This window comes from Phyllobates terribilis, unplaced genomic scaffold (genome assembly GCF_046119375.1).
Source record: "Phyllobates terribilis strain yellow unplaced genomic scaffold, ASM4611937v1 Scaffold_5__5_contigs__length_657084704, whole genome shotgun sequence".
Classification (NCBI taxonomy): Eukaryota; Metazoa; Chordata; class Amphibia; order Anura; family Dendrobatidae; genus Phyllobates; species Phyllobates terribilis.
In genome coordinates this window covers 575,099,990-575,320,536 of record NW_027362765.1, presented here as the reverse complement: position 1 = coordinate 575,320,536, position 220,547 = coordinate 575,099,990, and the positions used below count along the sequence as shown (strand labels likewise).

The 220,547-nt window shown below is 47.9% G+C and overlaps 1 protein-coding gene across 2 annotated transcripts; it reads right to left on the bottom strand.

The window, feature by feature from the left end:
• Nucleotides 1–33,881: 33,881 nt before the first annotated feature.
• OGDHL (oxoglutarate dehydrogenase L) lies at nucleotides 33,882–151,768 on the bottom strand. 2 transcript variants are annotated; one of them, XM_073685962.1, is made up of 23 exons: nucleotides 151,629–151,768; nucleotides 125,805–126,030; nucleotides 97,551–97,742; nucleotides 96,181–96,283; nucleotides 90,973–91,088; nucleotides 90,671–90,825; nucleotides 89,980–90,126; nucleotides 89,351–89,441; nucleotides 89,046–89,225; nucleotides 88,736–88,864; nucleotides 88,478–88,657; nucleotides 88,190–88,342; nucleotides 82,794–82,896; nucleotides 82,581–82,709; nucleotides 72,770–72,920; nucleotides 62,350–62,477; nucleotides 48,630–48,808; nucleotides 46,727–46,798; nucleotides 46,317–46,442; nucleotides 46,166–46,238; nucleotides 43,993–44,156; nucleotides 42,603–42,757; nucleotides 33,882–34,606 (listed from the first exon to the last, which is right to left on the bottom strand). In XM_073685962.1, the coding sequence occupies exons 2-23, from the start codon at nucleotides 126,006–126,008 to the stop codon at nucleotides 34,483–34,485; spliced, it is 3,054 nt and encodes a 1,017-aa protein (XP_073542063.1). In that variant the 5' UTR covers nucleotides 126,009–126,030; nucleotides 151,629–151,768; the 3' UTR covers nucleotides 33,882–34,482. The 2 variants fall into 2 exon arrangements, with proteins under 2 accessions (XP_073542063.1, XP_073542064.1); XM_073685963.1 differs by lacking the exon at nucleotides 96,181–96,283 and adding an exon at nucleotides 96,363–96,462 and having other exon boundaries at nucleotides 33,884–34,606.
• Between the last annotated feature and the right edge of the window lie 68,779 nt (nucleotides 151,769–220,547).

Sequence of the window (220,547 nt, the reverse complement as noted above, 5' to 3'; positions counted from 1 at the left end):
GCACAGTCCCAGGCTGACTCTCTCTGGCCTCCCGGCATTCTCCCCCCCTTAGTGATATCTCATTCATAAACCCTTCTCCCTCTCCTTCCTTCGCCCCAGCCACTCCCTGTGCTCTGCTCCTTTCGTGTCCCCCGTGGGGGTTGGGGTGAAGGGGAATGACGAAACTGTCTGTCCGAGGCCGAAAGATGCTGCAGCTCATCACCACCACCGCCTGAGAGGCGGCCGCCTCTGTTCTCCGGCACTGCTGCTGCGACTTCTTCTCCGGCAGGTGTGTCTTATTCCTGACTGCGCAACAACAAGCAGGGGAGGGAAGGAGAGAGGGAGGCTGCATGGAGAGGTGCAGGCCGCGGCCTCCGCTCTGGACGTTGAGCTGGGCCCTAGCCTCGCAGCAATGGGCGGAGGGCAAGCAAGTGCAAATCCCACTGCGCCACAAGTGGGAACACAGCTGTGATCTGCCCGGTACCGGCCCGGGACATGTCAAGCGGATCAACCGCTCCTCCTCTGTCGCCTGCCTTCACCTCTGTGCCCCCTCCTGTCACATTCCCTCTGTACAAGGGAATTGCATAACTAGCAATCCCTGACATGACCGGCTCCATTGTGACACCTAAGTGTATCAAAATTTCAAAGCAATTGGTGAAGAACTTTCGGAGATTTAGCATGGGAAAAGTATTGCAGAAATGCAAACTTATTGTTTGGGATGAATGCACAATGGCGCACAAAAAATCGCTCAAGGCTCTTTATTGATGATTGCAAGATTTATGTCAAAACATCAAACCATTTGGGAACACATTAATATTGCTTGCAGGAGATTTAAGGCCAACATTACCTGTAATTCCTCGATCAACACCAGCGGACGAAATGAATGTTTGCCTGAAATACTCTACTTTGTGGCGCCATGTAAAGATGTTAAAATTAACTACAAATATGAGTGTCCAGCTGCAAAAAGATCGATCAGCTGAAAAATTCTCACATCAATTGCTGGAAATTGGGAACGGAAAGGTGCCGGTTCATCTGACCTAAGGACGAATTTCATTGCCTCATAACTTATGCAATTTAGTGACGTCAAAAGAACAATTGGTTGAAAAAATATTTCCAAATATTCAAACCAATTATTAGAATCACGATTGGCTGAGTGAACGAGCTATTCTTGCGGCCAAGAACAAAGACGGCTACGAACTTAACAATATTATTCAGTCTAACATTCAAAGCGAGGCAGTCACATACAAGTCCGTCGACACTGTTGTGGAAGCAGATGAAACGGTTAATTATCCAACAGAATTTTTGAATTCACTCGCTCTGCCAGGGATGCCACCGCACGTACTGCAATTGAAAATCAGCGTGCCAATTATCATGTTGCGAAATATCAACCAGCCAAAGCTTTGCAACGGCACGCGGCTTGCAGTAAAGCAATTAATGAGCAATGTTGTTGAAGCAACAATCTTGACAGGACCTTTCAAAGGTGAAGATGTCCTCTGTTAGGCATCGGGTGTTTGCTGGATCTGAAATTGGTTCAGAATCATCAGTGGATTCTGTGGTCTCCCATTCTGGTCCAGCCAGGGCAGATGCTGCTCAGCATCGCCATCGGTCCCAACGCCTAGCTGGTGCACGAGATGTACAAGTTGTCTCTTGGGTCTTTGTTCCTAGCAATGTGAAGCATAGGTTGCGGAGGGGAACAGGGCTACTACAGCCTAAGTCCAGGATGCACTGCACTGAGCATGCCCGTGACATGGCGGACAGTAATTGGTGCTTTGGTGTCAGCTGATCTGGCACCACCTGATTGGTCGCGGGTGTCACCAATAATACGACAGTGGGCAGGGCTTAATCTTTAAACAGCCCGCCCACAAACATGGCAGCGCGCTCTGATCATTGAGCTGAGGTTGTGTAACTGTGTGGACGCTTGTTTGTTTGGGCTCCATGTGCTCTCTTGCTGTTATAGCTTCGCACAGGCAGGTTTAGCGGGGGATAGGCAGCCTTAGCTGGAGGGAGGCAGGTAGCTTCATCTGACAGTCTGGCTCCGACAAAGGGGTCGCTATACACCCCAGGCAGACTGCGGACTCCGAATTCCTGGCACCGCCTGTTAGCCACGTGGAGAGATACTCCGCAGTACGGTAGCACGCCGGCTGGGAGCACGTATATGCCTGCGTGAATCACACACACGTCCTAGCGCCTGCTGCGTAGCCTCTGTGCAGTTAACAGGGCTACGGCTACATTATTTGTCGCACATCTCTTGTGCAGCTAACGGAGATAGTGCGAATCCCTATTCCCGTCCCGGTGTGCAGTAACGCTGGAGGGATTGATATATTAGTTGGTTGTTTTACCTTCTTACCCGGAAGGTGTTCGGCCGCAGTCTTCCAGGCTGCATCGCGGATCCCGGGTTCGGTTGCTTTCCATTATTAATAAAGTTGTTTGCAACCGTCCTCATAACATCCTCATTCCTCGCATTCCTATGATTCCAACGGATATGCCATTTCAATTTAAGAGATTGCAATTCTGAATTCGATTGGCATTTGCAATCACCATCAACAAAGCTCAGGGCCAATCTTTAGAATTGTGCGGTTTAATTCTAGACATGGATTGCTTCTTACATGGACTAATATATGTTGCGTGTTCTAGAGTTGGCAAACCAGACAATCTCTATATCTACACAGACAATGGAACAACAAAAAATATTGTATACCCACAAGCCTTGTGAAATTAAATATTTTAGAAACGTGCGCTTTCTCTTTTCTTTCTTTTCCATTTAACCAAACTGAGCCACAGCAACGCGTGGCCGGTTATAGCTAGTATAAAATAAATAAAGTGCAAAGTGCAAAACTGAACAATTCATCAGAGCTACTATAACTTCATATGAACATGCCAACAGATGGTATTTAACTGATGACAATAAATAGATAAAGTGCAAAACTAGACATTACATCAGAACTGCCTTCATATGAAAGTGCTTATAGTGACTACCAAGTCCACTGATACCCATGTAATTAGTAGATAAAGCAGGTAAGACACCAGAAGATCATAAATGCATAGTAATACAGACCCCAGCATGCCACCACTCATCCGACGCGCGTTTCGCCATATGCTTTGATGAGGATTTTACCTATTATTGCTTTTTAATTATCTTTTTAATGTAAATTCTGTATTCATTATATACCAATTATCATTACACTAGCTGCGTTCTCCGCTTCTGTAATAGCTATGACAGAGAAAGGGGCTAGGTTCAGTCTAGAAATGAGCCAGTCATCTAGCCTCCACCATAGGGAGCAGTCTAGTACCAACACAAGAAGCTTAGTTATGTCAAATGCTAACAAGTTTTGTTCAAGAACCAGAACCTTGTTATTCAACTTCAGCTTTCTTGAATCTTTTAGTAGATATGTATTACTTCCAGTTTTTATAATTGGAAAAAAATATATATTTTTTTTCAAGTGAAGTAGAATAAGCTATTTTTCTATTTGAAATAAAATGTTTTATGAACTATTTTTGAAGCTCAATATTTAACGCGGATCTGTCACTAGATTTCAAAAGACAATTTGCACACATTACTAAATAAGTTTGTTAGCCCTACTAAGGATGCTGTATTTAATATGACAATGTGAAAGTTTAACTGATTCTCCGCCCTTCTCCCTGACCATCAGCTCCTCTTGTTGCTGAGTTCTCCCACTGCTCAGTACAAGCTGCAGTTGTCAGGCTGGATGGGCAGGGACTGAATACAATTGAACTCAGGAGCTGTTTCATTTTATAGCTGGACTCATACAACTGCTCATCATCAATTTCAGGATTATAGAGCCAATCTGACATAAGTGTTTAAACTAGATATACCAATATGGTCAGGTCTAAGAGATCTATATATAATATATACAGTTATGGAGTTTGGTGACAGATCTGCTTTAATGAAAATTAAGCTGACCATACACAGCCATCTTTCCTGATATGCCTCCTAATGAATTCAGCCCCTCTTATTCAGCAAGCCTCTTAGTAAGACGGGTAACAAAGAAAATGACGGTACTTCCACTATAAGAAATAGGTGTGAACAGGTGCTTACTAAGAGGAGCTACCTCCATGTGCAATGAACAAACAAAGTAGCACTCTGTAACGCTGAGTATGTAAATATGAAATATGAATAGCATTACTGCTGTAGAAAATAGAAATAAATGAGAAATTTTAGCGCATGTAAATATGAAGTATGAAATATGAATAGCATTACTGCTGTAGAATATAGAAATAAATGAGAAATCTTAGCGCATGAATTGGCCAATTCATGTGTACCTGACAGCCGCGATAAGGTGTTTCTGTCAGGTACACATGAATTGGCCAATTTATGCGCAAAGATTTCTCATTTATTTCTATATTCTACAGCAGTAATGCTATTCATATTTCATACTTCATATTTACATACTCAGCGTTACAGTGTGCTACTTTGTTTGTTCATTGTACATGGAGGTAGCTCCTCTTAGTAAGCACCTGTTCACACCTATTTCTTATAGTGGAAGTGCCGTCATTTTCCTTGTTACTAGATTTAAGCTTTGACTGAGCACTCCACCCTGATGCCGCAGGTGGTTTTAACTGCATCAGGATCTTACTTTCCCACACATAAGCAGACGGATGTCCCTTAGAGAGGTATTCACATTGTTAGGTCCTGACATTAAGAAACGCCTTACCGCGGCTGTCAGGTGCACATGAATTGGCCAATTTATGCGCTAAGATTTCTCATTTATTTCTATATTCTACAGCAGTAATGCTATTCATATTTCATACTTAATATTTACATGTGCTAAAATTTCTCATTTATTTCTATTTTCTACAGCAGTAATGCTATTCATACTTCATATTTACATACTCAGCGTTACAGTGTGCTACTTTGTTTGTTCTTAGTAAGACGGGAGTACGAAATGCCAGTTTTAGTGAATCGGAGCCATACTGTTTTAGGCCTCATTCAGACTTCCCTGTTTGTTCATGTACGCATAAAAATGGTACAAGTGTCATCGGTGTTTTTGATCCTAGTTTTATCAGTGTTTGGTTCATGTGTCAGTTTTCATCAGAGATTTTCATGTATCATAAATAAATTACAGAGTCTCTCCTATCCTTTGCAATGTTAATCACGGACTGCCCTCAGACTGCACACTGACTGATGTCATCCGCATGCCATTTGTGATTTTCACTGACCACAAGACTTGAATTGATAATTTTCATCCGTGATTCTGGTAAAAACAGACATGTTTCCGTGATTTTTACGCAAACCACTCAATCTGCGGAAAACACAGACATGTGAACAGCCCCATAGACTATAATGGGTAAGTGTTCTATCAAAATCTCAGCTAGAGCACATACGTGTAACACTGATATCTGAATGAGGCCTTATAACATTTTACAAAAATATTTCAGTACAGTAAAATTGGAGGCTGGGTATGTATAAATATTTATAAAGGTTTAACACCTTATTGCAGCTGCAAGCACTGTTCAGCAATGGGGATAACAACTGATGTAAATCATGCCTACACACAAACAAATGTATCAAGACACAAGAAGATTTACTACGCCTTTTTCTTCTGAAATCGTAGCTGTCCTGATTGCACGGTAAGGGCATAATTAACATTGTTTCAGCAGCACAACACGTTATAAAGCACATTTTCTTCAGAGTAATTTACAATTTGTCAGCAAGTAACACAAAGTATTATTAAACATATTCTTCACATTTCTTTTTCCCAGCAGGAAAATGTAACTTTTCGTCCATGTAATTTTTCATGCTAGTGATTATTTAAAGCCTCCACAAAGTAATTACCCTATAAAAACGTGTTGATGTGACAAGGTTTCTCCTACCACGTATTACAGATTATTTCAAAAAGCGGCATAGAACAAATAATTTCGCTCCAAACTTTTCCTAATAAAACAAAACACACTGTACAAAAAAGGGTTTGAGATGAAACCTTGTCTGCAATTTTCTTTGCTGTACATCTTTATAGCTTACGAGATTATTAAAAAACTGATAAATTAAAGGGCCCTTTGGCGTCTCTAATATCTGCACTGGGCACTTAAGGAGAAATGTAGTATTACATGCATTCATTTGATTGTCCAACTATGTAACATATTGGTCACCTAAGTGAAAGCTTCTGCTTGTTAGTGGTTGTGAAGACCCAGGGTCTTCCGTGGGCGTAATGCTACTCAGACAACACGGGGTGAGGGGAAAACAGCGTGGCAATACTTTATTGAACCACAAAGCGGACAATAAACACATAGAACATTCCCAGCAAATACCCAAGATGGTACAATGTTACACGGTCTCACCCTTCCTTATCCGCCCGCCTGGGATAAAACAGCTGCGACTATGGAGACTTCCAGGGCCAACTAGTGGTCCCCCCACTTCTGGCGGGCCCCACAGAGAGGAAGTAGTGGCAAGCTTAGGAAGCTAGCAGTCCATCGAGGTACAAGACCAGGAGACTCGAGGGACCCAACCTGGCCTCTCCGAGAGTGTCCATGGGGCCAGATGACCGGCGGGTCCCAATCTAGTGTTTTGTTTTATTTATATATACACACAGTGCGCACACAGGCGCCGGCTCGGAAGAGGAGACTACTGCTACCCTCAGCCACTCTCGCTGTTATCAGCGGGACCGGCGGTCGGATGATGGGAGAAGTAGTCCTCCCCAGCTGACCCGGGTACCATTGTATGTGCGTTTTTGCAGCTTATTTGACCTATTGACTAGTCAAATATGCAGCTAAAATCTGCGGATTTGCTGTGGTTATGTATACCTGCGGGTTTGCTGCAGTTCAATTAAAGTCAATGGGCGGGAAACGCTGCAGAAACGCAGCATACAATGGACATGCTGCGCATTTAAATGCAATAACAATCCTGGGCGGAAAATTCCGCATCATTGCATTAGCTGGCAGAAGGATTACATAGCGTTTTTGATGCATTTCCTCACGGAAACGCATCAAAACCGCATGTGTGCACTTAACCTTATAGGCTTGTGGAAACTGCCTTAAAGTGAAACTGTCATTTTAATTTTTATTTCATACACATATTTTATTTTACAAAGTTGCTTCTTTTTTCTGACAAAATTGATCAGTCATTATCAAAACTCTCAATTGTGAGGTAAAATCTGTATTCAGTGAAGACAGACTTTCCCATTAGTGAGATAGGAGATGGCAGCTGCTACTGATAATATTCTATGTAGATAAAAGAGAGGATGAGGAAGGAGCTGTCCCTGGCTTCTCCCTCCTCCTGTCTACACACAATTGTATGCTTAATTTCATGTATTGATTTATGAAATAAAAATTAAAAATGGTAAGGCTATGTGCCCACGATGCAGAAATGCTCCGGATTTTTTCCTGAGCGTTTCTGCATCTCGCTGGCAGAAAAAACGCATGCGGATTGTACATGCGGATTGTACATGCGGATTGTACATGTGGATTGTACATGCGGATTGTACATGCGTTTTTCCTGCCAGGGACTTGCGGATGTGAAGCGTTCTTCACATGCATTTCCGCATGCGGGTTGACAAGCGCTTTCCAAGCGATTTTAGCATCACTTAGAAAGTGCTTGACAACAAACGGCATGGATTCATATAATGTGACCGTAAAGAATGTTCAAAAAAAAAAAAAAATCTATACTTACCTTCTGATGGCCCCCTGGAGTCTTTATTCACTCCGTCCTGGCTTGCCGGCAGCTCGCGGTACACTACACTGAAGGACCTGCCGTCACATGACTAAATGACGTCAGCGCAGGTCCTTCAGTCCACCGCGATCTGCCGGCAAGGGAGGACAAGCACACCGGGGGGCCATCAGAAGGTAAATATCATATTTATTTTTTATTTTATTCTTTTTTTACAGATTCTATGGTACCCAGGTCCGGAGGAGAGTCTCCTCTTCTCCAAACCCGGGTACCATCCGCACATTGAAACGTTTGGATTCTGCATGTACAGATCCAGTGATGCGGATTCCATGCGTTCCAATGCAAGTCAATGGCGGCGAAAACACAACGCTTCCGCAAAATAATTGGTAGTGCTGCATTTTTTTCCGGAATGATAATCCGCAGCGGATATTTCCACAGCATGTGCACAGCACATGCGGATTATCATTGGGGAACAAGGCAGACCTTCTACCATGCGTTTTTTAAGCATTTCTGCAGCGTTTTTGCTGCTGCGGAAACGCTTAAAAAACGCATCGTGGGCACACAGCCTCACTCTTTAAGTATTCGAAGGAAAGGTAGTCCAATCCATGCAGAAAAGCCAGTGATGAAAAGAGTTACCTAATCTGGGTGCCATAATGACACCTCTAATTGTACTATGGTTTGTGACCTCTTTTTCCTACTTCAAGATTGTTGGAAGACCATTTCCGGTGACTACCTCTTGAAGCTCATCAACAGAATGCCAAGAGTGTGCAAAGCAGTCATCAAAGCAAAAGGTGGCTACTTTGAAGAACCTAGAATATAAGACATATTTTCAGTTGTTTCACACTTTTTTGTTAAGTATATAATTCCACATGTGTTAATTCATAGTTTTGATGTCTTCAGTGTGAATGTACAATTTTCAAAGTCATAAAAATACAGAAAAATCTTTAAATGAGAAGGTGTGTCCAAACTTTTGGTCTGTACTGTATGTATGTATGTATGAATAAATATATAATAAATAATTACATATACCCAAATCTTCAGACATCGGCCCTGATTCATTCAGACTGGCGTTGTTCATGCTGGTCCTGATGAGGGGCGTTCTGAACTCAGATGTTCCTGATTCATAAAGTAGTGCATCACCACAAATCTTACTCTAGTCAGGGACGGCCTGAGCCCGCTATCGGGCACATGCCTCCTAAGTATATAAGCCCAATAATGGCTACAAATGTAGTGTGGACCTAGCCTAAGTATCTGTCATACCAGTGTTCCTTGAATTACCGCTGACCCATATACAACATTGTAAGTTTAGTTTTGCCCAATATTTTCATCTGATAGAAATCGAATTTTGAGATTTATATTTTATGGGAGAATGTGAAAAATATGTTTCCACTAAAACATGCAATTAAAAAAAATGTCTGAACATAATATTCTACATGACCAAAAATAACACCACAAACATAAAATAAAATCAATACCAGTAGGTAAAATAATTAGCAACAATTTTCAATCAGAAGCTGAAAATATCTTTCATTTATCTGCCATAGGGTAGTCTACGTTAATGTTAAATATGGTAGGAGTATAGCAGGATATAAACTGTACAAAGAATTATTATTTACAGCACATGACAAAATGTAATACAAAGTGGATTTAATGCAAAGTTGAGAAAATCCAAGGCAGAGTTACTCCCAAAAATGTAAATAAGCCGGAAAAGCGATGTTTTGATCACAAATGGACTGTTTTCAAATATAAGAAAATAACAAATAGGTTAGCACGGGGTAGCCAAATTGACTTTTTATTTTTTTCTGAACAACTTATCAAAAAATCACGGACAAACAATATTTTTTACAGACACATTGGAAAACCATAAGAAATTGTTATGATTATAAGTGATATCAGCTGCGTTCACTGTAAACTGTAAAATGATGATAATTATAGTCAAAATAATTTGAATTAGTTTCTTAAGCTTCAAAAAAAATCACAGAAGCTTTAAAAAAAATTTAGACAGAGTAAATAAATGGTCTATTTTTACGGACTGTCCTGGAATTTCTGGATAATTGGCAAACCTAGCCCAGCCCTAGATGGAAGTGTTGGGGGGACCTCTAGGGGGTCCTCAAGGTCATTAAGGTGGTTTCCAGATATTCAGGCTCGAGCAGACAATAAGGAACCAGACAGAGACGGGTCTCAGTTTGGGAGGATCTCTGTGGAAATCCCTAACCCTTCTATTGCATAGGCAGGTTATATAGGTTTACAGACATTCCTTTCTAGTTCCCATCTCCCAAGCACAACCCAGAGTTCAGTCCTTTGTCCATATTAGGAACAACAACGAAGCAGTTCATCTGGCTCTGGTGTTGTCTTGTCATCATCCTGCGTGGTTGTGGCGCCCAGCTGCGCTTGGTACCACAGATCCTAGAAGGGTGCATTAATGGAATCCTCCACAAGAGGCCCCCATAAACATTCACACATCTCCACCTTCCACCTCAGACAAGCAGAGGGAGCCCGTTAGGGATATAAATAGGGAAGGTGGAGCTAGGCAGTTAGTTAGTCTGGAGTGCAGAGAGAGTGAAAAGCTGTGTGTGCGGAGAAGCACGTAGGTTGCTGTGTAGGCAAGCTAGGCCTCCAGCGGTCCTGAAGCCCAGTCTAGACTCAGGAGCTCAAGTAAGTGAGCCCAAGGTGTGCCGACGCCTGTAAGAGCGGTGAAGAGCGGCAAGCTGCCGTTAGTGTGAGTAGCCTAGTGAGGGCCCGAGCGTGGCCGAAGGCAAGTGGAAAGTGAGTAGCAGTGGGGGCAGAGGAGCTTACCCAGCTCACCCCGAAACATATACCGGACACCGGGTCCGAGCTTACCGGGATCTCTACGACCCAGTAAGGCATAACCGGAATCCTTGGAGAACTACAGATCCCAGGTTCACCAGAGAGCTGATACGTAACCGAGCCAGGAGACACATAGGCCCCATAAACTGGGAGCGTGCACTCCAAGAGAAGGCCCTACCACAACGTCAGCCGGTGCAGGACAGAGATAAAGTTAGGCCTAGCTTCAGGCAGGTCAGAAACTTACTACACAGAGGCAAGAAACAGGAGGCCCTACACCCGCTCATTGGGGAGGATCTTGATATACACCCTTCACCCTACAGTGCTCCGGGATGTGCCTGAACTACCACCAGTAAAAGGTACTGAAGTGACTACCGTGTCCATCCCCGTTCTTGCTCTGACCCGGCTGGGTCTCGCCTGTCCTGCATCCCCCTCTCCGTACGCTGCCCTGAGGCCTAGCTCCATCTGTGGGGAGCTATACCATCGGGCTGCCTTATCACCGGCCTCAGTGGACTGCCGCAGCGCTGGTGATTCTCACCAGAAACAACAGGTGGCGTCACGAACTTCCATAAAACTAACAAACAATCCCCTTTTAAAAGCTGACCCCAGGGTACGGGCCCGGGAGCTGACCACCGCGACATCCTTAAGGCCAGGCAAAGGGCCGGGTACCGAGTCGTCCCCATCCCCCTGGGCGAGTCATGGTCACATTCCTTTACGAGGTGGATTCTGTATCTGTTAAACCGGTTTAGGCAGAAATATACAGTGCTTATGGAGGGGGGGGATCCTTCATAGATAAAAATATCATCACCATGGAGAGCCCGTCCATACTTAACAGTCCCCCCTTGAAAATATATTTTTATCAATTATATTGATTGCGTGGGCCCAACATTCCTGGTCAAGGGTTCTGTGGGTACTATGCCATGTTCTAGAGGCACAGGGGAGGTTGGTCTTCATTCAGACTGACTCCATGTTATCAGACTCAAGCTTTCTGCGGCACCTCCATCCCCTACAGGCCTTGACCAGACATAAGTATGGGCCCATTTTCATATCTGTACCATCTATATCAGCTTTCTCAATTTGAATCTCCCTTTATTTGGAGGAGACTCTACCATTTTCCTTTTGTTTTCACTGGGGCGTATAGGACTGTTGGAAATGTGGCCATGGCTATGGTCTCATTGGTGCCCTTGTTACAAATCTTTCTGCAACAGGGGATAAAGCAGAACACAGCAACTACAGCCAAAATGAGCGCGGTCAAAATAACTATACCAAGCTGAATCAGAATACCTTTCAGCGAACCTATCCAAGTGAACCTGTCTCCCCAGGGGTCTTATACTCCAGAATTTGCCTTCAATTCTCTAGATAGTGAATTGAGCTTTTGCAATGCCTGAGTCACTTTACCAGTTGGACTGGTCTCATCAGGGATATATGTGCAGCATGCTTCTCCAATCATAGCACATACACCTCCTTTTTCTGCTAATAACATGTCAAGGGCCATTCTATTTTGATTAGCTAGCAATATAGCCTGACTCAGCTTAGTTACTAAACCGGTTAATACATCTCGGGAATAGTTAACAAACCTCTGTTGGTTGTAATACAGATAGTTAATCCAAGCTACATTCTTATTAGCTGTAATGATAGGAAGCAGGGATTCAAAACCAGCTTTCACCTCATCCCGGGTCTTGAATTCATCAGGCACCCACCTTGGGACTCCTATGGCATCTATGTAAACGTGAGGGTCATCAAACAGTTCTGCTTTTATGGCTGCACGTCTGTACCTGTTCCTAACTGAACTGACTATATCAGTGAGTTCTACTTCATGGTTTACTCCGGCTATCAAAATTGGCATAATTACTTTCATGAGGGCACATTGTCCTTCCCAATTTCCTTCCAATCTGCTCCTTACTCTGAGATCACCACAAACCCAGTATATATCTGCTAAAGATTTAGTATGGTTTTGTGCCAACCGGGTTATATTCTCATCATTGGTGATATTCTCTGCACAGTAGCCTGGAGGGAACATACCATAATTTCTAAATGTACCAGTAGTATTTTGTATTGTAATACACATATACTTTCCAGGGTAAACAGTTATTCCTTGACCAGGTTGGGGTGTCTCGGTTATTATAGGATATTTTTCTTTCCACTTCTGACATTCCGTACTCATATTATTATTGCCGGAGTATAAACTCAAAAAACATTCCAACACTTCATCTTTCACATGTAAGGATACTGATCCTAGATGGGGCCTTGCAGAAGCACATACAAAACAGTCTGATTCATTATTGGTTTTAGCAGTATATTGAGTCCATTGAACCCAGAGATTGGTGTCTGTATACCCTGTCTCTACCAAAAAGGTTTCTGCAGTTGACAAATGAATTGATTTGCCTGGTGGTATTGGTTTACCCAGGGTTTTACTTGGGAGTAGGGGATTTGAGGGCGTACCGGGGCTAATGTGGGGCTTCTGAGCGACATCTTTTAGTATTAAATGTCCTAGATACAAATTTTCTGTATTTTCAGACTGCCATAGACCCAGAACATAGGTCCCTAAATCACATTGGGTTGGATTTTCAAGGTTCAGTACTAGCGATGAGCATTTGCTATTATCATTAGATCGGTAACACTTATTATTGGTCCTGGCCAATTCCGGATTAGTGAGGGTAAGTCGAGCACGCAAACTCTGATTTTTGATATTTTTACACTTTATACTTTCTGTTGGGCGGTATCCCCAATCTTTTCCAGTGTTCCACCCCACATCACTCCACGAATAACAGTTCTGATTACTTTTCTGGGTTACACAGAGATAGTATCTAAACTCAGCCCCTCTCCTGGACTGTAGTATCGGCGTCTCTGCCCCCTGACAGGCAGAGATGCCGTCCCACTCACCGCCGCACTCCCTGCCCGGCGTCCTCCGGCGCTCCTGCCTCTCTTGCTGCCGGCGCGCGCAGCTCCCCGGGCACTGTGCTTAGGGCGCGCGCGCTTCCTTCCTCTTAAAGGGGCCGTGTGCGCCATCCTAAAAAGTCCCCGGCCAATGGCCGGAGGACTTCCCCTATAAAAGGCACCTCCTCCAATATGATGGTGCCCGTGCAAGGTTGTTGCTCTGTATGCTAAACTCTGCTTCAGCCCACAGGTCCTGCTGCCTGCCTGACTACCAGTCTAGTCCGTCTGACTATCAGTCCAGTCTGCCAGCCTGATTACCAGTCCAGCCCGACAGTCTGCTTACAGCCCAGTCCGCTAGTCAGTCTATGAGCTTGGCCAGTCCGCTTATCCGGAGCCTTCACCTGCTACCTGTCTTCGCCTGCCAAGGACACTCTCCAGCCCGACGGTCTGCCTACGGTCAAACCCGTCTGTCTATGGGCTAGGCTAGCCTGCCTACTTGGAGAACTTGCCTGTTACCTGGAGGCTCCTGCCTGCACCTGCCGTGTATACCTGACAGCCTACCTAGAGGCTCCTGCCTGCACCTGCCGTGCATACCTGACAGCCTACCTAGAGGCTCCTGCCTGTCACTTGCCATGACCACCTGACAGCCTACCTAGAGGCTCCTGCCTGTCACTTGCCGTGACCACCTGACAGCCTACCTAGAGGCTCCTGCCTGTCACTTGCTGTGACCACCTGACAGCCTACCTAGAGGCTCCTGCCTGTCACTTGCCGTGACCACCTGACAGCCTACCTAGAGGCTCCTGCTAGTTACCTGCCGTGCCTGCCAGCCCTTCTGCCCAGATCTCCCGTCAGCCTGCCTGCCGTGCTCATCTGCTGTACCGGTCAGTCTCTGCCTTCTGACCCTTGGGAGTCACCTGCTCTCATACAAGGTCATTTCTTTTCAGGAACCAGTTTGCAGTGTGAAGCGTGTATCCATCTTGACCGGCCTTCAACCTCACCGAGGTAGGAGTCACAAGTAGAACTTGGTAAGGGCTGTCAAAGGATGGTTCTAGGCAGCTCTTCTTTATGTGTCTTTTGACCGATACCAGATCTCCAGGTTTTATATGGTGGCAGGCACTGCTGGCTTTAGGATCTGGAATGGAAGAAGAAACTATAGCATGGGTGTTAGTTAGTTCATTAGTGAGATTGATTACAAACTGAACAACTCTGTCATTGGACTGAGACTATTCTTGTGGACAGTAGGAAGCTATTGGGGGTATAGCTCCAAACAATATCTCATACGGTGACAACCCATGTCTGGACAACGGGGAGAGTGAGCAATGGGGAGTGAGTCAGGCCATCCCTCAGTCAACTCCTGCATCATTTTTGTCAGTTTTCTCTTCAGGGTACCATTCATTCTCTCAACCTTGGCGATGGCTTGTGGATGATATGGAGTATGCAGGGCCACGCTTGATCCTATCATTGTCAACAGTTCCTGGTAGACTGAGGCTACGAAGTCGGGGCCCTGATCACTTTCCACTACTTCTGGGACTCCATACTGGCACACAACTTCTGAGATCAACTTCTTGGCCATAGTTTTTGCCGTCATGTTGGGCACAGGGAATGCTTCGGGCCTCCTTGCGCTGATAAGGTACGAGCTAGGCTGCTATGGTGCTGAAAAGTGGAGTTAGCGGAATTTACTATGACTCCTACATGCTGGGTGGGAAGGTCATCGATCCCAATCCTGAACAATATTCCAGCCCCATTAGGGCTTCTGAATATCTCCGAATATCGTGATGAGAAATATTCATGGTGCTCTTGGATTGTATCCCCTCATGGTATGGAGGGGTGGCAGCAGCACTAGATTCTCGATCTAGAGGGAGGCTAGGCATAGCAGGCGGTGGTAGTGGTGGTGGGGGTAATTGAATTTCTCCACTCCCAGGGGTTGGGGGTCGGAGCACATAATATCCTCCATCAGGGGCTAACAAGGGAAAGGCAGGGACTTTTAAGGCTCGGGGTGGGTGTGGACGGTGAGCTCCACAGTTATAGCAAATGTCCCGCCAGTCGGAATTCTGGCACCCACACCTATTGCATGTCCTGCCTGCAGGATCATATGGTGGGGGATTAGGGGCTGGGACTGACGGAGCAGCTGGTATGTTGGGGTACCTGGCGGCGGGCGGAGATGGTGTGGGTGTTGGCTCTAGGGGCGGGTGCACTTTAGGGGCGGGATTTGGGCCATCAACATCCACTAAGAGATCAGTGGGCGGCTCAGGAGTAGGTACGGGCTGGGCAACAAAGCAACCTGCCTTGGTGTCTTTCTGTTCCTTCCCCGTTTCCTGCTGCACGTAGTAGTACATGAATACGCCATCTTTACCTTCTTCCTCAATCTCTACATATCCTTCTCGTTTCAATGCGCGCTACGGCTACGCGTCTTCGCAACATCCAACAAACCCTCATCACTTAACTTTCCCTTCTTCTCATTAATGTCATTTTCCCACTCGATAGGTTGTAAGCGGCCACTCTTTGGCATGCCTAATAGTTTGAACAGTTTAGCACTGTTCTTCACCGCTTTCTTCCCTTCTCTATTGGCAACTAGAGTAATTACATCCTGTGGATCCTCTCGCTCGCTATCCCGCTTCTTACCCCACCTAAACATCCTGTCTATTCCTTGACTAAAATGACGATTTGACCAAATCTAAAGACTATTTTTGCGCACGCGACGGTCTGGCCGGTATCGGGCGTTCCACCCCTACTCTAACTCCCTTCCTTAGGTAGGCAACCACGGTGGTCCGTGAAAGGAGGAGGAGTTCCTATACAGACATCTCCAGGCGTGGCTAGTTACGCCTTTTACAGCCTTTCCCAAACTTCGATCACAGACACCGCCTTGTCTCAAATACAGACAAGGAGAAACAAAATCTCAATGTTGTCAAACCGTCATCTTCAACCTATTACATTCAGAACCAACAACCACCTTGTGATCCTCTGTGACACTGTTTCACGTACACCTCAGGGAGTGTGTTCGTGCTACCGGGTCCCCAGCGGGCACCACTTACCGGGTCACTTCCGGTCACCCCGACTCGGCGAGATACGGTGGACAGCATCGTTTCACCACCTCTCTCTAAACCCAACAAATGGCAGTGAACACACAGTATGCAACACTTACCGTAGTTCGGGGGTTGATCAGTTTCGCTTTGGAGAAGGCTTCCGTCACTCAACCGCGAGTATCGCCGAGCTCCGGGTTATGGGGTGCTCCTTTTGGGGGCCCCACATTAGGCGCCAGGTTGTTGGGGGGACCTCCAGGGGGTCCTCAAGGTCATCAGGGTGGTTTCCAGATATTTAGGCTCGAGCAGACAATAAGGAAACAGACAGAGACAGGTTTCAGTTTGGGAGGTTCTCCGTGGAAATCCCTAACCCTTGTATTGCATAGGCAGGTTATATAGGTTTACAGACATTCCTTTCTAGTTCCCATCTACCAATCACAACCCGGAGTTCAGTCCTTTGTCCATATTAGGAACAACAACGAAGCAGTTCATCTGGCTCTGGTGTTGTCTTGTCGTCATCCTGCGTGGTCACATTCCTTTACGAGGTGGATTCTGTATCTGTTAAACCGGTTTAGGCAGAAATATACAGTGCTTATGGAGGGGGGGTCCTTCATAGATAAAAATATTGTTATCACCATGGAGAGCCAGTCCATACTTCACAGAAGTACTAGAAAGGTTTAGGCTACCAGAAGCCAGGAGAAAGCAAAAATTTAAGCCGAAATAAAATGTAATTTTGCCAGATGAACATACAGTATAAAGCTATGCATCATTATAAGAACGTTTGTGTTAGTGCATAAATGTAATTAGGATGGGAAAAACAAAACAATTCCACTAATTACTGCTGTGCACTAGTACATTAGACCCATTATACATTTCTAGCTCAATATTAAAACAAATAATCTAATAAGAACCAGCGGTTAATAGCTTTCTTCAAAACATAAGAAGTTCGAGTACAAAGCAGCAATAGTGATGATGTCAGGCAGATCAGTCACCCTTAACTTGCAATATCATTTTTCTAGTGTACAGATGTACACTGCCCATTAGATTAGACTTTGATTGCACATAATTTGGTTGTGGATATTATTATCAAAATACTTGTAATTATTATATTATAGCCACCAAAGGATAATCATGGACTTTGACTACATTAAGCCCACCTATACTAAAATTAAAAGCAAAGCCACACAGAGAAATTCTCCCCCAAAATTCAAGAATTAACACAGCAAAAAAGGGCAACAGTATTTATCTGCAGGATGCAGCAAACCCACTTAATAAAGATGGCGGCAACACAAGTGCAAAATATTGATGATACAACCACTCATAACCTACCAGTTCATGGAGGTATAAAAATTGAAGAGAAAAAAGGCTTGTATTGGGCGCTGGTCACACACATCTAATGCACAGTGTCTGGCTCAAAGCCTATTAGTGATGCCCATACTATGAGATTAGGTGGGCTGTCCAGCACTATATACAGCGTGTGAAATAAGTATTGAACACGTCACTAATTTTCTATGTAAATATATTTCTAACTGTGCTATTGACATGAAATTCTCACCAGATGTTGGTAACAACCCATCCAATCCACACAGGCAATGAAATTAAACCATAGATGTCCATATATTAGGTTATGTGGAATAAGGAGAAATTACATAGGGAAAAAGTATTGAACACATGAAGAAAGAGAGGTGCAAAAAGCCATGGAAAGACATGACACCAGCTGAAATCTAAAAGTAATTAGAAAGCAATCATGCCACTAAGTGAAAAATAATATAATAACTTTTTTTTTATCTCCTTGGAGATCTTTGCCAATGAAAATTCATGAACCATGTGGAGGAAACTTCTCCAAACCCATCCTGGGGAAAGAACACCACAAGTCCTTTGTCCATTTATTCACACAAGGTGCATTTGGACCTTTCACTCATTGTATGAATGCATTTTTATTTTACACAGAGTTGAGGCAAATCTGAGGCTTGCAGGCTGTAGTCACTGCTCCCACCCTGCTTAAGTTGATTCCGTGGGTTTTTAGTGCGCCGGGGGCATAATAACTAATAGGCGCATCCGCCTATCAACTTAAAAGGCCTGGATTGGCCCAGACTTCTCAACCCGACCAGATGTCAGCAGCAGAACATAAAGGCAATTCAAATGTTCTTTTTTTTCTGGTGTATTCCCATGCACCCCTTCCCACCCCAAAAAGGGTATACGGTTCATGGTTTATTATTTTTATTGTCCTCCTCCTCCAGCTCCTACACCATATCAACAGGGTTATCATGCAGCCTTTGCTCCAAATTTTTTGAGGGCCATCAGACGGCCTTCACGGTAAAGTGGAAATACCCACCCACAGGCCCAAACCCTAAACTAGCACATTTCCAGACTGCTTGGCCTGGAAGTGTTGCCGTTTCGGCTTCTAGACACTGAGGCCTTCCACCGCCTCATGGAGGTGGCCGTTCCTCGGGACTCAGTCCCCAGCTGCCACTACTTTTCCCAGTGTGTCTTTCCCACCTTACACCAGCACGTGTACTATAACATCACCCGTACCCTGATTAACGCAGTTACTGGGAAGGTCCACTTAACGACTGACATGTGGACAAGTGCTTGTGGCCAGGGATGCTATATTTCCCTGACAGCATACTGGGTGAACGTTGTGGAGGCCGGGACCAACTTGGGCCCTGGGATGGCCCACGTGCTACTGACGCTGTGGATTGCGGTCCCTAGTTCCATTAGCGTTTTCTTCACCTCCTACACCAGTCCTTGCACCTCCTCTTCATTTTCCATTTCCGAATTGTCATCTGTGAGCACTAGTGTTGAGCGAGCATGCTCGACACTGCTCGGTACTCGCCCGAGCATCACGCTACTCAGGATGTTCGGCGAGCACCGAACATTTCCGGGTTACTCGGGCGGGAGCTCAGGTCTCCGCCCTGCATGTTTGGCGCTCTTTACAGAGCCAATGAACATGCAGGGATTGCCAGCCAGTCACTGTAATGCTGCAGCCATGTTGTTTGTGGGCATTACAGTGATTGGCTGGCCGCACAGCGTCACCTCGAGTATTTAAAACTGGGCGCTGCCATCTTGGACACAGTCGCTCTGGATCAGACAGTGTTGGGACAGCACTGCTGATTTAGGGAGAGATATATCCTGCAAAATAGTTAGTGTAGGCTCTGTAAAGGCTGCCAGATCAAACAAACAGTCCTTCTCAGGACTAATATCCATCCCAGATATCAGGCAGGCAGGTTGTATAGGAGACGCAGTGGTTATACCAGCAAACGCTGCATTACAGTCCTGTGAGCTCCTGTTGCTGAAATTGTTGGACTTAGCTCCAGGTCTCAGGGGCCAGGAAAAATCCTTTTTTTTTTTTCATCTAAATCCTCTTTTTTTTCTCCTCCTTCACACTGTACAAATACCCATCTTATTAACCTTTTGGTGTCCCCCATCCCCCCCCCCAAAAAAAAAAGTGTGTCTCTGATTTTTCAGACACAAATATATCTGTTGAAAATAGTCTAGTGTAGGCCAGAGAAATAGAAGTGTGGTTTTGCAGTTCCACGGTTCAAACCTCTGTATTATCCAGTTTTGGGCCGTTTGTATCTAAGAAAAATAGTTTGAGTGTGTCGCTCACTGTTCAGCCGCAAATATATATATTTAAAAAAGTCTGGTATACACCAGTAAATTATAACTGTGGTTTTGCTGTTCCGCAGTAAAAAATCTCTATTATCCTGCTTTTGGCATTTTTTGCCGTAAAAAAAAAAATAATAGTGTCTCCCTGATTTTTCAGACACAAATATATCTGTTGAAAATAGTCTGGTGTAGGCCCGAGAAATACAAGTGTGGTTTTGCAGTTCCACGGGTCAAATCTCTGTACTATCCTGCTTTTGGCATTTTTTGCCGTAAAGAAAAACAGTAGTAGTGTCTCCTGATTGTTCAAACACAAATATATCTGTTGAAAATAGTCTGGTATACACCAGTAAATTATAACTGTAGTTTTGCTGTTCCACGGTAAAAAATCTCTATTATCCTGCTTTACGCATTTTTTGCCATAAAAAAAAAATTATAGTGTCTCCTGATTGTTCAGACACAAATATATCTGTTGAAAATAGTCTGCTGTAGGCCCGAGAAATACAAGTGTGGTTTTGCAGTTCCACGGGTCAAATCTCTGTATTATCCTGCTTTTTTGCATTTTTTGCTGTAAAGAAAAACAGTAGTGTCTCCTGATTGTTCAGACACAAATATATCTGCTGAAAATAGTCTGGTGTAGGCCCGAGAAATACAAGTGTGGTTTTGCAGTTCCACGGGTCAAATCTCTGTATTATCCTGTTTTTTTGCATTTTTTGCTGTAAAGAAAAACAGTAGTGTCTCCTGATTGTTCAGACACAAATATATCTGTTGAAAATAGTCTGGTGTAGGCCCGAGAAATACAAGTGTGGTTTTGCAGTTCCACGGGTCAAATCTCTGTATTACCCTGCTTTTTTGCATTTTTTGCTGTAAAGAAAAACAGTAGTGTCTCCTGATTGTTCAGACACAAATATATCTGTTGAAAATAGTCTGGTGTAGGCCCGAGAAATACAAGTGTGGTTTTGCAGTTCCACGGGTCAAATCTCTGTATTATCCTGTTTTTTTGCATTTTTTGCAGTAAAGAAAAACAGTAGTGTCTCCTGATTGTTCAGACACAAATATATCTGTTGAAAATAGTCTGGTGTAGGCCCGAGAAATACAAGTGTGGTTTTGCAGTTCCACGGGTCAAATCTCTGTATTATTCTGCTTTTGGCATTTTTTGCCGTAAAGAAAAACAGCAGTAGTGTCTCCTGATTGTTCAGACACAAATATATCTGTTGAAAATAGTCTGGTATACACCAGTAAATTATAACTGTGGTTTTGCTGTTCCACGGTAAAAAATCTCTATTATCCTGCTTTTGTCATTTTTTGCCGTAAAGAAAAACAGTAGTAGTGTCTCCTGATGGTTCAGACACAAATATATCTGTTGAAAATAGTCTGGTATACACCAGTAAATTATAACTGTGGTTTTGCTGTTCCACGGTCAAAAATCTCTATTATCCTGCTTTTGGCATTTTTTGCCGTAAAGAAAAACAGCAGTAGTGTCTCCTGATTGTTCATACACAAATATATCTGCTGAAAATAGTCTGGTATACACCAGTAAATTATAACTGTGGTTTTGCTGTTCCACGGTAAAAAATCTCTATTATCCTGCTTTGGGCATTTTTTGCCGTAAAAAAAAAATAATAGTGTCTCCTGATTGCTCAGACACAAATATATCTGTTGAAAATAGTCTGGTGTAGGCCCGAGAAATACAAGTGTGGTTTTGCAGTTCCATGGGTCAAATCTATGTATTACCCTGCTTTTTTGCATTTTTTGCCGTAAAGAAAAACAGCAGTGTCTCCTGATTGTTCAGACACAAATATATCTGTTGAAAATAGGCTGGTGTAGGCCCGAGAAATACAAGTGTGGTTTTGCAGTTCCACGGGTCAAATCTCTGTATTACCCTGCTTCTTTCCATTTTTTGCCGTAAAGAAAAACAGTAGTGTCTCCTGATTGTTCAGAAACAAATATATCTGTTGAAAATAGTCTGGTGTAGGCCCGAGAAATACAAGTGTGGTTTTGCAGTTCCACGGGTCAAATCTCTGTATTATCCTGCTTTTGCCATTTTTTGCCGTAATGAAAAACAGTAGTAGTGTCTCCTGATTGTTCAGACACAAATATATCTGTTGAAAATAGTCTGGTGTAGGCCCGAGAAATACAAGTGTGGTTTTGCAGTTCCACGGGTCAAATCTCTGTATTATCCTGCTTTTGGCATTTTTTGCCATAAAGAAACACAGTAGTAGTGTCTCCTGATTGTTCAGACACAAATATATCTGTTGAAAATAGTCTGGTATACACCAGTAAATTATAACTGTGGTTTGGCTGTTCCACGGTAAAAAATCTCTATTATCCTGCTTTGGCCATTTTTTGCCGTAGAAAAAAAAATAATAGTGTCTCCTGATTGTTCAGACACAAATATATCTGTTGAAAATAGTCTGGTATACACCAGTAAATTATAACTATGGTTTTGCTGTTCCACGGTAAAAAAATCTCTATTATCCTGCTTTTGGCATTTTTTGCCGTAAAAAAAAAAAAATAGTGTCTCCTGATTGTTCAGACACAAATATATCTGTTGAAAATAGTCTGGTGTAGGCCCGAGAAATACAAGTGTGGTTTTGCAGTTCCACGGGTCAAATCACTGTATTATCCTGCTTTTTTGAATTTTTTGCTGTAAAGAAAAACAGTAGTGTCTCCTGATTGTTCAGACACAAATATATTTGTTGAAAATAGTCTGGTGTAGGCCCGAGAAATACAAGTGTGGTTTTGCAGTTCCACTGGTCAAATCTCTGTATTATCCTGCTTTTTTGCATTTTTTGCTGTAAAGAAAAACAGTAGTGTCTCCTGATTGTTCAGACACAAATATATCTCTTGAAAATAGTCTGGTGTAGGCCTGAGAAATACAAGTGTGGTTTTGCAGTTCCACGGGTCAAATCTCTGTATTATCCTGCTGTTGGCATTTTTTGCCATAAATAAAAACAGTAGTAGTGTCTCCTAATTGTTCAGACACAAATATATCTGTTGAAAATAGTCTGGTATACACCAGTAAATTATAACTGTGGTTTGCTGTTCCACGGTAAAAAATCTCTATTATCCTGCTTTTGGCATTTTTTGCCGTAAAGAAAAACAGTAGTAGTGTCTCCTGATGGTTCAGACACAAATATATCTGTTGAAAATAGTCCGGTATACACCAGTAAATTATAACTGTGGTTTTGCTGTTCCACGGTAAAAAGTCTCTTTTATCCTGCTTTGGGCATTTTTTGCCGTAAAAAAAAAATAATAGTGTCTCCTGATTGTTCAGACACAAATATATCTGTTGAAAATAGTCTGGTATACACCAGTAAATTATAACTGTGGTTTGGCTGTTCCACGGTAAAAAATCTCTATTATCCTGCTTTGGCCATTTTTTGCCGTAGAAAAAAAAATAATAGTGTCTCCTGATTGTTCAGACACAAATATATCTGTTGAAAATAGTCTGGTATACACCAGTAAATTATAACTGTGGTTTTGCTGTTCCACGGTAAAAAAATCTCTATTATCCTGCTTTTGGCATTTTTTGCCGTAAAAAAAAAAAAATAGTGTCTCCTGATTGTTCAGACACAAATATATCTGTTGAAAATAGTCTGGTGTAGGCCCGAGAAATACAAGTGTGGTTTTGCAGTTCCACGGGTCAAATCACTGTATTATCCTGCTTTTTTGAATTTTTTGCTGTAAAGAAAAACAGTAGTGTCTCCTGATTGTTCAGACACAAATATATTTGTTGAAAATAGTCTGGTGTAGGCCCGAGAAATACAAGTGTGGTTTTGCAGTTCCACTGGTCAAATCTCTGTATTATCCTGCTTTTTTGCATTTTTTGCTGTAAAGAAAAACAGTAGTGTCTCCTGATTGTTCAGACACAAATATATCTCTTGAAAATAGTCTGGTGTAGGCCTGAGAAATACAAGTGTGGTTTTGCAGTTCCACGGGTCAAATCTCTGTATTATCCTGCTGTTGGCATTTTTTGCCATAAATGAAAACAGTAGTAGTGTCTCCTGATGGTTCAGACACAAATATATCTGTTGAAAATAGTCCGGTATACACCAGTAAATTATAACTGTGGTTTTGCTGTTCCACGGTAAAAAGTCTCTTTTATCCTGCTTTGGGCATTTTTTGCCGTAAAAAAAAAATAATAGTGTCTCCTGATTGTTCAGACACAAATATATCTGTTGAAAATAGTCTGGTGTAGGCCCGAGAAATACAAGTGTGGTTTTGCAGTTCCACGGGTCAAATCTCTGTATTATACTGCTTTTGGCATTTTTTGCGGTAAAGAAAAACAGTAGTAGTGTCTCCGGATTGTTCAGACACAAATATATCTGTTGAAAATAGTCTGGTATACACCAGTAAATTATAACTGTGGTTTTGCTGTTCCACGGTAAAAAATCTCTATTATCCTGCTTTTGGCATTTTTTGCAGTAAAGAAAAACAATAGTAGTGTCTCCTGATTGTTCATACACAAATATATCTGTTGAAAATAGTCTGGTATACACCAGTAAATTATAACTGTGGTTTTGCTGTTCCACGGTAAAAAATCTCTATTATCCTGCTTTGGGCATTTTTGCCGTAAAAAAAAAATAATAGTGTCTCCTGATTGTTCAGACACAGATATATCTGTTGAAAATAGTCTGGTATACACCAGTAAATTATAACTGTGGTTTTGCTGTTCCACGGTAAAAAAATCTCTATTATCCTGCTTTTGGCATTTTTTGCCGTAAAAAAAAAAAAATAGTGTCTCCTGATTGTTCAGACACAAATATATCTGTTGAAAATAGTCTGGTGTAGGCCCGAGAAATACAAGTGTGGTTTTGCAGTTCCATGGGTCAAATCACTGTATTATCCTGCTTTTTTGAATTTTTTGCTGTAAAGAAAAACAGTAGTGTCTCCTGATTGTTCAGACACAAATATATTTGTTGAAAATAGTCTGGTGTAGGCCCGAGAAATACAAGTGTGGTTTTGCAGTTCCACTGGTCAAATCTCTGTATTATCCTGCTTTTTTGCATTTTTTGCTGTAAAGAAAAACAGTAGTGTCTCCTGATTGTTCAGACACAAATATATCTCTTGAAAATAGTCTGGTGTAGGCCTGAGAAATACAAGTGTGGTTTTGCAGTTCCACGGGTCAAATCTCTGTATTATCCTGCTGTTGGCATTTTTTGCCATAAATAAAAACAGTAGTAGTGTCTCCTAATTGTTCAGACACAAATATATCTGTTGAAAATAGTCTGGTATACACCAGTAAATTATAACTGTGGTTTGCTGTTCCACGGTAAAAAATCTCTATTATCCTGCTTTTGGCATTTTTTGCCGTAAAGAAAAACAGTAGTAGTGTCTCCTGATGGTTCAGACACAAATATATCTGTTGAAAATAGTCCGGTATACACCAGTAAATTATAACTGTGGTTTTGCTGTTCCACGGTAAAAAGTCTCTTTTATCCTGCTTTGGGCATTTTTTGCCGTAAAAAAAAAATAATAGTGTCTCCTGATTGTTCAGACACAAATATATCTGTTGAAAATAGTCTGGTGTAGGCCCGAGAAATACAAGTGTGGTTTTGCAGTTCCACGGGTCAAATCTCTGTATTATCCACTTTTGGGCCATTTTTACCTAAAAAAAAAACAGTTTGAGTGTGTCTCTCACTGTTCAGCCGCAAATATATCTATTTAAAATTTTCTGGTATACCCCAGTAAACAATAACTGTGGAGTACCAGCTGCAACAAGGCCGTCGATATTCAGGTCAGACTTCACACATAAGACCTCAGGAGTGGACCTGGATGTCTGACATATGTACCATCTTGACAAACTTTGAGGAGTCCACCAAGATGGTGAGTGGCGATGACGCCATCATTAGCGTCAGCATTCCACTTGTCTGTCTTTTGCAACGCTCTCTGCAGAGAATTAAAGAGGAGGCATTGCAGCCAGAGTATGATGAGATGGATCAAGAAGCCGTAGCAGTCGATTACACACAGCCCAGCCTCATCTCATCCCAACGTGCATTGGGGGACAATGAGGGAGAGGAGGAGGAGGAAGAACAGGAGCTTGTATCATGCGCTGTAGACGGTAGTACCTGTACAACTGTCATACCGTCGGTTCAGCGTGGGTGGCCTGAGGACAGGGGGGAGGAGGAGGAGGAGGAAGAGGAGGAGGAGAGCATGGTCAGTCGTCATCTTGGTGAGGACACAGAAATTTTGCCCGTTACCAGTCTGGCACGCATGGCTGACTTTATGTTACGTTGCCTTAACCGTGACCCTCGCGTTGTCAAAATGTTGGGTGACAGTCATTACTGGTTGGTGACACTTTTAGACCCCCGCTACAAGGAGAACTTTCACTCTCTTATTCCTGAGGTGGAGAGGTCTACAAAAATGGGGCAGTACCAGAAGGCCCTTGCTGCAGAACTGTTAAAAAAATTCCCATCTGAACACGCTAGCGGCAGAGGTCACAGTTCGTTGACCAACCAAGGCGTACAAGCGTGAGAGAGGCAACTTCAATCCAGCAGAGGCAAGGGAACACTGTCAACGTTCTGGGACAGTTTTCTGAGACGGTTCTTAAGCCACTCTGAACTCCACAGCTCTTCCAAGGGGCATTGAAATGTTGTTTTTAATTACCTCTAACCTCCACGACTCTTCCAACGGGCATTGCATTTCCTCCTAATTTTAGTCAGCTTTTGCTTTTCAATGCAAAGGTGAAAACTAAAGGAGACCCACTCCCCAATAATGAGTAGAAGGTTTTTAGTACGCTGTAATCCACATCTGTTTCAAGGGGCATTGCAGTTCCTCAATTTTTGGAAAGCCTTCCATTCACTGCTTAGGCCAACAGTGTACAGGAGACCCAGTTGCTATAAATGGAAAAAACGGTTTAGTTAAGGCCGTCTGACCTCCATGTCATTTCCAAGGGGCATTGGAGTGCCTCAAAATTTTTGGTAGGCATTGCACTTACTGTATGCCCTATAACTGTGTAGCCGAACCGATCCTTTTGTTACAGAAACATATCCTACAAGACATATGTGGTTGACTGGCCTGATATTGATGTGAATGGTCCCTGTTCCTCCTGCTCTTTCTCCTTTGCCACTGCCTCATCCATCATTTATCACCTGAAGCTTTGTTTTAATGGGAGTCATAGAACTGGGATAGTAGCAGGAAAACATCCAGCAATCCTTGGAGGAGGTAGGATATGCGCCAAAACGCTGACCACCTCAGGCCTAGCCGCTACTACATACATGTGCTTGCATTCCAAGAAAACAAAGCAGATGCTAACTTGTATCATCATCATGGTCCTCACCTTGGCACTCTCAACTCCCCTGATGGAGAAGCCGGGGCCCACCGGAGGAGTCTGGTTCTCTGGTGGGCTCGTCCAATGCTGCCCTAAAGCAGGCCAGGCTAAGAAAAGTTCGTGGGGGGATGTTCCAAGGAGAAATAGGGGCGGCTGGGGACCGTTTATGGACACCCGGCTACCCCCAGGCGGCTGGGTACTGTGTGTGGACACCCGACCGCGGGGCGGCTGGGGACCGAGTATGGACACCCGGCCACCCCCTGGCGGCTGGGGACCGAGTGTGGACACCCGGCCGCCGGGAGGCTGGGGACTGAGTATGGATACCAGGCCGCCAACGCAGCCATGACATGGTGGCCAGATTCCGCCTCCACATGCCTAAAAGGCCCAATTTCAAGTGCAAGCAAGCAGTATGGTATTGCAGCCTGGGGGTGGGTGGGTGGTTGGCTGCATATTTGCGCTTGCATTGCAAGGAATGGGGGAGGTACAATTGAACACTGCCCTGGGATAAGAACTTGCACGGGGATAGTTGCAAGTCTGCATCTTCTGTTGCGACAAGGATGACTTCTGATGGGCACACTTTTAGGCAGTGACCTGGGTGTCAGAGATGCTTCCAGGGGTCTTCCCCATGCTGTTCCCATGTCTTTTCAGCACTGTATGCATGTGTCACACAGCACATGGCCAGATACGGTTGTAAAATGTTAAAATGACATTTCCCAGTGAATGCATTTGTCACGGTTGAAAGCAATACAAAAGTGCAGAAACGCATAAAAAATGCTACTTGTGAACATAGCCCAAGGTGTGGAGGAGTATTTTTTTGGGAGGTTATTTATTTTACCTTATACACAAGTCTTTACCCTGGAAAGGAACTTCCTTAACATATTTCACAGGAAAGCAGTTTCAGTTTAGTTTTTGAACGTTTTATTGTGAGCCCTTAAAAGTGGCTTAATACCTCTGACCACGTTGTTGACAGCAGTGACCTGGGGGTCATAAATGCTTCCTGGGGCGATCCCCATGCTGTTCCCATGTCATTTGAGCACTGTCACTATCGTTTTGGGCATTTGTTAGGGTTTTAAAAGACTGCCAGGGGTGCCGAGGCGCAAAAATGCTCGGGTCTCCCATAGACTAACATTGGGCTTGTTGCTCGGGCTGAGCACCCGAGTATCACGGCGAGCTTGGCCCGAGCTTCGAGCACCCGAGCATTTTAGTGCTCGCTTAACACTAGTGAGCACGTGTTACATATCAGTCGCAAGATAGAAACACTGCCTGGGTGAAGTGGCAACAGGCTCTGCTGAAACTAATTTGTTTAGATGACAAACAGCACACTGCCGCACAGATGTGGAAATCAATAACAGACTAGACAGATCTGTGGCTCTAACCACTGAACCTACAACCAGGCATGGTCGTGTGTGCTAATAGCCATATCCTGGTGGCGGCTCTGAAGCTTGGCAACCTTGCACACGTACCATGCCTAGCCCACCTGCTCAACTTGGTGGTTCAGCAGTTTCTGAAAACTACCCCGATTTGCCTGAGCTACTTGTGAAGGTACGCCACATGTGCATTCATTTCTGCAAGTCAGCTACAGCTGCCGCCGGTCTGGCAGTGCTGCAGCAGCAATTGCAAGTGCCAGCCCACAGACTGGTGTGTGTCGTGACCACATGCTGGAACTCCACATTACATATGTTGGCAAGGCTTTGTGAGTAGCAGTGGGCAGTAGTTGAATACCAGCTACAACATTCCTGTTGGTATTCCGGTCAGTCTCTGCACATAACCGACAAGTGGGCATAGATGTCTGACATCTGTGAGGTTTTACAAAACTTTGAGGAGTCAACCAAGATGGTTAGCGGTGATGACACCATAATAAGCGTAGCCATCCCCCTTCTGTATCTACTCAAACGCTTGCTGCTCGCAATTAGAGGAAGCTTTGCATGTGGTCCAGGTGGAGATGGAGGAAGAAAGTACACATTGTACACATTGAGGGGAGAAGGGGAAGGACAGGGGTATCAGTCCTCTTCTTTATTGACATCCGGTCCGTCCATGATGTTGTAGTCCCTGAGCAGGCTGTGGACCAGCCTACACGGCAGTCATGGATGGACTTCTCCCAGGTCATGACCAGGCGTGTTCTGGCTAACCACAGTGTCCTTAAGTTCATAAGGCGCGAGGCCTCCTGAATAGCCTGTATGGTATGTTCCCCAGTAAATAGTCTGTAAAGCACCAAAGTGTGCTTTAGATTGCTCCTGGGGACAGAGACTCTGAGGTCATTTTCCAGGGCATCCAACAGGGCTTGTGTGAACGACCAGTGCTAGAAGAGATGCAAGGGTGTTTCCTCAGCAAAAGGACACCTCAGGCAGTACCTAGTGTTACACAGTGCACGGGTATGCATAAAAGTTCTCAGGGGCAGACCCCCTCGAATAGCCATGCATGCCAGGTCTTTGTACCTGTTGGTTAACCTGCTAGATGCCACGTTTTTCAACACAGTCTTGGCTGTGACTGCAGGGAGTGCTGAAATAGATGCCCTTGAGTCCTTGGCTTGGATAAGCTTATGGATGGTCTTTGGTTTCTTTCCACAAGTCAGGCTTGAGTCCCTCCAGTTGGTATTCCCCGACAAACTTGAGCACCTCCTGATAGAACTAGGGGATGTCCCAGTTGTAAGGATAGGAGCTGTCCCACTTGTCCCGTCTGTTCAGCATGGATGGACCTAGCTCTGTGTGAACCTAATCTAAGGTAATAGTCTTTCATTCAGGATTAAAGATATTCAGAAAGTAACAGAAGTTGATCCGGAAAGGCCTCAGATTACAAAAACAAAAAGTCAGGAGCTACACCTGCACCACAACTAGAAACTAGTCTGGTTTTTGTCAAATGCAGTATGGAGACTTCTTGAAAGAAAATCCTCCACTATTGTAATGTACCAAAGTGTTTGGATAAAATTATTTTGGTTTTTCCAGTCTTACTCATTCTAAATGTGTTATGGTTCCACAAGGGTGACCTTCAGAAAGTGTACTTTTCAACTAAATATGCAATACCTCAGGGTATTTTTTTCATCTTACATTTTGGTAAGAAGATATTTTAAGGCTTTATATATTTTCAGAGCCATGGTTAGAGAAAGATTCTTTTACTACTTGAGACGTGCCTTTAATTCTGGCCTGCCATACTGCATCTCCTTTTAAACTGCTTTAAAGTGTGGATATCTTGTATGTCTTTTACAATGCTTCATTGTTAGTAGCAATAATATCAGATTAAAATTTTGGCTTGGAGAATTTCACGCTGTGAGCCCTATCGAGGCTTCAGCCTTATCTTGGTTTTCTGTCTGATGTGGTAAGAAGATGGATTCTACTATTTTTCATACCTAAAGTTTCATCTACAATAAATATGAACAATTATTTTTATCCATTTATTTCTTCATGTTCTGCATATAACTTTCATCAAGTCTTTAACTGCTAGATGTCGAGCCAATTTTGTATTTGCTTCTCTAATTTAGTATTGCCATCATATAAAAGATGCTTTCAGAGGGGAAATACATTCGAAAGAGGCCCAAAAAAGACGAAGACAAATGGGGGGGGCGACCAGAGGAGAAAACACAGAGGCTTCATGTTCAGGGGAACCTCCTCTCAGTGTAAAAAAATACCCTGCACAGTGACGCTATACCCCAGGTAGTGGGAAGACTGTCTTTTTTTCCTGCCTTGGCACAAATTTAATCAGCTGGATTCTCAACATCATAGAGTCAAGCCTAAAGTTAGAGTTGCTGGCTGTTCCTCAACAGAATTTTGTGGTAACAAAAGCCCAGAATTCTCTAGGGGAAAAGCTGACTCTGGAGGAAGATGTCCTGGAGTTGGTGTGGCTCTCAGCATAAAAGGAGAGATCAAGCATTTTCAGTTTCGGGCCCTTTCCTTCGGGCTCTCAATGGTCTCTCAAATTTTTGCGAAAATTGTAGCAAAGATGACAGCTCACGTGCGAGAGAAAGATGCAAAAGTGATACCTTACCTCAACGATTTCCTGACTGTGGCCAGTCCAGAACTCAGGTTTCAGAAATGAGAGCTACCCTGACACGTTTAGGTTGACTACAAAATTTGAAGAACTAAAAGAGCTAAGAGTACAGGTTTTCCTTGGTCTCCTTCTGGATTCAGTGAATCAGAGTTGCTGTCTCCCGGAGAAGGAGGAGGTGTCTTGCCAAGTGTCAAAACTGATAGGCATCCAGGTCACAATTCTAAGGAAGGCAATTTCATTGTTTCATTCCAGCAGAAGCATAGGTTCAGGCACACACATGCGTTACAATGTGATAGCCTGTCAAACAAGTACACACTGAAGGGGTGGATAAATGTAAAACGGTTTTTCTTTCTTTAACCACGAGAGGAGGGACTGGGTCATTGTTGGAGGCAGGAAACCTGGCCAGAGGGGTTTCCTGAACGAATCAGATATCTTGGGCTTGCCTTTCCTCTATGGCATGGATCCCAGCAGTTCTAAATATCAGGAAGACCAAGCAAGGGTAATCCCGATGGCTCCATTTTGGTCCAAGAGGCCATGGTTCTCAAGGATGAGAATGAGATTAGTCACCAAGCTGTGGATCTTGCCAGAGATTCTAGATCTGTCTCAAGGTCCAAATCTACCTCCTCAAGTGTACAACCTGCATTTGACAGCATGGAATTTGAGAGGAAGCTATTAGAAGATAGAAGGCGTTTGCCAAATTTGATCACAACATTGCTGCAGAGTAGGAAAGCTGTAATAACAAGAATCTATGGTAGCCCATGGTAAAAAATTCTTGTTAGCTCAGGAGCAGGTATACAGGATGGAATACTGGTCAATTTAATTTTGGAATTCCTCAAGAATAGACTAGAACAAGGACTGTCCACAAATACTCTTAAGGTTCAGATATCGGCTCTGGGCGGCATATACTATGATCTGGCTAGTGATCATTGGATCGCCTGGCTCATAAAGGTGAGCTGCAGGTCTAGGCTGGTTTCTAGGACAAAAATACCCCCTTGGTATCAATCTGGTAATTATGGCTCTAACCAACCCCCCCATTTGAACTCATGGATTCAATGTTTTAAGGCTCTCATGCTTAAAACTAGAATTCTGGCGGTTCTGACTTTGGCAAGTAGAGTTAGTGACATTAAAACCTTGTAACTTAATCCTCAATTTACACAGATTCTAAAAGACAGGGTAGTTTTGAAACCAGATCCAGCCTACCTTCCCAAGGTGGCATCGAAGGCTATATGAGTCAGGAAATTATGCTCCTTTCTTTCTGTGCTAATCACCATGCTGCTCTGATGCGCGTTTCGTGTAATTGCTTTCTCAAGGGGAAAGCAATTACGCGAAACGCACGTTGGGGCAGCGTGGTGGGCCCATCCTTCCTCATCATGGGAAAGCAATATACTTTATATTAAACTGCATATGCTGTTTTCAGTTTCACTTTAGGGTTAGGGGCTCTTTGGTGCTGTATCAGAATGATTGACTCTTATAAGGACTGTTCATATGGTGTATGCTGGTATTTGTGTACAATTTTGGATACTGATGTTTTCCCACCATTTCCTCCTCTCTCGACCGGCATGTATATATAATTGTTACTTTTTAATATTTCAATTTTTTTTTATTTTTAACACTTTATTGGTGGTTTGTGGCTACTCCATCAGTTGGTCTTTTTGGTGTCTACTTACAAGTATGTATACATATGAATGAGCCATTTTTGATCCCAGCTGGTAAATTGCCAGTCAGCATTCCATCAAAACGCGACAAAGTGTACCCAATCGGGATGGCCCCTAACTCTCTAGTATCTCACCTTGCTATGTGCCAACAGGTCTCAAAATAAACGGGGCAGAGAAGAACCTGTGCATGACTGTTTTTTTTTTGTTTACATGCATTACTTATTTACTTACTGCGGGGTATCTATTCATTGTTTTTATTCTAGATTTTGCCTGTTAATGGCCGCAGTGTGAGTGTTCACCTACACATTGCACTCATACCAAGACGAATGCTGGCCCATGGTTTTGCCTTAGTTTCTTGTACTTGGTACATTTATGGGTATGGCTACTCCCCTTTAGGCTGTGCATCTTGTCTATTTAGCTATTCACAGGCAGGTGCAAAAACAATAATCACATCCAGTTTCTGCTCCGCCCCCGTCTATTTTGAGGCCTTCTGGCACAAAGAGGTGATATGCTAGTTAGGGACCATCCTGTTTGGGTACACCTTGTCGTGGTGGGATGGCTTTTGATCAGAATAGTGTCAGTTAAGTACCCCATGTTTTTTTACATGTATAACTACTATTTATTTCCTTACTGCAGGGTATCTGCTCATTGTTTTTATTCTAATTTTTTTTTGTAAATGTTCACTGTGTGATAAAAATATCATTCACTTTATTTTGTCATTTAACTTTATTACAGAGATAAAATAAAACGTTAAGTTTTATTAATTTTGCACTCTAAACCATTTTCTGTTACCAGTGCAATTTTTCTGTTAGTGGAACTTGTGTGAGAGCCTGTTTGTTACTGGATAAGTTCAGTTTTATTGGCAACATTCTGGCATACAAAATTCTGGCATTTTTTTCTACCAATTACTCACTCATGTACTGAGCAAACAGATACATAAAAATGACAGAAAGACCCAGGGAATTCTCATTTATTTGCAAGTATGTTTTCAAACAAGAGGCCAGTTTGCAATAAAAAACAAAACCAATCTGGACAACAACAGTGGGAAATAGATCTAGATTTATTAATTGAAAAACATCTGATACAGGGATTAAAATGAAAAACAAAACATGATGAACATTCTGCCAGAAGAGGCACTTCTTACAATTATATATAGAATTTTTACTACAAATGTACATAACTGTTGTCATCGAGCTGATCAGAGAACTGACTGGATGCAGTAAACGGCTATCAACATCAGTCATTTAACATTCATCAAACGACCAATATCAAGAATTAAAGGAAATAAATGTCCAGTGCAAATAAAGTTATCAGGTTTTATTTTTTTTTTTATTATTTTGCCTTTTCTCAATGGAAGGGCCCAACAAATCGTTTATCTATCATTTCATTTGCATAACCAATTAATGGCTTGGAAGTGAATGGTGTCGATGACATTACAACCCCACACACCGGCCTGGGTAAGTTCATGCCACTGCAGAAGTATCCCCAAATCCTGCATTTAATTAGAAGACCAGGCTTGTTTAAGTGTAAACTAAAGAAACAGAAAGGAGCAAATAAAATTAGACAAATATAGTTGGATATGACAAGAATCAAACCAAAATGTCTTCATTTTGGCAAAGAGGTATACATACTAAATTACTATAATACTACTAGTGATTTAAAGTATTAAAAGGTCATTCCTTCAAAACACTGCAGATTAAAAGCACTATCCAAAAATCTTCTTAGTTCAACATGATGGGTGTTTTTATTGCCTGTGGCAGGTGCAGCAGCTGGGTCACGACCAACATACCTAGAAAAAGAGACTACGTTAAAATCAAAGATTGAAAATTATATTCTACTACTGAAATTATATTACTGACAAATTCTACAGAACTCAACATATCAACCATTAAACCTAGACTTTCTTTTTTTCAGTGAACTCCCTGTCTTTCTGATCTAATAGTGGAGATAACTGGGGTGCTAAGGTAAAAAGAGGCTGCTCATACTGCTGTCCACCCTTTATATCTGATCTAATACTGGAGACACCAGGGGTGCTAGGTAAGAAGAGGCTGCTCACACTGCTGTCCTCCCTTTATATCTGATCTAATACTGGAGATACCAGGGATGCTAGGTAAGAAGAGGCTGCTCACACTGCTGTCCTCCCTTTATATCTGATCTAATACTGGAGACACCAAGGGTGCTAGGTAAGAAGAGGCTGCTCACACTGCTGTCCTCCCTTTATATCTGATCTAATACTGGAGACATCAGGGGTGCTAGGTAAGAAGAGGCTGCTCACACTGCTGTCCTCCCTTTATATCTGATCTAATACTGGAGACACCAAGGGTGCTAGGTAAGAAGAGGCTGCTTACACTGCTGTCCTCCCTTTATATCTGATCTAATACTGGAGACACCAAGGGTGCTAGGTAAGAAGAAGCTGCTCACACTGCTGTCCTCCCTTTATATCTGATCTAATACTGGAGATACCAGGGATGCAAGGTAAGAAGAGGCTGCTCACACTGCTATCCACCCTATCTGATCCAATACTGAAGATATCTGGGGTGCGGAGATAAGAAGAGTCCGCTCACACTGCTGTCCATCCTATCTGATATAATACTGGAGATACCAGGAGTCTTAAGGTAATACAAGGTTAGTCATACTGCTGTCCACCATGTCTATCTGATCTAATACTGGAGATACCAGGGCTCTCGAGATAAGAAGAGGCTGCTCAAACTGCTGTCAGTGTGAGCAGATTGTAAGTTGCTAATTAAAGTTGTCTAGGAATTTATTTACAATGAAATCTTTAATTATTTGTTGTCTATTCTTGGAGAACCCCTTTAAACCCTTCCAGACATTGGATGTACTGGTATGTCCAATGTTAGGTGCCCATCTCCAAGACAGGCTCAGGAACGGAGCCTGCACCATTCCCGGAAGATAACGATTGAGATCTGCTTGTTGCTTTTAATTAATTAAATACAGCTGTCACGTCTCATCACAGTGAAATTTAAAAAACATGAGGTTCGATGGGTGCACCATTCCATGAGCTCATCTCCCCCTTCCGAGGCATGATCGTGGGATGCCTGCTGGAGGCCCCTGTGCTGCAATGATGGTGCTCCTGTAAAGACCAGAATGTGGCTGGCTGTAACGGGTCTGGGAGGCGGAACCTCTGGGCTACTATACAAGGGAGCGGTCCTTGTAAGGGAGCGGGTGGCGACCAGGCAGGCAGTCACAGCAGGTGACCGGGACAGTCTCTGGGTGTACGGGCAGGAGGTCACGGCAAGTGATCAGGGCAGTCTCTGGAAGAACGGGCTGGAGGTCACGGCAAGTGACCGGGGCAGTCTCTGGAAGAACGGGCTGGAGGTCACGGCAAGTGACCGGGGCAGTCTCTAGGTAAAGGGTAGGTACGACCTGTGATGGCTGAACCTCCAGGTAGGCTAGCAAGGCAGATGAAGGATGTGTGCTCCCAGGTGAGCAAGCGAGAGTCTCTGGAATAGCAGGTGGTCACAGCACGTGACGGCGGAGCCTCCAGGTAGGCAAGCAGGCAGGTAGCGGAGAAGCGCTCCCAGGTGAGCGGGCAAGAGTCTCTGGAATAGCTGGTGGTCCCAGCACGTGACAGCGGAACCCCCGGGCAGGCAAGCAGGCAGGTAGCGGAGAAGCGCTCCCAGGTGAGCGGGCAAGAGTCTGGAATAGCTGGTGGTCACAGCACGTGACAGCGGAGCCTCCGGGCAGGCAAGCAGGCAGGTAGCGGAGAAGCGCTCCCAGGTGAGCGGGCAAGCTGGTCCATAGACAGACTGACCGGAGTTGTAAGGCAGACTGTCGGACCTCAGGCAAGCAGGCAGGTAGCTGATGTGCGCTCCCAGGTGAGCGGGCAAGTTGGTCCTTAGACAGACTGACCGGAGTTGTAAGGCAGACCGTCGGACCTCAGGCAGGCAGGCAGGTAACAGGAAATCAGGCAGGATTAGGACAGCAAGCTGGCAGGAATCTGGCAGGTAACTGGCAACGGGACCTGAGGGCTGAAGCAGAGTAGAACGGTGCAACAACATTGCTCGGGCACCTCCATTTTGGAGGAGGTGCCTTATATATGGTAAAGTCCTCCGGCCATTGGCCGGGGACTCCTTAGGACGGCGCGCGGCCCCTTTAAGAGGGAGGGAGGGCGCGCGCGCGCGCCCTAAGCACAGTGGCCGGGAAGGAGCGCGCGCTGCCAGCAGAGCGGGAGAGGGACGCCGGGCACGGAGCAGAGCGGTGAGGGGAACAGCGTCCCTGCCTAGCAGAGGGCAGGGACGCCGGCACTACACTGGCCTTCATAGGAGACTATCATTTCTATTTTATACTGTGGTATTGCAGTATATAAATAACCAAAGAGAGAGTTGTGCCACGAAAAAAGAAAAAAAGGTACAACTTGATAAAAATGAAATTTTTATTATCAGAATTCATTAAAAAACACATGTATATAGTTATGCTTATATGATGCCTCAAATTAAACTTCTTTGAAAATTAATAAAAAGATTATTAGTACTTCCACAAGTTATATGTAATTGGATTGACTATTGTTACTATGTTCAAATATTTGTTCATCTAATTATGCTGGTTTTGCAGAGCCAAGATGTATAAATAACTCACGTTTAATGCTTCTTAAGGTTGGGGGCTGGAGAACTGTGTTTCTCCAAAGTTTGCCTGGTTGTTTTTTTCCTTTGTATGAATCTTTATAAAGCCCAGGGTGTACTAATACGTATCTGCGCCTTGGGACTTAAGAGCCTGATACATATTAGTATGCCCGGTCTTTAATGCGGCACCGCGACCAAAGTAGCGGTGATCGCATTAAATTTCCGTCGCCATCTTACCTCTGGGTAGATGGCGCCGTCATCCCGGTGGGTGTCGCCGCCCCCCCCCCCCCGCACCAGCGATCAAATCTGAACAGCCAATCACAGCATTTGTCACTGTTTCCGGCAATCTGATTGCCGAAGCAGTGATCTGCAGCCTAGGATCGGTGCTCCTAAGAGCACCGATCCTAGGCTGTTGCTAGGAGACCCCAGCCCTGGCCCCAAAGTGCTAAGATCGGTGAGATCACCGATCACATGGGGCGGTGACCGGCTTGTGACCTGCCTGTCACCACCCCATGACCCCCTGTAATGACTGTAAAGCCCCCCAGACTGCTGTGATTCGGGCGATCGATGATGACATTGATCGCCCCAATCAGAGTACCTGAATACAGGTGACCTCCCTTTGACCCCCTGTGGTGCATGCTCTGCCCCAGCCATGTCTGATTGGTGCGATCAATGTCACCAATCAGATGGCTGGGGCAGAGCATGCACCACAGGGGGGTCACCTGTATTCAGGTAATCTGATTGGAGCGATCGATGATGACATCGATCGCTCCAATCAGATTACCTGACCGGGAGGTGACCGGCCTGTTACCACCCTATCACCCCCCTGTGACCGCCCTGCAGACTCTCACACTTGGTGAGGATTTCTACAGAGCGGTCAAGTCTGATCTGTCTGTCGCTGGGCCTTGTAGTGCCACAGAATATTCTGTGACACCACAAGACCATCTTCTCACCTGCTCCAATCCCTGCTGCTGCTCCTGGATCTTCTGCTCCGGCGTCCTGGGTCTCCTGCTCCTGACTTGCTGTAGTTCCTGCTCCAGAGCCTGCAGCTGATCTTGCTGAAGAACAGAGAAGACTAGTCCATCTCTGTTCTCCCCTCATCCACCCCAATCCCCCCTCTTTTTATCCCCCTTCCCACCATTTTTTTGGTGTGTCCTGCAGCGGTCTCCAGCTCCGGTCCCGGTCTCCAGCGCCGGACTTCCGGTCTCCAGCGCTGGGCTCCCGGTCTCCGTCTTCTGTTCCAGTCCTGCTGCTGATCCTTTGGTAAGTCCATCTCTGATCTCCCCTCATCCACCCCAATCCCCCTCTCCCCACTCCCCCCCGTCTTTTTACCCCCCTTCCCACCCCAGTGTCCCTGTTAATTCTTTCGGTTCTGGTCTCCAGCTCCGCGCTCCCGGTCTCCAGCTCCGGGCTCCCACTCTGGGTTCAGTCTCCTTCTCCTGTTTCGGGCTCCCGGTCTCCTGCGCCGGTCCTCCTGCTGATCCTGCTCCAGAGCCTGCTGCTGAAAGAAGAACAGAGACGACTTTGGTAAGTCCATCTCTGATCTTCCCACTCCCCACATATCCGTGCGCACATCCAGCAGCTGCCGAGTGTTGATCGGTGACATAGTTCACCAATCCACACTCGTGCTCGCTGTTTGCACCAAATACAGTATTTCCTTTTTCCACACACTCTAAATAAAGTACTGACACACACGCACCACATACATAACAAAAAATATTCCACTCATCCCAAACGCACTGTTCAGCGGAGGAGGCATACGCTTTTCTTGCCTCCAACACTGACAGCGAGGATCCCACATTTCTTTATTTTTCCGACTCCTCGTCGTCTTCCTCCTCTTCTTCCTCTTCAGGTGCTCCCATATGGACCTCGCCCCCCGAAAATTATGAGACACTGATTCCTGATTTTGTGGTGGAATCAGGAATCAATTTTGACACCATCGGCCTCACAGAAATAGACTTTTTCAAAGTCTTTTTCTCTGAGGATTTTGTAAACCTCATGGTGGGCCAAACTAATTTATACGCTTATCAATTTTTGGAACAAAACCCCTCTTCATCATTTTCTAACTGGTCTCCTGTAGACGCAGTAGAAATGATGAAGTTTTGGGGCCTTGTCCTTCATATGGGGATCCTGAAGAAGCCAGAACTTCGGCAATACTGGAGTGTTGACGTTTTGTATAATACTCCAATGTTCCGAATGGTCATGACCCAGACACGTTTTCAGGCCATCCACAAGTTCTTGCATTACCACGATAATGCAAGGTGTCCTGCACGCGATGACCCGAACTTTGATCGTCTTTTCAAAGTTCGGCCTGTCATCGAACATTTCAACAAGTTTGCTGAAGTGTACGTGCCCCAAAGGGACATCTGCGTGGATGAATCCTTAATCTCTTTAAAGGGGCGGCTTGGATTCCGGCAGTACCTGCCCAGTAAGAGGGCCAGGTACAGAATCAAGCTGCATAAACTGTGTGAGAGTACCTCAGGGTACACTCACAAGTTTAGATTTTACGAAGGGTAGGACACTTGGATTGAACCCCCTGAATGCCCCCCTGTTCTGGGAGTGAGTAGGAAAATTGTGTGGGACTTGGTGCACCCACTGCTGGATAAAGGTTATCACCTGTATGTGGATAACTTTTATACCAGTGTCCCTCTCTTCAAGACGTACCGCAGCCTGCGGTACTGTCCGCAAAAATCAGAGAGGCCTCTCAAACACGCTAATTGGGCAGCTGCTCAGAAGGGGTGAGAGTAGAGCCCAATGTAGCGACCACCTGCTGGTGGTCAAGTACAAGGACAAGAGGGATGTCCTTTTCTTGACCACCATACATGGTGATGGCAGCACCCTCAGCACTGTACGAGGTTCCACTACACAGGTCGCCAAACCAGACTGTGTAGTGGGGTACAAGTAGTACATGGGGGGAGTTGATCTCTCTGATCAAGTCCTCCAGCCGTACAGTGCTTTGAGAAAGGCCACAGTATGGTATAAGAAGCTGGCCGTGCACATTGTTCAGATGGCAATGCACAACGCTTTCCTTCTGTCACAATGTGCAGGCCAGACTTCTACGTCGTACCGTCACTTCCAGGAGACAGTTATCAAGGCCCTGATATTTGGCAGCGGTGACGGAGCGGGCCCCAGTACCTCCGGAACTGAAGAACCTTGAATTGTACCAGACCAGCATTTCCCGGGGCAGATCCCTCACAGCGGAAAAAAAGGTAAGTCACAAAAGAGGTGCCGAGTGTGTTATAAAAGGGGAATACGCAAGGACATCATTTATCAATGTGACACCTGCCCCGACAAACCTGGCCTGTGCATGAAAGACTGCTTTAAAAGGTACCATACTTCCATGCACTACTAAATTAATTTCTGACGTATGACAACCTAATGAACACAACTGACGTAGTGTTCGTCAGGTTGTCTTACGTCAGTTGTGTAGTGTTTAGGCACATCAGGGGCTCTGAGAACGTGACATGATGCCCGCAGACCGTTCCCTCAAAGTCTGCATTCCAAAGCGTCACTCCTTTCCTTCCGAGCCCTGACATGCGCCCAAACAGTAGTTTTCTCCAACAAATGGGGTATCAGCGTACTCAGGAGAAATTGCACAACTTTTGGTGTCCAATTTCTCCTAGTACCCTTGTGAAAATAATAATATTGCGGCTAAAAGATGTTTTTTGTGGAAAAAAAATTATTTTGGCTCTACGTCATAAACTTTTGCAAAACACTTGGGAGGTTCAAAGTGCTCACCACACATCTAGATAAGTTCCCTGAGGGGTCTAGTTTCCAAAATGGGGTCACTTGTGGGGGGTTTCCACTGTTTAGGTACATCAGGGGCTCTACAAACTCGACATGAGGTCCGCTGTCAATTCAAGCGAGTTTTGCATTGAAAACATCAATTGGCGCTCCTTCCCTTCTGAGCCCTGCCGCGCACCCAAAACAATGGCTTTCCCCCACATATGAGGTATCGGCGTACTCAGTAAAAATTGCACAACTTTTGGGGTCCAATTTCTCCTGGTACCCTTGTGAAAATAAAAAATTGGGGTCTAAAATAAAATTTTAGCGAAAAAAAGTTAAATGTTCATTTTTTCCTTTCATGTTCAATTAATTGGAGTGAAGCACGTGAAGGGTTAATAAACATCTTTAATGTGATTTTTAGCACCTTGAGGGGTGCAGTTTTTAGAATGGTGTCACTCTTCTGTATTTTCTGTCATAAAGGCCCCTCAAAGTCACTTCAAATATGATGTGGTCCCTAAAAAAATGGTTTTGTAAATTTTGTTGTAAAAATGAGAAATCGCTGGTCAACTTTTAACCCTTATAGCTCCCTAACAAAAAAAAAATTTGGTTCCAAAATTGTGCTGATGTAAAGTAGACATGTGGGAAATGTTATCTATTAACTATTTTGTGTGACATATCTCTCTGATTTAAGGGCATGAAAATTCAAAGTTTGAAAATCATGAAATTTTCTAAATTTTCGCCAAATTTCCTTTTTTTCACAAATAAACACAAGTGATATCGAAGAAATTTTACCACTATCATGAAGTACAATATGTCACGAAAAAACAATCTCAGAATCAGGGGGATCTGTTGAAGCGTTCCAGAGTAATTACTTCATAAAGTGACAGTGGTCAGAATTGTAAAAATTGGCCTGGTCATTAACGTGCAAACCACCTTGGGGGGTAAAGGGGTTAAATTGTACTGACCCAGAGACTTATATTGGCAGGTAATTTTTTACAAAAACAAAACCCAAAATACAATTGCGGAATTGCATTTTTTGTGCAATTTCACTGCACTTGGATTTTTCCCCAGTTTCCAGTCCAGTGAATATTACAATGGTGTCATTCAAAACTACAATGTGTCCCACGAAAACAAGCCCTCATATGGCTATGTCAACGGGGAAAAAAAGGGATAGCTCTTGAGATAAAGAGGAGGGAAACATGAAAACACCAAAACCAAAAATCGTCCCATCAGGAAACTTGCGTTTTGGTTAAAGCACTATAAAATACAGAGCACTTATACTCCCATCTCAAAAAAGTGTTTTGTTTTACCTCTATAGAACATTGTTACGCTAACTGCACAGTTGTACTGTAAGGATTTTAGGAGCTGTATAATCCAAGAATAACCTGCGAAGAATACGTGAAAACCCTTACTGTGGTTTGCATCTGCTTAACCAAGTCAAAAAATAATATCCCAAAGTATCTATATGCATATATTTACCAAATTGGTCTAGTATGATTCAAAATGGTGAGGAATCGGGGTTGGATGTAATCATAGTAACCCATATTTTTGTGCTCCTCCTGGCACCACACCAATTCTGCATTGTGATACTTCGCAACTTCTTGATTCACCAAGTCAAATGGAAAGGGAGCTATCTGCAATATAAAAGTGATAGCAATAAATGTTAAAGGAGTGTTGTAATCTTCCGTGCTGATGATTGTCAGGTCAAACCAGCAGCAGGTCTGCACAGGTGGTCCGAACTGTGCGCTCTCCCATGCAGCAAGCAGATTCAGGGGCGGAGGCTGGCCGGATATAGTGATAAGACAAGCTTCAGAACAGCGCTAGCATGCTTTAAAGCCTAGACCTGCAAGCAGAACGCAAGCTTCTAGGCCACCAAGACGGCAGGGTGGCCAGTAACCTAGGCAATGAGCAGTAAACTATAGAATTATAAGTCTATCTGTTCCTGAGAACGGAGAGGATTTTTAATAAGCCATAAATTGCTAAGTTGCTTATGCTTACAAGAGCATTGCAATATTAACTGTTTAACTACTTGAGACAGCACCCTTAAATTGGATGGCACTCGGCCATCTCAGCACTACTATAAGCTGTGAATGGAGCAGTGATGCACAATGCTTGACCTTCATTCAGGCAGGGCACTACAAGATCCCTCTTCTCAGAATCGGTGGGGGTCCCAGTGGTGGATCCCTTAGCAATCAACAAGTTATCAATTGTCCTGTTGATTGGTGATAACTTTTTAACTTGGTACAAACATTTTAAAGAGTATATTAATATGGCAGATTTTCCCATTCGTCTGAATAGGGCATACAGAAATCCATGGGGTTGAAGCCAAGACAACCCCAATTAAATGAATGGAATTAATCTGCTACATTTGAATTCATGGACATTGTACGACTCGACATCCGTGTACTACTCCCGACTAGTCAGGCCCATGGAGCATTATACACGCTGCTAACAAACGGGGATCTAGGAGCCTTCTCCAACAAAACACTACTATTTAGGACAAAGGACACTAACACAAATCTGAATGACATAAAATGACACCCAGACATCTTCTCTTCATGTTCTCCATATGTTCCCATGCATCTGCTTCCCTCTACCATTCCAGTATTTTTCGGCTCATACATCTTAGCTCCATCTACATAAGTATATCTTTGCTGACAGGCTATCCACCTAATAAAAAATTAAGTTTCTGATTAGCATATTCCTGCCTTGTAACTAATCGGGGTCGATACATCCAGTACGTAATTGTATTAGCATGACAGAAAAATATCCTATTTTCTTGTCACATGTGGCCCGATAATTCATTTGTAACAAATCTTGCTGTCAAAATATTCTGTGCCAAACAGATTAAGGCCGAGAAATATGTTACCTGCTCCAGCCTTGTGATTGCTACTTGGCTTTCCAACTGTTTTTGATGTCTTTCCTTGACAAGCTCATAATAAACCTTCCCGGTGCAGAAAATGACCCGTCTCACATTCTGAGGATACTGACAAGCTGTTCCACTTTCCGGAATCGCACGGCGGAAGACGGTGCCTGCACAATAAATAATGAAACCAATAGTTAATGCTGCAGAATAAGCAAACATATCGGCACGTGGCAAAACAAAGTCAAATCTGCAATAAGCAGAGTATACGGTATTCAGAGTATGGACGCTCACACTGCCCCATGGTGCGGCATTCATACATTCATATAATGGATCAACTCCGGCTCTCTTCACGGTATATAATAACTACGACACTGATTATTATTACCACAACCACTTTTGTTTGAATCTCTTCCATTAATACTTTAACTCTTCAAAAGGACCAAGGAATTTTTCTTTCTTGTGTTCCATTTTTCCCTCACCTGCTTTCAAAAGCCATAACTTTTTTTTTTTTTATTTTTCGGTCAACATAGCCGTATGAGGGCTTGTATTATGGGGGGGCAAGTTGTAGTTTTGAATGACCCTATCGATTCTCCCATACAATGTGCTGGAAAGCAAAGTGGGGTGGAGTGGTGAAAAAAAATGCAATTCCAGAGGTTTTTTTTGTTTTTGGGAGGGTGGTGTTTTTATGGTTTTGTTGGTGCAGTAAAAATTACCTGGAAGCTTAATTGTCTAGGTCAGTCCGATTGCGAAGATGCCAAATATACACAGATTTTTTTTCTATGTAAGTGATGAAAAACAAAATTCTGAATATTGTAAAAGAAACCGTTTCTTTTGCTTTTTGTCACCATTTTACAGGTCCCATAGTATTTTTACATTTCTGCTGATGCGGCAGAGAGATTTTTATTTGCGGATAATATTATTTACACCAATTTCATGAACGTATCATGGTGTGATTGGTTATTATTGAGGAGTTTTTTTTAGGGAGGAGAAGTGATTAAAAATAAATAAAATAACACGCAATTCTGGATTTTTTTCACTTCACGGTGTTCTAGGGGTTAATTACCATAGTATTGCAGTATATAGTAAGAATCTTGGTCTCCTATGCCACCAAGCTTAAGGGTGAGCTTCACAGGAGGACCGAGATGGCAGTGACTGGGGCCTTCAGCAGGCTACCGGCTGTCATAATAACCAATTGGTCGTCCCTGGATCTTGTTTGGGCCAATGGAAGCCGATGGCTGACAACAGCATTTCAATGGTTCACATCAGCAGCCAGAGGTCTGTTCCAGCTGTTGGAGACAGATAGGGGCTATATAACATAGCCAGCATCAGTCGAGTGTGTTTCCAGGACGTTAATGCGGGAAGGCATTAAAGCGGTATGCCATCACTTGATTAAATGTGAATAATCCTTAGATTATAGAACTTTTTCTATTAAGAATTTTTTATGTATTTATTTTAAAATTTTACTGGATGCAGATTTTTTTCTATACAATGATCTCAATCCAAAATGCAGTTTAACTCCTTATATGCCGTGGTCAATAGTCACCACGGCATTTAAGTTGTCAGACAGAAGGGGCGCCCGTCTGTCACCCCATCAGCTCACACAGCATAATAATGGGGGGGGGGGGAGATGTTGGCAGGCAGCCTGATAGATTACAACCTCTGCAAAAAAAAAAAAACCTGCCTATGTGGCTAAAATATTAAAGTATTGCTATCTATTTTTCAAGGAATCACAGTTCCCTAGGACTACGAATCACATCCCCTTAGGTAAGATTACAAGAAAATATCATTATTTACATATGATAGAATATGGAAAAAGACCTTGTTTTTTTTCATTTGACTCAAAAAGGCTTAATAGCATTTTTTTCAATTATTTGTAACTCATAATGGTATTGTTAGAAAAATTAAAACTTATCCCACAAAAACCCACAAACCCTTCTAAAGCTATACGAATAAAATGGTCCTGGCTCTTTGAAAGCATGCATGGGGGGAGGGAAAGAGTTCATAAAGGTCAACACTGGCTGTTTTTTTTTTTTTAGGGTTCAAGCGTTGGATTGATATTTATAGCAAGAACCATGACACAGCTGATGGATTGGGGATTATTGTGTAGAGAGCAGGAAATACCTTTTTATTGTAATATTTTTAACTACAGATTACTGAAATATAACTTTTTACCAACCTGTTTTCAGTTCTTCAAAACTTGATTTTGCCTCTGGGTGCCTCAGCAAAGACTTTGGTGTAAAAACAATGAGCTGAAAAGAAGATTCAGAATATTAGCAATCTGTAAACACTTGTACAATTGTCTTCCCTTGTACAAGAGTGTAAGCTACCGGCTTGCGAAAAGGCAGTAAAATCTGGCGCCTGAGGACATGAAAGTAGCTGGCAGGCGTTGAACAGTTCACCACAATCCAGTTGCAGTCATACAGTTGGGTCACCTCATAATCCTGGGTAAATTCCTACCAAAAGAAAGCAAATAAAAACACATAAATCAACGACTGATTTGTTGGAGTAGGTTGATCAATGGTAGAAGCTGCCCACACCTCAGCTGAATGTCATGTAGAAGTAACATGATCAGGAGTAACCTACAGGCATTTCATTATACAATAACCAAACTGATATTGGAAAAATATTGCACAAACAAAATGTAGCATAGCTCAAAAATAATGAATTTTTAAGGCTGGTACATTGAGAAAATAAGGCCACGATGGAATGCGGAATAGCACTGGACAAATCGACTTACAGGATAAGCATCACAGTCATCATTGCTCATCTGCAGGAACCTTTCGGGTCTGGCTGAAGAATGCTCTGGCCCCTGGTAATAGTATTAAGAAGAAGAGTTTAAGAATGCTTGTCTCAGAATCACATTATTGAAAGCAAGGGAAAAGCAGCAGCATTAAAGGCTTCTAGGAAGCAATTTATTCTGGTGCAACAGGAGATGTCCCTCAAGAAATATGAACTACCAGCTGGAAAGGGTAGCCAAGGTTATCATTAGAAAAAAAATGAAACTCAATTTGTATACCATTGAGATTCACTAGACTGGTTAATACATTGGAGAATCACTTTGGGATGAATCATGTACTCAAGTGACATTAATGTATTGAGAGGTTAGAAAAGAACATGAAGGGTAATATATGCACTGCTTGTAATGAAAGAAATAGAACATGTACTTACAAAATGCTGTAATGCAAAACTAATGTCTTTGCGTCTATTACAAGGGCCATCATGGTAGTGATATGCAGAGAGTAAGCGTGTACAGCTCTCATAACCATAGCTATACAGCTGTTTCACAAGGACAACATACCGATGTGTTGTTATATAATTTGCTGCGGAGCTAAAACCCCGTCCACCATGAGGAAAATAGTGGGCAGTCACATATTTCTGCAGAACAAATGTAGTTTACCCTATGGCGCCCTTCTAAGTTATTATAATCATGTATTATGGTCACCCAGTAATTCAGAGATCCGCCAAGTCCTCCAGAGTGGGAGAGCTTTAAGCAGCGAGTCTTCCTTTGAGCCTATATAGTGCTATCCTGAATACCCAGCACCCGGATGACAGCATTTTGAAGATTTCTTTTGTTTTCAAGGGGCCCTTTGAAAAGGCCAATGGGGAAAATTGTGTTGGATGTTGTATGCACCTACTGGTGTCATTGCGATCCTGTATAGTGCCGTAATCTGGGCCTACATACTGTATGCCTCATGTGATTCATCATCTACATAGAATACAAAGTGCCACACTATTGTAGGTGCAAGAAAAAATTCTGAAAGTGGGGTGTGGTAAATCAGCAATTGGGATAATATGTTCTCAATTTGTAATATTAAGCCAAAGTAAAACCAATAGGTTATCCCCACATATAGTATGTCCTGGAGCCGCAGTAAACACCATCAAACCTATACGAAATATAAAGGACAGTAGTCCCTGTAATAGGCATATACATATGTATAAAGATAAGCAAGCCTAATGGAAATAAGTATAGGATTCCATAATATAATAATTGTCCAGGGATATCCTCATATGGTAATGAAAATGTTTTGTGCCTAAACCAGAATGAGAAAGCTTTTTTTTCACTGAACTTTATGTACATGCATAACAGAGACAAAAGGACAGTGAAAAAAAACGCTGAAAAAACGCACTAAAAAAAAAAAAAAAAAAACCCAGTGTATTCTTTGAGGCATCCTTTGTCTTTTTATCGCTTGTTTATGTTTTTATAAAATATGCTCAATAAAAAATGTTTTTATAAGGAGTGCAGAGTAATTGCACCTTCTCCTAAATGCCTAGGACGATCGTCTGTGGGATTTTTGTGCTAGTACGTATAGATCATGTGCTTTTTTTAGGTGGATATTTTATTTTTGGCTATATAATTATACTTTTCTTGTAGGGTAACACCATTCTAATAGACCATTTCTAACTGCCATTATATGGGAGGCTGCCTCAAAGTTCCACTATATATTTTATCTGTTTAATTACTCACTGTTCTGGAAAAAAAATAGGTGGAACCAAGCAGTCATGATAAAAAGCCACTGTGGATTCATAAATTATTCACGAGTTTACCCTCCTGGGGCACTTAGCCTTTATTAACGTCCCCACTGTGTAAATCAGTCAGCAGCTCTGTATGATGAGCAGATGTGAGATCAGCATTTCCTCACCATTCCTTCCATGCCATGAGGTAGTAGCAGCACGATTCCGTTGTGACGCACCCACTTGGCCTGTCCAGGGCTGATAAACTGGTCAATTATACATTGTGCAGTGTTGTGAAAGTCACCAAACTGAGCTTCCCACAATACCAAGGCATTAGGACTAGCCATGGCAAAACCAAGCTCAAAGCCTAAAAGCAAAAGACAACTTATTAGAGAATTAAGTGGTCATGGATATTTCCAGCTCTGGTACTTGAGATATTATAATAATGCATTTGATATCAAACAGGGTGGTCCAAAAGTAGGTGGACTGAAAATGTAATAAGGTTATGAAGGGGGAGATTTATCAAACACTAAATTGCAGCCGCCTGTCTGGATCATCCTCCAATAAACCATGAATTAGACGTGGACGATAAGCTTTCCACCCAATAGATTTCAGAAGCTCGTGAAATTCCCAATTCCAAAGAGGCTCTTCTGTGGACTTTTTTGGACTCTGAACAAATATTTCAGCAACAAGTTGTTTATTATCTTCTGTACAGACTGTTTTGGGTCGACCAGTTTTTGGAGCATTAAGGATTGAGCCAGTGGCATTGAATTTGTCATGAATGCAGTAAATGGTTTGTCTCTTTGGGGCTTGAGTACCAAATGTTTCAACCCAATTTGCTCTAACGGTTTCAACATTTTGAAACTTCCAATACTCTTAAAATCAATTTTCTTTGATCTGTATTTAAATTATTTGCCATTATGTGTTATCTCAATTATCTGAAAAAAAAAAACAGATTTGGGGGAGATCTATCTATGAAAACTAGATCTGTGAAACTGGCTCAGTTGCCCTTAGCAACCAATCAGATTCCACCTTTCATTTTCCAAAGAGTCTGTGAGGAATGAAAAGTGGAATCTGATTGGTTGCTAAGGGCAACTGAGCCATTTTCACTTTACACCATGTTTGATAAATCTCCCCCTTCATAACCTTATTACACTTTCTGTCCACCTACTTTTGGACCACCTTGTATATTTCATGCTATTGGCCATTCTTTTTATTGCGTCTGATCAAAGAATATGACTGCCTTCATGACGGACTACATCACATCTGGAAACCCTGTGTTGCCAAAAGAGTAAATTATTATTCTTTTGTTTTACTTTTTAACCTAACCCATTAATTCCTAGGTAATTGTTTGTTTTTGCGCTTTCATTCCTTTATGAGGCCCATCCATTGACCAGTCTTTCCAGGAAAACAAAGATGGCAGCCCCTCAGAAGGCCCTTGGTTGCTAAGACAACCCATTGCCCCTACATTTGCATCACAGAGGGCCAATGGGAGCTGATGTGCACACGCATACCTTTAATCACGCTATGTAAATGCTGCTGTCAGTGATTGACAGAGGCATTTAAATGACTAGTCAGCAGTAGTCGCAGATAGCACTGGTCACAGTTACAGCAAGATGCCGGCAGCGGATCACAGCCAGCATCTCCTGGGTATACTGAGCTCGCTCCTTACACCAGTACCAGACATATGACATACTATTATGTCAGATATAATCTGTAATTGGTTAATTATCCTGATTGCATTTCAAATTTAGGAATTTTTGTAATATACTTCATTACCTCTTTTTGCTTCCTCCTGTCCCTAACAACATGCGGTCATGCTATTTCAATTCCCAGTTCATGCTCCTTTAGAAGCGCTTTTCAATTGTCAATCAGCGAGATCCGTACACTTTATTCAAACAGTCTGTGAACAGGACTTTACCTGTCTGAGCCCCGCTGCTACAGCCGGTACTCAGGCAGTTATTGTCTATGGGGCAGTCCTAGCCTTTGCCAAGCATATTAGCATTTACAGAAATAGTTAGTTATCCATGTCACTAGATGTACAGGCATTTCATAACAAACTTTACTGTGCACACTGTCTGACTGTTGACTTTTTCTTTCAGCCTGTAACCTTTTAACCAATTACGTATACAATTCAGTAGTCGGCAGTCATGAAATGACTGCAAACCTTTCTTTTTTCTGTCTGGAAAACCCCTTTTAGTCCATTTCTAGTTGAAAAATGATACCTGTATTTAGCAGTGTCATCAGCATAAACCCTACAATAGAATTTCTATAGACATCAGAAAGAGTTAAAAAAAGGTGTTAGAAATTTCTTGGCTTTGATATGACAAATTACTTTGCTCTCATCTCAGCACGAGTTCTTATGTTTTCCTCTTATTCATTTTAACAAAGGTTTTCCCTTAATCTCTAAATCTTTGATTGAACAGATATATGGTAAAATGGCATCCATGCTTTCATTCCTCTATTAGGGTCGGGTTTCTCAGTTCTTTAATACACGGAGACTCGCTTACAAGAGGTAAGTGGATCTTGAAGGATAGCACTTTACTAAAAATGTTCTCTAAATAGTAACTCTTTTAGTTTACATGTGTAGATTAGATTTTAAGTATGACATGAAATTTTCAATAGGTTGCATGTGAAATACAGTGGAGAAAATAAGTATTCGATACACTGATGATTTTGCAAGTTTTCCCACCTACAAAAAATGGAGAGTTCTGTGATTTTTAACGTAGGTACACTTCACCTGTGAGAGACAGAATCTAAATAAAAACCAGAAAATCACATTGTATGATTTTTACATAATTAAATTGCAATTTATTGCATGAAATAAGTATTTGATTACCTACAACCCAGCAAGAATTCTGTCTCTCACAGACCTGTTTTCTTTAAGAAGCCTCCTACTGTGCACTCATTACCTGTATTAATTGCACCTGCTTGAACTCGTTACCTGTATAAAAGACACCTGTCCACACACTCAATCACACTCCAACCTGTCCATCACCTCTCGACCATGGCCAAGACTAAAGAGCTGTCTAGGGACACCAGGAACAAAATTGTAGACCTGCACAAGGCTGGGCTGGGCTACAGGACAAAAGGCAAGCAGATTGGTGAGAAGGCAAAAACTGTAGGCACAATTATTAGAAAATCAAAGAAACACAAGAGGACTGTCAATCTTCCTCAGTCTGAGGCTCCATGCAAGATCTCGCCTCTTGGGGTAGGGGTGATTCTGAGAAAGGTCAAGAATCAGCCCAGAACTACATGTGAGGAACTGGTCAATGAACTGAAGACACCTGGAACCATTCTCAAACATTACCGTAAGTAACACACTACACCAGTATGGATTAAAATCCTGCAGGACATGCAAAGGTCCCCCAGCTCACGCCAGCATATGTCCAGACCCGTTTGAAGTTCGCCAGTCACCATCTGGATGATCCAGAGGAGGCATGGGAGAAAGTCATGTGGTCAGAGGAGACCAAAATAGACCTCTTTGGTATCAACTCCACGCTCATTGTTTGGAAGAAGAAGGATGAGTTCAACCCCAAGAACACCGTCCCAACCGTGAATCATGGTGGGGGAAACCTCATAATTGTGGTGTTCTTTTCTTCACAGGGGACAGGATGACTGCACAGTATTGAAGAGAGGATGGATGGGTTCATGTATCGCAATATTTTGGCCAATAACCTCCTTCCCTCAGTAAGAGCATTGAAGATGGGTCAAGCTGGGTCTTCCAGCATGACAATGACACGCAACACACAGCCAGGGCAACTAAGGAGTGGCTCCGTAAGAAACATTTCAAAGGCCCTGGAGTGGCCAAGCCAGTCTCTAGACCTAAACCCAATAGAAAATCTTTAAAGGGAGCTGAAACTCAACGTTGCCCAGTGACAGCCCCAAAACCTGATAGATCTGGAGAAGATCTGTATGGAGGAGAGGGCCAAAATCCCTGCTGCAGTGTGTGCCAACTTGGTCAAGAACTACAGGAAAAGCCTGACCTCTGTAATTGCAAACAAAGGTTTCTGTACCAAATATTAAGTTCTGTTCTTCTATTGTATCAAATACTTAATTCATGCAATAAAATGCTGATCATGTAAAAATCATACAATGTGATAATCTGGATTTGTTTTTTTTTTTAAAGATTCTGTCTCTCACATTTGAAGTGTACCTACGATAAAAATTACAGACCTCTCCATTCTTTGTAAGTGGGAAAACTTGCAAAATCGTATCAAATACTTATATTCCCCACTGTATGCCACAAACTTTGTTCAAGGGTGAGTTAAAATGAATGATTATACATTTTTCACAAATAAAATAAATATTGAGAAAACAAATACCCAGATATTTTTTTTTCTAGGAGCCAAATCAGTGATACAGGCCTCACCCAATGTTTGAGAGACCTGTACAAAAAGACAGAAGCCTCGAAGAACCGGCCTCTGTACTTCCTGTACCAGCCATATGGATTTGTGACCGCTACAGCCAAATAGTGGCAACAGCAGTGATGTGTTGGCCACCGCTGCAACAATCACATGTCAGGCAATGTTAACCCCTTAATGACCAGGCCAAATGTTTGAAATCTGACATGTGTCACTTTATATAGTAATAACTCTGGAATACTTCGACATATCGAATTGATTTTGAGATTGCTTTGTAGTGACACATTATGATAGTGGTAAATTTAGGTTGATATGTTTCGTGTTTATTTTTAAAAATATCAGAAAATGTGACAAAAATGTAAAAAAAATTGTAGTTTTCAAACTTTGAATGATTATCCAGCTAGCTAGTCACACCATACAAAACCATTAATAAATAACATTTCCCTCATGTCTGCTTTACATCAGCACCATTGGTAAAATGTTATTTTATTTTGTTAACGTTTTAGAAGGCTTAAAAATGTAGCAGTAAATTTCCAAAACGTATTTTTTTTGGGACCTATTCAGTTTTGAAATGACTTTGGGGGTCCTATATATTGAAAATCCCCAAAAGTGATACCATTTTAAAAAAAGCACCCCTCAATGTATTTGAAATTGCTTTCAGGTAGTTTATTAACGCTTCAGGTGTTTTTCAGGAAATAATGCAAAGTGACATGACAGGAATGAAAAAAATGTATTTTTACCACCACTTAAATGTTTCTAACTTCTGAACAGGCCACTATAGCTGGAAGACTTTAAGGTCATTATTTGGCCATGAATTGCCATGGCAAACATCAGGACCATACGATCAAGATCTCAGGGTGCTGATGGGGTTAAAGAGGGAGCCCCCACACTCTGTTACCCAACTAGATGCTGTTGTTACTATTGTCATCAGTATTTAAGGGGTTAAACGGCCATGGTCGGTGCCAACACTGATTGTGGCTGATGCAGCAAGTTGTTCAGCCGACAGCTGTTGGAGTGTTTCTCTGTACATTATATGGTGAAGTGAACGTTGTCAGTCAAAGCTACAACTTTCCCTGCGAAAAACAAGCATTCATATGGCTATGTTGAATAAAAAAAATTGGCCCAGTCAGTAAGTGATCAAACCATGAAGTTAAAAATACCAGGAAATCATATACAGTCATGACAGAAATTGTTGGCACCCTTGAAATTGTTCCAGAAAATGACGTATTTCTCCCAAAAAAATATTGCAATTACACATGTTTTTTTATACACATGTTTATTTCCTTTATGTGTGTTGTAACAACACAAAAACAGAGAAAAGAAGACAAATTGGACATCATTTCACACAAAACCCCAAAAATGGTCCGGACAAAATTGTTGTCACCTTTCCAAAATTGTGGGTAAACAACTTTGTTTCAAGCATGTGATGCTCGTTCAAACTCACCTGTGGCAAGTAACAGGTGTGTGCAATATGAAAATCACACCTGAAACCAGATAAAAAGGGGAGAAGTTGACTCAATCTTTGCAATGTGTGTGTCACACTAAGCATGGAGAACAGAAAGAGGAAAAGAGAACTGTCTGAAAACCAAAATTGTAGAAAAATATCAACAATCTCCAGAGATCTTGATATTCCTTTATCCACAGTGTGCAACATAATCAAAAAGTTTGCAACCCAGGGCACTGTAGCCAATTTTCCTGAATGTGGACGGCAGAGAAAAAATTGATAAAAGGTTGCAATGCAGGATAGTTCGAACGGTGACTAAGCAGCCCCAATCAAGTTCCAAAGAAATTCAAGCTCTCCTGCAGGCTCAGGGTGCATCAGTGTCAGCGCAAACTATCTGTCAACATTTGAATGAAACAAAATGCTATGGCAGGAGACCCAGAAGGACCCCACTGCTGACAGACACAAAAACTCTAGACTGCAGATTGCCAAAATGTAAGCCAACATCCCTCTGGGGAAAGCATCTTGTGGACAGAAGAGACCAAGATAGATCATTATGGTAAAGCACATCATTCAACTGTTTAGCAAAGATAGAATGACGAGTACAAAGAAAATAACACAGTACCTACCTACAGTCAAATATGGTGAAGGTTCAAAAGATGTTTTTAGGTTGTTTTGCTGCCTCTGCCTCTGGTACTGGGTGCCTTGATTGTGTGGAAGGCATCATTAAATCTGAAGATTTCCAAAGGATTATGGGTCGCAAAATAGTGCCCAGTCTCAGAAAGCTGGGTTTGCTTCCTAGGTCACAGATCTTCCAGCAGGACAATGACCCCAAACATACTTCAAGAAGCACCCAGAAAGGATGGAAACAAAGCGATGGAGAATTCTGAAGTGGCCAGCAATGAGCCGGGATCTAAATCCCATTGAACACCTGTGGGAGATCTTAAAATTGCTGTTGGGAGAAGGCACCCTTCAAATATGAGAGGCATGGAGCAGTTTGCAAAAGAAGAGTGGTCACAAATTCCAGTTGAGAGGTGTAAGAAGCTTTTTGATAGTTATAGGAAGAGATTGATTGCAGTTATTTATTCCAAAGGGTGTGCAAGCAAATATTGAGTTGAGGGTACCAACAATTTTGTCTGGCCCATTTTGGTTTTGTGTGAAACTATGTCCAATTTTCATTTTTTTTCAGTTTTTTTGTGTTATTCCAATACACACAAAGGAAATCAACAGGTGTATAACAAAACATCTGTAATTGCAATCATTTTCTGGGAGAAATACTTCATTTTCTGGAACAATTTCAAGGGTGCCAACACTTTCTGCCATGACTATTTGTTCATTTGCATCTCATAATTCAAACCCAACTTAACTGTAAATTGAATTGAAATTTACTATATAAAAAAAATAAAAAATATATAAATAAAAAGTGGCATATTAATCATAATAGCTCTAATGAGGTTTTATTAATGACATGCTCTGTATGACAGAAAATGACTGCTTTGAACTAGCAAATATTATACAAACTTTCCTGCATCATCCATAAGTTTATGGTGTCTTTTAATTAATTAGTCCTCTCTTGCCAAGTGTGCTGTGCATACCGGGGAGGATAACAGACAGGCTCAAACTTATTATTCTATACATGTAAAGACAAGCAGAAGCCACCACTAAGCTTTCAATGGCAGGTGTCATGTATCTGTCATTTCTACTATTACCAGGTCAAATTCCCTCTGGGAAAGAAACCTGCGAGTTTCTACTTTCTCATTGTATTGCATAAACCATCTGCCATCTCAAAGGATTGCTTTAATGAATATGAAAAATATTAAGATGTAAAAAAAAAATGTACTAAATTTTAGAGGTCAACAATATTATGTTTTAATTACAATCTAAAATGCGTTTTACAATTTACATCCAAGGGCAAAATAAAACAAAACCCAAGATAAATTCTATCTCTATTTTGGCTGCTGCTTTGATCTGTCAAACAATAGCTATGACCAAAGGCTGACAGCTGCTTCTCAATTACACTGACATTCCCCTAATACTGGTCTAACTTCTCGCCATCAAGAACCGCTAGCTTAAAATATTAGACTCTGGTGATAATCGCCCTCCCTAGAGCCAGCGCTGGATCTGGACTGCTACCGATCTGTGCTGACAGGCTGCAGCGAAGACATCACAACTACAGCACAAGGGACTGCCGCAGACAACAAATGGCGGCTCGTGCCGTGTACATTGGCCGACTCCAGAGACCTGACTTCTATGGCCAGCTCATAGACATGGCACATACCATATGCCTCTCTCTTTTTTTTTTTTTTCATATTCCCACGATCTGTTACTGTTGGTTGTAAATAGACAAAAATGTTACTCCTATTATACACTAATGATCACAGGCATTAGTATGGTCTTTCGTTCTTGGACACCCATGAAGCCAAACACATAATTATATAAAAGAGAATACATACAACATGGCCCAGCAACATTCACTTTAACACAATGAGAAGTTTTCCAAAGCCATTACTAAAAAAAACAGAAAAACAATCTATTAACATCTGTGAGCCTGAAACTGAGGTTTAAGTGTTTTTTCGATATTTAAAAATAAAATTGGTATGAAATATAGAAGTAATCTATACTGATATGTGTAATGCCATCTTGCAATACTCCATCAGACCCACCTGTCACTGCAGCAATGACATCCTGCCCTTGCGTAAATGACCATTGTAGTCAATCACTGGCCTCATGGATGAGAATTAGAGGTTACTTATTTATATTATACACCTACACATTTACTACTCGTGACAGATTTTTTTTAAAGATATTAAAACTCATTAAGTGTCCATCTACAGGTTTAAGCCTAATTCGCATACAGGTGCTTCTCACTAAATTAGAATATCAAAAAGTTAATTTATTTCAATTCTTCAAGACAAAAAAAGTGAACCTCATATTATATAGAGTCCTTACAAACAGTGATCTATTTCAAGTGTCTATTTCTGTTAATGTTGATGATTATGGCTTACAGCCAATGAGAACACAAAAGTCATTAGCTCAGTAATTTAGAATAATTAACAAAAAAACACCTGCAAAGGCTTCCTAAGAGTTTAAAAAGGTCCCTTAGGCTGTTTCAGTAGGCTCCACAATCATTGGGAAGACTGCTGACTTGACAGATGTCCAGAAGGCAGTTATTGACACACTCCACAAGGAGGGTAAGCCACAAAAGGTCATTGCTAAAGAAGCTGGCTGTTCAGAGTGCTGTATCCAAGCATATTAATGGAAAGTTGAGTGGAAGGAAAAAGTGTGGTAGAAAAAGGTTCATAAGCAACCAGAATAACTGTAGCCTTGAAAGGATTGTTAAGAAAAGGCCATTCAAAAATTTGGGGGAGATTCACAAGGAGTGGACTGCTGCTGGAGTCATAGCTTCAAGAGCCACCACACACAGACGGATCCAGGACATGGGCTACAAGTCTCGCATTCCTTGTGTCAAGCCACTAATGACCAATAGACAACACCAGAAGCGTCTTATCTGGGCCAAGCAGAAATTTTCAAATGAAAGTAAATTTTGCATTTCATTTGGAAATCAAGGTTGCAGAGTCTGGAGGAAGAGTGGAGAGGCACACAATCCAAGCTGCTTGAGGTCTAGTGTGAAGTTTCCACAATCAGTGATGGTTTGGGGAGCCATGTCATCTGCTGGTATAGATCCACTGTGTTTTATCACGACCAAAGTCAGCGCAGCCGTCTACCAGGATTTTAGAAATTTTAGAGCACTTCATGCTTCCCTCTGCCGACAAGCTTTTTGGAGTTGGAAATTTCATTCTCCAGCAGGACTTGGCACCTGTCCACACTTCCAAAAGTACCAATACCTGGTTTAAAAACAACAGTATCACTGTGCTTGATTGGTCATCAAACTCTACTGACCTTAACCAAATAGAGAATCTATGGGGTATTGTCAAGAGGAAGATGAGAGACACCAGACCCAACAATGCAGACGACCTGAAGGCTGCTATAAAAGCAACCAGGGCTGTGAAGTCGCTAAGCCAAACCTCCGACTCCTCAATTTCCATGACACCGACTCCCTCATACGTACATGGCTCATGTTTAAGTGATAAATTTACTGTAGCATAAATTCATCTCAGCTAAAAGTCTGAGCCTGACCCTTAGATGAGGAATAGTACAGACATTTATAGGACATTTCATAACTTTACCAAATTCTTATGAAATTTTTTTTCCAACAAACTGCATTGAACTACTGTACCCAATTTATTATATATTTTAGGATTAGGAGTCGGTCCATTTTATACTGACTCAGACTCCTCAGCAGTGCCACAGGCTGATCCCCTCCATGCCACGCCGCATTGATGCAGTAATTGATGCAAAAGGAGCCCCGACCAAGTATTGAGGACATTTACTGAACATACATTTCAGTAGGACAACATTTCGGATTTTAAAAACATTTTTCAAGCTGTTATAAAGAATTCTAATTTACTGAGATAATGACTTTTGTGTTTTCATTGGTTGTAAGCCATAATCATCAACATTAACAGAAATAAACACTTGAAATAGATCACTCTGTTTGTAATGACTATATAATATATGAGTTTCACTTTTTGTATTGAAGAACTGAAATAAATTAACTTTTTGATGATATTCTAATTTAGTGAGAAGTAGTGTTGAGCGAGTATGTTCTATTAACCCTTTCGCCGAGTACGCTCGGGCCGAGCTCCGAGTATTTACAGCTGCTCGGTGATATGATTGAATCGCTCCCGTGTGCATGATTTGCGACTGTTTGACAGTTTTACTACATGTGAGGAATGTCTATTTCTTACACATTCCTCACATGTAATAAAACTGTCAAACAGTTGCAAATCATGCACACGGGAGCGATTCAACCATATCACCGAGCAGCTGTAAATACTCGGAGCTCGGCCCGAGCGTACTCGGACAGAACATACTCGCTCAACCCTAGTGAGAAGCACTTATATGTGCTGTGATTTTCACGGATAGAACACTTACTCATTATAGTCCATGGTGCTGTTCATATGTCCGTGCTGTTTTAGGGCGCAGTCAGACAGATATACAGCTCTGGCAAAAATTAAGAGACCACTGAACAGTTTTCTATTGGAAAGCATGGAAAGACTGGTAGAAAGCATGGAAGGACTGGTGGAAAGCATGGAAAGACTGGTGGAAAGCATGGAAAGACTGGTGGAAAGCATGGAAAGACTGGTGGAAAGCATGGAAAGACTGGTGGAAAGCATGGAAAGACTGGTGGAAAGCATGGAAAGACTGGTGGAAAGCATGGAAAGACTGGTGGAAAGCATGGAAAGACTGGTGGAAAGCATGGAAAGACTGGTGGAAAGCATGGAAGGACTGGTGGAAAGCATGGAAAGACTGGTGGAAAGCATGGAAAGACTGGTGGAAAGCATGGAAAGACTGGTAGAAAGCATGGAAGGACTGGTGGAAAGCATGGAAAGACTGGTAGAAAGCATGTCAAGACGCATGAAAGCTGTGATTAATCATTTCTAGTCCAACAAATATTGATTTCTGAACTGTTCCCGAGTTAAAACATGAGTAATTTGAGGTCTGAAAACACTGTTTCTTTTTTAGTATTTTGACGCTTTATCATTTGCTGCAAATAAATACAAAATTTTTACCTTTGAATTTCGGAGACATGTTGTCAGTAGTTTATAGACTAAAACAACAATGTACACTTTACTCAAAAATATACCTATAAAGAGAAAAATCAGAGAAACTGAAAATTTTGCAGTGGTCTCCTAATTTTTGCCAGAGCTGTATATATCGGACAGAGATCGGAACGTAGTGCAAAGACTGGCCGGCGGCTCTTCCGACCACAGCAAGACAGCTGCATAGAAATACATAAAGCGTTCTAGCTCAGGTCAGCCACCGGCCAGTCCATGCACTGCGTTCTGATCTCAGTACGATTTAAACAACCGTCTTATTCTGACTAGCTATATGGTCAATTGGCTACTGTTAGGACAATCAAAACTCGTTATTTTCACTTTTATATGTGAAAAACATGAACTGTCTTTTCATTGTCATCCACCCTTTCTTTGTGGTTTACATTATTGTCAGCAGCATATGACCTGCTTAGAACGCATTAAAATGTCCTTCATTTTTCACATGTGCAGAAAAACGATCTGAGTTTTATTCGTGTTTTTGATCCAATTTTCTTAAGTAATTGGTCAGTGGTTCACTTGATACCATCAGTGATTTTCATGTATGAAAAATATAAATGAATACATTACAAAGCTTCTCCTATACATTTAGAACAATATTGATGTTAAGAATGACAGTATAACAAGCCCCGGAAGAAGCTGTGAAAGCGAAACCCTGGGTCGGGTAGAAATCTAGCTGGTCACTAGAACTCTATACTCTAAGTATAATGCATGGTGTTTTTTTAGTATTGTTTTTGAGGATATAAAAATAAATTACCTTTATTACCCAAGTATAAGGCAAGCTGCACTATGGTATTATGCTAAATTTATCACTAGAGTTATCAAGATCAAAATTAGGAGTTTTTGTTAAGCTGCATTGGAAGACCAGTGGACAATTACTGCAGCAGAGCTGTTACACTTTGGAGACCTTTTTCTCCTATTCATTGCAATGTTAATCATGGACAACCCACAGATTGCACAGTGATGCCATCCGTGATTTTCACGGACCCATGGACTTGCATGGATATATTTGATCTTTGGCTCTGAATGAAAACGAACAGGTTTGTAAAGAACATTTGTTTAGGTAATTATTATCCCATATAAAAATTCTGCTAGTCACAATTATGATCTTAGAATGTAAGACAATATAGAAACAGGTTAAGTACAATAATGGGTAACTTCTTCTTCAAATCTTGATGTAGTGATAGAAATACTGCTATTAAAACATAACATTTCATTATTAATTTAAGACCATTGTATATTCTCCCAAAATTAGAAAAGGTGCAAACAAGACAGTCAATGCTTTACATGAAACGCTAACCGTATATTCTGGACGTTTACAACTGAACACACTCAGATAAGGGGAATACCAATCCCGGAGGTTGATTCATATGTCCCGAATTTCACTTGTCTTATAATAAGGAGGCTGAGAACCAAACTCTCGATGTCCCTGTCCTAACAAGGACTACCCTGCACTGACTAGCGAACCTAGTCCCTAACTACCCATTGAAGATGTGGTTTGGTTTTCCTGAGTAACCATGCATGGTGAAATGGCAGTATGTAAGACATCGCTTGTCAGAAGTTAGCTGGACAATAATCAGAAATAAATGTTCATAAAGAAAGTTTGGGTAATCGTGGCCCCATGTGTAAAACAATCAAGCCCCAATTTCCACCTTGAGCTGAATGCAGGATTTGTATGAAGTCTAGACCTGTTATCTACTTCCATTTTATATAGGTTTACAAGAAATGCTAAATTTCATAATGATCTTTCCGCAGCATACAAGAGACATTTCCCCTGGCAGTTCTTAATCCAAGTCTAATTTTACCTACAGCGTTATGAGGCCATTTGTGGTGATATGGCTGAGGAGGTTGCAATATGTGCAGAAAAGCCCAGGCAAATCTGTCATATGTTGTTCTTTATTTAGGCACAGCTATGAATGTAATCATTTCTAGGTGATCATTTAGTCCTGTGGTGTATTTTTGTGTAAAGCAGCTCAGTAGTAGTAGAATTCTGACAATATTCATGATTAATGCAATAAATATCCCGCTTGATTTGATGATCGTTTCCTTTCAAAAAACTGATCTAAGAAAACCAGAAGGACGTTGTGGAATTTATTGGGATTGGATCTTTCTGTGTTCCTGTATTTTTGATAGGAACATTTTTAAAAAAAGGGTTTCAAATTGTAACTCATAAAAACAGTGGAAAGTTAGATGGAACTCCAGTGACCAAACATTACGTTTCTGCATTGTAGGAGAGCGAAAACCTTCACGTAATTTCAATGGCAACTCATAGACCGTAAGCTTGTGAGCAGGACCCTCACTCATTGGTATCCGTTGAATTATGTGTTGTGTCTGTAATGTAAAGTGCTGTGGAATATGTTGGCGCTATAGAAAGAAAAATTGTTATTATTATTACACCAGCAAAACTTGGATATCTGGTTTGACTTACCCAGGACACCGTACTCTGAAAGAGAGCTGTTACACACAGTGTATGGAGCTTGGTCCGGCCAGAGATGATTCATTGGAACGCAGGTTCGCCGATCAACATCCTGGTCATGTAAAACATGATGACGATGGCTTTCAGGGAAGAAAACAATTACTTTACTTAACCTTATAGACATTTGAAGTCATTTTCAAATTAAAAAGGAAGAGCAGTCCTAACAACACAGCACATATCTCAGCTTCAGCTAATTACTTTCACGTTTGATTAGTGCTTTAAAGGGGAATCTGTCATGTAATCCTAGAGAAGCATTATGTAGGGACAGAGACCATGATCGATGTGTCACTTAGTGATTTTATCAAAACTGCAGCAAGCAAACCAGTGTTTTCTCTGCTGCAGATCGAGCAGTTCTCTAAATGCTGAGCTCTGTATAACCCCGCCCACACCACTGATTGGCAGAAAGCTGGCAAAGTACAGTGTACACTCAGTGGGGAGGGGGCAGTTACATGGGGCAGGAGGACTACATGGCACAACACAACTAGTCCTCTAGTGATAACCTCCTGCTGATAAAACATTAGTTCTATTGAAGTACAACACACAGCCTAGTACGTGACACTGCTGGAATCAGGGTCTCTGCTCACACATCACACTGCTCTCAGATTAGGTAGCAAAAACCCAATGACAGACTCCCTTTAAACCATGTATAACCCACCACAGATTCTTCTACATTATCTTTAGCTATCTTGGTAATGCACAATAAATGTGTATGCAGTTAGGTCCAGAACTATTTGGATAGTGACTAAATCTTCATGATCTGTGCTCTTCATGCCGCTATTTTTGATTTAAAATGAAACAACTGAGATACAATTGAAGTGTAGACTTTCAGGTCTAATTAAAGGGGTTGAATAAAAATATCCTGAGAAACATTTAGGAATTGCAACCATTTTTCTACAAAGCCTCTTCATTTCAGGGGCTCAAAAGCTGCCCCTACTAGGGGCAGTTTTGAGTTGTGTGGCTTCTACAGAGCAGCTGGGCACATATCTGTAAAAAGTTTAAGCCTCAGTGACCGGTCCAGTGTTGATGTGTCTTCTATGCCAATGACACTTTAATCTGTCATCTGAAAAGGTGACAATTCTATGGAGGACACAAATGTCACAGTAGGTCCTCTAGTTGGTTTGCGTTCCCCTGACCTGAAAAAGTTTCGGAATCAGTACTCCAAGATCAAAAAACATGCCCATACTGAGACTGAGGTACCGAGTCATATTCAGTCAGCGGTTGGACTTCATATGGATGGTTTACAAATTAATACAACAGAAAAGAATCAAGCTAAATATATTGGACACAGTCAAACAGGGGTATAAAATAAAAAACAATAAAAAGAACAAAACCATAAAGAATACCGAGATTGCTAACTATTGTCTTCTCATTAGGACCTAAAATATCCCAGACACTAAAGGGCGAATCAAGTGTGCCATTAGCGCTGAATAGATGTATTGCAACCCCAGTAGGGAAAGTTCGAAAATGACTAATTTTTATATGGGCTATTTTTCTGCAGCCATTAGCTAAATAAACCAGGCTCCCTTCAGTGTCATTTCACTTTTGAAAGCCTGGAGCTTGTGCTTTATTGAGATTTATGTCTGGTAGAACGCTTCTGAACTAGTGTTGAGGAAAAGTTGCGTGAAAACTAGGTAAAGACAGAGGCTTATGAAAACACGACACAAACACCATGTATGTAATATTTGTAGAAATAAATGCAATAAATAGGATTGACGGCATACATTAAACAGCATACATTTTCAATGAGATGGGTAAACCACAGTAGGACAACTTTTGTTCATAAATAGCAGTGTTTCCCAAATATAGATTTACACAGCTTCAGCCAATAAATGTTTTAAATACAGTGCTTATTAAGTCTGGAGTCTAATTACCGTACATTTTTATGCAACAATATCCCAGTGCTGTGTTATCCAAGTCAGAGTTACTTTTGCTAGTTGTGCATCTGGTTTCAAACACATTCATCTTGGGGCTTGTTCAGACAACTGTATTACACCGTGGAACTCTTAATAGTATATAAAAATAATCCTTTATTAAACTATTTTTTTTAAAACCAATGTTGACCCAGTGCACAGTGCATTGTATAGAAAGATGGCATGAACATTTCATAATGCTGATTCAAAAGTTGAGAAAAAGATATATACCTGCCACTTGTACTGATTCTAAATAACAGTGAGTGAGAGTTGCGTACCTTTGCCCCGACACGCGTTTCGCCCAGCTTCTTCAGGGGGCGTGAAGAATAAAGGATTATATAGGATTGTTTTTATATACTATTAAGGGTTCCACTTCATCTGTTACTGGGTAATACTGAAGCCTGGTCTGTAGTTCTATTCTATTTAGCTGGAAGTGTTGACCACATATATGGTTTTGGTATTAAAATAAGGACTTCTTTTTGTGATAAAGACTATTATACCATACTCTGTTCGTGTGCACCCTGAACATACATTTACAAACTAATCACAGCTAATTTTCCTGATAAAAGAATAATAAAGATAATTCCACATGTGCACAACATGTCCACTTGTGGATAGGATGTCTGATATTTTGTGATCCATCCAATTTCGCATACAATAATGTATTTGGTTTTTTTTGTATTCATACATTTCGGTCTCAAAGTCAACAAGGAGTCACCAAGATAGGTTTATTAATACTATAGGACAAGTCCAGTAGATGCTTCATAACCGCAGCATTTGTCAGCTACTTAGACGTATAGTGAAATGAAAACGCCCCTATTACTGCTGTACAAAGTAACGTAACTACATACTTCTCTCATAATAATGTGATGTTTTATCACATAAATGTTCTCTCAGACCACTACTTGGGTATCCGAAGTAGCCACAAAATATATTTATTTTATGCCAATATAATCCTCCATGTGGATTGCAATTTTGGTTAATGATTTAACTATGGATTGTTCGAGTATGCTCACAATTTTTTTTCCTACTTTGGTCCATTCAACCAAATAACCTTGTTAGCCATAAGTCTATACCATATGGAAAATATCTGCCTTTAAGAAATTACAGCAATAATGAAAAGATTCCCTCCATACAGCTTGAGTTTTCCTCATGTATGTTTTTATTTCTTGTTTTTTTTAAAGGGAAGCGGTCACCAGGAAAACACAGTCCAATCTGCAGGCCCCATGCTATAGAGCAGGGGGAGCAGAGTAGATTGATATACAGTTTTGTGAGAAAGGACTCTGTACAACCTGCATTTTATTCATTTAATCCCCTGCTCTTTCTGGGTCTTTTGGGTCCAGTGGGTGGTCGTATCAGTGATTGACAGCTTTCTTTGTATGAATGTGCCTACAGAGATCCTTATCAGTCACAGATAGGACCAAAAGTCCCAGAAAAGCAGAGAATTACATCACAGGTTATCCTGAATATGTTCTCATAAAACTATATATCTAATCTGCTCAGGTCCCTCTACTCTATAACATGATGCGTGCAGATTGGACTGCATGTTCATAGTGACAGGTTCTCTTTAAATGGGATCATTTGGGCGATGTATGGCACTGTATATCAATGTAGTGGCACACTTTAAAGCCTTGATTTAGGAGGTACTGGTCGGGAATGCTTCCAAAACTATATTGCTGATGAAGGGCTTAGTTTTAAGGAACAATCACACGGCTATATAACTCGGATGAGGATAGCAGTGCATTGCTTGGACTGGCCATTGGCTTTCGCGACTTGAGCGTGACAGCTGCAAAGAAATACATACTGTCATGCTCGGGTCAGGAATGCCGACGGCCAGTCCGAGCAATGTGTTGTGATCCTCAGAGTTATACAGCCATGTAACTCTTCCCTTAGTATGGAAAGAGTCAAAATGCAGCAAGGATACCTTTGAAAAAATAATTTTTCATTTTTAATCAGTATGTTTTTATTTTCTAGCTTTTACTTTTTACTACTAAAATTTGACATTTCAGAATTTTACAAAACTAGATTTTGGCAACAATATACTTTCTCTTCTGATTATTTATCAAGAATGACATTGTTAGTTAACATTTCCATGACCTTTAAATTGCTGCTTCCAAAATAAATCTCAATATTGTATTTTGTGACATATGCAGCCACTACTGATAAATCTAGTGAATGAAATATACCGTTGTCTTATTACAAGAGAAGCTGGGATTTTAGTAGCCAGCAGTCCAATATTACAAGCATATTGCATGGCTTTTTAAGTGCCTGATGGGGGTATATTAGAGCGGTGGATATTTCCACCCCACCTCCTCTCTGCAGATCTTGGAGGGTTCATTAATCAGCATTAGAATGGGAGGCGCAGGCACATTATGAAAACAGAGATGACTGAAGCAATTACTGTAATCCATTAACTCCCTGAGTAATGAGTGAGGCTAACTGACTGAATCACACCAATATGCTCAGCTCCGCACGCGCCCAGGCAAAATGGACTATTACACTGATAATACCTATTATGTGTATTACTTGCTCGGTAGCTGCCAGTGTCAAACACAGTGAAAGCGATGCCCCCGCCTCTGCCGTAATGGGTGTCAGGGACAAATTGCCCTCTGAAACATGTGTGAATTACCAGCATAAGTAAAGACAGTTGGCTTGATACAGGGTTAGGTACATTTCTTTTGGAGCAGTATAAATCGGGCTCATCTGAGATAAATAAATGGATTTGTAATTCATATCATCAATGTAACCAAAATAAAGTGGAAAATGTCCTGTCTGACTCCACACCATCTTGCACTGCAGGAAGCTCTAAAAACCCCACTGTGTGTACTGCGAATACTGTAGAGGACCGAAGTGACTGGGCAGAAAGCACGTGTGCATAATAAATGTCCTCCAAATTTACTGAAAGAGTGCAGCCCTCCAAAGAGTGAGCAGCAAGGACAAATTATTTCCAAGCTACATGTCCTCCAGACAATTACTTTATGATGGCTTAGTGCATCAAGATAAATGTTGCTGGGACACAGAATAAAAGCAAACTGTGTGGGCTTATACACACTAGACAAAATCTTGTAGAAAGAGAGCCGAAGCTGCTATGGCTGCAAAGCGGATACCAACTCCATATTAATGCAGGTGGATTTAGAATGGGAGGTTATAAACACTCCTGTATGTGACCAAATGATTTGGTCCATATAATGCGTGAATATGGAGTCAGCCTCTCTGCATTTAAAACAGCTTCCGCTCTACTGGGAAGGATTTCTACAAGATTTTGGAGGTGTCTGTGGGAATTCTTGACTCTTCATCCAGAAGAGTAATTGTGAGGTCAGACACTTATGTTGGAGGAGAGGCTGGGCTCATAATCTCCATAGTTCATCACAAAGGTGTTAGATGGGGTTGAGATCAGGACTCTGTGCGGGCCAGACAAGGTCTTCCCCAACCAAGCCTTTATGGACCTGGCTTTCTACACTGAGTTACAGACATGCTGCAACAGAAAAGATGTTTACCACCAACTCTTTCCACAAAATTAGAAGCTACAATTGTCCAAAATGTCTTACTATGCTGAAGCATTGGGATTTCCCATCATTGGAACTAAGCAACCCTTGAAAAACAAACTCAAAGCATTATTCCTTCTAACAGTTGGTACAATGTATTCAGGAAGGTTGCATTCTCCTGACATTGGCCAAATCCAGACTTGTCCATCGGACACTAGATAGAGAGGGGATTTGTCACTCCGAAGAACACTCCATCCGACTACTGGCATTTTGCTTTCTACACACCTGTTCTTGCAATGATTTTCCTTTGTGCTGATTGGAATGTGCACATTATATAGTCAAACTGAAGGCAGTAAACTCACAAAAAGCACATATGGAAACAAGGAGTAAAGAAACACATGTGAAACAAACCAGATGTGTTAAACCTTAGATTCCATTAAGTACCCCTCTTTTACACTGATGACAATTTTACAGCCCCTTGGCATACTGTCAAGCAGCTTCATCAGGTCATCACCTGGAATGGCTTCCAACAGTCTTGAAAAATTTCCCAGAGGTGCTTAGAAATTGACCAATTTGCTTTCACCCTGAGGTCCCACTCATCCTAAACCATCTCAGTTGGGCTCATGTTGGGCCATTGTGGAGGCCATGTCAGCTCATGCAGCCTCCATTCCGCTCCTTTTTTGGTTGCATAATCAATTACATATTCTGGAGATTTGTTTAGAGTCACTATCTGTCACGGGTGTGTTGCCACGAAGATCGTCACGAGTACACAGCCTGACTTCTCGCAGCTGACTTGTTGGTGCTTTGTGTTTTCTCGGCAGTGAAGGAGTTAATTCTCTCTCTCTCTGGGCTAGCTGAGGTCCAGCCTCGCCCAGCTGCAATCAATGCTTCGTTAGTGAGACTCCTTTATATTCCTGCAGGTCTGTTTGTGAGGTGTCGGTGAAAGCTTTTCATTCAGACTTACAGAGCGGATCGTGGTGTTTGGAGTTGCTGAGATAAGTGTATTTGGAAGTTTTATTTCCCTTTCCTCGCTTTATCATTTATCTCCTTTCCCGTTGGTGTTCCCTCTGTTGTAGTTGTGTTGAAGTTGTATGCAAGGTGGTTTTGGTTTTTCCCTTGTACTGTCTCGTTCGTCTAAATACTGTGTGTGGGCATATTATTGCTGGTTCCCAATTGTTGTGATCGGGGTCCTTCTCAGGACTAGATTACTGTGGTGCAGGGATCCTCAGGAGGTAGGGGTTACGCTGGCGGCCTGGACCTCTGTACCTTTAACAGTACCTCCAGGATGAGGGATTAGTCAGGGCCCCAGCTTAGGGTCAGCTTAGGCCCCCTACCTCCAGTATTCTGTGACAGTGTGACATTTTCACCGACCTCCGGGGAGACTGTTCGTTCCAGATCAGTTGCGACAAAAGGTGATCGAGGCACACCATAACTCAGTTTTTGCAGGACACCCGGGGAGTAAAGCAACTGTGGATCTCCTCTCGCGTCGGTTTTGGTGGCCTAACTTACATAAAGAGGTGGTAACTTTTGTCGCGTCCTGTGGGGTTTGTGCGCGCTCTAAGACCTCACATACCCGTCCGTCTGGGGCCCTCTTACCTTTGAAGATCCCGGAGCGTCCTTGGACTCATCTGTCTATGGACTTTATTACGGACCTCCCTCCGTCTTCGGGTAAAACGGTCATACTCGTTGTAGTGGACAGGTTCAGCAAGATGGCACATTTTATCGCTCTTCCGGCTCTCCCTAATGCTAAAACTCTTGCGCAGGTGTTCATTGGGGAGATTGTGAGGCTTCACGGGGTACCCTCCGAGGTGGTGTCTGATCGGGGGTCTCAGTTTGTGTCCAAGTTCTGGAAGGCGTTTTGTGCACGGCGGGGAATGCATTTGTCATTCTCGTCGGCTTTTCATCCTCAGACCAATGGTCAGACGGAACGTATGAACCAGAGCTTGGAGACATATCTTCGGTGTTTTGTGTCAGAGAACCAGGAGGACTGGGCTTCTTTCCTACCTCTGGCAGAGTTTGCTCTCAATAATAGGCGAAGCGAGTCCACTGGTAAGTCCCCGTTTTTTGGGGCATATGGTTTTCACCCCCAGTTTTGTACTTTCAGTAGGGGGGGCTCTTCGGGGGTTCCGGAGGAGGAACGATTTTCCTCATCTCTCGCTTCAGTATGGAGAGGGGTGCTGAAGAATCTGAATACTATGGGGAACCGATACAAACGTATGGCTGATAGGAGGAGAGTGTCTGGTCCGGACCTAAGTGTGAACGATCAGGTATGGTTGTCTACCAGGAATATTAAACTTAAGGTTCCCTCCTGGAAACTGGGTCCCAGGTTCATCGGGCCGTACAGAATCAGTTCTGTTATTAATCCGGTGGCATTCCGTCTTGACCTCCCCCCTACGTTTAAAATTCACAACGTGTTTCACAGATCATTGCTTAAGAGGTATGTGGCGCCGGTGGTACCGTCACCTTTACCTCCCCCTCCTGTGGTTGTCAATGGTAACTTGGAGTTCCAGGTATCGAGGGTCATTGATTCACGCTTTAATCGCCGGTCCCTTCAGTACTTGGTTCATTGGAAGGGGTATGGTCCTGAGGAGAGGATGTGGGTTCCTGCGTCGGATATTAACGCAGACCGATTAGTTCGGGCCTTCCACACGACTCACCCGGATAAACCTGGCCCTGAGGGTCCGGAGGCCCCTCGTAGAAGGGGGGGTACTGTCACGGGTGTGTTGCCACGAAGATCGTCACGAGTACACAGCCTGACTTCTCGCAGCTGACTTGTTGGTGCTTTGTGTTTTCTCGGCAGTGAAGGAGTTAATTCTCTCTCTCTCTGGGCTAGCTGAGGTCCAGCCTCGCCCAGCTGCAATCAATGCTTCGTTAGTGAGACTCCTTTATATTCCTGCAGGTCTGTTTGTGAGGTGTCGGTGAAAGCTTTTCATTCAGACTTACAGAGCGGATCGTGGTGTTTGGAGTTGCTGAGATAAGTGTATTTGGAAGTTTTATTTCCCTTTCCTCGCTTTATCATTTATCTCCTTTCCCGTTGGTGTTCCCTCTGTTGTAGTTGTGTTGAAGTTGTATGCAAGGTGGTTTTGGTTTTTCCCTTGTACTGTCTCGTTCGTCTAAATACTGTGTGTGGGCATATTATTGCTGGTTCCCAATTGTTGTGATCGGGGTCCTTCTCAGGACTAGATTACTGTGGTGCAGGGATCCTCAGGAGGTAGGGGTTACGCTGGCGGCCTGGACCTCTGTACCTTTAACAGTACCTCCAGGATGAGGGATTAGTCAGGGCCCCAGCTTAGGGTCAGCTTAGGCCCCCTACCTCCAGTATTCTGTGACAGTGTGACACTATCCTGTAGCAACACAAACAATGGTCCCACTACGTGCAAACGAGATGGGATGGCATGTCATTGCAGAATGCTGTGGTAGCCATGCTGTGTAAGTGTGCTTTGAATTTGGAATAAATCACCAACAGTGTCCCCAGTAAAGCACCATCACACATCCCCCTCCATGCTTCTCTGGGCGTCACACACATGTATAAACCTTCCACTCACCTTTTCTACATCTCACAAAGACATGGTGGTTAATAACAAAAATCTCAAACTTTGATTTATCAGACCACAGTACAGATTTTCACTAATCTAATGTTCAGTCATTGTGGTGTTTGGCATAAAGAAGTCTCTTCTTGTTTGTCTAAATAGAAGCCACTACTGAGTACCACAATCGACCAAAAAGGCCTGCTTCTCACGGTCTCCTCTAGACACGTGATGTTGAAATGTGTCTGCTGCTAAAATGCCTGAGGTGCTGTTTATTTGCAGCTTCTGAGGCTGGAAACTCTGATGAACTTATCCTCTTCAGTAGAGGTAATTCTTGGTCTTCTTTCCTTGGGACAGTCCTCATAAGAGCCCATTTCATCATAACGATGGTAATGTCTTCATGACTGCACTAAATGATACCTTCAAAGTTCTAGCAATGTTCCAGATTGACTGACTCTCCTGTCTTAAATTAATGGACTGTAGTTTCTTGTAACTTAGTTTAGTGGTTCTTACCACAACGGTTCTAAACCAAAATATGACATCAGGTTCAGCACTGTAGGCAACTAGGTACCAACACGGCCTCTGCAAAACACACCTGAAGGTCACAAACACTTTCTGAAGTCCAGCGACTCCACAAATAAAGTCTTGATGAGGCATACCTGTTCATTGGAAGCCACTCCAGGTGACTACTAGATGAAGCTGTCTGAGAAAATGCAAAGGCGGTGGAAGTCTGTCATAAGAACAAAAAGGGTACTTTGAAAAACTAAGGTTTAACAGAAATTCTCGGTTTCTTTCACAAGTGTTTCTTTATTCCTTGTTACCATATGTGCCAATATTTGGAAACAATATGTACATTCCAATGAAAACCATTCATGAGCAAGTTAGTCCAAACGTTTGACCAGAAATGTACATACACATATTTATTCGATAGGTAACTGAACAACCTCTACACTTCTCAATAATATCATGGCAATTAAGCTGTGAAGTTTGCCCTTATTTCAGGTATTAAACTAACCTAGATACGTCACTAGGCTGGAAAGTTTCCTTATTTGAGCTTTTTTTTAGCCACATATAACACAACATTAACTGATGTTCACAAAAGTCATTAAGATGCTTTTTCAGCCACCCCACTCTGAACCTTGTACCTCCCAATCAACTCATAAAATTTCTAAAATGACTGAGGCAAATCTGAAAACTGTTACCATACATGTGGCAGCATACCGGAGAGCCTATATCAGTGTATATACACACATACAATAGGGACCACAAAATCTCTGCGTTTACAGGTATACAGCATATACTGTACAGTGCCTAGAAACCATGCTTAGTGTATGTTTGGCAAGCTAGCCTCAATGGAGCTTATTAGTTTTCACCCAACTGCTACAGTACTTTGACATGACTTTGTTAGAGACGCAAGTATATACTGAACAGAAAATAAAAAAAAAAGTACCTAAATGTTCCCCTTTCCACGTCTTGGCCACTTAGACGGACATGAATTCCTTCTTTTAGTAATGAACCAAATGCCATGTATTCAGCTAAGGCCCAATCTACAAGACGATTCTTTGTCATTTCCAATCTTCCCTTCAAAATTCTGGAGAGTCCTGAAAAGCAAGATTTAATTAGTTTCTGCTTAACAAAATATATTATCATTGTCTATTGTGAAAAAAAAAATATTAATGCTCTGGATTTGTAGGTCCATATGAGATTACAACATAAATTCAAGGGCAGCTACAAAACTTGTACAAGCAATATGTGGTCCTAGTGGTGATAAAACTACTGACCAAGAACACGAAAAGCCAGTGCATTCTGGCCACAAGCACAGTGGCTCTTTAAGAAAAAAAAATATATATGTTGTGCACTTAACCTGTCGGCTACATGCAGTCCGATCTGTAGACAGCATGGCATAGAGATGAAGATGCCAGGTAGAATGATATGTAGGCTTGTATGCTATTCCCATAACAATGTATATCGATATAGAGCTCCTCCTGCTCTATAACATCCTGCCTTCAGATCAGATACCATTTTCAACAGGACAGATTCCCTTTAAAGCTTAAAGGCGTTGCATCTTGCACATTGCTGGGGATCCTACAGATTCAGAGATCTTTTGCAGTTCCCTGTCTGAATGGAGTTCTCCACTCATTGTCTAAAAACTGTCGGAGATAATCAGGAGTTGTACTCCACATGTCCAGTAGTCCCAAACACAAAAAATCGAGGGGTGGCATGCATGTTCAACTGCTGCCTCATGCAAAATGTTCCCTGCAGAGCCCCAATCTCAGGATCAGTGGGGTCCCAGCAGCATCACCTATCCTGTGGATACCAAGCCTTCAAGACACGAATACTCTAACAGCACACGACAGCAAGATTCCATTGGAAACTACAAAATATCAGTGGTTTCAGAGTGGCTTACAGCTGATCGCTGGGCTGTCTTTATTTCAAAAAGGTGTAGGGTTCAAGAGATCCCTTTAACTATTTTAGAAAGGCTTTAAAATTGACCAAGGTTTAAAAGTTGAACTTTGTGGATGAAAAAGTGCTATTTTTTTGTGGTGGGAAATGTTGTTAAATGTATTACAGATTTAGTGACCCTGACAATAAAAGATTGTGATCAAGAATAAAAAAGGAAGTGTAAGGATTTGCCGATCTGGACGAAAGAAGCAAGACTGTGCAGAGGAAGCAAAGCTGGACCACAAATTGATATTACTGGCTACTTCATTTATAAGAAACCTCAAATGTGATGTTCAACACCAAGATAGGTGTTATGCACACGCCCGGGCTAGAGCGGCGTGTGCGTGTGATTGGTAGTGATTCCACTGGACCGTGCCGGAGAGTGTATGCCTGGAGGGGCGTAACTAAGTATCTACCCGATCCGACCAAGGTGGCACGACGGCATACGACGCCAGTGCACCAAGGAGGAACCGAGCAGAGGGACCAGGTGCTACTCCAGGACAGACCCCGGACACGGCTGTTGACCCACACAGGGAAATACAGGAACAGACTGGTATGCAGGCAGGCGGGTATGCAGGCAGGCGGGTATGCAGGCAGGCGGGTATGCAGGCAGGCGGGTATGCAGGCAGGCGGGTAAAGGCAAGCACAGCTAGAGTGCAGACGGGGAGGCACTAGCAGGTAGGAACACAGGCGGGATAGAGCCCAGTACACACCGGGACTCAGGAACAATACAGGCAGGATAGGGCCCAGTACACACTGGGACTCAGGAACAATACAGGCAGGATAGGGCCCAGTACACACTGGGACTCAGGAACAATACAGGCAGGATAGGGTACAGGCAGGGCAGGACAGGACTGCCGGAGCAGCGGGCAGAAGCAGGGCAGGACAGGACTCTGTTCACACGGAACAGACAGGAAGGGAAAGACAGAGCCAGACACCCACAGGGTACTTGCAGTGAAGTAGCGAGTGGACCAAAAACTCACAAACGGGAGTACAGAGACAACAAGCAGGAGTTAGGTACGAGTACAGACTCTGCAGGAAAAGGAAGGGAATGGACATAGACAAAACAGGTAAAGGATAGGAGAGAGTTCAGACTGGAACTGAGTGTACGGAGGAGACCGACACTGCAGCGGGATACAGGAGCGGGTCTGGGAATACTGCCCCCAGAGAGGCGGGACGAACAGGCAAGGAGCGTGTTCAGACAGGACAGACAAGATACGGGAGCGGGTCTAGGTAATCGGCCCCTAGAAGGCGGGAGGAACAGGCTAGGAGCGTGTTCAGACAGGACTGACAAGATACACAGAAAGGACTCAGTTCAGACACGGGAACTAATACCGCAAAGCAGGAGACATACAGGACTTAGTTCAGACACGGGAACTAATACCATAAAGCAGGAGACATACAGGACACAGTTCAGACACGGGAGCTGACACCGCAAGGCAGGAGACATACAGGACTTAGTTCAGACACGGGAACTAATACCGTAAAGCAGGAGACATACAGGACACAGTTCAGACACGGGAGCTGACACCGCAAGGCAGGAGACATACAGGACAAAGTTCAGACACGGGAGCTGACACCGCAAGGCAGGAGACATACAGGACTTAGTTCAGACAGGCCTGGAAATACAGCCTCCAGGAAAGGCGGACAGGGAAACAGGAACGGGACCTGGCATCTCAGAGTGCAAGCACACACTGAAAGAAACACATATGCTCAGGCAGGGATAGAAGGGAGCTGCTGAGCTATATACCAAGTGTCAGACAGCAATAGGCTGAGGACGCACAAGGGGTGTGACCCACAGCAGGTACAAAAAGCAGGAAGTGATCGGGCGCCGCCCTTAAGCAGCAGAGAAAGACACAAACAGACAGCATGGAGGGAAGCCAGAGAGACATTCTGGACAGGAGATCAAGTGCGCGCTCCTGCACAGTGGGAGATGGACCACTATGCAAGGACGCCGCCAGGTATGTTACAGTACCTCCCCCCTTACGCCCCCTCTTCTTCAGGCCTGCCAGAATCTTCCGCAGGGAATTCGAGGACCAGTCGTTCACTGGGTTGGAGGGGGACAGAGACTTGAGGGTAATCTCTGCTTCGAGGTACATCTTGTCAAGCTCACAGGAAAAAATAGACGGGTTATCAGGTACATAATGAGGAAAAGTCACTGTCTCTTTGTTATCTGGTGGTACCCCGGAGGATTCAGGAAACAACTGGAGGTCCTCCGCCGGGTCAGAAGAGTACTGAGGCTCAGAGAAAACATCTGCTTCAGAGTACACTAGGTCGGACTCACTGGAGGAAGCAGGCGAGGTATCAGGTACAGGAAATAGGAAAGTCTCTGTCCATTCACCACCAGGTGGCACCCCGAAGGGTTCTAAACACAACTGGAGGTCCTCCGCCTGGTCGGAGGGGTGTAGAGACTCGGGAGTAACTTCTGCTTCGGAGAACACTAGGTCGGACTCACTGGAGGAAGCAGGCGAGGTATCAGGTACAGGAAATAGGAAAGTCTCTGTCCATTCACCACCAGGTGGCACCCCGAAGGGTTCTAAACACAACTGGAGGTCCTCCGCCTGGTCGGAGGGGTGTAGAGACTCGGGAGTAACTTCTGCTTCGGAGAACACTAGGTCGGACTCACTGGAGGAAGCAGGCGAGGTATCGGGTACCGAGTATAGGAAAGTCTCTGTCCATTCACCACCAGGTGGCACCCCGAAGGGTTCTAAACACAACTGGAGGTCCTCCGCCTGGTCGGAGGGGTGTAGAGACTCGGGAGTAACTTCTGCTTCGGAGAACACTAGGTCGGACTCACTGGAGGAAGCAGGCGAGGTATCGGGTACCGAGTATAGGAAAGTCTCTGTCCATTCACCACCAGGTGGCACCCCGAAGGGTTCTAAACACAACTGGAGGTCCTCCGCCTGGTCGGAGGGGTGTAGAGACTCGGGAGTAACCTCTGCTTCGGAGTACACCAGGTTGGACTCACTGGACGAAGCGAGCGAGGTATCAGGTACAGAGTATAGGAGAGTCTCTGTCCTTTCGTTACCAGGTAGCACCCCGAAGGGTTCAGGAGGTCTCAGGGAGGACAGACCCAGGCGTGACTGCTTGCCTCTAAGTCTAGCACGTCTGGACTGCCTCTTGAGGTTGGAAGAAGTATTCCGGAAAGCGTAGTCACCCTGTGAGGATTCTGGGTGGGCAGTAGTCTCATTGGGCTGGAGAACTATTACGCTACCCACACACATTACCCATTGGGGCTGCTCCGGGATATTGGGAAGTGAAGCTTCAGCAGGAGCCTCCGGGTTAGGATCATCGAAGACCATTAGAAAGGCCACCAGGAAGGCCATTAGGTCCCGGAGGATCGGATCCTGTGTCTCATATAGGGGGTTGATCCATTCCAAGGCATCCCCCGCCAGGTAAGACATAATAAAGGCCACTTTAGCCCAATCGGAAGGAAAATAAAGAGGGTAGGCCTTAAAGTGTAGCATGCATTGCTCCACAAATGCACGACACTGTTTTGGATCTCCATAGTAACGTGGCGGATCCGCAGGAACGAGAGCTGATAGATCCATCTGGACGGTGCGTAATTCGCCTGGAACTCAGCTAAGGGAAAAAAAAATTTATTTATTTATTTTAATGCATGTATTCGCTGGAAAACTTCTCAGAGAGCGAAGGCCGTGGGGCTCAACGGGAACCATGGCCTGAGCATGCTGTTATGCACACGCCCGGGCTAGAGCGGCGTGTGCGTGTGATTGGTAGTGATTCCACTGGACCGTGCCGGAGAGTGTATGCCTGGAGGGGCGTAACTAAGTATCTACCCGATCCGACCAAGGTGGCACGACGGCATACGACGCCAGTGCACCAAGGAGGAACCGAGCAGAGGGACCAGGTGCTACTCCAGGACAGACCCCGGACACGGCTGTTGACCCACACAGGGAAATACAGGAACAGACTGGTATGCAGGCAGGCGGGTATGCAGGCAGGCGGGTATGCAGGCAGGCGGGTATGCAGGCAGGCGGGTATGCAGGCAGGCGGGTAAAGGCAAGCACAGCTAGAGTGCAGACGGGGAGGCACTAGCAGGTAGGAACACAGGCGGGATAGAGCCCAGTACACACCGGGACTCAGGAACAATACAGGCAGGATAGGGCCCAGTACACACTGGGACTCAGGAACAATACAGGCAGGATAGGGCCCAGTACACACTGGGACTCAGGAACAATACAGGCAGGATAGGGTACAGGCAGGGCAGGACAGGACTGCCGGAGCAGCGGGCAGAAGCAGGGCAGGACAGGACTCTGTTCACACGGAACAGACAGGAAGGGAAAGACAGAGCCAGACACCCACAGGGTACTTGCAGTGAAGTAGCGAGTGGACCAAAAACTCACAAACGGGAGTACAGAGACAACAAGCAGGAGTTAGGTACGAGTACAGACTCTGCAGGAAAAGGAAGGGAATGGACATAGACAAAACAGGTAAAGGATAGGAGAGAGTTCAGACTGGAACTGAGTGTACGGAGGAGACCGACACTGCAGCGGGATACAGGAGCGGGTCTGGGAATACTGCCCCCAGAGAGGCGGGACGAACAGGCAAGGAGCGTGTTCAGACAGGACAGACAAGATACGGGAGCGGGTCTAGGTAATCGGCCCCTAGAAGGCGGGAGGAACAGGCTAGGAGCGTGTTCAGACAGGACTGACAAGATACACAGAAAGGACTCAGTTCAGACACGGGAACTAATACCGCAAAGCAGGAGACATACAGGACTTAGTTCAGACACGGGAACTAATACCATAAAGCAGGAGACATACAGGACACAGTTCAGACACGGGAGCTGACACCGCAAGGCAGGAGACATACAGGACTTAGTTCAGACACGGGAACTAATACCGTAAAGCAGGAGACATACAGGACACAGTTCAGACACGGGAGCTGACACCGCAAGGCAGGAGACATACAGGACAAAGTTCAGACACGGGAGCTGACACCGCAAGGCAGGAGACATACAGGACTTAGTTCAGACAGGCCTGGAAATACAGCCTCCAGGAAAGGCGGACAGGGAAACAGGAACGGGACCTGGCATCTCAGAGTGCAAGCACACACTGAAAGAAACACATATGCTCAGGCAGGGATAGAAGGGAGCTGCTGAGCTATATACCAAGTGTCAGACAGCAATAGGCTGAGGACGCACAAGGGGTGTGACCCACAGCAGGTACAAAAAGCAGGAAGTGATCGGGCGCCGCCCTTAAGCAGCAGAAACAGACACAAACAGACAGCATGGAGGGAAGCCAGAGAGACATTCTGGACAGGAGATCAAGTGCGCGCTCCTGCACAGTGGGAGATGGACCACTATGCAAGGACGCCGCCAGGTATGTTACAATAGGAATATAAATTATGGTATACCTCATCACTAGCAAAAGGCCACAGCTGTTAAAAGGTTCATAAACCTTACACAGTTTATAATTAATAGTAAAAAGGGAACATTACATTAAATAAACATGCATGGTGATTTCCAGTCTATTATTTCATAAGCCTCAAGACATCCCTGCTAAAACGTGACAGATTTTTATTGCACAGATTTTTTTATGTATTCACAACAATTGAATCAGAATTTATTTTTCAAGTATACATATGTATTAAATCTAATGTTCCAATCATTTATCACACGCCCAATGAGAAGCGCTTAGATTTCTAGGATAATTAGAAAATAATCTGTAGCATTTACAGTACCAGAGAAAAGTTTGCAACAAGGAGTAAAGAAACACAGTTTAAACAAACCAGAGTAGGGGTGAAACTTTGAGGAATCTCTAAGTCCCCCCCTTCCACTATGATAAACGCCCCCCCCATTGGCTTTCTCTCAAGCAGATTCCTCGGGTCGTCACCAGGAATGGCCTCCAATGAACAGTTATGCTTGGTCAAGAGCTCATTTGTGCAATCGCCTGTGTTCAGAAAGAGTTTGCGACAATCCAATGTGTTTTGCAGAGCCAGTGTTAGTACAGAGTTCAAAATTAAGTGATCCAGTGCACCATTCCATGGCACATGCAGTCTTACTGCAACTCCCCATAAGGATGCCAAATAGCTAAAATTACAAATATCCAAGGCACCACATGTTCTCCTCCACAAATATCTCTACTGGTCACAGCATACACATGATAGAAAGCAAAACCTCATCAGGTCTTTTTCAAGAGATATATATAAAAAAATTGATACGTGTTCCTTGAAAAAGGCCCTAAGTAGCCAAAACGTCGCTTTTATTATTTATTATGTGTATGCTGTGACCAATAATGGTATTTCTGGAGGAGAATGAATGGTGCCTCGGATATTTGGAATTTCAGGGTTAGTATACAGTTCCATAAAGTGCTGAGCTCTATTACAAAACTGTTCCAAGTCAGAGTATGGCAAGAACTACTCAACTAAGTAAAGAGTAACAACAGTTAATCTTTAAGATATTAAGGTTAGTAAATATAGAAAATTGCTGGAACATGGAAGGTATTCTCAAGTGAAGTCATGAAAACCCAATAACTGCTAAGATGAAACTGTCTCTCGAGGACCACCCCAGGAAGGGAAGACCAAGAATTACCTCTGCTGCAGAGGATAAGTTTATCAGGTACCCAGCCTCAGAAACCTTAAATTGCTAGCACCTCAGATAACAGCCCTCATAAATGATACAGCGATAACAAGCAGACACATCTCAACTTTAACTGCCCAGAGGAGACAGAGAAGCTGGTTTTAATGGTCAAATTACTGCAAAGACGCCACTTCTAAGGACTACAAACAAGAAGAGACTTATTTGGGCCAAGCAACAAGGACTGGACATGAGATCAGCATAAATCTATACTGTGCTCTGAGGAGTCAAAATTTGTAGGTTTTTGGTACCAACTGCTGTATTTTTGGGAGGCACAAAAAAGGTGAGCGGATGTCTCTACATGTGTGGCGTCCAACATAAAGCATGGAAGGGGAGGTGTGATTGTATGTGGGTGCATTGCTGGTTACACTGTTAGCAATTTATTCCAAACTCTTACCCAGCATGGGTACCACAGCATTCCGCAATGACATGCTATGCCATCTGGCTTGCACATAGTAGGACCATCATTTGTGTTGCAACAAGCCCCTTAAGACATCTCCAGGCTATGCAAGAGTTCTGTGAACAACAAGGAGAGAAAAGGAGGCTGTCAGATGACATGGCCTCCACAATCGCCCAACCTGAAGCCAACTGAGAAGGCTTGAGATGAGTGGAACCATAGAGTGAAAGCATATCAGCCTAGTACTCGGCACCTCTGGGAAATCTTTCAAGACTGTTGGAAGCCATTACAGGTAACAACCTAACGAAGCTGCTTGACAGAAAGCCAAGGGGGTGTACAGCCGCTATAAGAGTAAAATAGGGCACACTTTGAGGAATCTAAGGTTTAAACACATATTCTGACTTGCATTACCAGTATTTCTTTACTCTTCTTTTCCAAAAATATTACTTTGTGAATTTGCTGCCTTGATTCTGAATCTGCAATGTGCACATTCCAATGAGAAAAAGAAAAACCATTGCATGAACAGGTGTGTTCAAACGTTTGACCATTACTGTGTATTTATCATATAAAACATAATTGAATATATTGTAAAACATTTTTGAAATATTTATATTTTAACACTAGCCATTGAAGCGCACATTATAGGCTGATATTTGTCCGTTTTGTGGCTAGTGAGCTACAAATACGGAAAACTGAGACAAGCTGAGCAGAGTCATATTATTATTAATTAAATGATTAGCAAGATAATGAGAGCTGATCATAATGGACAATGGAGACAGCAATACTAAGCCTTATTGTCCACAGAGTGGGTTATGATTGTTAAATTGAGACACTTAATATATTTGAAGTAAACTATTTCAGAGGTGGTTTCACAGCAATGTTCGCCTTTGCAGAATAGATTACCTAGATATGAGATATCAGTGGCACACACAGATATGAAAGACAGACACAGTACAAGTCAGGAGGGAAAAACAAAGCGTCTAGATACAGCGATGGGTCAAGTGGCACATCACCGGATACACACAGTGACAGAGAAAAAGAGAAAGAAGACAATATGAGAAGAGTGGGTGAATAACTGGCAAATTAACAGAAATTCACAGGGCTGGATATATTGTGATGAATTGGATGCAAATAAATTCTCTTTTAATAAATACAATTGGCATAAGGGAGCTGAATAACTTTACCAGTATAATGTATGGCATATCTTGCACTCCTCTCTAGTTACAGCCTGTATTACAGCCCAATCATAATTCTGCTAGCCCCGAACTTGTCTTCCAGCATTTTATTGCTTGTTCAGTGTCTGTACACAGTAGGACTTTATGAGAAATGTATTCTTTAGTCACATTACTACACAGTAATTGCACGTAGTAAAAGAAAACGGCTTCTTCCACAATGCATTGCAGCCGCGTTATATTACACCTGCTCAACTATTCTTCTAGAAATGTGTCTACTGACAGGCTGTCACCCAGCAAACAGCAGAATCATGAATGCAGCTCTGAGCTACACTACACACTGTAGCTTTAAAAGACGTATAAGTGAAGGATCTGCATTTACTGAATCTCTGGAGTACAAAAAAATATATATAAAATATACCTAGAAAACGCAGCAACTTCTGGTGCAGAACCTCAACATGTGCACATACCCTAAGCCATTCCCCAGATGGTAGGTAGAGAAAACATTATTGCTCAATTAAAACACTTCACAAGCATTATTCGAGTTCTAAAGAACAACAACAATGCTGCTCCAATACTAAAATGGAGACTTTTGAACAACCAAGATGGACATTGTTAAACCATATAAGACCCTTTCTTGATGCCAGCTTACCTGCATGGATCTTAAAATTGTCCACTGGCACAGAACTGGCTATGTTTCCAATATGGGAAAGCATATCCTCAGGAATCCCGGTGGGAGGACATGTCATGCTTTTAGGTTCACCCTCTAATGTGAAAAAACCTGTAGGGAACACAGCAAACGTTCAGCTCTGCAGTCATGTGAGAATCACTTAAGCCTATATTCAGATTGGAGAAGTCCTCCTACCAGGCCATGGGGAGTCCAACCAATGTTTTATGTTAAGTATTTTCTTGTCTTTGGATTGTGTATACGACTCTTCACAGATCTTGTCATACTTGGCAATCTCTTCCTGGGACATAAACATATTATGAAAGAATATAAAACTATACTTCGTTGTTAGATATTTAGGACTCCATATACAATACCTACACAATGACAGCAGATGACTGTATCATCATTGACAAGCATACAGAACATGAACACGAAAGGAAAAATTAACGGAAAAATGTACTTAGACCATATTACAGAGACTGTGCACAACAACTACCAAGCATGGTACTGACAGCAAATTACAGCCCTACAAGCTCTACCACCAAGCGTCCCCTGACTAAGGACACTTCTGTCCGAAACGCGCGTCGGGGTATTCCCGTGATCCCTCCTTCACATTCCACAACCAGGTATGTCAGTTCTCTGCTTAGTACCATGTGCATTCATTGTTCAATTATATACCTTACATAAATAAGTTGGCACCTGGTACTTATTTATTTCAGCAGCAGCAATCTCTTTTCTTATATAGTCCCATAGATCATTGTGCGGCAGTATATACTTCACCCCTAATATAGTTCTACAGACTATTGTGCTGAAGTATATACTATTTTCTTTGGTGCTGACATACTTGTTTATTCCATCTATCTCATTTCGTATTTTTTGTGGGTTTGTAATGTAATATATTTTGTCCATTGCAACTGTTACATCTATTGTGTCATGTTCTTTTTATTAGGTTGCAATTACATTTTTTATATGGTGGGTTCTCATGTGTTTGTAGCACCACTTTGACCATTGTCCAATACAGGTCTTTTTATATATATTTTGGTTTATGTCTCTTGTATATTGGACTGGACATTCGGTGGTTCTCCTTTCTCCTAAGCTCCACCACCAAGTAGTTCTCAAATGAGGTCTACAGGAAAGGACATGGATGATGCCGGAGGCGTTCGTAGTGGAGGGGCTTCCACCAATAACTCAGAGCACTTCACTGAAAAATGGCTGCTCCATGAACAATGTAAAATTAACTAACAAGGAGTCCCACATTACACAGCAAGGACCAAGAGTTGTCACAGTAGGAATGGCACAAAATTCTCAGAATGGTAAAAATATATTATATATACATACATACACATAGTAGGGGTTCACTCTCTCTGGTAGACATTAGGTCTTAGGTAGCGTTCACACAGGCCATCCACTTTTGGTTCAAACATGTGCAGTTTTTATTGCTTTCCACAGGTTACACAGTACCAAAACAAACTCAAAAACATAAAACCTTGTCTTGTCCAGGCGCTAACTAAACAGACCAGACCAGATCCTGGCTACTCATACATGGCTGTGCTAGCCCCATAGCGGTCACACAAAACAGCTATTGTCCATAGCAACCACTGATACTTGCAGCTCTCTGAACACGGCCTGTGCATTTAATCATGATCATATATCTTAGTGTGGGCTCACCCAACCAGATTAGAGTCCATTCTCCCGGAGCAGACTTCATACACAGAAGGCCTGATCCCACCAGTTGCAGTATCACCTCCAGGCTGAGCTCCAGCACCAAACAAAAGTATTCAACTCTGGGCACAGTTCACACTGAACAGGTTGCAGCTTCTACACGTTTCTTTGCAGCTCCCACAAACAGAATCCTCAGGTTTCCTAGCGGACCCATGAAGTCTCCATTCAGAGAGAGACCCTGGAACGTGTCGCTCTCAGCTACAGCTCACATTTTGTCTGTTCCTTCACCAGCAGCACATTCAACACTGCTTCATCCAGCAGACTGACATTCCCTCAGGAGACTGCCATGAAGCTACAAAAATCTCTAGCAAAGCACAGGAATGATTAACAATCATAGACTGCTTTGCCGTACATAGAATCAAACTCTAGAGCATAGAGTTTGCATCACATATCAATAAGCATCTCTCTTTTGAGGACAAACAATTATTTAGAGGTTCTACCATAGTATAAAGTATGGGAAGTAGTGAATTAGAAAATGGCCAGGTGGTCATCACACCTGCTCCTATGCTCAGATAGTTTAAAGATTGTGAAGGCACCTTTCTTCTCTAGGAACCTGACCAAAATGTAATTGATATAGCCATCTCAGTGACTGATAGCATATCACTAGTATGACATCAGTTAATAATCACTTGGTGTTTGACCTCTGAAATCCCCAGCGCTCTTTCAGGAAAAGGGGCTTCAGCTGTGCATACCTTTAAAAGGAGTGGTTTATCTTTGTGGACATTTTTTTTCTTACTTACATGCATGCAATTGGGGCCAAAAATAATTTTTGCTATTGGGTTTCACTAAAAAAAAATTCATTGCTAGCCTCCTATAGCTTCTGTATATACACTGCCAATTGCTGGCTGTAGAAGGAGGTTAGTAAGAAAAACAAAATGCCCCCAAAAGGTGGACAACCCCTTTAAGAATTTTTTTTCATCTGCACAAGGGGGGGTAACTGGGAATCACCCACTGCACAGCGGCTCTATTGGGTGGGGCAACCTGGCTGTGCTGGGAAAAACTGTGATCAGGACGCAGTGGTAATGCTGCACTGTGGTTCCTTATTCTAAGGGTTGTTGGGTTCCTTGACGCAAGGCTCCTAGCAATCATGAAATGATGGCTTATCCTACCAATATGCCCTCACTAAGATGGAATTTCTCTTTATCTAAATTATAGACATGCAGCTATTACTGCACATGAGAGAATGTCACAGGATATCATACAGAGAATTCATAAATATAGACGCTTTCAAAACCTAATACAAATAATCAAGGAAACATAAAATATCAAAAGACCCCAAAATAATAAAGATAGTACAAGACAATATCTCAACTATAAATATTGTTGATAAAGAATTATAAGTGTCATGAAATATCATAAACTAGACCACAATTTTTCTCTCATTATTTGCATCTGTATATATAGGGCATAACTAGATACTATGATTCACTTTTACCCCTGAGGAAGCCACAGAGTGGTGGTGATACGCGTGGGGTCTTTTCCTCATCTTATTTTTTTCGCCTCATCCCACAGGTTCCCTCCTTATTCATTTATTTATCTTCTTCACACTTACCTATTAGTCTACTTTGTTGGTCGCTAATATGATCACTTATACTAACCAGTGTTCTTGGCTGTTCATGTGCATTCTTTTTCATATCTATCTAAGTTTATTCACAGTTTAGATACATTTTCTGTCTCATCTTGTCATTTATTTTGGGCATTTTGATGGTTTATGATATTTCATGACATTTATATTTCTTTATTCAACATCATTTATAGATGAGATATTTTATTGTTCCATCTTATTATTTTTGGCTATTTTGATACTTCATGTTGTGTTTAATTCCTTGATTGTTAATTGTATAAGGTTTTGTAAGCTTCTATATTAATGATTTTTTTTGTTGGGCATCCTGCTAACTGATACTTATTAGGCAGATGAGGATAGGTGGTAGTTCCACACACCTCATTCGTAGCCCATTGGCTTTTTAAATGTTTTTATATATTTGTGTTTTTTTCGGGTTTCCTTCATGCTATTTGTAACAAAAAAAATCATTATTGTGATCTCAAAGCATTTGAATACTTCTTTTCCATGATGGTTGCACTTTTCTAAGCATGTGCTTGGCTGATCTTGGTATATTTAGTAGTGCCCTGTTATCCCTCCTTTCTTTACCGATTCTGAACATGAAACACAGGCTAAAGCTTATCTCTTTCTGTACTACTAATAGGTATGTATTGATTTCGAGGTAATAGGGGATCCAGCACATGAGTAGATAAAAATCAACGTTTATTCCAAAATTGATAAAAACCATCTTTATCAGTGTATACAATATAAAAAGGTTAGGCAAAAGGTCTACAAGACATGGGAGTTATTACTCATTTCAAAGCTCGGAAATGCCAGGTTTTTAGTCATAACTAGTCATTGTAGGGGAAAGATTGTGGTTTTATAGCATCCGGTATATGGGTGTAGTTCATTAACCCCATGTATACCAGATTGAGACATTCCATTAAAGTTGATAAGAAAGCCTTTAAAATAAAATAGTGAAATTGCAAAGCAAAAGGCACGTACAGGTGTACACCATTACAATCTCACGTGCCTCTTACTGCTCCACCCTGGGCTCTGGTAATAATATGCTAAGCGAGTCTTGTATATCACCAGACTGAATAACCTTTGAACCATAAGAATGATTACGGCTTTAAATACCATAGCTGAAGGCCACGCTCACAACATTTATAGAGAAGCCTATAAATATGTCTCCTGTGTATGACTTCATTGACAGCTGACGTAACTAAATGTACCATCAACCATCACACACACAAATTCTTGTCTGACACTCATTTCCAAAATTAACAAAAAATAAATAAAAAATATTAATTTGGTCTTTTATTCAAGGTTACTAAAGATTGACTAAGGGACTAGATAATTATGTCGAGGAAATGCTTGTTTTCCTTTACATTCTGTAACAAGCTGAGTATATATATATATATATATATATTTATTTATTTATATTTTGTATGGTTACTACTACTTCATAAGCATGAAAAAAATATTTAAAGAACTGGGTTTCATTTTAAAGGAAGCAGTCCCAGGAATATTTTTTTTCATTAATTCTCTGTGTATGTGTATGTAGTGTAGTGTGAGTGTATTAATATACTCACCTACCGCTGCTTTCCCGATAACCAGCACCATCCCGCTCTTCTTCTCAACGACGTCACTGCACTTCAGACTAGCCAGATCACACTGAGACTGGAAGTCTCTTTACAATGTAAGTCTTCAGAGTCTGTTTCTAACACTCCATAGACTTACATTGTGAAAGCCACTTCCGGGTCATGCAGAGCGCAGCATGACCCAGAGAGTCTGCAGAGCGTTTACGTCACTAAGAAGAGGAGCAGAACAGCGCTGGATCTCCGAGAGATCGGGTGTAGGCGAGTATATTAATACACTCACACCACACTACATAAACATGCACACAGAATTAAAGCGTACCTACATGTTCAAAATAAAACATTTATAGAGCAGGACACGGAGTATAACCGTTTTTATAAAATACTCATAGTGTTTTTTGCTGTTAAGTCGCAGCACGGACCGCAACAATTCTGTGTTGTGGGCTGCACCACACTGGGCAGCGTCCTGCTTGTTGCACTTAGCTTCATAGTCAGCTAATAATGCCCAGGTTAGTGCAGCCACTGCAGATTTCAGGTGGTCTTTTAACAGTAATATTCTCTAATGGAGTGATTTATGAAAATGATTACACTGCAAAGTCTTGCACTATAATAGCTGCCTTCAGCTTTAAACGGGAAAGAGCAAGGGGTGGATTGAGCCTGGGGGGCCCATGAATATTGATATCAATTGATTATAGTTGGGCATTTGCTTTTAGATTAGCGTCCTGCACCTCAAACTCCTGAAGAGAAACGATGCCCTCAGAAATCAACTTGTCAGCATATTTCTTCAAAACTGGAACCTGCTTGTGGATCTGCTTGTACATGAGAGGTTGAGTGAACATGGGCTCGTCCATTTCATTGTGTCCACTACGACGGTAGCACACCTGAAGAGAAATATTCATAAAGAGGGTCAGCTATAAGGATAAAGTAAGAAGAATGTGGCCCACTGCTGGTAAATCCAGTGTAAGGTGTTCGGAATAGGGATTACTTATTATAAAGATGTCAGCAAGAAAACTTACCAAATCCACCACTACATCTTTATTAAAAGTGTTCCTCCACTCGGCTGCCACACTGCACACATACATTACAGCTTCAGGATCATCCGCATTCACATGGAATATGGGAGCGTTAACAACACGAGCCACGTCAGTAGGGTATGGAGAAGAACGAGCCATGCGAGGGTCAGTGGTGAATCCGATCTATAAACGTGTAATCAGATATAATCTGCATCCTTACATGTCATATACAGTGTGGATATTCAATAACGGATAAGTTACCTGGTTATTCACCACTACATGAATGGTTCCATTGGTGGTGTAAGAAGGAAGATCACTAAGATGGAAGGTTTCATACACGACGCCCTGCCCTGCAAATGCTGCATCCCCGTGAACAAGAATGGACATTACCTACAGAAAAAGTAAGAAACACTATTGGATATAAATGTAGATCATATTGTGTGTATATAGATTTTATACACACACACACACACACTTTTCAGAGGGGGGTATACTCCTTTATGCTGTGCATTATATTATATGCATACACACATATATACACTTTGGTTGGGTTCTATACCTGAGAACTCACCTTTTTACCTTCGTTGTCACCCCTGTAGAACTGCTCTGCTTTGGTCTTCCCCTGTACAACAGGATCTACTGCCTCCAGATGAGAAGGATTTGCAACCAAAGATAAGGTAATTTTCTTGTTCGTGGCTCGGTTAATGCGCTCATGGTACATACCCAAATGATACTTAACATCCCCAGACCCCTGGGAAAAGAACATTTCTAATTTCATAAATGTTACAAAATTTATGATATATCATTACAAATACACAGATAAAAACAAACATCTATCATTCAATAATTGAAAAAAAAAACAAAAACGCCAATTACCTCATCCGAAGCTTCCAGCTTGGGGTCAAACTGGCAAAAGATCTGTTCTAAATCTTTCCGGATTACGTTTGCCAAGACATTTAGTCTGCCTCTGTGAAAGAAAACATTCACAGCATCCTTAGAAATATAGAAGAAAGTTAAGAATAAACGTATGCTCTAGTGATGATCGAGCATGCTCGTTGCTCGAGATTTACGAGCATGCTCGGGTGAGCACCTATTATCTTCAGCGTGCTCGGGCGTTAAGTTTTTGTCGCTTCGTGAACATGATTTGCGACTGTTTGACAGCTTTAATACATGTGAGGAATGCCTGTTTTCTAGCATTCCTCACATGTATTAAAGCTGTCAAACAGTGGCAAATCATGTTCACGAAGCGACGAAAACTTAACATCTTTCCAGAAAGAAAGATGCCCTATGTAATCTCTCTACACTCTTGGCCAGAGAGGAGGATCCAAAACTAAGGACTGCCCATTTTACCTGAGAATTCCTCAACAGTGTGTATAAAAGTGTATTTTCCCTAAACTGGGCAACCCCCTTAACAATTTTCTAGCAAAACAATAATAATTATAATCTGAGCAATACCCTCCATGGTAAATCTTCAATAATATGCTCTAGGATAGTAATTTGAATACCTATGTGGCATTCCCAGGATGACGTACTCCAGTCCCATCTCACTGGACTTGTCAATGATGGCTTTCAATGCTGGGATCATCACTTCACAGCCTTCTAAGCCAAACCTCTTCTCTGATGACCACTTACGAGCTAGAAAGTCCTCAAACCTAAAGAAAAGAGGACGTAGCAGACTGAATAGTCTACATATTAAGAACGGCAATGCACAGAGAAACTCCTGGGAAATAAAGGAAGAAACTCCTAAACATCACCACATTGGCTCCACAAGACATGTCCGATATTATCCACATTACAAGCTTGGGCCACTTTATGGTACGCTTTCTACCCCTCTTTGGAGCCTTCAACTTGTCCACCTGGGTGTTGTCCTCCCAGTCCTACGGCACTGAGAGTAAAGAATACACTGTATACGCAATACATCAGTTACAAACCCACAACTTATTCAGCCAACCGATTTCTACCAGGATAACCTATAAGGACACGAAATCCAGTTCTTCTAAAGGCCAAAAGAAAGGAATCTTTGCTTTATTGTACACTCAATAATAAGTATGGGTAGACAAAGTATGGGCAGTATGGGTAGACAAAATATGGGCAGTATGGGTAGACAAAATATGGGCAGTATGGGTAGACAAAATATGGGCAGTATGGGTAGACAAAATATGGGCAGTATGGGTAGACAAAATATGCAACTAATACCTTGTGGAACGCACTAGTCTTGCTAGAAGTGTTCTCTTTTCATCATTTGTAAATTTCATGATGCCGGGGGTCTCAAACTTTTGCCTGATCCACTGGCACTGTTCTACATCATTGATAAACATAAACTCCAACCCGATGTGCTGGCAGTATGAATGCTGAAAGACAATCCCAAGCAAAGCAAGGAAGTCACAACAAGTTGGTTAACAAGTCATTTAGAAATGTACACAAGCTCATACAGAAGTAACCACTCATTAAACTAATGTAACACGATTAATGTGGAAATTGCACACAAAATAACATACCTCCAGTCTTCTAATGATTTCTCTCAAGGACAGGGACGTTTCATTCCCTCCAATGTAAGTGGTGGTTGGAAGGCGGAAAACCTTATCTAGGTCACCCTCGTGTAAGCCATAAAAACCTACGATTTTTTAAAAAAAAAAAATAAAGACAAAACGTAAGGATGTAAAAGAAACAAAAATAGCATCAATTGGAAAAAAAGATATCTAAAAAGATCTAATTTAAGCCATGCAAATCTGGGTTATTGATCCTAATAGAAGAGGAAACATGCTCATCATAGACATGCTTGTTAAAGGTGGTTATACATATAATAAAGCAAAAGATATGAAAAGGACGCTGAAACGGAAGTAGGAAAAAATACACAAAAACAAATCACGCAAGACATCCCAGTAGGGGATTTTTTTTGCTGACCATTATCTGTCAAAATGTTTAATTTCAAGGTAAATTTCTGGAGGATTGGGAGAAAACTAAAACATCTGTCTCCGTAGATGTTCTCCATCTGACTGCACAGACTTAGCACATTGATGTCGGTGTAGAAGATGCTGAAGAAAAATGCCTAACCCCGTACAGCTCCTGCTTAGAATACTAATGTGTATTGCAACATAAAGTGATACAGAGAGGATGAAGGGCACGGAGGAATTCTAGAAGTTCAGGCTGGCTTTCTAGATTTATAAATTACTGGCATGGATATTAAAAAAAAAAGCATAAGGTCACTGCTTAATGGAAACTAACTTAAGCTGACAGTTTAAATACACTATGAGTTACTGTCCTCTTAAAACCCGGCACAAAACGATCAATACCAGGACCACTTCGCTTACAGCTTCTGTAGTTAATGTAAAAGATAATAAGAAAAGATGACGTGGCCGGTATTCCACATCACAAAAACTGTAACCAAATCTAGACGTTTCTAGATACAAAGAACTATACAAAAAATCCAGGGGTTTTTCAACAAAATGTTAGCACCTGTTCAAAAACATCTTCTAGGGCACAAAATAAAAATGTCGGAAACAAAGGAAAAGCTATAATTGACATTTATTTCAATTGCACGAAAAAGGTCATGTTCTAGATCTGTACGACACAACAATCTACGAAAAAAAGGAGTAAAGTCATAAATCAGCTCCTTAAAAAGGAAAAAAAAAAGGATGAAGTGAGTAAAATGAAAAACAACAAAGCTTGTTGAAGCGTTGTAAGCAGCTGGAGTTCATTAATCCAGAGGTTTATTATGCACAATACCAGTCAGCCGCTACAGATCATCCACCTCTTTATGACAGATGCAATACCTTACACTCCGAAACACAGCCATCAATCACTCACACAGACTTTGGAGAGCGAGAAAGTTCATAGCCCTGAGAAATAATACAAGGAGGGCGATGGAAACACAAAAGCTTTTGGAGACATTCTGAATAACTAATCCTGAAAAAAAAAGAAATAAAACCTCAGAAAGTACAACCCGCTTCTTGGTGACCGCTAAACCCACCAGATACCACAGTGTAAATATATTAGGCAAGAAATGATCTCGGCATTTCAGAGAAAGTAAATACAGTTCAGGTCCCAAATGTTATTGCTTGCGGCCATAACTTAAAAGTGGGCCTGTCACCAGGTCAATAGAGGACAGTTTTTGCCATCTTATCCACTCTGCTGCTGAGTATTTTTTTTTTTAATCCGCCATACGGTTCTAGAGATCTGGGCCTTTACATCTCACGGGATAATAATACCAAACCTGTGACCAAAGCCCCCTTGTAAAGACCATAAGAATTAGTACTAAACAGAAAGGTCCACGTCTCTAGAAACATTGATTTAAAAAAAATAAAAAAGGACACAATATTTAGGAGAGCAGTGGGAATAAAGAAGAGCCAGTTCTGACAAAGTGACAGGTCCCTTTAGGACCATCTGTAACAACCAGGCCGGAGCAGAAGGGGGTCCGTGCTGTTTTCAGCTGGATGTGCATCCTCATCCAATGGTACTCCAGGTACAGCTCTGCATCTCACTCATGTGTAAGAAATGTTAATGCATGCATTGCTCTGCTCTCAGAAGCAGCCGGATGATCATTTGTGCACAGATGTGAATGGAAAGGTTATACTGACAAGCTCTCCAATGTCAGCATGTTGACCAGGCTGCTAAATAATGAATCACAGGAGAGCGGAATATGCATGCAATCCCTAATAAATATGCAAAAAAGTTCAGACGCATAAAGAAGAAATCCAGCAGTTTACTATACACATATACATAGACACACAGCATTCTTAAAGGGAACCTGTCAAAACCGTTAACGTGAACCTGACAGCTGATACATGCCGCCTAATCCACAAGCAGCATGTATCAGACACTGGCTGCACGAATTCAGCTATATAGGTTTAGCGCTGAAACATTGCAGTGTTTCCAAGAAAAACAGTTTATAAGTCACTGGGGACCGAGCCGTCCGGGAGACTATTCGGACAGACAGGTCCTCAGCAGCTTCTCTACGCCCGCTGCTCTTCTGTGATAGGCAGAGACCTGTCAACCCATCAATCCAGGCAGCGGGCGGGGAGAAGCCTGGCGACCTGCCTGTCCGAATAGTCTCCTGTACAGCTCGGTCCCCGGCAGCTGATAAACTATGTTCTGCTCTGAAACACGGCAGCATTTCACATGTATGACTGGAATCGTGCAGCCATTGTCTGAAACATGTTGCCCTTTCCACTGGCAGCAGCTATCAACTGACAGGTTCCCTCACTGCTCCCCCCTCCTAAAATTATTAAGATTGCATAGCCATTTAAAAGATAAACCAGTTGATCCCTTTATGACCCCAAAGTGCTGGGATAAATTGTGTTTTGTAGTCGTCTGGATGTGCATTAGGTTGGGGACGATGCACTTACAGCTTCACAGTCCTTAACAAGCACCCTCCCTTGATCGGTCAATTAGCCAGGCTGCTAGTTCAGGAATAAAGTGGAGGATAAGGAGCTGTATGTGCATCATCACACCCCCATGCACTTCAAGACAACTTCAAAATGTGTTTTATTCCTGCTAAAGCAGCACTTTGGGGTCATAAAGGGATCGACTGGCTCATCATTTAAAGGGCTACAAAGTCGTATATATGTTCTGGGGGTTAAAGTTTGACAGGTTCCCATTAAAATGGTTCTCCGGTGAAAGCAAGTTATCCATATTATAGACAATAACTTCTTGATCGTGTAGGTCCGACCACTGAGACCCGCAGTAATCAGCAGAGCAGGGAACTTTTACCCCCGTTAGAATAAAGCTGCAGGTGCCTGCTCAATCGCTACTCCACTCACTCCCTACGGGGCAGCCTAGCGCAGCGCTCAGCTTTTCCAGCAGCCTCATGGAGAATAGTTGCAGTGGCAGTTAGCAAATGTGTTGAGAACACGATTTTGTGCCCATTACTAATTTGTAGCATCACCCGCTTGTTCATGCAGTGCTACTCACAGACTACACAGGGCTCCTGTTCTCAAAATGTCAATTGATGGGGGAGCATGTGACCAGACCTGCCCATCAGTCTCCTCCAATTGAGAAACACTGCACATGGGAAAGCCACTTTTCCAATGGAGATGCACATGAAAGTTGTGCAATCAACAAGGAAGGCTGTACTAACAAGTAAAGGAAGAGAGCAATTAGTGCCACAAAATCACAACACATTAACTGAAATGAAGATAAAGTGACCAACTCCTTTAAGTTTTTCTAAACTGCACTAGATTTGGGGGAAATCTGGCTTTTTAGAACTTTCCCTAAAGTTAATGTATGACCCTTCAAGGATAATAGACAAGCTGGAGACCCAACCCAACTACAGACAGTTACAGTCTTTGCCCCTAATTAGTGTAGAACAGAGTTTGTCTGGCAGAGGGAGGCGGCCTTAAAGAGTACATTTGGGCTGACTCTCCTTTTCCAAGTTTGTGCTACATTATGAAATATCAGCTGCGTAAAACTTACATTATTATTTATTTTTTAAATTTCTCCTCTCGTTTGCGGATATATTACATTGTAAAGTTTAGGTTATAATTTGTTATAGTTCAATCAGGCTTTGCTAGAAATTTGTCTCTGGGGGCATGTACTTCTTCTCCTGCATGAGGTTGACCAATAATAAACAGGAAGTGTCATGCAGAGGAGAAAAGAAAACGCCCCCCTGTCCTCACTGATCTCTGTAGTTACTGTGTAGACATACAGCAGAGCAGAGTTATACATTATTGAAAACACTTCCAGATCTCAACTCAGTGGAGGGAGGCTGAGAGCTGTGCGGATTGTAAGAGATCTGGAACTGTTTGTAATGATACTTAACTCAGCTCTGATGTTTCTCTATATCGTAGCTGCAGAGATGAGTAAGGAGAGACGGAGTGATCTTTTCTCCCCTGTGTATTGATGACTGTTTATATTTGATCAACATCATGTGGGGTACACTCCGCTAGGCCACTCTGCACTTTAATTTACATCAGGCACTGGTGTAAATTATACAAGATCTCTCAGGCAGTGGGTGGCTCCACTATTCAACAAAGTCCCATTCACTTTTTCAAAAGTGGCAAAAATGGCATAAAACCAAAGAGACGTTCATTTGTGTGCAAAACTTGTTGTTCCACGGGTTGTTGTTTTTTCTTTTGAGTTATTTTGTGGCTTTTTATTTTACATTTTGAAAATGCATAAAAAAAAAAAATTCATTTCATATCTAGAGCATACTTGCCCACCGACTCAGAAGAGGGGGAAAAACGCTACAAAACAAGGTATGTTTCAATACAAGCTAACATTAGGCATGAAGAAAAAAATTGCAATCAAAAACACTACTAAAAACACGCACAAAATATAGTGTTTTTCTGGAAATAATACTACACATTTAAGCCAAAATAATCAGTTCCTACAGCACACTCGACTGACAGAACATGGTGAACATAAAACATAGGCTTTATTACCTATAGCTGTAGCCATTATTTATTTCAAATAAATTAGGACATAACTTTTTTTTTCAATGCATATTATTTTTAGGTATAAAATTTGATATTTTACAAACATAAAAAATGTTAACACTTATGGCTACATCTATAAGCAAAGGAAAAAATATTGCTGTAATCACTAAACAAAGCAAAATCAAATACATTGCATAAGTGTGTGATCAGCTATACAACTATGGATTAGAAGCACATAAAGCCAAAACACAGCAAAGTCACAGAGAAGGCACAAAACCACCAACAGCGCTCACTTTGCTACCTTCTAGACAATTTACAGTCCTGGACTCTCACCAAGTTTATCAAGTGTAGTGATAAGATCAGAGGGAACAAAAGAGTCCAAGTCGGCATCCAAAATTCCAAGAGGGTCCAGTTGAGCCACATGATGTCCACGGATCTGTCCAATTTGAAGAGGTAAGCCAAAGAAAACAAAAATCACAAAATAGGGTCATCAAGTGGCCTAGTAAGCTGCTTACCAATGTCTGTGTGCCCCACTGAGTCTTCATCCACAGAATCACCAAAAAAGACTTGATTAATTCCTAATGGATCCAAACTTGCAGCATGGTGTCCTCTGATCTGCAAGTAAGGACAAGACTGCTGGCTGAAACCTCTGCCTTCTACTGTGCCATTACACCCATCACTGGGCCGCTAAAAGTCCGAATTACATTGGACTACATAAAATTATTTATTAAATGTTCCTTCCAGAAATGTAAAGAACATTGCTACAGATATCTGAAACTCAAGTCATTTCTGTTTATATAGGTTTGGAAAGGAAAACTGCATCTCCTTAAGGAAACCACAGTCGTATTGGCAATGCTCCATGTGAATAACATGCAAATTATTTTTTTGTAAGGAAAGAAAATTATCTACATCTCAGAGGTGCCTTCAATGGGAAGTAACCATCTTGTATGTCAATGTATGACCCATTAGTGAGCCCTGCAACATGACTAAGGATACAAACCTACAAAAGACAAAAAATATATCACATACCCTACCATCATTATATATAAATGTAAAGCAAAGTTGCATATGAAATATATGGTACTTAGTGAACTATTTTTGATCAAAAAAAGTATACAAGCCATCCCACCAGCGACAAGGTGACCCTAATTGGGACGGTCCTACACTGTCAAAACTAAGGAACCTGCTCTGCATGGATGAGGGAAAAGTAGCTCAAAACAGTGGTTTGTAGATGGCCACCTGACTTTGAAAACTTTGCTATATCACTAGGACTATTAGCAAAGGGTCAAACATTGACTTTCAGGGTAAGACCACCTATAAGTGGAACTTTCGAGACAGTTGCAAGATGGCTCAGCGGGTGCACAGTTGCATTGCAACATGGAGAAGCTGAACTTGAATCTGAACACACACATTACTGTGGAGATCCGGAACTATGTATAAGAAACACTGAGCACCTACCGATATAAAAGGTTAAAAGTAATGAGTTGAGAATCCCTGACCTAAAAAAGTAATGAGGATAAAAACAAGCAGGAGGCAAACAGAGGGCACCTGGTTAGGTAGAGCGGTCACTTTAAGGCAACAAATATACTAATCTTATGTGTATTTACCTGGTGAACTACTAGAATTTGAAACTCTGGGTAAAATCATGTAACCTAACAAAAAAGTCATTTTCCAGGGATGTCATTTTGTTCCAAGGAGCTTACCTGGTATGCTCTGATTAATGATTGCACGGCCAGATGGTCCTCCACCAGCTTCTCCGCTTTGGCCGGAGCCATAGCAAGACCTTGGCTGCGAATCAACAATGCTTTATTTTGCATATCTGCTGCTTTTGCTATCTGATGGGCTTCACCTGGCGAGGCACCAGCATCAGCATTGCGGAAAAAAGAATCCCATGACTGTTCAGAAAAAAATAAAGACAAAAGCAGCAATCTTACTGAGACTTATTTAATGTTATTTGGAAACCTAGTTTACTAACTGAATGCGGATTAAAGAATATTTAATAGCCGCACATACTGTATATTCATGAAGGCATTTCAATGGCTTATAAAATAGGCTAGTAGAAAGACAAGATGACCATTAGGAAAATTATTGAAGGAATAAATTAAAGGAGTCGTCCGGTCCAAATTGATAAGTCTGCAGTCACTCTGTGTGACTGCAGACTTACGAATCCCCCAAGCACACGCACTGTGTGCTGCAGGGATTCACTGGTTTCAGACCCGGTAACGGAGGGTACGTATGAGTTATACATACACCCGGCCAGTGGGCGTGGCCTCGCTCTCCATACACCTGTATGGAGCGAGGCCGCACCCTCTAGTCGAACACGCCTACAGGCCGGCCGTGTCACTAGTCACTCCATAGCAGGTTGCTGTAGCTTCAATATAATTAGTGTTTTATCACTAGAAGATTATCACGGCAGGACTAAATGTAACCACGCCCTCACCACCGGTTGGCAGCTTGCTGACAATGTACAGTGTACACAGGAAGCTGCCAATCAATGGTGTGGAGGGGGGGGGATTCACTTTTTGGAGTTACCATTACTATATATTCGGATAAATGGGATCTGATCATATTCCAAGTAGTTGCCAAAGCCATCGTCCTGGTCGGCTTTACTTATGTGACAGATGCCTCCTAATACCAGTTTTTAACGTGCATGATGTGCAACCTACATATTGTAGTAGACAAAGTGTACAATAAGCTAGCTATATTACACATCGCATTTTATAATTATCGTAGGGACAGATTTTCTAGCGTTGAAGTTAAAATACTGGGATACCCCCAATACACTGACGCGTCCACATTCAGAACTTCCTTGGTAACACAACTAAGTCGCAGATACTTGTGTTTGGGCAACAGAAGTTGAGAAAAAGTCAGAGCTTTTCGTGTCACATACTTAACTCCTGGGTTTAAAGGGAATCTGCGACAAAACAAATATTAAAAATAATAGGCCTTTAAAATCCTCACTTTCTTTTCCTATACTGTGTAAAGAAAGAACAAACAAAAAAAAAGTGAGCATTTTAAAGGTCTATTATTATTTGTTTTCTGTAATAATTGAAGGCGTGCTTCTTGCGAAACTACATTTTTGGTTTGAGTTACCATCCATCCAGAATTATGACGTCCAAAAATCCTCCTATAAATGGTCTCACTTTGATTACAATATTTCAATTCTGTGTAACAGTTGCATTTGGCTGAGAACATTCTCCTAACGAGAACGTCCGTAAAAGGGAATCTGTCACCACCTTTGACCTATGTAAACTATTAATATGGGCATACAGGTTATAAACTGCTGATGTCACGGGTGTATCAGGTTTGACAGACAGTCGTTCTGGATCCGGCTGTAGAAGGTTGCTGCGTTTGGCTTTGCAGACACCTTCTTGATCTTTTCATTATCCTTTTCTCACTAGGACCCAGCAGTGATCTCCACCTTCTGCTGCTAATTAACACACCCTTGCTTGATCTTTAACCCCTTAATGACTGGCACATGTTCCATTTTTGCGGTTTCATTTTTTGCTCCCCTACTTCCCAGAGCCATAGCCTTTTTATTTTTCAGTCAATATGGCCATGTGAGGGCTTATTTTTTGCGGGACAAGTTGTACTTTTAAACGCCATCACTGGTTTTGCCATATCGTGTACGGGAAAACGGGAAAAACATTCCAAGTGCGGTGAAATTGCAAAAAAAATGCATTTCCACGGTTGTTGCTTTTTTTTTACCACGTTCACTGAATGCTAAAACTGACCTGCCATTATTATTCTCCAGGTGATTACGAGTTCGTAGACACCAAACATGTATAGGTTCTTTTTTATTTAAGTATTGAAAAAAGAATCCAAGTTTTGCTATAAAAAAAAAATGAATAAAAAAAATGGCGCCATTTTCCGAGACCTGTAGCGTCTCCATTTTTTGGGATCTGGGGCCAAGTGAGGGCTTATTTTTTGCGTGCCGAGCTGACGTTTTTATTGATACTATTTCGGGGCAGATGTGATGTTTTGATCACCTGCAATTGGCATTTTATTTCAATGACCAAAAAAACGTAATTCTGGAGTTTAAAATTTTTTTCTCGTTACGTCGTTTACCGATTGGATTAATTCTTTTTTTATATTGATAGATCGGGCAATTCTGAACGTGACGATACCCAATATGTGTATGTGTTTTTTTTTTTATTATTTTATTTTGAATGGGGTGAAAGGGGAGTGATTTCAACTTTTATATTTTTTTCATATTTTTAAAAACATTTTTTTCCACTTTCTGCTTGCTTCAATAGTCTCCATAGGAGATTAGAACCTGCAGTTATCTGATGGGCTCTGTTACACAGAGGCCATGAGCAGATCACCTCTATGTAGCAGAAATGCTCATGTGCTATGAGCGTCAACCACTAGGTGGCGCTCATAGCAAGCGAGACATGACAACCACAGGGATCTGCTGCAGACCCCGGGTTGTCATGTCCACGCATCGGTGACCCGCGATCACGTGACGGGGTCATCGATGGACGGGGCTAATGCCGCGCTTCTGTTGCGCCAATGTTAAATGCCGCTGTCAGAGATTGACAGCAGCATTTAACTGGTTAATAGCTGTGGGTGGATCGCGATTCCACCCGCGGCTGTTGCGGGCACATGTCAGCTGTAAGAATCAGCTGACATGTGCCCTGTTCAGTGTGGGCTCAGCGCCGGAGCCCGTGATGGCCTAAGGCGTACTAACACGCCCTAGGCCAGTAAGGAGTTAAAAACACTCACTATCTCCAGGAAGTCGCCAGTGATAGAAGTATATTCCTCCGTTCAGGCCTGGAGTTCAAGCAGTCGGCTAGTTTCTTCTTGGAGTTCCTTGGTGGATTGTAGTCGTGATCTCTCTGGTGTCTTCTCAAAGCTAAGTGTTTCCCCTTGTCTATTTTCCTTGTTTGTCTTTAGTTGCAGTGGGGGCTGACTAGTGCTCACCCCTCCCCCCACCCTACCTAGGGCCTAGTTCTAGGGTCAGCCAGGGATTAGGTGTCCTGCTCAGCGATAGGTGAGAAACCTATTTAGGGACGGTAGGGGAGTCAGGGTGTTGTAAGATCTGCCTAGGGATCTCCACACTCCCTAGTTGTTGGGCTTCCCCCCTTTTCCCATCGTCGTACGCTGGGTCCTTCCCATACCTTGAATGACAGCTGAAAGGAGTCCTACCTGTATGTCTCCTATCAGATGCCTTGTTGTGGATAAATCATTTTTTATCACTTTATATAAATGACCTCTTCCAGGCTATGGGGAGGATGCTGCCTTATTTTACATGAATGGAGAGTTACCAGTGTGAGACAAGTAACTAAGTTACTAACACAGAACAGGAGAAATAAAATTTGTCTTCTTGCAAAGGCATCTTTTGCAGCTCTAAGGCTATGTGCCCACGTTGCATTTATGAAGCAGAAAATTTCTGCTGCATAAATGCAAGTCCTCTCCCGGAAAAACGCATGCGGAATTCCGCACGCGTTTATCGCGCATTTTTTGCGCGTTTATCACGCGTTTTCCACATGCGGAATTGCCTTGCGTTTTTTATGCATTGGACAAAGGCAATTCCGCTTGCGGAAACGCAAAATTAAATGACATGCTGCGGATTTTTGAACGCGGCATAAACGCTGCGGAAAAATCCGCAGCATGTGCATAGTGACGCGCCCCCTGGGCCATATTCTTTAGGGGAATATCCGGAGCCGGATCAGATGGGAGTTGTAGTCTTCCGAGTGGCTGTGACCCGGTCCGTGCCCAGGGTGTCAAGCTCAGAGTATGTGGCAGTCCTACAGATGTTATAAAGTTCTTAATGTCGACTACGCCACCCGTTGTATTGCGGTCACTATGGCCGCCGCTGCAGCAGGGTCCGCTGAGGCTGATGGTGTTGGTGCAGCTTTTGGTAGTATAACCCCCAACGGGTGGGGTATAGCCTCAGGGGGTCAGGTGCAGAGGATGGGGGTTGTGGTGGTGCAGCATAGATGTTAAGTGAAGACAGAGTCGGGTTGTGCAGTTTAAGGTATTTACTCACTGCTGATGTTCCGGTCACTCCAGCTTCAAGTGACCACCCGAGCCGTGCTGCGTCCACCAGGTCCTGGATTCAGCAAACCCCCAAACAAGTCCGGAGCGTGACCCTGAGCTCTCCTTCTGTCCTTTCCTCTGGCCGTCCCCACTAGTGATCCACCTAGGTCCAGCTCCCTCGGGCCTTCTGTTGGGAGACCCTTGGCCTTGGGTTCCCTGACCCTCCACGTGGTTTGCCTTCGGGGTGGATGTGGTGGGTGGCCGTGGCAGATCCTGCCCACGGCCTCCGGTCTCTGGCTAGGGTGTGCTTTTGCCCCCACCAGTTTGGGATCCGGTACCCTATTGCCGACTCTTCACCCGGGGATTGAATTTGGGTTCTCAGAGTCCTTTCTTTTTCCCTCTCTGGGTCTTTCCTTCTCTGCTCCACTCTCTCTCTGCAGGCTTATCTGGACCTCTGCTTCTTACTGACTCTGACAGACTGACCCTGATCTTTGATGGTGCCCACCTTATATACTCCCTCTATGTGTGAGCTCAGGTGACCAGCACCCAATGAGCTCCTATCTTTACCCAGGCTGCTCCCCCTATCTGCCCCTACACTACTTGGGATGTACCACCCCCCTCCCACTCCAGCCAGGAACAGACTCGGTCGTACCTGCACATTTCTAAGTGGGAGTACCGTCGGCCTGCCCCTCGGAAATGGGATGTGTGTAGTGCATGCAGCTTACCGAGCTCAGGTCCACACTCCATCCTTACCCGGGAGTGGAATATCACACCTCTGGGTTGAGGTGCAATACCCCTGTAGCAGCCGAATCCTCAGGGTGCTACAATAGAACTTGCGGAATCCCATTGGGGACCATGGGGTGCGGATATACATGCGTTTTTCAAGCGTTTACGCTGCGGAAATTCCGCAGCATATACGCTTGAAAAATGCTACGTGGGCACACAGCCTTAAGCTTTGCTGTATTGTAACAATTATTGCAACCCTGTCGGCCTTTGAGATGGAAGCTGAGAGGAACCTGCAGATGTGTCAGGCATAAATCACATACAGCTCTGCAGTGAGATCAGGAGAGCAGCCATTACACATCACACTGGTAACTCCCCCTTCATGTAACATAAGATCTAGAGGCAGGGTTATCTTCCAGGCAGCATCCTCCCCAGAGCCCGGAAGAGGTCACTTATATAAAGTGATAAAGGATGATTTATCCACAGCAAGTAGTGTTGAGCGAGTATGTTTTGCTAACCCTTTCGCCGAGTATGCTCGGGCCGAGCTCAGAGTAGTTACATCTGCTCGGTGATGTGTTTGAATCCCTCCCGTGTGCATGATTTGCAACGGTTTGACAGCTTTATTACATGTAAGGAATGTGTAAGAAATAGACATTCCTCACATGTATTAAAACTGTCAAACAGTTGCAAATCATGCACACGGGAACGATTCAAGCATATCACCGAGCAGCTGTAAATACTCGGAGCTCGGCCCGAGCATACTCGGAACAGAACATACTCGCTCAACACTAACAACAAGGCATCTGATAGGAGACATACAGGTAGGACTCTTCAGCAGTCTATAACCTGTATGCCCTTATTAATAGTTTACATAGGTCAAATGTGGCGACAGATTCCCTTTAACATGTACAGAGTAACCAGATTTTCCATGCAAAATTGCTGTCATTTTCTGTACTAGACCAGACTGAACATGTCAAGTGAATGTCAAGATCCAAAAAGCAAGCGTTAGTTGTATTACTAGTGTGTCTCTGCCCATGCTCGTAATCCAAGAAAGAATTCACTATCAAAATACAGAGAGGCGGCCGAAAACACAAATGAAAATAGTTGATATCACAGGCAGCAGGTGAAACATAACAGGTTAATATATCATTACATGTTCAGACATGTTTTAGCTATTTCAATTGTTGCCAAGTTTCCTCTAAATATCAGAAAATTGGCTTCACAAAATATTCTGCATCTTTATATTTGCAAAAATAATAAATGTTTCAAAGTGCTGTAACTTTTATGCATTAATTATATGTAGCAGTAAAAAGAAAACTCTTTGATATCATAGAAACAAGAGCCAACTAAGCAATTTCATTGTCAGATTTGAATTGAGGAGGTGAAAATCATTAAGAAATGGTTGATTTCATAACTGAACCTGACAACTTTTGAAAATATGTAGAACAGTGTAAATCAGACAAAATCTTGACAGCGGAACATATTCCTTTATTATCTTGTGGTCTATCATTTGTTTCTGCTCAAAAGTGTCATCTGTACAATACTATATTTGATATCAATACATTTGTTGATAATCTGATGGAAAAGAGACACTTTGTCAAGTCAAAAGAACCTACTTAGGAGATCAATGTGGATTTGTCACAAATATATTGGACACTAATTATTAACGGTGATGCGGTTAACCCTCCTTCTATTACACAGGTAACTGGACAAGCTAATGATGTCCCCATAACACCTAGGGGATCTACATTGTTGCCAGTCCTGTAGTAAAGCATTTAAACAGATATTAAACTGGAGAGTTAAAGGGGTATTCTCAAGTTCTTAAATCACTTTAATTAGTTAGGCAGCATGAAAATAAGCAAGTTTGCAATTTATTTACTTTGTCTATCTGATGTCATTCTCTTGCAATGACTGCTTTTATAGTGTACAACTCATTTCCATGGAGCATTTGGCTCCAGACCCAGGCAAGAGCACAGTAGTTAATTTCCAGGAGGGGAGTTAACTCTTAGCATACCAGTCAGCTCTCTTCAGCCCACTGATTTCTATACAGCAGTCAGCTGCTCACCTTCCTCATCTTCTGCAGAGATGCAGTTATATAGAATCATCCCATAGCTTTGAGAGCAGGTCTCCTAATCACAGCGCTCACTGTCTGAAGCTGTGTGCTTGTTAAAATGCCCTGTTATCTTTAAGTGTAAACAGAGGGATAGCAGTCTAGGCTCAAAGCAAATCAATGATAGCTGAATGGGTCACTCAAGGAGGAGAGCCTGTCCTGCCAGTAACCTGGAAGTAAGGGCACTGTAAGGAGACTGCAGAGCTCTGAGCTGAGAATAGCCCTTTAACCCCTTCCAGACATGCACCGTATATATATGGTGTCACGGGAGCTGTGTTCCTGAAAAATGCCATATATATAGGCGCTGCTGAGATCGAGTGTGGGTGTCAGCTCTATGTGAGAGATAGTGGGACAATGTAATAAAGTAAAACGAAAGTTAACAAAAATCATAGAAATATTAAAAATAAATCACAAAATAAAGAACAAAAAAAAAATATTAATCTAAAAAATACATTTATCTGTGTAAAAAAAAAAAAAAAACAGTACACATTTGGTATCGCCACATACGGAACATCCAGGCCTATAAAACGGTCCCACTAGTTAACCACTTCAGTGAACACCGTAAAGAAAAAAAAAAGGCAAAAAACTATGCTTTTTCATACTGCCGAACAAAAAGTGGAATCATACGCGATCAAAAAGACGAATATAAATAAAAATGGTATCGCTGAAAACGTCATCTTGTCCCGCAAAAACCAAGTCCCCATACAGCTCCGTCGGCTGAAAAATAAAAAAGTTACAGCTCTCAGAATAAAGTGATGCAATAATAATTATTTTTTCTATAAAATAGGTTTTATTGTGTAAAAGTGCCAAAAAAACATAAAAAAAAACTACATAAATGTGGTGTCGCTGTAATCGCACTGACCCGAAGAATAAAGCTGCCTAATCAATTTTACCACACGCAGGAAGGCGTAAAAAGGATCCTCAGAAAACAATTAATTAATTGCTGGTTTTTGTTCATTCTGCCTCCCAAAAAAAGGTATAGAAAGCAATCAAAAAATGTAATGTGCCCAAAAATGGTACCAATAAAAATGTCAACTCGTCCCACATAAAACAAGCCCTCACATGACTCTGTCGGCAGAAATATGGAAAAATTATAACTATATAATATGGCGATGCAAAAACTTGTTTTTACAATAAAAAGTGTTTTTTAGTGTGTTATGCTGGCCAATCATAAAAACCCGATATAAATCTGGTATTGCTGTAATCACACCGACCCAAAGAATAAAGTAGTCTAATCACTTATACTGCACAAGAAACTAAATAATACATAAAACTAATTCTTCACCTTCTGTTGATTTGTTCATTCTGCCTCCCAAAGATCGCAGTAAGGCTCAGCGCACATTTATCCTGCGCTCTGCACTGAGTGTTTATACCAGGGTTTCCGTGTAAATCTCTGAAAAATGTGATTCAGACGGAAACCCCGGCGAAATATTCCCTATAATGAGGCAGATGGCAGACTGTGGATGCCATCTGGCCTATGATCCGGCAGTGTCCGCATTTTTATTAGGCGTGCCGTCGGCCACAATTTTGTGTACTTCTGAAAAGAAGGACGACGCTGAACAGAGGTCAGACGGAGTTCAGAGTAACTCTGCTGCCTCCTTATAGTGAATGGATCCCTAGGGGGTTTCATCTGAATCCTATCATTCGGAGATTTAGATGGAAACCCCGATATAAGCTCTCAGCGTAGAGCGCCAGATAAATGTGATCCCAATTGTTATGTAAAATGTTCCTAATAAAAACTTCAACCCCATTCACAAAAAAAGCAAGACCCCACTCAGGTTCGCCATCTGTTAACAGAAATATAGGGGGCTTCCATGTTACTGTTAGCACATAGGCTCTGAAAAAACTAATTGGGTCCTCGCCTTCCAAAAGAAATCCAGTGAATTCTGCGCTCCCAAATCTAAATGTCCCTCTCTCTTCTGAGCTCCACAGTGTGCCTAAACCGCAGTTAGCATCCACATGTTTGTCATTCCTGTAGCGATGAGAGCCCTCCTAATTTACAGGTCTCCAGAAGCACGAGTTGGGCATAACGTACTGGTCACTACAACGACATTTTGCAATTTTCACTTAGCAACATTCGCTGCTGCTTGTTTCTGGAAAACACTCATGGAGTCAAAATAGTCACCTGTAGATAAATTCCCAAAAGGGGCATAAGTTCCAAAATGGGGTCACTTGATGGGGGATTCTGTTCTTCTAGCACGTAGGGGCTCTATATATGGAGTCCGCAAGCTATTCTAGGAAAATCTGTGCTCCAAGAGGCAAAAAGTGCTCCGTCCCACCCAAGTCTCGCTGTACATATGGGGTATTTCTAAATTCAGCAGAAATTGTGGGTCAGATTTTGGTGCTATTTTTACCCATTTCCCATTGTGAAAACGTAAAATCTGGGGCTAAAACAAAATTTTGGTGGTAAAAGTGTAATTATTTTTTCTTCACTGCCCAATGGTATAAAATGCTGTTACACCCCAGTAGCTTCAATATGATCCCTCAGGGAACTTATCTAGATCTGTGGTGAGCACCTTGAACCTCCAGGTGCTTCACAGAAGTTTATAACGTTGTGCCGTGAAAATGAAAAAAATAAAAAAATCCCTTTTTTCCAGCAAGAATATTTTTTAGCCCCAAATTTTGCATTTTCACAAGGGTAACAGGAGAAAATGGACCCCAAAATTTGTTGTGCAATTTCTCCTGAGTGCGCAGATACCCCATTATGTGGTCAAAACTACTTTTGAGGCACAGTGCAAAGCTCAGAAGGGAAGAAGCGCCATATTGGAGTTCAGATTTTGCTGGACTGGTTTGAGGGTGCCATGTCACATTGGTAGAGCCTCTGAGGTGCCAGATCAGCCGAACCCCCTCATAAGTGACCGCATTTTACAAACTACACGTCTCACTGAATTTATTTAGGGGGGGTCTAGTTTCCAAAATGGTGTCACTTATCTGTGGTTTCCACTGTTTAGGCAAATCAGGGGCTCTCCAAATGCAACATGGCATCCGCTAATTATTCCAGCAAATTTTGCATTCAAAAAGTAAAATGGCGCTCCTTCACTGCCGTGCCCCCAAACAGTAGTTTTCCTCCACATATGGGGTATCAGTGTACTTAGGAGAAATTGCACAACAATGTACAATTTCTGCTGTTACCCTTGTGAAAATGCAAAATATGGCGCTAAAAAAAATGTGTGTTGGAAAAATGTAATTTTTTTTATTTTCATTGCTCAACATTATAAACTTCTGTGAAGCACCTGGGGGTTCAAGGTGCTCACTACACATCTATACACGTTCGCTAAGGGGTTTAGTTTCCAGAATGGTATCACTTGTGGGAGGTTTCCACTGCACATCAGCAGCTCTCCAAAAGCAACATGGCGTCCGCTAATTATGCCAGCAAATTTTATATTCAAAAAGTCAAATTGCGCATATTCCTTTCGAGCCCTGCCGTGCGCCCAAACCGTGATTTTCTCCCACATATTGGGAATCAGAGTGATCAGGAGAAATTGCACAACAAATTTTGGGGTCCATTTTCTCCGTTTACCCTTGTGAAAGTAAAAAAAATTGGATGTAAAGTAAAATTTGTGTGGAAAAAAAAAGTTAAATGTTTATTTTTTTTTTCCTTCCATATTCCATTCATTTCTCTGAAGCACCTGAAAGGGTTAATAAACTTCTTTGAGCACCTTGTGGGGTGCAGTTTTAGAATGGTGTCACATTTGGGTATTTTCTGTCTTATAGACCCCTCAAAGTCACTTCAAACGTGATGTGGTCCCTAAAAAATGGTTTTGTAATCTTTTTGGGAAAAATTAGAAATCGCTGGTCAACTTTTAACTCTTAACCCTCCTTAACAAAAAAAAATGTGCTGATGTAAAATAGACATGTGGGAAATGTTATTATACTAACTATTTTGAGTGACACATCTCTCTGATTTAAGGCGCACCTATCAGCAGGATTGTGCTTAGTAAACTACATACATTGTCAGGTGGGTGCCTTTACACTGAGTAAAAGGATACCTTTGTTGATGAAATCCGTCCAGTGGTTCTTTTATAATGTTTATTTTCATTTCTGCCATAATGATATGCTCGTGCTCTGGTGCTCTCATTATGTATTCATGTATGCCTATCTCTGCCTTCTGACAGGTCATTGAGCTTTCAGTGACCTGCCTACTATTTTAAATACTGACTTTGTAATTTCTGTGTCACATTTAAACTTACATTCCTCAAAATGACCGCGGCCGCCAGCGCATGTGCAGTAGCATTTCTCGTTTGCTGAGAGATGCTACTGCGCACGCGTGGGTGCCATTTTGCTTTCGGAAAAAGAATTTGGGTGCAGCAATATGGCGCCACGCATGCGCAGTTGCATCTCTCAGCAACTGAGAAATGCTACTGCGCAAGCCATACTGCTGCACCCAAATTTCTTTCTCCTCCAGCAACATGGTGCTGCTAGCGGCGCTCAGCTACTGCACACGAGCAGACGCCATTTTGCTAGAGGAAAAAGAAATAGTGTATTGTAATTTAACGCATCTTACGATTATTGTAGTGTTTGATGGTACTACTTTTATGTCTAATACATGAAATGTCATATCTAGCTTCATATATGCTTTGTCAACTACAATATCTAGGTTGCACATTCTGAACGTTAAAAACTGGTATTAGGAGGCATCTGTCAGACATAGCAGATATGTTCTTGTCAGCTTTATCTATCTAATCAAATTTTTCTCAAGTTCATGCATCCGATTTATCTAATCCTAAAATTCAAGCCATCGAATGAGTAATTACACCTTCCAGAGGTGGCGATATATGTGACAGCAGCTTCTAAATAAAGAATACTACTGAAAGTAAACATTGTCATGTGAAAGTTTGGGCACCCCTGGTCAAAATTACTGTTATTGTGAACAGTTAAGCAAGATGAAGATGAAATGATCTCTAAAAGGGTCAAAGTTAAAGGGAATCTGTCACCCACCTGGAACCTATCAGACCGCTAATATGGGCATACAGGTGATAGAAATGTGAATCTATACTTACCTGTATGGCCCATATTAGCGGTCTTGTGGCTGTGAAATTGCTTTTTATTACTTGTGGGTTACGCTGTGTTCCCGTTCGGGGGACGGGAAGAAATCCTGCCTACTTGTTTAATTAAAATATTTCTCCCCTCCCCTGCAAGTCACAGTGCCCGTGATGTGCAGTTCTCATGGCCGTTCCCATGTTTATTTCCCTGCCCTCTGTGTACAAGTGTAGACCACGGATCTAAAGAGCAGGCGCCGGGAAGTCAGAGTGACTCGTCAGCAAAATATACAGTTATATGAAAAAGTTTGGGCACCCCTATTAATCTTAAGCTTAATGTTTTATAAAAATTGGTGTTTATGCAACAGCTATTTCAGTTTGATATATGTAATAACTGTTGGACACGGTAATGTTTCTGCCTTGAAATGAGGTTTATTGTACTAACAGAAAATGTGCAATCTGCATTCAAACAAAATTTGACAGGTGCATAAGTATGGGCACCTCACCAGAAAAGTGACATTAATATTTAGTAGATCCTCCTTTTGCAAAAATAACAGCCTCTAGTCGCTTCCTGTAGCTTTTAAGGAGTTCCTGGATCCTGGATGAAGGTATTTTTGACCATTCCTCTTTACAAAACATTTCCAGTTCAGTTAAGTTTGATGGTCGCCAAGCATGGACAGCCCTCTTCAAATGATCCCACAGATGTTCAATGATATTCAGGTCTGGGGACTGGGATGGCCATTCCAGAACATTGTAATTGTTCCTCTGCATGAATGCCTGAGTAGATTTGGAGCGGTGTTTTGGATCATTGTCTTGCTGAAAGATCCATCCCCTGCGTAACTTCAACTTTATCACTGATTCTTGAACATTATTGTCAAGAATCTGCTGATACTGAGTGGAATCCATGCGTCCCTCAACTTTAACAAGATTCCCGGTGCCGGCATTGGCCACACAGCCCTAAAGCATGATGGAACCTCCACCAAATTTTACTGTGGGTAGCAAGTGTTTTTCTTGGAATGCTGTGTTTTTTTGCCGCCATGCATAACGCCTTTTTGTATGACCAAACAACTCAATCTTGGTTTCATCAGTCCACAGGACCTTCTTCCAAAAAGAAATTGGCTTCTCCAAATGTGCTTTTGCATACCTCAGCCGACTCTGTTTGTGGCGTGCTTGCAGAAACGGCTTCTTTCGCATCACTCTCCCATACAGCTTCTCCTTGTGCAAAGTGCGTTGTATAGTTGACCGATGCACAGTGACACCATCTGCAGCAAGTTGATGCTGCAGCTCTCTGGAGGTGGTCTGAGGATTGTCCTTGACTGATCTCACCATTCTTCTTCTCTGCCTTTCTGATGTTTTTCTTGGCCTGCCACTTCTGGCCTTAACAAGAACTGTCCCTGTGTTCTTCCATTTCCTTACTATGTTCCTCACAGTGGAAACTGACAGGTTAAATCTCTGAGACAGCTTTTTGTATCCTTCCCCTGAACAACTATGTTGAATAATCTTTGTTTTCAGATCATTTGACAGTTGTTTTGAGGAGCCCATGATGCCACTATTCAGAGGAGATTCAAACAGGAGAACAACTTGCAAGTGGCCACTTTAAGTAGCTTTTCTCATGATTGCATACACCTGGCTATGAAGTTCAAAGCTCAATGAGGTTACAAAACAAAAAAAAGTGCTTTAGTAAGTCAGTAAAAAGTAGGTAGGAGTATTTAAAACAAGAAAATGATAAGGGTGCCCATACTTATGCACCTGTCAAATTTTGTTTGAATGCAGATTGCACATTTTCTGTTAGTACAATAAACCTCATTTCAAGGCAGAAACATTACTGTGTCCAACAGTTATTACATATATCAAACTGAAATAGCTTTTCCAAAAACACCAATTTTAAGAAAACATTAAGCTTAAGATTAATAGGTGTGCCCAAAACTTTTTCATATAACTGTATATAGACAAAATATATATATGCATGACTAGTACCTAGTAGCACCCCCTTTTCCAAGTATCACAGTTTATCAGCTTATATACGCTTTTGTAGCCAGCCAAGAGTCTTTCAATTCTTGTTTGAGGGACTTTCATCCATTCTTCCTTGGAAAATTCTTCCAGTTCTGTGAGATTCCTTGATCATCTTGCATGCACTGCTATTTTGAGGTGTAGTCACAGATTTTCAATGATGTTCAGATCAGGGGACTGTGACGGCCATGGTAAAACATTCAGCTTGTGCCTTTTGAGGTAGTCTATTGTAGATTTTAAAATATGTTTAGGATTATTATCCATTTGTAAAAGCCATCAGCTTTTCAACTTCAGCTTTTTTACAGATGGTGTTATGTTTACATCAAGAATTTGTTGAAATTTCATTGAATCCATTCTTCCCTCTACCCGTGAAATCTTCCCAGTGCCGTTGGCTGCAACACAAGTCCAAAGCATGATTGATCCACTCCCATGCTTAATGGTTGGCAAGATGCTCTTTTCCTGAAATTCTGTGCAATTTTTTCTCCACACATACCTTGATCATTGTGGCCGAAGAGTTCTGTTTTAACCTCATCGGTCCAAATGACTTGTTTCCAAAATGCATCAGGCTTGTTTAGATGTTCTTTTGCATACTTCTGACGCTGAATTTTATGGTGAGGACACAGGAGAGGTTTTCTTCTGATGACTCTTCTGAGGCCACATTTGTGCAGTGTCTGAACAGTAGAACAATGTACCACAATGCCAGAGTCCTGCTAAATCTTTCTGAAGGTTTTTTGCAGTCAAGCAGGGGTTCCAATTTGCCTCTCTAGCTATCCCATGAGCAGCTCTCACTGAAATTTTGCTTGGTCTTCCAGACCGCATCTTGACTTCCATTGTTCCTGTTAACTGTCATTTCTTAATTACATTCCGACCTGAGGAAAGGGCAACTTGAAAACACTTTGCTATCTTCTTATAGCCTTCTCCTGCTTTGTGGGCGTCCACCATTTTCATTTTCAGAGTGCTAGACAGCTGATTAGAAGAACCCATGGCTGCTGCTTCTTGGTACAAGGTTAGAGGAGGCTGGGTTTTTATAAAGCTGGGAAATTTGCATCACGTCGCCTTTCACAACAATGATAGTGAACAAGCCATAATGCTTACAGGCTAATTAAGGTCAGAAACCTTGGTCAAAGTTATCTGAGCACACAAATCTCCATCGGTGCCCAAACATTTATAACGGCCCATTTTCATTTTTGTAATTTTTAAAATGTAAAAAAATACAATTTTTTTTTTTTGCCTAAAATACAAAAGGAACTGTGTCATCTTTAACTTTAGGCATTTTAGAGATTATTTAATCTTCAACTTGCTTAGTGGTTCACAATAACAGTACTTTTCACCAGGGGTGCCCAAACTTTTACATGCCATTGTATCTATATATACACACACACACACACACACACACACACACACACACACACACACACACACACACACAGTAAAAAAAAAAAAAAAATTCTTTATGTCCACTTTTTATGTACGGCCAAACGACTAGACCAATCTGCACCAAATGTGGCACATAAGTAAATCAGGCACCTCCAAAAAGTTTTTGGACCAGATTTCAGCTCTCTTGAACCTACTGTTTAATATATTCTCCACCCCCCCCTAAAAAATGGAACACAGACAAATATTAATTTATGGCCAAACGACTGAACCAATCTCCGCCAAATTTGCCACATAGGTAAAACAGGCGTTTCGGAAGCTTTACATTAGGTTTCAGCTCTCTAAGACCTATTGTTATTAACATATTTGCCAAAAGAAAACAAAATTAACACAAAACGCAAATAATTATATATGGCCATGCAATTAGACCAAGATAGTTGCCAAACAAATGAAACACAAACACTAAATTTACAGCCAAACGACTGGACCAATCTGCCCCAAATTTGGCAACTGGGGAGTTGAAACCCAGGATAAAACTTTCTGAAGTGCCCGATTTACTTACCGTTCTGTACATATTTACAAAATATAAAAACAGACAATAGAAAAGCAAATATTACATTTAGATCTCTTCAGGATAGCACTAGAGAGGTAAAATTTCTGCACATAACTCAGATATATTGACTTCATATCAGTATTACATACATGTCATCCTAATGGATTAGATATTACACATGAAATATCTATTTAATAACAAAATATACACCAATCATCAATTCTTATGTGAATCGCACTGGGCTCCCGTATGAGACTCACCGACCATATTTTAAAACAGTGTTTCCTGTTCACTTGTGCTATAACCAAGTGGCATATTGGCCCGAAACGCGTAATGTAGTGAAACTTGTGTCTATGGTGTAGGTCTATGGGCCATGGTTTTTCCAAGATAAAGCTGGAGATTTATTTTACTACATTGCGAATGCTGGCTCATCTATTCTTTTGGACTAGCTGGGACTGAACCTTGCCACGCTTTTCCACTACATGGGGTGAGACAACAATCTTGCTTTGTCTATCTATGGAATAATTTTACGTTCATCTCCTTAAATTATTGACCATCCACTATTTATCCTGCAGAAAAATTTGATATTACACAAGTCCAGTTTTTAGTGTTTTCTAGTCCTAGCTAATAGTCTGGGGTCCTGAGCAGGGGGCCAATGTATATAACGTCCAGGTGCCTTAGTACAATGGACAGGAGAGGTTTCTATGATCCAACCGGCATTATTTTACCTAACTGTAGAATAGAGAGATAGAATAAATGATAATATTAAATCTGGAAAATGAAACGTTTGAATAAAACAGGTTGTGTTGAAAGGATAAAGTTGTAGGATGCACAATAAATAATTCAGACAATTGGAGGGGGATTTACTGAGCTGCAAAGATTGATTCCTGGTCTGAATCATGTCTCCAAATAGAATTAATATGCCCCAGACAAAGGACCGCTGGAATAAAACTGTTTAAAGTCACATTGAGCAGCTTAAAATGCTTGAGTATCATTCAGACAGAAATACATCAATGTCATAAATAGAGTTAATGGAAGATTTTGCCATCAGGCCTAAAATGCTTTATAAAACAGGCTTTCAGGAGAATAATGCCAATGCTGGAGATGCCTCTGGAATAAAAGAGAAGCCCTCAATATAAAATAAGCACACAGTAAACTCATTTTCCAAAAGGTCAAAAAAAGAGTTAGACTAAAAAGGAAACTGAAAAGTAAAACTAACAAGAATATAGTATACATGAGGGGGACACAGAGGCATTATAGAGGACAACGGATTACCAACCCTCTGCTTACCAATCCCCTGTGCCTCTAGTGCCGATGCTCCCTGGTCACCCATTAGTCTCTTTTTTACCAAGATGCAATGACATGTGTCGACACATGACCGCTGCTGACAATCACTGGCTTTATCAGTTAACTGATGACACCAGTCAGGTCACCACTATGACTACAGTGGTCATGCATTATATGAATACATCGTCACTGGACTCAGGTGAACAGAGACCCGTGGGAGACTAGGGAATGGTCAGCAGAGGAGCGGCAGATACTTAGTGATGTCTTATGCCCCAACTCAGTAAGACGGATGTTGTGTACGCCAGTCATAATGAATTAGGCACATCTTACCCCAGCAGCCTCATTCATTATCAGGTGCAAACCACTTAAATATATTCTTTATGGTGGAACAACCCCTTTAACTAAGCATTAAAAGGTGGAAAATAGAATTAGACTTACCGGTAATTAGGTTTCTAATAACCTACCACGACAGGAAATATGAATAGGTTTAAATATCCCCTCCCACATCCTCTCTCCAGTGTTATTACAAAGGACCACAAGAGTATAGATGCTACAAATTAATTTTTATTTCTACTGATCCGACTGTCGTAGAAACAATAAGCAAAGGGGAGGGAATTACCCGTGCTGTCGTAGTGGGTTATTAGAATTAGACTTATGGGTAATTCGGTTTTTATCTTATCTAAAAACCCCCACGACATCACACAGGAGGTATACCAAAGATATACAAGGGAGGGACAACAGCCTGAAGGACCTGCCTTCCGAAGGTTAAATCTCCAACGGACATTAGATCTAGTCAGTAGTGTTTGAAAAAAGTATGAATTGAGGACCATGTAGCAGCTCTGCAAATCTGTTCTATGGATGCACTGGCTTTCTCAGCCCAGGAGACAGATATCGCCCTTGTAGAATGGGCCTTGAGCTTTTCAGGAGGAGGCAGATCTTGGATTTGGTAAGCCTCCGTAATTGCCCTCTTAATCCAGTTGGCTACTGTGGATTTTGCTGCTTTCTTTCCTCTGTTTGGATCTTGTGTATGGACAAATAGGTTCTTGCCTTTCCTTCTTTCTTCTGTTTCCTGAAGATAGTGCAGTACTATTCTCCGAACATCCAGAGTGTGGCACTCCATTTCTTTCTCGTTTTTTGGGTTGTCACAAAAAGATACAAGAATTATTTTCTGAGATCTGTGGAAATTCGAAACCACTTTAAGTAAAAATGAAGGGTCAAGTCGGAAAATCAGACGATCTTCCAGGATTCTCAGGTAGGGTTCGTTGACTGAAAGGGCCTGTAGTTCACACACTCTCCTTGCTGTAGTTATTGCAACCAGGAAAGCCGTTTTCCAGGCCAGCCTGTTAAGTCTTATGGCTAATAAGGGCTCAAAGGGTGGAAGGGTTAACCCCATCAGGACAATGTTAAGTTCCCAGGGGGGAATCAAGTCTGTTACTCTAGGGTGGATCCGGGTGGCTGCTGTCATAAATCTCTTCACCCACTGATGTTCAGCTAGGCTTTGATCAAAGTACGAGCTTAGCGCTGCTACCTGGACCTTAAGGGTACTAGGTCTGAGGCCTTTGTCCAGACCTTCTTGTAGGAAATCCAGAATTTGTGCTACATCGTCTCTATGAGGGTCTGGGTGAGTAGGCGCACAACACTTTAAGAAAGTCTTCCAGATCTTATGGTAAATGGTGTTCGTTACAAGTTCCCTGCTCTTCTGGAGAGTTTTGATGACTTTGTCTAAGAGGCCTTTTGTTTTTAATATCAGGAATTCAGAAGACAGGCAGCTAGCTGTAGTCTCTCGGGGTCCGGATGGTGAATCGGTCCCTGGAGAAGAAGATCTCTGATGGGAGGAAGGATTAGAGGGCCCTCCACACTCAGACTGGTTAACGTACCGAATCAACTTCTTTTTGGCCAGAGAGGAGCCACTAGGATTACTCTGATCCCTTCGGTCCTTATCTTTTGCAGGGTTTTTGAAAGGATAGGTAGCGGGAGGGAAGGCAAACGCTAGTTTGAATTCCCATTGGTGAGCAAATGCGTCTACACCAATGCAAGGGTCGTTTGCATCCAGGGAGAAATATTGAGGTACCTTCACGTTCTGGTGTCCGGCGAAGAGATCTACCTCTGGATAGACCCATCTTTCGATTAACATCTGGAAGACATCTGCGTTTAGACTCCACTCTCCTGGATGAATCTTTGTTCTGCTTAAGAAATCGGCCTGGACGTTGACTGAACCTTTGATATGAAGAGCCGACAGGGATAGAAGATGTTCTTCGGCCCAGGAAAATATTCTCGCAGAGACTGCTTTTAAGCTTTCGTGTCTTGTGCCCCCCTGATGGCGAAGGTGGGCTACTGTGATGATATTTAATTCTCTGATATTTGATGAGCGCTGGCTCACCTCTTTGGACCATATATCCTGGAATAGCTCCTGGGAGACTATGGCTCCCCATCCCTTCCCGCTGGCATCCACTCTTAAGGTTACTCGTGGATTCTGGATCCATGGTACTCCTCTGTTTAAGATTCTTCATGCTCAGCCACGAGAATAGAGAGTTTTTTACCCGTGGTGGTATAGGAATTCTCCTGTTCAGAGACCGTGGAGATCCGTCCCAATTCATAAGTATGTGGGTCTCTAATATTCGGGTATGTGCCTGAGCCCAGGCCACCATCTGGATACAGGATGTCATAGATCCGAGGACCGACATGGCAGTTCTCAATTATACCAATCTCCTGCTTCTTAGGACATTGATCTTTGCTTTTAGCATGACCTGTTTTTGTTTGGGTAGAAACGACATCTGGCTGTGGGAATCCAATAGCACTCCTAGAAACATTTTTGTCATGGAGGGAACCATATCCGATTTTTTGTGGTTCACTAACCAGCTCAGAGAAGATAGGATCTGAGTGGTCAACTGTATATGCTCTTGGAGCAATGGTACGGAGGGGCCGATTAATAACAGGTCGTCGAGGTATGGTACTATTAAAACATTCTGACCCCTTATATAAGCCATGACTTCTGCCATGATCTTTGTAAATATTTGTGGGGATGATGATATCCCGAATGGGAGAACATTGAACTGGAAGTGGACTATCTGTTCCCCCTGAGCCACTGCGAATCTTTAGAACTTCCTGTAAAGTGGGTGTATGGGGATGTGGTAGTATGCATCCTGGAGATCGATTATGGCCATGACATGGTTCTGTCCTATCAGAGGGACCGTCGATCTGATGGATTCCATCTTGAATCTCTGATAGTGGATATATGGATTCAGTGGTTTTAGATCGATTATAATCCGGAGTGAGACATTTGTTTTTTTATTAGGAAGAGATTGGAATAATGTCCTCTGCTCATCTCCCCTGTAGGAACCAGGGATATTACCCCTGAGGATAATAGGTCTGTTAGACTGGAAATCAGGGTGGCCTGCAGACTTTGAGAAGAGAGCCACGTTAACTTTACTCTCTGTGGAGGATAGGAGAATTTTATTTTTACTCCAAACTCGACTGCCCTCAAGACCTATGGGTCTGAGCAGATTTCTCTCTACTGAGGGAGAAAGTTCGAGATGCGGCCCAAGACTGTCCTGACGTCATGCTTTGTTCTGACGTTGATTTTGGGAGAGAAAAAGATTTTTGCCGCCTCTTCCTTTTGGGTAGCTCCACCGACCTGTTTTCCGTTTACCCCTATACTGAGGGGTCTGCTCCTGTGAAGGAAGAAAGGGCCTCTTCCTTACATTTCTAAGTTCCGGGAGGGCTTTCTTCTTGTCTGAAGCGGTCTCGAGAAGATCATCTAGGGCTGGCCCGAACATGTATTTCCCTTTAAAGGAGATGGAACACAATTTCATCTTTGATGCCACATCACCGCTCCAGGATTTTAACCATAGGGCTCGTCTCACAGAGTTTGATAACCCAGATGCTCTTGCCGCCACTCTCACCGATTCTGCAGAAGCATCTGCTAAAAACCCCGTAGCTTTCTGGAGAAGCGGTAGGGATGCTAAGATGTCTTCTCTGGGGGTGCCCGAGACTAGGTGTTCCTCCAGTCGATCTAGCCAACGAGCCATTGATCGAGCTACACCCATAGAGACTGCATTGATGCTTAATAGGGCTGCAGAGGTTTCCCAGAATTTCCTGAGTAGTCCCTCCATCTTGCATTTCAAGGGGTCCTTTAGTTGAGAGGAATCTTCAAAGGGCAATGTTGTCTTCTTTGCCACTCGTGCAATCTGGATATCAACTCAACTATCATTCTGCTGTCTCGTTGTCTACAGAAAACCTATCCTTTAACTCCGTAGGGGTATTCCACCTCTTTTCTAGACTCTTATTCCTCTAGGACTAAGTCCCTAATACTCTGGTGTATAGGGAACACCAGTTTCATCCTGGAACGCAGCCCCACAAACATCTGATCCTGTACTGTCTGGGGAACCTTTTCTTCCTCGACCTCCATAGTTCTCCTTACTGCCGTAAGGAGTTCTTCCAAGCTATCTAATGGAAAGTAATATCTTTCTCGCTGAGAGTTATCAGGAGTTGGACTCAGTTCACCTTCCTCTGGAAGATCTTCCAAGATATATAACGCATCTTGAGAATCTTCCTCCCTTCCCTCTGGAGGGCTGATCTTCCTCTTTTTGGCTGTTGGAGAAGTAGATGTAGTATCCTGACTAGGTGAGGGTGTAGGGAGAGCGACTGAGGCTAAGGAGGATTTGATTTCTTGACGTACAATCCCCTTTATTTCTTCCATTAAGGAAGGCTGTTCCTGCCTGATAATTTTCTCCATACAGTCCTTGCATAGGGGCTTTCTATGGGAGGACGATAGCTTTTTTGTACAGATGGGACATCTGCGTGACGGTTTAGCTTTGTCTCCAGATGCAGGTTCCTTGTCCCCCTATCAGAGAGGGGAGAAAGGAAAGGGAGCTATAATCACTATTACCTGCATCAGGGAGATGGACTACCAGTGCCATACTTACTGGGACCGGACCGGCGCTGGGCTCTACAGATGCAGAGCAAGAAGACGCTTCAACAGACATGGTTTTGTCCTACCTGCAGATGTCTTCATGTCCAGGGCTCCTTTATGGGCGACTGGACAAACGCCTCCCTCTGATTAGAGGGCTCCTCCCCCGGTGTCCAGGTGAAGACAGGTGTGATCACCGGCGGCTATCGCCGCTTTCCACCATGGACCGCATAACCACCGGAAGTGACGTCATCATCCACCGCCCGGTGTCACTTCCGGTGCAGCGGCGTGTGCTCCACATCCCGGAGACCGGCATCGCCCGCACATCCAGCGGTGGAGAGAGGAGGAGGAGATGGGCCGGAGAGCTCAGAGAGGCCTCCGACCAGAATATCCTGCTGACTTTGCCCGAAGGCGCGGACTGGAGGAGGGGGTCCCGAATTCAGAGGAGATGGGGGCAGCGCATGTGAGGAGGAGAGGTAAATCGCTCGATCCTCCGCTGCCCAGCTTGTAGTTTTCTCCCCAGTGCCTGTCGCCGGCCCAGCACACCGGGGATGACCTCTTCATCCCTGATAGGGAAAGGAAATAACACTGGAGGGAGGATGTGGGAGGAGCTATTTAAACCTCTTCATATTTCCTGTCCCTATTAGGGTGGAGTTACATCCTCTGGTGTGCTGTCATGGTGGGTTATTAGAGAAATGTTTTTGTAATTTACAGTTATTAAAAATTATGCTCCATTCAAAAAATACCAAGCTTTTATCTTCTGAAGTATGCCCCCTGGCGTTATTCAATTCAGTCATCCCAGTGGCCGATCAGCTGGCCAAGAATGCGCAGTTCTGGTCATCATAAGATTTCCCCCCACCTCCCCACCCCCAGTGTGCACAACGTATGCCCCACATGCTCACACAGGTCTGACAGCGAGCGCAGGGAACAGAGTGCTGAGAAGCACGGGAAGAGTGTCAGTGATTTTGCCGCTGCGCTCACAGCTTTGGCATCTGGGTGAGATCGTACATATGCACGAGGTCAGAGCTGTGTTAGCGCTGGAAGCGTCTGTCTGCAATCACGATACCACAGCTCTGACGCACGCGAGTGCTCAAGTGACATGCTGGAGTCCCCACCCCGCATGTTTTGGGGCTGTTAGACACTCAAAAATAAACATGCGGGGATCGCTCATGTATGGCAGGCAATCCCCGTGTGTTTTTTTTGAAGGTCTAACAGCAGCGAAACATGTGGGGTGGGAACTCAAGCATGTCAATCGAATACCCACGATACTCGGTGCATACCCGAGCACACGATGCAAACTCGAGTAGCGAGTACTTGCGCTCAACACGTGTAGTCATATCTTTTTTTTTTTTTTTTTTTTTACTTTTGAAAAAAAAAAAACAATCTTAACTCCAACCCTATCCGCAAACCTAACCCCAATCCTAACACAACCTCAACCCTAAACCCAACTCCAACTCAACACCAACTCCAACATAACCCTAACACTAACCCAAACCCCAACCCCAACGAATGGAAAAAAATATATACAGTACAGACCAAAAGTTTGGACACACCTTCTCATTGAAAGATTTTTCTGTATTTTCATGATTATGAAAATTGTACATTCACACTGAAGGCATCAAAACTATGAATTAACACATGTGGAATTATATACTTAACAAAAAAGTGTGAAACAACTGAAAATATGTCTTATATTCTAGGTTCTTCAAAGTAGTCACCTTTTGCTTTGATGACTGCTTTGCACACTCTTGGCATTCTCTTGATGAGCTTCAAGAGGTAGTCACCGGAAATGGTTTTCACTTGACAGGTGTGCCCTGTCAGGTTTAATAAGTGGGATTTCTTGCCTTATAAATGGGGTTGGGAACATCAGTTTTGTTGTGCAGAAGTCTGGTGGATACACAGCTGATAATCCTACTGAATAGATTGTTAGAATTTGTATTACGGCAAGAAAAAAGCAGCTAAGTAAAGAAAAACGTGTGGCCATCATTACCTTAAGAAATGAAGGTCAGTCAGTGCGAAAAATTGGGCAAACTTTGAAAGTGTCCCCATGTGCAGTTGCAAAAACCATCAAGCGCTACAAAGAAACTGGCTCACATGAGGACCGCCCCAGGAAAGGAAGACCAAGACTCACCGCTGCTTCTGAGGATAAGTTTATCCGAGTCACCAGCCTCAGAAATCGCAGGTTAACAGCAGCTCAGATTAGAGACCAGGTCTATGCCACACAGAGTTCTAGCAGCAGACACATCTCTACAACAACTGTTAAGAGGAGACTTTGTGCAGCAGGCCTTCATGGTAAAATAGCTGCTAGGAAACCACTGCTAAGGACAGGCAACAAGCAGAAGAGACGAGTTTGGGCTAAAGAACACAAGGAATGGACATTAGACCAGTGGAAATCTGTGCTTTGGTCTGATGAGTCCAAATTTGAGATCTTTGGTTCCAAACAACGTGTCTTTGTGCGATGCAGAAAAGGTGAACGGATGGACTCTACATGCCTGGTTCCTACCGTGAAGCATGGAGAAGGAGGTGTGATGGTGTGGGGGTGCTTTGCTGGTAACACTGTTGGGGATTTATTCAAAAGTGAAGGCATACTGAACCAGCATGGCTACCACAGCATCTTGCAGCGGCATGCTATTCCATCCGGTTTGCGTTTAGTTGGACCATAATTTATTTTTCAACAGGACAATGACCCCAAACACACATCCAGGCTGTGTAAGGGCTATTTGACCAAGAAGGAGAGTGATGGGGTGCTACACCAGATGACCTGGCCTCCACAGTCACCAGACCTGAACCCAATCAAGATGGTTTGGGGTGAGCTGGACCGCAGAGTGAAGGCAGAAGGGCCAACAACTGCTAAGCATCTCTGGGAACTCCTTCAAGATTGTTGGAAGACCATTTCCGGTGACTACCTCTTGAAGCTCATCAAGAGAATGCCAAGAGTGTGCAAAGCAGTCATGAAAGTAAAAGGTGGCTACTGTGAAGAACCTAGAATATAAGACATATTTTCAGTTGTTTTACACTTTTTTGTTAAGTATATAATTCCACATGTGTTAATTCGTAGTTTTCATGCCTTCAGTGTGAATGTACAATTTTCAAAGTCATGAAAATACAGAAAAATCTTTAAATGAGGTGTGTCCAAACTTTTGGTCTGTACTGTATATATTTTATAATTTTTATCTAAGTTAGGGGATGACAAAGGGGGATTTGATTTATTAATTTTTGGCTTTTATTACTGATAGGGTCTATCACAGTGATCAAAAGGAACCAATAGGAAAAATTCCCTACTGTTGCCGGGTTCCGGCCGGCAGATCTCGGCCGGCGCACTGCGCCCGCCATTTTTTTTCCAGGAAGATTATGTGGAGAGCCGAGGGACGGAGCAGGTGGGACTGGGGCACAACATTTCTTTCTCCTTTGACATGTATATCATGTCAGAAGAGAGAGAAATGTTTTAATAGGGGGCACAGGTTTTTTTTGTGATTGGAGACCGGAAAATCTGGCCCTGGTCATGTTCTCCAAGCGGTAGCTGAGACCCCAGAGATTTTCCAACTCTGGGGGGCGCCGCTACAGCCTTATTCCCGATCGCCCTTTTTTAAAACGGCAAAGAGGGAATACGGCCCCTTAAAGGCTGCCGTTTTAATGGATATCAGCGGTCGTTAAGGGGTTATTTTTTTTCAGGACTATTTACAGTTTCCGATCTTACAGAATTGCAATGTATCCGTAAAAATCGGACACTATACTGGTGGTCCATACGACATGCGATTTTTTTCCCCTCGCACTGTCCGATTTCAGAGTGAAATTGCTGCATGCTGCTATTTTTTTCTCATGCTAAATGCAGCTGAAAAAAATATGCAGAACTGCACTGCCTCATTTTAGAACATTGGTCAGAGTGTAATCTGATTTATCGGAGTGCACTCGTCTGATTTATACGCATATTACAAGTGCCGACTGCCTCCAGCAGAAATGTTACTCCAGTGAGGGGGACTGGAGTACATCTCTGCAGTAAGTTATACCACTAAAGTGGCAGAACTTTTCATGCACCGACATGAGTGGGCGTAGCTCTGCTCCGTCCATGCTCTGCTTATTTTAGGGTAGCTGGCCAGAATTGAGGTGAAAACACCAAAAGTCACAATATTTTTGCACAATTTCTGAGACGCACAAATAATATTGCACCTTATTAAGGTATTTTACACCAGGAGTGTGATGCATCTACTTTAATGAATCGGCCTCTTATTCCTTTTGTTATTGCAGTCCAAAATACGTCAGAAGTAGCTAAACCAAGTATTTCTGCAACTGGAGAAAACACTGCACAACTTGAAGACTATTATGTGAAGACCACCAGCCCAGCTGTGTCTTAACAATTAGGTGGCACCTTACAGTTTGGGAGGCATCTAGAGAAGTAGAGGAAAAAACAACACAGGGTTCCATAGTGCATAATCTTTTACAGTATAGATAAAGTGATAAACTTGGACAGCATGGTGGCTCAGTGGTTAGCAATGTATGGTGGCTCAGTGGTTAGCACTGCAGCCTTGCAGCGCTGGAGTCCTGGATTCAAATCCCACCAAGGACAACATCTGCAAGGAGTTTGTATGTTCTCACTGTGTTTTCGTGGGTTTCCTCTGGGTACTCCGGTTTCCTCCCACACTCTAAAGACATACTGATAGGGAATTTAGATTGTGAGCCCCAATGGGGACAGTGTCCATAATGTCTGTAAAGCGCTGTGGAATTAATGGTGCTATATAAGTGAGTAAAATAAATAAACCGGTGTTTAAAGGGGTTGTCTGGGCACAACATACTGATTTCATATCCGATACCCGAACATCATTGACAGCGGCATATGATATGTTAAACTTATAGGATCAATGATTACACTAATCCCAACACCGATGTCAGGAGGACCGCACACGTAATTTTGGCTAAGAAACATTTTGGAATAGGATTTAATTCTCCGCGTATCACAGTACATACAGTAGCAAACTGCAGAACAAGTTAACAATCAAACATGTCAGTTAACCCGACAACAAGGTGTCCCATGATTTCTGAGTATCAGTGACAATATCTGTGAAGGCAGTCATAATAACAGGGGAGTCACAAAAACAGCAAGGGACAATCACTCAACTCCCATATAAAGGAGCAGCACAACCAACTGCGCTCACTGGGTCTGAATTTCTGAGCCAATTATGTTTGGTTTTTTCCCTCCACTTAAGCCAGAATACTGTGTCCATTAGCCACGCACCACATTAAGTCTTACACTCTAGGGTATGGCCTATTAGGAAGGGGTGTAGTTTGCAAGCAGAAAGAGTATAACGTCTTTTGGGATTCTGTGTGCCGAAACTTGGCGTAAATTATCACACCAAAGTAAATCAACTAATAGGTGGTGTAACCAAGACAGTCTAAAGATGTGCCAAACAACCTGAGCCATTTTGATAAATTTGGTGAATTTTAAAACGGTCTAGTATAAATTTGCAATGTCTAAAAATTAGACAGTGTCAGTAAATCAGCCCAATTATCTTTTTTACTGTTGAATATGTAGTAAGAAATGTAAGTGAGGATAAGTCTGTGGTTACATGGAGACACGTTGTGTGACAGCAATTCTCAAACAAGTCGAGCAACCAAAAACATTTAAACTATTTTAGAGCTTTGATTTTGCTGAAGAAGAAAAAAAATAGTCAAACACAGACAAGTCGCACTTAAGTCCCAATCGCACTGATGTCTATGACAGTTAAGTCGTATGTGACATGTAACAATTGACACCGCAATCTCAAATGGTGCATGTGTAGCCCAGGTATAATATATCATGCCTATGGCGGCCTTGGGTTAGGGCTACACATGCACCATTCACATTGCAACCTGCAATGAATCGCAACTGCAACACAGAGTTACAGATGTTTCCAGATGTCTTCGAGTTTCAGTCACTGGTTGCAAGTCGAGTGCGACTTGTCGTAGACTTAAGTGCGATTTTCTGCGTTTGGCTGTATTTTCTTTAACAGGAAAATCAAATCTCTAAAGTAAGAGATTGTGTCCCATGCCACATACCTTATGGACACTTTTTGGATTCTCCAGCCATGCATAATACATCTCTTCCACATAACTTGAGTTGATGCCACTTAAGAATGGCTCTTTGGCTCCAGATGACTGTACACAGCAACGTTGTATCCAAGAGGTCTTGGAAATGACATTCTGTTTTGCCAGCACGCCAATGCAGCATGGTTTTAACTTAACAGCAAATGTCCTGATCATCTTGATTCATTTAGTCATTTACCTAGGAAAGAAAATGAATTTAAAATCAGAACTAAATATAACTATAAGGTCACACACAACTCTTTAGACTCAAACACGTTTTGTCTTGTGCTCTATGTTTCTGCATTACACTGAGCTGCGGCCATTACTTCTCTCCGTGGGTTTGGCAGGATGATGCTTCCTCAATACCTGTGAGCACATACTCCTGTATATGCTTCTTTACGTTCATCCTTCTCATTGAGAAATGGTATAAACTAGATCTTCTGATTCACCAAGGCTAGTGACATTTTGGTATTCAGCAATTACATTAGGAAATGTTTCCAGAAAAATAACTCAGTGGTCATTGCAGGCTTGTACCAGCCACTAGCCTCACTGGCTAACTTGCCACCATCTTGTAAGTCCCCTATGAACATAAACTGATGGCATACCCTAACTAAATGCCATCAATTTATAAGATAGAGTAACCCCTTATTGTCCTGAAGGATCAAAATGTAACATTCTTTGCTCTATTCCCCAAACTCTTGAAAAGTGATCGATTACCACTTGGGTTGTAGGAATTATTTCTAACTATATTAAACTCTCTCATCAATCCGCGATTGAGGTTAAAACTCTGTTGCAGGTCACCCAGTGCACAAGATAGGCCAGTCCACGGCTACATATAATTTGAGAGAGAGTCCAACACCTGGGGTAAAATCTTCCACAGCCTTATTTTCTTTTTAAAAAAGTATAGTACTTATATTGCTAGTTTCAAAACAATGTGCAAAACTCCAAAGCGTTTTGAGCTGAATACAACTCTTGTTCACTGCATATAGTGGTGTGAAGAAGTGTTTGCCCCTTCCTGATTTCTTATTCTTTTGCATTTTTGTCACACTTAAATGTTTCAGATCATAAAACAAATTTAAATGTTAGACAAAGATAATACAAGTAAACACAAAATGCAGTTTATAAATGAAGGTCTTTATTATTAAGGGAAAAAGAAATCCAAACCTACAGGGCCCTGTGTGAAAAAGTGATTGCCGCCGCCCCCCCCCCCCCCCCCTTAAAGCTGAATTCAATTTCCCTAGTCACACAGACCTGATTACTGCCACACCTGTTCTCAATCAAGAAATCACTCAAATAGGACCCGCCTGACAAAGTGAAGTAGTCAAAAAAATCCTCAAAAGCTAGACATCATGCTGGAAACCAAAGAAATTCAGGAACAAATGAGAAACAAAGTAATTGAGATCTAGCAGTCTAGAAAAGGTTATAAAGCCATTTCTAAAGCTTTGGGACTCCAGCGAACCACAATGAGAGCCATTATACACAAATGGCAAAAACATGGAACAGTGGTGAACCTTCCCAGGAATGGCCAACCTACCAAAATTACCCCAAGAGCATAGCGAAGACTCATCCAAGAGGTCACAAATGACCCCACAGCAACATCCACAGAACTGCAGGCATCACTTGCCTCAGTTAAGTCCAGTGGTCATGACACCACCATAAGAAAGAGACTGCACAAAAATGGAATGCATGGCAGTTTCAAGACAAAAAGTACTACTGAGCAAAAAGAACAAAGGTTCGTCTCAGTTTTGCCAAAAAACAGCTTGATGATCGCCAAGACTTTTGGGAGAGTACTCTGTGGACTGACGAGACAAAAGTTGAACTTTTTGGAGGGTGTATGTCCCATCACATCTGGCGTAGAAGTAACACGGCATTTCAGAAAAGGAACATCATACCAACAGTAAAATATGGTGGTGGTAGTGTGATGGTCTGGGGCAGTTTTGCTGCTTCAGGACCTGGAAGACTTGCTGTGGTAAAAGGAACCATGAATTCTGCTGTCTACCAAAAAATCCTGAAGGAGAATGTCCAGCCATCTGTTAGTGACCTCAAGCTGAAGCGCGCTTAAGTTATGCAACAGGACAATGATTTAAAACACACCAGCAAGTCCACCTCTGAATGGCTTAAGAAAAACAAAATTAGGACTTTGGAGTGTCAAAGTCTTGTCCTTAATCCGATTGACATGGCGGTTCATGTTCAGAAACCCTCCAATGTGGCTGAATTACAACAATTTTGCAAAGATGAGTGGGCCAAAATTCCTCCAGAGCGTTGGAAAAGACTCATTGCCAGTTATCGCCAATGCTTGATTGCAGTTGTTGCTGCTAAGGGAGGTCCATCCAGATATTAGGTTTAAGGGGCAATCACTTTTTCACACAGGGCCCTGTAGGTTTGGATTTCTTTTTCCCTTAATAATAAAGACCTTCATTTACAAACTGCATTGTGTGTTTACTTGTGTTATCTTTGTCTAATATTTAAATTTGTTTTATGATCTGAAACATTTAATTGTGACAAACATGCAAAAGAAAAATGCTGCGTGCCCAAAATCAGGAATGGCAGCTTTTTGGACGCAGCTCACCTGTGCTGTGTCCAAAATGCTGTGTTCCACATTTGAAGCACAGTGGATGGGTTTTAAATAAAGCCCATGCCCACCGTGCTTCTATTTGAAGCCGCTTAAAAAACTCAGCCGCAACGCGGTAAACCCGTATTGTTCAATGAACACATGCGAGTTTACCGGCGTCATTAGAACGCAGTGTTTTGGAAGCAGCGAAAATATGCCGCTTCCAAAACGCTGCTATAGCCTGATCGTGGGCACATAGCCTAAGAAATCAGGAAAGGTCCAAACACTTTTCCACACCACTGTATATTCTCATCAGTTTTGTGGAGGGGGGGGCTTCTATCACTATTATGAAACCATGGCCTGCAGACGGATGGAGAACATTTAAGCCAGTTCAACAAGGAGAATGTGCTCGGACAACAGACTGGATGACAGGCTATGTTTTATATATTTTCATTTTATATAAATTTCAGGTAGCGCCGGGATTATTCGTGGCACGTTACTGAGCTTTTACAACGGCATGTAGCAGACTGCCCTTCACATTATGGATTAAACTCTGTGGCAAAGATGTAAAATGTCTCATGGAATTTGCAGATTGCGCAGCAACAAATTACACAAGGTTTAGCCCAAATGTAATTCACTGAGGCGTCTACACAAATTTCCATGTGGAATCAGAGGGAAATAAGAAGCAAGCTATTAATTTCCTCTTCAGTTTTTTTCATGAAAATAACAAAAATCCATAGACTTTGGTTTTAGGTAAGGAACCCCTACAAAAATCCATGTAAGAAAAAAAATAAAAAGCTGCGTAAACATTGCCCTAGGCAAAGATGTCAAACTCAAACACACAGAGGGCCAAAATGAAAAACTTGGAAAAAGTTGCGGGGCAAACAGTATACAGAATAGTGGGCCCCCGAGAGTCCTCCATACTGAAGAGTGGGCCCCCCATAGTCCTCCATACTGAAGAGTGGACCGCCACATAGTCCTCCATACTGAAGAGTGGGCCCCCACATAGTCCTCCATACTGAAGAGTGGGCCCCCCATACTGAATAGTGGGCCCCACATACTGAATAGTGGGCCCCACATACTGAATAGTGGGCCCCACATACTGAATAGTGGGCCCCACATAGCCCTCCATACTGAATAGTGGGCCCCCCATACTGAATAGTGGGCCCCACATACTGAATAGTGGGCCCCACATACTGAATAGTGGGCCCCACATAGCCCTCCATACTGAATAGTGGGCCCCACATAGTCCTCCATACTGAATAGTGGGCCCCACATAGCCCTCCATACTGAATAGTGGGCCCCACATAGCCCTCCATACTGAATAGTGGGCCCCACATAGCCCTCCATACTGAATAGTGGGCCCCACATAGCCCTCCATACTGAATAGTGGGCCCCACATAGCCCTCCATACTGAATAGTGGGCCCCACATAGCCCTCCATACTGAATAGTGGGCCCCACATAGCCCTCCATACTGAATAGTGGGCCCCACATAGCCCTTCATACTGAATAGTGGGCCCCACATAGTCTTCCATACTGAATAGTGGGCGCCCCATAGCCCTCCATACTGAATAGTGGGCCCCACATAGTCCTCCATACTGAATAGTGGGCCCCACATAGTCCACCATACTGAATAGTGGGCCCCACATAGTCCACCATACTGAATAGTGGGCCCCACATAGTCCACCATACTGAATAGTGGGCCCCACATAGTCCTCCATACTGAATAGTGGGCCCCACATAGTCCACCATACTGAATAGTGGGCCCCACATAGTCCACCATACTGAATAGTGGGCCCCACATAGTCCACCATACTGAATAGTGGGCCCCACATAGTCCACCATACTGAATAGTGGGCCCCACATAGTCCACCATACTGAATAGTGGGCCCCACATAGTCCACCATACTGAATAACAGGCCCATCAAAGTCCTTCATACAGAATAACGGGCCCCACATAGTCCTCCATAAAGAATAACAGGCCCCCCATAGTCCTCCACACAGAATAACGGGCTCCCCATACAGAATAACGGGCCCTCCATACAGAATAACGGACCCCCCGTAGTCCTTCATTCAGAATAACGAGCCCCCCCATAGTCCTTCATACAGCCTTCATACAGAATAACGGGCCCCCCTTAGTCCTCCATACAGAATAATGGGCCCATCATAGTCCTCCACACAGAATAACGGGCCCCCCATAGTCCTCCACACAGAATAACTGGCCCTCCATAGTCCTCCACATAGAATAAAGGACCCCCCATAGTCCTCCACACAGAATAACGGGCCCCCCATAGTCCTCCACACAGAATAACGGGCCCCCCATAGTCCTCCACACAGAATAACGGGCCCCCCATAGTCCTCCACACAGAATAACGGGCCCCCCATAGTCCTCCACACAGAATAACGGGCCCCCCATAGTCCTCCACACAGAATAACGGGCCCCCCATAGTCCTCCACACAGAATAACGGGCCCCACATAGTCCTCCACACAGAATAACGGGCCCCACATAGTCCTCCACACAGAATAACGGGCCCCACATAGTCCTCCACACAGAATAACGGGCCCCACATAGTCCTCCACACAGAATAACGGGCCCCACATAGTCCTCCACACAGAATAACGGGCCCCACACAGTCCTCCACACAGAATAACGGGCCCCACACAGTCCTCCACACAGAATAACGGGCCCCACACAGTCCTCCACACAGAATAACGGGCCCCACACAGTCCTCCACACAGAATAACGGGCCCCACACAGTCCTCCACACAGAATAACGGGCCCCACACAGTCCTCCACACAGAATAACGGGCCCCACATAGTCCTCCACACAGAATAACGGGCCCCACATAGTCCTCCACACAGAATAACGGGCCCCACATAGTCCTCCACACAGAATAACGGGCCCCACATAGTCCTCCACACAGAATAACGGGCCCCACATAGTCCTCCACACAGAACAACGGGCCCCACATAGTCCTCCACACAGAACAACGGGCCCCACATAGTCCTCCACACAGAACAACGGGCCCCACATAGTCCTCCACACAGAACAACGGGCCCCACATAGTCCTCCACACAGAACAACGGGCCCCACATAGTCCTCCACACAGAACAACGGGCCCCACATAGTCCTCCACACAGAACAACGGGCCCCACATAGTCCTCCACACAGAACAACGGGCCCCACATAGTCCTCCACACAGAACAACGGGCCCCACATAGTCCTCCACACAGAACAACGGGCCCCACATAGTCCTCCACACAGAACAACGGGCCCCACATAGTCCTCCACACAGAACAACGGGCCCCACATAGTCCTCCACACAGAACAACGGGCCCCACATAGTCCTCCACACAGAACGGGCCCCACATATTCCTCCATACAGAATAAAGGGCCCCACATAGTCCTCCATACTGAATAGTGGGCCCCACATAGTCCTCCATACTGAATAGTGGGCCCCACATAGTCCTCCATACTGAATAGTGGGCCCTCCATACAGAATAACAGGCCCCCTATAGTTCTCCATACAGAATAACGGGCCCCCCCATAGTCCTCCAGGCCCCCCATAGTCCTCCATACAGAATAACGGGCCCCCCCCCCCCATAGTCCTCCACACAAAATAACGAGCCCCACATAGTCCTCCATACAGAATAACGGGCCCCACATAGTCCTCCATACAGAATAACGTGCCCCACATAGCTCTCAATACAGAATAATAGCCCCACATAGGGGTGGTGGTTCTGGTATCATGGGCCAAATAAAATCATCCTGCGGGCCAGATTTGGCCTACGGTCCAGAGTTTGACATGTATGTCATAGGGTGATGACAATTTTTTTCAAGGTTTGAAGATACTATAATGAGTTTAGAAATTAGGAGTTCCATCACTTATTTTAGTTGAATGTGCTTAAATTAGTAAATCATGCAATTTACTTACATACTTAATCTCAATAAGATGCCCCAATCTTCAGCTAAAACTTCCAGCCTCAGCAGCAACACTGCCAGTTTCTGTGTTTTTTGTTTGACACTTGATAAGGTTTTGAGTCAGTAAGTCACTGACATATGTGGAGTATGCTGGCTGACTGCTCATTTCAATAGCTAGGCCTGTCCCCTTCTCTGTCTTTTTATTGTGACAAAAAGGGGACTGACTAGACCAGAAAATATTGTCAGGTAATGTAAAGTTAATGTGTTCCTTGGCTAACAAGCTTTAAAAAGGCTACACTACTTGGACAATCCCTTCTGAATCACCATGTTTCCCCTAAGTAAAATAACAGCTATAGTCATCTCCGCGGCCATTCGAGCAGTGTCAGCACTGGCTCTCCTTGACATTATGTCACATGATCCCTGCGGCCACGTCACTGTCTCTTCCTTCAGAAGTAATTGATATCCAGAGGAGGTAAGAGAAACAGCAGCTCTGACAGTCTCCGGATGTCAGTCACATCCAAAGGAAGATAGAGTGAAGTAGCTGCTGATTGGCCACAGAGATAGCGTGACATGTCACGTGAGTACCGGGAGAGCCAGTGATGACATTGCTGGAACGCTGCCAGCACGGGAGGAGAAAACAAGGTATTATTGTACTTGAGGCCAACAATGATTGAGAACAAGTTGTCAAAGTCAACTCGTTTACAGAGAAAGGGACTTTTTGTGAATCAAGGGATACCAATTTTGTCCGAATTAATATTTTTACCAAAAATTCATAAAAATCTCACTCAGCTACCAAGATGTCCATTATTTATGTTACTGGCTGTACAAAATCTCATGTTTTTGTGACCTTATGTTCCCTTGTGAAGGCTTCTTCACAACATTGCCCACATCGTCTCCAGACAAATCTCTGGCTATTATTGCCCAAAAAAAATGATGAAAATGTGACTCATTGTTGAAGAAAATATACCTCCATTCTAGCCTCTGGGCTCCATTTGGAGACCAAGTGGGCAACACCATACTGAGGGTTTCACGAGGGAACATGACAACTATCCTACTCCAAAAATTATGGTATGGGGTGGCATAATGTACGGTAGTCTGACCCCTCTACTACTTATTCCAAGTACACTAGCAGCTCGGTGTTCTATTGATTGTGGAAGCAGTGGTTTGGCCATTTCTCCAAAGTATCTCAAGTGGCATTTTTTCAACACAACAATGCTTGGCCGCAGGTTGCTACCGTTACTGTGAGCAGTCTGCATGACCCAAATGTGCTACTATGGTCTGCTGTATCTCCGGACTTGCCTTCCATCAGCATATCCGGGAATTTTCTTTCTTTTTTTTTTTTTTTCATCATTTGCTTATCAGTAACATGTCCATCCATCCGGTGATTTCCAGAACTCATCACTTTTCAATGCTGAAGAGTGAATATTACATACACAATATACATTACATTTTGTGTACCTTATATTTTTTTTACAGCTTGGTGTTATTTGTATAGGTATAGTGCTTGGAGCTTACAGTGGGTAGTGTACTGTCCCATGTACACATTATAAAATGATACACAATAAATTTGGAGCAATTACTATTTAGTCTGTGCCAGAAATTTAGAAAAAGTCATGGACCGCACATCCCAATATTCATACTTTGATCCAACGCTGCTAGGCAAAAAATTTACAAACTGAACATGAGGTTCTTAGTGTAACATTCTGGTCAGACTGTATGAAGCCCACTGCCATGTCACGGTGAACCTCTTAGTGGGTTCCCAGCCTGAAAGGTGCAGTGCCGTGCGCAAACCACCGTCGCAGCGACAAAGCACCAGCAGGACGGGCGGCCTGGTGCCTCACAACACCCATGCTGCAAGACCGAGTCCCCACGCCTCCATGCCGCACAAGCACAAAACCACAGCAACAATGGCCGCCACACTGCACTAAACACCAGGTGAACAGATGTAAAAAACTCACCTTCTACAAGATTGCAGAGTGTGAACTTAGAGCAAAAATAGGTGGAACCCCTCTTGCAGTCTCCTTCTAATTACAAACCCCTGGGTCAAATGGGAGGAGTGCTGGTCCAAGTAAAACAAAAAAAAAGAGGGCACAGTAATGCAAATGCATACAGTCTGATCAGAATGTTAAATTAAGAACCTCATGCTCAGTTTGTAAATTTTTGCCTAGAGGCATTAGATCACAGTATGAATATTGGGATGTGCGGTCCATGTCTTTTTCCTACAGTTCTACTATTTAATCTGACTGCTGGTATCTCTGCCCCCCACTCCCCACACTAGAATGGACAACCTATCATACCCAATGGGGAAGAATTCATCATGATTTTCACCCTTTGAAAAAAAGAAATGGGCAGATTATAGGTTTTTACACCAGCCTAACCACTTTAAAAATGTGGGTGAGGTAATCCAGGAGAGGGTGTGACCAAACCGGCCCAACAGATTCACTATAATTTATGACAAAAATTAGATGGAATTATTGTGGATATCTACCCAGTGTGAGCCTTTTAGGAAGAAACCTCCATCCGTAGCTTTTCACTAAAGATGGGGGAAGGCAAGCTGAGTTTTAGCTTCATTCAGATGTCCATTTTTTACACACATGTTCAAGGATTGCACACAGATGTCATCCATGAGCGGCCCATTTTTACAATGCAATGGGCAGGAGAAGATTTACTATTTTTTTTGAACTATGAGAAAAATGGCAAAAACAAACTGAGCGTATCTATCAATTTTTTTCCAACTACAAGTAAAAACGTGTAAGTGACAACTAATGGTGATACAGGGCGATATGTGTTCTGCAACAATGTGACATCGCATCTAATGATTTCCTACACTGTCGCATTGCTGCCTAAGGCGACTAACACAGAGCCATAAATGATACTAAATGTGTTGTTGGATTTTCTGTTGCTGGGCGCAAGTCACATGTGGCTTACTTATCATACAATTAGTCTACCATTTGATAGTTTGTTTTTTTACAGCAAACTCACAGCTCTCGTGACAGCAGATTGCAGACAAGTTGCATAGATGTAGGTGGTGGCACGAGACACGTCACTAGGTAGCCCCAAGTCTAATGACACCACGGTAGGTGAAATCCTCCTGTGCGCTATGCAATGACAAGCTTATACTATTTCCAGCTGCCATAACTCAAAGAATCAAAGGGTAGGTATTAGAATTTCTTTGGCCCTGATTCATAATTTGCGTTTTGTGTTTTTTTTTTAAAGGGGATATCCAGTCTAAAATTAAAGTCTGCAATCACTCTGTGTGACTGCAGACTCGTGACTGCAGACTCGTGAATCCTCCCAGCGCATGCACTGTACACTGCAAAGATTTGCCGCTGTCTGCCCCAGGAATGGCGGTCAAGTATGCGATATACATACTCCCGGGCAGAGCCCGCCTAGCGGGCACGGCCTCGCACCATGTCCCAGGCAGAGCCCACCTAGCGGGCACGGCCTCGCACCATGTCCCGGGCAGAGCCCGCCTAGCGGGCACGGCCTCGCACCATGTCCCGGGCAGAACCCGCCTAGCGGGTACAGCCTCGCACAATCTCCCGGGCAGAACCCGTCTAGTGGGCACGGCCTCGCACCATGTCCCGGGCAGAACCCGCCTAGCGGGTACAGCCTCGCACAATCTCCCGGGCAGAACCCGTCTAGTGGGCACGGCCTTGCACAATCTCCCGGGCAGAACCCGTCTAGTGGGTGCGACCTTGCTCAATACAAGTGTATAGAGCGAGGCCGCGCCCACTAGACGTGTTCTGTTCGGAAGTATACATATCACACACTTGACTGCCATTCCCAGAGCAGACAACGCTCAATCATCACAACATACAGTGCGTGCGCTGGGAGAATTCACAAGTCTGCAGCCACACAGAGTGACTGCATACTTTTCATTTTAGACCAGACAACCCCTTTAAGGCATTTTCCATTTTTGTCTTGTGGTATTAGGGTATGTGTACACGGTCAGGAGCCGCTGCAGGTTTAACGCTGTGTGTTATGCGCGTCAAACCCGCAGCGTCTAGGTGTTACAGCATAGTGGATGGGATTTCTAGAAACCCCATGTCCACTATGCGTCTGCGGCTCACCAGTAGAAACTGACATGCGGCTCATCTTTCCAGACCGCAGCATGTCAATTTCTCTTCTGGATCCACATGCGGGCTTTCCCCATAGACTTAACTCTATGAGCAGGGCCGGCTCCAGGTTTTTCTGGGCCCCGGGCGAAAGAGTCTTAGTGGGCCCCTTTAACACCACAATTCATGATGCCTATATAACGCTCCATACAGAATACTGGCCCCCATATAATGCCCCATGCAGGCTGTCCCCCCCCCCCCTTATAATGCCCCATGCAGGAAGTCACCCCCCATATAATGCCCCATGCAGGATGTCACTTCTCCCCCCCATATAATGCCCTATGCAGCAGGATGTCACCTCCCCCCCATATAATGCCCCATGCAGGATGTCCCTCCCCCCCCCCATATAATGCCACATGCAGGATATCACCCCCCTCTCTTTAAAATGCCCCATGCAGGATGTCACCCCCCTCTTTATAATACCACATGCAGGATGTAACCCCCCCCTATATAATGCCCCATGCAGGATGTCACCCCCCATATAATGCCCCATGCAGGATGTCACCCTCCCATATAATGCCCCATGCAAGATGTCACCCCCCCCCCCATATAATGTCCCATGCCTCCATACATTAAAAATAAAATAAAATAAAATACTCACCTCACTTCTCACCTGCTGCCGCTGCTCAGGTCCAGACTCCAGCGTCGTTGGCGTCTTCCCGCTCTGCGCTGCCTGTGATGGCTCAGGGGAGGGCGCGGTGTAAAGACGTCACATGGAGCGCACAGCAGGAAGAAATCGGATCTGCGGAGGCACGGGGAGAGGTAAGTATCTGGCTGCCGGGGCCCTAAGCAAGCGGAGGAGAAGGGCGGGCGCTGGCACCGCTTTCCTCCGCTCACGGGTCCCATAGCACACCGGGGTGCCCGACGGTGAGTGCCCCCCCCCCCCGCTTGCTCAGGGAGCTGACGCCGGCCCTGTGTATGAGGAAAGTTCGCAGGTAAAAAAAAAAAAATGAGGCCGTGCATTTGCATATTGAGCGGTTATCCCGCAGTGTTGGGGCCGCAGGTGGCTCGGGACAGTGTGCACATACCCTTAATTGCAGTTTTGGGTAGTTTTTGGTGTCCAATTCATCAAAGTGCCATGCACGATTCATGAATTTGGTGTATAGCCAGAAATGGTCTTTTTTCCTGTCTATAACTGTTTTTGAAAGTTGAGGCAAACACAAAATAACGTAAAAATAAAAAAGGTGCAAATAGAATAAATTGGGTGCAAATAAAAAAGGCACAAAAACTGGAGAAACTGGTCCTTCAGATTTTATGCTCACCGATATTCTTCATGTTTCAGGACCTTCACTGACAATGATAACTCTGCCAACTTGTAAAACTAGAAATACTGCAGCTACTTAGAACATAAGCCAACTGCAGTAATTAAACGCCTGACTTATATATGTGGTACAAGCACTGCCAAAATATGCATTTTCACATTTTAATTCTATTAAACTATATTTTGGCAATGCTTTCTATTTCTCAGCAGCAGCATTCCCAAAATAATAAAATGACAAGTTCATTATGATAAAACACGGCAGCACAACCCACAGTGCAGCAAAACTATTTCATTAACTAAATGGAGCCGAGAGGCGGCTCAGGTAAGTCCAAGAGAATTTATTTTCTTTAAGACAAATGGAAACGGAGTGCAGGTGTCATCTTTCTCAAGGCCATTGAGTAATGCCAGGAAATGTACACTAAGCACAACTTGTATTAAGTGAAACCAGTCAGCAGGATTTTTTCCCTTAAAGCTACGTTCCTTATTACGGCATGTTCACAGATCAGACTTTACCCCCTCGTGTGAACATACCCTTATAGAAACCTATTTAAAAGGAACATGAGAGAAAATACCGTGGTGTGAAAAAGTGTTTGCTCCCTTCCTGATTTCTTATTCTTTTGCATGTTTGTCACACTTAAATGTTTCAGATCACAAAACAAATGTAAATATTAGATAAAGATAACACAAGTAAACACAAAATGCAGTTTTCAAATGAAGGTCTTTATTATTAAGGGAAAAAGAAATCCAAACCTACAGGGCTCTGTGTGAAAAAGTGATTGGGGTGGAAGGGAAGAAGCGTAATTTGACTTTTTGAATGTCAAAATTTGATGGAATAATTAGCGGACGACATGACGCGTTTGGAGAGCCCCTGATATGCCTAAACAGTGGAAACCCCTCACAAGTGACCCCATTTTGGAAAATAGAGGGAAGTTATCTAGATGTGTGGCGAGCACCTTGAACCCCCAAGCGCTTCACAGAAGTTTATAACGTAGAGCCGTGAAAATAAAATAAAAAAATCCCTTTTTTCCCACAAAAATGTTTTTTAGCCCCATTTTTTTTTAAAGGGGTAACAGGAGAAAATGGACCCCAAAATCTATTGTGCAATTTCTCCTGAGCACACAGATACCCCATATGTGGGGGAAAACTATTGTTTGGGCGTACGGCAGGTCTCAGAAAGCAAGGAATGACATTTTGGAATGAAGACTTGGATGGAATGGTCTGTGGGTTTAGGCCCTGATGAGCCTAAACAGTGGAAAACTCCCACAAGTGACCCCATTTTGGAAACTAGACCCCTCAAAGAATTTATTTAGATGTGCAATGAGCACCTTGAACACACAGTTGCTTCACAGAATTTTACAACGTGAATCTGTAAAAATGAAAAAAAAAATATTTTTAAACACAAAAATGTTTTTATCCCCAATTTTTTTCATTTCAACAAGGCTAGTAGAACAAAATGGACCCCAACATTTGTTGTGCAATTTTTCCTGTGTACACAGATACCCCATATGTGGTTGAAAACTACTTATGATGCACAGTGCAAATCTGAGAAGGGAAGAAGCACCATATTGGAGTTCAGATTTTGCATGACTGGTATGAGGGTGCCATGTCATATTGGTAAAGCCCCTGAGGTGCCAAAACAGCAGACCCCCTCATACGATACCCCATTTTACAAACTACACCTCTCAATGAGTTCATCCAGTGGTGCAGTGATCATATTAACACCACAGGTGGGTCACAGAACTTTATAAAATTGGGCAGTGAAGACAAAAATAATTACATTTTTACCACCAAAATGTTGTTTTAGCCCCAGATTTTACATTTTTACACTGGCAAATAGGTACAAATGGCACCAAAATTATGTCCCACAATTTCTGCTGAATGTAGAAATACACATATTATTAGCCACACGGTGAGACTTGGGAGGGACGGAGCACCATTTGCCTCCTGGAGCGCAAATTTTTCTAGAATAGTATGCGGACTCCATATACAGAGCCTCTAGGGGCTAGAATAGCAGAATCCCCCCCCCCCCTCAAATGACCCCATTTGGAAATTATACCCCTTTTGAAATCTATCTACAGGTTTAGTGACGATTTTGTCTCCAAGGGTGTTTTCCAGAAACAAGCGGCAGTGGATGTTGCTGAGTGAAAATTGCGAATCTGCCGTTGTAGTGCCCAGCTCATGCTTCTGGAGACATATACCCTGTAAATTAAGCAGGCTCTCATCGCTACAGAAATGCCAAACATGTGGATGCTAAATGTGGTTTAGGCACACTGTGGGGCTCAGAAGGGAGGGGGGGGGGGGCATTTGCTTTTGGGAGCGTAGAATTTGCTGAATTTCTTTTGAAGGGCGAGGAGCCATAGCGCTTTTCCAGAGTCTTTGTGCTACCAGTAACATGAAAGCCCCTATATTTCCATTGACAGATGACGGACCTGAGCGGGGACTTGCTTTTTAGTGGATTGATTTGAAGCTTTTGTTAGGAACATTTTACATAACGTTTGGGATCACATCACGTTTATCCTGCACTCTAAGCTGAGCACTTATATTGAAGTTTCCATTGAAATCTCCGAATGACGTGATTCAGATTAAACCCCCGAGGAATCCATTCACTATAATAAGACAGCAGGGTTACTCTGGATTCAGTCTGGCCTCTGTTCAGGGTTGTCCTTTTCAGAACTGCACAAAACAGTGTCTGACGACACTTTTATGCACACCTAAAAAGACGGACACCGCCAGATCACAGGTAAGACGGTGTCCACAGTGCCTCCATCAGCCTTGTTATAGGGAATCTTCCGCCGGGGGTTCCGTCTGAATCACGTATTTCTGAGATTTACATGTAAACTGCGGTGTAAGCGCTCAGCACAGAGCGCAGGATAAATGTAAGCCGCGCCTTACTGCGATCTTTGGTAGGCAGAATGAACAAATCAACAGCAGCTGAAGAATTGGTTTTATTTTTTACGCCGTTCCTCATGCAGTATAATTGACTAGGCGACTTTCTTCGGGTCGGTGCGATTACAGCGATACCAGATTTATATCGGGTTTTTATGTTTGGCAGCTGTCACACACTAAAAAACGCGCTTTTTATTGCAAAAACTAGTTTTTGCATCTCCATATTTTGAGAGCTGTAATTTTTCCATATTTCGGCAAAGAGTCATTTGAGGGTTTGTTTTCTGCAGGAGGAGTTGACGTTTTTATTGGTACTATTTCCAGGCACGAGACATTTTTTGATCACTTTCTATTCAGATTTTTGGGAGGCAGAATGAACAAAAACCAGTAATTCAGTAATTGTTTATTTTTTATTTTCTTTTATCCTGTTCCGCGTGTGCTAAAATTGATAAGATAGCTTTATTGTTCGGGTCAGTACGATTACAGCGGTACCATATTTAGGCTGTGTGCCCACGATGCGTTTTCAATGCGTTTCTGCAGCATTTTTGCAGCTGCGGAAACGCATTAAAAATGCATGGTAGAAGGGCAGCAATGTTCCTCAATGATAATCCGCATGTGCTGTGCACATGCTGCGAAAATTTCCGCTGCGGATTATCATTGCGGAAAAAAACGCAGCACTACCAATTATTTTGCGGAAGTGCTGCGATTTCGCCGCCATTGACTTGCACTAGAACGCATGGAATCCGCATCACTGCATATGTACTTGCGTAATTGGCGCATTCTAATGTGCGGATGGTACCCGGGTGTAGAGGAGAGGAGAGTCTCATCCACACCCAGGTACCATTAAAAAATCTGTAAAAAAGAGAATAAAATAAAAAATAAATGTATATTTACCTTCCGGCGGCCCGCGCTGCGCTGCTCCTCCTTGCTTCCCGGTGGATTAAAGGACCTGCGCCGACGTCAGAGTCATGTGACGGGTCACGCGACGCCGACGTCGGCAGGTCTTTCAATCCACCGCTGTCGGCAAGGGAGAACGGAGTGTAAAGCAGGACACCGAGAGCCATCGGAGGGTAAGTATACTTTTATTTTTAACCACTCTCTCGGATCACACTATATAAATCCATGCCGTTTGCATGGATTTATATAGTGTGACCAAGTTGTCACAAGCACTTTCCAAGTGATGCTAATCGCTTGGAAAGCGCTTGTCAATCCGCATGCGGAAATGTCAGTGAATAACGCTCCATTTCCGCATGTCCCTGGCAGGAAAACGCATGTACAATCCTCATGTACAATCTGCACATAGCCTTATATAGGTTTTTATGTTTTATGCTTTGATCTTTCACACAATAAAAACTTTTATAGAAAAAATTATTATTTTTGCATAGCTTTATTCTGAGAGCTGTAACTTTTTTATTTTTCACTAATGGAGCTGTATGGCTTCTTGTTTTTTGCGGGACATTTTTATTTACATTCGTCTTTTTGGTTGCATTTTATTCCACTTTTTGCTTGGCGGTATCATGATAAAGCATAGTTTTTTGCCTCGTTTTTTATTCATTTATTTACGGTGTTCACTGAAGCAGTTAACTAGTGGAACAGCTTTATAAGTCAGGTGGTTCTGCACGCGGCAATACCAAATATGTGTACTTTTTTTCATAAAAATATATATTTATTATTATTATTATGTGATTTTTTAATAAATATTTTTACCATTTTTTTTTTCACTTTGTCCCACTATGGGACTTTCACTTTTTTCAGCCTGATCGCTTATAAAGCATAGGGATGCAGCAGCATTCCTATGCCTCATAAAATGCCTCAAACTGTCAGTGCTGCACTGACAGGCAAACTTGTTAAGATTATACACTGAGCATGGTCTATAATCTTTGCTAGCTCTGGTGACCCGATGTCGTCATGACATCATCGGGTCACCATAGCAACGATCGGTCCCCGAGATGACATCGCAGGGTCTCCGATCAAAGGACAGATGGGCTTTCTTCCTTCTGCCTGCACACTAAATGCTGCGATCGCAGCATTTAGCGGGTTAAAGTGCAGGGAGCCCGCACCGCTCCTGGCACCGAGTCCCGGGTGTCAGCTGTCAGAATCAGCTGACACGGTGGCGATCGCCGCCCACACCCACCTGTGCGCGGGCAATTGCCATGACGTATATATACTGCATCGGTCGGGAAGTCCTTCCCGGCGATGACGCATATATATACTACAAATGTCGGGAAGGGGTTAAAACATAAATTAACTGTGGTTTATCACATCTTTGGGAAGCAGACTTAAATTCTCCTAGCCACACACAGGCCTGATTACTGCCACACCTGTTCTCAATAAAGAAATCACTTAAATAGGACCTACCTGACAAAGTGAAGTAGACCAAAAGATCCTCAAAAGCTAGACATTATGCTGTGATCCAAAGAAATTCGGGAACAAATGAGAAACAAAAGTAACTGAGATCTGTCAGTTCGGTAAAAGTTATAAAGTCATTTCTAAAGATTTGGGATTCCAGCCAGCCACAGTGAGCAATTATCCACAAATGGCGAAAATATGGTGAACCTTCTCAGGAGTGGGTGGCCTACGAAAATTACCCCAAGAGCACAGCGACAACTCATCCAAGAGGTCACAAAAGACCCCACAACAACATCCAAAGAACTGCAGGCCTTACTTGCCTCAGTTAAGGTCAGTGTTCATGACTCCACCATAAGAAAGAGACTGGACAAAAATGGCATGCATGGCAGAGTTTCAAGACAAAAACTATTGCTGAGCAAAAAGGCTCTTCTCAGTTTTGCCAGAAAACATCTTGATGATTGCCAAGACTTTTGGGAGAATACTCTCTGGACTGACAAAACAAAACTTGAACTTTTTGGAAGGTGTATGTCCCATTACATCTGGTGTAGAATCAACACAGCATTTCAGAAAAGGAATATCATACCAACAGTAAAATATGGTGGTGTTGGTGTGATGGTCTGGAACCATGACTTCTGCAGTCTACCAAACAATCCTGAAAGAGAATGTCCAGCTATCTGTTCGTGACCTCAAGCTGAAGCACACTTGAGTTATGCAACAGGACAATGATCTAAAACACACCAGAAAGTCCAACTCTGAATGGCTTAAGAAAAACAAAATTAAGACTTTGGAGTGGCCTAGTCAAAGTCCTGACCTTAATCCGGTTGAGATGCTGTGGTATGACCTTAAAAGGCAGTTAATGCTCGGAAACCCTCCAATGTGGCTGAATTACAACAATTTTGCAAAGATGAGTGGGCCAAAATTCCTCCACAGCGTTGGAAAAGACCCACTGCCAGTTATCGCAAACACTTGATTCAGGGCTGTGGAGTTGGTAAGCTAAACCTCCGACTCCGATTCCTCAATTTCCATGACACCGATTCCAAGACTTAGACTCCCTCATACATGGCTCATGTTTAAGTGATAAATTTACTGTAGCACAGATTAATCTCAGCTAAAAGTCTAGACCCAGGAATAGGACATTTCATAACTTTCCTAAATTCTTATGAAAAAAATATTCCCCACAAACTGCATTGAACTACTGTACCCAATTTATTATATATTTTAAGAGTTGGAGTCGGTCCATTTTATACCGACTCCGATTCCACCAAAATGGACACCGCCTCCACAGCCCTGGCTTGATTGCAGTTGTTTCTGCTAAGGGTGGCCCAACCAGTTATTAGGTTTAGGGAGCAATCACTTTCTCACACAGGGCCCTATAGGATTAGATTTATTTTACCCTTAATAATAAAGACCTTAACTTAAAAACTGCATTCTGAGCTTCTGTTATCTTTGTCTAATATTTTAATTTGTTTTGTGATCTGAAACATTTAAGTGTGACAAACATACAAAAGAATAAGAAATCAGAAAGGGGGCAACACTTTTCACACCACTATATATGCTGCCCAATCAAAGAGCAGCATGTATCAGGCACTGCCTGCATGATTTCATCCAGGTAGATTTGACCTGAAAAAAATCATCTCTTCTTTTTAAAAAGGGAAAAACCATGGCAAGCAAGGAGAGCATACTGAGAATGTGCTGGAATTGACAACTGAAGCATGCTTAGTAGACTAGTGCAGCCCCTGAAACGGATGTCACAGATTAAGTCCTGTTTCAAAGCAAAGGATAGCAGCCGTGAGAGGGGACAGCAGCCGTGAGAAGGGACAGCAGCCGTGAGGAGGGACAGCAGCCGTGAGGAGGGACAGCAGCCGTGAGGAGGGACAGCAGCCGTGAGGAGGGACAGCAGCCGTGAGGAGGGACAGCAGCCGTGAGGAGGGACAGCAGCCGTGAGGAGGGACAGCAGCCGTGAGGAGGGACAGCAGCCGTGAGGAGGGACAGCAGCCGTGAGGAGGGACAGCAGCCGTGAGGAGGGACAGCAGCCGTGAGAAGGGACAGCAGCCGTGAGAAGGGACAGCAGCCGTGAGAAGGGACAGCAGCCGTGAGGAGGGACAGCAGCCGTGAGGAGGGACAGCAGCCGTGAGGAGGGACAGCAGCCGTGAGGAGGGACAGCAGCCGTGAGGAGGGACAGCAGCCGTGAGGAGGGACAGCAGCCGTGAGGAGGGACAGCAGCCGTGAGGAGGGACAGCAGACGTGAGGAGGGACAGCAGCCGTGAGGAGGGACAGCAGCCGTGAGAAGGGACAGCAGCCGTGAGAAGGGACAGCAGCCGTGAGAAGGGACAGCAGCCGTGAGAAGGGACAGCAGCCGTGAGAAGGGACAGCAGTCCCGGCCCCCCGATGATGACCTGTTTCAGGCAGAATAAATGATGTACATTACAAATGTAGTTTGTTTTTAACATTAAAATATACTGCTCAAAAAAATAAAGGGAACACTCAAATAACACATCCTAGATCTGAATGAATGAAATATTCTCATTGAATACTTTGTTCTGTACAAAGTTGAATGTGCTGACAACAAAACCACACAAAAATCATCAATGGAAATCAAATTTATTAACCAATGGAGGCCTGGATTTGGAGTCACCCCCAAAATTAAAGTGGAAAAACACACTACAGGCTGATCCAACTTTGATGTAATGTCCTTAAAACAAGTCAAAATGAGGCTCAGTATTGTGTGTGGCCTCCACCTGCCTGTATGACCTCCCTACAACGCCTGGGCATGCTCCTGATGAGGTTGCGGATGGTCTCCAGTGGCATCTCCTCCCAGACCTGGACTAAAGCATCCGCCAACTCCTGGACAGTCTGTGGTGCAACGTGACGTTGGTTGATGGAGCGAGACATGATGTCCCAGATGTGCTCAATCGGATTCAGGTCTGGGGAACGGGCGGGCCAGTCCATAGCTTCAAGGCCTTCATCTTGCAGGAACTGCTGACACACTCCAGCCACAGGAGGTCTGGCATTGTCCTGCATTAGGAGGAACCCAGGGCCAACCGCACCAGTATATGGTCTCACAAGGGATCTGAGGATCTCATCTCGGTACTTAATGGCAGTCAGGCTACCTCTGGAGAGCACATGGAGGGCTGTGCGGCCCTCCAAAAAAATGCCACCCCATGCCATTACTGACCCACTGCCAAACCAGTCATGCTGAAAGGATGTTGCAGGCAGCAGATCCATCTCCACGGCATCTCCAGACTCTGTCACATCTGTCACATGTGCTCAGTGTGAACCTGCTTTCATCTGTGAAGAGCACAGGGCGCGAGTGGCGACTTTGCCAATCCTGGTGTTCTGTGGCAAATGCCAAGCGACCTGCACGGTGTTGGGTTGTGAGCACAACCCCCATCTGTGGACATCGGTCCCTCATACCACCCTCATGGAGTCGGTTTCTAACCGTTTGTGCAGACACATGCACATTTGTGGCCTGCTGGGGGTCATTTTGCAGGGCTCTGGCAGTGCTCCTCCTGTTCCTCCTTGCACAAAGGCGGAGGTAGCGGTCCTGCTGCTGGGTTGCTGCCCTCCTACGGTCCCCTCCATGTCTCCTGGTGTACTGGCCTGTCTCCTGGTAGCGCCTCCAGCCTCTGGACACTATGCTGACAGACACAGCAAACCTTCTTGCCACAGCTTGCATTGATGTGCCATCCTGAATGAGCTGCACTACCTGAGCAACTTCTGTGGGTTGTAGAGTCCGTCTCATGTTACCACGAGTGTGAAAGCACAACCAACATTCAAAAGTGACCAAAACATCAGCCAGAAAGCATTGGTACTGAGATGTGGTCTGTGGTCCCCACCTGCAGAACCACTCCTTTATGGAGTGTGTCTTGATAATTGCCAATAATTTCCATCTATTGTCTATTCCATTTGCACAACAGCATGTGAAATTGATTGTCAATCAGTGTTGCTTCCCAAGTGGACAGTTTGATTTCACAGAAGTTTGATTTACTTGGAGTTATATTCTGTTGTTTAAGTGTTCCCTTTATTTTTTTAAGCAGTGTATATTGAGTATTAGATTCATTGTTCGGATAACTCAGGGCCAGTGCGATCAAAGAGTATGCCTGCAAATATTTACTGATTTAGTTTTGTCTGCCAAGCACAGAATAAATACGGTACATTTAATCTGCCAAAACACATGGATCATCTTCCAAGTACACCAGGTATATAGAGGTTTGTACATGGTTTATACTGATTACATCCACCAGTAGCTATTATTTGTTTCAGTCTCACGTGCACGGAGAGCTGCCATCTTTTTACAATGGATCACTTGACCTATGCAGCGAGTCAGCGCATGCACAATTTTGACTATCTCACAGAAAGAGGTGGGCTTGCTCAGTGTAAACCACACATGACATTCCCTCTGGACATCATCTGCTTTCAGTAGGTGCTTGGTAAAGATAGAGACTGACGTCACGTGGTTTGAAGTATTCCCCATTCTGCCACAGTTTGTTTGCAAGTGATACAACGCTGTGGGATGCCGGTTTAGGAAGTGGAAACACATGGCAGTGTGTAAAGGCATAAATGTAGGATATGGAGACCACCTCTTTAACTGAATTCTGGCTGCCCACAGCCTTCATCGGGTGAAACAAGCTTAGAGCATACAGATGTACAATTAGTTTTAATGGGAGATATCTAAATCCATTTGTATCAAATAGGCATTCTCATGTAGGCATGTATGGCAGAATATACAAGATACGGCAGAGATTCCTGTTAGATGTATCCTTCCTCTGGAATCTTCACCTATTGGAAGAACTAATGTTCTTAGTTTCTGCTTTCCAGTGAATAGTGGATAACTCCCTGATCATTGGGGGTCCAATCACTGGGACCTACAGTGATCCTGAGAAGGCGGCACAGACACCTGGTAACTGGGTTCTGCAGACCACCGCCTGATTGGAGAGGAGGTGCTCATGCTCTCTCTCTCCTCCATTCATAGTTTATAAGCCTAACGATAAGAGCCGAGCTGTGTACTCCGCTTCCTCCAGAAGTCCAATAGATAATGCATTGAGCAGAGATCAAACATGAGCACGTCTGCTCCAATCAGGGGGTCCTCTGTAGAGCCCAGTTACCAGAATCCTCTTCTTAGGATTGCTAGGGGTCCCAGCTGTCAGACCTCCAGCAATCTAACCCCTAGCCTATGGGTAAGTGGTAACTTACTAGCTTGGAAATAACGCTTTAAACACACACGTTCCAAATCCAAAATGGATTAAAATAGGTCTCTAATTAATCTTTATTAAGACTTGTCCTGCACATGGCTTTGTACACCCACCACTAGCTTACATGAAGAAATACACACAGCTCCAGTCTACATCTTCTGATACAGTGTATAAAGCACAGGTCAGACACTGCGAGAATAGGACAGTAGGATCACCGCTCTTAAGCTGTCTATATTGGCATATAGGTCACAGGAAGCTGAATAAAGTAACATCGAATTGCGGATATCAAAGGGTTTGAACCCAGAGAAATCCACGTTTTTCTTGTATGTAACTATGTAAATGTACAGTACATGTTCTATGGTATGGGCCGGACACTGATCTGCATGAGAATCTGCCTCCAGCACTTATTGTAAATGAAAGCGGCATTACCAGTAGGGCTGTGGAGTCGTAGTCGGTGTCCATTTTGGTGGAGTTGGTGTAAAGTGGACCGACTCCTAAAATATATAATAAATCGGGTCCAGTAGTACAATGCAGTATGTGCTGTACATTTTTTCTTAAGAATTTGGGAAGGTTATGAAATGTCCTATAAATGTCTGTTCTATTCCTGATCTAAGGATCTGGGCTTTTAGTTAAGATGAATATGTGCTGCACTTTATGTACACGCTCAGTAGTGAGGCAGAGCTGTGGAGTCGGAGTCAGGGAAATTGAGGAGTCGGAGTCGGTGGTTTGGTTTACCGACTCCACAGCCCTGATTACCAGGGTGATGTGGAGCGGCCACCAGGGTGATGTGGAGCGGCCACCAGGGTGATGTGGAGCGGCCACCAGGGTGATGTGGAGCGGCCACCAGGGTGATGTGGAGCGGCCACCAGGGTGATGTGGAGCGGCCACCAGGGTGATGTGGAGCGGCCACCAGGGTGATGTGGAGCGGCCACCAGGGTGATGTGGAGCGGCCACCAGGGTGATGTGGAGCGGCCACCAGGGTGATGTGGAGCGGCCACCAGGGTGATGTGGAGCGGCCACCAGGGTGATGTGGAGCGGCCACCAGGGTGATGTGGAGCGGCCACCAGGGTGATGTGGAGCGGCCACCAGGGTGATGTGGAGCGGCCACCAGGGTGATGTGGAGCGGCCACTCTCTGCTCTCCGGTCTCACACTAGTAATTCCCCTCCTTTCATTTACAGTAAGCTCTGGAGGTAGATTCTCATACAGATCAGTGTTCGGCCCATATATCTCAACAGTTCATTTACATATTAAAATCTGAATTTCTCTGTAGTAAGACATCGGATTGCAGATATCACAATATCATTGTTTTCAGCTTCCTATGACCTACATTCTAATATAGATGGCTTAGGAGGGTTGATCCTACTGACAGATTCCCTTTAATCTATCAGACCATGATGGCTGTGTGATCTGTCATGTAATCTCGGCAACCTTCTTTACAGCTTTTATACACACAGCATTTGGCAGTGGGAGTTTTTATTTTTGTAGGAAAAAAAAGTGCCATATTCAAACAGACACAATATTACTGTGGCATTCTCCTCTATAAGAAGTGTGACTGTAATCCAGCATTGTGGTGCTTGTAATGTAAGGGCCCTGACCCTAGTCTTATAGTTACTCGCTGCCATCTTCACTTTTTATTGGCGTCGCTCCGGTCTCGTGGTGCCATCTTGTGACCACAACTTCTGACTGTCCGGAAATGAAAATAATATAACAAGCTCTCAATGCAAGTCTGTAAGAGCCCTCATAGACTTACATTGATTAGTGACCACCAGATCGCTCCAGCAAACACTGGAGCAGCACACAAACTGCTGGAGACCTGCAGGAACCGCAGCGATAGACTGAAGATGGGGGTGGGTAGATAGAAGACTAAGTGCAGAGACCTTACATTAAAAGCACCACTCCAGCGCTGCAATAAAAAAAGAAATAAAAAAAAAAAACACTGGAGTGGGGATTTAAAGGAAGGAGTTGTAAGGTCCAAATCGATATGGCTGCAGTCATTGTGTGTGACTGCAGACTTATAAATCCCTCCAGCGTGCGCACTGTGCGCTGCGGGGATTCACCAGTTTCTGACCCAGGACCAGAGGGCATGTATGCGTTATACATACTCCTGGCCTGTGCAGTGGGTGTGGCCTCGCTGCATACACTTGTACTGAGCGAGGCGGCGCCATCTAGTCGGCCACATCCACTCGTCGACAGCGTCACAACCTCACTGTATACAAGTGTATGGAGCGAGACCACGGCCTCTAGACGGGCCCTGTCCGGGAGTATGTATAACATATACATAACCTCCAGTCCCGACTCAGGAACAATAAGTCCTCACAGTGCCCAGTGCGTGGGCTGGGGGGATTCATAAGTTTGTAGTCACACAGGGTAACAGCAGACTTATCGGTTTGGACCGGACGACCCTTTAATGCAAGTCTACAAGAACACCGTTCTAAGACACAGATTGACAGAGCGATAGTGACCTCTGGTGCACACAGAATCGCGGTGTGAGCCGGCCAATCACATGATGAAGGAGCGGACTGGAGCGGTGCTGGAAACGGCGAAAGACGGTAACCTGTAAGGATTTTAATGCACACACATTTCTGATCACTAAAAGAGGGAAGATAAAGGGGATGTCCACTACTCGGACAACCCCTTCTAAGTCTGTTTGTCCCCGTTAAAATAACTCATACTCTTCTCCCGTGCCAGCGCTGCTGGCATTTACTCTCCCGATGCTCCCGTGCGGTTGTTATGTCAGGTGAGCCCTGCGCCCAATCACCGCTGGAGTCACTCTCCCCGCCTCGGACATACCGAACAGAATGTCAGAGAGCAGCTACAACCACAGCCCTGACCTCCTGCTGATGTTCGGTACGTCAGTAGCAGGGACAGCGACGCCAGCGGTGATTGGGCTCAGGGCTCACGTGACACAACAACCGCACGGGAGCACCGGGAGAGTGAACACTGACACTGCGCTGAAGCGGCGCTGGCACGGGAGGAGAGTATAGGGTGGTTATATTTTAATGAGGGCAAACATTCAGAGTGAGAAGGGGTCAAGCCCTTTCAAAAAAAAAAACAAGTCGGGGTGCCCCTATAAGCACAGCCTGATTTCATTTTCCTTGCAGAATGGCATTTCGGTCTTAAAGGGGCCACAGGACAACAAAGGTATTGCAGCCCTTTCAGGGGGGACCCCTCGGCCCGGCACACAAGGAGTCAAACTTATCAAGTGCATACTGCGGCCATGTTTAACCCTGGCACAGATGGGAGCCATGACAACCAAGTCACTGTGAGCAGCCCCCCTGCGCCCTCCATCACAGGCCCTGTACACACTGCAGGGGCCCAGGTGCGACAAACCGCGTGTATAACTCTACAGCTAGGCCACCGGCATAAACCTACACCCCGGCAGAGTGGCGTCTACAGGGATATGGCTGGGAGTACAGACCCGGCAATGGTGACCGGCCGGAGGGCAGCTCTCACCGCACCAGAGAAGGACGCGGGCGGCTGCCACTACAATGATGGGGCTTCCGGGTGACACCATTACCTGAGGGCGGCTCACGTGACCACACAGCAGGAATCCCGGCGGAGATCCGTACAGCGGCCAAGGAACGCCAGTGAGGCGGGAGCACGGCGTGAGACACTGGGAGGGGCGGGGCTGCAGGGGCGGGGCCTGGGCTTAGTACTGTGTAGCGCTGTCCTCGGTGCTGAAGTGCTCCAGCCACGGGCGCCAGCCGCAGTGTGTACTCTGTGCGGTTTGGCTCTGTGCGGTTTGGCTCTGTGCGGTGCGGCTCTGTGCTGTGCGCTCTGTGCGGTGCGGCTCTGTGCTGTGCGCTCTGTGCGGTGCGGCTCTGTGCTGTGGGGTTCTGTGTTATGCTGTGTGCTGTGTGCTGTGCGCTCTGTGCGGTGTGGCTCTGTGCTGTGCGCTCTGTGCTGTGCGCTCTGTGCTGTGGGGTTCTGTGTTATGCTGTGTGCTGTGCGCTCTGTGCGGTGCGGTTCTGTGCTGTGGGGTTCTGTGTTATGCTGTGTGCTGTGCGCTCTGTGCGGTGCGGTTCTGTGCTGTGGGGTTCTGTGTTATGCTGTGTGCTGTGCGCTCTGTGCGGTGTGGCTCTGTGCTGTGCGTTCTGTGCCATGCGGCTCTGTGCTGTGCTCTTTGTTCTGTGCAGCTCTGTGCTGTGGGGTTCTGTGTTATGCTGTGCGGCTGTGTGCTGTGCGCTCTGTGCGGTGTGGCTCTGTGCTGTGGGGTTCTGTGCTGTGCGCTCTGTGCGGTGTGGCTCTGTGCTGTGCGTTCTGTGCCGTGCGGCTCTGTGCTGTGCGTTCTGTGCCTTGCGGCTCTGTGCTGTGCGCTTTGTTCTGTGCGGCTCTGTGCTGTGGGGTTCTGTGTTATGCTGTGTGCTGTGCGCTCTGTGCGGTGTGGCTCTGTGCTGTGCGCTCTGTGCTGTGCGCTCTGTGCTGTGGGGTTCTGTGTTATGCTGTGTGCTGTGCGCTCTGTGCGGTGCGGTTCTGTGCTGTGGGGTTCTGTGTTATGCTGTGTGCTGTGCGCTCTGTGCGGTGTGGCTCTGTGCTGTGCGTTCTGTGCCATGCGGCTCTGTGCTGTGCTCTTTGTTCTGTGCAGCTCTGTGCTGTGGGGTTCTGTGTTATGCTGTGCGGCTGTGTGCTGTGCGCTCTGTGCGGTGTGGCTCTGTGCTGTGCGCTCTGTGCTGTGGGGTTCTGTGCTGTGCGCTCTGTGCGGTGTGGCTCTGTGCTGTGCGTTCTGTGCCGTGCGGCTCTGTGCTGTGCTCTTTGTTCTGTGCAGCTCTGTGCTGTGGGGTTCTGTGTTATGCTGTGCGGCTGTGTGCTGTGCGCTCTGTGCGCTGTGGCTCTGTGCTGTGCGTTCTGTGCCGTGCGGCTCTGTGCTGTGCGCTCTGTGCTGTGCGCTCTGTGCTGTGGGGTTCTGTGTTATGCTGTGTGCTGTGCGCTCTGTGCGGTGCGGTTCTGTGCTGTGGGGTTCTGTGTTATGCTGTGTGCTGTGCGCTCTGTGCGGTGTGGCTCTGTGCTGTGCGTTCTGTGCCGTGCGGCTCTGTGCTGTGCTCTTTGTTCTGTGCAGCTCTGTGCTGTGGAGTTCTGTGTTATGCTGTGCGGCTGTGTGCTGTGCGCTCTGTGCGGTGTGGCTCTGTGCTGTGCGCTCTGTGCTGTGGGGTTCTGTGCTGTGTGCTGTGCGCTCTGTGCGGTGTGGCTCTGTGCTGTGCGTTCTGTGCCGTGCGGCTCTGTGCTGTGCTCTTTGTTCTGTGCGGCTCTGTGCTGTGGGGTTCTGTGTTATGCTCTGTGCTGTGCGCTCTGTGCCGTGCGGCTCTGTGCTGTGCGCTTTGTTCTGTGCGGCTCTGTGCTGTGGGGTTCTGTGTTATGCTGTGTGCTGTGCGCTCTGTGCGGTGTGGCTCTGTGCTGTGCGCTCTGGGCTGTGGGGTTCTGTGTTATGCTGTGTGCTGTGCGCTCTGTGCGGTGCGGTTCTGTGCTGTGGGGTTCTGTGTTATGCTGTGTGCTGTGCGCTCTGTGCGGTGTGGCTCTGTGCTGTGCGTTCTGTGCCATGCGGCTCTGTGCTGTGCTCTTTGTTCTGTGCAGCTCTGTGCTGTGGGGTTCTGTGTTATGCTGTGCGGCTGTGTGCTGTGCGCTCTGTGCGGTGTGGCTCTGTGCTGTGCGCTCTGTGCGGTGTGGCTCTGTGCTGTGCGCTCTGTGCGGTGTGGCTCTGTGCTGTGCGCTCTGTGCGGTGCGGTTCTGTGCTGTGCGCTCTGTGCTGTGGGGTTCTGTGCTGTGTGCTGTGCGCTCTGTGCGGTGTGGCTCTGTGCTGTGCGTTCTGTGCCGTGCGGCTCTGTGCTGTGCGCTTTGTTCTGTGCGGCTCTGTGCTGTGGGGTTCTGTGTTATGCTGTGCGGCTGTGTGCTGTGCGCTCTGTGCGGTGCGGTTCTGTGCTGTGCGCTCTGTGCTGTGGGGTTGTGTGCTGTGCGCTCTGTGCGGTGTGGCTCTGTGCTGTGCGTTCTGTGCCGTGCGGCTCTGTGCTGTGCGCTCTGTGCGGTGCGGCTCTGTGCTGTGGGGTTCTGTGTTATGCTGTGTGCTGTGTGCTGTGCGCTCTGTGCGGTGTGGCTCTGTGCTGTGCGCTCTGTGCTGTGCGCTCTGTGCTGTGGGGTTCTGTGTTATGCTGTGTGCTGTGCGCTCTGTGCGGTGCGGTTCTGTGCTGTGGGGTTCTGTGTTATGCTGTGTGCTGTGCGCTCTGTGCGGTGTGGCTCTGTGCTGTGCGTTCTGTGCCATGCGGCTCTGTGCTGTGCTCTTTGTTCTGTGCAGCTCTGTGCTGTGGGGTTCTGTGTTATGCTGTGCGGCTGTGTGCTGTGCGCTCTGTGCGGTGTGGCTCTGTGCTGTGCGCTCTGTGCTGTGGGGTTCTGTGCTGTGCGCTCTGTGCGGTGTGGCTCTGTGCTGTGCGTTCTGTGCCGTGCGGCTCTGTGCTGTGCGTTCTGTGCCTTGCGGCTCTGTGCTGTGCGCTTTGTTCTGTGCGGCTCTGTGCTGTGGGGTTCTGTGTTATGCTGTGTGCTGTGTGCTGTGCGCTCTGTGCGGTGTGGCTCTGTGCTGTGCGCTCTGTGCTGTGGGGTTCTGTGTTATGCTGTGTGCTGTGCGCTCTGTGCGGTGCGGTTCTGTGCTGTGGGGTTCTGTGTTATGCTGTGTGCTGTGCGCTCTGTGCGGTGTGGCTCTGTGCTGTGCGTTCTGTGCCATGCGGCTCTGTGCTGTGCTCTTTGTTCTGTGCAGCTCTGTGCTGTGGGGTTCTGTGTTATGCTGTGCGGCTGTGTGCTGTGCGCTCTGTGCGGTGTGGCTCTGTGCTGTGCGCTCTGTGCTGTGGGGTTCTGTGCTGTGTGCTCTGTGCGGTGTGGCTCTGTGCTGTGCGTTCTGTGCCGTGCGGCTCTGTGCTGTGCGCTTTGTTCTGTGCGGCTCTGTGCTGTGGGGTTCCGTGTTATGCTGTGCGGCTGTGTGCTGTCCGCTCTGTGCGGTGTGGTTCTGTGCTGTGCGCTCTGTGCTGTGGGGTTCTGTGCTGTGTGCTGTGCGCTTAGTTCTGTGCGGCTCTGTGCTGTGGGGTTCTGTGTTATGCTGTGCTGTGCGCTCTGTGCGGTGTGGCTCTCTGCTGTGCGTTCTGTGCCGTGCGGCTCTGTGCTGTGCGCTTTGTTCTGTGCGGTTCTGTGCTGTGGGGTTCTGTGTTATGCTGTGCGGCTGTGTGCTGTGCGCTCTGTGCGGTGTGGCTCTGTGCGGTGTGGCTCTGTGCTGTGCGCTCTGTGCTGTGGGGTTCTGTGCTGTGTGCTGTGCGCTCTGTGCGGTGTGGCTCTGTGCTGTGCGTTCTGTGCCGTGCGGCTCTGTGCTGTGCGCTTTGTTCTGTGCGGCTCTGTGCTGTGGGGTTCCGTGTTATGCTGTGCGGCTGTGTGCTGTGCGCTCTGTGCGGTGTGGCTCTGTGCTGTGCGTTCTGTGCCGTGCGGCTCTGTGCTGTGCGTTCTGTGCCGTGCGGCTCTGTGCTGTGCGCTTTGTTCTGTGCGGCTCTGTGCTGTGGGGTTCTGTGTTATGCTGTGCGGCTGTGTGCTGTGCGCTCTGTGCGGCTGTGTGCTGTGCGCTCTGTGCGGTGTGGCTCTGTGCTGTGCGATCTGTGCTGTGGGGTTCTGTGCTGTGTGCTTTGTTCTGTGCGGCTATGTGCTGTGGGGTTCTGTGTTATGCTGTGCGGCTGTGTGCTGTGCGCTCTTTTCTGTGCGGCTCTGTGCTGTGCGCTCTGTGCTGTGGGGTTCTGTGCTGTGTGCTGTGCGCTCTGTGCGGTGTGGCTCTGTGCTGTGCGTTCTGTGCCGTGCGGCTCTGTGCTGTGCGTTCTGTGCCGTGCGGCTCTGTGCTGTGCGCTTTGTTCTGTGCGGCTCTGTGCTGTGGGGTTCTGTGTTATGCTGTGCGGCTGTGTGCTGTGCGCTCTGTGCGGTGTGGCTCTGTGCTGTGCGCTCTGTGCTGTGGGGTTCTGTGCTGTGCGCTCTGTGCTGTGGGGTTCTGTGCTGTGCGCTCTGTGCGGTGTGGCTCTGTGCTGTGCGCTCTGTGCGGTGCGGTTCTGTGCTGTGCGCTCTGTGCTGTGGGGTTCTGTGCTGTGTGCTGTGCGCTCTGTGCGGTGTGGCTCTGTGCTGTGCGTTCTGTGCCGTGCGGCTCTGTGCTGTGTGCTTTGTTCTGTGCGGCTCTGTTCTGTGGGGTTCTGTGTTATGCTGTGCGGCTGTGTGCTGTGCGCTCTGTGCGGTGTGGTTCTGTGCGGTGCGGTTCTGTGCTGTGGGGTTCTGTGCCGTGCGGCTCTGTGCTGTGCGTTTTGTTCTGTGTGGCTCTGTGCTGCGGGGTTCCGTGTTATGCTGTGTGCTGTGCGCTCTGTGCGGTGTGGCTCTGTGCTGTGGGGTTCTGTGCTGTGTGCTGTGCGCTCTGTGCGGTGTGGCTCTGTGCTGTGCGTTCTGTGCCGTGCGGCTCTGTGCTGTGCGCTTTGTTCTGTGCGGCTCTTTGCTGTGGGGTTCTGTGTTATGCTGTGTGCTGTGCGCTCTGTGCGGTGTGGTTCTGTGCGGTGCGGTTCTGTGCTGTGCGTTCTGTGCCGTGCGGCTCTGTGCTGTGCGCTTTGTTCTGTGTGGCTCTGTGCTGTGGGGTTCCGTGTTATGCTGTGCGGCTGTGTGCTGTGCGCTCTTTTCTGTGCGGCTCTGTGCTGTGTCCTTTGCGGCTCTCTGCTGTGCGCTCTGTGCTGTGCTCTCTGTGCTGTGCGCTTTGCTCTGTGCGGCTCTGTGCTGTGGGGTTCTGTGTTATGCTGTGCGGCTGTGTGCTGTGCGCTCTGTGCGGTGCGGTTCTGTGCTGTGCGTTCTGTGCCGTGCGGCTCTGTGCTGTGCGCTTTGTTCTGTGCGGCTATGTGCTGTGGGGTTCTGTGTTATGCTGTGCGGCTGTGTGCTGTGCGCTCTTTTCTGTGCGGTGCGGTTCTGTGCGGTGCGCTCTGTGCGGTTTGGCTCTGTGCGGTGCGGCGCGGTTCTGTGCGGTGCGGTTCTGTGCGGTGCGCTCTGTGCGGTGTGGCTCTGTGCTGTGCGTTCTGTGCCGTGCGGCTCTGTGCTGTGCGCTTTGTTCTGTGCGGCTCTGTGCTGTGGGGTTCTGTGTTATGCTGTGCGGCTGTGTGCTGTGCGCTCTGTGCGGTGTGGCTCTGTGCTGTGCGCTCTGTGCTGTGGGGTTCTGTGCTGTGTGCTGTGCGCTCTGTGCGGTGTGGCTCTGTGCTGTGCGGTTCTGTGCCGTGCGGCTCTGTGCTGTGCGTTCTGTGCCGTGCGGCTCTGTGCTGTGGGGTTCTGTGTTATGCTGTGCGGCTGTGTGCTGTGCGCTCTGTGCGGTGCGGCTCTGTGCTGTGCGCTCTGTGCGGTGCGGCTCTGTGCTGTGCGCTCTGTGCGGTGCGGCTCTGTGCTGTGCGCTCTGTGCGGTGCGGCTCTGTGCTGTGGGGTTCTGTGTTATGCTGTGTGCTGTGCGCTCTGTGCGGTGCGGTTCTGTGCTGTGGGGTTCTGTGTTATGCTGTGTGCTGTGCGCTCTGTGCGGTGTGGCTCTGTGCTGTGCGTTCTGTGCCATGCGGCTCTGTGCTGTGCTCTTTGTTCTGTGCAGCTCTGTGCTGTGGGGTTCTGTGTTATGCTGTGCGGCTGTGTGCTGTGCGCTCTGTGCGGTGTGGCTCTGTGCTGTGCGCTCTGTGCTGTGGGGTTCTGTGCTGTGCGCTCTGTGCGGTGTGGCTCTGTGCTGTGCGTTCTGTGCCGTGCGGCTCTGTGCTGTGCGTTCTGTGCCTTGCGGCTCTGTGCTGTGCGCTTTGTTCTGTGCGGCTCTGTGCTGTGGGGTTCTGTGTTATGCTGTGTGCTGTGTGCTGTGCGCTCTGTGCGGTGTGGCTCTGTGCTGTGCGCTCTGTGCTGTGCGCTCTGTGCTGTGGGGTTCTGTGTTATGCTGTGTGCTGTGCGCTCTGTGCGGTGCGGTTCTGTGCTGTGGGGTTCTGTGTTATGCTGTGTGCTGTGCGCTCTGTGCGGTGTGGCTCTGTCCTGTGCGTTCTGTGCCATGCGGCTCTGTGCTGTGCTCTTTGTTCTGTGCAGCTCTGTGCTGTGGGGTTCTGTGTTATGCTGTGCGGCTGTGTGCTGTGCGCTCTGTGCGGTGTGGCTCTGTGCTGTGCGCTCTGTGCTGTGGGGTTCTGTGCTGTGCGCTCTGTGCGGTGTGGCTCTGTGCTGTGCGTTCTGTGCCGTGCGGCTCTGTGCTGTGCTCTTTGTTCTGTGCAGCTCTGTGCTGTGGGGTTCTGTGTTATGCTGTGCGGCTGTGTGCTGTGCGCTCTGTGCGCTGTGGCTCTGTGCTGTGCGTTCTGTGCCGTGCGGCTCTGTGCTGTGCGCTCTGTGCTGTGCGCTCTGTGCTGTGGGGTTCTGTGTTATGCTGTGTGCTGTGCGCTCTGTGCGGTGCGGTTCTGTGCTGTGGGGTTCTGTGTTATGCTGTGTGCTGTGCGCTCTGTGCGGTGTGGCTCTGTGCTGTGCGTTCTGTGCTGTGCGGCTCTGTGCTGTGCTCTTTGTTCTGTGCAGCTCTGTGCTGTGGAGTTCTGTGTTATGCTGTGCGGCTGTGTGCTGTGCGCTCTGTGCGGTGTGGCTCTGTGCTGTGCGCTCTGTGCTGTGGGGTTCTGTGCTGTGTGCTGTGCGCTCTGTGCGGTGTGGCTCTGTGCTGTGCGTTCTGTGCCGTGCGGCTCTGTGCTGTGCTCTTTGTTCTGTGCGGCTCTGTGCTGTGGGGTTCTGTGTTATGCTCTGTGCTGTGCGCTCTGTGCCGTGCGGCTCTGTGCTGTGCGCTTTGTTCTGTGCGGCTCTGTGCTGTGGGGTTCTGTGTTATGCTGTGTGCTGTGCGCTCTGTGCGGTGTGGCTCTGTGCTGTGCGCTCTGTGCTGTGGGGTTCTGTGTTATGCTGTGTGCTGTGCGCTCTGTGCGGTGCGGTTCTGTGCTGTGGGGTTCTGTGTTATGCTGTGTGCTGTGCGCTCTGTGCCATGCGGCTCTGTGCTGTGCTCTTTGTTCTGTGCAGCTCTGTGCTGTGGGGTTCTGTGTTATGCTGTGCGGCTGTGTGCTGTGCGTTCTGTGCGGTGTGGCTCTGTGCTGTGCGCTCTGTGCGGTGTGGCTCTGTGCTGTGCGCTCTGTGCGGTGTGGCTCTGTGCTGTGCGCTCTGTGCGGTGCGGTTCTGTGCTGTGCGCTCTGTGCTGTGGGGTTCTGTGCTGTGTGCTGTGCGCTCTGTGCGGTGTGGCTCTGTGCTGTGCGTTCTGTGCCGTGCGGCTCTGTGCTGTGCGCTTTGTTCTGTGCGGCTCTGTGCTGTGGGGTTCTGTGTTATGCTGTGCGGCTGTGTGCTGTGCGCTCTGTGCGGTGCGGTTCTGTGCTGTGCGCTCTGTGCTGTGGGGTTGTGTGCTGTGCGCTCTGTGCGGTGTGGCTCTGTGCTGTGCGTTCTGTGCCGTGCGGCTCTGTGCTGTGCGCTCTGTGCGGTGCGGCTCTGTGCTGTGGGGTTCTGTGTTATGCTGTGTGCTGTGTGCTGTGCGCTCTGTGCGGTGTGGCTCTGTGCTGTGCGCTCTGTGCTGTGCGCTCTGTGCTGTGGGGTTCTGTGTTATGCTGTGTGCTGTGCGCTCTGTGCGGTGCGGTTCTGTGCTGTGGGGTTCTGTGTTATGCTGTGTGCTGTGCGCTCTGTGCGGTGTGGCTCTGTGCTGTGCGTTCTGTGCCATGCGGCTCTGTGCTGTGCTCTTTGTTCTGTGCAGCTCTGTGCTGTGGGGTTCTGTGTTATGCTGTGCGGCTGTGTGCTGTGCGCTCTGTGCGGTGTGGCTCTGTGCTGTGCGCTCTGTGCTGTGGGGTTCTGTGCTGTGCGCTCTGTGCGGTGTGGCTCTGTGCTGTGCGTTCTGTGCCGTGCGGCTCTGTGCTATGCGTTCTGTGCCTTGCGGCTCTGTGCTGTGCGCTTTGTTCTGTGCGGCTCTGTGCTGTGAGGTTCTGTGTTATGCTGTGTGCTGTGCGCTCTGTGCGGTGTGGCTCTGTGCTGTGCGCTCTGTGCTGTGCGCTCTGTGCTGTGGGGTTCTGTGTTATGCTGTGTGCTGTGCGCTCTGTGCGGTGCGGTTCTGTGCTGTGGGGTTCTGTGTTATGCTGTGTGCTGTGCGCTCTGTGCGGTGTGGCTCTGTGCTGTGCGTTCTGTGCCATGCGGCTCTGTGCTGTGCTCTTTGTTCTGTTCAGCTCTGTGCTGTGGGGTTCTGTGTTATGCTGTGCGGCTGTGTGCTGTGCGCTCTGTGCGGTGTGGCTCTGTGCTGTGCGCTCTGTGCTGTGGGGTTCTGTGCTGTGCGCTCTGTGCTGTGGGGTTCTGTGCTGTGCGCTCTGTGCGGTGTGGCTCTGTGCTGTGCGCTCTGTGCGGTGCGGTTCTGTGCTGTGCGCTCTGTGCTGTGGGGTTCTGTGCTGTGTGCTGTGCGCTCTGTGCGGTGTGGCTCTGTGCTGTGCGTTCTGTGCCGTGCGGCTCTGTGCTGTGTGCTTTGTTCTGTGCGGCTCTGTTCTGTGGGGTTCTGTGTTATGCTGTGCGGCTGTGTGCTGCGGGGTTCCGTGTTATGCTGTGTGCTGTGCGCTCTGTGCGGTGTGGCTCTGTGCTGTGGGGTTCTGTGCTGTGTGCTGTGCGCTCTGTGCGGTGTGGCTCTGTGCTGTGCGTTCTGTGCCGTGCGGCTCTGTGCTGTGCGCTTTGTTCTGTGCGGCTCTGTGCTGTGGGGTTCTGTGTTATGCTGTGTGCTGTGCGCTCTGTGCGGTGTGGTTCTGTGCGGTGCGGTTCTGTGCTGTGCGTTCTGTGCCGTGCGGCTCTGTGCTGTGCGCTTTGTTCTGTGTGGCTCTGTGCTGTGGGGTTCCGTGTTATGCTGTGCGGCTGTGTGCTGTGCGCTCTTTTCTGTGCGGCTCTGTGCTGTGTCCTTTGCGGCTCTCTGCTGTGCGCTCTGTGCTGTGCTCTCTGTGCTGTGCGCTTTGCTCTGTGCGGCTCTGTGCTGTGGGGTTCTGTGTTATGCTGTGCGGCTGTGTGCTGTGCGCTCTGTGCGGTGCGGTTCTGTGCTGTGCGTTCTGTGCCGTGCGGCTCTGTGCTGTGCGCTTTGTTCTGTGCGGCTATGTGCTGTGGGGTTCTGTGTTATGCTGTGCGGCTGTGTGCTGTGCGCTCTTTTCTGTGCGGTGCGGTTCTGTGCAGTGCGCTCTGTGCGGTTTGGCTCTGTGCGGTGCGGCTCTGTGCGGTGCGGTTCTGTGCGGTGCGCTCTGTGCGGTGTGGCTCTGTGCTGTGCGTTCTGTGCCGTGCGGCTCTGTGCTGTGCGCTTTGTTCTGTGCGGCTCTGTGCTGTGGGGTTCTGTGTTATGCTGTGCGGCTGTGTGCTGTGCGCTCTGTGCGGTGTGGCTCTGTGCTGTGCGCTCTGTGCTGTGGGGTTCTGTGCTGTGTGCTGTGCGCTCTGTGCGGTGTGGCTCTGTGCTGTGCGGTTCTGTGCCGTGCGGCTCTGTGCTGTGCGTTCTGTGCCGTGCGGCTCTGTGCTGTGGGGTTCTGTGTTATGCTGTGCGGCTGTGTGCTGTGCGCTCTGTGCGGTGTGGCTCTCTGCTGTGCGTTCTGTGCCGTGCGGCTCTGTGCTGTGCGCTTTGTTCTGTGCGGTTCTGTGCTGTGGGGTTCTGTGTTATGCTGTGCGGCTGTGTGCTGTGCGCTCTGTGCGGTGTGGCTCTGTGCGGTGTGGCTCTGTGCTGTGCGCTCTGTGCTGTGGGGTTCTGTGCTGTGTGCTGTGCGCTCTGTGCGGTGTGGCTCTGTGCTGTGCGTTCTGTGCCGTGCGGCTCTGTGCTGTGCGCTTTGTTCTGTGCGGCTCTGTGCTGTGGGGTTCCGTGTTATGCTGTGCGGCTGTGTGCTGTGCGCTCTGTGCGGTGTGGCTCTGTGCTGTGCGTTCTGTGCCGTGCGGCTCTGTGCTGTGCGTTCTGTGCCGTGCGGCTCTGTGCTGTGCGCTTTGTTCTGTGCGGCTCTGTGCTGTGGGGTTCTGTGTTATGCTGTGCGGCTGTGTGCTGTGCGCTCTGTGCGGTGTGGCTCTGTGCTGTGCGCTCTGTGCTGTGGGGTTCTGTGCTGTGTGCTGTGCGCTCTGTGCGGTGTGGCTCTGTGCTGTGCGGTTCTGTGCCGTGCGGCTCTGTGCTGTGCGTTCTGTGCCGTGCGGCTCTGTGCTGTGGGGTTCTGTGTTATGCTGTGCGGCTGTGTGCTGTGCGCTCTGTGCGGTGTGGCTCTGTGCTGTGGGGTTCTGTGCTGTGCGCTCTGTGCGGTGTGGCTCTGTGCTGTGCGTTCTGTGCCATGCGGCTCTGTGCTGTGCTCTTTGTTCTGTGCGGCTCTGTGCTGTGGGGTTCTGTGTTATGCTGTGTGGCTATGTGCTGTGCGCTCTGTGCGGTGTTGTTTTGTGCGGTGCGGTTCTGTGCTGTGCGTTCTGTGCCGTGCGGCTCTGTGCTGTGCGCTTTGTTCTGTGCGGCTCTGTGCTGTGGGGTTCCGTGTTATGCTGTGCGGCTGTGTGCTGTGCGCTCTGTGCGGTGTGGCTCTGTGCTGTGCACTCTGTGCTGTGGGGTTCTGTGCTGTGTGCTGTGCGCTTTGTTCTGTTCGGCTCTGTGTTGTGGGGTTCTGTGTTATGCTGTGTGCTGTGCGCTCTGTGCGGTGTGGCTCTGTGCTGTGCGCTCTGTGCTGTGGGGTTCTGTGCTGTGTGCTGTGCGCTCTGTGCGGTGTGGCTCTATGCTGTGCGTTCTGTGCCGTGCGGCTCTGTGCTGTGCGCTTTGTTCTGTGCGGCTCTGTGCTGTGGGGTTCCGTGTTATGCTGTGCGGCTGTGTGCTGTGCGCTCTGTGCGGTGTGGCTCTGTGCTGTGCGTTCTGTGCCGTGCGGCTCTGTGCTGTGCGTTCTGTGCTGTGCGGCTCTGTGCTGTGCGCTTTGTTCTGTGCGGCTCTGTGCTGTGGGGTTCTGTGTTATGCTGTGCGGCTGTGTGCTGTGCGCTCTGTGCGGTGTGGCTCTGTGCTGTGCGCTCTGTGCTGTGGGGTTCTGTGCTGTGTGCTGTGCGCTCTGTGCGGTGTGGCTCTGTGCTGTGCGTTCTGTGCCGTGCGGCTCTGTGCTGTGCGCTCTGTGCTGTGGGGTTCTGTGCTGTGCGCTCTGTGCGGTGTGGCTCTGTGCTGTGCGTTCTGTGCCGTGCGGCTCTGTGCTGTGCGCTTTGTTCTGTGCGGCTCTGTGCTGTGGGGTTCTGTGTTATGCTGTGCGGCTGTGTGCTGTGCGCTCTGTGCGGTGTGGCTCTGTGCTGTGCGTTCTGTGCCGTGCGGCTCTGTGCTGTGCGCTTTGTTCTGTGCGGCTCTGTGCTGTGGGGTTCTGTGTTATGCTGTGCGGCTGTGCGCTCTGTGCGGTGTGGTTCTGTGCGGTGCGGTTCTGTGCTGTGCGTTCTGTGCCGTGCGGCTCTGTGCTGTGCGCTTTGTTCTGTGCGGCTCTGTGCTGTGGGGTTCCGTGTTATGCTGTGCGGCTGTGTGCTGTGCGCTCTGTGCTGTGCGCTCTGTGCTGTGGGGTTCTCTGCTGTGCGCTCTGTGCGGTGTGGCTCTGTGCTGTGCGTTCTGTGCCGTGCGACTCTGTGCTGTGTGCTTTGTTCTGTGCGGCTCTGTTCTGTGGGGTTCTGTGTTATGCTGTGCGGCTGTGTGCTGTGCGCTCTGTGCGGTGTGGTACTGTGCGGTGCGGTTCTGTGCTGTGCGTTCTGTGCCGTGCGGCTCTGTGCTGTGCGCTTTGTTCTGTGCGGCTCTGTGCTGTGGGGTTCCGAGTTATGCTGTGCGGCTGTGTGCTGTGCGCTCTTTTCTGTGCAGCTCTGTGCTGTGTCCTTTGCGGCTCTCTGCTGTGCGCTCTGTGCTGTGCGCTCTGTGCTGTGCACTTTGTTCTGTGCGGCTCTGTGCTGTGGGGTTCTGTGTTATGCTGTGCGGCTGTGCGCTCTGTGTGGTGTGGTTCTGTGCGGTGCGGTTCTGTGCTGTGCGTTCTGTGCCGTGCGGCTCTGTGCTGTGCGCTTTGTTCTGTGCGGCTGTGTGCTGTGGGGTTCTGTGTTATGCTGTGCGGCTGTGTGCTGTGCGCTCTGTGCGGTGTGGCTCTCTGCTGTGCGCTCTGTGCTGTGGGGTTCTGTGCTGTGTGCTGTGCGCTCTGTGCGGTGTGGCTCTGTGCTGTGCGTTCTGTGCCGTGCGGCTCTGTGCTATGCGCTTTGTTCTGTGCGGCTCTGTGCTGTGGGGTTCTGTGTTATGCTGTGTGCTGTGCGCTCTGTGCGGTGTGGTTCTGTGCGGTGCGGTTCTGTGCTGTGCGTTCTGTGCCGTGCGGCTCTGTGCTGTGCTTTGTTCTGTGCGGCTCTGTGCTGTGGGGTTCCGTGTTATGCTGTGCGGCTGTGTGCTGTGGGCTCTTTTCTGTGCGGCTCTGTGCTGTGTCCTTTGCGGCTCTCTGCTGTGCGCTCTGTGCTGTGCGCTCTGTGCGGTGTGGCTCTGTGCTGTGCGCTCTGTGCTGTGGGGTTCTGTGCTGTGTGCTGTGCGCTCTGTGCGGTGCGGCTCTGTGCTGTGCGCTTTGTTCTGTGCGGCTCTGTGCTGTGGGGTTCTGTGTTATGCTGTGTGCTGTGCGCTCTGTGCGGTGTGGCTCTGTGCTGTGCGCTCTGTGCTGTGGGGTTCTGTGTTATGCTGTGTGCTGTGCGCTCTGTGCGGTGCGGTTCTGTGCTGTGGGGTTCTGTGTTATGCTGTGTGCTGTGCGCTCTGTGCGGTGTGGCTCTGTGCTGTGCGCTCTATTGCTGTGGGGTTCTGTGCTGTGTGCTGTGCGCTCTGTGCGGTGTGGCTCTGTGCTGTGCGTTCTGTGCCGTGCGGCTCTGTGCTGTGCTCTTTGTTCTGTGCAGCTCTGTGCTGTGGGGTTCTGTGTTATGCTGTGCGGCTGTGTGCTGTGCGCTCTGTGCGGTGTGGCTCTGTGCTGTGCGCTCTGTGCTGTGGGGTTCTGTGCTGTGTGCTGTGCGCTCTGTGCGGTGTGGCTCTGTGCTGTGCGTTCTGTGCCGTGCGGCTCTGTGCTTTGCTCTTTGTTCTGTGCAGCTCTGTGCTGTGGGGTTCTGTGTTATGCTGTGCGGCTGTGTGCTGTGCGCTCTGTGCGCTGTGGCTCTGTGCTGTGCGTTCTGTGCCGTGCGGCTCTGTGCTGTGCGCTTTGTTCTGTGCGGCTCTGTGCTGTGGGGTTCCGTGTTATGCTGTGCGGCTGTGTGCTGTGCGCTCTGTGCGGTGTGGCTCTGTGCTGTGCGTTCTGTGCCGTGCGGCTCTGTGCTGTGCGTTCTGTGCCGTGCGGCTCTGTGTTGTGCGCTTTGTTCTGTGCGGCTCTGTGCTGTGGGGTTCTGTGTTATGCTGTGCGGCTGTGTGCTGTGCGCTCTGTGCGGTGTGGCTCTGTGCTGTGCGATCTGTGCTGTGGGGTTCTGTGCTGTGTGCTTTGTTCTGTGCGTCTATGTGCTGTGGGGTTCTGTGTTATGCTGTGCGGCTGTGTGCTGTGCGCTCATTTCTGTGCGGCTCTGTGCTGTGCGCTCTGTGCTGTGGAGTTCTGTGCTGTGTGCTGTGCGCTCTGTGCTGTGTGGCTCTGTGCTGTGCGTTCTGTGCCGTGCGGCTCTGTGCTGTGCGTTCTGTGCCGTGCGGCTCTGTGCTGTGCGCTTTGTTCTGTGCGGCTCTGTGCTGTGGGGTTCTGTGTTATGCTGTGCGGCTGTGTGCTGTGCGCTCTGTGCGGTGTGGCTCTGTGCTGTGCGCTCTGTGCTGTGGGGTTCTGTGCTGTGCGCTCTGTGCTCTGGGGTTCTGTGCTGTGCGCTCTGTGCGGTGTGGCTCTGTGCTGTGCGCTCTGTGCGGTGCGGTTCTGTGCTGTGCGCTCTGTGCTGTGGGGTTCTGTGCTGTGTGCTGTGCGCTCTGTGCGGTGTGGCTCTGTGCTGTGCGTTCTGTGCCGTGCGGCTCTGTGCTGTGTGCTTTGTTCTGTGCGGCTCTGTTCTGTGGGGTTCTGTGTTATGCTGTGCGGCTGTGTGCTGTGCGCTCTGTGCGGTGTGGTTCTGTGCGGTGCGGTTCTGTGCTGTGGGGTTCTGTGCCGTGCGGCTCTGTGCTGTGCGTTTTGTTCTGTGCGGCTCTGTGCTGCGGGGTTCCGTGTTATGCTGTGTGCTGTGCGCTCTGTGCGGTGTGGCTCTGTGCTGTGGGGTTCTGTGCTGTGTGCTGTGCGCTCTGTGCGGTGTGGCTCTGTGCTGTGCGTTCTGTGCCGTGCGGCTCTGTGCTGTGCGCTTTGTTCTGTGCGGCTCTGTGCTGTGGGGTTCTGTGTTATGCTGTGTGCTGTGCGCTCTGTGCGGTGCGGTTCTGTGCTGTGCGTTCTGTGCCGTGCGGCTCTGTGCTGTGCGCTTTGTTCTGTGTGGCTCTGTGCTGTGGGGTTCCGTGTTATGCTGTGCGGCTGTGTGCTGTGCGCTCTTTTCTGTGCGGCTCTGTGCTGTGTCCTTTGCGGCTCTCTGCTGTGCGCTTTGTTCTGTGCGGCTCTGTGCTGTGGGGTTCTGTGTTATGCTGTGCGGCTGTGTGCTGTGCGCTCTGTGCGGTGCGGTTCTGTGCTGTGCGTTCTGTGCCGTGCGGCTCTGTGCTGTGCGCTTTGTTCTGTGCGGCTATGTGCTGTGGGGTTCTGTGTTATGCTGTGTGCTGTGCGCTCTGTGCGGTGTGGCTCTGTGCTGTGCGCTCTGTGCTGTGCGCTCTGTGCTGTGGGGTTCTGTGTTATGCTGTGTGCTGTGCGCTCTGTGCGGTGCGGTTCTGTGCTGTGGGGTTCTGTGTTATGCTGTGTGCTGTGCGCTCTGTGCGGTGTGGCTCTGTGCTGTGCGCTCTATTGCTGTGGGGTTCTGTGCTGTGTGCTGTGCGCTCTGTGCGGTGTGGCTCTGTGCTGTGCGTTCTGTGCCGTGCGGCTCTGTGCTGTGCAGCTCTGTGCTGTGGGGTTCTGTGTTATGCTGTGCGGCTGTGTGCTGTGCGCTCTGTGCGGTGTGGCTCTGTGCTGTGCGCTCTGTGCTGTGGGGTTCTGTGCTGTGTGCTGTGCGCTCTGTGCGGTGTGGCTCTGTGCTGTGCGTTCTGTGCCGTGCGGCTCTGTGCTGTGCTCTTTGTTCTGTGCAGCTCTGTGCTGTGGGGTTCTGTGTTATGCTGTGCGGCTGTGTGCTGTGCGCTCTGTGCGCTGTGGCTCTGTGCTGTGCGTTCTGTGCCGTGCGGCTCTGTGCTGTGCGCTTTGTTCTGTGCGGCTCTGTGCTGTGGGGTTCCGTGTTATGCTGTGTGCTGTGCGCTCTGTGCGGTGTGGTTCTGTGCTGTACGCTCTGTGCTGTGGGGTTCTGTGCTGTGTGCTGTGCGCTTAGTTCTGTGCGGCTCTGTGCTGTGGGGTTCTGTGTTATGCTGTGCTGTGCGCTCTGTGCGGTGTGGCTCTCTGCTGTGCGTTCTGTGCCGTGCGGCTCTGTGCTGTGCGCTTTGTTCTGTGCGGTTCTGTGCTGTGGGGTTCTGTGTTATGCTGTGCGGCTGTGTGCTGTGCGCTCTGTGCGGTGTGGATCTGTGCGGTGTGGCTCTGTGCTGTGCGCTCTGTGCTGTGGGATTCTGTGCTGTGTGCTGTGCGCTCTGTGCGGTGTTGCTCTGTGCTGTGCGTTCTGTGCCGTGCGGCTCTGTGCTGTGCGCTTTGTTCTGTGCGGCTCTGTGCTGTGGGGTTCCGTGTTATGCTGTGCGGCTGTGTGCTGTGCGCTCTGTGCGGTGTGGCTCTGTGCTGTGCGTTCTGTGCCGTGCGGCTCTGTGCTGTGCGTTCTGTGCCGTGCGGCTCTGTGCTGTGCGCTTTGTTCTGTGCGGCTCTGTGCTGTGGGGTTCTGTGTTATGCTGTGCGGCTGTGTGCTGTGCGCTCTGTGTGGTGTGGCTCTGTGCTGTGGGGTTCTGTGCTGTGTGCTTTGTTCTGTGCGGCTATGTGCTGTGGGGTTCTGTGTTATGCTGTGCGGCTGTGTGCTGTGCGCTCTTTTCTGTGCGGCTCTGTGCTGTGCGCTCTGTGCTGTGGAGTTCTGTGCTGTTCGCTCTGTGCGGTGTGGCTCTGTGCTGTGCGTTCTGTGCCGTGCGGCTCTGTGCTGTGCGTTCTGTGCCGTGCGGCTCTGTGCTGTGCGCTTTGTTCTGTGCGGCTCTGTGCTGTGGGGTTCTGTGTTATGCTGTGCGGCTGTGTGCTGTGCGCTCTGTGCGGTGTGGCTCTGTGCTGTGCGCTCTGTGCTGTGGGGTTCTGTGCTGTGCGCTCTGTGCTGTGGGGTTCTGTGCTGTGCGCTCTGTGCGGTGTGGCTCTGTGCTGTGCGCTCTGTGCGGTGCGGTTCTGTGCTGTGCGCTCTGTGCTGTGGGGTTCTGTGCTGTGTGCTGTGCGCTCTGTGCGGTGTGGCTCTGTGCTGTGCGTTCTGTGCCGTGCGGCTCTGTGCTGTGTGCTTTGTTCTGTGCGGCTCTGTTCTGTGGGGTTCTGTGTTATGCTGTGCGGCTGTGTGCTGTGCGCTCTGTGCGGTGTGGTTCTGTGCGGTGCGGTTCTGTGCTGTGGGGTTCTGTGCCGTGCGGCTCTGTGCTGTGCGTTTTGTTCTGTGCGGCTCTGTGCTGCGGGGTTCCGTGTTATGCTGTGTGCTGTGCGCTCTGTGCGGTGTGGCTCTGTGCTGTGGGGTTCTGTGCTGTGTGCTGTGCGCTCTGTGCGGTGTGGCTCTGTGCTGTGCGTTCTGTGCCGTGCGGCTCTGTGCTGTGCGCTTTGTTCTGTGCGGCTCTGTGCTGTGGGGTTCTGTGTTATGCTGTGTGCTGTGCGCTCTTTGCGGTGTGGTTCTGTGCGGTGCGGTTCTGTGCTGTGCGTTCTGTGCCGTGCGGCTCTGTGCTGTGCGCTTTGTTCTGTGTGGCTCTGTGCTGTGGGGTTCCGTGTTATGCTGTGCGGCTGTGTGCTGTGCGCTCTTTTCTGTGCGGCTCTGTGCTGTGTCCTTTGCGGCTCTCTGCTGTGCGCTCTGTGCTGTGCGCTCTGTGCTGTGCGCTTTGTTCTGTGCGGCTCTGTGCTGTGGGGTTCTGTGTTATGCTGTGCGGCTGTGTGCTGTGCGCTCTGTGCGGTGCGGTTCTGTGCTGTGCGTTCTGTGCCGTGCGGCTCTGTGCTGTGCGCTTTGTTCTGTGCGGCTCTGTGCTGTGGGGTTCTGTGTTATGCTGTGTGCTGTGCGCTCTGTGCGGTGTGGCTCTGTGCTGTGCGCTCTGTGCTGTGGGGTTCTGTGTTATGCTGTGTGCTGTGCACTCTGTGCGGTGCGGTTCTGTGCTGTGGGGTTCTGTGTTATGCTGTGTGCTGTGCGCTCTGTGCGGTGTGGCTCTGTGCTGTGCGCTCTATTGCTGTGGGGTTCTGTGCTGTGTGCTGTGCGCTCTGTGCGGTGTGGCTCTGTGCTGTGCGTTCTGTGCCGTGCGGCTCTGTGCTGTGCTCTTTGTTCTGTGCAGCTCTGTGCTGTGGGGTTCTGTGTTATGCTGTGCGGCTGTGTGCTGTGCGCTCTGTGCGGTGTGGCTCTGTGCTGTGCGCTCTGTGCTGTGGGGTTCTGTGCTGTGTGCTGTGCGCTCTGTGCGGTGTGGCTCTGTGCTGTGCGTTCTGTGCCGTGCGGCTCTGTGCTTTGCTCTTTGTTCTGTGCAGCTCTGTACTGTGGGTTTCTGTGTTATGCTGTGCGGCTGTGTGCTGTGCGCTCTGTGCGCTGTGGCTCTGTGCTGTGCGTTTTGTGCCGTGCGGCTCTGTGCTGTGCGCTTTGTTCTGTGCGGCTCTGTGCTGTGGGGTTCCGTGTTATGCTGTGCGGCTGTGTGCTGTGCGCTCTGTGCAGTGTGGCTCTGTGCTGTGCGCTCTGTGCTGTGGGGTTCTGTGCTGTGTGCTGTGCGCTTAGTTCTGTGCGGCTCTGTGCTGTGGGGTTCTGTGTTATGCTGTGCTGTGCGCTCTGTGCGGTGTGGCTCTCTGCTGTGCGTTCTGTGCCGTGCGGCTCTGTGCTGTGCGCTTTGTTCTGTGCGGTTCTGTGCTGTGGGGTTCTGTGTTATGCTGTGCGGCTGTGTGCTGTGCGCTCTGTGCGGTGTGGCTCTGTGCGGTGTGGCTCTGTGCTGTGCGCTCTATGCTGTGGGGTTCTGTGCTGTGTGCTGTGCGCTCTGTGCGGTGTGGCTCTGTGCTGTGCGTTCTGTGCCGTGTGGCTCTGTGCTGTGCGCTTTGTTCTGTGCGGCTCTGTGCTGTGGGGTTCCGTGTTATGCTGTGCGGCTGTGTGCTGTGCGCTCTGTGCGGTGTGGCTCTGTGCTGTGCGTTCTGTGCCGTGCGGCTCTGTGCTGTGCGTTCTGTGCCGTGCGGCTCTGTGTTGTGCGCTTTGTTCTGTGCGGCTCTGTGCTGTGGGGTTCTGTGTTATGCTGTGCGGCTGTGTGCTGTGCGCTCTGTGCGGTGTGGCTCTGTGCTGTGCGATCTGTGCTGTGGGGTTCTGTGCTGTGTGCTTTGTTCTGTGCGGCTATGTGCTGTGGGGTTCTGTGTTATGCTGTGCGGCTGTGTGCTGTGCGCTCTTTTCTGTGCGGCTCTGTGCTGTGCGCTCTGTGCTGTGGAGTTCTGTGCTGTGTGCTGTGCGCTCTGTGCTGTGTGGCTCTGTGCTGTGCGTTCTGTGCCGTGCGGCTCTGTGCTGTGCGTTCTGTGCCGTGCGGCTCTGTGCTGTGCGCTTTGTTCTGTGCGGCTCTGTGCTGTGGGGTTCTGTGTTATGCTGTGCGGCTGTGTGCTATGCGCTCTGTGCGGTGTGGCTCTGTGCTGTGCGCTCTGTGCTGTGGGGTTCTGTGCTGTGCGCTCTGTGCTCTGGGGTTCTGTGCTGTGCGCTCTGTGCGGTGTGGCTCTGTGCTGTGCGCTCTGTGCGGTGCGGTTCTGTGCTGTGCGCTCTGTGCTGTGGGGTTCTGTGCTGTGTGCTGTGCGCTCTGTGCGGTGTGGCTCTGTGCTGTGCGTTCTGTGCCGTGCGGCTCTGTGCTGTGTGCTTTGTTCTGTGCGGCTCTGTTCTGTGGGGTTCTGTGTTATGCTGTGCGGCTGTGTGCTGTGCGCTCTGTGCGGTGTGGTTCTGTGCGGTGCGGTTCTGTGCTGTGGGGTTCTGTGCCGTGCGGCTCTGTGCTGTGCGTTTTGTTCTGTGCGGCTCTGTGCTGCGGGGTTCCGTGTTATGCTGTGTGCTGTGCGCTCTGTGCGGTGTGGCTCTGTGCTGTGGGGTTCTGTGCTGTGTGCTGTGCGCTCTGTGCGGTGTGGCTCTGTGCTGTGCGTTCTGTGCCGTGCGGCTCTGTGCTGTGCGCTTTGTTCTGTGCGGCTCTGTGCTGTGGGGTTCTGTGTTATGCTGTGTGCTGTGCGCTCTGTGCGGTGCGGTTCTGTGCTGTGCGTTCTGTGCCGTGCGGCTCTGTGCTGTGCGCTTTGTTCTGTGTGGCTCTGTGCTGTGGGGTTCCGTGTTATGCTGTGCGGCTGTGTGCTGTGCGCTCTTTTCTGTGCGGCTCTGTGCTGTGTCCTTTGCGGCTCTCTGCTGTGCGCTTTGTTCTGTGCGGCTCTGTGCTGTGGGGTTCTGTGTTATGCTGTGCGGCTGTGTGCTGTGCGCTCTGTGCGGTGCGGTTCTGTGCTGTGCGTTCTGTGCCGTGCGGCTCTGTGCTGTGCGCTTTGTTCTGTGCGGCTATGTGCTGTGGGGTTCTGTGTTACGCTGTGTGCTGTGCGCTCTGTGCGGTGTGGCTCTGTGCTGTGCGCTCTGTGCTGTGCGCTCTGTGCTGTGGGGTTCTGTGTTATGCTGTGTGCTGTGCGCTCTGTGCGGTGCGGTTCTGTGCTGTGGGGTTCTGTGTTATGCTGTGTGCTGTGCGCTCTGTGCGGTGTGGCTCTGTGCTGTGCGTTCTGTGCCATGCGGCTCTGTGCTGTGCTCTTTGTTCTGTGCAGCTCTGTGCTGTGGGGTTCTGTGTTATGCTGTGCGGCTGTGTGCTGTGCGCTCTGTGCGGTGTGGCTCTGTGCTGTGCGCTCTGTGCTGTGGGGTTCTGTGCTGTGCGCTCTGTGCGGTGTGGCTCTGTGCTGTGCGTTCTGTGCCGTGCGGCTCTGTGCTGTGCTCTTTGTTCTGTGCAGCTCTGTGCTGTGGGGTTCTGTGTTATGCTGTGCGGCTGTGTGCTGTGCGCTCTGTGCGCTGTGGCTCTGTGCTGTGCGTTCTGTGCCGTGCGGCTCTGTGCTGTGCGCTCTGTGCTGTGCGCTCTGTGCTGTGGGGTTCTGTGTTATGCTGTGTGCTGTGCGCTCTGTGCGGTGCGGTTCTGTGCTGTGGGGTTCTGTGTTATGCTGTGTGCTGTGCGCTCTGTGCGGTGTGGCTCTGTGCTGTGCGTTCTGTGCCGTGCGGCTCTGTGCTGTGCTCTTTGTTCTGTGCAGCTCTGTGCTGTGGAGTTCTGTGTTATGCTGTGCGGCTGTGTGCTGTGCGCTCTGTGCGGTGTGGCTCTGTGCTGTGCGCTCTGTGCTGTGGGGTTCTGTGCTGTGTGCTGTGCGCTCTGTGCGGTGTGGCTCTGTGCTGTGCGTTCTGTGCCGTGCGGCTCTGTGCTGTGCTCTTTGTTCTGTGCGGCTCTGTGCTGTGGGGTTCTGTGTTATGCTCTGTGCTGTGCGCTCTGTGCCGTGCGGCTCTGTGCTGTGCGCTTTGTTCTGTGCGGCTCTGTGCTGTGGGGTTCTGTGTTATGCTGTGTGCTGTGCGCTCTGTGCGGTGTGGCTCTGTGCTGTGCGCTCTGGGCTGTGGGGTTCTGTGTTATGCTGTGTGCTGTGCGCTCTGTGCGGTGCGGTTCTGTGCTGTGGGGTTCTGTGTTATGCTGTGTGCTGTGCGCTCTGTGCGGTGTGGCTCTGTGCTGTGCGTTCTGTGCCATGCGGCTCTGTGCTGTGCTCTTTGTTCTGTGCAGCTCTGTGCTGTGGGGTTCTGTGTTATGCTGTGCGGCTGTGTGCTGTGCGCTCTGTGCGGTGTGGCTCTGTGCTGTGCGCTCTGTGCGGTGTGGCTCTGTGCTGTGCGCTCTGTGCGGTGTGGCTCTGTGCTGTGCGCTCTGTGCGGTGCGGTTCTGTGCTGTGCGCTCTGTGCTGTGGGGTTCTGTGCTGTGTGCTGTGCGCTCTGTGCGGTGTGGCTCTGTGCTGTGCGTTCTGTGCCGTGCGGCTCTGTGCTGTGCGCTTTGTTCTGTGCGGCTCTGTGCTGTGGGGTTCTGTGTTATGCTGTGCGGCTGTGTGCTGTGCGCTCTGTGCGGTGCGGTTCTGTGCTGTGCGCTCTGTGCTGTGGGGTTGTGTGCTGTGCGCTCTGTGCGGTGTGGCTCTGTGCTGTGCGTTCTGTGCCGTGCGGCTCTGTGCTGTGCGCTCTGTGCGGTGCGGCTCTGTGCTGTGGGGTTCTGTGTTATGCTGTGTGCTGTGTGCTGTGCGCTCTGTGCGGTGTGGCTCTGTGCTGTGCGCTCTGTGCTGTGCGCTCTGTGCTGTGGGGTTCTGTGTTATGCTGTGTGCTGTGCGCTCTGTGCGGTGCGGTTCTGTGCTGTGGGGTTCTGTGTTATGCTGTGTGCTGTGCGCTCTGTGCGGTGTGGCTCTGTGCTGTGCGTTCTGTGCCATGCGGCTCTGTGCTGTGCTCTTTGTTCTGTGCAGCTCTGTGCTGTGGGGTTCTGTGTTATGCTGTGCGGCTGTGTGCTGTGCGCTCTGTGCGGTGTGGCTCTGTGCTGTGCGCTCTGTGCTGTGGGGTTCTGTGCTGTGCGCTCTGTGCGGTGTGGCTCTGTGCTGTGCGTTCTGTGCCGTGCGGCTCTGTGCTGTGCGTTCTGTGCCTTGCGGCTCTGTGCTGTGCGCTTTGTTCTGTGCGGCTCTGTGCTGTGGGGTTCTGTGTTATGCTGTGTGCTGTGTGCTGTGCGCTCTGTGCGGTGTGGCTCTGTGCTGTGCGCTCTGTGCTGTGGGGTTCTGTGTTATGCTGTGTGCTGTGCGCTCTGTGCGGTGCGGTTCTGTGCTGTGGGGTTCTGTGTTATGCTGTGTGCTGTGCGCTCTGTGCGGTGTGGCTCTGTGCTGTGCGTTCTGTGCCATGCGGCTCTGTGCTGTGCTCTTTGTTCTGTGCAGCTCTGTGCTGTGGGGTTCTGTGTTATGCTGTGCGGCTGTGTGCTGTGCGCTCTGTGCGGTGTGGCTCTGTGCTGTGCGCTCTGTGCTGTGGGGTTCTGTGCTGTGTGCTCTGTGCGGTGTGGCTCTGTGCTGTGCGTTCTGTGCCGTGCGGCTCTGTGCTGTGCGCTTTGTTCTGTGCGGCTCTGTGCTGTGGGGTTCCGTGTTATGCTGTGCGGCTGTGTGCTGTCCGCTCTGTGCGGTGTGGTTCTGTGCTGTGCGCTCTGTGCTGTGGGGTTCTGTGCTGTGTGCTGTGCGCTTAGTTCTGTGCGGCTCTGTGCTGTGGGGTTCTGTGTTATGCTGTGCTGTGCGCTCTGTGCGGTGTGGCTCTCTGCTGTGCGTTCTGTGCCGTGCGGCTCTGTGCTGTGCGCTTTGTTCTGTGCGGTTCTGTGCTGTGGGGTTCTGTGTTATGCTGTGCGGCTGTGTGCTGTGCGCTCTGTGCGGTGTGGCTCTGTGCGGTGTGGCTCTGTGCTGTGCGCTCTGTGCTGTGGGGTTCTGTGCTGTGTGCTGTGCGCTCTGTGCGGTGTGGCTCTGTGCTGTGCGTTCTGTGCCGTGCGGCTCTGTGCTGTGCGCTTTGTTCTGTGCGGCTCTGTGCTGTGGGGTTCCGTGTTATGCTGTGCGGCTGTGTGCTGTGCGCTCTGTGCGGTGTGGCTCTGTGCTGTGCGTTCTGTGCCGTGCGGCTCTGTGCTGTGCGTTCTGTGCCGTGCGGCTCTGTGCTGTGCGCTTTGTTCTGTGCGGCTCTGTGCTGTGGGGTTCTGTGTTATGCTGTGCGGCTGTGTGCTGTGCGCTCTGTGCGGCTGTGTGCTGTGCGCTCTGTGCGGTGTGGCTCTGTGCTGTGCGATCTGTGCTGTGGGGTTCTGTGCTGTGTGCTTTGTTCTGTGCGGCTATGTGCTGTGGGGTTCTGTGTTATGCTGTGCGGCTGTGTGCTGTGCGCTCTTTTCTGTGCGGCTCTGTGCTGTGCGCTCTGTGCTGTGGGGTTCTGTGCTGTGTGCTGTGCGCTCTGTGCGGTGTGGCTCTGTGCTGTGCGTTCTGTGCCGTGCGGCTCTGTGCTGTGCGTTCTGTGCCGTGCGGCTCTGTGCTGTGCGCTTTGTTCTGTGCGGCTCTGTGCTGTGGGGTTCTGTGTTATGCTGTGCGGCTGTGTGCTGTGCGCTCTGTGCGGTGTGGCTCTGTGCTGTGCGCTCTGTGCTGTGGGGTTCTGTGCTGTGCGCTCTGTGCTGTGGGGTTCTGTGCTGTGCGCTCTGTGCGGTGTGGCTCTGTGCTGTGCGCTCTGTGCGGTGCGGTTCTGTGCTGTGCGCTCTGTGCTGTGGGGTTCTGTGCTGTGTGCTGTGCGCTCTGTGCGGTGTGGCTCTGTGCTGTGCGTTCTGTGCCGTGCGGCTCTGTGCTGTGTGCTTTGTTCTGTGCGGCTCTGTTCTGTGGGGTTCTGTGTTATGCTGTGCGGCTGTGTGCTGTGCGCTCTGTGCGGTGTGGTTCTGTGCGGTGCGGTTCTGTGCTGTGGGGTTCTGTGCCGTGCGGCTCTGTGCTGTGCGTTTTGTTCTGTGCGGCTCTGTGCTGCGGGGTTCCGTGTTATGCTGTGTGCTGTGCGCTCTGTGCGGTGTGGCTCTGTGCTGTGGGGTTCTGTGCTGTGTGCTGTGCGCTCTGTGCGGTGTGGCTCTGTGCTGTGCGTTCTGTGCCGTGCGGCTCTGTGCTGTGCGCTTTGTTCTGTGCGGCTCTTTGCTGTGGGGTTCTGTGTTATGCTGTGTGCTGTGCGCTCTGTGCGGTGTGGTTCTGTGCGGTGCGGTTCTGTGCTGTGCGTTCTGTGCCGTGCGGCTCTGTGCTGTGCGCTTTGTTCTGTGTGGCTCTGTGCTGTGGGGTTCCGTGTTATGCTGTGCGGCTGTGTGCTGTGCGCTCTTTTCTGTGCGGCTCTGTGCTGTGTCCTTTGCGGCTCTCTGCTGTGCGCTCTGTGCTGTGCTCTCTGTGCTGTGCGCTTTGCTCTGTGCGGCTCTGTGCTGTGGGGTTCTGTGTTATGCTGTGCGGCTGTGTGCTGTGCGCTCTGTGCGGTGCGGTTCTGTGCTGTGCGTTCTGTGCCGTGCGGCTCTGTGCTGTGCGCTTTGTTCTGTGCGGCTATGTGCTGTGGGGTTCTGTGTTATGCTGTGCGGCTGTGTGCTGTGCGCTCTTTTCTGTGCGGTGCGGTTCTGTGCGGTGCGCTCTGTGCGGTTTGGCTCTGTGCGGTGCGGCGCGGTTCTGTGCGGTGCGGTTCTGTGCGGTGCGCTCTGTGCGGTGTGGCTCTGTGCTGTGCGTTCTGTGCCGTGCGGCTCTGTGCTGTGCGCTTTGTTCTGTGCGGCTCTGTGCTGTGGGGTTCTGTGTTATGCTGTGCGGCTGTGTGCTGTGCGCTCTGTGCGGTGTGGCTCTGTGCTGTGCGCTCTGTGCTGTGGGGTTCTGTGCTGTGTGCTGTGCGCTCTGTGCGGTGTGGCTCTGTGCTGTGCGGTTCTGTGCCGTGCGGCTCTGTGCTGTGCGTTCTGTGCCGTGCGGCTCTGTGCTGTGGGGTTCTGTGTTATGCTGTGCGGCTGTGTGCTGTGCGCTCTGTGCGGTGCGGCTCTGTGCTGTGCGCTCTGTGCGGTGCGGCTCTGTGCTGTGCGCTCTGTGCGGTGCGGCTCTGTGCTGTGCGCTCTGTGCGGTGCGGCTCTGTGCTGTGGGGTTCTGTGTTATGCTGTGTGCTGTGCGCTCTGTGCGGTGCGGTTCTGTGCTGTGGGGTTCTGTGTTATGCTGTGTGCTGTGCGCTCTGTGCGGTGTGGCTCTGTGCTGTGCGTTCTGTGCCATGCGGCTCTGTGCTGTGCTCTTTGTTCTGTGCAGCTCTGTGCTGTGGGGTTCTGTGTTATGCTGTGCGGCTGTGTGCTGTGCGCTCTGTGCGGTGTGGCTCTGTGCTGTGCGCTCTGTGCTGTGGGGTTCTGTGCTGTGCGCTCTGTGCGGTGTGGCTCTGTGCTGTGCGTTCTGTGCCGTGCGGCTCTGTGCTGTGCGTTCTGTGCCTTGCGGCTCTGTGCTGTGCGCTTTGTTCTGTGCGGCTCTGTGCTGTGGGGTTCTGTGTTATGCTGTGTGCTGTGCGCTCTGTGCGGTGTGGCTCTGTGCTGTGCGCTCTGTGCTGTGCGCTCTGTGCTGTGGGGTTCTGTGTTATGCTGTGTGCTGTGCGCTCTGTGCGGTGCGGTTCTGTGCTGTGGGGTTCTGTGTTATGCTGTGTGCTGTGCGCTCTGTGCGGTGTGGCTCTGTCCTGTGCGTTCTGTGCCATGCGGCTCTGTGCTGTGCTCTTTGTTCTGTGCAGCTCTGTGCTGTGGGGTTCTGTGTTATGCTGTGCGGCTGTGTGCTGTGCGCTCTGTGCGGTGTGGCTCTGTGCTGTGCGCTCTGTGCTGTGGGGTTCTGTGCTGTGCGCTCTGTGCGGTGTGGCTCTGTGCTGTGCGTTCTGTGCCGTGCGGCTCTGTGCTGTGCTCTTTGTTCTGTGCAGCTCTGTGCTGTGGGGTTCTGTGTTATGCTGTGCGGCTGTGTGCTGTGCGCTCTGTGCGCTGTGGCTCTGTGCTGTGCGTTCTGTGCCGTGCGGCTCTGTGCTGTGCGCTCTGTGCTGTGCGCTCTGTGCTGTGGGGTTCTGTGTTATGCTGTGTGCTGTGCGCTCTGTGCGGTGCGGTTCTGTGCTGTGGGGTTCTGTGTTATGCTGTGTGCTGTGCGCTCTGTGCGGTGTGGCTCTGTGCTGTGCGTTCTGTGCTGTGCGGCTCTGTGCTGTGCTCTTTGTTCTGTGCAGCTCTGTGCTGTGGAGTTCTGTGTTATGCTGTGCGGCTGTGTGCTGTGCGCTCTGTGCGGTGTGGCTCTGTGCTGTGCGCTCTGTGCTGTGGGGTTCTGTGCTGTGTGCTGTGCGCTCTGTGCGGTGTGGCTCTGTGCTGTGCGTTCTGTGCCGTGCGGCTCTGTGCTGTGCTCTTTGTTCTGTGCGGCTCTGTGCTGTGGGGTTCTGTGTTATGCTCTGTGCTGTGCGCTCTGTGCCGTGCGGCTCTGTGCTGTGCGCTTTGTTCTGTGCGGCTCTGTGCTGTGGGGTTCTGTGTTATGCTGTGTGCTGTGCGCTCTGTGCGGTGTGGCTCTGTGCTGTGCGCTCTGTGCTGTGGGGTTCTGTGTTATGCTGTGTGCTGTGCGCTCTGTGCGGTGCGGTTCTGTGCTGTGGGGTTCTGTGTTATGCTGTGTGCTGTGCGCTCTGTGCCATGCGGCTCTGTGCTGTGCTCTTTGTTCTGTGCAGCTCTGTGCTGTGGGGTTCTGTGTTATGCTGTGCGGCTGTGTGCTGTGCGTTCTGTGCGGTGTGGCTCTGTGCTGTGCGCTCTGTGCGGTGTGGCTCTGTGCTGTGCGCTCTGTGCGGTGTGGCTCTGTGCTGTGCGCTCTGTGCGGTGCGGTTCTGTGCTGTGCGCTCTGTGCTGTGGGGTTCTGTGCTGTGTGCTGTGCGCTCTGTGCGGTGTGGCTCTGTGCTGTGCGTTCTGTGCCGTGCGGCTCTGTGCTGTGCGCTTTGTTCTGTGCGGCTCTGTGCTGTGGGGTTCTGTGTTATGCTGTGCGGCTGTGTGCTGTGCGCTCTGTGCGGTGCGGTTCTGTGCTGTGCGCTCTGTGCTGTGGGGTTGTGTGCTGTGCGCTCTGTGCGGTGTGGCTCTGTGCTGTGCGTTCTGTGCCGTGCGGCTCTGTGCTGTGCGCTCTGTGCGGTGCGGCTCTGTGCTGTGGGGTTCTGTGTTATGCTGTGTGCTGTGCGCTCTGTGCGGTGTGGCTCTGTGCTGTGCGCTCTGTGCTGTGCGCTCTGTGCTGTGGGGTTCTGTGTTATGCTGTGTGCTGTGCGCTCTGTGCGGTGCGGTTCTGTGCTGTGGGGTTCTGTGTTATGCTGTGTGCTGTGCGCTCTGTGCGGTGTGGCTCTGTGCTGTGCGTTCTGTGCCATGCGGCTCTGTGCTGTGCTCTTTGTTCTGTGCAGCTCTGTGCTGTGGGGTTCTGTGTTATGCTGTGCGGCTGTGTGCTGTGCGCTCTGTGCGGTGTGGCTCTGTGCTGTGCGCTCTGTGCTGTGGGGTTCTGTGCTGTGCGCTCTGTGCGGTGTGGCTCTGTGCTGTGCGTTCTGTGCCGTGCGGCTCTGTGCTGTGCGTTCTGTGCCTTGCGGCTCTGTGCTGTGCGCTTTGTTCTGTGCGGCTCTGTGCTGTGAGGTTCTGTGTTATGCTGTGTGCTGTGCGCTCTGTGCGGTGTGGCTCTGTGCTGTGCGCTCTGTGCTGTGCGCTCTGTGCTGTGGGGTTCTGTGTTATGCTGTGTGCTGTGCGCTCTGTGCGGTGCGGTTCTGTGCTGTGGGGTTCTGTGTTATGCTGTGTGCTGTGCGCTCTGTGCGGTGTGGCTCTGTGCTGTGCGTTCTGTGCCATGCGGCTCTGTGCTGTGCTCTTTGTTCTGTTCAGCTCTGTGCTGTGGGGTTCTGTGTTATGCTGTGCGGCTGTGTGCTGTGCGCTCTGTGCGGTGTGGCTCTGTGCTGTGCGCTCTGTGCTGTGGGGTTCTGTGCTGTGCGCTCTGTGCTGTGGGGTTCTGTGCTGTGCGCTCTGTGCGGTGTGGCTCTGTGCTGTGCGCTCTGTGCGGTGCGGTTCTGTGCTGTGCGCTCTGTGCTGTGGGGTTCTGTGCTGTGTGCTGTGCGCTCTGTGCGGTGTGGCTCTGTGCTGTGCGTTCTGTGCCGTGCGGCTCTGTGCTGTGTGCTTTGTTCTGTGCGGCTCTGTTCTGTGGGGTTCTGTGTTATGCTGTGCGGCTGTGTGCTGCGGGGTTCCGTGTTATGCTGTGTGCTGTGCGCTCTGTGCGGTGTGGCTCTGTGCTGTGGGGTTCTGTGCTGTGTGCTGTGCGCTCTGTGCGGTGTGGCTCTGTGCTGTGCGTTCTGTGCCGTGCGGCTCTGTGCTGTGCGCTTTGTTCTGTGCGGCTCTGTGCTGTGGGGTTCTGTGTTATGCTGTGTGCTGTGCGCTCTGTGCGGTGTGGTTCTGTGCGGTGCGGTTCTGTGCTGTGCGTTCTGTGCCGTGCGGCTCTGTGCTGTGCGCTTTGTTCTGTGTGGCTCTGTGCTGTGGGGTTCCGTGTTATGCTGTGCGGCTGTGTGCTGTGCGCTCTTTTCTGTGCGGCTCTGTGCTGTGTCCTTTGCGGCTCTCTGCTGTGCGCTCTGTGCTGTGCTCTCTGTGCTGTGCGCTTTGCTCTGTGCGGCTCTGTGCTGTGGGGTTCTGTGTTATGCTGTGCGGCTGTGTGCTGTGCGCTCTGTGCGGTGCGGTTCTGTGCTGTGCGTTCTGTGCCGTGCGGCTCTGTGCTGTGCGCTTTGTTCTGTGCGGCTATGTGCTGTGGGGTTCTGTGTTATGCTGTGCGGCTGTGTGCTGTGCGCTCTTTTCTGTGCGGTGCGGTTCTGTGCAGTGCGCTCTGTGCGGTTTGGCTCTGTGCGGTGCGGCTCTGTGCGGTGCGGTTCTGTGCGGTGCGCTCTGTGCGGTGTGGCTCTGTGCTGTGCGTTCTGTGCCGTGCGGCTCTGTGCTGTGCGCTTTGTTCTGTGCGGCTCTGTGCTGTGGGGTTCTGTGTTATGCTGTGCGGCTGTGTGCTGTGCGCTCTGTGCGGTGTGGCTCTGTGCTGTGCGCTCTGTGCTGTGGGGTTCTGTGCTGTGTGCTGTGCGCTCTGTGCGGTGTGGCTCTGTGCTGTGCGGTTCTGTGCCGTGCGGCTCTGTGCTGTGCGTTCTGTGCCGTGCGGCTCTGTGCTGTGGGGTTCTGTGTTATGCTGTGCGGCTGTGTGCTGTGCGCTCTGTGCGGTGTGGCTCTCTGCTGTGCGTTCTGTGCCGTGCGGCTCTGTGCTGTGCGCTTTGTTCTGTGCGGTTCTGTGCTGTGGGGTTCTGTGTTATGCTGTGCGGCTGTGTGCTGTGCGCTCTGTGCGGTGTGGCTCTGTGCGGTGTGGCTCTGTGCTGTGCGCTCTGTGCTGTGGGGTTCTGTGCTGTGTGCTGTGCGCTCTGTGCGGTGTGGCTCTGTGCTGTGCGTTCTGTGCCGTGCGGCTCTGTGCTGTGCGCTTTGTTCTGTGCGGCTCTGTGCTGTGGGGTTCCGTGTTATGCTGTGCGGCTGTGTGCTGTGCGCTCTGTGCGGTGTGGCTCTGTGCTGTGCGTTCTGTGCCGTGCGGCTCTGTGCTGTGCGTTCTGTGCCGTGCGGCTCTGTGCTGTGCGCTTTGTTCTGTGCGGCTCTGTGCTGTGGGGTTCTGTGTTATGCTGTGCGGCTGTGTGCTGTGCGCTCTGTGCGGTGTGGCTCTGTGCTGTGCGCTCTGTGCTGTGGGGTTCTGTGCTGTGTGCTGTGCGCTCTGTGCGGTGTGGCTCTGTGCTGTGCGGTTCTGTGCCGTGCGGCTCTGTGCTGTGCGTTCTGTGCCGTGCGGCTCTGTGCTGTGGGGTTCTGTGTTATGCTGTGCGGCTGTGTGCTGTGCGCTCTGTGCGGTGTGGCTCTGTGCTGTGGGGTTCTGTGCTGTGCGCTCTGTGCGGTGTGGCTCTGTGCTGTGCGTTCTGTGCCATGCGGCTCTGTGCTGTGCTCTTTGTTCTGTGCGGCTCTGTGCTGTGGGGTTCTGTGTTATGCTGTGTGGCTATGTGCTGTGCGCTCTGTGCGGTGTTGTTTTGTGCGGTGCGGTTCTGTGCTGTGCGTTCTGTGCCGTGCGGCTCTGTGCTGTGCGCTTTGTTCTGTGCGGCTCTGTGCTGTGGGGTTCCGTGTTATGCTGTGCGGCTGTGTGCTGTGCGCTCTGTGCGGTGTGGCTCTGTGCTGTGCACTCTGTGCTGTGGGGTTCTGTGCTGTGTGCTGTGCGCTTTGTTCTGTTCGGCTCTGTGTTGTGGGGTTCTGTGTTATGCTGTGTGCTGTGCGCTCTGTGCGGTGTGGCTCTGTGCTGTGCGCTCTGTGCTGTGGGGTTCTGTGCTGTGTGCTGTGCGCTCTGTGCGGTGTGGCTCTATGCTGTGCGTTCTGTGCCGTGCGGCTCTGTGCTGTGCGCTTTGTTCTGTGCGGCTCTGTGCTGTGGGGTTCCGTGTTATGCTGTGCGGCTGTGTGCTGTGCGCTCTGTGCGGTGTGGCTCTGTGCTGTGCGTTCTGTGCCGTGCGGCTCTGTGCTGTGCGTTCTGTGCTGTGCGGCTCTGTGCTGTGCGCTTTGTTCTGTGCGGCTCTGTGCTGTGGGGTTCTGTGTTATGCTGTGCGGCTGTGTGCTGTGCGCTCTGTGCGGTGTGGCTCTGTGCTGTGCGCTCTGTGCTGTGGGGTTCTGTGCTGTGTGCTGTGCGCTCTGTGCGGTGTGGCTCTGTGCTGTGCGTTCTGTGCCGTGCGGCTCTGTGCTGTGCGCTCTGTGCTGTGGGGTTCTGTGCTGTGCGCTCTGTGCGGTGTGGCTCTGTGCTGTGCGTTCTGTGCCGTGCGGCTCTGTGCTGTGCGCTTTGTTCTGTGCGGCTCTGTGCTGTGGGGTTCTGTGTTATGCTGTGCGGCTGTGTGCTGTGCGCTCTGTGCGGTGTGGCTCTGTGCTGTGCGTTCTGTGCCGTGCGGCTCTGTGCTGTGCGCTTTGTTCTGTGCGGCTCTGTGCTGTGGGGTTCTGTGTTATGCTGTGCGGCTGTGCGCTCTGTGCGGTGTGGTTCTGTGCGGTGCGGTTCTGTGCTGTGCGTTCTGTGCCGTGCGGCTCTGTGCTGTGCGCTTTGTTCTGTGCGGCTCTGTGCTGTGGGGTTCCGTGTTATGCTGTGCGGCTGTGTGCTGTGCGCTCTGTGCTGTGCGCTCTGTGCTGTGGGGTTCTCTGCTGTGCGCTCTGTGCGGTGTGGCTCTGTGCTGTGCGTTCTGTGCCGTGCGACTCTGTGCTGTGTGCTTTGTTCTGTGCGGCTCTGTTCTGTGGGGTTCTGTGTTATGCTGTGCGGCTGTGTGCTGTGCGCTCTGTGCGGTGTGGTACTGTGCGGTGCGGTTCTGTGCTGTGCGTTCTGTGCCGTGCGGCTCTGTGCTGTGCGCTTTGTTCTGTGCGGCTCTGTGCTGTGGGGTTCCGAGTTATGCTGTGCGGCTGTGTGCTGTGCGCTCTTTTCTGTGCAGCTCTGTGCTGTGTCCTTTGCGGCTCTCTGCTGTGCGCTCTGTGCTGTGCGCTCTGTGCTGTGCACTTTGTTCTGTGCGGCTCTGTGCTGTGGGGTTCTGTGTTATGCTGTGCGGCTGTGCGCTCTGTGTGGTGTGGTTCTGTGCGGTGCGGTTCTGTGCTGTGCGTTCTGTGCCGTGCGGCTCTGTGCTGTGCGCTTTGTTCTGTGCGGCTGTGTGCTGTGGGGTTCTGTGTTATGCTGTGCGGCTGTGTGCTGTGCGCTCTGTGCGGTGTGGCTCTCTGCTGTGCGCTCTGTGCTGTGGGGTTCTGTGCTGTGTGCTGTGCGCTCTGTGCGGTGTGGCTCTGTGCTGTGCGTTCTGTGCCGTGCGGCTCTGTGCTATGCGCTTTGTTCTGTGCGGCTCTGTGCTGTGGGGTTCTGTGTTATGCTGTGTGCTGTGCGCTCTGTGCGGTGTGGTTCTGTGCGGTGCGGTTCTGTGCTGTGCGTTCTGTGCCGTGCGGCTCTGTGCTGTGCTTTGTTCTGTGCGGCTCTGTGCTGTGGGGTTCCGTGTTATGCTGTGCGGCTGTGTGCTGTGGGCTCTTTTCTGTGCGGCTCTGTGCTGTGTCCTTTGCGGCTCTCTGCTGTGCGCTCTGTGCTGTGCGCTCTGTGCGGTGTGGCTCTGTGCTGTGCGCTCTGTGCTGTGGGGTTCTGTGCTGTGTGCTGTGCGCTCTGTGCGGTGCGGCTCTGTGCTGTGCGCTTTGTTCTGTGCGGCTCTGTGCTGTGGGGTTCTGTGTTATGCTGTGTGCTGTGCGCTCTGTGCGGTGTGGCTCTGTGCTGTGCGCTCTGTGCTGTGGGGTTCTGTGTTATGCTGTGTGCTGTGCGCTCTGTGCGGTGCGGTTCTGTGCTGTGGGGTTCTGTGTTATGCTGTGTGCTGTGCGCTCTGTGCGGTGTGGCTCTGTGCTGTGCGCTCTATTGCTGTGGGGTTCTGTGCTGTGTGCTGTGCGCTCTGTGCGGTGTGGCTCTGTGCTGTGCGTTCTGTGCCGTGCGGCTCTGTGCTGTGCTCTTTGTTCTGTGCAGCTCTGTGCTGTGGGGTTCTGTGTTATGCTGTGCGGCTGTGTGCTGTGCGCTCTGTGCGGTGTGGCTCTGTGCTGTGCGCTCTGTGCTGTGGGGTTCTGTGCTGTGTGCTGTGCGCTCTGTGCGGTGTGGCTCTGTGCTGTGCGTTCTGTGCCGTGCGGCTCTGTGCTTTGCTCTTTGTTCTGTGCAGCTCTGTGCTGTGGGGTTCTGTGTTATGCTGTGCGGCTGTGTGCTGTGCGCTCTGTGCGCTGTGGCTCTGTGCTGTGCGTTCTGTGCCGTGCGGCTCTGTGCTGTGCGCTTTGTTCTGTGCGGCTCTGTGCTGTGGGGTTCCGTGTTATGCTGTGCGGCTGTGTGCTGTGCGCTCTGTGCGGTGTGGCTCTGTGCTGTGCGTTCTGTGCCGTGCGGCTCTGTGCTGTGCGTTCTGTGCCGTGCGGCTCTGTGTTGTGCGCTTTGTTCTGTGCGGCTCTGTGCTGTGGGGTTCTGTGTTATGCTGTGCGGCTGTGTGCTGTGCGCTCTGTGCGGTGTGGCTCTGTGCTGTGCGATCTGTGCTGTGGGGTTCTGTGCTGTGTGCTTTGTTCTGTGCGTCTATGTGCTGTGGGGTTCTGTGTTATGCTGTGCGGCTGTGTGCTGTGCGCTCATTTCTGTGCGGCTCTGTGCTGTGCGCTCTGTGCTGTGGAGTTCTGTGCTGTGTGCTGTGCGCTCTGTGCTGTGTGGCTCTGTGCTGTGCGTTCTGTGCCGTGCGGCTCTGTGCTGTGCGTTCTGTGCCGTGCGGCTCTGTGCTGTGCGCTTTGTTCTGTGCGGCTCTGTGCTGTGGGGTTCTGTGTTATGCTGTGCGGCTGTGTGCTGTGCGCTCTGTGCGGTGTGGCTCTGTGCTGTGCGCTCTGTGCTGTGGGGTTCTGTGCTGTGCGCTCTGTGCTCTGGGGTTCTGTGCTGTGCGCTCTGTGCGGTGTGGCTCTGTGCTGTGCGCTCTGTGCGGTGCGGTTCTGTGCTGTGCGCTCTGTGCTGTGGGGTTCTGTGCTGTGTGCTGTGCGCTCTGTGCGGTGTGGCTCTGTGCTGTGCGTTCTGTGCCGTGCGGCTCTGTGCTGTGTGCTTTGTTCTGTGCGGCTCTGTTCTGTGGGGTTCTGTGTTATGCTGTGCGGCTGTGTGCTGTGCGCTCTGTGCGGTGTGGTTCTGTGCGGTGCGGTTCTGTGCTGTGGGGTTCTGTGCCGTGCGGCTCTGTGCTGTGCGTTTTGTTCTGTGCGGCTCTGTGCTGCGGGGTTCCGTGTTATGCTGTGTGCTGTGCGCTCTGTGCGGTGTGGCTCTGTGCTGTGGGGTTCTGTGCTGTGTGCTGTGCGCTCTGTGCGGTGTGGCTCTGTGCTGTGCGTTCTGTGCCGTGCGGCTCTGTGCTGTGCGCTTTGTTCTGTGCGGCTCTGTGCTGTGGGGTTCTGTGTTATGCTGTGTGCTGTGCGCTCTGTGCGGTGCGGTTCTGTGCTGTGCGTTCTGTGCCGTGCGGCTCTGTGCTGTGCGCTTTGTTCTGTGTGGCTCTGTGCTGTGGGGTTCCGTGTTATGCTGTGCGGCTGTGTGCTGTGCGCTCTTTTCTGTGCGGCTCTGTGCTGTGTCCTTTGCGGCTCTCTGCTGTGCGCTTTGTTCTGTGCGGCTCTGTGCTGTGGGGTTCTGTGTTATGCTGTGCGGCTGTGTGCTGTGCGCTCTGTGCGGTGCGGTTCTGTGCTGTGCGTTCTGTGCCGTGCGGCTCTGTGCTGTGCGCTTTGTTCTGTGCGGCTATGTGCTGTGGGGTTCTGTGTTATGCTGTGTGCTGTGCGCTCTGTGCGGTGTGGCTCTGTGCTGTGCGCTCTGTGCTGTGCGCTCTGTGCTGTGGGGTTCTGTGTTATGCTGTGTGCTGTGCGCTCTGTGCGGTGCGGTTCTGTGCTGTGGGGTTCTGTGTTATGCTGTGTGCTGTGCGCTCTGTGCGGTGTGGCTCTGTGCTGTGCGCTCTATTGCTGTGGGGTTCTGTGCTGTGTGCTGTGCGCTCTGTGCGGTGTGGCTCTGTGCTGTGCGTTCTGTGCCGTGCGGCTCTGTGCTGTGCAGCTCTGTGCTGTGGGGTTCTGTGTTATGCTGTGCGGCTGTGTGCTGTGCGCTCTGTGCGGTGTGGCTCTGTGCTGTGCGCTCTGTGCTGTGGGGTTCTGTGCTGTGTGCTGTGCGCTTAGTTCTGTGCGGCTCTGTGCTGTGGGGTTCTGTGTTATGCTGTGCTGTGCGCTCTGTGCGGTGTGGCTCTCTGCTGTGCGTTCTGTGCCGTGCGGCTCTGTGCTGTGCGCTTTGTTCTGTGCGGTTCTGTGCTGTGGGGTTCTGTGTTATGCTGTGCGGCTGTGTGCTGTGCGCTCTGTGCGGTGTGGATCTGTGCGGTGTGGCTCTGTGCTGTGCGCTCTGTGCTGTGGGATTCTGTGCTGTGTGCTGTGCGCTCTGTGCGGTGTTGCTCTGTGCTGTGCGTTCTGTGCCGTGCGGCTCTGTGCTGTGCGCTTTGTTCTGTGCGGCTCTGTGCTGTGGGGTTCCGTGTTATGCTGTGCGGCTGTGTGCTGTGCGCTCTGTGCGGTGTGGCTCTGTGCTGTGCGTTCTGTGCCGTGCGGCTCTGTGCTGTGCGTTCTGTGCCGTGCGGCTCTGTGCTGTGCGCTTTGTTCTGTGCGGCTCTGTGCTGTGGGGTTCTGTGTTATGCTGTGCGGCTGTGTGCTGTGCGCTCTGTGTGGTGTGGCTCTGTGCTGTGGGGTTCTGTGCTGTGTGCTTTGTTCTGTGCGGCTATGTGCTGTGGGGTTCTGTGTTATGCTGTGCGGCTGTGTGCTGTGCGCTCTTTTCTGTGCGGCTCTGTGCTGTGCGCTCTGTGCTGTGGAGTTCTGTGCTGTTCGCTCTGTGCGGTGTGGCTCTGTGCTGTGCGTTCTGTGCCGTGCGGCTCTGTGCTGTGCGTTCTGTGCCGTGCGGCTCTGTGCTGTGCGCTTTGTTCTGTGCGGCTCTGTGCTGTGGGGTTCTGTGTTATGCTGTGCGGCTGTGTGCTGTGCGCTCTGTGCGGTGTGGCTCTGTGCTGTGCGCTCTGTGCTGTGGGGTTCTGTGCTGTGCGCTCTGTGCTGTGGGGTTCTGTGCTGTGCGCTCTGTGCGGTGTGGCTCTGTGCTGTGCGCTCTGTGCGGTGCGGTTCTGTGCTGTGCGCTCTGTGCTGTGGGGTTCTGTGCTGTGTGCTGTGCGCTCTGTGCGGTGTGGCTCTGTGCTGTGCGTTCTGTGCCGTGCGGCTCTGTGCTGTGTGCTTTGTTCTGTGCGGCTCTGTTCTGTGGGGTTCTGTGTTATGCTGTGCGGCTGTGTGCTGTGCGCTCTGTGCGGTGTGGTTCTGTGCGGTGCGGTTCTGTGCTGTGGGGTTCTGTGCCGTGCGGCTCTGTGCTGTGCGTTTTGTTCTGTGCGGCTCTGTGCTGCGGGGTTCCGTGTTATGCTGTGTGCTGTGCGCTCTGTGCGGTGTGGCTCTGTGCTGTGGGGTTCTGTGCTGTGTGCTGTGCGCTCTGTGCGGTGTGGCTCTGTGCTGTGCGTTCTGTGCCGTGCGGCTCTGTGCTGTGCGCTTTGTTCTGTGCGGCTCTGTGCTGTGGGGTTCTGTGTTATGCTGTGTGCTGTGCGCTCTTTGCGGTGTGGTTCTGTGCGGTGCGGTTCTGTGCTGTGCGTTCTGTGCCGTGCGGCTCTGTGCTGTGCGCTTTGTTCTGTGTGGCTCTGTGCTGTGGGGTTCCGTGTTATGCTGTGCGGCTGTGTGCTGTGCGCTCTTTTCTGTGCGGCTCTGTGCTGTGTCCTTTGCGGCTCTCTGCTGTGCGCTCTGTGCTGTGCGCTCTGTGCTGTGCGCTTTGTTCTGTGCGGCTCTGTGCTGTGGGGTTCTGTGTTATGCTGTGCGGCTGTGTGCTGTGCGCTCTGTGCGGTGCGGTTCTGTGCTGTGCGTTCTGTGCCGTGCGGCTCTGTGCTGTGCGCTTTGTTCTGTGCGGCTCTGTGCTGTGGGGTTCTGTGTTATGCTGTGTGCTGTGCGCTCTGTGCGGTGTGGCTCTGTGCTGTGCGCTCTGTGCTGTGGGGTTCTGTGTTATGCTGTGTGCTGTGCACTCTGTGCGGTGCGGTTCTGTGCTGTGGGGTTCTGTGTTATGCTGTGTGCTGTGCGCTCTGTGCGGTGTGGCTCTGTGCTGTGCGCTCTATTGCTGTGGGGTTCTGTGCTGTGTGCTGTGCGCTCTGTGCGGTGTGGCTCTGTGCTGTGCGTTCTGTGCCGTGCGGCTCTGTGCTGTGCTCTTTGTTCTGTGCAGCTCTGTGCTGTGGGGTTCTGTGTTATGCTGTGCGGCTGTGTGCTGTGCGCTCTGTGCGGTGTGGCTCTGTGCTGTGCGCTCTGTGCTGTGGGGTTCTGTGCTGTGTGCTGTGCGCTCTGTGCGGTGTGGCTCTGTGCTGTGCGTTCTGTGCCGTGCGGCTCTGTGCTTTGCTCTTTGTTCTGTGCAGCTCTGTACTGTGGGTTTCTGTGTTATGCTGTGCGGCTGTGTGCTGTGCGCTCTGTGCGCTGTGGCTCTGTGCTGTGCGTTTTGTGCCGTGCGGCTCTGTGCTGTGCGCTTTGTTCTGTGCGGCTCTGTGCTGTGGGGTTCCGTGTTATGCTGTGCGGCTGTGTGCTGTGCGCTCTGTGCAGTGTGGCTCTGTGCTGTGCGCTCTGTGCTGTGGGGTTCTGTGCTGTGTGCTGTGCGCTTAGTTCTGTGCGGCTCTGTGCTGTGGGGTTCTGTGTTATGCTGTGCTGTGCGCTCTGTGCGGTGTGGCTCTCTGCTGTGCGTTCTGTGCCGTGCGGCTCTGTGCTGTGCGCTTTGTTCTGTGCGGTTCTGTGCTGTGGGGTTCTGTGTTATGCTGTGCGGCTGTGTGCTGTGCGCTCTGTGCGGTGTGGCTCTGTGCGGTGTGGCTCTGTGCTGTGCGCTCTATGCTGTGGGGTTCTGTGCTGTGTGCTGTGCGCTCTGTGCGGTGTGGCTCTGTGCTGTGCGTTCTGTGCCGTGTGGCTCTGTGCTGTGCGCTTTGTTCTGTGCGGCTCTGTGCTGTGGGGTTCCGTGTTATGCTGTGCGGCTGTGTGCTGTGCGCTCTGTGCGGTGTGGCTCTGTGCTGTGCGTTCTGTGCCGTGCGGCTCTGTGCTGTGCGTTCTGTGCCGTGCGGCTCTGTGTTGTGCGCTTTGTTCTGTGCGGCTCTGTGCTGTGGGGTTCTGTGTTATGCTGTGCGGCTGTGTGCTGTGCGCTCTGTGCGGTGTGGCTCTGTGCTGTGCGATCTGTGCTGTGGGGTTCTGTGCTGTGTGCTTTGTTCTGTGCGGCTATGTGCTGTGGGGTTCTGTGTTATGCTGTGCGGCTGTGTGCTGTGCGCTCTTTTCTGTGCGGCTCTGTGCTGTGCGCTCTGTGCTGTGGAGTTCTGTGCTGTGTGCTGTGCGCTCTGTGCTGTGTGGCTCTGTGCTGTGCGTTCTGTGCCGTGCGGCTCTGTGCTGTGCGTTCTGTGCCGTGCGGCTCTGTGCTGTGCGCTTTGTTCTGTGCGGCTCTGTGCTGTGGGGTTCTGTGTTATGCTGTGCGGCTGTGTGCTATGCGCTCTGTGCGGTGTGGCTCTGTGCTGTGCGCTCTGTGCTGTGGGGTTCTGTGCTGTGCGCTCTGTGCTCTGGGGTTCTGTGCTGTGCGCTCTGTGCGGTGTGGCTCTGTGCTGTGCGCTCTGTGCGGTGCGGTTCTGTGCTGTGCGCTCTGTGCTGTGGGGTTCTGTGCTGTGTGCTGTGCGCTCTGTGCGGTGTGGCTCTGTGCTGTGCGTTCTGTGCCGTGCGGCTCTGTGCTGTGTGCTTTGTTCTGTGCGGCTCTGTTCTGTGGGGTTCTGTGTTATGCTGTGCGGCTGTGTGCTGTGCGCTCTGTGCGGTGTGGTTCTGTGCGGTGCGGTTCTGTGCTGTGGGGTTCTGTGCCGTGCGGCTCTGTGCTGTGCGTTTTGTTCTGTGCGGCTCTGTGCTGCGGGGTTCCGTGTTATGCTGTGTGCTGTGCGCTCTGTGCGGTGTGGCTCTGTGCTGTGGGGTTCTGTGCTGTGTGCTGTGCGCTCTGTGCGGTGTGGCTCTGTGCTGTGCGTTCTGTGCCGTGCGGCTCTGTGCTGTGCGCTTTGTTCTGTGCGGCTCTGTGCTGTGGGGTTCTGTGTTATGCTGTGTGCTGTGCGCTCTGTGCGGTGCGGTTCTGTGCTGTGCGTTCTGTGCCGTGCGGCTCTGTGCTGTGCGCTTTGTTCTGTGTGGCTCTGTGCTGTGGGGTTCCGTGTTATGCTGTGCGGCTGTGTGCTGTGCGCTCTTTTCTGTGCGGCTCTGTGCTGTGTCCTTTGCGGCTCTCTGCTGTGCGCTTTGTTCTGTGCGGCTCTGTGCTGTGGGGTTCTGTGTTATGCTGTGCGGCTGTGTGCTGTGCGCTCTGTGCGGTGCGGTTCTGTGCTGTGCGTTCTGTGCCGTGCGGCTCTGTGCTGTGCGCTTTGTTCTGTGCGGCTATGTGCTGTGGGGTTCTGTGTTATGCTGTGTGCTGTGCGCTCTGTGCGGTGTGGCTCTGTGCTGTGCGCTCTGTGCTGTGCGCTCTGTGCTGTGGGGTTCTGTGTTATGCTGTGTGCTGTGCGCTCTGTGCGGTGCGGTTCTGTGCTGTGGGGTTCTGTGTTATGCTGTGTGCTGTGCGCTCTGTGCGGTGTGGCTCTGTGCTGTGCGCTCTATTGCTCTGGGGTTCTGTGCTGTGTGCTGTGCGCTCTGTGCGGTGTGGCTCTGTGCTGTGCGTTCTGTGCCGTGCGGCTCTGTGCTGTGCTCTTTGTTCTGTGCAGCTCTGTGCTGTGGGGTTCTGTGTTATGCTGTGCGGCTGTGTGCTGTGCGCTCTGTGCGGTGTGGCTCTGTGCTGTGCGCTCTGTGCTGTGGGGTTCTGTGCTGTGTGCTGTGCGCTCTGTGCGGTGTGGCTCTGTGCTGTGCGTTCTGTGCCGTGCGGCTCTGTGCTGTGCTCTTTGTTCTGTGCAGCTCTGTGCTGTGGGGTTCTGTGTTATGCTGTGCGGCTGTGTGCTGTGCGCTCTGTGCGCTGTGGCTCTGTGCTGTGCGTTCTGTGCCGTGCGGCTCTGTGCTGTGCGCTTTGTTCTGTGCGGCTCTGTGCTGTGGGGTTCCGTGTTATGCTGTGTGCTGTGCGCTCTGTGCGGTGTGGTTCTGTGCTGTGCGCTCTGTGCTGTGGGGTTCTGTGCTGTGTGCTGTGCGCTTAGTTCTGTGCGGCTCTGTGCTGTGGGGTTCTGTGTTATGCTGTGCTGTGCGCTCTGTGCGGTGTGGCTCTCTGCTGTGCGTTCTGTGCCGTGCGGCTCTGTGCTGTGCGCTTTGTTCTGTGCGGTTCTGTGCTGTGGGGTTCTGTGTTATGCTGTGCGGCTGTGTGCTGTGCGCTCTGTGCGGTGTGGCTCTGTGCGGTGTGGCTCTGTGCTGTGCGCTCTGTGCTGTGGGGTTCTGTGCTGTGTGCTGTGCGCTCTGTGCGGTGTTGCTCTGTGCTGTGCGTTCTGTGCCGTGCGGCTCTGTGCTGTGCGCTTTGTTCTGTGCGGCTCTGTGCTGTGGGGTTCCGTGTTATGCTGTGCGGCTGTGTGCTGTGCGCTCTGTGCGGTGTGGCTCTGTGCTGTGCGTTCTGTGCCGTGCGGCTCTGTGCTGTGCGTTCTGTGCCGTGCGGCTCTGTGCTGTGCGCTTTGTTCTGTGCGGCTCTGTGCTGTGGGGTTCTGTGTTATGCTGTGCGGCTGTGTGCTGTGCGCTCTGTGTGGTGTGGCTCTGTGCTGTGCGATCTGTGCTGTGGGGTTCTGTGCTGTGTGCTTTGTTCTGTGCGGCTATGTGCTGTGGGGTTCTGTGTTATGCTGTGCGGCTGTGTGCTGTGCGCTCTTTTCTGTGCGGCTCTGTGCTGTGCGCTCTGTGCTGTGGAGTTCTGTGCTGTGCGCTCTGTGCGGTGTGGCTCTGTGCTGTGCGTTCTGTGCCGTGCGGCTCTGTGCTGTGCGTTCTGTGCCGTGCGGCTCTGTGCTGTACGCTTTGTTCTGTGCGGCTCTGTGCTGTGGGGTTCTGTGTTATGCTGTGCGGCTGTGTGCTGTGCGCTCTGTGCGGTGTGGCTCTGTGCTGTGCGCTCTGTGCTGTGGGGTTCTGTGCTGTGCGCTCTGTGCTGTGGGGTTCTGTGCTGTGCGCTCTGTGCGGTGTGGCTCTGTGCTGTGCGCTCTGTGCGGTGCGGTTCTGTGCTGTGCGCTCTGTGCTGTGGGGTTCTGTGCTGTGTGCTGTGCGCTCTGTGCGGTGTGGCTCTGTGCTGTGCGTTCTGTGCCGTGCGGCTCTGTGCTGTGTGCTTTGTTCTGTGCGGCTCTGTTCTGTGGGGTTCTGTGTTATGCTGTGCGGCTGTGTGCTGTGCGCTCTGTGCGGTGTGGTTCTGTGCGGTGCGGTTCTGTGCTGTGGGGTTCTGTGCCGTGCGGCTCTGTGCTGTGCGTTTTGTTCTGTGCGGCTCTGTGCTGCGGGGTTCCGTGTTATGCTGTGTGCTCTGTGCGGTGTGGCTCTGTGCTGTGGGGTTCTGTGCTGTGTGCTGTGCGCTCTGTGCGGTGTGGCTCTGTGCTGTGCGTTCTGTGCCGTGCGGCTCTGTGCTGTGCGCTTTGTTCTGTGCGGCTCTGTGCTGTGGGGTTCTGTGTTATGCTGTGTGCTGTGCGCTCTTTGCGGTGTGGTTCTGTGCGGTGCGGTTCTGTGCTGTGCGTTCTGTGCCGTGCGGCTCTGTGCTGTGCGCTTTGTTCTGTGTGGCTCTGTGCTGTGGGGTTCCGTGTTACGCTGTGCGGCTGTGTGCTGTGCGCTCTTTTCTGTGCGGCTCTGTGCTGTGTCCTTTGCGGCTCTCTGCTGTGCGCTCTGTGCTGTGCGCTCTGTGCTGTGCGCTTTGTTCTGTGCGGCTCTGTGCTGTGGGGTTCTGTGTTATGCTGTGCGGCTGTGTGCTGTGCGCTCTGTGCGGTGCGGTTCTGTGCTGTGCGTTCTGTGCCGTGCGGCTCTGTGCTGTGCGCTTTGTTCTGTGCGGCTATGTGCTGTGGGGTTCTGTGTTATGCTGTGTGCTGTGCGCTCTGTGCGGTGTGGCTCTGTGCTGTGCGCTCTGTGCTGTGCGCTCTGTGCTGTGGGGTTCTGTGTTATGCTGTGTGCTGTGCGCTCTGTGCGGTGCGGTTCTGTGCTGTGGGGTTCTGTGTTATGCTGTGTGCTGTGCGCTCTGTGCGGTGTGGCTCTGTGCTGTGCGCTCTATTGCTGTGGGGTTCTGTGCTGTGTGCTGTGCGCTCTGTGCGGTGTGGCTCTGTTCTGTGCGTTCTGTGCCGTGCGGCTCTGTGCTGTGCTCTTTGTTCTGTGCAGCTCTGTGCTGTGGGGTTCTGTGTTATGCTGTGCGGCTGTGTGCTGTGCGCTCTGTGCGGTGTGGCTCTGTGCTGTGCGCTCTGTGCTGTGGGGTTCTGTGCTGTGTGCTGTGCGCTCTGTGCGGTGTGGCTCTGTGCTGTGCGTTCTGTGCCGTGCGGCTCTGTGCTGTGCTCTTTGTTCTGTGCAGCTCTGTGCTGTGGGGTTCTGTGTTATGCTGTGCGGCTGTGTGCTGTGCGCTCTGTGCGCTGTGGCTCTGTGCTGTGCGTTCTGTGCCGTGCGGCTCTGTGCTGTGCGCTTTGTTCTGTGCGGCTCTGTGCTGTGGGGTTCCGTGTTATGCTGTGCGGCTGTGTGCTGTGCGCTCTGTGCGGTGTGGTTCTGTGCTGTGCGCTCTGTGCTGTGGGGTTCTGTGCTGTGTGCTGTGCGGTTAGTTCTGTGCGGCTCTGTGCTGTGGGGTTCTGTGTTATGCTGTGCTGTGCGCTCTGTGCGGTGTAGCTCTCTGCTGTGCGTTCTGTGCCGTGCGGCTCTCTGCTGTGCGCTTTGTTCTGTGCGGTTCTGTGCTGTGGGGTTCTGTGTTATGCTGTGTGCTGTGCGCTCTGTGCGGTGTGGCTCTGTGCGGTGTGGCTCTGTGCTGTGCGCTCTGTGCTGTGGGGTTCTGTGCTGTGTGCTGTGCGCTCTGTGCGGTGTGGCTCTGTGCTGTGCGTTCTGTGCCATGCGGCTCTGTGCTGTGCGCTTTGTTCTGTGCGGCTCTGTGCTGTGGGGTTCTGTGTTATGCTGTGTGCTGTGCGCTCTGTGCGGTGTGGCTCTGTGCTGTGTGCTCTGTGCTGTAGGGTTCTGTGCTGTGTGCTGTGCGCTCTGTGCGGTGTGGCTCTGTGCTGTGCGTTCTGTGCCGTGCGGCTCTGTGCTGTGCGCTTTGTTCTGTGCGGCTCTGTGCTGTGGGGTTCCGTGTTATGCTGTGCGGCTGTGTGCTGTGCGCTCTGTGCGGTGTGGCTCTGTGCTGTGCGTTCTGTGCCGTGCGGCTCTGTGCTGTGCTTTCTGTGCCGTGCGGCTCTGTGCTGTGCGCTTTGTTCTGTGCGGCTCTGTGCTGTGGGGTTCTGTGTTTTGCTGTGCGGCTGTGTGCTGTGCGCTCTGTGGGGTGTGGCTCTGTGCTGTGCGATCTGTGCTGTGGGGTTCTGTGCTGTGTGCTTTGTTCTGTGCGGCTATGTGCTGTGGGGTTCTGTGTTATGCTGTGCGGCTGTGTGCTGTGCGCTCTTTTCTGTGCGGCTCTGTGCTGTGCGCTCTGTGCTGTGGGGTTCTGTGCTGTGTGCTGTGCGCTCTGTGCGGTGTGGCTCTGTGCTGTGCGTTCTGTGCCGTGCGGCTCTGTGCTGTGCGTTCTGTGCCGTGCGGCTCTGTGCTGTGCGCTTTGTTCTGTGCGGCTCTGTGCTGTGGGGTTCTGTGTTATGCTGTGCGGCTGTGTGCTGTGCGCTCTGTGCGGGGTGGCTCTGTGCTGTGCGCTCTGTGCTGTGGGGTTCTGTGCTGTGCGCTCTGTGCTGTGGGGTTCTGTGCTGTGCGCTCTCTGCGGTGTGGCTCTGTGCTGTGCGCTCTGTGCGGTGCGGTTCTGTGCTGTGCGCTCTGTGCTGTGGGGTTCTGTGCTGTGTGCTGTGCGCTCTGTGCGGTGTGGCTCTGTGCTGTGCGTTCTGTGCCGTGCGGCTCTGTGCTGTGTGCTTTGTTCTGTGCGGCTCTGTTCTGTGGGGTTCTGTGTTATGCTGTGCGGCTGTGTGCTGTGCGCTCTGTGCGGTGTGGTTCTGTGCGGTGCGGTTCTGTGCTGTGAGGTTCTGTGCCGTGCGGCTCTGTGCTGTGCGTTTTGTTCTGTGCGGCTCTGTGCTGCGGGGTTCCGTGTTATGCTGTGTGCTGTGCGCTCTGTGCGGTGTGGCTCTGTGCTGTGGGGTTCTGTGCTGTGTGCTGTGCGCTCTGTGCGGTGTGGCTCTGTGCTGTGCGTTCTGTGCCGTGCGGCTCTGTGCTGTGCGCTTTGTTCTGTGCGGCTCTGTGCTGTGGGGTTCTGTGTTATGCTGTGTGCTGTGCGCTCTGTGCGGTGTGGTTCTGTGCGGTGCGGTTCTGTGCTGTGCGTTCTGTGCCGTGCGGCTCTGTGCTGTGCGCTTTGTTCTGTGTGGCTCTGTGCTGTGGGGTTCCATGTTATGCTGTGCGGCTGTGTGCTGTGCGCTCTTTTCTGTGCGGCTCTGTGCTGTGTCCTTTGCGGCTCTCTGCTGTGCGCTCTGTGCTGTGCGCTCTGTGCTGTGCGCTTTGTTCTGTGCGGCTCTGTGCTGTGGGGTTCTGTGTTATGCTGTGCGGCTGTGTGCTGTGCGCTCTGTGCGGTGCGGTTCTGTGCTGTGCGTTCTGTGCCGTGCGGCTCTGTGCTGTGCGCTCTGTGCTGTGCGCTTTGTTCTGTGCGGCTATGTGCTGTGGGGTTCTGTGTTATGCTGTGCGGCTGTGTGCTGTGCGCTCTTTTCTGTGCGGTGCGGTTCTGTGCGGTGCGCTCTGTGCGGTTTGGCTCTGTGCGGTGCGGCTCTGTGCGGTGCGGTTCTGTGCGGTGCGGTTCTGTGCGGTGCGCTCTGTGCGGTGTGGCTCTGTGCTGTGCGTTCTGTGCCGTGCGGCTCTGTGCTGTGCGTTCTGTGCCGTGCGGCTCTGTGCTGTGCGCTTTGTTCTGTGCTGCTCTGTGCTGTGGGGTTCTGTGTTATGCTGTGCGGCTGTGTGCTGTGCGCTCTGTGCGGTGTGGCTCTGTGCTGTGCGCTCTGTGCTGTGGGTTCTGTGCTGTGTGCTGTGCGCTCTGTGCGGTGTGGCTCTGTGCTGTGCGGTTCTGTGCCGTGCGGCTCTGTGCTGTGCGTTCTGTGCCGTGCGGCTCTGTGCTGTGGGGTTCTGTGTTATGCTGTGCGGCTGTGTGCTGTGCGCTCTGTGCGGTGTGGCTCTGTGCTGTGGGGTTGTGTGCTGTGCGCTCTGTGCGGTGTGGCTCTGTGCTGTGCGTTCTGTGCCATGCGGCTCTGTGCTGTGCTCTTTGTTCTGTGCGGCGCTGTGCTGTGGGGTTCTGTGTTATGCTGTGCGGCTATGTGCTGTGCGCTCTGTGCGGTGTGGTTCTGTGCGGTGCGGTTCTGTGCTGTGCGTTCTGTGCCGTGCGGCTCTGTGCTGTGCGCTTTGTTCTGTGCGGCTCTGTGCTGTGGGGTTCCGTGTTATGCTGTGCGGCTGTGTGCTGTGCGCTCTGTGCGGTGTGGCTCTGTGCTGTGCACTCTGTGCTGTTGGGTACTGTGCTGTGTGCTGTGCGCTTTGTTCTGTTCGGCTCTGTGTTGTGGGGTTCTGTGTTATGCTGTGTGCTGTGCGCTCTGTGCGGTGTGGCTCTCTGCTGTGCGTTCTGTGCCGTGCGGCTCTGTGCTGTGCGCTTTGTTCTGTGCGGTTCTGTGCTGTGGGGTTCTGTGTTATGCTGTGCGGCTGTGTGCTGTGCGCTCTGTGCGGTGTGGCTCTGTGCGGTGTGGCTCTGTGCTGTGCGCTCTGTGCTGTGGGGTTCTGTGCTGTGCGCTCTGTGCGGTGTGGCTCTGTGCTGTGCGTTCTGTGCCGTGCGGCTCTGTGCTGTGCACTTTGTTCTGTGCGGCTCTGTGCTGTGGGGTTCCGTGTTATGCTGTGCGGCTGTGTGCTGTGCGCTCTGTGCGGTGTGGCTCTGTGCTGTGCGTTCTGTGCCGTGCGGCTCTGTGCTGTGCGTTCTGTGCTGTGCGGCTCTGTGCTGTGCGCTTTGTTCTGTGCGGCTCTGTGCTGTGGGGTTCTGTGTTATGCTGTGCGGCTGTGTGCTGTGCGCTCTGTGCGGTGTGGCTCTGTGCTGTGCACTCTGTGCTGTGGGGTTCTGTGCTCTGTGCTGTGCGCTCTGTGCGGTGTGGCTCTGTGCTGTGCGTTCTGTGCCGTGCGGCTCTGTGCTGTGCGCTTTGTTCTGTGCGGCTCTGTGCTGTGGGGTTCTGTGTTATGCTGTGCGGCTGTGTGCTGTGCGCTCTGTGCGGTGTGGCTCTGTGCTGTGCGTTCTGTGCCGTGCGGCTCTGTGCTGTGCACTTTGTTCTGTGCGGCTCTGTGCTGTGGGGTTCTGTGTTATGCTGTGCGGCTGTGTGCTGTGCGCTCTGTGCGGTGTGGTTCTGTGCGGTGCGGTTCTGTGCTGTGCGTTCTGTGCCGTGCGGCTCTGTGCTGTGCGCTTTGTTCTGTGCGGCTCTGTGCTGTGGGGTTCTGTGTTATGCTGTGCGGCTATGTGCTGTGCGCTCTGTGCGGTGTGGTTCTGTGCGGTGCGGTTCTGTGCTGTGCGTTCTGTGCCGTGCGGCTCTGTGCTGTGCGCTTTGTTCTGTGCGGCTCTGTGCTGTGGGGTTCCGTGTTATGCTGTGCGGCTGTGTGCTGTGCGCTCTGTGCGGTGTGGCTCTGTGCTGTGCGCTCTGTGCTGTGGGGTTCTGTGCTGTGTGCTGTGCGCTTTGTTCTGTGCGGCTCTGTGCTGTGGGGTTCTGTGTTATGCTGTGTGCTGTGCGCTCTGTGCGGTGTGGCTCTCTGCTGTGCGTTCTGTGCCGTGCGGCTCTGTGCTGTGCGCTTTGTTCTGTGCGGTTGTGTGCTGTGGGGTTCTGTGTTATGCTGTGCGGCTGTGTGCTGTGCGCTCTGTGCGGTGTGGCTCTGTGCTGTGCGCTCTGTGCTGTGAGGTTCTGTGCTGTGTGCTGTGCGCTCTGTGCGGTGTGGCTCTGTGCTGTGCGTTCTGTGCCGTGCGGCTCTGTGCTGTGCGCTTTGTTCTGTGCGGCTCTGTGCTGTGGGGTTCCGTGTTATGCTGTGCGGCTGTGTGCTGTGCGCTCTGTGCTGTGCGTTCTGTGCCGTGCGGCTCTGTGCTGTGCGTTCTGTGCCGTGCGGCTCTGTGCTGTGCGCTTTGTTCTGTGCGGCTCTGTGCTGTGGGGTTCTGTGTTATACTGTGCGGCTGTGTGCTGTGCGCTCTGTGCGGTGTGGCTCTGTGCTGTGCGCTCTGTGCTGTGGGGTTCTGTGCTGTGCGCTCTGTGCGGTGTGGCTCTGTGCTGTGCGTTCTGTGCCGTGCGGCTCTGTGCTGTGCGCTTTATTCTGTGCGGCTCTGTGCTGTGGGGTTCTGTGTTATGCTGTGCGGCTGTGCGCTCTGTGCGGTGTGGCTCTGTGCTGTGCGTTCTGTGCCGTGCGGCTCTGTGCTGTGCGCTTTGTTCTGTGCGGCTCTGTGCTGTGGGGTTCTGTGTTATGCTGTGCGGCTGTGTGCTGTGCGCTCTGTGCGGTGTGGTTCTGTGCGGTGCGGTTCTGTGCCGTGCGGCTCTGTGCTGTGCGCTTTATTCTGTGCGGCTCTGTGCTGTGGGGTTCCGTGTTATGCTGTGCGGCTGTGTGCTGTGCGCTCTGTGCGGTGTGGCTCTGTGCTGTGCGCTCTGTGCTGTGGGGTTCTGTGCTGTGTGCTGTGCGCTCTGTGCGGTGTGGCTCTGTGCTGTGCGTTCTGTGCCGTGCGGCTCTGTGCTGTGTGCTTTGTTCTGTGCGGCTCTGTTCTGTGGGGTTCTGTGTTATGCTATGCAGCTGTGTGCTGTGCACTCTGTGCGGTGTGGTTCTGTGCGGTGCGGTTCTGTGCTGTGCGTTCTGTGCCGTGCGGCTCTGTGCTGTGCGCTTTGTTCTGTGCGGCTCTGTGCTGTGGGGTTCCGTGTTATGCTGTGCGGCTGTGTGCTGTGCGCTCTTTTCTGTGCAGCTCTGTGCTGTGTCGTTTGCGGCTCTCTGCTGTGCGCTCTGTGCCGTGCGGCTCTGTGCTGTGCGTTTTGTTCTGTGCGGCTCTGTGCTGTGGGGTTCTGTGTTATGCTGTGCGGCTGTGTGCTGTGCGCTCTGTGCAGTGTGGTTCTGTGTGGTGCGGTTCTGTGCTGTGCGTTCTGTGCCGTGCGGCTCTGTGCTGTGCGCTTTCTTCTGTGCGGCTCTGTGCTGTGGGGTTCTGTGTTATGCTGTGCGGCTGTGTGCTGTGCGCTCTGTGCGGTGTGGCTCTGTGCTGTGCGCTCTGTGCTGTGGGGTTCTGTGCTGTGCGCTGTGCGCTGTGTGCGGTGTGGCTCTGTGCTGTGCGTTCTGTGCCGTGCGGCTCTGTGCTGTGCGCTTTATTCTGTGCGGCTCTGTGCTGTGGGGTTCTGTGTTATGCTGTGCGGCTGTGTGCTGTGCGCTCTGTGCGGTGTGGCTCTGTGCTTTGCGTTCTGTGCCGTGCGGCTCTGCTGTGCGCTTTGTTCTGTGCGGCTCTGTGCTGTGGGGTTCTGTGTTATGCTGTGCGGCTTTGTGCTGTGCGCTCTGTGCGGTGTGGTTCTGTGCGGTGCGGTTCTGTGCTGTGCGTTCTGTGCCGTGCGGCTCTGTGCTGTGCGCTTTGTTCTGTGCGGCTCTGTGCTGTGGGGTTCCGTGTTATGCTGTGCGGCTGTGTGCTGTGCGCTCTGTGCGGTGTGGCTCTGTGCTGTGCGCTCTGTGCTGTGGGGTTCTGTGCTGTGTGCTGTGCGCTCTGTGCGGTGTGGCTCTGTGCTGTGCGTTCTGTGCCGTGCGGCTCTGTGCTGTGTGCTTTGTTCTGTGCGGCTCTGTTCTGTGGGGTTCTGTGTTATGCTGTGCAGCTGTGTGCTGTGCGCTCTGTGCGGTGTGGTTCTGTGCGGTGCGGTTCTGTGCTGTGCGTTCTGTGCCATGCGGCTCTGTGCTGTGCGCTTTGTTCTGTGCGGCTCTGTGCTGTGGGGTTCCGTGTTATGCTGTGCGGCTGTGTGCTGTGCTCTCTTTTCTGTGCAGCTCTGTGCTGTGTCCTTTGCGGCTCTCTGCTGTGCGCTCTGTGCCGTGCGGCTCTGTGCTGTGCGCTTTGTTCTCTGCGGCTCTGTGCTGTGGGGTTCTGTGTTATGCTGTGCGGCTGTGTGCTGTGCGCTCTGTGCGGTGTGGTTCTTTGCGGTGCGGTTCTGTGCTGTGCGTTCTGTGCCGTGCGGCTCTGTGCTGTACGCTTTCTTCTGTGCGGCTATGTGCTGTGGCGTTCCGTGTTATGCTGTGCGGCTGTGTGCTGTGCGCTCTGTGCGGTGTGGCTCTGTGCTGTGCGTTCTGTGCCGTGCGGCTCTGTGCTGTGTGCTTTGTTCTGTGCGGCTCTGTTCTGTGGGGTTCTGTGTTATGCTGTGCGGGTGTGTGCTGTGCGCTCTGTGCGGTGTGGTTCTGTGCGGTGCGGTTCTGTGCTGTGCGTTCTGTGCCGTGCGGCTCTGTGCTGTGCGCTTTGTTCTGTGCGGCTCTGTGCTGTGGGGTTCCGTGTTATGCTGTGCGGCTGTGTGCTGTGCGCTCTTTTCTGTGCAGCTCTGTGCTGTGTCCTTTGTGGCTCTCTGCTGTGCGCTCTGTGCTGTGCGCTTTGTTCTGTGCGGCTCTGTGCTGTGGGGTTCTGTGTTATGCTGTGCGGCTGTGCGCTCTGTGCGGTGCGGTTCTGTGCTGTGCGTTCTGTGCCGTGCGGCTCTGTGCTGTGCGCTTTGTTCTGTGCGGCTGTGTGCTGTGGGGTTCTGTGTTATGCTGTGCGGCTGTGTGCTGTGCGCTCTGTGCGGTGTGGCTCTGTGCTGTACGCTCTGTGCTGTGGGGTTCTGTGCTGTGTGCTGTGCGCTCTGTGCGGTGTGGCTCTGTGCTGTGCGTTCTGTGCCGTGCGGCTCTGTGCTGTGCGCTTTGTTCTGTGCGGCTCTGTGCTGTGGGGTTCTGTGTTATGCTGTGTGCTGTGCGCTCTGTGCGGTGTGGTTCTGTGCGGTGCTTTTCTGTGCTGTGCGTTCTGTGCCGTGCGGCTCTGTGCTGTGCTTTGTTCTGTGCGGCTCTGTGCTGTGGGGTTCCGTGTTATGCTGTGCGGCTGTGTGCTGTGCGCTCTTTTCTGTGCGGCTCTGTGCTGTGTCCTTTGCGGCTCCCTGCTGTGCGCTCTGTGCTGTGCGCTCTGTGCTGTGCGCTTTGTTCTGTGCGGCTCTGTGCTGTGGGGTTCTATGTTATGCTGTGCGGCTGTGTGCTGTGCGCTCTGTGCGGTGTGGTTCTGTGCGGTGCGGTTCTGTGCTGTGCGTTCTGTGCCGTGCGGCTCTGTGCTGTGCGCTTTGTTCTGTGCGGCTATGTGCTGTGGGGTTCTGTGTTATGCTGTGCGGCTGTGTGCTGTGCGCTCTTTTCTGTGCGGCTCTGTGCGGTGCGGCTCTGTGCGGTGCGGTTCTGTGCGGTGCGCTCTGTGCGGTTTGGCTCTGTGCGGTGCGGTTCTGTGCGGTTCTGTGCGGTGCGGATCTGTGCGGTGCGGTTCTGTGCGGTGCGGTTCTTTGCTGTGCGCTCTGTGCTGTGCGCTCTGTGCGGTGTGGCTCTGTGCGGTGCGGTTCTGTGCTGTGCGCTCTGTGCTGTGCGGCTCTGTGCTGTGGGGTTCTGTGTTATGCTGTGCGGCTGTGTGCTGTGCGCTCTTTTCTGTGCGGCTCTGTGCTGTGTCCTTTGCGGCTCTCTGCTGTGCGCTCTGTGCTGTGCGGTTCTGTGCGGTGCGGCTCTGTGCGGTGCGGTTCTGTGCTGTGCGGTTCTGTGCGGTGCGCTCTGTGTGGTGCGCTCTGTGCGGTTTGGCTCTGTGCGGTGCGGCTCTGTGCGGTGCGGTTCTGTGCTGTGCGGCTCTGTGCTGTGCGGCTCTGTGCGGTGCGGCTCTGTGCGGTGCGCTTCTGTGCGGTGCGCTCTGTGCGGTGCGGCTCTGTGCTGTGCGCTCTATGCTGTGCGGCTCTGTGCTGTGCGCTATGTGCTCTGCTGGCTCAGTGCTATGCGCTGTGCGGCTCTGTGCTGGGTGGCTCTGCTGTGCGGCTCTGTGCTGTGCGTCTCTGAGCTGTGTCCTATGCGCCTCTGTGCTGTGCAGCTCTGTGCTGTGCGGCTCTGTGCTGTCTGACGTTACAGCCCTGGGCACAGGATTACTGTATGGTGCTGTACTGGGATAAGTGACAGCTAGTCCAGAACCTTATGTGATAATTTAGTTGTGAATTACTGATGACTTTTACTCATTTTAAAATAAAGTATAAAATGTAAAACTATAATATTCCCGTGTCTTCCATTATCTAAGGAGCATTTATGTCTAAATAAGAATGAAAACCCAATAGCAACAAGTAAGGGATTTTTGATATGTAAAAAATAGTGATGAGCGAGGACTAAAATGCTCGGGTACTCGTTACTCGGGTCGAGCAAATTGGAATACTCGGGTGCTCGACCCGAGCTATGAGCCCAATGTAAGTCTATGGGAAACTCGAGCATTTTTCCGACGGCTCCCACCGGCGGTCTGCAGAGGGCCTAAAAATTGCCCAAATCGATGGGAACAGTGCTCAAATGACATAGGAACAGCATGGGGAAGACCTCTGGAAGCATCTCTGACTCCAAGGTCACTGCCTAAAAGTGTGCCCATCATAAGTGATCCTTGGGGCATGCGAAGATGCCTCCCGCCATGCACCTATTGTTGCAGACTTGCAACAATCCACGTCCTTGTCCCACTGCAGCGTTCAGTTGTCCCTACCCCATTCCTTGGAATGCAAGCGCAAGTATGCCGCCAGCCGCCCACAGGCTGCAATACTATACTAACAAATTTTTGACAGCTGCTTGCACTTGAAATGTGGCCTTTTAGGCTCATGGAGGCGGAAGCTTTTCATAACCTTATGCCGGCGGCGACCGGGTGTCCATGCTCGCCACTATTTCTCCTGGTGTCGCCTCCGCCTTCCACAAGCACGGGTCCCACATCATTACCCATGCCCTCCCCAGTGCACTTACTGGAAAGGACCGCTTAACCACAAACACGTGGACAGGTGAATGTGGCCAGGGACGGTACGAAGCCAGTCCACAACTTTTTTTGCTGAGAGTTGTATTTAGCTCGGTGAAATGACTGGCATAGAGGGAAACCGTGTCTACCCTGCGTGTCATTTCTCACAGGAAGTCCTGTAATTGAGCTTGTTGCAGAAGCAATGGCAGCCCGTCCTACGTCAACTCGCCCTTGTCGGAGGTGCTTTGACACACACACATCTTTCTTTGCGCATTTAATTTCTTGAATACAGAGTTGGACAATGGCCTGATCTGTAATGCGGTTTAAGAAATAACATGCATAAGCATGGCCGATCCACATTAAAAAGCAGCCATAGAGTGTCCGGGAACCTTCCGCCACACTTTTCTTAGCCAGGACTGCTTCTCGGCAGGGTTGGACCGGCCCACCAGAGAACTGGAGACTCCTCCAACGGGCCCTGGCTTCTCCTTCAGGAGAGTTCATAGTGCCGAGGTGAGGCCATGATGATGATAGAGGCCACCATCTGCTTAGTTTTCTGTTACTTGGAATGCAAGTGCAAGTATTCAGCCAGCCATCCACCCATCCCCAGGCCACAACACTAAACTGCCAGATTTCTGGGCAGCTGCTTGCACTTGAAATATGGCCTTTTAAGCTCGTGGAGGCGGAAGCTTTTCACAACCTCATGCAGTCGGCAGCCGGGTGTCCATACTCGGTCCCCAGCCGCCACTGTTACTCCCGGTGTCGCCTCCGCCTTCCACAAGCACGGGTCCCACAACATTACCCGTGCCCTCCCCAGTGCACTTACTGGGAAGGACCGCCTAACCACAAACACGTGGACAGGTGAATGTGGCCAGGGATTGTATAGAGCCAGTCCACAACTTTTTTTGCTGAGAGTTGTATTTAGCTCGGTGAAAGGACTGGCATACAGGGAAACCGTATCTACTCCGGCTGTCATTTCTCCATCACCATGTTCCGCCCATTGTCAAACACGACCATGCCTGGCTGTATGTTCAGCGATGAGAGCCACAGATCAGGCTGCTGTGTTACAGCTTTCAACAACTCTGCAGCGCTGGGCGGTTTGTCAATTAAGCATTAAGCATGTTATCTTCAGCACAGCCTGTTGCCGCTTGTCAGCTTGTGACTGATGTGGTCATTTCGGAGATGGAGGAGGAGGTGCATGAGCTGAACAATGTGATTACATTGAGGTTAAGTTGGTGACGCTGTTTTTTATACTAAAGAAAGATCCTATTGTTTTGGGTTTTTTACGTTATTTTTTAAGACAAATGCATTCACCGGGAAATGTCATTTTAACATTTTACAACCTTATCTGGCAATGTGGTGTGTGACACATCATCAGACACATCTTGTTTTATTTATGATGGAGGGACTCTGAAAGTCATAAAGCCTATTTTTATAGGGCCATCAGACGGCCCTTACTATTCTTAAAAGGCCAGCAGTCGGCCCTCGCTATTGTTAGAGAGCCATCAGCCGGCTATGCTTTGTTGTTCCCATTATTAACAAGTGGGTCTCCTATACTGTTATTGCGTATCCAGTGACTGCAAGGGCTGCCAAAAATTTGGATGCAACCCAATACCCCTTTGAAGAGACATAGAGAAGGGTCTCAGTAAAAAAAAATGTTCCCATTATAAAGGAGCGGGTCTCCTATAGTGGTAATGCCCATGCTGTGACTGCAAGGGCTGCCAAAATTTGGGAAAAACCCCACTAAGAATTTAAAGACACACAGAGCAGGGCCACAGTAACAAGGTACGACATGTTCCCATTAGAAAGGAGAGGGTCTGCTATACAGTTATAGGGTATGCAGTGAGTCCAACGGCTGACCAATTTTAGTAAAAACCCCACTAAGAATTTAAAGACACATAGAGCAGGGCCACAGTAACAAGGTACGACATGTTCCCATTAGGAAGGAGAGGGTCTGCTATACAGTTATAGGGTATGCAGTGAGACCAACGGCGGCTGACCAATTTTAGGAAAAACCTCTCTTAGAATTTAAAGACACACAGAGCAGGGTCACAGTAACAAGGTACGACATGTTCCCATTAGAAAGGAGAGGTTCTGCTATACAGTTATAGGGTATGCAGTCAGTCCAACGGCTGACCAATTTTAGGAAAAACCCCACTAAGAATTTAAAGACACATAGTTACATAGTTAGTAAAGCCGAATAAAGACTTGCGTCCATCAAGTTCGACCTGTTAGTTCTGTAATTGCTAAAGTTGATCCAGAGGAGGGCAAAAACCCCAAATGATTTAGCCAATCTTCACCTGAGGAAAAATTCCCTCCCAACTCTGAAACCAGCAGTCAGAATAAATCCCTGTATCAACCTACTATTTTATTCTATTTTTAAGTATATGCAGAAATCTGCCTGGTATCTAGAAAAGCATCCAGTCCCCGCTTGAACTGGTTTAGTGAATCCGACATTACCGTCTCCTCACTCAGTGAATTCCATATTCTCACTGCTCTTACCGTAAAGAACCCCTTCCTATGCTGGTGCTGAAACCTTTTCTCTTCCAGTCTTAGTGAGTGCCCTCTTGTTACCGTAATATCCCTCCTTTTGAACAAATCCCGGGCAAGGTCTCTATACTGTCCCCTAACATATTTGTACACATTTATTATGTCCCCCCTCAACCTTCTCTTTTCCAGGCTGAATAGTCCTAGTTTTGCCAACCTCTCTGGGTATTGCAGTCCCTCCATTCCCCTTATTAATTTTGTTGCCCTCCTTTGTACCTTTTCAAGCTCATTTATATCCTTTCTATATATTGGGGCCCATAACTGAGCACAGTATTCCAAGTGTGGTCTGACCAGTGCTTTGTACAGTGGAAGAACAATGTTCTCATCCTTTGCAGCTATACCTCTTCTGATACATCCCATTACCCTGTTTGCCCTTACAGCAGCGGCCTGACTTTGGGCACTCCAATTTAGTTTGCTATCAATCAAGATGCCCAAGTCCTTCTCCATCTCTGAATTCCCCAATGGTTTCCCATTCAGTGAGTACTGGTGACTTCCATTTTTCCTTCCCATATGTATGACCTTACATTTCTCCTCGTTAAACCTCATTTGCCATTTAATGCTCCTGTAGCACCCTGAGGATTCGGCTGCTACAGGGGTATTGCACCTCAACCCAGAGGTGTGATATTCCACTCCCGGGTAAGGATGGAGTGTGGAACTGAGCTCGGTAGGCTGCATGCACTACACACATCCCATTTCCGAGGAGCAGACCGACGGTATTCCCACTTAGAAATGTGCAGGTACGACCGAGTCTGTTCCTGGCTGGAGTGGGAGGGGGGGTGGTACATCCCAAGTAGTGTAGGGGCAGATAGGGGGAGCAGCCTGGGTAAAGTTAGGAGCTCATTGGGTGCTGGTCACCTGAGCTCACACATAGAGGGTGTATATAAGGTGGGCACCAACTAAGAACAGGGTCAGATGCAGAGAACAAGTCAGGAGCAGAGGAGAAGGAAAGACCCAGAGTGAGAGAGGAGAGAGAGAGACCCAGAGGCACAGAAGAACAGGACTCCAAGATCCCAAATTAAAACCCCGGGTGAAGAGTCGGCACAGGGTACCGGAACCCAAGCTGGTGGGGGTAAAAACATTCCCCAGCCAGAGACCGGAGACCGTGGGCAGCGTTTGCCACGGTCACCCACCACATCCACCCCGAAGGCACACCACATGAAGGGTCAGGGAACCCAAGGCCAAGGGTGTCCCAACAGAAGGCCCGAGGGAGCTGGACCTAGGTGGATCACTGGTGGGGACGGCCAGAGAACGGGACAGAAGGAGAGCTCAGGGCCACGCTCCGGACTTGTTTGGGGGTTGGCTGGATCCAGGACCTGGTGGACGCAGCACGGCTCGGGTGGTCACTCGAAGCTGGAGTGACCAGTACAACATCTGCAGTAAGTAAACACCCTTAACTGCACAACCCGACTCTGTCTTCACTGCCGTCTGCACTGCACCATCACAACCCCCATCCTCTGCACCTGTCCCCCCTGAGGCTATACCCCACCCGTTGGGGGTTATACCATCTCAAGCTGCACCTGCACCATCAGCCTCAGCGGACCCTGCTGCAGCGGCGGCCACAGTGACCGCATCACAACGGGTGGCGTAGTCGACACAAAAGAACTCTTAATAACATCTGTAGGACTGCCACATAACACTGAGCTTGACGCCCTGGGCACGGGGCCGGGTCACAGCCGCTCGGAGACTACAACCCCCCATCTGATCCGGTGCCGGGTATTCCCCTCAAAAAGGAATATGTCCCAGGGGGCGCGTCAACTTTGGCGTAGTCGGCAGGATTACGTGCCCGCAACACCCGGGTACTGCGTGCCTGAAGAAAAGTGCAAGTTTACCTCAGAAAGAAGTCTCCCGCCGGTTCCGGAGGGTCCACCACGCCATCGGGCCCCATCACAGGTCGTTTCCCGCCGATTGTCCGCCATTTCCAGCTTGTTCCCGCCATCTGCAGAGTTTCCCGCCACTGGGCGACGCTTCCCGCCAAATCCGAAGATTTCCCGCCTTGGAAGAGCAGCGGACGCCATTATGGGCGTGCCAAAGGAGGACAAGAGGCCGCCTCCCATCGTGGGCCGGGACAGAAAATGGCGCCAAAAGTGGAAACCGCCCCCACCAACAGAGACTGTGATGCTGGAGGTGTCTGTCAGCGTGAAAGAACTACCCCTGGAGCTGACAGTCACCGAGTTGCCCCGGGACCGCCCTCGAAGTGGGAGGAGACGAGAGAAAAGAACGAAGATGGGTGCCGCCTGGAGCAGTCTGGAGCGAGCGCACCCGGAGGCAAGAAGCCTGGAGAGGAGCAGCAGAGAAGCTCACCCAGAGATGTCCAGAGAGCAGAGCAGCACCGGCCCGCTGGCCAGGAGCCTGCTGGAAGAAGAGCAGAGCAGCACCGACCCGTTGGTCAGGAGCCTGCTAGACACCACGACCCCACTAGGCCTAGTGGAGGTCCTTGCACAGCTCCCCCGAGACCGGGAGTGTGCACAGACTGCCCTGGAGGGCCTCGCACGGAGGATGACCCGGGTACAGCGCGAGATATTGGCGGAATGGAGCCGGGAGATGGCCCAGCAAGCTGAAACCAAGACCCGGAGCACGCCAGCCAAGATGAGGAGACAGACCGCCTCTGAGGATGGCGCGGGAGGACCCAAGGCCGGAGACGGCGCCGAGAAGGGAGCCGAACGCATGGAGGCAGGTAAAGGGGACGTCTACACCCCAAGCCGGGACACCGCTTACCTGCCCCAGCTCCCCGTCGCAGAGCCCGAAAGTCCCCCTGCTGTGCCCGAAAACGCCATGTCACCGACGCAGACTAGGCCCCAACCGGAAGCCGCCGCCGCGACCCCTGTGACGTCACATGCCTCGACCCCGAGCGTGACCAAGCAGGAAGTACCACCAGCCTGGTCGCAAGGCCTAGTACCCCCGGGCGCCGCAATACCAACAGCGCCCCCTACCTCCGCGGAGCCTCCGGCCTGGTCGCAAGGCCAGGTAGCCCAGGGTGCCGCCGTCCTAACGGTGCCCTTCACCTTCCAGGTGCCCCAGGCCTGGCCGCAAGGCCTGGGCAACCCGGGCGCCACCACCACCGCGCCCGCACCCGTAAAACCAAGGGTGCCGCGTCTGGGAGAGGACTTGTTTGCCCAGCACACGTGGCCGGACGGGCAGCCTTTCATCTGGCCCCAGAAGTATTACGAACTGGAGCACCAGAGGAGAGTAGGGGCCATGTGTGCACCCCTGATTCCGGCTCCGAAGCCCGTGATAAGGATCTCGCCTCCTCTGGAAGAAGCCCAATTTGAGTGGGACCCCACCGGAGAAGACCTAATGGGGTTCACTCAGGAAACCAGGGCAGCTGCAGCAGAGCGTGCTGAGTGTTGCCGACAGCAGCTCGAAGAGTTTGCGAGGGAGCGGAGAGAGAGGCGGGTCCGGGAACAACAGGCCCAAATAAGGAGCGCCGAGCAGAAGAGCCGAACCAGGAGGGACCCCCGTGCAGCGCACAGTCCCCGTACCACCGGGACTGTAATCAAGTTCAACCAGCAGCATGGGTGGGGCTTCATCAGAGACCACAACACCCCCGGCGACGTTTTTGTAACGCGCAGAGACGTTGAGTCCCATCTGCCGGAGGGTCACAGAGGTCGTGACCTCTACATCGGAGACGAGGTCACCTTCACCCGGCACAAGTGTGCCAAAGGACCTTACGCCCTCCACGTACACCGCCTGACGGAGGAGGAGTTGCGGTGCGAGGAGGAGGAGCAAGAGGACCCGGACGGGTCTGAAGTTACCACCAGCTACAAGCACAGAGCAGGAGGAAGACGCCGTTGAGTGCGGCAGAGCAGGTGCTGTAAATAAGTTACCCGATCGGGGTATAAAGAAACTGAAACTGTTGTTGCTTATATAGTCCCCGTTGGGACCAGCTGAGTGAACTGTTCACCCGTTAACCCCTTAATCCCACAGGCTGAGGACTGTGAGCAGCCATTCCCTTTCCCTCCTTACCTGGCCGAGGACTGAGAGCGGCCAACTTCCCCTGTATATAGTTGCGCGTCCTAAAGCGCCCCCTACCGGTTTTATAGAAAACCAGTTTTTCTAAGAGACTGTCGCACTTTTCCCGGACACACGTTGCACAGTGTCCGGAGGAGGAACCAGGAGCCTGAGACGACGAGAAAGTTTTATCTGCTAAGATATGTTATTTATATAATGTTTTATATGTTTTATATGTTCATATGAAAAATTTGTATGTTTTGGAGATGTTTTATGTCTTACAGCCCGAGGACGTGCTGTGATTTACCAGGGGGGAATGTAGCACCCTGAGGATTCGGCTGCTACAGGGGTATTGCACCTCAACCCAGAGGTGTGATATTCCACTCCCGGGTAAGGATGGAGTGTGGAACTGAGCTCGGTAGGCTGCATGCACTACACATATCCCATTTCCGAGGAGCAGACCGACGGTATTCCCACTTAGAAATGTGCAGGTACGACCGAGTCTGTTCCTGGCTGGAGTGGGAGGGGGGGTGGTACATCCCAAGTAGTGTAGGGGCAGATAGGGGGAGCAGCCTGGGTAAAGTTAGGAGCTCATTGGGTGCTGGTCACCTGAGCTCACACATAGAGGGTGTATATAAGGTGGGCACCAACTAAGAACAGGGTCAGATGCAGAGAACAAGTCAGGAGCAGAGGAGAAGGAAAGACCCAGAGTGAGAGAGGAGAGAGAGAGACCCAGAGGCACAGAAGAACAGGACTCCAAGATCCCAAATTAAAACCCCGGGTGAAGAGTCGGCACAGGGTACCGGAACCCAAGCTGGTGGGGGTAAAAACATTCCCCAGCCAGAGACCGGAGACCGTGGGCAGCGTTTGCCACGGTCACCCACCACATCCACCCCGAAGGCACACCACATGAAGGGTCAGGGAACCCAAGGCCAAGGGTGTCCCAACAGAAGGCCCGAGGGAGCTGGACCTAGGTGGATCACTGGTGGGGACGGCCAGAGAACGGGACAGAAGGAGAGCTCAGGGCCACGCTCCGGACTTGTTTGGGGGTTGGCTGGATCCAGGACCTGGTGGACGCAGCACGGCTCGGGTGGTCACTCGAAGCTGGAGTGACCAGTACAACATCTGCAGTAAGTAAACACCCTTAACTGCACAACCCGACTCTGTCTTCACTGCCGTCTGCACTGCACCATCACAACCCCCATCCTCTGCACCTGTCCCCCCTGAGGCTATACCCCACCCGTTGGGGGTTATACCATCTCAAGCTGCACCTGCACCATCAGCCTCAGCGGACCCTGCTGCAGCGGCGGCCACAGTGACCGCATCACAACGGGTGGCGTAGTCGACACAAAAGAACTCTTAATAACATCTGTAGGACTGCCACATAACACTGAGCTTGACGCCCTGGGCACGGGGCCGGGTCACAGCCGCTCGGAGACTACAACCCCCCATCTGATCCGGTGCCGGGTATTCCCCTCAAAAAGGAATATGTCCCAGGGGGCGCGTCACTCCACCTACCCAGCTTATCCAAATCCCTCTGTAGGTCTTCACTATCCTCTTTTGTATTAATTGTTTTACATAACTTTGTGTCATCTGCAAATATTGATATTTTACTATTTATCCCGTTGACTATGTCGTTAATAAAGATATTAAATAACATTGGGCCTAGTACAGACCCCTGTGGTACCCCACTAGTGACGCTTACCCAATCTGAGTATATTCCATTTATAACCACCCTCTGCCTTCTATCCTTTAGCCAGTTAGCTACCCACTTGCAGACATTTTCCCCCAGCCCCATCATTCTCATTTTGTATACCAACCTATTATGTGGCACGCTATCGAACGCTTTTGAGAAGTCGAGATACACGACATCCACTGGTTCCCCCTGATCTACTCGAGAGCTAACCTCCTCATAGAAGTCAATCAGGTTTGTTTGGCAGGAGCGATTCCTCATGAATCCATGTTGGTTCGGGGTTAATAGATTATTAGCATCAAGATGCTCCATGATTGCCTCATTAATAAAGCCTTCAAAAATTTTGCCCACAACGGAAGTCAGACTCACCGGCCGATAGTTTCCGGTGTTACTTTTTGCTCCCTTTTTGAATATTGGCACTACATTCGCCTGTCGCCAATCAAGTGGTACAGACCCAGTCTCAACAGAGTCCTTAAATATAAGATATAACGGTCTGTCTATCACATTACTTAGTTCCCTTAGTACCCGTGGGTGTATGCCATCAGGTCCTGGTGATTTGTTTATTTTAATGTTACTGAGGCGTTTCTGTACCCCAGCTTGGGTTAGATTTGTCATACTTAGTGGAGGATTAAGCTTGTCACTTCTCATTTCGCCTGTTAGTTCTTTTTCCTTTGTGAAAGTTGACGAAAAAAATTTATTTAATAGATTAGCTTTATCCTCATCTTTCTCTATGATTTTGCCTTCATCACTTTTTATCGGTCCAATATTATTCGATTTAATCCTTTTACTATTTATATACGTAAAGAACAGTTTGGGATTTGATCTACTTTCCCTAGCAATACGTCTCTCTGTTTCCTCCTTTGCTATTTTTATTTGTTTTTTGCAGGTTCTCGTTTTTTCCTTGTAACACATTAGTGCCTCCTTACTGTTTTCCTGTTTTAATCTCTTGAATGCCTCTTTTTTGCTATTTAACGCCCCTTTTACGTTCTTATTCAACCATATTGGTTTCCTCTTATTTCTGGCCCTTTTATTCCCATACGGTATATACCTCTCGCACTGAGTATTCAGAATTCTTTTGAAGGTTTCCCATTTACTATTCGTATTTCCTTGATTAAGAACTTTGTCCCAGTCTATAAGTTGAAGGTTTTCTTTCAGCTGATCAAACTTCGCCCTCCTAAAGTTTAATGTTTTAGTTGTTCCCTTATTGATAACCCTACTGAAGGGCATTTTGAAATTGATAATATTATGATCGCTATTACCTAGGTGCCCCCCTATCTGTACCTCAGTTATTCTATCAGGCCTATTAGTCAATATTAAGTCCAACACTGCCTTCCCTCTCGTTGGTTCCTGCACTAGTTGGGAGAGATAATTATCCTTGATATTTGTCAAGAACCTTTTTCCTTTCTGCGATCTACAGGTTTCTGTTTCCCAGTCAATATCCGGGTAGTTGAAGTCCCCCATTACAATCACCTCATTATGTTTTGCTACTTTGTCTATTTGTCCTAATAGCAGTTTCTCATTCTCCTCTGTTATATTAGGTGGCTTATAGCAGACCCCCAGTAATATTTTATTATTATTTTTTGCCCCCTCTATCTCTACCCACATGGACTCGACCCCCTCTTCTCCCTCTCCTATATCTTCCCTTAGTCTGGGCTTTAGACGTGACCTTACATATAAGCAGACTCCTCCGCCCTTCCCCTGTTTCCGGTCCCTTCTAAATAAACTATAATCTGTTAAATTTACCGCCCAGTTGTAGCTATCGTCTAGCCAAGTCTCTGTTATACCTACGATGTCATACCTCTCCTCCGATATAAGCGCCCGCAGCTCATCCGCCTTATTGGTCAGGCTTCTTGCGTTGGTCAGCATGCAAGATAAAACTTTGGGGTTATTTAGCATCCTATTCTTCTCTAACGATCTAACTGTACTATCCCCACCCCCCTCTCCACCCTCATTATATTCACTTCTCCCCTTACCCCTTGCTTGCCTCACATCCCACCTATTTCCTTGGTTTCCCCCCCCCGTCTCTAGTTTAAAAACTCCTCCAACCTATTAGCCATCTTCTTCCCCAGCACCGCTGCACCCTCCCCATTGAGGTGCAGCCCGTCCCTACGGTAGAGCCTGTAGCCGACAGCGAAGTCGGCCCAGTTCTCCATGAACCCAAACCCTTCTGCCTTGCACCAACTCTTTAGCCACTTATTCACCTCCCTAACCTCCCGTTGGCGCTCCTGTGTGGCTCGCGGGATTGGTAGTATTTCTGAGAAAACTACCTTGGAGGTCCTTGCGCTAAGCTTCCTACCTAGATCCCTGAAATCATTTTTAAGGACCCTCCATCTACCACTCACTTTGTCATTGGTGCCAATGTGGACCATGACCACTGGGTCTTCGCCAGCCCCACCCAGTAACCTGTCAACCCGATCCGCGATGTGCCGGACTCGAGCGCCAGGGAGGCAGCACACCGTTCGGCGATCCCGGTCTTTGTGACAGATTGCCCTGTCTGTCCCCCTAATAATAGAGTCACCCACTACCAGGACCTGTCTAGCCTGCCCTACACTTCCCCCCTCCCCCTCATTACTGGAGCATACACTCCCCCGGCGGTCAGAGGATCTGTCGTTCTCCAATAATGCCGGTTCTGAACCAGCCTTCCTATACTTCTTCCCTCTATCCCTTCTAACTGTTACCCAGCTCCCTGTCTGTTCAGCCTGCGCTTCCCCACTAAGCTCCACCCCCAGTGTTGACCCATTGAGTGTGTGCTCGGTGAGCAGCAAACTCCGTTCCATGTTGTCGATGCTCCTCAGTACCGCTATCTGAGCACTTAGATCCAGGATTTGGGCTTCCAAGTGCACGATATGCTCACATCTCTCGCAGCAGTATGGATCCCTGAGCGGTAGCTCAGGGAATGCATACATTGCGCAAGATGTACACTGCACGGCTCCGGCCAACATGGACGTCATTCTAAATATGGGGATACAGTCAGTATATATGTACAAGTACAAAACACAATTATTTATATATAGGTGTATGGACGGGGATCAATTAGGGATGTGCAAGTGTATCGATTAGATATCGGCGCGGGATCAGTTAAGTATGGACGGGGGATCAATTAAGTATCAATTAAGTATGGACGGGGGATCAGCTGAGTGGGTCAGGTGGATTAATTAAGTATGGACGGTGTGTCAATTAACTATGGACTGGGATCAATAAGTATGGACTGGGGAAATAATTAATTGTGGACTAGGGAATCAATCAATTAATTATGGACAGGGGGTTTAATTAAATAGGATGGGGGGTAAAGCAAATAAATAGGTATGGACGGTGGGTCAATTAACTAAGGACTGGGGATCAATAAGTATCAATAATATCAATAAATATGGACTGGGGAAATAATTAATTGTGGTCTGGAGAATCAATCAATTAATTATGGACAGGGGTTAATTAAATATGGTGGGGGATAAGGCAAATAGATAGGGACTGGGGATGAGTAAAAGTGGACAAGGGGAATCTATTAAATAGGACAAGGTGGATCAATCAATTATGGGCTGGGGGGGTCAATCATTTAAATGTGGTCAGGGGGATCACTTTAATATGGACGGGGGGTGGTCAGGGATCAATTAAATGAGGACGGGGGGTCAATTTAATGTGGTCAGAGGGATCAGTTAAATATGGACGGGGGTGTTCAGGGGAATCAATTTAAATATGGACGGGGGTGATCAATTAAATATGGACGGGGGGGTAATCAATTAAATATGGACTAGGGAATACAATACAATTACAATACAGATACAAATACAATACAGTACAGTACACACTTGGGTTCAGTAGGGCCGCTTATCGCGGCCTCCTGCCCCTCACTCACCTCCTCTAGGGACGCTGCACGCTATCACAGCGCGCTTGTCCCTCCGGTCGCCTCTTACCAGTCCTCCTGATCACCTCCTGGTCACCACCACCTGGCACCCTCCGCTGGCCGGCACTGCACGCTGCCACAGCGCTCTCTTGCGCTCGTCCCTCCGGTCGCCTCCTACTGGTCCTCCCGGTCCGCTCGGTCACCTCCGCCTGGCTCTCCTCCCTTCCCAGGAGCTCTCTCCACACACAGCACAACTCTTGCAGCACACGGCAGGCTCCGCCTCCACTCCACATAGAGCAGGGCCACAGTAACAAGGTACGACATGTGCCCATTAGAAAGGAGAGGGTCTGCTATACAGTTATAGGGTATGCAGTGAGTCCAACGGCTGACCAATTTTAGGAAAAACCCCACTAAGAATTTAAAGACACACAGAGCAGGGCCACAGTAACATGTACGACATGTTCCCATTAGAAAGGAGAGAGTCTGCTATACAGTTATAGGGTATGCAGTGAGTCTAAAGGCTGACCAATTTTAGGAAAAAGCCCACTAAGAATTTAAAGACACAAAGAGCAGGGCCACAGTAACAAGTACGACATGTTCCCATTAGAAAGGAGAGGGTCTGCTATACAGTTATAGGGTATGCAGTGAGTCCAACGGCTGACCAATTTTAGGAAAAACCCCACTAAGAATTTAAAGACACACAGAGCAGGGCCACAGTAACAAGTACGACATGTTCCCATTAGAAAAGAGAGAGTCTGCTATACAGTTATAGGGTATGCAGTGAGTCCAAAGGCTGACCAATTTTAGGAAAAAGCCCACTAAGAATTTAAAGACACAAAGAGCAGGGCCACAGTAACAAGTACGACATGTTCCCATTAGAAAGGAGAGGGTCTGCTATACAGTTATAGGGTATGCAGTGAGTCCAACGGCTGACCAATTTTAGGAAAAACCCCACTAAGAATTTAAAGACACATAGAGGAGGGACACAGTAACGACAAATTCCCATTAGAAAGGAGAGAGTCTCCCATAGTGTTGGCCTATGCAGTGAATGCAAGGGCTGCCAAAAATTTGGAGGTTCTTAAATGCCCCTTGGAAGAGACGTGGAATAGGGCCTCATAAAAAAATGTTCCCATTAGAAAGGAACGGGCCTCCTATACTTGTAATGCCCATGCACTAAGTGTATGGGCTGACAAACATTTACCCCTGGGGGGTATACATGAACATACTGTATAAAAAAAAATTTTTTACGAGCATCATAAACACCCTTTAAAAAAATTATGTGGGTGTTGCATCACGAACCACGTCACCCTGGTGATATGGTGGTCGACGATGAGGAGGACAAGAGCAAATAGCCAAAATCAGGAAGCGTATACCCATGTGTGGGTGTGAAAAGGTGCATGGAAATACGCCTCCCAAGAAAAGACACTGGATTTGAGTTTATGTTACACTGCTGTCATTCGGTGGTGTTGAGAAGTCTGGCCCAATCCAACCCTTGTTCATTTTTATAAGTTGACAGGCGGATGCGCTTATCAGTTATAATTCCCCCAGCGGCACTAAAAACCCGCTCTGATAAAACGCTGGCGGCAGGGCAGGCCCGGACCTCCAAGGCATAGAGAGCCAGTTCATTCCACGTATCCAGCTTGGATACCCAATAATTGTAAGGCACAGCGGAATCACGGAGGACGTTGGTATGGTCGGCAAGGTACTCCCTCAGCATCTTCCCAAACTTTGCACTCCTTGTGAGAGTACCCCGCGCCTCAGGGCCTGTGCGATGGGAGGGTCTGAGAAAACTCTCCCAGAGCTTTGACAGTGTTCCCCTGCCTCTCCTGGATTGAAGTTGTGTCTCTCGTTGTTGTCCAACGAAGTGTGCCCTCTGCCGCCAGCGTTTTCAGATGGGAATTTTTTTAATAGTTCTGCAACAAGGGCCTTCTGGTACAGCCCCATTTTTGTAGACCTGTCCGCCTCAGGAATAAGAGATATAAAGTTCTCCTTGTAGCGTGGGTCTAGAAGTGTCACCAACCAGTAATGACTGTCACCCAAAATTTTGAGAACACGAGGGTCATGGGAAAGGCGGCGTAACATAAACTCAGCCATGCGTGCCAGACTACTAGCAGGCAAGACTTCCGTGTCCTCACCAAGAGGATGACTGACCATTCTCTCCTCCTCCTCCTCCTCCTCTCTGTCCTCTGGCCATCCACGCTGAACAGACGGTATGAAAGCTATTTAGGTAGTACCGTCTATAGTGCATGAAACTAGCTCCTGTCCTTCCTCCTCCTCCTCTTCCTCATTGTCACCCAATCCACGTTGGGATGAGATGAGGCTTGGCTGTGTGTAATCACCCTGTATGGTTCCTTGCTCCATCTCATCGTGCTCCGCCTGCAATGTATAATCTTTGATTGTGAGCAGAGAGCGTTTCCGAAGACAGAGAAGCGGGATGGTGACGCTAATTATGGCGTCATCGCCGCTCACCATCTTGGTGGAGTCCTCAAAGTTTTGGAGGATGGTACATATGTCTGACATCCATGTCCACTCCTGAGGTCTTATGTGTGGAGTCTGAACTGAATACCGACGGCCTTGTTGATGCTGGTACTCAACAACTGCCCTCTTCTGCTCACAAATCCTTCCCAAAATCCGCAGTGTAGAGCTCCAACGCGTGGGGACATCACACACAAGTCTGTGAGCCGGAAGCTGCAACCGCTGATGAAACACTGCATGGGCGGCGGAAGCTGTAGCTGACTTTCTAAAATGGGCACACAGGCGGCGTACTTTAACAAGCAGATCCTGCAGCTCCGGGTAGGATTTGAGAAACCGCTGAACCACGAGGTTAAGCACATGGGCCAGGCATGGTACGTGTGTGAGCTCACCTCGCCTCAGAGCCGCCACCAGGTTCCGGCCATTGTCACACACAACCATGCCTGGCTGTAGGTTCAGCGGTGTGAGCCACAGATCTTCCTGCTCTTTCAGAGCTGTCCACAACTCTTCAGCATTGTGCGGTTTGTCACCTAAGCATATTAGCTTCAGCACAGCCTGTTGCCGCTTGGCCGAGGCAGTGCTGCAGTGCTTCCAGCTTGTGACTGATGTGGTCATTTTGGAGATGGAGGCTGAAGATGAGGCGAAGGCTGAGGAGGATGAGGTGCAGGAGCCCGCAATCCTTGGCGTCGGGAGGACGTGTTCCTTCCCAAGGTCCGACTGGGTCCCGGCTTCCACTATGTTAATCCAGTGTGCCGTCAGCGAGATGTACCGTCCCTGCCCACAAGCACTTGTCCATGTGTCAGTGGTTAGGTGGACTTTACCGGTAACTGCGTTGTTGAGGGCACGGCTAATGTTTTGGGACACGTGCTTGTGTAATGCGGGGACGGCACACCAGGAGAAATAGTGGCGGCTGGGGACCGCATACCGAGGGACGGCCGCCGCCATCAGATTGCGGAATGCTTCCGTGTCCACGAACCTAAAAGGCAACATTTCGAGCACAAGCAGTCGTAAAATGTGAGAATTTAGTAGTGTGGCCTGTGGGATGTTGGCTGCATATTTGCGCTTGCGTTCCAAGGACTGGGGTATGGACAACTGAACGCTGCGCTTGGACATGGATGTGAACCTGCTTCCTGATGCTGCTACTTGACAGTGTGCAACGACAGGTGCAGGGCAGGAGGCATCTTCGCATGCACCATGGACAGGGGATTGGCTTGCATGCACAACAGCGGAAGAAGCAATGGTGCCACCCGCAGACACTGTTCCTGGACCCTGAGGTTCGGCCCACAAAGTTGGGTGCTTTGCTGCCATGTGCCTGATCACGCTGGTGGTGGTCAGGCTGGTCGTTTTGCCACCCCTGCTGATGCTGGCCTGGCAGGTGGTGCAAATGGCCTTTTTGGGGTTATCGGCAGTCTTTAAAAAACAACCAGACTCAGGAAGACCTAACAGTTGTACTGGCAACTTCCTTCGTGTTGGTGTTACGGGGAACGGTTGCCTGCCTTCTGTCTGCGGCCACCACACTGCTTCTTCCTGCCTGTTGGGGTGCTCTGCCTCCCTCCCCCTGTGTGCTGCTGTCCTCGCTCTGCACGTCCTCCTGCCAGGTTGGGTCAGTTACTATATCATCCACCACATCGTCTTCCACTTCCGCACCCTGGTCCTCCTCCTGACTTTCTGGCAATTGTGTCTCATCATCGTCCACCTCTTGTGACACTTTCCCACCGTCGCCTTCGTTTGACCGTGGCTGCTCCAATATTTGGGCATCGCTACACGTGATCTCCTCTTGCCCCGCTTCAAGTGGACCGGGCGAGAGGCCCGAATCTATAAATGGAAAAGTGAACAGCTCTTTAGAGTGTCCTAGTGTGGGATCAGTTGTCTCTGGGTACTCTGCATGGTGGGAGGAAGGAGGATCAGGGTGAGGAATATGCGGTCCAGACTCACGGCTACTGAGACTTGACCGTGTGGAAGACAGGGTGGTGGTGGTGGTGGCTAAGTGACTGGAAGCATTATCCGCTATCCAACCAACAACCTTTTGACGCTGCTCTGGGTTCAATAGTGGTGTGCTGCGGTCCCCTAGAGATTGTGACAGGAAGGTCAGGCGAGAAGATGTGGGTGTTTGTTGTGGCACAATTTCAGCTTGCCCACGGCCTTGTCCTCGGCCTCTGCATGCACCATTACCATCACGTCCAGTTCCCCATCCCTTGCCACGTGCCTTGCCCATTTTAAATGGAGGACAGTATCTTCCACGCTCACTAGAAATGACTGAGTTTGGAGCGAACTTATATGTGATCCGTGTGACGGAGAAAACAGAGTTTTAAATACCTGGCCTGCAGGTAAGTAGTTTGAACAGCAAACTGCTGTGAATTGCTTCACTGACACACTAAAGCAGGGGTCTCAAACATGCGGCCCCTGAGGCTGCTTTATGCGGCCCGCAGGCACAGACCCCTTGATGATCCCGACCAGGACCAGGAGGAGCCGCCGACAGCAGCGCTGAATTGCCACACAGAGACCGTCTCCCAGCACTGCATTTCCAATGCCAGCCGCTGGCCAATCAGAGGCCAGCAGCTGATATCTGCGTGTCGGCGCAGCGAGTATGACGTCATTGCCATATGCAGATATCAGCTGCTGGCCTCTGATTGGCCAGCGGCTCACATTGGAAATGCAGTGCTGGGAGACAGTCTCTGTGTGGCAATGCAG

Coding starts and splice junctions, on each gene's coding strand:
- OGDHL (XM_073685962.1), bottom strand. CDS start 126,008: ATGATCAGGACATTTGCTGTTAAGTTAAAACCATGCTGCATTGGCGTG. Junction 97,743..125,804: donor ATCCAAAAAGTGTCCATAAG/GTATGTGGCATG, acceptor TTTTCTGAACAG/TCATGGGATTCTTTTTTCCG. Junction 82,897..88,189: donor TTTCTCTTCAGGAGTTTGAG/GTGCAGGACGCT, acceptor TTTATGTCCCAG/GAAGAGATTGCCAAGTATGA.